The sequence below is a fragment of the Bufo gargarizans genome, chromosome 1, assembly GCF_014858855.1.
Source record: "Bufo gargarizans isolate SCDJY-AF-19 chromosome 1, ASM1485885v1, whole genome shotgun sequence".
Classification (NCBI taxonomy): Eukaryota; Metazoa; Chordata; class Amphibia; order Anura; family Bufonidae; genus Bufo; species Bufo gargarizans.
In genome coordinates, this window is record NC_058080.1 from 294,530,229 (window position 1) to 294,756,266 (window position 226,038).

The 226,038-nt window shown below is 44.3% G+C and overlaps 4 protein-coding genes across 5 annotated transcripts; 2 read left to right on the plus strand and 2 right to left on the minus strand.

Moving 5' to 3' along the window:
• Positions 1–42,890: 42,890 nt before the first annotated feature.
• UBA6 (ubiquitin like modifier activating enzyme 6) lies at positions 42,891–144,620 on the minus strand. The gene is made up of 33 exons (XM_044304561.1): positions 144,559–144,620; positions 140,421–140,484; positions 139,923–140,017; positions 135,311–135,339; positions 135,116–135,210; positions 134,844–134,955; positions 133,424–133,504; positions 133,217–133,339; positions 124,059–124,182; positions 122,806–122,909; positions 119,039–119,101; positions 117,615–117,691; positions 116,170–116,236; positions 114,716–114,859; positions 113,451–113,518; positions 112,029–112,107; positions 111,120–111,200; positions 100,916–100,993; positions 94,122–94,303; positions 93,912–94,017; positions 93,075–93,164; positions 92,896–92,976; positions 88,839–88,967; positions 86,953–87,004; positions 78,709–78,772; positions 74,835–74,904; positions 73,225–73,296; positions 64,692–64,809; positions 64,360–64,553; positions 61,662–61,789; positions 54,188–54,275; positions 51,626–51,720; positions 42,891–48,286 (listed from the first exon to the last, which is right to left on the minus strand). Exons 2-33 carry the CDS (start codon positions 140,459–140,461, stop codon positions 48,151–48,153), a joined length of 3,066 nt encoding a protein of 1,021 aa, XP_044160496.1. The 5' UTR covers positions 140,462–140,484; positions 144,559–144,620; the 3' UTR covers positions 42,891–48,150.
• Positions 144,621–144,754: 134 nt separating this feature from the next.
• Positions 144,755–149,079, plus strand: METTL18 (methyltransferase like 18). 2 transcript variants are annotated; one of them, XM_044278945.1, is made up of 2 exons: positions 144,755–144,840; positions 146,964–149,079. In XM_044278945.1, exon 2 carries the CDS (start codon positions 147,038–147,040, stop codon positions 148,064–148,066), a length of 1,029 nt encoding a protein of 342 aa, XP_044134880.1. In that variant the 5' UTR covers positions 144,755–144,840; positions 146,964–147,037; the 3' UTR covers positions 148,067–149,079. The 2 variants fall into 2 exon arrangements, with proteins under 2 accessions (XP_044134880.1, XP_044134888.1); XM_044278953.1 differs by having other exon boundaries at positions 144,838–144,966.
• A 24,461-nt stretch (positions 149,080–173,540) lies between these two features.
• Positions 173,541–174,446, plus strand: LOC122926765 (transcription factor Sox-3-like). Its single transcript, XM_044278243.1, has one exon. The coding sequence runs from the start codon at positions 173,541–173,543 to the stop codon at positions 174,444–174,446; it is 906 nt and encodes a 301-aa protein (XP_044134178.1).
• Positions 174,447–194,375: 19,929 nt separating this feature from the next.
• LOC122927280 (uncharacterized protein At2g34460, chloroplastic-like) lies at positions 194,376–207,649 on the minus strand. Its single transcript, XM_044278979.1, has 5 exons — positions 207,583–207,649; positions 203,248–203,391; positions 199,301–199,502; positions 197,303–197,467; positions 194,376–194,749 (listed from the first exon to the last, which is right to left on the minus strand). Exons 2-5 carry the CDS (start codon positions 203,380–203,382, stop codon positions 194,592–194,594), a joined length of 660 nt encoding a protein of 219 aa, XP_044134914.1. The 5' UTR covers positions 203,383–203,391; positions 207,583–207,649; the 3' UTR covers positions 194,376–194,591.
• Between the last annotated feature and the right edge of the window lie 18,389 nt (positions 207,650–226,038).

Consider the following 226,038-nt stretch of genomic DNA (forward strand, 5'->3'; position numbering starts at 1 on the left):
AGAACATTTATATTACAACCTTCATAGTGTTAAAAGATAAAAAATAAAATAAAAAAAGGTTAAGGCTACTTTCACACTAGCGTTTCTATTTTCCAGTAATGAAATCCATCATAGGGTCTCAATGCCAGGAAAAAAAACAAAATGGAGGCTACACTCTATGCTGCACGCGCGCCAAAACAAGAGTGCAGCGTTTTCCCTGTACCTGAACGGATGGCTGAAAATACTTAGTACAAGCATTCCCCACCTGTAATCAGTTCCCTATGCTCCTGATGAAATGTCACCCAGTTTGGGTTGACACAGAAACGTGCAGACGTTAGACAGGGATTTAATAATTAAGAATCTAAATAGGGGACGGTACTGTTCAGCATGAGGAGCCGCAAGGGTGTTGTAACTAATTAGTGCATAAGGTACATAGCACTTCCCCTTGATACTGCAGCTCCTATGGCTTGCTGTCCTCTATTGAGAAGCTGTTGCGATGTATCCTTCTAGCTTTCATTCAGACACTATGACAGCTAGCAAGGTTAGTTCACAGCAAGTGTGTGCTGTATTCCAGGCTATCTAGAGGTAAATAAGCCACTAGATTCCTCCAACAGGATACAGTGCACTTAGTTTTAGTGTGGCAGAGACAAGCTCCGTTATTTTTATGAGCCACTCTTCCATACTTGAGCCTGATACATGTGTTTCTGTTGGCGGGTAGCCATATTTTTTAGATGATCTCCTAATAAAGTATATTTTAAAGCGTTCCATTCAGACAGTTAACCTTATCAATCTGAGACAATAGAAAACGGATCCGTCCCCCATTGACTTTTAATGGAGTTCATGACAGGTCCGTCTTGGCTATGTTAAAGATAATACAACCGGATCTGTTCATAACGGATGCAGACGGTTGTATTATCATTAGGCCTCATGCACACAACCGTTTTTTTTTAAGGTCCGCAAAAACGGGGTCCGTAGGTCCTTGATCCGTGACCGTTTTTTCGTCCGTGGGTCTTCCTTGTTTTTTGGAGGATCCACCGACATGAAAAATGAAAAAAAAATCTAAGTCAAGTTTGCCATTGAAATAATAGGAAAAAACGGACACGGATCACGGACACGGATGACAATCTTGTGTGCATCTGTGATTTTTCACGGACCCATTGACTTGAATGGGTCCGTGAACCGTTGGCCGTGAAAAAAATAGGACAGGTCATATTTTTTTCACGGCCAGGAAACATGGATCACGGATGCGGCTGCCAAACGGTGCATTTTCCAATTTTTCCACAGACCCATTGAAAGTCAATGGGTCAGTGAAAAAAAACGGAAAACGGCACAACGGCCACGGATGCACACAACGGTCGTGTGCATGAGGCCTCAACAGAAGCATTTTTGCTGAACCCTGCCAGATCCAGGAAAAACGCTGGTGTGAAAGTAGCCTAAAAGGGTTGTAATTGTAAACACCCTGTCAGAGTACTGTGACCCAGGGGCAGAACAGAAATTTAAAGTGAAAAATGTTAATCTGCACATTCCAATGGGCAGGTGCACGTCGCCATGGAGGAAAATACAAAAGCAAAAACAAACAGTACAACGGCACTCTGCAAACACAGATGACAAAATAATGTCACACTCACTATAGAAAATATATTAGAGCTAATGCTACACCCATTATATAAATGTGAGATTCTTGGCAAATACATTTTGTACAAAATCATTTGTGTCTGTCCACCCCAGCAAGGTGATTTCTTTTGGGCAGGAACCTAAGCTATATGGCCTCCAATCAGTGGCGGATCATTTTCTGTCCGGCGCCACAAAACAAGTGTGCTTATAGAACAGACTACACAGTGTAGAGGTATACTGTATATTGTGTGGCACAGTGAATTGCTATATGTGTATAACAAACATATTTCACATGAAAACTTAAAGGGGCAGAGGGATAGCAGAGCTGCTGCTACTAGGGAGCTCATACCATGGGGAGTAATATAGCCTACCATAATGCCCCCCCCCCCCCAGTAGAAATAATTCTCCTTATAATGTGACAGTGCAAAAAATCTGCCCTTGTAATGCCCCCAGTTGAGCTAATGTCCCCATAGTGCCCCCATAATGTGCCAGTATAAAATACCCCTATATAGTGCCCCCAGTAAATGCCCCCATAGTGCTCCTCTCCCCCTTCCTCCTAGTTCCTCCATAATGTACCAGTATAAAATGCCCCAGTAGATGCCCTCAGTGTCCCCCATAATTTGCAAGTATAAAATGCCCCTTCTTAGTGGCCCCGTAGATGACCCCATAGTACTCCTCTCTCCCCTTCCCCATAGTACCCACCATAATGTGTCCCAGTATAAAATTCTACTGTACAGAGCCCCCCATATAAAATACCCCTTCTTTGTGGCCTCAGTAGATGCCCCTATAGTGCCTAATAAGTGCCCTCAATAATGTGCCAGTAATTGCCCCGTTGCCCTCCCATCCCGGATCCACCAGTGCCTCTAATGAGCACAGGGAGAGCAGGCTTCAGCTTTATACTTGCATTAATTATAATCAGGCCGTGGGACAGACAAGTTAATCAGGAGTGCACAACCAAAGGAGGCAGCCACATCTCCAAATGCAGACTGGGAACTTAATGTAGCCATGGAAAAAAAAAATTAAGTGGCCCCATGTTGTAGGGGGGCAGCAAAAGTAGGAGGGGCAAGCAATAGCATAGGGCTGCATAAGATATCACCGCAACAGAACGAAATACTACAATGCAGCACAAAAATACTGCAGAGAAGCTGTCCCTCTGTGGTGGCCAGTGCCAGTGCCATACAGCTCTACATACCTCTTACATCCTCTGATGTAAAAGTTCTCATTTCTCATGTTCTCCATTCAGCCCAGACTGCCATGACAACTTTTGATGACAGAAATACAGTTGAATTCAGGAGGGCACCTGTGGCCACTGGCCTAGTACATAGTTATCTGACCTTATTTAATGCTGGGAGCATTAGATCTTTTTGTACCTGGCTCAGGACGAGGGTTCAGGCAACCCCACCGGCATCAGCCTACCTGGGTCTATGGCCAGTCTGCCCCCGCTGTGACCTAGTAAAGGGCAATCCTTAATTTGAGATTTCCATATTAAATCAGCTCATTCTTTGGATTACATGACTTGTCCATGCATTATATGTGAAGTCCCGTGATTTTAATGGTCACCATATAATGCTTAATTTACCCATTGGTGGTACTGCAGGGAAAATGAGCAGTGGCAATTAAAGGAGTTCTCTTTTCTAAAAATCCAGCAGCCTTCTGACCCATGGAGGCAAGATGGTTTTCTCAGTACTTGACCCCTGTCGCACAGCAGATTCCGACATCTCTGTTGTGACTGCCGGAATCACATGCAGGCTCATCTGCTCAGGTTCCAACCAGACGTGTTCCTGTATATAATAGTAGAAAGATACTGGGCACTCTCTGACTAATGGAACCTAATAGTTTAATTAAAATACATCATATACACTTCAATAAATTAAGATAAGCATAATATTACATACAATTACAATAAAAATAGATTCCTCAACCTATTGGTACCAATTTAGGTCAAATTGATTAAAATGAATAGCCTCTGGGTATTCAGGGTATGAAAAGTCCTTGAAACAAAAAAATGTCCTTTAGGGAAGAAAAACCTTATAAAAAGATCTCCGCAGAACAAGTTGTTTCAATCGGATAGTGGTGCAGTGGTTTTATAGAGCGGCGTCCCGCTATTACTCACTGTTTCGCTGCAGCACTGAGCTCCGCTGCTGTATTGGTCCTTTGGTTTTCAGGGATTTCTCCGGCTGTCCGCGGTTCCCTGGCTGTCTTTCCGGCGCCGCTCCGTAGATAAAAGAGCCGGTGCTTGGATAATTTTGCAGCCTCCTTTTCTCGCGCTGAGCTCGCTGTACAAATGAGCGTGTTCAGCTCTTACAGTCCGTTCTCAGAGAGTGCGCGTCGGGTCTGTTGTTGAGACAGAAAAGGTTCCAATGCCAGCGGTATTTTAGTGCATAGCGTCCAAGTGTATCAGGGGGTCCTGGCAGGAACTGAAAAGCACAGAATAGCATGGCTTTAAGGCTGCATTCACATCAGCGACCACTGTTTCTGTTGTTCTGCTTCATTAGAAGAGCAGAACAATGAAAAAAATGGTAGAACAAATGCCATTAGCCATAATGGGAACTGTTCACATTCTGTTTGAGTGCCCACATTTTTTTCCCCACAGTTTTTGAAAGAATCTGAGATAGAAAACAATAGTGAACAAGCCCTAACCCAGAAATCAGCAACCTCCGGAACGCCAGATGTTATGAAACTACAACTCCCAGAATGCTCCATCCACTTTTATGAGAACAACCGAGCATGTTTGTATGCTGGGAGTTGGAGTTTCACAGCAGCTGGAGTGCCAAAGGTTGCTGATCCCTTCCCTAAGACTTGTTTCTGCTTGTACAGTTGTGTTCAAAATAATAGCAGTGTGTTTTAAAAAGTTAATAAAGCTCAAAATCCTTCTAATAGCTTTAATTTCCATACACACAAATGCATTGGGAACACTTCACATTCTATTCCAAATCAAAACATGAAGAAAAATACAGGTCCTTCTAAAAAAATTAGCATATTGTGATAAAGTTCATTATTTTCTGTAATGTACTGATAAACATTAGACTTTCATATATTTTAGATTCATTACACACCAACTGAAGTAGTTCAAGCCTTTTATTGTTTTAATATTGATGATTTTGGCATACAGCTCATGAAAACCCAAAATTCCTATCAAAAAAAATTAGCATATTTCATCCGACCAATAAAAGAAAAGTGTTTTTAATACAAAAAAAGTCAACCTTCAAATAATTATGTTCAGTTATGCGCTCAATACTTGGCCGGGAATCCTTTTGCAGAAATGACTGCTTCAATGCGGCGTGGCATGGAGGCAATCAGCCTGTGGCACTGCTGAGGTGTTATGGAGGCCCAGGATGCTTCGATAGCGGCCTTAAGCTCATCCAGAGTGTTGGGTCTTGCATCTCTCAACTTTCTCTTCCCAATATCCCACAGATTCTCTATGGGGTTCAGGTCAGGAGAGTTGGCAGGCCAATTGAGCACAGTAATACCATGGTCAGTAAACCATTTAACAGTGGTTTTTGGCACTGTGAGCAGGTGCCAGGTCGTGCTGAAAAATGAAATCTTCATCTCCATAAAGCTTTTCAGCAGATGGAAGCATGAAGTGCTCCAAAACCTCCTGATAGCTAGCTGCATTGACCCTGCCCTTGATAAAACACAGTGGACCAACACCAGCAGCTGACATGGCACCCCAGACCATCACTGACTGTGGGTACTTGACACTGGACTTCAGGCATTTTGGCATTTCCCTCTCCCCAGTCTTCCTCCAGACTCTGGCACCTTGATTTCCGAATGACATGCAAAATTTGCTTTCATCCGAAAAAAGCACTTTGGACCACTGAGCAACAGTCCAGTGCTGCTTCTCTGTAGCCCAGGTCAGGCGCTTCTGCCGCTGTTTCTGGTTCAAAAGTGGCTTGACCTGGGGAATGTGGCACCTGTAGCCCATTTCCTGCACACGCCTGTACACGGTGGCTCTGGTTGTTTCTACTCCAGACTCAGTCCACTGCTTCCGCAGGTCCCCCAAGGTCTGGAATCGGTCCTTCTCCACAATCTTCCTCAGGGTCCGGTCACCTCTTCTCGTTGTGCAGCGTTTTCTGCCACACTTTTTCCTTCCCACTGAGGTGCCTTGATACAGCACTCTGGGAACAGCCTATTTGTTCAGAAATTTCTTTCTGTGTCTTACCCTCTTGCTTGAGGGTGTCAATGATGGCCTTCTGGACAGCAGTCGGGTCGGCAGTCTTACCCATGATTGTGGTTTTGAGTAATGAACCAGGCTGGGAGTTTTTAAAAGCCTCAGGAATCTTTTGCAGGTGTTTAGAGTTAATTAGTTGATTCAGATGATTAGGTTAATAGCTCGTTTAGAGAACCTTTTCATGATATGCTAATTTTTTGAGATAGGAATTTGGGGTTTTCATGAGCTGTATGCCAAAATCATCATTATTAAAACAATAAAAGGCTTGAACTACTTCAGTTGTGTGTAATGAATCTAAAATATATGAAAGTCTAATGTTTATCAGTACATTACAGAAAATAATGAACTTTATCACAATATGCTAATTTTTTTAGAAGGACCTGTATATCAAATTTGTGTTGTTCCTCTAAAAAAATTTGAAGAAAAGTGAATATTAGACTGTTCAAAAAAATAGCAGTGTTTATATTATTCTTTACAAACTCAGACATTCACTATATAAACTGAAAAATCTTTGAAGATTTTGCTTTCCTTTGAATCACTTTACTAATATTTAGTTGTATAACCACTCTTTCTGAGAACTGCTGTACATCTGTGTTGCATGAAGTCAACCAACTTCTGGCACCTGTGAACAGGTATTCCAGCCCAGGATGATTGGACTACAGTCCACAGTTCTTCTCTATTTCTTGCTTTTTCCTCAGAAACTGCATTTTTTTATGTTACCCCCAAGTTTTCTATTTGATTAAGATCCATGGATTGGCTGGCCACTCCATAACGTCAATCTTGTTGGTCTGGAACCAAGATGTTGCACGTTTACTGGTGTGTTTTGGGTCGTTGTCTTGTTGGAACACCCATTTCAAGGGCATTTCCTCTTCAGCATAAGGCAGCCTGACCTCTTCAAGAATTCTGATTTATTCAAACTAATCCATGATCCCTGATATGGTATAAATACGCCCAACACCGTAGTATGAGAAACATCCCCCATATCATGATGCTTGCGCCACCATGCTTCACAATGTACATTTGCTGCCTTCCTTCCTTAAATAAGAGCAATAATTGCCACCTGTTTTTCAAAGAATGAATGACCTCACTTATTGAATGCCACACTGCTATTGTTTTGAACATGCCCCTTTCAATTAGTGATTTAATTACACAGAATCAGCAGCATGCATGTCATGACGGTTGGGTCTGTTGGATTTCTATTACTCTACTACACCTGCTAGTAAATTATTTGCCATGGAGAAATATCATTTCTACCAAAAACAGTGATTGATCAGGTTAGTGATGTCTGACTGCTATTATTTTGAACACGACTGTATATGTTAATCCCTTTGAACACTTTTCTCCATTCTGGTTTGTTTTTGAGCACATATTACATAGGCAAAGCTGTGGCAATTTCCTCTAGACTGTGACTCTATGTCGGTATTGATAGTACTGTAAGTGCACTAGTCAACAAGCTCAGACACCATGGTCTATGGACAAAAAAATCTTACATGTAAAATATTCATATAAAACAACAAAAATGTCATGACCTTCGCAGTGGCAGGATGGTTAAGACAATCTGAATATGGAATAAAGATCATGCACACCGCCTTATAGCTGCTCTCTTGTGCAGAGCCATAATACAGCATCTATACAAGTTTATGGGTAGTCATTTCTCCCACCTATATCTAATGTACAGTGGTAGATAACTTCTAGGGTTGCATTACAAAACATATGTGGAGCTCGTATGGCACAACATTAAGGCCACATGCCCTTTGTATGGTGCCATACATAAAGCTCTGCTACATGGATCCTAAACCAACAAATTTAGCATTCTGAAATCTTTAACTTTTTAGAGCTGCATCATCTGTGCATTAAGGCTAATTTACCCTGCCAAAATTTTAGCCCATGTTTCATCCACATACTTTTGTTGTCAAAATGCAAGGATCTCATTAAAGTTAAAGGGACACTGACAGGGCCAATAAGCATATTGAGGTATATATATGGCAGTACAGGTCTTATAATGGGTATTACAATCATCTAAGTCCGCCCAGCTCATCAATATTCACTTCGCTGGGCGGCGCTTACTGTCCCCGACTTCACAAGATCCGGCGCATGCGCAGGGCACTGTTCAGCGCAGCGCTTCAGAGCGGGGACCGCAGAAGCCGCCCAGCAAACTGAATATTCATGAGCTGGGCAGTTGGGGGAGGCTGGCTGGGCGCAAGAGAGGTGAAACGCCGCCCCTTGGGCAGATTGAGGACCGTTGGAGCAGGTTATAAAACTTAAGTTTACTGTATGTATAATGTGGACAGGGGGGATACTTATATGATTGTAATACCCATTATAAGACCTGTACTGCCATATATATATACCTCAATATGCTTATTGGCCCTGTCAGTGTCCCTTTAAGTCAGAAATAAGTTGATTTCTCTGCTATCCTATGTAAAACCAAAGATTTCGCACTGGGACATCTTCAGTGACGTAACTGCAACTGATCTCAGTCCAGAGCACAAAAAAAAAAAATGAAACTCGCATCTCTTTTCCTCCTACGGGCCCCTCCACTCTTTGTGCAGCACTGTGTCTAGGCACTTAATACATTAGACCAGATGTTACACAGCGTCTGGTTGTAATGTGGTCCTACGCACATTATGGCCAGTCCTGAAGCTGTGCACTGCCAGGGCGCAGTACAGCACAGGTGCCCGAAGAAGACGACCAGGGAGCTGTGAGTAATACCAGTGCTAGGACTAACAGCACCATACTCACCGTTCCCTGGGGGGCCATAAAAATAAATCCATTTGTTCTTCTCCTGAGCCCCTTCTTGGGCCCTTTAGCAGCCATTTCCCCTGCTTCCATTTCCAGCGCCTCTGGACATCATCATCATCAGTGTCCAACTGAAGTTTCTTGGGCCTACCTTAGAAAATGATTCTGAGGGCTTTCTCTCCCTTTAAGTAATTTTCAGCTTCATTGCAACTGCAGGACCTCTCATCAGTAAGGCCAGCTAATTATCTCCTTCTAGACCTTAGGGGCCCTGTGTTATTAGGGGTCCGTTATTGTGTCAGAACGTGGACCAAATCAGTTTGTGGTAAAATTGCAAGTTGGTATGGTTTTTGGCTGCACCTCATCTGTACTGTGATTGATGTGTGTGGACTAAACTGGCAATCTAATCTACTGGACTACCTCGTTAGGTTCGAACACCTGCCCAAGAGTCTTCATGCAGCAAGGAGAAGATGCCAAATTAATTAACATAACTACTTCAGTTATCAAGATGTCTCAAACCTGTTCAGTCTGTGAAATTGTGTCAACATGAAATTTCCACTGGTATGTTTATATAAGCACCTTTGCAGTTTAAAGAAAACTTGTCACTAGAGTTGAGCGAACACCTGGATGTTCGGGTTCGAGAAGTTCGGCCGAACTTCCCGAAAATGTTCGGGTTCGGGATCCGAACCCGATCCGAACTTCGTCCCGAACCCGAACCCCATTGAAGTCAATGGGGACCCAAACTTTTCAGCACTAAAAAGGCTGTAAAACAGCCCAGGAAAGGGCTAGAGGGCTGCAAAAGGCAGCAACATGTAGGTAAATCCCCTGCAAACAAATGTGGATAGGGAAATGAATTAAAATAAAAATTTAATAAATAAAAATTAACCAAAATCAATTGGAGAGAGGTCCCATAGCAGAGAATCTGGCTTCACGTCACCCACCACTGGAACAGTCCATTCTCAGATATTTAGGCCCCGGCACCCAGGCAGAGGAGAGAGGTCCCGTAACAGAGAATCTGGCTTCATGTCAGCAGAGAATCAGTCTGCATGTCATAGCAGAGAATCAGGCTTCACGTCAGCCACCACTGCAACAGTCCATTTTCATAAATTTAGGCCCAGCACCCAGGCAGAGGAGAGAGGTCCCGTAACAGACAATCTGGCTTCATGTCAGCAGAGAATCAGTCTTCATATCATAGCAGAGAATCAGGCTTCACGTCAGCCACCAATGCAACAGTCCATTGTCAGATATTTAGGCCCAGCACCCAGGCATAGGAGAGAGGTCCCGTAACAGACAATCTGGCTTCATGTCAGCAGAGAATCAGTCTTCATGTCATAGCAGAGAATCAGGCTTCACATCACCCACCACTGTAAAAGTCCATTTTCATAAATTTAGGCCCAGCACCCAGGCAGAGGAGAGAGGTCCCGTAACAGACAATCTGGCTTCATGTCAGCAGAGAATCAGTCTTCATATCATAGCAGAGAATCAGGCTTCACGTCACCCACCACTGCAACAGTCCATTTTCATAAATTTAGGCCCAGCACCCAGGCAGAGGAGAGAGGTCCCGTAACAGACAATCTGGCTTCATGTCAGCAGAGAATCAGTCTTCATATCATAGCAGAGAATCAGGCTTCACGTCAGCCACCAATGCAACAGTCCATTGTCAGATATTTAGGCCCAGCACCCAGGCAGAGGAGAGAGGTCCCGTAACAGACGATCTGGATTCATGTCAGCAGAGAATCAGTCTTCATATCATAGCAGAGAATCAGGCTTCACGTCACCCACCACTGCAACAGTCCATTTTCATAAATTTAGGCCCAGCACCCAGGCAGAGGAGAGAGGTCCCGTAACAGACAATCTGGCTTCATGTCAGCAGAGAATCAGTCTTCATATCATAGCAGAGAATCAGGCTTCACGTCACCCACCACTGCAACAGTCCATTGTCAGATATTTAGGCCCAGCACCCAGGCAGAGGAGAGAGGTCCTGTAACAGACAATCTGGCTTCATGTCGGCAGAGAATCAGTCTGCATGTCCTAGCAGAGAATCAGGCTTCACGTCAGCCACCACTGTAACAGTCCATTTTCATAAATTTAGGCCCAGCACCCAGGCAGAGGAGAGAGGTCCCGTAACAGACAATCTGGCTTCATGTCAGCAGAGAATCAGTCTTCATATCATAGCAGAGAATCAGGCTTCACGTCAGCCACCAATGCAACAGTCCATTGTCAGATATTTAGGCCCAGCACCCAGGCAGAGGAGAGAGGTCCCGTAACAGAGGATCTGGCTTCATGTCAGCAGAGAATCAGTCTGCGTGTCATAGCAGAGAATCAGGCTTCACGTCACCCAACATTTGAACAGTCCATTGGCATATATTTAGGCCCCGGCACCCAGACAGAGGAGAGGTTCATTCAACTTTGGGTAGCCTCGCAATATAATGGTAAAATGAAAATAAAAATAGGATTGAATGAGGAAGTGCCCTGGAGTACAATAATATATGGTTAAGGCCTCATGCACACGACAGTTTTTTTTCACGGCCCGCAAAAACGGGGTCCGTGGGTCCGTGATCCGTGACCGTTTTTTCATCCGTGGGTCTTCCTTGATTTTTGGAGGATCCACGGACATGAAAAAAAAGTCGTTTTGGCGTCCGCCTGGCCGTGCGGAGCCAAACGGATCCGTCCTGAATTACAATGCAAGTCAATGGGGACGGATCCGTTTGATGTTGACACAATATGGTGCCATTTCAAACGGATCCGTCCCCATTGACTTTCAATGTAAAGTCTGGAGTTCTTTTATACCATCGGATTGGAGTTTTCTCCAATCCGATGGTATATTTTAACTTGAAGCGTCCCCATCACCATGGGAACGCCTCTATGTTAGAATATACTGTCGGATATGAGCTACTTCGTGAACCTCAGATCCGACAGTATATTCTAACACAGAGGCGTTCCCATGGTGATGGGGACGCTTCAGGTTAGAATACACTACAAACTTTGTACAAGACTGCCCCCTGCTGCCTGGCAGCACCCGATCTCTTACTGGGGGATATGATAGCACAATTAACCCCTTTAGGTGCGGCATCTAAAGGGGTTAATTGTACTATCATATTCCCCTGTAAGAGATCAGGGCTGCCAGGCAGCAGGGGGCAGCCCCCCCCCCTCCCCAGTTTGAATATCGTTGGTGGCACAGTGTGCCCCCACCATCGCCCCCCCTCCCTCCCTCTATTGTATTAAATCGTTGGTGGCACAGTGTGCCAACCACCATCGCCCCCCCCCTCCCTCTATAGCAGTAACATTGGTGGCAGTGTGCGGTCTCAACAGTAGAAGATTCATACTTACCTGCTTGCTGCTGCGATGTCTGTGTCCGGCCGGGAGCTCCTCCTACTGGTAAGTGAAAGGTCCAGTAGGAGGAGCTCCCGGCCGTTCACAGACATCGCAGCAGCAAGCAGGTAAGTATGAATCTTCTACTGTTGAGACCGCACACTGCCACCAATGTTACTGCTATAGAGGGAGGGGGGGGGGCGATGGTGGTTGGCACACTGTGCCACCAACGATTTAATACAATAGAGGGAGGGAGGGGGGCCGATGGTGGTTGGCACACTGTGCCACCAACGATTTAATACAATAGAGGGAGGGAGGGGGGGGGGCGATGGTGGGGGCACACTGTGCCACCAACGATATTCAAACTGGGGAGGGGGGGGGGTCTGCCCCCTGCTGCCTGGCAGCCCTGATCTCTTACAGGGGAATATGATAGTACAATTAACCCCTTTAGGTGCCGCACCTGAAGGGGTTAATTGTGCTATCATATCCCCCTGTAAGAGATCGGGTGCTGCCAGGCAGCAGGGGGCAGTCTTGTACAAAGTTTGCAGTGTATTCTAACTAGAAGCGTCCCCATCACCATGGGAACGCTTCTGTGTTAGAATATACTGTCGGAAATGAGTTTTCACGAAGTGAAAACTTAGATCAGAAAAAGCTTTTATGCAGACGGATCTTCGGATCCGTATGTATGAAAGCAACCTACGACCACGGATCACGGATGCCAATCTTGTGTGCATCCGTGTTCTTTCACGGACCCATTGACTTGAATGGGTCCGTGAACCGTTGTCCGTCAAAAAAATAGGACAGGTCATATTTTTTTGACGGACAGGATACACGGATCACGGCCTCGGCTGCAAAACGGTGCATTTTCCGATTTTTCCACGGACCCATTGAAAGTCAATGGGTCCGCGAAAAAAAACGGAAAACGGCACAACGGCCACGGATGCACACAACGGTCGTGTGCATGAGGCCTAAGGGGAGGTAGTTAATGTCTAATCTGCACAAGGGATGGACAGGTCCTGTGGGATCCATGCCTGGTTCATTTTTATGAACGTCAGCTTGTCCACATTGGCTGTAGACAGACGGCTGCGTTTGTCTGTAATGACGCCCCCTGCCGTGCTGAATACACGTTCAGACAAAACGCTGGCCGCCGGGCAGGCCAGCACCTCCAAGGCATAAAAGGCTAGCTCTGGCCACGTGGACAATTTGGAGACCCAGAAGTTGAATGGGGTCGAACCATCAGTCAGTACGTGGAGGGGTGTGCACACGTACTGTTCCACCATGTTAGTGAAATGTTGCCTCCTGCTAACACGTTGCGTATCAGGTGGTGGTGCAGTTAGCTGTGGCGTGTTGACAAAACTTTTCCACATCTCTGCCATGCTAACCCTGCCCTCAGAGATGCTGGCCGTGACACAGCTGCCTTGGCGACCTCTTGCTCCTCCTCTGCCTTGGCCTTGGGCTTCCACTTGTTCCCCTGTGACATTTGGGAATGCTCTCAGTAGCGCGTCTACCAACGTGCGCTTGTACTCGCGCATCTTCCTATCACGCTCCAGTGCAGAAAGTAAGGTGGGCACATTGTCTTTGTAGCGTGGATCCAGCAGGGTGGCAACCCAGTAGTCCGCACACGTTAAAATGTGGGCAACTCTGCTGTCGTTGCGCAGGCACTGCAGCATGTAGTCGCTCATGTGTGCCAGGCTGCCCAGGGGTAAGGACAAGCTGTCCTCTGTGGGAGGCGTATCGTCATCGTCCTGCCTTTCCCCCCAGCCACGCACCAGTGATGGGCCCGAGCTGCGTTGGGTGCCACCCCGCTGTGACCATGCTTCATCCTCATCCTCCTCCACCTCCTCCTCATCCTCGTCCTCCTCGTCCTCCAGTAGTGGGCCTTGGCTGGCCACATTTGTACCTGGCCTCTGCTGTTGCAAAAAACCTCCCTCTGAGTCACTTCGAAGAGACTGGCCTGAAAGTGCTAAAAATGACCCCTCCTCCTCCTCCTGGGCCACCTCCTCTTCCATCATCGCCCCCAAGTGTTTTCTCAAGGAGACATAGAAGTGGTATTGTAACGCTGATAACGGCGTCATCGCCACTGGCCATGTTGGTGGAGTACTCGAAACAGCGCAACAGGGCACACAGGTCTCGCATGGAGGCCCAGTCATTGGTGGTGAAGTGGTGCTGTTCTGTAGTGCGACTGACCCGTGCGTGCTGCAGCTGAAACTCCACTATGGCCTGCTGCTGCTCGCACAGTCTGTCCAGCATGTGCAAGGTGGAGTTCCACCTGGTGGGCACGTTGCATATGAGGCGGTGAGCGGGAAGGCCGAAGTTACGCTGTAGCCCAGACAGGCGAGCAGCAGCAGGATGTGAACGCCGGAAGCGCGAACAGACGGCCCGCACTTTATGCAGCAGCTCTGACATGTCGGGGTAGTTGTGAATGAACTTCTGCACCACCAAATTCAGCACATGCGCCAAGCAAGGGATGTGCGTCAAACCGGCTAGTCCCAGAGCTGCAACGAGATTTCGCCCATTATCACACACCACCAGGCCGGACTTGAGGCTCACCGGCAGCAACCACTCGTCGGTCTGTTGTTCTATACCCTGCCACAACTCCTGTGCGGTGTGGGGCCTGTCCCCCAAACATATGAGTTTCAGAATGGCCTGCTGACGTTTACTCCGGGCTGTGCTGAACGTGGTGGTGAAGGTGTGTGGCTGACTGGATGAGCAGGTGGAAGAAGAGGAGGAGGAAGCCGAGTAGGAGGAGGTGGCAACAGGAGGCAAAGAATGTTGCCCTGCGATCCTTGGCGGCGGAAGGACGTGCGCCAAACAGCTCTCCGCCTGGGGCCCAGCTGCCACTACATTTACCCAGTGTGCAGTTAGGGAGATATAGCGTCCCTGGCCGTGCTTACTGGTCCACGTATCTGTGGTTAGGTGGACCTTGCCACAGATGGCGTTGCGCAGTGCACACTTGATTTTATCGGATACTTGGTTGTGCAGGGAAGGCACGGCTCTCTTGGAGAAGTAGTGCGGCTGGGAACAACATACTGTGGGACAGCAAGCGACATGAGCTGTTTGAAGCTGTCTGTGTCCACCAGCCTAAATGACAGCATTTCATAGGCCAATAGTTTAGAAATGCTGGCATTCAGGGCCAGGGATCGAGGGTGGCTAGGTGGGAATTTACGCTTTCTCTCAAATGTTTGTGAGATGGAGAGCTGAACACTGCCGTGTGACATGGTTGAGATGCTTGGTGACGGAGGTGGTGGTGGTGGTGTTGGTGGTACATCCCCTGTTTGCTGGGTGGCAGGTGCCAACGTTCCTCCAGAGGCGGAGGAAGAGGCCGAGGCGGCAGCAGCAGAAGAGGCCGAGGCGGCAGCAGCAGAAGAGGTAGCAGGGGGAGCCTGAGTGACTTCCTTGGTTTTAAGGTGTTTACTCCACTGCAGTTCATGCTTTGCATGCAGGTGCCTGGTCATGCAGGTTGTGCTAAGGTTCAGAACGTTAATGCCTCGCTTCAGGCTCTGATGGCATAGCATGCAAACCACTCGGGTCTTGTCGTCAGCACATTGTTTGAAGAAGTGCCATGCCAGGGAACTCCTTGAAGCTGCCTTTGGGGTGCTCGGTCCCAGATGGCGGCGGTCAGTAGCAGGCGGAGTCTCTTGGCGGCGGGTGTTCTGCTTTTGCCCACTGCTCCCTCTTTTGCTACGCTGTTGGCTCGGTCTCACCACTGCCTCTTCCTCCGAACTGTGAAAGTCAGTGGCACGACTTTCATTCCATGTGGGGTCTAGGACCTCATCGTCCCCTGCATCGTCTTCCACCCAGTCTTGATCCCTGACCTCCTGTTCAGTCTGCACACTGCAGAAAGACGCAGCAGTTGGCACCTGTGTTTCGTCATCATCAGAGACATGCTGAGGTGGTATTCCCATGTCCTCATCATCAGGAAACATAAGTGGTTGTGCGTCAGTGCATTCTATGTCTTTCACCGCTGGGGAAGGGCTAGGAGTATGCCCTTGGGAAACCCTGCCAGCGGAGTCTTCAAACAGCATAAGAGACTGCTGCATAACTTGAGGCTGAGACAGTTTCCCTGGTATGCATGGGGGTGATGTGACAGACTGATAGGGTTGGTTTTCAGGCGCCATCTGTGCGCTTTCTGCAGAAGACTGGGTGGGAGATAATGTGAACGTGCTGGATCCACTGTCGGCCACCCAATTGACTAATGCCTGTACCTGCTCAGGCCTTGCCATCCTTAGAACGGCATTGGGCGCCACCATATATCGCTGTAAATTCTGGCGGCTACTGGGACCTGAGGTAGTTGGTACACTAGGACGTGTGGATGTGGCAGAACGGCCACGTCCTCTCCCAGCACCAGAGGGTCCACTAACACCACCACGACCATGTCCACGTCCGCGTCCCTTACTAGATGTTTTCCTCATTGTCATCGTTCACCACAACAACAAAAATATTATTTGGCCCAATGTATTGTATTCAAATTCAGCTGAATATAAATTTGAGGCCTAGTATTTAGGCGCTGGGTGACAGGTATAGATTTACTGACGGAATTAGACTTGGAAATGCACAGTAGCGTGTGTGTGAAGTTATTCTGAATGATCCTATCAGCACCTTGAATATTATATACCCTTTTAGGGATAGATTTCAAATAGCTCTGATACAGCAGAAACCACTAAATTAGGAAATTGCTAAATTGGGAATTGTATTTCAGCCCAGAACAAAAACTGTGCTTTGACGGACACTAAATAACTTGCCCAGCCACAACAGTACAGCAGTAACGACAGATTTAGCTGGATATAAACTTGAGGCCTAGTATTTAGGCGCTGGGTGACAGGTATACGTTTACTGACAGAATTAGACTGGGATATGGCCAAAAAATAACCACACTATTGCTGGTTAAATGCACTTGGTGTGACAGCTTGACCAACCACACTACTGAGGGTTAAATGCACTTGGTGACAGGCGCAGCTTGCCCCTGATGTAGTATATGGCCAAAAAATAAACAGACTATTGCTGGTTAAATGCACTTGGTGTGACAGCTTCACCCTGATGTAGGCTTTAGCCAAAAAACAACCACACCATTGAGGGTTAAATGCACTTGGTGACAGGCGCAGCTTGCCCCTGATGTAGTATATGGCCAAAAAATAAACAGACTATTGCTGGTTAAATGCACTTGGTGTGACAGCTTCACCCTGATGTAGGCTTTAGCCAAAAAACAACCACACCATTGAGGGTTAAATGCACTTGGTCGCAGCTTGTGCTGGCGCACCACAAGACACAAAATGGCCGCCGATCACCCCAGATAAAAAGTGACTGACAAACGGTCTGGGCAGCCTAAAAACAGTGAGCAATTGAGTATCAGCAGTTCAATCATCCACAGCTGCAGATCGATCACTGGATGGAGTCTTTTGGAGGAGTTAATCTGCCTAATCTCGCCCTACTGTCGCAGCTGCAACCTCTCCCTACGCTAATCAGAGCAGAGTGACGGGCGGCGCTATGTGACTCCAGCTTAAATAGAGGCTGGGTCACATGGTGCTCTGGCCAATCACAGCCATGCCAATAGTAGGCATGGCTGTGATGGCCTCTTGGGGCAAGTAGTATGACGCTTGTTGATTGGCTGCTTTGAAGCCTTTCAAAAAGCGCCAAGAAAAGCGACGAACACCGAACCCGAACCCGGACTTTTACGAAAATGTCCGGGTTCGGGACCATGTCACGGACACCCCAAAATTCGGTACGAACCCAAACTATACAGTTCGAGTTCGCTCATCCCTACTTGTCACCTCTACTATGCTGTCCTCACTGATGCTGGAATTCAGTACTCTTACAGTACTGCCAGGGCAAACTTTGCTGTGCACGCTAGACCTTCAAGGAAGATGAGTCTGATGAGACTTGTAGCCCTGCCATCCTCATGACTGGCAGGTTTCTTTCATGTCACACATAGGAAAGAAACCTGCCAGTCATGGGCAGGAAGCAGGGGAACGCATGGCCACAAGTCTCATCGGACTTATCTCTCTTGCAGAGCGCCAACCCTGTCAGTACTATAAAAGTACTGCATTCTAGCCCAGAATTGAATGAATTCAACAAGTCTGTTGCTACACTATGCTGCCGTCAGCAAGGGAAGCATAGTAGAGAGTGACAGGTTCCCTTTAAGCTACTGGTATTCAAAGTTTTGATGACCTATGTATCATACATGGTGCTTGAAAGTTTGTAAACACTTCAGAATCTTATTTATGTATAAATTTGACCTAAAACTACATCAGATTTTCACACAAGTCCTAAAAGTAGATAAAGATAACCAAATTAAACAAATGTGTAAAAAATAATAAACTTGGCCATGTATATATTGATGAAAGAGATCCAATATGACCTATCTGTGAGTGGCCAAAGTAAGTAAACCTTTGCTTTCAGTATCTGGTGTGATACCTCGTGTAATAGTTACTGCAAGTAAATGTTTCTGGTAATTGTGGAGTAGTCCTGCACATCGGCTTGGAGGAATTTCAGTTCCTTTCTCCATACAAACCAGTTGGTGGCTTTTCTCCCATGAACTGCTTGCTTCAGATCCTTCCACAACATTTCAATTGGATTACATCCAGGACTTTGCCATTCCAAAACTTTATTCTTACTTATGAAATTGAAAAAAGAACACCTGGAAAACGTTATACTTTGTCAATCTCAGGTGATCTTTTTTCATTTTCTAGTAGTGTAAATAACTTTATTAAGCAACTAGACAAGTTGTGTTTTTCATGTCCCCATACAGGGGCGGACTGGGAACGTAACGTGGCCCTGGAAAAACACCTAAAAGTGGACCCAAGTTGTAGGTGGGTTCAAACTGACAGAATTAGGCAAGGGCAACACATGTAGACAGGGCCAGCAATAGTGCAGAGCAAAATACAACCCCAAAAGAACCAAATACCACAGGGCAGCACCATTTACTGTCTCTGCAGAACCAAATACCACAGCGCAGCACAATATACTGCCCCAGCAGAACCAAATACCACAGGGCAGCACAATATACTGCCCCAGCAGAACCAAATACCACAGGACAGCACAATATACTGCCCCAGCAGAACCAAATCCCACAGTACAGCACAATATACTGTCTCTGCAAAACCAAATACCACAGGGCAGCACAATTTACTGCCCCTGCAAAACCAAATACCACAGGGCAGCACAATTTACTGTCTCTGCTAAACCAAATACCACAGGGCAGCACAATTTACTGTCTCTGCAAAACCAAATACCACAGGGCAGCACAATTTACTGTCTCTGCTAAACCAAATACACAATATACTGCCTCTGCAAAGGCAAATACCACAGGGCAGCACAATAAACTGACTCTGCAAAACCAAATCCCACAGTACAGCACAATATACTGCCTCTGCAGAACCAAATCCCACAGTACAGCACAATATACTGCCTCTGCAGCACCAAATCCCACAGTACAGCACAATATACTGCCTCTGCAGAACCAAATCCCACAGTACATCACAATATACTGCCTCTGCAGAACCAAATCCCACAGGACAGCACAAAATACTACCTCTGCAAAACCAAATACCACAGGGTAGCACAATTTACTGCCTCTGTAAAACCAACTACCACAGGTCAGCACAATATACTGCCCCAGCAAAACCAAATATCACAGGGCAACACAATATACTGCCCCAGCAAAACCAAATATCACAGGGAAGCACAATAAACTGCCCCTGCAGAACCAAATACCACAGGGCCTCTGCCAAACCAAATACCACAGGGCAGCACAATTTACTGTCTCTGCAAAACCAAATACCACAGGGAAGCACAAAATACTGTCTCTACAAAACCAAATACCACAGGGCAGCACAATATACTGCCCCAGCATTACTAAATACCACAGGGCGGCACAATATACTGCACCAGCAGAACCAAATACCACAGGGCAGTACAATAAACTGCCTCTGCTAAACCAAATACCACAGGGCCGCACAATATACCGCCTCTGCAAAACCAAATACCACACAGCAGCACAATATACTGCCCAGCAGAACCAAATACCACAGCGCAGCACAATATACTACCCCAGCAGAACCAAATATCACAGGGCAGCACAATATACTGTCTCTGCAAAACCAAATACCACAGCGCAGCACAATATACTGCCTCTGCAAAACCAAATCCCACAGTGCAGCACAATATACTGTCTCTGCAAAATCAAATACCACAGGGCAGCACAATTTACTGTCTCTGCTAAACCAAATACCACAGGGCAGCACAATAAACTGCCTCTGCAAAACCAAATACCACAGTGCAGCACAATATACTGCCTCTGCAAAACTAAATCCCACAGGGCAGCACAATAAACTGCCTCTGCAAAACCAAATACCATAGGGCAGCACAATATACTGCCCCAACAAAACCAAATACCACATGGCAGCACAAAATACTGCATCTGCAAAACCAAGTACCACAGGGCAGCACAATATACTTCCCCAGCAGAACCAAATATCACAGGGCAGCACAATATACTGCCTCTGCGAACGCAAATACCACAGGGCAGCACAATAAACTGCCTCTGCAAAACCAAATACACACAGGGCAGCACAATTTACTGTCTCTGCTAAACCAAATACCACAGGGCAGCACAATAAACTGCCTCTGCAAAACCAAATACCACAGGGCAGCACAATAAACTGCCTCTGCAAAACCAAATACCATAGGGCAGCACGATATACTGCCCCAACAAAACCAAATATCACAGGGCAGCTCAAAATACTGCCTCTGCAAAACCAAATACCACAGGGCAGCACAAAATACTGCCTCTGCAAAACCAAATACCACAGGGAAGAACAATATACTGCCCCTGCGAAACCAAATACCACAGGGCAGCACAATTTACTGTCTCTGCTAAACCAAATACCACAGGACAGCACAATGTACTGCCCCAGCAAAACCAAATATCACAGGGCAACACAATATACTGCCTCTGCAAAACCAAATATCACAGGGAAGCACAATAAACTGCCCCTGCAAAGCCAAATACCACAGGGCAGCACAATATACTGCCCCAGCAAAACCAAATATCACAGGGCAACACAATATACTGCCTCTGCAAAACCAAATATCACAGGACAGCACAATTTACTGTCCCTGCTAAACCAAATACCATAGGCCAGCACAATATACTGCCGCTGCAAAACCAAATACCACAGGGCAGCACAATTTACTGTCTCTGCTAAACCAAATACCACAGGACAGCACAATATACTGCCCCAGCAAAACCAAATATCACAGGGCAACACAATATACTGCCTCTGCAAAACCAAATATCACAGGACAGCACAATTTACTGTCCCTGCTAAACCAAATACCATAGGCCAGCACAATATACTGCCTCTGCAAAACCAAATACCACAGGGCAGCACAATTTACTGTCTCTGCTAAACCAAATACACAATATACTGCCTCTGCAAAGGCAAATACCACAGGGCAGCACAATAAACTGACTCTGTAAAACCAAATCCCACAGTACAGCACAATATACTGCCTCTGCAGAACCAAATCCCACAGTACAGCACAATATACTGCCCCAACAGAACCAAATACAACAGGGCAGCACAATATACTGCCCCAGCAAAACCAAATATCACAGGGCAACACAATATACTGCCCCAGCAAAACTAAATATCACAGGGAAGCACAATATACTGCCCCTGCAGAACCAAATACCACAGGGCAGCACAATATACTGCCTCTGCTAAACCAAATACCACAGGGCAGCACAATAAACTGCCCCTGCAGAACCAAATACCACAGGTCGGCACAATATACTGCCTCTGCCAAACCAAATACCACAGGGCAGCACAATTTACTGTCTCTGCAAAACCAAATACCACAGGGAAGCACAAAATACTGTCTCTACAAAACCAAATACCATAGGGCAGCACAATATACTGCCCCAGCATTACTAAATACCACAGGGCGGCACAATATACTACCCCAGCAGAACCAAATTCCACAGGGCAGCACAATAAACTGCCTCTGCTAAACCAAATACCACAGGGCCGCACAATATACTGCCTCTGCAAAACCAAATACCACAGGACAGCACAATATACTTCCTCTGCAAAACCAAATATCACAGGACGCCACAATATACTGCCTCTGCATAACCAAATACCACAGGACAGCACAATATACTGCCCCAGCAGAACCAAATACCACAGTGCAGCACAATATACTGTCCCAGCAGAACCAAATACCACAGTGCAGCACAATATACTGTTCCAGCACAACCAAATACCACAGGGCAGCACAATATACTGTTCCAGCAGAACCAAATACCACAGGGCAGCACAATATACTGTCTCTGCCAAACCAAATACCACAGGGCAGCACAATTTACTGAGGGTATGGCCACATGGAGCAGCACTGAAGCAGCAAAGACAGCTGTTTCACCAAAAAAACTCATGCATTCATTCCAAATCAAATTGTTAATGGGCACACTGTTTTGCACATCAGTGATAATAAAGAGATTAGATGCCTCTAATGCCGCATTCACATGTCAGTGTTTTCCAACAGAGATTTCGAGCCAAAACCAGGTGCAGCTCTAAACAAAAAACAGGTATCGATCTTTCCCTTATACCTTAAATCTGTGGAGGCTCCAATCCTGGTTTTGGCTCACAATCAATGATGGAAATCACTGACCAAAACACTGAAGTGTGAATGAGGTATAATGCCCCATTCACATATCCGCAATTTCATTCCGCATTTTGCAGAACAGAATTGCGAACCCATTAATTTCTATGGGGCAGCACAATGTACTGCTCGGATACGGTATTGCGGACCCGCATTTACGGGTCCGCAATTCCGTTCCCCCCAAAAAAATTGCGGACAAGAATAGGCATATTCTATTAGTGCCGGCGATGTGTGGTCAGTGTGAATGGAGCCTAAGGCTGGTTTCACACGGGCGTTGCGGATTGGGGCCAGATGCGTTCAGAGTGCATTTACCCTGGTTTCACACCTAGGCGTTTCTCAAATGCGCGTTTTTATGCGCGATTTTGTCGCGCGTTTTTATGCGCGTTTTTGTAATAGTAAACGCGCGTTTGGGTGATTGACAGCAGTGTTGTCCAAAGAGTCTATGGCCCAAACGCGCGTCAAACGCGCAAAAAAAAGCTCCTGTACTTGTTTGAGCGTCGGGCGTTTTAAAGCGCGATCGTACGCGCTGTAAAACGCCCAGGTGTGAACCATTCCCATAGGGAATCATTGGTTCTTGCCTGTTGTGCGTTTTACAGCGCGTAGGAACGCGCTGTAAAACGCTCAGGTGTGAACCCAGCGTCAGTGAAACTTGCACTATTTTGCAAGCAAGTTCAGTCAGTTTTGTCTGCGATTGCGTTTAGTTGTTCAGTTTTTTCCGCGCGGGTGCAATGCGTTTTTCACACGCGTGATAAAAAACTGAATGTTTACAAACAAAATCTCTTAGCAACCATCAGTGAAAAACGCATCGCACCCGCACTTGTGTGAAAAACGCAGAATATAGAACATGCTGCGATTTTCACGCAACGCAGAACTGATGCGTGAAAAACAACGCTCATGTACACAGCCCCATTGAAATGAATGGGTCAGGATTCAGTGCGGGTGCCATGCATTCATGTCACGCATTGCACCCGCGCGGAAAACTCGCTCGTGTGAAAGGGACCTAAGGCATGTTCTATATTCTGCGTTTTTCACGCAGCCCTGGCCTCACAGAATTGAATGGAGCTTCAGTGAAAAACGCATTGCATCCGCAAGCAAGTGCGGGTGCGATGCGTTTTTCACTGATGGTTCCTTAGAGTAGTTGTTTGCAAACCTTCAGTTTTTTATCATGCACGTGAAAAACACATCAAAACGCAATGCACCCACGTGGAAAAAACTGAACGCAATCGCAGACAAAACTGACTGAACTTGCTTGCAAAATGGTGCGAGTTTCACTGAACGCATCCGGACCTAATCCGTCATTCTCGTGTGAAAGAGGCCCCTTCACACGGGGGCGAGTATTCCGCGTGGATGCGATGCGTGAGTTGCACCCGCACTGAATACCGACCCATTCATTTCTATGGGGCTATTCACATGAGTGGTGATTTTCACGCATCACTTGTGCGTTGCGTGAAAATCGCAGCATGCTCTATTTTGTGCGTTTTTCACGTAACGCAGGCTCCATAGAAATGAATGGGGTTGCGTGAAAATCGTAAGCATCCGCAAGCAAGTGCGGATCCGGTGCGATTTTCACGCACGGTTGCTAGGAGACGATCGGGATGGAGACCCGATCATTATTATTTTCCTTATAACATGGTTATAAGGAAAAATAATAGCATTCTGACTACAGAATGCATAGTAAAATAGCGCTGGAGGGGTTAAAAAAGATAAATAAATAAATTTAACTCACCTTAATCCACTTGATCGCGAAGCCCGGCATCTCTTCTGTGTGCAGCAACAGGACCTGTGGTGACGTCACTCCGGTCATCACATGATCCATCACCATGGTAAAAGATCATGTGATGTCCGGAGTGACGTCACCACAGGTCCTGTTGCTGCACACAGTACAGATGACAGACAGAAGAGATGCCGGCTACGCGATCAAGTGGATTAAGGTGAGTTAAATTTTTTATTTTTTATTTTTTAACCCCTCCAGCGCTATTTTACTATGCATTCTGTATTCAGAATGCTATTATTTTCCCTTATAACCATGTTATAAAGGAAAATAATACAATCTACAGAACACCGATCCCAAGCCCGAACTTCTTTGAAGAAGTTCGGGTTTGGGTACCAAACATGTGCGATTTTTCTCACGCGAGTGCAAAATGCATTACAATGTTTTGCACTCGCACGGAAAAATAGCGCGTGTTACCGCAACGCACCCGCACATTTTCCCGCAACGCCCGTCTGAAAGAGGCCTAAGGGTGTACAATAATAATGTGCTCGTAGCAAGTATGGCATGCAAAAGTGGATTGTCTACTCTGGAGAAATTAAACATGCTTCTATACGAGTGAGGCCCAAACAGATTACCACAGTAGAACCCCAGAAAAAATGTGTTCACTGCTAGGAACACCCTAATATCATCTCTGCCTCATAGAAGCTTGGTGTAGGGGCTGGTAAAGCATTGTGTAATTCTTCTCCAGTGCTATTAATTGGTTTCCGATGTTTACTGCTTTGCACACAGTAGCATTGCTGAGCAGGCTGAAAGTTGACTTCCCCTATTGGGAAAGGGACAGGCCTTGTTGTTGCTGTGTTCTGTGGAACCTCTGGTTGAAACACACTGGTAAAATGTAGGCAAAATGATCCTTTGTTGAGTCATCACGTCGGTCATGCAGAACATTGCCCTGTGTAAACAGAGGATGTGCTGCATATAATATGCAAAATGAATGGGGCATGAATGATCGGAAAAAGGATTGTTCATCTCCCTTTCACTTTACATCAGGACGTGCAAAAGGCACTTTAAATGAGCACCGATTTGTATATCCTCAATCAGCTCTTGTTATTGACCTGTGTAAAAGGGACCCTAAGGCCCCATGCACACGGCCGTTCTGTGTATTGGGGACCAACATGTTCTAATTTTTTGCGGTGCGGAGGCACAGAGAGAAACACCACGGAACCCCACACGCAGTACTTCTGTGGGGTTCCGTGCCTCCGTTTTGAACTGCACCTTCCAGATTGCGGACCCATTCAAGTGAATGAGTCCGCATCCGTGATGTGGTGAGCAGGCGGCCGGTGCCTGATTTTTGTGGAACCGCTGTTTGCGGGCCGCAATATGGGCACGACCGGGTGCATGAGGCCTAAGGCTTACAATTAGGACCCATGCGCACAACTGTATTTGTTTTGCAAAATATCCGTGTTGCAAAGGCATTTTTTGCAGGCCCATTGACTTTATTTTCCAAAGAAGCTGTCAAAAATGAAAGGTGGAATCTGATTGGTTGCTATGGGCAACTAAGCCAATTCTACTTTACACCAGTTTGATAAATGACCCCAAATATCGGACCACAGACCCATTAAAAACAAAGGCTCAGGGAAAAAATGTGGACAGCATATGTATTTTGGGGATCCGTGATTTGCGTACCACAAAATGGATACGGTCATGTGCATGGGGCCTTAATATGGAAATGTTTTATTATACTCTATTATCAGAATAGACACTACATGTAACATTGTGTCTAATGGCTTAAAGAGCACATATTTACATTTCTAAACACACACAGAGTTTTCTGCTGGATTGAACTTAAACCGCCATACGGTTTTATGGTAAAGTCATTGACCCATGGGGGGTCTGGATGCTGCTTGTGTAATGTAGTCACTACAATTAAGGAAACACTTTATGATATCCATATAAAGCACAGTTGCTTTATTTTTAATGGTCACATTTGACAACTTTCAAATTTTGTTTTAGGTCTTGTTCACATTTCCATGTCTGTTAAAAAAATCTGCACGCGTTTCATCCGTGAAGATGTTCATGTGTCCGTTTTCCGTCCTCTGTGTGCCATCCGTATTGCACTAACACTGCTCAGCTGAAAGTTAATTTCCAGAGCATCTCCTATAACTGGTCGTTGAAAAACGGACCAAACACGGATGCAACACAGATGCCATCCAAGTCGTGTCCACTATAATGGGCATGTTTGGTCCACATCACGGACCAAAGTACTGCATGTTTCAAAGATAAAAAAACTAATATTGATATGTGGAACAGACACATTAAAATCAATGGGTACTTGTACTGTCTGTGGAAAAAGTAGACAGCACACATCAGTTAAAAATTTAAATGTGAACGAGGCTTTAGGCCTCTTTCAGAGGATTATGTCCTGTGTGGAAATCACACTGTGTGTGTGTGAGATTCCCCATTACGGACACTGCTTGTTCCGCAGTAGCGCTTAGCCTTATAATTATTTATTCGGCTGTGTGTCTCTGCATGACTTTACTCATACAGAATTATACTGACATAATGCAGTCAATATTAGGGCTAATGCAGCAAATTATTTTTTTACTCCTGCAGAAATGTCCTATCCTTATCCGCAAGACGGACAAGAATAGGACGTTTTATTTATTTTGTGGGGCCGCGGAACGAACTTAAATTTTTTCTGTAGGGCTGCGGAACAGACTGTGCTGTCCGCATCTTTTGGTGCACCACTGAGATGAATGTGTCCACATCTGATCTGCCAAAAACGCAGATCGGATGTGGACCGAACATACAGCCTTGTACAAGAGCCCTTAAGGGTAGGACCTTTCTGCAGGATTGCCTGCACTCTGCCAGGATCTGTGTTTTTGCAGATCCTTGATTTGCGGACTGCTATGAGCATGCATTATTCTGTAGAAGTAAAGTCATGCAGAGACACACAGCATTATAAATCAATATAATGCCATGCGCTCCTGTGAAATGTCCATAACGGGAAATCAGGCTCACACGGGGCATTATTTCAGCATCAGGACATGCTCGTCTGAAATTAGGCCTCTTTCACACGGGCGTCGCGGGTGAGGGCCGGATGCGATGCAGGTGCGTTCAGGGAAAATCGTGCGATTAGGCATGCAATTTCAGTCAGTTTTGACTGCAAGAAAAAACTGAACGTGGTACCCAGACTCGAACCCGGACTTCTTCACTGAAGTTCGGGTTTGAGTTTGGTGTTGTAAGACACTCTCCTGTTCCGCGATCCAGCCCATCTCCAAGGAAACTGGGGTCCTCTCGTCTTACCCCTACTGAGAGGGCACGTTGTCAAAACGAGGGTCTTTGTCTATATTGTAGAGGAGTTGGTCACCAGCTAAAAAAATGCCCATTACTCCTGCCAGGAAACAACAAAGCCTAGTGGGAATCGAGGAGAATCCACTAAGTACTCTGTTGCCTCCTCTTAAAAGAAGTCAGCTTCTCATACTCATTTCTATTCAGTGGCAAGGGAGGGACCATCCTATTTCTGCCCTACTTGACTCAGGAGCTGCCGGAAATTTTATCGACTCTTCCATGTTTGACAGCTACAGATTACAGTCTTCAAGCCGGAAGCAGCCATTTCCGTCACAGCTGTGGACAGGTCTCCCCTTCAAGAAGGCCGGTCGTTGTTGATAACACCCAGGTTGCAGGTAACTGTGGGGGCTGGTCACCAGAAGGTTTTAAACCTTTTAACCCTGGACATGCCATCCACTTCTGTGATTTTAGGTATCCTCTGGTTGAGACTTCATAATCCAGTAATGGACTGGCGCTCCAGACGAATTGCAAGTGGTGTTCTGATTGCTTCACTAGGTGCTTTTGTCCGGTGTTGCCACTTGCATCCACGGAAGTGCTGAGTGCGTTACCTAAACATTATCACCACTTCCAGGAAGTGTTCATCCCACAAGGGGCTGAAGGGTTACCTCTTCATAGACCATATGATTGTCCTATTGATTTGTTGCCAGGTACATGCCACCCAGAGGACATCTGCATAATCTCACTGGGCCTGAGATTCAGGCCTAGCAGGATTATATAAAAGCAAACCTCAATAAGGGTTTCATTCGACCGTCCACTTCTCCCACAGGAGCAGGATTCTTCTTTCTGGGAAAGAAAGACGGCAGATTGAGACCCTGTATCGATTTTTGCGCCCTCAATCGAATTACGGTGAACAATCGGTACCCTCTTCCACTTATTGGGGATTTCTTCTTTCAGGTGGCAGGGGCTCGAGTCTTCAACAAACTCTTTGCTGGGTGCATACAATTTGGTACGCATTCGAAAGGGCGATGAATGGAAGACAGCATTTACCAGGGACAGTCTCTGTAATGCCCCTGTGGTCTTCCAGGAGTTCATCAATGATGTCCTCCGGGATTTCTTGGGTAGATTCGTGGTTGTCTATTTAGACGATATACTAATCTACTCATCGGTCCTGCAGACTCACCAGGATCATGTGTGTCAGGTTTTCCAGAAGCTGAGAGAGAATCGCCTATATGACAAACTCGAGAAGTGCCTGTTTGAGGTGAGAGAATTGCCCTTCTTAGGGTATCTTGTCTCTGAACGCGGATTGGCGATGGATCCATCCAAGCTCTCAGCTGTTCTGGTTTGGCCTCAGCCTAAGGATTTGAAGGGATTACAGCATTTCTTAGGTTTCACCAACTTCTACCTCGAATTTATTAAGAACTTTTCTGCGGTGGTAGTGCCTCTCACGAACCTCACTAAGAAGGGGGCGAACCCTTCTAAGTGGACGAGAGAGGCTGGCAAAGCCTTTGAGACGCTGAAGCAGGCTTTCTGCTCCACACCAATCCTCACTCATCCAGACACTTCTCAACCTTTTAGTCCTCGAGGTTGACGCCTCTGAGGTTGATGTGGGGGCGGTTCTCTCACAGTATTCTTGAAATCCCGAGAAGCTTCATTCTTGTGCCTTTTTCTCCCAGAAGCTCTCACCAGCCGAATGCAATTATGATATCGGCAATAGAGAGCTTCTGGGTCCACTCTTGAAAGTTAAGTTGGCCTTTCAAGAGTGGAGACATTGGCTAGAGGGTGTGGAACATCCCATTACGATTTACACCGACCACAAAAACCTCAAATACATCGAAGGTGCCAAGAGGTTAAATTCTCATCAAGCTCGCTGGGCATTATTTTTCACTCTAATTTCCGGTTAACTTAAAAACCGGGACCCAAATATGTCAAAGCAGATGCTCTCTCCCGTTGTTTCCCAGAAACCATTTCGGTACGTGACTGTGCCTGAGCCCATTATTCCTGCGAGGTGCTTCGTAGCTGCTTTAAACACCTCAGGTATAATGGAGGACTTGTCTTCTATTCTGCCTTCACAGGGGGAGAGCCCTCCTAACAAACCTGAAGGTCGGCTGTTAGTGCCCTTTAAAATTCAGGCTTAGAGTCATACAACAGTTACATGATTCTAAGTCGGCCAGGCATCTGGGGATAAAGAAGACCATGTCCCTTTGTAAACGCCATGTCTGGTGGCCTAAGTTGTTTTTTGATATCAAAGCCTACATTCAGGCATGTAGTATTTGTGCTCGGTGTAAGCCGGATTGGTCCTCCCCCTCTGGTACTTTGCTTCCGCTGCCTATTCCTTCGGCCCCATGTGTCTATGGACTTCATAACAGATCTGCCTAGTTCTTCCAGTTGTACGGTAATTTGGGTAGTGGTGGACCGTTTTAGTAAGATGGCACATTCTATACCACTCCCCGGATTGCCGATCGGCTGGAGAGCTGGCAGATGTGTTTGTATATGTGTCTTCTGATTACACAGGGCACCGGAGGATATTGTTTCAGATAGGAGTCCAGCTTATCTTCCGGTTCTGGCGTTCTTCCTGCTCCCGGTTGGGGATTGGGCTTTCATTTTCATCTGGCTTTCACCCAAAGACCAACGGGCAGACAGAGAGAACAAACTAGACTCTGGAACAATATCTCTGGTGTTTCGTGTCAGACTGCCAGGAGGAATGGACAGCTCGCCTCCCCTTTGCGGAGGTGGCTTATAATTACTCTGAACATGCCTCTACCAAGATGTCTCCGTTCAGGTGCGTGGGGGGCAGGGACCCAAGACTCTCCTCTCTGGCAGGGGCCTCCACTGAATCACCGGTGGTGGACCAATGGTTCCAGGATAGAGAACCCATTTGGTTGTTGGCACGGCAGAATCTTCGTAGTGCGGTGGCACAACAGAAAAGATTCGCTGATCGTCATCGCACTGCGGAGCAAGAATTTAAGGTAAGAGATCCAGTGTGGGTCTCCACCCGGAACATTCCCTTGCGCTAACGGTGGAGGTTTAAGGTGAGCCTGAATTCGAGGTCAATAAGATTTTGGACTCCCGTTTTGTCCAGAGGTCCCTCCAGTATTTAGTGGACTGGAAGGGTTATGGTCCAGAGGAGAGATGTTGGGTACCTGCCCGCCAGGTTCATGCAGATGAATTAGTGGCAGCTTTCCACCGTGAGAATCTGGGGAAAGCCCATTTGGAGTCTTCTGAGCTGCATCCTCGAGGAAGGGGGGGGGGGTAATGTAAGACACTCTCCTGCTCCGCGATCCACTGGGGCCCCCAGGGGTACTCCTGGGGCTCAATCTGCGGGGGACCCCGTTGCAGTAGCGGGACAGGTCACGCATGTGCCTGGGGAATCTTCTGTTCTGACTCCTTTGCGGACAGACTCTGTAGTGCATCCGCATGGACGCCGGAGGGGAAGACCGCCGGAGTCTTGGAGGCAGATTGACCGGACTTGTGGCGGCACGCAGCGGCTGGTCCTGTCTCTGGTATCGGTTCTGACGCGATCCTGTATGCATGCTGGGCTGCTTGAGAGGAGGTTCACAAAAGGATACGCAGCCGAACGTACGCGCATCTTATTCGCTACGCCGGCCGCTGACGGGGAAAATACCTGTAAGTAAATTCTAGTAGATTAGAGGGCAAGCATGGGTTAAGTGAGTAAGGACCAGCCTAGGCCGCACAAGTGTTAGGGATTAGGATCATTGCATGACCTATGAGGAATAGATATATGACACTTTGTGATTGGCTAGCAGGTACTTAAAAGGTGATCTCCCCCTGGCTGGTCAGTGCCCACTGTTGTTTTGACAACCCAGGTGTATTGTTGCGGTTCAGATTCTCCCAGACTTACCTGTGCATGACCTCTGCCTTCCTCGATTTATCTCTAGAGACTGCTTCTTGATACCTAATCTTTGCTGAACAGTTTGTCTCGTGTATGACCTTGGATCGGACCCTGGAAATCCTAACGTCTCATCCCTAGGTACCACGTTACACAGACTAATACTGCGCATATGAACTTTGGCCTGGTCACTGGCTGTTTCCCTGCACAGGTTATTATTCGGATTGGTTACCTGTATATGCTTAGTGGTGTATATGCTCTGTCAGGTTGCTTGGGGTTCTGCACCATTACAGGTGTTCTGTAGATTTTATTAAATTTTCATTATAACATGGTTATATTTGAAAATAATAGCATTCTTTAATACAGAATGCTAAGTATAATGTCAATTAAGGGTTACAAAATAATAAAAACATAACTCCCCTCATCCACTTGATCGCGCATCTGGGATCCTTTTCTTTGTTCTTCTTGAAGGACCTGCAAAAGGACCTTTGCTGATGTCATCGAGCTAAACACGTGGTCAGCGCAGGTCCTGCTGAATGAAGATAGAAGGACCTATCTTCATTCAGTGGGACCTGTGCTGAAATCACCGCGCTCACCACATGGTGAGCGCGATGACGTCAGCAAAGGTCCTTGTGCAGGTCCTTCAAGAAGAACAAATAAGAGGATCCCGACTGCGCAATCAAGTGGATGAGGTGAGTTATGTTTTTATTGCACTCACGCGAGAAAAAACGGAACGCAATCGCAGTCAAGACTGACTGAAATTGCGTGCCTACTGGCACGATTTTCCCTGTACACACCTGCATCGCATCTGGCCCTCACCTGCGACGCCCATGTGAAAGAGGCCTTCGAGTTATAACCTGAAAGCAGAAACACTAATGTAGATTAAGACAAATGCACAATAAAAACTCAGAAGAAATGAAAAATATTAACTGCTGTTTTATTCAAATATTGACTAGATTTATACTATGTACTGAAAAGTCTTTCAACCAAAATATTACATCTTTAAAACACTTCATAGCTGCAGACTTGTCATTGTTGTAATCGCCTTGCTAGCACATGGCAATGAATGCCCCTGAGCGTGAAAAAATATATATAACATACGAAAACAAGGAACAAAACTCTCATTTGATAGCTTGGCTCGTTATCTGATTTTGACCCCTAGACTATTCCAGTAGTGAAGTTTTAGTGAGTTCAAGTCATATGTAAGACATCATGTAAAATGACATCAATCTCACTGACAGAACAAAAGAGGGCACATGTACCTATGTAGATACTAAATTACTAAAGATACCAGGTCAACTACCATCTTGATAACAAATAAATGTTTAGTCCAGTTACTTAAAGATTCCCTAGTCACAACATCAGAACCAGTCTTTGATTAGGTTCTACACAATGTATATGCCCTATAACACGGGCCTATAAATCGGAATGAAATGCATGTTTATCAGGTGATTAAATCTTTCATGTGGCGAAAAAAGGATCTATAAACTAGCTGGGCATTGTTAGGGGCGGTGCTTGAGATGTGGCAGAGAAAGGAGAAGTGCATCATGGGTTTGGTTGGACACAGCAACAGGAAGTGCTACATACAGGATGGAAACAAACAAGAGTGATTTGTTAACATGGTGAAAATGGGTCAGGAGAATGCAAATCGGGAAAAAAAAATATAAAGTAATGGAAAGAAGTAAGAAACTACATACAGTCAAGTCCATAAATATTAGGACATCAACACAATTCTAAGATTTTTGGCTCTATACACCACCACAATGGATTTGAAATAAAACAAACTAGATGTGCTTTAACTGCAGACTGTCAGCTTTAATTTGAGGGTCTTTACAACCAAATCAGGTGAACGGTGTAGGAATTACAACAGTTCACATATGTGCCTCCCACTTATTAAGGGACCAAAAGTAATGGGAAATTGGCTTCTCAGCTGTTCCATGGCCAGGTGTGTGTTATTCCCTCATTATCCCAATTACAATGAGCAGATAAAATGTCCAGAGTTCATTTCAAGTGTGCTATTTGCATTCAGAATCTGTTGCTGTCAACTCTCAAGATGAGATCCAAAGAGCTGTCACCACCAAGCAAGCCATCATAAGGCTGAAAAAAATAAACAAACCCATCAGAGAGATAGCAAAAACATTAGGCGTGGCCAAAACAACTGTTTGGAACATTTTTAAAAAGAAGGAACGCACTGGTGAGCTCAGCAACACCAAAAGACCCGGAAGACCACAGCAAACAACTGTGGTGGATGACTGAAGAATTCTTTCCCTGGTGAAGAAAACACCCTTCACAACAGTTGGCCAGATCAAGAACACTCTCCAGGAGGTAGGTGTATGTGTGTCAAAGTCAACAATCAAGAGAAGACTTCACCAGAGTGAATACAGAGGGTTCACCACAAGATGTAAACTATTGGTAAGCCTCAAAAACAGGAAGGCCAGATTAGTTTGCCAAATCACATCTAAAAAAGCCTTCACAGTTATGGAACAACATCCTATGGACAGATGAGACCAAGATCAACTTGTACCAGAGTGATGAGAAGAGTATGGAGAAGGAAAGGAACTGCTCATGATCCTAAGCATACCACCTCATCATTGAAGCATGGTGGTGGAAGTGTCATGGCATGGGCATGTATGGCTGCCAATGGAACTGGTTCTCTTGTATTTATTGATGATGTGACTGCTGACAAAAGCATCAGGATGAATTCTGAAGTGTTTTGGGCAATATTATCTGCTCCTATTCAGCCAAATGCTTCAGAACTCATTGGACGGCGCTTCACAGTGCAGATGGACAATGACCCAAAGCATACTGCAAAAGCAACTAAATCGTTTTTTAAGGGAAAGAAGTGGAATGTTATGCAATGGCCAAGTCAATCACCTGACCTGAATCCGATTGAGCATGCATTTCACTTGCTGAAGACAAAACTGAAGGGGAAAATGCCCCAAAAGCAAACAGGAACTGAAGACAGTTGCAGTAGAAGCCCAGCAGAGCATCACCAGGGATGAAACTCAGCATCTGATTATGTCTAAGCGTTCCAGACTTCAGACTGTAATTGACTGCAAAGTGAAAATTTGATTTAAGATTATTATTATGTCCCATTACTTTTGGTCCCTTAACAAGTGGGAGGCACATATGCAAACTGTTGTATTTCCTACACCGTTTACCTGATTTGGATGTAAATACCCTCAAATTAACCACTTCAGCCCCGCTAGGTGAAACCCCCTTCATGACCAGGCCACTTTTTACACTTCGGCACTACACTACTTTCACCGTTTATCGCTCGGTCATGCAACTTACCACCCAAATGAATTTTACCTCCTTTTCTTCTCACTAATGGAGCTTTCATTTGGTGGTATTTTATTGCTGCTGACATTTTTACTTTTTTTGTTATTAATCAAAATGTAACGATTTTTTTTGCAAAAAAATGACATTTTTCACTTTCAGCTGTGAAATTTTGCAAAAAAAAACGACATCCATATATAAATTTTTCGCTAAATTTATAGTTCTACATGTCTTTGATAAAAAAAAAATGTTTGGGCAAAAAAAAAATGGTTTGGGTAAAAGTTATAGCATTTACAAACTATGGTACAAAAATGTGAATTTCCGCTTTTTGAAACGGCTCTGATTTTCTGAGCACCTGTCATGTTTCCTGAGGTTCTACAATGCCCAAACAGTAGAAAAACCCCACAAATGACCCCATTTCGGAAAGTAGACACCCTAAGGTATTCGCTGATGGGCATAGTGAGTTCATAGAACTTTTTATTTTTTGTCACAAGTTAGCGGAAAATGATGATGATTTTAATTTTTTTTTTTTTTTCTTACAAAGTCTCATATTCCACTAACTTGCGACAAAAAATAAAAAATTCTAGGAACTCACCATGCCCCTCACAGAATACCTTGGGGTGTCTTCTTTCCAAAATGGGGTCACTTGTGGCGTAGTTATACTGCCCTGGCAATTTAGGGGCCCAAATGTGTGAGAAGAACTTTGCAATCAAAATGTGTAAGAAATGACCGGTGAAATCCGAAAGGTGCACTTTGGAATATGTGCCCCTTTGCCCACCTTGGCAGCAAAAAAGTGTCACACATGTGGTATCGCCGTACTCAGGAGAAGTTGGGGAATGTGTTTTGGGGTGTCATTTTACATACAGACGTGGACAAAATTGTTGGTACCCTTTGGTCAATGAAAGAAAAAGTCACAATGGTCACAGAAATAACTTTAATCTGACAAAAGTAATAATAAATTAAAATTCTATAAATGTTAACCAATGAAAGTCAGACATTGTTTTTCAACCATGCTTCAACAGAATTATGTAAAAAAATAAACTCATGAAACAGGCATGGACAAAAATGATGGTACCCCTAGAAAACACAGAACATAATGTGACCAAAGGGACATGTTAATTCAAGGTGTGTCCACTAATTAGCATCACAGGTGTCTACAACCTTGTAATCAGCCATTGGGCCTATATATATGGCTCCAGGTAATCACTGTGTTGTTTGGTGATATGGTGTGTACCACACTCGACATGGACCAGAGGAAGCAAAGGAAAGAGCTGTCTCAAGAGATCAGAAAGAAAATTATAGACAAGCATGTTAAAGGTAAAGGCTATAAGACCATCTCCAAGCAACTAGATGTTCCTGTGAGTACAGTTGCACATATTATTCATAAGTTTAAGATCCATGGGACTGTAGCCAACCTCCCTGGACGTGGCCGCAGGAGGAAAATTGATGACAAATCTAAGAGACGGATAATCCGAATGGTAACAAAAGAGCCTAGAAAGACTTCTAAAGAGATTCAAGGTGAACTTCATGCTCAAGGAACATCAGTGTCAGATCGCACCATCCGTCGTTGTTTGAGCCAAAGTGGACTACATGGGAGACGACCAAGGAGGACACCATTGTTGAAAACGAATCATAAAAAAGCAAGACTGGAATATGCCAAACTACATGTTGACAAGCCACAAAGCTTCTGGGAGAATGTCCTGTGGACAGATGAGACAAAAATCGAAGTTTTTGCCAAGGCACATCAGCTGTATGTTCACAGACGAAAAAATGAAGCATATCAAGAAAAGAACACTGTCCCTACTGTGAAACATGGAGGAGGCTCTGTTATGTTCTGGGGCTGCTTTGCTGCGTCTGGCACAGGGTGTCTTGAATCTGTGCAGGGTACAATGAAATCTCAAGACTATCAAGGAATTCTAGAGAGAAATGTACTAGCCAGTGTCAGAAAGCTTGGTCTCAGTCGCAGGTCATGGGTCTTGCAACAGGACAATGACCCAAAACACACCGCTAAAAACACCCAAGAATGGCTAAGAGGAAAAAATTGGACTATTCTAAAGTGGCCTTCTATGAGCCCTGACCTCAATCCTATTGAGCATCTTTGGAAGGAGCTGAAACATGCAGTCTGGAAAAGGCACCCTTCAAACCGGACACAACTGGAGCAGTTTGCTCATGAGGAGTGGGCCAAAATACCTGCTGAGAGGTGCAGATGTCTCATTGACAGTTACAGGAAGCGTTTGATTGCAGTGATTGCCTCAAAAGGTTGCGCAACAAAATATTAAGTTAGGGGTACCATCATTTTTGTCCATGCCTGTTTCATGAGTTTATTTTTTTACATAATTCTGTTGAAGCATGGTTGAAAAACAATGTCTGACTTTCATTGGTTAACATTTATAGAATTTTAATTTATTATTACTTTTGTCAGATTAAAGTTATTTCTGTGACCATTGTGACTTTTTCTTTCATTGACCAAAGGGTACCAACAATTTTGTCCACGTCTGTATACCCATGCTGGGTGAGAGAAATATCTTGGCAAAAGACAACTTTTCCCATTTTTTTATACAAAGTTGGCATTTGACCAAGATATTTTTCTCACCCAGCATGGGTATATGTAAAATGACACCCCAAAACACATTGCCCAACTTCTCCTGAGTACGGCGATAGCAGATGTGTCACACTTTTTTGCTGCCAAGGTGGGCAATGGGGCACATATTCCAAAGTGCACCTTTCGGATTTTGCAGGGCATTTTTTACACATTTTGATTGCAAAGTTCTTCTCACACATTTGGGCCCCTAAATTGCCAGGGCAGTATAACTACGCCACAAGTGACCCCATTTTGGAAAGAAGACACCCTAAGGTATTCCGTGAGGGGCATGGCGAGTTCCTAGAATTTTTTATTTTTTGTCACAAGTTAGCGGAAAATGATGATTTTTTTTTTTTTCTCTTTTTTCCTTACAAAGTCTCATATTCCACTAACTTGCGACAAAAAATAAAAAATTCTAGGAACTCGCCATGCCCCTCACGGAATACCTTGGGGTGTCTTCTTTCCAAAATGGGGTCACTTGTGGCGTAGTTATACTGCCCTGGCAATTTAGGGGCCCATATGTGTGAGAAGTACTTTGCAATCAAAATCTGTAAAAAATGACCGGTGAAATCCGAAAGGTGCACTTTGGAATATGTGCCCCTTTGCCCACCTGGGCTGCAAAAAAGTGTCACACATCTGGTATCGCCGTACTCAGGAGAAGTTGGGGAATGTGTTTTGGGCTGTCATTTTACATATACCCATGCTGGGTGAGAGAAATATCTTGGCAAAAGACAACTTTTCCAATTTTTTTATACAAAGTTGGCATTTGACCAAGATATTTTTCTCACCCAGCATGGGTATATGTAAAATGACACCCCAAAACACATTGCCCAACTTCTCCTGAGTACGGCGATACCAGATGTGTCACACTTTTTTGCTGCCAAGGTGGGCAAAGGGGCACATATTCCAAAGTGCACCTTTCGGATTTTGCAGGGCATTTTTTACACATTTTGATTGCAAAGTACTTCTCACACATTTGGGCCCCTAAATTGCCAGGGCAGTATAACTACGCCACAAGTGACCCCATTTTGGAAAGAAGACACCCCAAGGTATTCCGTGAGGGGCATGGCGAGTTCCTAGAATTTTTTATTTTTTGTCGCAAGTTAGTGGAATATGAGACTTTGTAAGGAAAAAAGAAAAAAAAAAAGAAAAATCATCATTTTCCGCTAAATTGTGACAAAAAATAAAAAATTCTAGGAACTCGCCGTGCCCCCCACGGAATACCTTGGGGTGTCTTCTTTCCAAAATGGGGTCACTTGTGGCGTAGTTATACTGCCCTGGCAATTTAGGGGCCCAAATGTGTAAGAAGTACCTTGAAATCAAAATGTGTAAAAAATGGCCTGCGAAATCTGAAAGGTGCCCCTTTGCCCACCTTGGCTGCAAAAAAGTGTCACACATCTGGTATCGCCGTACTCAGGAGAAGTTGGGCAATGTGTTTTGGGGGGTCATTTTACATATACCCATGCTGGGTGAGAGAAATATCTTGGCAAAAGACAACTTTTCCCATTTTTTTTATACAAAGTTGGCATTTGACCAAGATACTTTTCTCACCCAGCATGAGTATATGTAAAATGACACCCCAAAACACATTCCCCAACTTCTCCTGAGTATGGCGATACCACATGTGTGACACTTTTTTGCAGCCTAGATGCGCAAAGGGGCCCAAATTCCTTTTAGGAGGGCATTTTTAGACATTTGGATCCCAGACTTCTTCTCACACTTTCGGGCCCCTAAAAAGCCAGGGCAGTATAAATACCCCACATGTGACCCCACTTTGGAAAGAAGACACCCCGAGGTATTCAATGAGGGGCCTGGCGAGTTCCTAGAATTTTTTTTTTTTTTGCATAAGTTAGCGGATATTGATTTTTTTTGTTTTTTTTTCTCACAAAGTCTCACTTTCCGCTAACTTAGGACAAAAATTTCAATCTTTCATGGACTCAATATGCCCCTCACGGAATACCTTTGGGTGTCTTCTTTCCGAAATGGGGTCACATGTGGGGTATTTATACTGCCCTGGCTTTTTAGGGGCCCTAAAGCGTGAGAAGTCTGGAATATAAATGTCTAAAAATGTTTACGCATTTGGATTCCGTGAGGGGTATGGTGCGTCCATGTGAGATTTTATTTTTTGACACAAGTTAGTGGAATATGAGACTTTGTAAGAAAAAACGAAAACAAAAACAAACAAAAAATTTCCGCTAACTTGTGCCAAAAAAAATGGCTGAATGGAGCCTTACCAGGGGGGAGTGATCAATGACAGGGGGGTGATCACCCATATAGACTCCCTGATCACCCCCCTGTCATTGATCACCCCCCCCTGTAAGGCTCCATTCAGACATCCGCATGATTTTTTTACGGATCCATGGATACATGGATCGGATCCACAAAACGCATGCGGACGTCTGAATGGAGCCTTACAGGGGGGTTATCAATGACAGGGGGTGATCAGGGTAATCACCCCCCTGTCACTGATCACCCCCCCTGTAAGGCTCCATTCAGACGTCCGCATGATTTTTACGGATCCATGGATACATGGATCGGATCCACAGAACGCATGCGGACGTCTGAATGGAGCCTTACAGGGGGGTTATCAATGACAGGGGGTGATCAGGGTAATCAGGGTGATCACCCCCCTGTCACTGATCACCCCCCCTGTAAGGCTCCATTCAGACATCCGCATGATTTTTTACGGATCCATGGATACATGGATCGGATCCACAAAACGCATGCGGACGTCTGAATGGAGCCTTACAGGGGGGTTATCAATGACAGGGGGTGATCAGGGTAATCAGGGTGATCACCCCCCTGTCACTGATCACCCCCCTGTAAGGCTCCATTCAGACATCCGCATGATTTTTTACGGATCCATGGATACATGGATCGGATCCACAGAACGCATGCGGACGTCTGAATGGAGCCTTACAGGGGGGTTATCAATGACAGGGGGTGATCAGGGTAATCACCCCCCTGTCACTGATCACCCCCCCTGTAAGGCTCCATTCAGACATCCGCATGATTTTTTACGGATCCATGGATACATGGATCGGATCCACAGAACGCATGCAGACGTCTGAATGGAGCCTTACAGGGGGGTTATCAATGACAGGGGGTGATCAGGGTAATCAGGGTGATCACCCCCCTGTCACTGATCACCCCCCCTGTAAGGCTCCATTCAGACATCCGCATGATTTTTTACGGATCCATGGATACATGGATCGGATCCACAAAACGCATGCGGACGTCTGAATGGAGCCTTACAGGGGGGTTATCAATGACAGGGGGTGATCAGGGTAATCAGGGTGATCACCCCCCTGTCACTGATCACCCCCCTGTAAGGCTCCATTCAGACATCCGCATGATTTTTTACGGATCCATGGATACATGGATCGGATCCACAGAACGCATGCGGACGTCTGAATGGAGCCTTACAGGGGGGTTATCAATGACAGGGGGTGATCAGGGTAATCAGGGTGATCACCCCCCTGTCACTGATCACCCCCCTGTAAGGCTCCATTCAGACATCCGCATGATTTTTTACGGATCCATGGATACATGGATCGGATCCACAGAACGCATGCGGACGTCTGAATGGAGCCTTACAGGGGGGTTATCAATGACAGGGGGTGATCAGGGTAATCAGGGTGATCACCCCCCTGTCACTGATCACCCCCCTGTAAGGCTCCATTCAGACATCCGCATGATTTTTTACGGATCCATGGATACATGGATCGGATCCACAGAACGCATGCGGACGTCTGAATGGAGCCTTACAGGGGGGTTATCAATGACAGGGGGTGATCAGGGTAATCAGGGTGATCACCCCCCTGTCACTGATCACCCCCCTGTAAGGCTCCATTCAGACATCCGCATGATTTTTTACGGATCCATGGATACATGGATCGGATCCACAGAACGCATGCGGACGTCTGAATGGAGCCTTACAGGGGGGTTATCAATGACAGGGGGTGATCAGGGTAATCAGGGTGATCACCCCCCTGTCACTGATCACCCCCCCTGTAAGGCTCCATTCAGACATCCGCATGATTTTTTACGGATCCATGGATCGGATCCACAGAACGCATGCGGACGTCTGAATGGAGCCTTACAGGGGGGTTATCAATGACAGGGGGTGATCAGGGTAATCAGGGTGATCACCCCCCTGTCACTGATCACCCCCCCTGTAAGGCTCCATTCAGACGTCCGCATGATTTTTACGGATCCATGGATCCATGGATCGGATCCGTAAAAATCATGCGGACGTCTGAATGGAGCCTGACACGGGGGTGATCAATGACAGGGGGTGATCAGGGAGTGTATATGGGTGATCACCCCCCTGTAAGGCTCCATTCAGACGTCCGCATGATTTTTACGGATCCATGGATACATGGATCGGATCCGTAAAAATCATGCGGACGTCTGAATGGAGCCTGACAGGGCGGTGATCAATGACGGGGTGATCAGGGAGTGTATATGGGTGATCACCCGCCTGTCATTGATCACCCCCCTGTAAGGCTCCATTCAGACGTCCGCATGATTTTTACGGATCCATGGATACATGGATCGGATCCGTAAAAATCATGCGGACGTCTGAACGGAGCCTGACAGGGGGGTGATCAATGACAGGGCGGTGATCAATGACAGGGGGGTGATCAGGGAGTTTATATAGGGTGATCAGGGGTTTATAAGGGGTTAATAAGTGACCGGGGGGGGGGGGGTGTAGTGTAGTGTAGTGTGGTGTTTGGTGGGACTGTACTGACCTACCTGAGTCCTCTGGTGGTCGATCCTAACAAAAGGGACCACCAGAGGACCAGGTAGGAGGTATATTAGACGCTGTTATGAAAACAGCGTCTAATATACCTGTTAGGGGTTAAAAAATTCGGATCTCCAGCCTGCCAGCGAGCGATCGCCGCTGGCAGGCTGGAGATCCACTCGCTTACCTTCCGTTCCTGTGAGCGCGCGCGCCTGTGTGCGCGCGTTCACAGGAAATCTCGCGTCTCGCGAGATGACGCGCCGATGCGTCCAGGAGGAGAAAAGCAACCACCTTCCGGACGCATCGGCGCGTTAGGCGGTCCGGAGGTGGTTAAAGTTGACAGTCTGCAGATAAGGCTGAGTTCACACGGGCGTGACAGATTAGGTCCGGATGCGTTCAGTTAAACTCTCACCATTTTGCAAGCAAGTTCAGTCAGTTTTGTCTGCAATTGCGTTTAGTTGTTCAGTTTTTTCCGCGCGGGTGCAATGCGTTTTGATGCGTTTTTCACGCGCGTGATAAAAAACTGAAGGTTTACAAACAACATCTCCTAGCAACCATCAGTGAAAAACGCATCGCACCCGCACTTGCTTGCAGATGCAATGCGTTATTAACGCAGCCCCATTCACTTCTATGGAGCCAGGGCTGCGTGAAAAACGCAGAATATAGAACATGCTGCGATTTTAAAGCATTGCAGAAGTGATGCGTGAAAAAAAACGCTCATGTACACAGCCCCATTGAAATGAATGGGTCAGGATTCAGTGTGGGTGCAATGCGTTCACCTACTGCATTGCACCCGCGCGGAAATCTCGCCCGTGTGAACGCAGCCTAAAGCACATCTTGATTGTTTCATTTCAAATCCATTGTGGTGGTGTATAGAGCCAAAAATCTTAGAATTGTGCCCCAATATTTATGGACCTGACTCTGTTAAAAAGCAAAGAAATACTAAAAAAAAAAAACCTGGGCTCCTGCCTTCTCAAACAGCTGATCCGCGGGGGTCCCCCGCCGGTCAGATGCTGATGATCTATCCAGAGGATAGATCATCAGTTTAAACAAACTGCAAAACCCCTTTAACTGCTCATTTGCCTATGGATTAAAGGCAATGGATATCATTACATTTAGCTGAGCTAGCCCTGAAAGGCAATGTGCCTGGCTTAACAGCGAATTTCCTGGTGACAGATTCCCCTTAAATGGGTTTTCTCTTCTCACCGTTACTAAGGCGGCAGGAGACCAAGTCCTGACCACCAGGGGGTCTGGAAACGGCACAGTGGGCCAGCCCTGATCAGTTTCAGTAGCTCCTATTGTAGTGCATGGGAGTTACGGAAACAGCATAACATAGCAAGCTATGCTGCTTCCCGAGCTCAGAAACAGCATAGCTTGCTGATACACAATTTGATAAAATCTGATCAAATAAAATGTTGAATCATTAGTCATAGATATCTAGGGAACATGTATTTATTGAGGTCTAGGCAGGGTGCTGGATCTCAAAGAGACCAGTCATGTATTGAGACTTACTTGGAAGTACACCATAGTATGGAGACTTATTGCCAATGCCCAATGGGAAATAAATATGCAAAGAAGTATCTCCCAAGAAACAGAACCATCTTGCTAGTGCCACTTTGTGGAAGAGACTCCCTATGAGTCAAATCCAACTTTCCAACAAGCCTTGGGATTTGACAAGGAAATATACAGACAAGCCAGATACCCATCTGTAGACAGCTGTTTCGGGGTGCTTTCCCCTCATCAGTGCAATGCCTTGAGTGCAGCTTAGGCAGGGCGCAGGATCTCCTTAAAGAGAGCAGTCCTGTAAGGAGACTTATTGGCAGTGCTCCAAGATATGAAGACGCATTGTTTGTTCTCCATGGGAAATAAATATGCAAAGAGGTATCTCCCAAGACACAGAACCATCTTGCTAGTGCCACTTTGTAGAAGAGACTCCCTAAGAGTCAAATCCAACTTTCCAACAAGCCTTGGGATTTGACAAGGCAATATACAGACAAGCCAGATACCCATCTGTAGACATCTGTTTCGGGGTGCTTTCCCCTCATCAGTGCAATGCCTTGAGTGCAGCTTAGGCAGGGTGCAGGATCTCCTTAAAGAGAGCAGTCCTGTAAGGAGACTTATTGGCAGTGCTCCAAGGTATGAAGACGCATTGTTTGTTCTCTATGGGAAATAAATATGCAAAGAGGTATCTCCCAAGAAACAGAATGATCTTGCTAGTGCCACTTTGTGGAAGAGACTCCCTATGAGTCAAATCCAACTTTCCAACAAGCCTTGGGATTTGACAAGGTAATAAACAGACAAGCCAGATACCCATCTGTAGACAGCTGTTTCTGGGGCTTTCCCCTCATCAGTGCAATGCCTTGAGTGCAGCTTAGGCAGGGTGCAGGATCTCCTTAAAGAGAGCAGTCCTGTAAGGAGACTTATTGGCAGTGCTCCAAGATATGAAGACGCATTGTTTGTTCTCCATGGGAAATAAATATGCAAAGAGGTATCTCCCAAGACACAGAACCATCTTGCTAGTGCCACTTTGTAGAAGAGACTCCCTATGAGTCAAATCCAACTTTCCAACAAGCCTTGGGATTTGACAAGGTAATATACAGACAAGCCAGATACCCATCTGTAGACAGCTGTTTCTGGGGCTTTCCCCTCATCAGTGCAATGCCTTGAGTGCAGCTTAGGCAGGGTGCAGGATCTCCTTAAAGAGAGCAGTCCTGTAAGGAGACTTATTGGCAGTGCTCCAAGATATGAAGACGCATTGTTTGTTCTCTATGGGAAAAGAATATGCAAAGAGGTATCTCAAGAAAGTCCATACTAAGAAGGGGCAAGCACCCTGAAACAGCTGTCTACGGCTGAATATCTGTATTGGTTATATTCTCTTGTGAAATCTCACGGCTTAAAAAAAAAACAACGGATTTTGACTCTTAATGAGCCACTTCCACAGTGGCTCCCTAGGGGCGCTATCAAGATGGTTCTCTTTCTTTGGACACACCTCTTTTCATATTTATAGAGGCCAAAATCTTTACTGATCACACTGAGACAGAAACCGAGAAATGGATCAACAAAATTATTCCAAATCTGTATCTTTTAAACAAGCCCACAGGAAAATTGGCCTAGTTAGGCAACATTCACATGACAGAGAAAAATGGCCGTCACGTTACCGTTTTAAGACAATAGTAATCTATGGGGTATTCCCACGTCAATTTTTTTTGAAGGCCGGAGAATAATAGCCTCCAAATAGAACATGTCCTATTTTGTCTGTTTTAACAGACCGACATCCCCCACAGAATCGAAACAGAGGCCAGCATTCTGAAATGCTGCAGGTAGAGTCCACTGGGCATCTTCCCTCTAGCTTCGGCCAAGCTGGGCGGCCCAAACTGGAACGTACAGTTATCCCTGTTCCTCTTTTTAGAACTATGGGAAAAATGTAACTTTTTTTTATTGGTTGTTTCTCAAAAAAGAATCACTGGAAAATAAACTGGCATTAAAAATGTACTGTTTTGACATTTTTAACAGTCGTTTTTTCCCCCACTGTTGTGTGAATGTAGCCTTAGAGCTCATGCACACGGCCATTCACTTGAAAGGGTCGGCAATCCAGAAGATACGGTGCCTCAGCACGGAGCGGAAGGCCAAGGAAGCTTCCAAGGCATTTTGGCTCGTGCCTCAGCACCGCAAGAAAATATAACTTGTGCTATTTATTTGCTGTGTGGACGGATCACAGACCCATTCAAGTTGAATGGGTCTGCATCTGCCTGCACAAGCCACACGGACGGTGCCCGCGCATTGAGGACCGCAATTTGCGGTTTCCTATGCACGGACCGGGCGGCACACGCTAATGTACATGAGCCCTTACATAGAACCTTAAAGGGACACAGACAGAAAGAAACAGTGACAGGCTCCCTCAATACAATGAACTAGTAACAACTCTGAAAACAAAGTGAGGAATTAATACGCCTGTACTGATCAGAAATGCACTCTAGTAAGATGCCAAGAGAAGTGTAGACAACAAAGTTATGGCCTTAAATAAACGTTCCCCATAGTAACTGTCCCTTCCAGTTTTTGGCCACCCAGCTTGACAGAAGCTAGAGGGAGGATGGCCAGTGGACTCTTCTCCCTGCAGCATTTCAGAATAACATACAGTATTGTAATGAGATGCTGGCCTCTGTTGTATGCTGCCTATGGCCCCTTTACAGGCAGTGGTCACTACTTTTACACTAATGATTTATAAAGCTGTGTGTCCCTGCCTGAGCTCAGATCTATAGCACTGTACTGATGGAATTATTTCAGTACAATTCAGTAGATCCGAGATGGGGTAGGGACACACAGCTTTATAAATCACTATAATGTCACCCAGTCAAAGGAGGTGTCCATAACGGGAAATCATGGTCCCACATGGAACATGTTTCCCGCAGTGGACACACTATTCTGGAATTAGCCGGTATAGTGGGCAGATTATCAGCTTTCTATATGGTTGGCACACCCTCTTTTTCTCTTTCAAGTGGTTTTAATATGAAATACTTTTTTTTTTTTTTATGCCAATCAGACTACAGAAAGGTGGAAGGTCTGAAAGGTGGAACTCTCAAAGATTCAGAGAGAAGAAGATACATTTGTATGGGAGTTATCATAAAAGAAAGTTATGATAAAAGTGAGACAACCCTATTAAGAAATTCATTAGAAATTTCAGAATTTTATGTTGGGAAACAAATTGAAATGTGAACATAAAAGTAAAAGGACCTTTCAAAGCTGTTCACTCTTACCATGCCCTATTTTAGCCGCTGAAATGTATAGTTGGACACCTGCTAAGGTGAACTGGTTGATCTGCTACTGTAAGAATGTGATCTACGTGCATAGAATTCATACAGAACACACATAAGCATTTACCAAGACATGAATAAAACAAGATTAAATGGTTTGTGTTTATGCATGAACATCACCGCCAAACTAACGTTACACCACTCCATCATATCTTAAAATACTAAGGCATTTGAAGGGTCAAGGACTTAAAATACCCTTATGATGTACAGCCGGTTACGTTATCCTGTGTAAGTATATGCTGTGATCTTGCTCAATGAAACCAGTATAAAAAAGAGGGAATAGAAGAGGGAAAATGTTGAGAGCTGCTGAGGCACAGTACAAGTTACACAGAGTAACGTTACTTTTGAAGACAACCTGTCATCATGAAATGCAATGCAATCTGCAGGCAGCATATTATAGAGCAGGAGGAGCTGAGCAGATCGATATATAGTTTTAGAGGAAAAGATTCTGCTAAACTTTTACTTTATTCATTTAAATCTCTGCTATTTCTGAGCTCGGCAGCCAAGTGGGAGGTCTTATCAGTGTGTATACACAGACGGCTGTCAGACGGACCACCCCCATAGCCCCATTCACACAACCGTATTTTTAGTCCGCATCGGATCCGCATTTTTGGAGGATTGGATGCGGACCCATTCATTTCAATGCGTCCGCACAAACCTGTAAAGCACATTGTATACGTGTGTCCTTTCTGCAAAAAAGATAGAATATATCCTATTCTTGTCTGTTTTGCAGACAAAAATAGGCATTTTTACAATGGATCACCAAACAATGGATCACCAAAAAAAAAAAAAAAAACGCAACACAGACGTCATCTGTATTTTTTGGCGGATCCGCATTTTGCGGACTGCAAAATGCATACGGTCAAGTGAATGCAACCTTATGGGAAATGACTTAGAACAACCTCCTCCTGCTCTATAACATGCCGCCTGCAGACTGCACTGCATTTTCATGCTGACAGGTTCCCTTTAACTTTGTATATACATAAACACATACATACAGAGCTGGACGATCTCATGTGCACATACTGACTACAAGGCACACAGACGTATTATTACTTTATAGTATTCTAGCACAATCCACTTCCATCATTTCAGGAACGAGGTACAGTACAAATCCCACAGTACAGTCCCCAGTAGTCGGAATTCTCCTTCCTGTTTTTTTATTTTTTTATATTTTCCTGTTTTTTTTTCTTATGACTTTTTTGGGGTTACAGCACAGAATATTGCATCCAAACATCCTGTAATCCAGTTTAAAGAAACGCATACAACAAAGCAAGGGGAGACACTACAGGTACAGATTCCACTATGCAAATATTAGTGCAAATCACTACTTCCACTGATTCCTTGTTGTTAAGGCTTCACCCTGTTGTGACAAGTAGTACCAACACATGTGGAGGAGAACGTCAGCGCTGTTAATTGCTTTCCTTGTTAAAGTAATATCTGACAGGGGGCCCAGGTAAATCTTCATCTTCATCAGTCTCGGGCGCAAAGGACACGGTTAGGTCGACGTATTTTCTATCAGCTCCAGCCTTTACAAGCTTGTGCATCCTAAAGTAGAAAACAAAGAAAGGGCTCAATAACTTTACTGGTATAATACCGACAGCGGCGTACACAGATCTCATAGGGCCCAATAGCACAACTAAGCATAGGGCCCCACCCAGTTTTCCAGTACGTGTTCGATAATCACTCCCAGGCAATGCAAAGTGTAATGCCTGAGATTTATTACAAATTTAGTTTTAGGTTTTTTTTGGGGGGGGAGTCAGAAGAAATAAAAAAATAATTATAAAAGTCACCATCCACCTCATCCGCTTTATCCGAATTCTATGTCAGAAAAAGTGGAATAGGTGCTTCATAAATATGGCTCTTATTCTGAGCACCATATTTCTCAAGGTATTTACACTGGCAACAGGCATAAATACATTGATAAATCTCCTGCTCCCCCTTCTATTACAAAGCTAGCTGCCTGCAGCCTCCACTAGGGGGAGCTCACTGGATAGGAATTTATCATTTACTGGAATAGATGCTGAAATGGTTCATTTGCATTTTGTTCCCCCAAGTGACAAATGCAGGAAAATGTTCTTGTTAGAAAAAGGGAGTCTAGCACCGGGACCCATAGCGGTTGCATGGTCTGCCTCCGTGGTATGCCACTGAAAACTGGAAACACTGGACCTCAATAACGAAAGCTGCATAACAGAATAAAATGGCTAGGCGGCTCAAAAGTAGTAAAATGGAGTTCTGGTTGCTTGCTATTACACAATTTTGACAAATGCGGCCAACTAATTTAGCCATCTTCACAAAAGCTTTCCTGAAAGCAATAGAACAATGGAGTTGTTCTACTGTCAGCAATGTACTGTGAGCCCTGCTGGCTAATAAAATATAGCTTACAGGGATTTTCCAGGACTCTGATACCGATGACCTATCGTTTTAGGTCATTGATATCAGATCAGTTGGAGTCAGACACCCAGCACCCCCACCAATCACCTGCTAGCAGAAGCCAAAGAATGGGGACTGAGTAAGTCCAACTTCCGGCATTCCTCTTGAATGTTTCTGTGCATGCTGTCTCTCCTGTAGTGGCGGTGCAGTGTAATTACAGCTAAGTGAATCATGTGAATAGCCGTAATTATCCTGCACTGCCGCTACAGAGTAGTACAGCACGAGTGCCACCGTCCCTTCAAACAGCTGATCAGCAGGGGTGTCAAGAGTCAGACCCCTGCCAAACTGATATTGATTTCATTTTCCAGATTTGGGCACTCCCCGCTCCCCTTGACTGACAGGGACGGGCATCATCATTGTCCTCTTGTCCGGCCCTGTAATACAGCACATCTCCTACAATCAGCAGTACGATTCCTTCAGCTTGCCCCACTGCTGAGTATGTGGCAAAAATGTCACCCTCTAGCCTGAAGAGGAGATAGTATTTTCTCTTCTGGTTTGGGGGTGACATCATTGGCACATGCACAGTAATGATCTCAGCAGTGGGGCAAGCTGAAGGAGATGCACATGCACCGATTCTAGAAACAGATTTTCACCAGAAAAGAATCGTTTTTAATTAGTAGGATCATCGCTACCAGGCATTACGTCAGGTTTAATGGGGTCAATCCTGCTGACAGATGCAATTTGAATGGTCGCCGTGCTTTCAACAAACTTTGTATGAATCAATAGACTTTATTTATCACATTAAAACATCCAGACCAACATGAGAGACGCAGATATGTTTTGGACAAAAAAGTGTGTACTGTCCTTAATCATTGCTTAGTCTCTCCGATCGGTGGGCCTGTTCACTTCCCCATGCAAATGCCTGTGGTTAATATGAATCAAGATTGACTCTTAGGAAATGAAAGTGTTAATTTTTCCGATTATCCAGGTTGTGAATACCTGAACAGAAAGTGATGTTGGTTTTAAAAGGGGTTGTCCAAGTTATTTTTATTGATGAACCATCCTCAGGATAGGTTATCAATATCTGATCGCCGGGGATCCGACACCCAGCACCCAAGCTGATCAGCTGGATGATGAGAAGGCGTACGCTGTGCCGGCACGGCCTTCTCTTCATTATTTACCTGCTCGCTGTCGCATCCGCACCAGTGAGCAGGTGTAACTACACCTAAGCCGTCCCAGTCATTTCAATGGGACAGCTCGTTCCTATACACAGACCAGAGAGACTAAGATCAGATTAAGGACAATACACAATTAACTGTCTGAAATGAATAAGCGTCTATCTCTCTTTTGCTGTGATGAATAAACTTGGATGCTTTAACAAGTGCTGGAGTTTTACACCATTGTGGAATCAGTGGATTGTACCTGTGACAACTGAGGATCTGCCTCCCCGCACCATCATTTGAGGTGAGCCAATCTCCTACTTCCCTCTTTTTGAATTCATCTGAGGCATCCCTTTAACATAACACAGCCGAGTCACATTATAATAACCAGGGTAACTGCCATGTGCAGCATGGACAGCAACTAGATGGCTGGAAGTGACTCAATAAAGGTCCTGGTAGGAAGTCACAGGTATCTGGAGCCATGCTGACTGCAATGCGTCCTACAGCTGCTGGAGGGTACGTAGGAGAGGATCCACAGAGTGAACATGACGATCGGGGTGACAGATGCTCAACTGGGTTTAAGTCTAGGGAATTAATGAGCCAGGGTGGCATTTGGAAGTACTGGTCATACTCTTAATGTCAGCCATTTCTAGCCATATGACATGTTGCATTGTCTTGCTAGATAATCTCATCCTCTCCAGGAAAGACAATCAGCTTGTATGGGTGTATCTGCCACATGGATGAGTGGGCATAGACCATAATACTGCTCTTCCAGCAATGGTTGTAGGGTGTCTGTTCTCCAATGTTTACAGCCTCACACGCCAACATTAATCCGTTTGATAAAGGAGAAAACGTGACTCATTGGAGACAGCAACTTTTTGCCAATCAGCAGAGATACCATTCTGATACTGTTGAAAAAACTGAAGCCTTTTCTGCCGATGCAACGTCGTTAGCAGAAGTAGAGTGACTAACCTTCTGCTTCGGAGCCACATATGTGGTAGAGTTTGCCGATCCGATGTTTTAGACAAATGTCTGGTAGCCCCCTGGTTTATTCTGGCAATGAGCTGCACACTGTAGTGTGTCAGTCCGCCCTCACGCAACTTCATAGCCAACATTCACCAGCACAGTTTCAGAAATACTGCCAACAGGTTGCTGATCCCTGGCCTATCGTAGACCTTAGATACCCACCAAGCCAGCTCATGACATGTGACTTCCTTCATGAGTTGCTTGCTGCTGTAGAAAGTGGTCATAATAATGCAACTCAACTGCATATGTCATCTCTACACATTAAACATAGGCCAAAACCTGATGTGAACACAGCCTTATGCTTATTTTTGGCCAGAGCAATACTTACGTAAGTTTCAGTCTTTTAGCATGACCAGGCATAACTGGGATGTATAACATTTTGACTCCTTGTACAACCATGGTTGGTTCTATTCCATACTGTTCCTGTGAAAAAATGCACAGATATACCCATTGGCATTTGCAGCGGTTTTAAACAAACTAAGTTATTTCAATTGATCCCTTATAAAACATAATTTTGTACAATTCAAAAAACTGACAGCTTCCACGTCCTACCATGTTAGACCTGCAATCTAGTATCCTGCACTATGCCAACATGCTGAAAGCCAACTTTAGGACTGTGCAAGGACTGTCGACAACCTGCTAAAATACACTGCTGTTGTGCCCTTTTTACTTCCATTGCTTTCTAATTGCAGTGTTACTATGGAAACAAAGCTACAGGCTCCAAAGGGAAAGTGGCGTAGCGGCTCATACCAACCAATGATATTGCAGGTCTCATTTTTCAGAGACTAGATGGAAAATGAAACCAGTAACCTGATTGGTTTAATGGTCAACTGCACGATTTTCCCTTTCACTAGTTTAATAAATCTCCCTCGCTGTATCTCACATTGTAACATTGCAATATATACACCTCGAGAACCATTCTAGAGAACTACAGTAGGTAAAATAACGAAGATCACTCTTCTACTATATAACCAGTACTACATCGCAGTTGTACCGTATAACCAGAGCACAATCAACAGAAGTGACACAGATCTTCCTCAATAGGCAGTTCTAGGAAGCGCAAATATGCAAGTACCTGTATATTCACAGTCCATATGATACAAATGGTACCTTGTTCATTCACGTCAATGGCGTGATCTCTATTCCTATTGTTACAACTAATGTACATATACAAATGAAGAAGAGGTTCGGTAATAGTTAAACCCAATGCAACCAGTCGGTGTTCTATGAATGAGTTAAAGACCTGGTCAGCTCAGTAACTGTTAAGGTCAGATGGACTTCCTAGTGGCTGTAATAGTAGTTGGAACACTTATTATACACATATAGCCAACTGTATAAGTCAATTAACATTTATGAGGTGTAATTATGCATTGTGGGAACTTTAAATGATAATCACTAGAGTCCTATGTGAAACCATAGAGCACACCTCTTGGCACAGTGATGGGTACCCGCTTCACCCCATGGTGTCCATATGCCCTTGTAGTAATTTCACACCACTATTAAGGTACTGTATCTAACTTGGGGAAGTGAATTAAAAGATTTACATCTAAAACCCATACCAACCTAACATCTTTCACAACTTAGGTTACTTTCACACTAGTGTTCTTTTGCGAATCCGTCTTGGATCTGCAGAAACGCTTCCATTACAATAATACAACCGCATGCATTTGTCATGAACGGATCCGGTTGTATTATGTCTTCTATAGTTATGACGGATCCGTCTTGACCACCATTGAAAGTCAAAAGGTGGACGGATCCATTTTCTATTGTGCCAGAGAAAACGGATCCGTCCTGGCACACAATGTAAGTCAATAGGGACAGATCTGTTTTCTCTGGCACAATAGAAAATGGATCCGTCCATGTTTTGACTTTCAATGGTGTTCAAGACGGATCCGTTTGGCTCTGCTTCGTCAGGCAGACAGTGCAGGAAGCGTTTTGGTGTCCGCCTCCAGAGCGGAATGGAGACAGAACGGAGGCAAACTGATGCCTTCTGAGCGGATCCTTTTCTATTCCATTCAGAATGCATTAGAATGCAAACTGATCCGTTTTGGACCACTTGTGAAACCCCTGAAGTGATCTCACAAACGGAAAGCCAAAACGCTAGTGTGAAAGTAGCCTAAGACTCTGAAGCAAAGTACCAGTCTAGACCAGGGCCATCAGTTGTTGGGGAGGCACAGCTGGGCAGAAGGTTTAGGCAGAAGTGATCACTTTCTGTACAGGACTGTTTTGAGTGGTGCCAATCTCTGGTTTATTAACCTGATTCCTTCATCTGTTTGTTTCAGTGTTCAGGAGATACATTTTATGACAGACTGAGGTCATTTAAAAAAAAAAAAAAAAAAAAAAAAAAAAAAAAAAAAAAAAAGCTTCCATGGTCAAAGATTAATACTGAGGTCCGGGCATCACTATGTTCTGCCTTAGAAGGCCTTAGTTTAAAAAAAAAAAAAAAAAAAGATTAAGAAGTCGCCGTCTACCCAAATCGACAGCTACAGCACAAATCTCTCTCTCTCCTGGCGCATTGATTTTCTATAACAATATGTAAAATGAGAACAGACTGTTTTGGTCCTTCACAGATACAGTGCCTACAGATCCCTACCATGCTGTTTAAAATGCTATTTCTCATGCCATTCTAGCCATTGGAAAAGTGGCTGGTTTACTGCGATGGGGGCTTGCCCTACAACTTTTAGACAAAATTATTAATACTTAAGTCAGAAAATGCTGGCGTTTTGTCTACAGCAGGCGTACATTTCATTTTCTAACTTAAGCCCAGTTTAAAATGGGACAAATTTATTAAACAGGCGTACTTCTTTTAATAAATTTGACCCAAATTACTCCAATCTTTTTTTGGACTTGCATGTGAAAGCCAGTCTTGATAAACGTGGGCTAGTCTTACTTTCACAGCATTGATGAAATCCAGAAGTGTAAAGTCTGCATTGCCGTAGATAGTCCATCTGTCCCAGATATTAAAAGAAATGTCATTTCTGCAAATCAGAAAAACAACTATGTTATTACTGGGAACCATTTAGTTTCACATTCTCACTATTTTAGCCACTTCTTGACATGAAAATCAGACATTTCCAACAATTTTTACTCGACGCAAAACGTCTAAAATAAATTTGTATGAACTTAGGAGAATATATTAAAATTTTACTTCCCAAATATTTATATTGTGTAATTTATCAATTTTCATATCGATTTTGAAAAGCTTATAAAATATATTATATGTTCTGTCAATAGAAGGCCCTTATTTATCTAGCACAGTGATGTTCTAATGGTGATAGAGAATCAGTTCTCACCTCTCCTGTGTTCTCTCCTGTCCTTATATTATAGACAGTGATAAGCAGGGTGTTCTAGTGGTGATAGATAATCAGTTCTCCCCTCTCCTGTCCTTATATTATAAAAAGTGATAAGCAGACAGTTCTAGTAGTGATCGATAATCAGTTCTCACCTCTCCTGTCCTTATACTAGAAACAGTGAAAAGCAGGGTGTTCTAGTGGTGATAATCAGTTCTCTCCACTCCTGTTTTCTCTCCTGTCCTTATACTAGAAACAGAAATAAGCAGACAGTTCTAGTGGTGATAGATAATCAGTTCTCACCTCTCCTGTCCTTATACTAGAAACAGTGATAAGCAGGGTGTTCTAGTGGTGATAATCAGTTCTCCCCTCTCCTGTGTTCTCTCCTGTCCTTATACTAGAAACAGTGATAAGCAGGGTGTCCTAGTGATGACAGAGAATCAGTTCTCACCTCTCCTGTCCCTTACGCTAGGTATCATCATGCTGCTCTAAGGCCCTTCGTTACAATGCCTGAAACTGTGCTGCACATGGTCAGTAGTAAGTTCTTCCTCCAAAGACCAGAGGACGAAGTTCACCACCGGGCACACCTGCAGTAATCTCAAAACTGCTAGACAGAAACAGGAATATAGCTTTAAAGGAGTTGTCTGAGAATAAGTAACCTTTCACAGGTGCCCGCAACCTGCCCCTGCTGTGTAAAGAATCATACTTACCTACAGCCAGTGGCATACCTCTATTAGAGGCAGACCACACAGCTGCTATAGGGCCCATAGGCGAAGGGGGCCCGGCTGTGGAGGAAATGCTCTGCCCCCTTATTACCATTAGTATAACAGCTCTGGTCTAGAGTACTTGCCAGGGTCTCTGGCTCCGCCTTCCAGCTCTCCTCACTGCTTCTCCTCAGCAGGCTGTGCTCTGGCTTCCCCCCTTCCCCCAGCAAGACCCGGATCCTACCATGAGGAGATGCCTCTAGCAGCAGCCTGCACATATCCTCAGGGGCTGCACTGCTGAGGAGAGGCCAGTTTTGCAGAAGCTACAGCAGGATGTGCTGCTGCCATCAGAAGCCTCCCCAGTGCTACCCTCCTCTGTCCTGGCACACTGCAGAGTCCTCCTCTGCTGTTATGTAATCCATGTGCAGCAGTCTGGATAAGAGAAGGGGGGAAGAGAGCCTGCTGCACTGCCTGCTGAGGAGAAGATGTCCTCCCATCAATCCTGACTGTTTACCCTGGAGACCTGCTCAGAAGCTAAGTGTGTGCCAGTATAATATATGTGTGTTTACATATATGTACATGTGCTTTGTAATCTACTGTATTCTGTACATACGTATGTGCTATATGTGTGAGTAAATGTATATATATGTGTGTATATAAATATATATATATATATATATATATATATATATACACACACATGTAGCAGAGTTAACCCACACTTGATGAGTTTTCACATTAAGTTAATGCGTTATGAGTAGTGTTGAGCAAACTTGTGTTTCAAGTTCAGCGTACAAAGGTCGGGTTTTCTAAGAATTCTGTAATGGATTTTGCTACCATGGACCATACGGAATTCTATGACAGCATCCACCACGGAAGCCTATAAAAGGCTTTCTGTATTGCATTCCATCATAATAGAAGTCTATGCTGGTCATGCTATTCCGTCATAGAATTCCGTTATGGTCCGTGGTAGTGGAATCTATAACGGGATTCTTAGATAATCTGAACCTTCAACCTACAAGTTCACTCAATACTAGTTATGACTGTGACTGTTAAAGGGGTTGCCATATCCCATTCTTCCCCCACTCAGCCCCTCTGACATTTCATGCTCCAATGCTCTCCCTTGCCTTCCGCAGGGCAATGGCTTTTTCTGCAGATCCGGTGACGTCACCAAATCTCCAGAAAAATTCTCCAGATTCAGCGCAGTGCAAGGGAAATGCTCCGATGCTCATGTCACAGGGGCTGAGTGCGGGAAGAGGGGGATATGTCCGGGGTTTAGCTTGGAACCCGGACAGAATAAAGCCATCTGATCGACTTTGATGCCGTATTAGTCTTCGTTCACATCTCTGGTGATCGGCATCTGGTACAGAACATCCTGCCAGAGTTCACTAATCCACCACTGCTGGATTCTGCCCTTCTCAAGTAGAACAGTTTTTGTCAGGCCGAAACCCTGCTGGTATTCAGCCATAGTCTATTGCAGACCTCCAGGATTAGACTATTAGGATAGTCACCTGAGATATTAATGAATTAATGAGGCATTCACATTCAGTTTTCCATTCTTCTGATCCGTCAGAAAATGAGATAAATAACAAAGATCCTGTATTTTAAGCATCCGTTGTGCTCATTTTGCACCCTCTTTAGCCATTTCCATCTGAGATCTTTTTTTTTTTATGTAAAAAAAAAAAAATTCTACACAAAGTATTTTTTTTTCTCCGTCTAAAATAATGTATCTCAGATGGAAATGTCTAAAATGGATCCAAAATGTGCACAACTGATGCTTAAAATACAGGATCTGGTTTTCTTTATTTTTTTCTTCTGACGGATCAGACGGAATACTAACAGTGATGTGCACGTGGGCTTGGGCGGTAGTGCTATATAGTACATTATACCTACTAATGTCACCCCTTGTGTACATGCTGTTTTGTAAGCACTCCCAGGTTATCAAAAACAGTAGTAATGTGTAATGTAGCACAAATGTACCTACATAAGGCACTGTTCATGGGTGAGCGAGGGGAGGGGCTGGGGTAGAAGGTGGGAGGGACCAGGGATGGGTAGTCAGCGGGGTTTGGTAAGGACCATGGGGGCCCAATTCAGAAAATTGCTATGGGGCCCAATAAATTCTATGTACACTCCTGCCTATAGCCTGCTCTAGTTCTGTGTGTCCATTATCTGGTCCGTGTCTTAAAGGGGTTGTCTCATCATGGACAATGGGGGCATATCGCTAGGATATGCCCCCATTGTCTCACCTATATCGAGAACGGGGCCCCGCAAGGTGGTGGCTAGAGGACTCCGGTCCGGCCACCACCAAGCCGGCTGCCCTCAGAAGTGAATAGGAGCATACCGCACATGCGCGGCCCCCGCTCCCATTCATTTCTATGGGGCTGACTGAAATAGCAGAGCCAGCGCTCGGCTATTTTCGCCGGCCCTATAGAAAATGAATGGAGGGCGGCTGCGCATGCGCCATCCTTCACTTGCGGGCCTCCGTTCTTGATATAGGTGCGGGACCCGCACCTACAAGACATTGGGGGCATATCCTAACGATATGCACCCATTGTCCATGATGAGACAACCCCTTTTAAGTGGTGATGTGTCTCTTGCCACAGAAAATGTAAATAAGCCTCGGACCAGAAAACAGACACACGGGAGACAGCACACATGACCAGAGCTGTATGAATATTTCCATAGCAGAGGAAGACTCAGACCCTTGTAAAAAGTTATTTATTCCCAGACAACCTTCCTATGGTAGTTTTGAACATAGCAGCTCCACTTTTTAGATTTTTTTGTTTTGTTTTTATTCCCTTTTAGACTTGCACGTGATTCTTTGCATTTCCAGGCCATACACACAGTATATAGCTGTTCATAGATTTCCTAAAATTTATAAGTGTATGACAGAGTTTTACAGTTATTCAATGCATAGCGCTTTGCATACTTACTACATTACTAAATTACAGGACTTTAGAAAATATCAGGGATTTCTGAAATTTTATTTCAATAAATATATGGTTACGTTCTATCTAAGCAGCCTGATTACTCAGAGCCCTGCTTGTACATTTAGGCACCGATTTTGTGCATTTTTGACCAAATAAAACCGGTCCGTAAAATGACAATTTTCTAAATTTGCCATACTGCTAAATATATTTTACGGGGTTAATCACGATCTATTACTAATTGCAAATGTGTTGGGAACAGCACATGCAACCTAGTAATAGACATTAGTAAACCACCAATGCCGATGTCCGATGCCTAATTCATGTTTACTTTCAGGTCCACTTTCCAGCGCTGCTCTCCCAAAACGGCTGTTCATCAGCGGCTTCTATTCCCTTACACTAGGGACAAAATGCCTATGCACTAGTAACCACCTGTCCCCAGTGTAAGTGAATGGAGGCCACAGTGGACCTGCAAGTAAACATAAATTAGGTATATTAAATCATCTGACATTGGCGCTCATGGTTTAATAATGCCTAGTAGTAGCTGCATATTTGTGCTTAGAGTCAACCCTTTAACCACCTCCGGACCGCCTAACGCAGATCTGCGGTCCGGAGGTGGCAGCTCTGCGCAGAGTCACGCATATATGCGTCATCTCGCGAGAGCCGTGATTTCCTGTGAACGCACGCACACAGGCGCGCCCGCTCACAGGAACGGAAGGTAAGCGAGTGGATCTCCAGCCTGCCAGCGGCGATCACTCGCTGGCAGGCTGGAGATGTGATTTTTTTAACCCCTAACAGGTATATTAGACGCTGTTTTGATCACAGAGTCTAATATACCTGCTACCTGGTCCTCTGGTGGTCCCTTTTGTTTGGATCGACCACCAGAGGACACAGGCAGCTCAGTAAAGTAGCACCAAACACCACTACACTACACCCCCCCCCCCCCCTGTCACTTATTAACCCTTTATGAACCACTGATCACCCCTGATCACCCCATATAGACTCCCTGATCACCCCCCTGTCATTGATCACCCCTCTGTCATTGATCACCCCCCTGTAAGGCTCCATTCAGACGTCCGTATGATTTTTACGGATCCACTGATACATGGATCGGATCCACAAAACACATGCGGACGTCTGAATGGAGCCTTACAGGGGGGTGATCAATGACAGAGGGGTGATCACCCATAAAGACTCCCTCATCACCTCCGTCATTGATCACCCCCCTGTAAGGCTCCATTCAGAGGTCCGTATGATTTTTACGGATCCACGGATACATGGATCGGATCCGCAAAACACATACGGACGTCTGAATGGAGCCTTACAGGGGGGTGATCAATGACAGGGGGGTGATCACCCATATAGACTCCCTGATCACCACCCTGTCATTGATCACCCCCCTGTAAGGCTCCATTCAGACGTCCGTATGCGTTTTGCGGATCCGATCCATGTATCCGTGGATCCGTAAAAAATCATACGGACGTCTGAATGGAGCCTTACAGGGGGGTGATCAATGACAGGGGGGTGATCAATGACAGGGGGGTGATCACCCCATATAGACGCCCTGATCACCCCCCTGTCATTGATCACCCCCTGTAAGGCTCCATTGAGACATTTTTTTGGGCACAAGTTAGCGGAAATTTTTTGTTTGTTTTTGTTTTTTCTTACAAAGTCTCATATTCCACTAACTTGTGTCAAAAAATAAAATCTCACATGAACTCACCATACCCCTCACGGAATCCAAATGCGTAACATTTTTTAGACATTTATATTCCAGACTTCTTCTCACGCTTTAGGGCCCCTAAAATGCCAGGGCAGTATAAATACCCCACATGTGACCCCATTTCGGAAAGAAGACACCCCAAGGTATTCCGTGAGGGGCATATTGAGTCCATGAAAGATTGAAATTTGTGTCCCAAGTTAGCGGAAAGGGAGACTTTGAGAGAAAATACAAAAAAAATCTATTTCCGCTAACTTGTGCCAAAAAAAAAAAATTCTAGGAACTCGCCATGCCCCTCACGGAATACCTTGGGGTGTCTTCTTTCCAAAATGGGGTCACATGTGGGGTATTTATACTGCCCTGGCATGTTAGGGGCCCGAAAGCATGAGAAGAAGTCTGGGATCCAAATGTCTAAAAATGCCCTCCTAAAAGGAATTTGGGCCGCTTTGCGCATCTAGGCTGCAAAAAAGTGTCACACATCTGGTATCGCCGTACTCAGGAGAAGTTGGGGAATGTGTTTTGGGGTGTCATTTTACATATACCCATGCTGGGTGAGATAAATATCTTGGTCAAATGCCAACTTTGTATAAAAAAATGGGAAAAGTTGTCTTTTGCCAAGATATTTCTCTCACCCAGCATGGGTATATGTAAAATGACACCCCAAAACACATTCCCCAACTTCTCCTGAGTACGGCGATACCAGATGTGTGACACTTTATTGCAGCCTAGGTGGGCAAAGGGGCACACATTCCAAAGAGCACCTTTCGGATTTCGCAGGCCATTTTTTACACATTTTGATTGCAAAGTACTTCTCACACATATGGGCCCCTAAATTGCCAGGGCAGTATAACTACCCCACAAGTGACCCCATTTTGGAAAGAAGACACCCCAAGGTATTCCGTGAGGGGCATGGCGAGTTCCTAGAATTTTTTATCGCAAGTTAGTGGAATATGAGACTTTGTAAGGAAAAAATAAAAAATAAAAAAAATCATCATTTTCCGCTAACTTGTGACAAAAAATAAAAAGTTCTATGAACTCACTATTTTCCCATCAGCGAATACCTTAGGGTGTCTACTTTCCGAAATGGGGTAATTTGTGGGGTTTTTCTACTGTCTGGGCATTGTAGAACCTCAGGAAACATGACAGGTGCTCAGAAAGTCAGAGCTCCTTCTAAAAGCGGAAATTCACATTTTTGTACCATAGTTTGTAAACGCTATAACTTTTACCCAAACCATTTTTTTTTTTTTTTTTTGCCCAAACATTTTCTTTTTATCAAAGACATGTAAAACAATAAATTTAGCGAAAAATTTATATATGGATGTCGTTTTTTTTGCAAAATGTTACAGCTGAAAGTGAAAAATGTCATTTTTTGGCAAAAAAATTGTTAAATTTCGATTAATAACAAAAAAAAGTAAAATGTCAGCAGCAATAAAATACCACCAAATGAAAGCTCTATTAGTGAGAAGAAAAGGTAAAATTCATTTGGGTGGTAAGTTGCATGACCGAGCAATAAACGGTGAAAGTAGTGTAGGGCAGAAGTGTAAAAAGTGGCCTGGTCATTAAGGGGGTTTTAGCTAGCGGGGTTAAAGTGGTTAAACCAAGCTGTAACATTTCAACCAGTGCTGGTTTAGGATTTGCTCTAAAGCATAAATGCAAACATCAATATATGAAGTTACATCCTTACAAATGAATGAGAAAATGGAGACCAGATCTAGACACATACCTGATCTGGGTACTTTTTACTTCAGCAGTCTCAGTGAATACTATGATTGGAATTGCTAGATTGAAGAAACAGTTCTTGTAAGCTTCAAATGGATGTCCTCCTACAACTTTAATCAACTCCAGTGCAACCTGAAAAGGTAATGTGAAACATAAAGTTGAACTGCATCTCCGAGCCCGTCAAGTAATTGCAAGAAAAGGGGACAACGTATTTCTTATAGGAGTTGTCAACAACAGAAAAAAAAAAAAGACTGGGGCCGACATAGCGTTTTGCTCAGTCTGCAACATTAGACCTAGCATTTTGGTGTGTGCCAAAATGCATGCTTTGCTCCATTTTATGCACCCACAGCAAAAAAGTATGTTTTTTGTAATTACTGTAAAATATTTTTCTTTGCCATTTTACTGGGAGATGCAGGAAAGACCATGCGCTATAGCTGCTGCCTCTAGGAGGCAGACTAGGCAAAAAAGGACTGGAAATAGACTCCTTCCGTCAGCTATACCCTTCATAGGTAAGCTAGCATGTTTGGCTAAGCAGGACACCGGCAGGTCCACAATACAGCAAGAGGACCATTGACATGCTAAAGTATAAATAGAGAACAGAGGCCCGCTCCCACTTTCGGGGTTGCTGAGGTGGGAGATGAGGTTCTCTCTTTAGAAGAGTCTGGAGCGAGTGCTGAACAGTGTTAAACAGTGCGCCCGCCTCGGACCCATGCTGCTCTGCCGCCTGGAAGAAGCTGAGGGCCTAAAGTGATGCAGAGACAATTGGGCTTGTGAGCAATGGAGCAGGAGCAAGATGTAAAGGAAAAGAGCTGCCCCCCCCCCCCCCCCCCCCCCCCAAAAACAGACCACCGGCAAGCAGAGAAGTCCGTGGAGAGTCCCTACCGGAGAAGGTAGATGGGCTCATGTGCGGCAGCCTGGCTCGAACCAGGACCAAATAGTAAACCAGTTTGGTGCAGTGACACAAGGGAAAGAGGGGAACCCTGGTGGGAGACTGTTCTCCAGAGAAACTGAGGGTTGGGTGTAGCCCAAGAAAAAAAAAAAAAAACACACAAAACATTATTTAGCAGTCTGATGCCTACAGAAACAAAACTAACTCTATCTCAACTTAGTCCCTGTAGGAAGTGTATAGCTGCAGGGAGGTGTCCATTTTTTTGCTTAGTGTCCGCCTCATAGTGTAGCAACTATGCACCATGGAAATGCCTGTATCCCACAATGACACGGATGAGAAAATAGAAAAATGGGTACAATAGGCATCGAAATGACACATAAATAAATCCATGAGTCCATGTGTAAAAGAAGCACAATTTATAGATAGGTCATAGTTGTCTTAAAATTAAAATAAAAACACTGAGCACATGCATTTATGTGACAAGCATCATTTTAGGTTTTTACAATGTCAAATTGTGCAACATTTTTCTTAATAAAACAGTGGGGGACATTTACTAAGCACGTGCACCAGAATTGTGGTGTAAAATGCGCCCAAAAGAATGGCCTTTTGATTTGTGCCAAATATATCAACTGTTTTTTCCAGACTTTTCACCATAAATAATGCATCACGCCAGAAATGAGTCATAAATGTCAAAGTGGGCGCAACATCCCGAGTCTGAGACAAAACTCGCAATTTACCACTGGAAATGTCACAAATATGCTTCAAAAGTCGCAAATATGTTTCAAAAGTGCAAGTGTGGTCTGGCATGGTTGGCTGAAATGGCGCATTTCAGTTTAAAAAAGTCAAATTTTCATGATATTGGTGTTAAAATGTTGCAAATCAAGAGAAATAGGTGGATAATCAAGTTTATATTTAAAAAGGTCACATTTTACAAACAGCAGGCGCCTTTTGATATACGAGGTGAAACAAATGACCACTTTTGATTAGTAACGTTAGTTTTTTTTTTTTTTGTCGCAAATTACGCCATTATTGATAAATGTCCCCCAGTGTCTTCTTGTCCATGGACTATGCCCTGTACTGCAGCTCATATAGGACTGAACAGCAGTACCAGGGAAAGACACTCATTTAGACAAGCCGATGTACATCTGTAAACGAAGAGAGGGATGAGGCAAATCTCCTTGAGTCCTAAAGGTCATACACTCACTAAGGTTAGGACGTCACAGAAAACACCTTTAAGAAACACAGAAATTTTATTTTTTCCATACAGATTTGGAGCTTGCTGTAAAGCCTAAAGAGCTAAAAGCCGTAAGGACTAAGGGGGTCATTTATAAAGACCGACGTTTTAGACGCCGGTCTTAATAACCCTTGTATCTGGTGGTGCATCCACCGCAGTTATGTAGACACACCGGCTTCTACATAACTTCGGCGCATCCAGCGCCAGTTCTAAATATAATACCGCTTCCTTGCTGTTTTACATTTAGACCATTTTCTATGCCTAAAACAGGCGTAGAAAATGATGACTGAGACGGGCCTACCAGCGTGTCCCCTTCCACCACCTCTTTTTTAGACCTGGTGTGAACGGGGAAAAGACACAGGTTGCATTGCAACACACCGTTGCACCGCAATCTGCGGCAGAAGTACACCTAATATAGCGGTATTTCTGAATAATAAATGATCCTCTAAATATCTAATGAACTCATAGAAGAGATACAATAGAAAATTAAATTACAGATACTGTGTGAATAGGTACACTTTAAAGGCAGACACTATTAAAACACAGATCTGAGTTGGAGAAAAACGGATTCCCACTAACCAGGCCAGACACCGCTGCCGTAGCTGTAGCTATAGCTGGAATAATCTTCCCCGCAATGCGCTTGGTCTTCAGTCTGTCAGCTGGTTCAATGCTATACATTTTTGCTCTCAAGTTAGACACCGCTGTGATAAAGTTGATATGTTCATTGCTGTCATCATCCTTTTCAAACAATAGCATCTTCATTTGAAGGTCCTCTACCGGGGTAAAGAAATTGTAAGCAAAAAGCAATGGCAACTCCGTATACATAAATCATCACTCTACTGAATAATGAACATCCAAGGACTCTCAACAAGCTGCCCCTAGAGGGGTCCTGGAGTAATCACAAAACTGACCTTGTGAGGTTTGGCCCTCTTCAATGACTCTTTCTAACTGCATGACAGCCAGCCTCTCATCTTCACTGCTCACTAGGATTTGATCAGGCTTCTTTGCATTCTCATCTGTTTCTACAATCTACACAAATTGAAAAAAACTGTTTTTGGGTAGTAAAAATAACATAATGATAAAGAGTTTATTGGAATATAGCAGAAGCAGCAAGAACGGTGACTTCTATAGCAGGAATAGCAAACTGCTTTCAATCTACACAGAACTTGAATTATGGATTGCCCAAGATGGGGGGAAAAAAATAAAACTTTAAGAAATTATTGTGACCTGCACTTTAACCACCTCCCGACCTCCTAACGCAGGATTGCGTCCTGCGGGCGGCCGGGTTATTCCTCCTGGACGCATTGGTGCGTCCTCTTGCGGGACGCGAGGTTTCGAGCATAGTCGGCCCGCACATGCGCAGTGCGGGCCGGGAATCGGCGCAGAAGTCCGTCACCAGCCTGCCAGCCAATGATCTGTGCTGGCAGGTTGGTGACTTTTAAAAAATTGAATCAGAAGCCATTTAACACATTATATTTATAAATATAATGCGTTAAATGGCTGCTGTGCTCCTCTGCTGGTCCTTTTCGTCGGTTGGTCCCAGCAGAGAGCACAGATCACAGTGAGTACACCAAACACTAGACTTAGCCCCAGATCACCCCCCCCCCCCCATCACCCCAATTAACCCCTTGATCATCCCTGTCAATCACTAGTGAAAGGGAAAAAAGTGATCAGTGTAAACTGTCAATTTTTTTTTTCACCAGTAGTGACTGTTGGTAGGTAGTTAGCGTCGGTTAGCGCCCAGCCCACCGCAGTCACTGATTCGCTGATTAGCGTATCGCTAATCAGCATTGGTACTTTTATAGTATCTGTAAGTGATCAGAACTGATCACGGTCAGATCTATGATAGTATTAGTGTCACCTTAGCTCGCCCGCCACCCAAAACGCAGTGTTTGCCCGATCAGGCCTGATTGGTCGCCCACACATGCGTTCACCCACGCCCGCCCCGCCACAGTGACAAAATTTTATTTTATTTTTTATCACTGCACAATCACTTCACAAGCGCTGCGGCGATAAAAAAGAAATAAATCAGTTTTGATATTTTTTATCAATCGCAGTGGCTTCCGGTACTTCGCTAGCCTCCCATTTGTAAGACAGGCTTGCTTTTTTTCTTGGGTAGTCTCAGGGAATACCCCCTAAATTTAGTTGACCAAATGGCAAGTAAGGGGTATTCTTCTGAAGAGGCCTACAGGCTTCTGACCCAGTCGGATGAGGAATGGGAACCCTCATCTGACGAATCCAGCGGGTCAGAATACGAACCTGTAGAAAGCAGTGGCAATCTGACCCAAAGTTCGGACGATGAGGTTGAGGTCCCTGATACCACCAGGTGTACCCGGCCCCGTGTTGCTAGACCACAGGTTGCGCAGGATCCGCTTCAAGGGCAGCAGAGTGGGGCTGGCGCTGTTGGATTACGTGGTGAGGCATACACCAGCAGCGCAGCCCATCCTGGACCTAGTACCAGCACTGCCGTAGAACATGGTGAAGTGGCGAGCACCAGAAGGGCAGTTGAAGCTGGTACGGTGGCACGTGCATTAGTTCCCCCGTCGCAGCCACCGCACAGACAGGCCCGTAGAGCCCCTAGAGTCCCTGAGGTGCTGGCAAACCCTGATTGGCAGCCCCCAACTTCAGCCGCACCAGTAGTTCCCCCTTTCACCGCCCAGTCTGGAGTTCAGGTTGAGACAGCTCAGATCGGATCGGCACTGTTTGTTTTTTAGCGGTTCTTGACTGCGGAGCTCTTGGACTTAGTCGTGGCAGAAACAAACCGGTATGCCACTTAATTTATAGCCGCCAACCCGGGAAGCTTTTATGCCCAGTCTTTCTGGTGGAAACCCATCCAAGTTTCCGAATTTAAAACTTTTCTGGGCCTTCTCCTCAACATGGGCCTGACAAAAAAGCATGAACTGCGGTCATATTGGTCCACGAACCCAATTCCTCACATGCCCATGTTCTCTGCTGCCATGTCCTGCGTTTCCTGCACTTTAGTGACAATAGCACCTCTTGTCCCAGAGGCCACCCAGCTTTTGACAGGCTCCACAAAATTCGGCCCCTCATAGACCACTTTAACACCAAATTTGCAGATTTGTATACCCCGGAGCAAAACATCTGCATAGACGAGTCCCTGATACATCCCAAGCAAGCGCGCCCAGTATGGGGTCAAATTGTATAAGCTCTGTGAAAGGGCCACAGGCTATACGCACAAATTTCGTGTCTATGAGGGTAAAGATCAGACCCTGGAGCCGGTCGGTTGCCCTGAATACCTGGGGATCAGTGGGAAGACAGTCTGGGACTTGGTGTCACCCTTATTTGGCAAGGGGTACCATCTTTATGTGGACAATTTCTACACAAGTAGGCATTTGTTTCTAGAACAGATTGGCTGCTGTGGCACCGCGCGACCTAGTCCCCGGGGCTTCCCCCAACGGCTCGTTACCACCCATCTTGCAAGGGGGGAGAGGGCTGCCTTGTGTAACGAAGAACTGCTCGTGGTGAAATGGAGAGACAAGTGTGACGTTTACATGCTCTCCTCCATTCACACAGACACGACAATCGAAAATGAACGAGCAACTGGAGTCATTGAAAAGCCCCTCTGTGTCCACAACTATAATACGCTCATTGGAGGGGTGGACTTCAATGACCAGATGTTGGCTCCTTATTTACTCTCCCGCAGGACCAGACGCTGGTATAAGAAGGTGTCTGTATACCTAATTCAATTGGCTATGTACAATGGTTTTGTTCTCTACAGAAAGGCTGTGAGAACAAGATCCTTCCTCAAATTTCAGGAAGAGATCATCGAGAACCTCCTGTATCCAGGAGGTTCCGTGGCCCCAACCACCAGTGTAGTGAGCAGTCTACACGAGCGACATTTCCCCAATGTCGGTGCTGGTACCTCAAACCAAGCGCCACCCCAAAAAAAATGTTGTGTCTGTAGCAGGAGTGACACCCGCTATTTCTGTCCTGACTGCCCTGACCACCCTGCCCTATGCTTAGGGGAGTGTTTCCGGAAGTACCACACACAGGTACACTATTAGTATAGGGATTGCGTGACACAGGACAGGCACACAGGGGTCTTAGGGCCCTTTTACTCACAGCTGCTGCAAACCTCTCCTTTCACCTGGGACAAAGTGCATAATGTACTTTGCTACATCTCTGGGCGATTTGCACTTTGCACATTGTCCCATGGGGAAGGAGAGGTTTGTCCTATAAAGGTAAAAAAAAAAAAAAAAAATCACAGGTAAGCAAAAAAGTTAATGTTCCGTTTCAAATGTTATATAAAGTTAATGAGAGAAATATCTCTCTAAAATGACAACTTTGTATAAAAAAAAAAAAAGGGGAAAAGTTGACTTTTACAGAGATATTTCCCTCACCCAGCATGGGTATATGTAAAAATACACCCCAAAACACATTGCCCTACTTCTTCTGAGTATGGCGATACCACATGTGTGACACTTTTTTGCAGCCTAGGTGTGCAAAGGGGCCCAAATTCTAAAGAGCACCTTTAGGATTTCACTGGGCATTTTTTACGCATTTGGATTCCAAACTACTTCTCACGCTTTAGGTCCCCTTAAATGCCAGGACAGTATATATACCCCACAAGTGACCCCATTTTGGAAAGAAGACACTCCAAGGTATTTCGTGAGGGGCATGGCCAATTCATGTAAAATTTGATTTTTTAGTCACAAGTTAGTGGAATATGAGACTTTGTAAGAAAAAACAAAAACAAAAAAAAAACACAACATTTTCCGCTAACTTGTGACAAAAAATAAAAACTTCCATGAACTCACTATGCCCATCAGCGAATACCCTAGGGTGTATACCTTCCGAAATGGGGCCATTTGTGGGGTGTTTTTACTGTCTGGGCATTGTAGAATCTCAGGAAACATGACAGGTGCTCAGAAAGTCAGAGCTGCTTCAAAATGCCATAGTTGTAAACGCTATAACTTTTGCGCAAACCAATAAATATACACTTATTGCATTTTTTTTTATCAAAGACATGTAGAGCAATAAATTTTGAGAACAATTTATATAGAAATGTAGTTTTATTTGAAAAATTTTACAACTGAAAGTGAAAAATTTCATTTTTTTGCAAACATTTCGTTAAATTTCGATTAATAACAAAAAAAGCAGCAATGAAATACCACCAAATGAAAGCGCTATTAGTGAGAAGAAAAGGAGGTAAAATTCATTTGGGTGGTAAGTTGCATGACCGAGCAATAAACGGTGAAAGTAGTGTAAAAAGTGGTCTGGTCATTAAGGGGGTTTAAGCTAGGGGAGCTGAGGTGGTTAAGGCTACATTTACACAGCCGTGACATGTTTAGCTGTCCGCAAATTGCGGATCCGCAAAACACGGATGCCGCCCCTGTGCCTTCCGCAATTTGCGTCCGCACCCGAGCAGCAAAAAATGCGGCTTGGATATGACACAAAAACAACGGCCGTGTGAATGAAGCCTAATAGTCAATGGGGAAGAGTTATCAAACTGGTGTAAAGTAGAACTGGCTTAGTTGCCCATAGCAACCAATCATATTCCACCTTTCATTTTTCACAGCTCCTTTGGAAAATAAAAGGTGGAATCTGATTGGTTGCTATGGGCAACTAAGCCAGTTCTGCTTTACACCAGTTTGATAAATCTCACCCAATATTCTTAACCACTTCCAGGCAATTTACCTTTCCTCCTGACCAAGCCTAATTTTGCAAATCTGACATGTATTACTTTATGTGGTAATAACGTTGGAATATTTCAATCCATTTTTTCCTGTAACACAGCAAGGGTTAACAACAAAACAAATCTCAATATTTTTTACTGTGATTTGGCAGCATAAACTGCTGTATAGGCACACCGCAGGGCTCAGAAGGAAAGGAGCGCCATATGGTTTTGGAGGGCAGATACTGCTAGAATGGTTTTCGGGTGCTATGTTGCAGAGACCCTGAGGTACGCCTACAGTAAAACCCCCCAAAAGAAACCCCATATTTGAAACTAAAACTCTCAAAGAATTTATTGCGGGCTATAGTAAGTGTTTTGAACCCACAGAGGTTTCATAGAATAAATACTTGGCTGTGAAAATGAAAATTTTAATTTTTTACAATAAAAGCACCAGATTATTGATTTTCACAAGAGGTAACAGGAGAAAATGCACTTGATAATTTGTCATGCATATTGTCCTGAATATGGCAACACCCCATATGCGCTTGTAAACTTCTGTTTGGGAACACAGTAATTCTCAGAATGGAAATGGTATCTGAATTTTCTAACATGGAATTTGCCATAGTTTTTATTGGCACTCTTTTGGGATACATTTGGCTTTTTGATTGCTTTCTACCTCCGTTTTTTGGAGGTCAGTGTTTTTTTATTTATTTTTTTATGGGGTTCATCATGTTGTATATATGATATGGTAACTTGATTCTGCATGTTAATACAATTATAGTGATACCAGATTTTTTTCATCTTTTACTACTTTTGCATCATAAAATGTCTTTTTATTAAAATTATTTTTTATTTAGCATTATCATATATTAACATCCATACCATTTTTTTTTTCTGCAAACATAGGTGTCTGAGGGCTTGTCTTTTGTGGGACAGACTGTAGTTTTTATTCGTTCCATTTTGGGCTACATATGACTTTTTGATCACTTGATATTATGGTTTTTGGGAGGCAATGTGACCAAAAAATAGTTATTTTTTACCTTGTTCACCTGATGAGGTAGATCATGTGATATTTTTATACAGCAGGTAGTTACAGATGCAGCGATACCCAATATGTCAAATTTTTATTTTATTCTATTTTTTACTATAATAAATGGCTTGCTAAGGAGAAAAGGGCTTTTTAAACTATATTTTTACAAAATCTTTTAACTTTTTATTTTATTTTTGCTACATTTACTTTTATTTTTTTTTCACAGTTTGTGGCCCCAATAAAGGTCATACCAGACCTATGGGGGACATTTAACTTTTTTTTTTTTTTTTGAGCATTGGATTGTGGTGATTAATATCACCTTGGTGGCCCTATTTCAACTTTTCACTGTGTATTCAATTACCCCTTAATTCCACATTTTTGTTCCCTGTACTGCCTACTTTTACCTGTGCTTAAAATAGGGTTGCTAGGCATGATCCGTCTATGTGTTGAAGGACGGAGGATGCAGAAGCATGCAGCGTGCAAGGTCACATTACTGACAGCCAGGGACTGTAAGTAAATGATTAAAGCCAGGTCCTCCCCAGCAGCTGATAACAGTGCCTGGGCTGTGTGCACTTCTCCCTGTCCCTGCGCTTGGCAGACGCTCCCTCACTCAGCAGAGATGGAGAATGCAGAGTTGGAGCAGCGCAGACCAGGGAAGGGAGATCTGCCGTCTGCTCAGTGTATAAATGAAAGCAACGTGTGGTAAGAGGACCCCTTTGTGCTGCAGGAGATTAACCTTTTAGGGGGGAGGGCTCTGGTTACTGACACTTTTGGGGGTCTATTGTTACTGGCTAGTGAGGGCAGGCGGGATTAGCCTCAGGGTGAGGGCATTGGCGGCCATCTTAACTGAATAGTGAAATTGCAGTTTTATGCAGACTGGTTGCTAAGGGCTGAATCTTATTAAATATGGGGTAAGTCAGTCTAATAGTAACTGATTCTGGAATATCATGTTATTAGTAACTACATATATGAAAATTGAAATTAGGATCTAAATGTGACAGTTATCCTTTAAATACTGCTGATTTCTCCTGTAACTGGGGCTGACATAGTAGAAGCAGTTACAGGGGGAATACAGCCCCCACAGAGGTTGTACAGCACTATACACCCTCACTGCAGAGCATATGTAGGTCTGGTAAAACCTAGCAGCTCCTATAGTCTCCCAGCCTCAGCGGTCACTGGGGCCAGAACAGAAAGCGACATAATGCTTCATGATCTTTATATAACACTGGGGAACTGTCCCTGCCTTCTCTATGGACAGCCCTCACTGACAGCAGGCCCCCATGTTTAGCAGCTGTACGATTAGCATGCAGCTGCAATATCTAAAACGTCCATTCAGAGGTAAGTCCCCACTGCCCAGGATGTTTATAGTCTATGGGCGGTCGGGAACTGTATGCAGACCTTACAAGCCAACAGGGAACAAACAAAATTGTTTTGGAATGAACATTTGCATACAAGCCAACAAGCCCTGAGGTCCTAAGTTGTGCACCTGAACATAAAAACCCCCACTTAACTGTCTGCGGTCCCATCAATGCTCTGTTCCTGTCCACTTTGGGTCCATGCTGGACCAGGAAGCAGCTTGGTCCCATGACTGCTGCAATCACTCACAGGCCTCAAAGGTCACAGTGGCTTGAGCACTATATCACAGCTGCTCTGACTGTTGAGACCTGTGACTGACCACAGCGGTCATGAGACCAAGCAGCTTTCTGGTCCGGTGTGGACTGGAAGTGGCATGGAATAGAGCAGCAGCATGACCGATGGACAGGTAAATGTTTTTTTTATGTTCAGTGCATAGGTTAAGACCCCAGGTCGGACAGCACCTTTAAGGAAGAACTGTCAGCGCTCTTGACATATGTTTTCCTAATAAAATAATACTGGAGCATCTTTCCTGTTATTCCTCTGAATACATTGACAACTGGGTGTTACCATTTTTCTTGTCAAAACGGTGTGTGTCCCTACACAGTTTGACACTGGCATAATAAGTTTTTCTTGCCAGCACACGGAGAGCTGAAGACAGGCAGTGTATTATTTTTTCTATAGCTTAATAAGCCATGTCATTGGTCAGTCATGTGAATGGAACTTAACTGCTTAAAGGTAAACTAAACCCTGAAAAACAAAAATATCACAAAGGCATTCAATTCCATAGTGCATACGCAGCCATGGCTACAAGTTGCTCCCCAAACTGTTGTCATAAGCAGTTTAGGAGTGAATTTTTTTTTCTCCACTCTCCTCTATTTTCAGATACAGAATGGCTAGGTGAACGTGCCTGATATCACACAAACACACTGAACAGGAAGTTCAGGAGAGGGACAGGGCTTAACCAGACACACTGAAATGTCAGCAGATCGATCTGCTTGCACTGCTATAGGTGTCCCTGCTCTTGGTCCCCACAGCTACTTTCCCTCCCACACCCCTGAGATCTATCGTCTGCCTCGCAGCCTTTTCAACTTGCTCATTCCACTCCAGCCATCTAGAACAGCTCCACAAGGTTGTAAACAAATCTATATTGTGCTATTACTAACTAGGAGATTTCTTCTAACAAAATGGTGGCTGTGTAAACAATAGTTATCCAGACAAAACCCAGCCACCTCCTTCTATACTTCCTGGCTCACGTGCACTAGCATGAGAGGGGGAGAGGGAGGTGATATGGCTGCAGCCCGAGAGAACAAGCACTGCTTTTATATTGTGGTTTTCTATATTTTATAGTTTTATATTATTCGCTTTAGTTCCTCTTTAAAATAAAAGGAGATCCTCAAGTTTCGGGCACAATGAATACACATACCTTGTTTGATGGTGTAAATTCTTTGATGTTCACTCCTGCTATTGTTTTCCTCATAATGTCCAGTGACAAATCCTGGAAGCATATTAACAGTAAGGACATAATATATCATTGTGAAGCAGACTACAGCACATTAGATCTAGGTTGGCTGAACTCGCTGATTTCAGGGGTCTGGCGAATGATCTAATGTATATAAAATCCCCAGTCAAATTCATTAAGCTCATGTCAAGGGTAGGAGAATCAGTAATGATGCTCTCTGTGCTACAACCATGTACAATTGGGTAAATCTGAGTAGAAAAATGCAGTTTTGAGGAATTCATATAGGATTTTGTCTGTGAAAGTTTGTCATAAAGACAAGAAAAACAAGTTTGTCTGCACGGACGTGCCATTTATCCACATTTCAGTCACGCAGCAAAGTTGGAAAAAAAAACACATATGTCTATCCAGTTAAACTGGGGATTTAATTTTGGGTTAGTTAAGGAAAATAAAAGCACATATAGTGTAGTAAAAATACATCAATAATGAGTAACAAGTGCAAACTTCACGGTTATAAAGATTAGCTGTTTTCACATCTGTGATATTTAATTTAAAAATTGACTCTGACTTCGACACCCGTGGGGACAATTCTAGCAAGTTTAAGTTCTGCAATTCACTTAATATTTGAAGTAATCTGAAAACCTTTTTCCAAAGGAGGAATCCACTCAAAATAATTTTTGGATATGTTATAGACATACGTGAGGAAATCTCATTGATGAGGTATCTGTGCTTGGATCATAACTCAATTAAAATTTTTAGACTTTATGGAATATTTAAAGGGAGTGTGTCCCCAAGACAGGTCTATTTAACATATGAAGCACCTTTACACGGGCAGATTATGGGGAACGAGTATTCATTTGTCCATGATAATCTGCCGGACAATTGGGCAGTGTAAAGCCACCTTAATTGCTGGATTTACACGGTCCGATGTTCGGGCCGAACGCTCATTCCCAATAATCTGCCAGTGTAAAGTTGCCGTCGATCACACGATGATCAAGCAAAATGCTTTTTCATTGGGTGAAACAATTGTTCACGTGGACACCTAAATCATTCTTTCTGGGCAGCAGATCATGTGATATAAACAATACCCTACTGCCGAAAAACAATGGAGCTGTACGAGGATGAGTGATGGAAGTAGCCATTGCTCATTCCCATACAGTGGAGGTGATCAGTGCTTCACCTCCACTGACAAGCAGCCAATTGTCAGGAAGGAACACTTCCTTCTCAATAATAATCAGTTTTATCGAGCTGTTTAAACCTTTAATTCTAAAATCTGTTGTGGCCTGAGATCAGTCTTCATGAATGAGATATTTTCACATTAATGCATAAATGTGATATAAGAAAATCATTTTTCAAAATTCATTTATACTAAAATGCAGTGGAATTGAAAACTGGAAAGTGTTGTTATATCCATCGTTGCAAGCTGACATTTTTCCTGAAACATTGCCTCTACTAGAACTTGCTATGAAACACACAACAAAGCAAATACAGCACAAACTGGACAAATAAGAAATAAACTCATAAATGAGTATGAGAATCATAAGTTAAGAAACCCTGGTATGATTAAAGTAGTTTACCTTTTCCGTGAACTTGATGCCATAAATGTCTGCATATAGCTTGGCTGCGCTGAGTATAAAGCTGAAATGCCTATACAAAGGACAAACCGTGTCAGTACATTTTGTGAACAACATACTTACACCTCAGTTAAAGTGGTTCTAAACTTAGATGCACACAGATCAGCCATAGCATTAAAACGCCCGCCTAATATTGTATAGGTCCCCCTTGTACTGCCAAAACATGATGCATAGACTCAAGACCTCTGAAGGTGGCACCAAGATGTTAGCAGCAGATCCTGTAAGTTGCAAGACTGAGATTCCATAAATCTAATCACACTAGCATCTTTGCTGAATCTGGCAGAGCTCAGCAAAAACTCTTCTGTTACTGATAATACAACTATCTGCATCCGTTATGAACGGATCCGGTTGTATTATCTTTAACATAGCCAAGACAGATCCGTCATGAACTCCATTGAGCTTGTTGCAGTTTGCTCAGATATGAGAACGGAATGCTTTTTGGAGCATTCCTTTATGTTCAGTAAAGTTTTTTCCCCATTGACAAACTGAAGTGTTTTTCTCTGGTATTGAGATCCTATGACGGATCTCAATACCGCAAAAGAGAAACGCTAGTGTGAAAGTAGCCTTATTGTTCTAGCATATCTGAAATATGCTCACGTAGAATGATATCTGGGAAACCACCTTGAACATTTTGTTCATGTTCCTTAATCCATTCCTGAACAATTTCTGAAGCATAGCATGGTACATGAAGAGAGGCCCATCACTTCATATGAAGCTTTTTGGTGTATATAGAGCTCAAATGGCGGCACATATAGTGACCACATGTAAATACTTTTCTCGCCAAGTTCACTGGGGGACACAGGAGACCCTGGGTATAGCTGCTGCCACTAGGAAACGACACTAAGAAGAAAAAGTGTTAGCTTCTCCTTCCACCAACTATATTACTCCTGCAGACACTAAGCTATTCAGTTTGTATGCAAACAGTAGGAGCAGACAGGAGAAGACAACAGAAGGTAAACCGTAAACCAGATAACGCCATTGATGGGTCAGAACCACAAACAGGTGGAACCCATCAAGCAAAACAAATAGATGCCTAATTAAATCAGGGAGAAAATAATTTTACCATTGAGTCACAAAAGCTACTCTTTTTCTTGCTTGTGTGATTAGGGGACACAGGAGACTGTGGAACTAGCTAACACAGTCCCAATGGGAGGGAACAATGAAACTGAGCATAACTGGTCTGCTCATTCACTGCTAGATGAGGAACCAAGCAACTGGGAAAAACATCTGAAGCTGACAGAGTATGCATCCTATAGAAATGAGAAAAGTAAAGAAAACGCGAGGTAGTGGCCCGATACATGCTCATCCAGGAAATTATATTAGTGTTAGACCGGCAGACAGAGGCTGTTAGAGGCCTGGAGAGCAGAACAAACAGATCTCCTGAGACAATTCCGTAGGACAGAAGGAAACCAGACAAACATACAAGAACTGCCAACACAGACATTCATTGAATGGAAGAGACCAAAAATGGCTACCAACTAAGAAAGATTTGGAGAGAAAACCTGCTTAGAGAACAAAGAGAAACCTACCTGGCACAAAGACCAAGTAAAGGTTCCAAAGATATAGGACTTCAAGGGAAGCCAGATGGGCCAACCATTGGAGTATACACATGCCTGGGGGTAAGCTAAAGCAAAGCCCCAGATTCAACCTCTGCTGGAGAACAAAGAAAATGAAAGGGACAGGAGAAAGAAACTGCCCCTTGCATTACCAGAAGGGAGCCCTAGGTGTAAGGAATCCTGACCTTCAACAGAGAAGGAATAAGTCCTCTTGAAAAAGCCAGTAGATCTCAGGCAGATGGAATTAACGGAAGAGGAAGAAACCAGGAGTTCCCTAGGAAACAAACATCCTTGGCCATTGGCCCAAAATATATGACCTCTGCCAATAACTGAAATTTAGGGGGAAAAGCAGAAGAGAGAAGACGTACATAAAGATGTACTTAATGCAAGGGGGGATCAATGCATCCACAGGGATGAAGAGGACCTTTTCCTGGAACCAAGTGGTCTACTGAGATAATCTACCACCAAGTGAACAACTACCAAGATATGAGCTGCAGACAGAGCTCTAATCCATAGCTGCCACAGGATCGTGGGTAATGATGGTAGCCCTGACAAGCTGCGGGTGGCCTTGTCAGTATGGATAAGCCTGGCAGCCCTAAGGGGAGCTAGAGAAGAAAAACTAACACCAGGGAATGATCGGGGAACATAGGCCCAAAGAAAAAGAGAGCAACATATTATCAGAGAAGAATATGAATATGGTCCTGAGATAAAGAAGATCAATCACAACAGATCAGAACTTCTGAAGAGGGCGAGTGCGGCACTGAAAGTAAGGAGCAATTTCCTTGGAGGGAAGATTTTGGGAAGACCCTGTAAAGAATACCCTACTAAGAAAGAATACTTGTTTGGCAGAAAAATGACCAAAATAACAGGCTACCTCCCATGTTAAAGAGCATGGGAGGAGCCTATATACACCAGGATGACGTCCAAGTGTGGAGTGAGCAGAACCAGTCCAAACCAGGGAATTGCAATGACTGTCGCAAACACTTTCATGAGGCCCCGAGGGAGCCATTATTTAGTTGATAAAGAAAACTAAGGTAGCATTGGTAGGGTGGACATACTGGAATATGAAGTAGTGAATTTTCACTGCAGAAAGGAATTGAGCACCTTTCTCCAGCTGAAAAAGGAGGTGGCACCACAGAGCCAGGATGGGAATATCAAACTGGTCCATCTCGGGATTACATAAAAAATGCACAGAATGGACAAAGAAACAAGGGGACATAGAAACAAGCTGCAGTTGTAGCCCAAGGGGTGTCAATTGCTGACACATGCATCTGAGAAAGGTTCCTGAAAAGGAATGAGCCTGCATACCACCAGAGCAATCTAAGACATGACAGATATAGCATCTAGCGTTAGCCCAATCACTCCGCAAATACCAGGCAAGGGTGCAGCCATTGGATGCATGCAAAACTGTGGAGTCATACCAGATAGAGTGCATAGTGATAAAGCGATTACCCTGTCAGGACTGGTGGTGCCAAAGGCTATGAAACCATAGCAGGTAGAGACTAGCAATGGCACAATTACTCTGCCCAGCATCCAGCACTGCCACGCTATTTCAGATACAGTGTATAGCATCAGCACAATTTTTTTGCCTAATGAGCGGTGGAGTGCAACTGCCTGGTGCACTGAATAAATTAGAAGTGCCACTGTATGTGAGTGAGCAATGTGGCTGAATAGGCATGTTAAATCTTACCAGGATAAAAAAAAGGACTGCCTTTTGATCTGAAGACAAGACCAAGGACCGGAGTCGGGGTGGTGGTCACAGTAATGTGGCACGAAGATGCCCCCAATGAGACCACCCCTTTAAAAAAAACAAGAATAGAGCCTGATAGAGGTGGCCTTGATTAGAGGGCTTGGGCTTGGGTAAATTTGGAGAGTGGGGGCAGCGTGAGGTAGGTGAGAATACTTAACTAATCCCGAAATACTCAACCCATGTTCATCCTCTTCATTTTGGCTCCTCAATGGGACCAGCAGAGGTCACCCCTTCAGTCAGTGGCACATACAGTAGCTGAGGTAGTAGGCTGATGGAAGAGCAGACAAGAACGACGAGTGACCCCATAACTGGCGAGCAACAGAGAAGCTGGGTTGCTCTGTTGCACTTTGTATTGATGGAGAAAGGTGGAAAAAGAAAGAATTCTCCTGCCACAATAGCAGAAGAGTCTGAAATATCACTTAGTACTATAACAATTTACAGCACCAAATGTGACCAATGTATATAATGTATAGAAACCTTCCATCAATAAACATTAGCTAAATATACTTACAATGGATCCTCTATATCGAACACTATTGGAGTAGGTGGTCGCTTTGGAGATTGCCAAAATAAACCTAAAAATAGAAAAATATTAAAAAACATTAAAAAAGAATTTTGAAGAATTAACAAATCAATAAAATTAGGTATCTCGTATGAACTACCAGTCATTTTCTTAAAGGGTTTGTCTGATATAATTATAATAATCCCTACATTTGCTTACAATAAAAAAAAAGTATATACTCCCCGGTTCTCCAGTGCTGTTTCTGTGCAGCTCTGGTCTGGGACTATTTCCACTTTTGTTTATAAACAGCATCGGGGACATGCCAGGATATGTGACCGCTGCAGCCAACCATTGTCCTCAGCTGTCTACACTACGATATGCAATTCAATCTGCAGGCAGCATGTTATAGAGCAGAGGGAGCTGAGCAGATTGATAGATTCAGTAAATGTTGCATTTCATATATTTAAACCTCCCCATTTTCATAAAGGGGTTATCCCATGATTAATTTAAAAAATGATAATCACAGATTATATAGGATGCGCCAGTCTTTTTCTAACAAACCTAGAACCAGCCCTGTACCTCACATGGATCCAGAGATCTCACCATTCATTGCTTCAATTGTCCTGCTAGATTTATTTGAAGCTGGAAGCTTAGAGGGCATGTTCTTTCTCAGGGGTGTTTCCTTTCTACTGCAGTTGGTGGCAGTTGAAGGATAGAACTGAGCATGTCCTTCCATCTCAGTGAGCAGGACAGAGAAATTATGCAATTACAAAGTATTGAGATCCAGGTGTTGGTTTGAAATCTGTAGAATATTTTTTTGTGGGACAGCCCCTTTTAGCCCACCACTGTGTAAAGCTATCCATGTATACACATTTACACAGATCACAATCGTTGATACGACAGCCCTGTGTACAACTGGGCTCAGAAAAGCAGAGAATGTATCATCAGGAAAAGACCAATTACTTGGTCTTTTTCTGCTCTACGGAGACAGGTTAAAATGTATGGGCTTCGTGGAGATAAACTTCATTAAGTCTGAAGTCACGCGAGGCTTCGGGGGAAGAACTTTGGCCTTCGATTCTACAACTTTAAAAACATTTTAAAATAGGTTATATCACAACTTATCTACTCCCTTCTGTCCTCTGCACAGGTCACAGAGCATGCCTAGAAAACTCTCCCATAGAAGTCAATAAGACAGCTCGTGTCCATTGTTTTATGGCCCATGGTGACAGCTATAAAGCATATCTCTAATTGCTGTTAAGAACAGAATTTATAAAATCTACAATTAGAAAATAGATTAGAAAAAGAATATGCATCTAGTTTTACCATATTCCCTTTGAAGGGGTTATCCAGGAAATGATGATCTATCCTCAGGATAGGTCATCATTATCACATCGGCTGGAGTGCCGGGACTCAGACCTCTGCCTATCAGCTGTTTCAGGGAGCCGCTACACTCACCGGAGCTCTGAGGAGCGCAGCCACTTCCCAACAGCTTTCCAAGCACAGCGCCGTACATAGGATAGAGGCTGTGCTTGGTATTGCAGCTCATCCCCACTGACTTGATTGGGGGTGAGCCGCAACTAGGCCATGTTACCGACGTACAGTGATGTCACAGGCCTAGGAAGAGGTTGTGGAGCTCACAGCCTCTTCTAACAACTGATCGTCAGGGGTCCCGGGTGTCATCGATATAAATTCCTGGATAACCCCTTTAACCGTTTCAGGACCAAGCCATTTTTTACCTTAAGGACCAGGCTATTTTTTGCAAATCTGACCAGTGTCAGTTTATGTGTGAATAACTTTAAAACACTTTTACTTATCCAGGCCGTTCGGAGATTGTTTTTTCGTCCCATATTGTACTTCATGACACTGGTAAAATGAAGTCAAAATATTTTTTTTTTTGCACAAAAAAATACCAAATTTACCCAAAATTTGGAAAAATTAGCAAATTTCAAAGTTTCATTTTTTTCTACTCCTGTAATACATAGTAATACCCCTAAAAATTGTGATGACTTTACATTCCCCATATGTCTACTTCATGTTTGGATCATTTTGGGAATTACATTTTATTTTTTGGGGACGTTACAAGGCTTAGAAGTTTAGAAGCATTTTTCGGAAAATTTCCAAAACCCAATTTTTAGGGACCACTACAGCTCTGAAGTCACTTTGTGAGGCTTACATAATTGAAACCACCCAAAAATGACCCATTCTATAAACTACACCCCTCAAGGTATTCAAAACTGATTTTACAAACTTGGTTAACCCTTTAGGTGTTGCACAAGAGTTATTGGCAAATGGGGATGAAATTTGAGAATTTCATTTTTTTGCCTAATTTTCCATTTTAACCCATTTTTTCCACTAACAAAGCAAGGGTTAACAGTCAAACAAGACTGTATCTTTATTGCCCCGACTCTGCCGTTTACAGAAACACCCAATATGTGGCCGTAAACTACTGTACGGCCACACAGCGGGGCGTAGAGTGAAAGGTGCGCCGTATGGTTTTTGGAAGCCAGATTTTGCTGGACAGTTTTTTTGACACCATGTCCCATTTGAAGCCCCCTGATGCACCCCTAGAGTAGAAACTCTATAAAAGTGACCCCATCTAAGAAACTACACCCCTCAAGGTATTCAAAACTGATTTTACAAACTTCGTTAACCCTTTAGGTGTTGCACAAGAGTTATTGGCAAATGGGGATAAAATTTGAGAATTTCATTTTTTTACCTAATTTTCCATTTTAACCCATTTTTTCCACTAACAAAGCAAGGGTTAACAGCCAAACAAGACTGTATCTTTATTGCCCTGACTCTGCCGTTTACAGAAACACCCAATATGTGGCCGTAAACTACTGTACGGCCACACAGCGGGGCGTAGAGTGAAAGGTGCGCCGTATGGTTTTTGGAAGCCAGATTTTGCTGGACAGTTTTTTTGACACCATGTCCCATTTGAAGCCCCCTGATGCACTCCTAGAGTAGAAACTCCATAAAAGTGACCCCATCTAAGAAACTACACCCCTCAAGGTATTCAAAACTGATTTTACAAACGTTGTTAACCCTTTAGGTGTTCCACAAGAGTTATTGGCAAATAGAGATGAAATTTCAGAATTTCAATTTTTGGGCAAATTTTCCATTTTACTATTTTTTTCTCCAGTTACAAAGCAAAGTTTAACAGCCAAACAAAACTCATTATTTATGGCCCTGATTCTGTAGTTTACAGAAACACCCCATATGTGGTCGCAAACCGCTGTATGGGCACACGGCAGGGCGCAGAAGGAAAGGGATGCCATATGGTTTTTGGAAGGCAGATTTTGCTAGACAGTTTTTTTGGGCACTATGTCCCATTTGAAGCCCCCCTGATGCACCCCTAGGTTAGAAACTCCAAAAGAGTGACCCCATTTTGGAAACTATGGGATAAGGTGGCAGTTTTGTTGGTACTATTTTAGGGTATATATGATTTTTGGTTGCTCTATATTACACTTTTTGTGAGGCAAAGTAACAAAAAATAGAAATTCTGAAATTTCATCTCCATTTGCCACTAACTCTTGTGGAACACTTAAAGGGTTAACACAGTTTGCAAACTCAGTTTTGAATATCTTGAGGGGTGTAGTTTCCAAAATGGGGTCACTTTTTGGAGTTTCTACTCTAGGGGTGCATCAGGGGGCTTCAAATGGGACATGGTGTCAAAAATACCAGTCCAGCAAAAACTGCCTTCCAAAAACCATATGGCATTCCTTTCCTTCTGTGCCCTGCCGTGTGGCCATACAGCAGTTTTACGACCACATATAGGGCATTTATATAAACTACAGAATCAGGCCAATAAATATTGAGTTTTATTTGGCTGTTAACCCTTGCTTTGTTACGGGAAAAAATGGATTAAAATGGAAAATTTCCCAAAAAATAGGTGTTTTGGCACTGTTTTTATTTTTTATTATTTGCAACGTTTATCTGACAGGTACGATTATGTGCTATTGTTATAGAGCAAGTTCCTACGGACGTGGCAATACCTAATATGTCTACCTTTTTTTAATTTATCTAGGTTTTACACAATAAAATCATTTTTGAAAAAAAAAAATCATGTTTTAGTGTCTCTATAGTCTGAGAGCCATAGTTTTTTCAGTTTTTAGTCGATTGTCTCAGGTTGGGTATCATTTTTGCGGGATGAGATGACGGTTAGATTGGTACTATTTTGGGGTGCATATGACTTTTTGATCGCTTGCTATTACACTTTTTGTGATGTAAGGTAACAAAAAAATGGCTTTTTTGACACCGTTTTTATTTAATTTTTTTTACAGTGTTCTCCTGAGGGGTTAGGTCATGTGGTATTTTTATAGAGCAGGTTCTTACGGACGTGGCAATACCTAATATGTCTACCTTTATTTAATTTATCTAGGTTTTACACAATAATATCATTTTTGAAACAAAAAAAAATCATGTTTTAGTGTCTCCATAGTCTGAGAGCCATAGTTTTTTCAGTTTTTAGTCGATTGTCTCAGGTTGGGTATCATTTTTGCGGGATGAGATGACGGTTAGATTGGTACTATTTTGGGGTGCATATGACTTTTTGATCGCTTGCTATTACACTTTTTGTGATGTAAGGTAACAAAAAAATTGCTTTTTTGACACTTTTTTTTTTTTTTTTTTTTTTTACAGTGTTCACCTGAGGGGTTAGGTCATGTGGTATTTTTATAGAGCAGGTTCTTACGGACGTGGCAATACCTAATATGTCTACCTTTTTTTTAATTTATCTAGGTTTTACACAATAAAATCATTTTTGAAAAAAAAAAATCATGTTTTAGTGTCTCTATAGTCTGAGAGCCATAGTTTTTTCAGTTTTTAGTCGATTGTCTCAGGTTGGGTATCATTTTTGCGGGATGAGATGACGGTTAGATTGGTACTATTTTGGGGTGCATATGACTTTTTGATCGCTTGCTATTACACTTTTTGTGATGTAAGGTAACAAAAAAATTGCTTTTTTTACACCGTTTTTATTTAATTTTTTTTACAGTGTTCTCCTGAGGGGTTAGGTCATGTGGTATTTTTATAGAGCAGGTTCTTACGGACGTGGCAATACCTAATATGTCTACCTTTTTTTTAATTTATCTAGGTTTTACACAATAAAATCATTTTTGAAAAAAAAAAATCATGTTTTAGTGTCTCTATAGTCTGAGAGCCATAGTTTTTTCAGTTTTTAGTCGATTGTCTCAGGTTGGGTATCATTTTTGCGGGATGAGATGACGGTTAGATTGGTACTATTTTGGGGTGCATATGACTTTTTGATCGCTTGCTATTACACTTTTTGTGATGTAAGGTAACAAAAAAATGGCTTTTTTGACACCGTTTTTATTTAATTTTTTTTACAGTGTTCTCCTGAGGGGTTAGGTCATGTGGTATTTTTATAGAGCAGGTTCTTACGGACGTGGCAATACCTAATATGTCTACCTTTATTTAATTTATCTAGGTTTTACACAATAATATCATTTTTGAAACAAAAAAAAATCATGTTTTAGTGTCTCCATAGTCTGAGAGCCATAGTTTTTTCAGTTTTTAGTCGATTGTCTCATGTTGGGTATCATTTTTGCGGGATGAGATGACGGTTAGATTGGTACTATTTTGGGGTGCATATGACTTTTTGATCGCTTGCTATTACACTTTTTGTGATGTAAGGTAACAAAAAAATTGCTTTTTTGACACCTTTTTTTTTTTTTTTTTTTTTTTTTACAGTGTTCACCTGAGGGGTTAGGTCATGTGGTATTTTTATAGAGCAGGTTCTTACGGACGTGGCAATACCTAATATGTCTACCTTTTTTTTAATTTATCTAGGTTTTACACAATAATATCATTTTTGAAACAAAAAAAAATCATGTTTTAGTGTCTCCATAGTCTGAGAGCCATAGTTTTTTCAGTTTTTAGGCGATTATCTCATGTAGGGGCTCATTTTTTGCGGAATGAGGTGACGGTTTTATTGGCACTATTTTGGCGTACATGCGACTTTTTTGATCACTTTTATTATCTTTTTTGGGAAGTAAGGTGGGCAAAATTTCTATTTCCTCATAGTTTTTTTTTTTTTATGGCGTTCACCGTGCGGGGAAAGTAACATGATTGTTTTATAGATCAGGTCGTTACGGACGCGGCGATACCTAATATGTGTAGCGTTTTTTATTTATTTTATTTTTATTCAGTGATAAATGTTTTTTTTTTATCTTTTACTTTTTTCACTTTTTTAACTTTTTTTTTGACCCAGACCCACTTGGTTCTTGAAGATCCAGTGGGTCTGATGTCTGTATAATACAGTACAGTACAATATACTATACAGTACTGCACTGTATTTTACTTACAGTTTGCCTGAACAGACCTATGCTTTCAGCATAGATCTGTTCAGTACCATGGACAGCAGGATGCCTGAGAAGGCATCCTGTTGCCATGGGAACCTTCCCCGTCTGTCACAACTGCGCAGACGGGGAAGGGTGAGGACGGGGCTGGTGGGGGGCTGTCTGGGGGCTCTCTCCCTCTCCCATCGGGGGCTGCAAAGGCACAGCAGCCCCCCGATCGGAGAGGGAGGGAGCTCCCTCTTACTGTTAACCTTTTCCATACAGCGGTCCAGTACGGACCGCTGTATGGAAAGGGTTAAACGGCTGACATCGCATCAACGATGTCAGCCGTTTATACCAGGGTGCCAGCAATGTGCTGGCACTCTGGTATACCCACTAGAAACCAACGATTATTGAAGGGGAGGCGGGCGGTGATCGCGATCCCGCCTGCCGCACCACCCGCCTCCCGCACCGCCCGCAACCCTCCCCCTGCACCACCCGCCCACATAATACCATTCAGGGTTGCAGGGGGGGGTAAAAAAACGTTATTTGGGGAATTTTAAAGTTTCTGATCCCTGCGGTCAGGGACCGCAGGGATCAGAAACAGCATAAAGCGCTAAAAAACTGCAGGTCTGAATTGACCTGCGGTTTGAAGCAATCGCCGATACGGGGGGTCACAGGACCCCCCTCGGCATTGACACTGGGTGCCTGGCTGTGTGTAACAGCCGGCACTCAGCGCTGTCACCATGTCTGCAGACATGGTGACAGTTTAATGCCATGACGTTTATACTCGTCATGGAGCACTAACTAGCAGTGCTTTATGACGAGTATACACGTCATAGGTCGGGAAGGGGTTAAATGTATGAATTACAAGTTTTACTGAATCTTACCCCACAAACCTATATATCATTCTGCTCAGCTCCTCCTGCATGCAGATTCCACTGCATTTCATGGTGATAGCCTCTCTTTAAAGGGGTTGGCCACTTTCTGAAGAAATCTTTAAAGGGACATAAACCAAACCCTACCCCCTCATTTCTTACTGCAGCACCCCAGTTAAAGGCCCTCCTGCTTTCCATGGATTCAACCTGAAAACAAGGGACAACATGTCATGTGATTTACATGCACAGATACAAGAGACCTGAGCACACACTCCGTGCTTTCAGCCAGAGAGCAGAAGGCAAAACCGGCTAGGGTAAATCACGTGACTAATATTGATGACCTATCGTCAGGATAGGTCATCAATATGTGATTAGCAGGGGTCCAGCAACCGTCACACCCCCGCCACTAAGCTGTGAGACAAGGAGGCGGCACTCCATGTGAGCGCTGCTTCCTGGTCCTCACACTACGCTTTGTCTCCTGTGGAGCGGTGGCATAATGTAACTACAAGTACTCTCTCCATTCACTTGAATGGAGCGGGTACTTGTAATTACACTCCCTTCCGACACGTCAGGCAGAGTAATGAACAGGAAGCAGCGCTCGCATGGTGGGCCGTCTCCTCTTCAAACAGCTGATCAGGTGGGGTGCCGGATTTCAGACCCCACACATCATATACTGATGACCAATCCTGATGATAGGTCATCAATATTAACGGCTGGACAACCCCTTTAAGCTGCAAAGCGAAAGGCACTAAATCTAAAATGTAAAAAGACAAAGGTGGAATTGCTGTTTTTTTCCCATTAGCCCCAGAGTTAAAAATGTATCAAAAAGTTATGTGTACCCCCAAATGGCACCATTATGAACTAAAAATTGTCTGGATAAAACCAGCCCTCATACGAATACATTGATGGGAAAATTAATTATAGCTCTTAGAATGTGATGATGAAAAAATAAAAGAAAATAATTGGTCACTAATGTGCAAAACAGACTGGTCACTAAAGGGTTATGAAAGCAATTAAGAGGGAAAACAAAAGACGTATTAGGACCATGCATTTTATTATCATTAGTGGGTACTTACTGCCATCATTTAATCTGGTGTCAAGAGGGAATGAATGCAATAACTGCTGAGCCTAGGATAACAAAAAATACTACTCAAACATGCTGTAATATACAGGAACAGCTCTTCTCATGATAACATGTCAATGTGACCTACTGAAAGAATAGCACCAGTATGATTCCCTAAGAGTCATAATAGCAGGGACAACTGCACCCACAAATGAGCGCCACTATGTAAGCAACAGGAATACCTTTTTGGTTATCTGGAAACACATGGGGTCATATGAGGGGGACTGGGTATAGGAATAGGATGACCCTTCCACATGAGCACTAAACCCCCCATAAAATTATCCAGAGTGCCCCCACAGTCCGAGTCACTCAATAATATGGGAGAATCAATAACAACAGAGTAAGTGACTGGGCAGGGTCCCTCCTAGTGGCATGCAGTCTCTGTTGGGTACCAAACGTACTATAAGTGTGAGGTACATAGGATTATTAAAGGGGTTATCCCATCTTAGACAATGGGAGCATATCGCTAGGATATGCCCCCATTGTCCGATAGGTGCGGGTCCCACCTCTGGGACCCCCAACTACAAGGAGAATGGAGCCGGGAAGAGTTGTGGCTGGAGGACCCCAGGTTTCCCGGGGTCCATCCACTACCAGGCGCAGCTCCCCGCCTGTCCCATTGAAGGCTTAAGCGATATGCCCCCATTGTCTAAGATGGGATAACCCCTTTAACTTAATGGCCCCCAATCTGTGTGAGATACTTGCAGCTTGGCTTGGACCTCCATCTCAAGCAGATCCTGTTATCTAGACCTTTACAAAAAGCAGTTGGCTACTCCTTCATAAGTATAGCAATATTAGGGCACCACACTGGCACTCTAATTTCAAGGAGCCTATCATAGAGACAGGTCATCTTTAAACGCAATTAAATGTTTTTGCAGGAAAGTGCAGGACAAACCACAAATACATTGAGATGAACCTCAAAAACTGGGCTCTTTCACACCTGCGTTCTTTTCTTCCGGCATAGAATTCCGTCGTCGGGGCTCTATGCCGGAAGAATCCTGATCAGTTTTATCCTAATGCATTCTGAATGGAGTGAAATCCGTTCAGGATGCATCAGGATGTCTTCAGTTCAGGACCGGAACGTTTTTTGGCCGGAGAAAATACCGCAGCATGCTGCGCTTTTTGCTCCGGCCAAAAATCCCGAACACTTGCCGCAAGGCCGGATCCGGAATTAATGCCCATTTTTGTGAATGGTTACCATGGCTGCCAGGACGCTAAAGTCCTGTTTGCCATGGTAAAGTGTAGTAGGGAGCAGTATACTTACCGTTCGTGAGGCTCCCGGGGCGCTTCAGAGTGATGTCAGGGCGCCTCACGCGCATGGATGACGTAATCGCATGGATCACGTCATCCATGCGCATGGGGCGCTCTGACGTCATTCTGGAGCGCCCCGGGAGCCGCACGGACGGTAAGTATACTGCTCCCCCGCTCCCCACTACTACTATGGCAACCAGGACTTTAATAGCGTCCTGGCTGCCATAGTAACACTGAACTCATTTTGAAGACGGATCCGTCTTCAAATGCTTTCAGTTCACTGTCGTTTTTCTGGATCCGGCGTGTAATTCCGGCAAATGGAGTACACGCCGGATCCGGACAACGCAAGTGTGAAAGAGCCCAAGCCTACAGCAAAGAAATTAGACAAATGGTGTCTAGCAACAGCAATTAAGAAGGCCATCCAACAGGCTACAAATAAATCAGCTGTAACTTCATGTATGAAAAGACTGTAAAATGCCTCAAAGTGTTGAAGAGACAAATAAATAAAGCAATGTATACATTATTGGCGACGACAAGCCTGGCTGAGCTTCACAAGGAACTTAGACAATGTTGACCCATGTGTCTGCTGACCTTGTGATTGAAATACTTTTCAAACTTCAATCTTGCGAGTTCCACACACTGTGACCAGCATCTGGGTTTCCTGCTTAGTAGTTTAACAACATAGAAGCAGCCTTCTAAGCTTTCACAAGCCTTTATTTTCTGAGAGAAAAGGAGACCAGACAATAGTATTATCATGGTAGAAAACCCATCTTGTAGACCCTAGAATTTTCTTCTTACCCCGGTGAGGAGGACCAAGGTTAAATGTTTGCTACTTCTAGATTTCTGGGGTCTGCCCCATTGCATGTATATGCTTCCTGTACTGCCTGTGTAGTCCGCACACTGGGGTGTGAATAGGAGTTATAGGGTATTCCAAAGTTAAAGGTATTTTTATTTTATTTTTTATGTAATACAATTTTCTAATATACATGACTTTACAATTTTGCATACATACCTTTCTTATATCATGCGGTTGAACCCTATTATGCAGGAAAATGGTACGGCACAATTATTAGTTCTGCGTAATGTACCTGACCTAACTGAAACATGGCATCAACCATGTGACACTCTTCACCTCATATAATCCCTGACATTCAGTAAGCAGCAGTGTTACATGTCAGATGTGATCAAGTAAATAGGACTAGTGGTGGAATCATGATTTTATTGTCATTATTACAGTAACTACATGACTGTGTCTATTTACATGGCTACCTGCTTGTAGGTGATCTGTAAAATGGCTACCTTTCTCTAGGTGATGCTGTATATCAGGCAGCCAATCAATAAACATCAACACTCACAGATGGAAAGCTAGGGATTGTGGGGATTGTAGTTTTTGAAGTTTTGTGAGGGAAGATCAGGCACCATGATACTCTCAGTGTGTGGCCGTGTTCTTAGGCTAGGTTCACATCTGCGCTACACTTCAGGTATTCTGTACTGGCATAGAACTAGAATACCAGAGTTTCTGAACACTGTCAGCGCTCTCTGGATCTCATTGGCATGAAAACCAACAGTTTTGACCAAGCTTTTCTTTGCAGAGGCATCCAGACAGAAGGCTTAAATTATATGTGAGCAGAGCCTTACCTGTGTATTGTGTTGCTTCTCTGCTTAATATAGGTTTCTAGCAGCGCTGTTATTAAGGGATGATCGAACTTCTGTTTTCAGGTTCGGTGTACAAAGTTCGGTTTATCTAAGAATTCCGTTATGGATTCTGCTACTACGGACCATAACTTATGGTCCGTGGTAGCAGAATCCATAACGGAATTCCTAGATAATCCGAACCTTGTACACCGAATCTGAAAACAGAAGTTCGCTTGACACTACTGTTATTAAAAGGGTAGTCTGGGATACGTTTGAATCTCAGACAACCCCTAAAATGTCTTAGAATAAAAAAAACACAAAAAAAAACATGTTTCTCCGGCGCTGGTCCGGTACTACCAATGCTGTTTATTTTAAACCAGCAGCGGTAATATGCCTGCATACGGTATGTGACCACTGTAGCCAATCACTGTCAGTGATTGGCTGCAGCAGTGCAGTGGCAAATCCAGGCACATCACTATGAACATCACAGTACTCTGTAACACATACAGAGATGTGCTTTGATTCGGCACCTCCCTGCTGAATCCAATCACTACCCTCAACTGCAGACCGCTGAGGAGAGTGATTGGCTATAGTGGTCATGTGCCATATCCAGTAGGGATGAGCGAATCGACTTTGGATGAAACATCTGAAGTCGATTTGCATAAAACTTAGTTTGAATACTGTACGGTGTTAGCTCTCCGTACAGTATAAGAATGTATTATTACTTCGGGTAATAACTACAAAAATGTATTTCTACTGTTAAAAACCTTTTAAACAGTAGAAAGGTTTTTAACTGTAGAAATACATTTTCTACTAGTTTTTACCAGAAGTAACGTCGGCTCATCTGAGCCAATACATTCTAATACTGTACGGAGCTCCGTACAGTATTCAAACTAAGTTCTATGCGAATCGACTTTAGAGGTTTCATCCAAAGTGGATTCGCTCATCCCTAATATCCAAGCATGTCACCAATGGGCTAGAAAAACGAGCGAGTATAGAATTTTTATTTTATTTTAAGACATTATAGGAGTTATCTGAATTATTTTTTTTTTTACTCGGTTTATTGAAGAAGATATAACACTTAAAGAGGACAAAATAATTACAAATAGAAATAAACAAAGACATAATCCCATAATATATAGATTACATTATGCAGCATATGCATAAGCGTGGGAGCAACCTCCCCAGGACACAATCTCCAGTAGTAGTCTCATCTTACTTACAATACTCAAAAATGGGAAAGAGACTTGGGCCCCCTCTACAAACAAATATTATTCTAATCAGCCTTCTAGCTGGGTGAGGAGCGCCTACATATTGGCTCACTGGAACAAAGCCAGCTTGAGTAACAAATCAAAGTACCCATCTGCTCGGCGATGCCCAACTGCCCAGTGATCTTGATCCCTTTACTGCACATGTACAGAACACGATCCGTGAGACTTAAGGGACTGCCTGGCCTCTCCATCACAGTGGTGGGGGCACAGCATAGAAAACGGGGAGGGTAGCCTCTGGGTGCAATAGCACTAGGGGGTAATTTGCATATTATAAAAAGTCTTTTTTCAGAGGATTAGCAAAACATATGGAGATACCAGAGAGATCATAGGATTCTGCTTACAAGCGAGGATGGACAATTGCCAACTGGTTGACATGTGGAATGTGGTGTCAAATGGCCTTTAAGCAATTCAACTCTCTAATGAAACATATCCCATAAGGTCTGTGTTTTACACAGGCCGAGAATCGGGACAATTATCGGGAGCAAGCATTCTTACAAACATGTGTTCCTGATAATTGCCCCTTGTACATAGTGCAACTGATCACCCGATGAATGAGAAAACATTAGTTCGTTGGTGATCATATCTTTTATACAGCCCAGAAAATCACTGTTTTGCCAGCTACAGATCTGCCTGAAAATAATGAATCTGTATGGATGAAAATAATGAATCTGTAATGGAGACAAGCAGTAGCAATCACTTGTCCCCCACAAAGATTAGATGACTGCTGCAACTAAATGCAGCAATCTCTTCAACTCAATGATTAGAGAATTATCAGGAATGCCTGATTCATACTTGATAACTGCCCGTGCATCAGTCTGTACTATGCCCTAACACTTTATTTATTTCTATATGTGCCCGAAATCTGCATCAATAGCTCAAGAACTAAGCAGCATAATGGGCTGGTGTGGGTGTGGCAGCGAATGCAACCTCAATCTCAGCTACAGTATACAATCCAAAAATGTGACAGCTCTCCAATGTAGATAAAAATAAAAAAACGGAATTCTTTCACCCAGAGCAATGCTTTCAGCCGCTCACTGGGGCTTTTTTTCATGCCTGGGTGGATAAAGCCCAGCCCTTTATTTTTTTAATCTACTTTGGGAGTGCTGCAACATTGCTACATTCTTGGATTGTACTACTTTCAGTATGGACATTATCAGTATGAACTTAAACCTGGTAAATGTTATTATTAATAAAATGATTACAACTTATTTGATTGGTAAGGACAAGTGCTGAATATATTAAAGGGGTTTTCTCAGACCTCTGGATAGGTCATCAGTATCTGTTCAGTGGGGGTCAGAAACCCAGCACCCCCACCGATCAGCTGTTTGAGAAGGCAGCAGCGTCATGGCCTTCTCTCTGCTTTCCCTAGGCCGCCACTTTTATGTATCACGTGGCCTAGGAGAAGCTCAGCTCCATTCAAGTGAATAGGGCTAAGCTGCAATACCAAGCACAGCCGCTATACAATGTATGACGCTGTGCTTGGTAAGCTGAGAGAAGGCAGCGGCGCTCACAGGAGAGCCTGTGCCTTCTCAAAACAGCTGATCATGGGGGCCCCAGGTGTAGGACACCCGCCAATCAAATACTGATGACCTATCAGGAGGATAGGTCATCACTAAAAAATAAATAAATAAAATAGCATAAAACCCTTTTAAATAATTCGAACAAGTTGATTATATGTACAGGAGCCCAGAATCTGTAGAGAAGGTGTCGCCGACACATTTCACAGATGACAATATACATACCTGGAGAACGTTTTGGACAGTTGAATGTGCCTGCCAAAATTTGTTGTATAGAGAAGGCTTGTGGGTAAAAGAGCTCTCAAACTGGATGTGAACAAAAATAAAGGAAATAAATGAGAACACGGCATATACATAAAAAAGACATAAATGATTATTCATTGCAAATACTGGTTCTTCTATACCTTATCTCGGGCCCACTGAATCGTGTGCTCAATGGTTGCTGGAAATGACTTCAAAGTGCAAAATGGGATTTCTTCATCTGGAGGATCTCGCTACACAAGAACACAATAATGATTTTAAAATATATGACATTTCTTTCCTTGAAACCACTGTTCTTAGAAGTACACATCTCTGCCCTTGGTCACCCTCAGTGATGAGGGCACTTGCAGACAAAATGGGAGATGTTGCCCACAGCAGCCAACTTGGAGTTGTCATGTTTTAAGTGCAGGTGGGCCACACAAAAAAAACTCCCATTGGTTGCTATGATCCATTTTTGTCTGCAGTACACTATATAATTGAGGCTTTTGTGTGTTAAAGGCATTGAATACATGTATTTCAACCGTAGGAAGCTTTACATGTGGTGCAGCAGGCTAAGGGGCTTCAATAGTTAGGTGGGTTAGGTACTTAGGCGGTCGTTTACTGACCAGAAATACACCTATGTTAGGCGTATTCCTGGAGAAGATTGTGGTGCCCTTTTCCCCACTAATGCCAGGTCTAAAAAAAGTGGACGGGGAAGGGGACCGGACGGTAGGCCCGTCTTATGTACCATTTTCTACACCTGGTTTAGGCCTAGAAGATGGTCTAAATCTAAGACAACTCTTAAGCTGTCATACATTTAGAAGCGGTGGTGGATCCGCCAAGGTGATGTAGATGCTTGTGCCGCTAAATAACTCAGGCGGATCCACTGCCCGCTATAGGGGCTATTAAGAACAGTGTCTAAAATGCCAGTCTTAATAAATGACCCCCTTTATATTTTCTGAAGGTGAAACTCAAACTATAATTTGATACACAACGCTTACATAACTGTTATATGATTCCGTTAACCAAGGTACAATCACTTCTGTGTGTCCTTTCGTCCCCATGGTCCCAGAGTCCAGCAGAGGGCGCATGTTGGACACAGAGCGACTGTATAAAAGAAAATGTACAGAATTCAGTACACAAAAGTTTTAAGTGACATCTTACAGTTGAGTCAATAAATCAGACACAAAAACGGTTACACGTAGAGCTACCTGTCTACATATCTTCTGGCTTCCACGTTGTCCAGTGCCGTCACAATGACATCCTGATTACTGTAAAAATCATCTGTATAGATATTCTCTGTGGCCGGACACACCTTATCTAAACGCGGTTCAATTTTCAACTGCGGGTTTATGCTTAAGGTTGCAGCACTAGCAGTGCAGCTTTTGGGTTTCTGACAAAACAAAAAAACATAAGATGATTAACCCTTTCCCGATGCTCTTTATTCTCCAAGTCAGTATGAGTGTAGTGATTCCACACTTGTATATTTTTTCTTGCGTTTAAGACTACTTTCACACTTGCGTTCGGAGCGGATCGGTCTGGTTTTTGTACAGACGGATCCGCTCCTATAATGCACACGATGGTATCCGTTCAGACAGAACTGTCTGCATTATATTTTACTAAAAAAGTCTAAGTACAATTTGTATTTAGACGGATCCGTCCAGACTTTACATTGAAAGTCAATGGGGGGCGGATCTGTTAGAAAAATGCACCATACTGTGTCACCTTCGAACGGATCCGCCCCCATTGACTTCCATTGTAACTCTGGACGGATCCGTTTGCCTCCGCACGGCAAGCAGCGTTCGGGTGTCCGCCTGCCGAGTGGAGCGGAGGACAGACAGTGCCAGACTGATGCATTCTGAGCGGATCCGCATCTATTCAGAATGCATTAGGGCTGGACAGATCCGTTCGGGGCCGCTTGTGAGAGCCTTCAAACGGAACTCACAAGCGGAGCCCCGAACGCTAATGTTAAAGTAGCCTTATGCTGAAAAAAGTTAAAACCTGAAAAAAATAAAAAACATTCTCATCATTACCATATTCTGAACGCCACAACTTTTTCATAGTATGGACGTTTTCGCGCGGCTATGCCCAGGATGTTATTTTTTTTCATTGTTTGTTTTTATTTTAATATTTTTTCTAAACTTTTTTTTATGTCTCCAAGTGGACTCCAACTTGCAATCATCAGATGAAATTTGCTCCAGTATTCTATACAGAAATAGGTATAGTACAGTTCTGTGCTGCCACCTGCTGGCTGAACTGCAATAAACAGGTAATAAGCCTAGTGCAGGCTCAGGCTCATTACTAGCATGGAATGCTTTACCCGATCTCCGGCGCTGGCGCCATCTTTAAAGACCCAACAGCCACTGTGCATGTACGTCGGATGTCGAGACGGGGTTAAAGGGAACCTGTCACCACAAAATGCAGTGCAGTCTGCAGGCAGCATATTGTAGAATAGGAGTTGTCGAGCAGATTGATATATAGTTTTGTGGGAAAATATTCTGTAAAACCTGTTATTTATACATTTAATTCTCTTCTCTGAGTTCGGTTATATAAGGGGGAGTCTTACCAGTGGTTGGGATGAGTGAATCAATTTGTAATAATCAATTTGTCTCATCAAGCAGAGCGCAGCAACTGCAACACGGAGTCCCCGAAGTTGAGGACGCCCCTCCTGTTGCTTGATTGAACTTAATAATCTGATGCCTATGCTGCTGGTCCAAGTAGTGGTGCAATAACTCAGTTTCTGTTACTGGAGCAGCAACTGTGCATACGCCACACTTCCATGAACAGCTGCTGCTCCGGAAACAGATCAACAGTGCAGTCACGAGATTGTCAGGGCCAGCTGACATGACCAACCCTGTCAATCAAGCAGCAGAGGAAGCACCTCAGTTTCAGGGCCACCTGGTTGTACATGTCGAACTTTGCTTGATGAGACAAAGCTCATCCATCTGTAATCAGTGGGCCATCTTGAGTTAAAAAATGACAGAGATTAAGGGGCACATTTATTAAGACCGGCGTTTTAAATGCTGGTCTTAATAAGGCCCTGTGCTGGCGGTGAATCCGCTGAAGTTATGTACATATCTACATAACTTCGGTGGATCCACCGCCGCTTCCTTGCTGTCTTACATTTAGACCATTTTCTACGCCTAAAACAGGTAACCTGTACCCACCCACCCCAAGCCCACTTTTTTAGACCTGGTGCGAGCGGGGAAAAGTCTTAAATTGCGACGCAGTCTGCACCAGAAATACTCCCAATATAGACGTATTTCTGTTTAATAAATAATCCCCTAAATGTATAAAGTGACATGACATGTCCCATGAACCCTTTCAATTAGAGAGGTCACTATGACTAGGGATGCTACCAAATATGCTAGAACTGTATGCATCTGGAGCTGCAGTTTAGCACCATTTACATGAAAAATGAGATTTTTGTACTTGCAAAAAATCCCTTTCTTGTCGGATTCACGGGAGGACACAAACCAGGGAAAAACAAAAACAAGGCATAGGAAAACCAAGAGAGGGTGGGATCTGTGTGCCCTGATAATTCCAAACAAGAAAGGGATTTTATAAAAAGCACAAAACCCAATTTCCTAGTTAATATCAATGGGGGACAAAGTACCATGGGATATCTAAAAAGCAGTCCCAGAAGGTGAGAAGATAATTAGTAGCATTTAACTCGCCAAGTGCACAGCCACCTGTAATATTTTGTGCCCAAGATTGGCATCGGTAGAAGCCATGGTATGGATCTGGTAGAATTTGACAAAGATGTGAACCAAGACTAAGGTGGCAGCACTGCAGACCAGAGCAGCAGACACCTGATGCCCAAGAGGCCCCAACCAGTTAAGTGGAATGGATGGTCACCAGAAATGGAGGAACCCTACACTTGGACAGGTAAGCTTCCAAACTCTTAGACCTGATCCTCTTGAGGATGGAATACTTTGAAGGCCCCAGACCATTGTGCAGACTTGAAAGGACTTCCTCTGGAGAAAAGCCTGCGAAGAGTATCACCAGATGAGCTCCGAGGGACTTAGGGAGGAAGAGAATTGGGCTTGTCTAGAGAGAAGCGACTTGTTTCAGCGACAAAGAACTCAGTGCTGAAGAGGGGTGTGTGTGGAATTGAACATAAGGATGGCCTGGAAGACAAAGACCACCCTGCCCAGAATATGCATGCAAAGTAGGGCTGCACGATATGGGAATTTTGTGCGATTGCGATTAGGGCCCTAAAAATTGCGATAACGATATGCGATGCAATATTTTAAAGGAATTGTGCTAGAGGTCTATTTACTTGGATTTTCCCATATGAGCCGCTGACACGGCTGGGTATGACATAGTTATGGGGGATCTGTGGAGGACGCTGTTATATGGGGGATCTGTGGAGGACGCTGTTATATGGGGGGATCAGTGGAGGACGCTGTTATATGGGGGATCAGTGGAGGACGCTGTTATATGGGGGATCAGTGGAGGACGCTGTTATATGGGGGATCAGTGGAGGACGCTGTTATATGGGGGATCAGTGGAGGACGCTGTTATATGGGGGATCAGTGGAGGACGCTGTTATATGGGGGATCAGTGGAGGACGCTGTTATATGGGGGATCAGTGGAGGACGCTGTTATATGGGGGATCAGTGGAGGACGCTGTTATATGGGGATCAGTGGAGGGCGCTGTTATATGGGGATCAGTGGAGGACGCTGTTATATGGGGGACCTGTGGAGGACGCTGTTATATGGGGGATCAGTGGAGGACGCTGTTATATGGGGGGGATCAGTGGAGGACGCTGTTATATGGGGGGATCTGTGGAGGACGCTGTTATATGGGGGGATCTGTGGAGGACGCTGTTATATGGGGGGATCTGTGGAGGACGCTGTTATATGGGGGGATCTGTGGAGGACGCTGTTATATGGGGGGATCTGTGGAGGACGCTGTTATATGGGGGGATCTGTGGAGGACGCTGTTATATGGGGGGATCTGTGGAGGACGCTGTTATATGGGGGATCTGTGGAGGACGCTGTTATATGGGGGATCTGTGGAGGGCGCTGTTATATGGGGGATCCGTGGAGGGCGCTGTTATATGGGGGATCTGTGGAGGGCGCTGTTATATGGGGGATCCGTGGAGGGCGCTGTTATATGGGGGATCTGTGGAGGGCGCTGTTATATGGGGGATCTGTGGAGGGCGCTGTTATATGGGGGATCTGTGGAGGGCGCTGTTATGGGGGACCTGTGGATGGCACTGTTATGGGGGACCTGTTGATGGCACTGTTATAGGGGATGTGTGGAGGACACATAGGGCCATGAGGGGGGCCAGCTTAAGACATATAGCATCCTATGCTGGTCCCCCTCATGTGTCTAAACTGGGCACATAACTGCCTTTTGCGTGTAAAGTGTTTTACTAGTGTGTGTGTGGGTGAAACAATCTCTCTCCTAACAGGTCCGGCCTCTGTACTCACTATGAATGCAATGCACTGCAGCGAGGTGGCCGGCCGGCGCGTGACTGACGTCACTTAGTAACGCTCCTGCTTCCTGAAGTGGGAGGAGCGTTACTAAGTGACGTCAGTCACGCGCCGGCCGGCCACCTCGCTGCCGCTCATTGCATTCATAGTGAGTACAGAGGCCGGTGTTCCGAGTGCCCGTAATTTTTGCCTACCCCAACTCTGCTGAGGCTCCCGGCGCATGCGCGTGGGCCATAAATCTAACCCCCCGTCGGCGCGTTCACATTCACTTGCCCTGAAATGTTGGTACCATAGTTATTTCTGCGCAGGCGCTAACACCTTCTTTTCAGCCACTGAGGTGGCGAGCTCGGCGACACACCTCCTTCTGAGCCTTCCGATGCCTCTACGTCACTACCGGAAGTGACGAGGGTACCAACTTTTTACAGGTACCAACTTTTCACGGAACCCTGGACCTGTTAGGAGAGAGATTGTTTCACCCACACACACACACACTAGTAAAACACTGTACATGCAAAAGGCAGTTATGTGCGCGGGGCCCCTTCATATATATAATCGCGGCATTTTCGGGTCGGCCAAATCGCATTTGCCGATTATCGCGATTCGATTGTTTTTTCGATTTATCGTGCAGCCCTAATGCAAAGCAGAAGGAATGGGGACTGTACCTGCAAAAGCAGGATGCCCCTGAATAGACTATGCCCCTGAAGAGGCTATTTTGTCCTGAGAAAGCAAAAACCTGCCCTCTTGGGAGTTGAAGAGAATGTCAATGAACTCCATCTGTTTAGGATGACTTCTCTAGGTTGACAATCCATCCAAACCAATGAAACGTGTCAAAGGGGGCCTTCAGATCATCAGATAAGGAAGGACCACAACTCTCATAGTGAAGAAAAGTGCCATAAAAGTTTATAGGACCTCGGTGAAAACTCTGGGAGTGGTGAACAAACAGAACACAAAAGTCGCTTTTATTCTAAGTGGCCTATGGCCTGAGTAAGGGATGAAACGCACACTGGGGGTGGCCAGATCCTGGCAAGAGGGGCCTGGGGCATCCTTGGAACAACATGCGTAAAATAAGTAACTAACACAGCTATGTGGCCCAAGGGCCTGGAAGGAGGAAGTATCGCAGGAGGACATGATGTACAAAGAAAGTGACCCAAAAAAGGAAAAAAGCCTATGGTATTGCATCATAGCAGAAAGCAGGAGAAAACAGGCTACAGTCAGGAGGCCAACTGTAGGCGTTCAGGCACAGGACAAAGCTTCAGGCACTTAAGAGGAGGATTATCATACTGGAAATGGCGCCACAGTAACAACACCGAAGCAAATCACATCAGGGCGGCGATCAAACCGGGAACTGAAAGGGACAAAGACGATTCCCCTGAGGAGGGAATGAACTGATAAAGTAGCCTGCTCAGCCTCCCCCCCCCCCCGCAATTTACTCAATCGATAAACAAGAGACCCAAAGATCGCCTGAGCAAAACAACTGAGATGGAGCCCAAGGGAGGGAACAAAGCAGTAGAAGTGCCCCAAGAAGAAAAGGAGTAAGAGTCGGAATAGGACCCAGCCTGGGGGATGATGGTAGTGCACAAGCTTATAGTACTGACCCTTTGGCATCTTCGGCTCCACACCAGGTCACCGCCTCGGGAACCTTGCATGGATGCAGGATTTCTGGTATCCAGCCATATTGCAGTGCAGAGGGCGACTGGGTGGCCAGCCACAGGAGAGACCAATTGTTCCCTCCTGCAGGTACCTGAGACCTGATGTGGTGATCTACATTGATGAGAGGAAAAAAAAATCTCGCCCATCTTGGGGAATAAAAATTTATGAACATACAAAAAGAAAAAAAAAGAAAAACAGGTCTGCCTCATTCAAACACTAAGCTAACACCCTTTTTTGGAGTTAACACCTGGTGCCAGCATCCTAGTGGCAGGGCCAATATCCCTGGTACTGTGTTGACCAATCATATTAACAAGAAAAAAGAATAAAGTGGCATTCCCAGAATGGCAACTTATCATCTGTAGGCAGATGAGAGGGCGTTATCAGGGGGGGGTTTGGCTGCTGGGAACCCCACCTATTGTGCTCCATTCAATTGGGAGACAGGGAACCCACATTCTAGTGATCAGTTGGGATCCCACAGGTTGAACCTGCACAGATTGGACAGTTATCACCTATCATGTGCATAGGTGATGACTTGTCATTCAGGGACAACCCCTTTAAGGAAGAGAAAATGGTAAAGTGTCTGGTAAAACTCAAAGAAAATGTTTGGAGTTCCCAAACATTGATGGCATATTCTGGGATTATCAATGCCATTGTTACTTTTGGCAGCTTTGTTGGAGACTCTAGTGCAGACTTTGCAACAAAAAACTGCAGCAAAGTAAAAAAAAAAAAAAATTATAATTAGATTATTGAGGTTTTACAAAACTCTATTCACATGCTACGTAAAAGCAGAAATGAAAATGCAATATGCTCCATGTGCTGTGGACTTCTCCCATTCAGATTTTTCAAGGTGTGAACATGGCCTAATGGCTGTAATGGTTACTCATTACAATTTCATTAACTTCTAACGTACCTGAATGTGATAAGGCCTGAAGAGAAACTGTCGGTTCAAGTTTGATTTTTCAATTAAGTCAGGGTCTGTTATAGTAATCTAAAAAAAAAAGAAGAAGCGTTATTTATTATTCTGAATACATACCCTATCTCCAGATTAAGAGCCTAGCCAAGAGACCGTAGTGTACTCAGGTCAGCGATGGCGAGTCACTACTACTGTTCAGTAAGTTATAACATTTGGTCATTTGACCACAAGGCGTCTTTTTACACATACCGAAGCTTTTATTAGATTCCCTTTAAATAAAGTGCTTGTGCAAAACAAACACTTTGTGAGATACTTTAAAATATCTCAGCAGATAGTAAGCAGATACCCTAGGTGTATTTTAGTAGCTCCAATTTATATGTGGTCGCTGTTTATATCCTTCACAGCGACCCTTTATTTTTTGCAACATGGTAGTTGATTAGGCGCCAGGGCGCGCGCTGGCTGCCTTCCCATATTTACTGTTATCGCTATTAGTCTGCACTTCTTCTCAATAAAGGGTTAACTGCTCACTGCTGACGCTGAAACAACATACAAACACACACTCTGCCCCCTGACATGTTTCACCGGCAAACCGGCGTCTTCAGGGGATCAGGCAGGTAGGTCCGTTGGGGCGGGGATCATCTTTTATTATGTTGGTAGGTAATGTCACTATAAGAGAAGCCTATCACGTTTTGCTTTATTCCCCAGATTCAACTAGGTTATTAGAAAACGTTCCCGATTCGCTCTCGCCTCCTATACGTACCGCCCATCCATGTCTGTCATGCCGGTTTTTCCCTGTCCACTTCGCCTATTTTGGGAGTTCGTGCATGCACGTCAACTTAGAAATGTTTCATTACTCCCGTTGGCACTGCGCATGTATCCGGACTTAGTACAAGGCAGCCAGCTCTCGTCTCATGATGAGACTATGTATCTAATGTTTTCAGGGCTAATAGTAGTGTTTATGACACTTTCTATTGCCTGTTGGTACATTGAACATGATTTTAATTAGGCTGCTTTTCATTCCACTGCATACTTAGTTGGGTTGAGGATTTTTTAATTCCTTATGTCTCCAACCATGTATTGATATACATATTTTACAATCATGTAATCTTAGTTTATTGACTCTCCATGAATTTTCCACATCTTGAAACATTATTACATCATTTACATCTATTTATTTAGTTTAGAAGCATGAGATTAATCCATCAACTACCCAGTTTTATCTTATTTATATATTTTTAATTTACACTTAGGCTTCTATTTTAAATTTTTATTTTTATCTTTTACATATTTTTTATTTTTTTTATTTTGTATAGTTATCACCATGTATATTTTTTTATTACCTCTTTTGTTAACCAATAATGCCACTAGAAGCTCCTGCCTTTATTTTGGAGAGGCATATGATTATATGGTATCATTATTTCTCATGATGTTGATTTTTCTTACCATTAATTATTACTTTTTCTAGATGTCTCTTTGACACTTATTTCTTATTTTTATACTTATATTAGTGTACATTACTTTTTATTACTTTTATCCTCCTTTGGTTAACTATGTATCAACATGCAATTCCTTCGTATATATCACAAGCAACACTGATATTTCGGTATATTCATATACTGATGTATTTTTCATATATTTCAAATTATAAATGTATCAATCAGGAAAGTATTTTACTCGGCATCTCTTATATTAAAAGCACTCTATCATTCTATTCAAAGTTTAATCTGATATCTCTTATTTAAATCTAATTTACTGTATCCTTTATTTTCCTATATTGCTTCATAGGGCATATCAGGGTTGCTTTAGTTTTCCTTCATTATTAACTATAATAATGGTGTCTCTTCCTTGGTATTTAAATTACTGAAATGTTTCTATACACGCCTCCTCAACTCCTGAATAGATAGTCCACACCCATAGTCCTGCAATTTATATAGTCTCTGATGGTATATTTTTTTCCATCTATAGGAATTAGTAAACTCTTTTTTGGGGGGACATATAGTTGCAGAATTTACAGCTTGCGCAGGTAAAAGGATCCCTTTGTGGCCAGCCATGTTTCTGTTCTTCTTTGTTGTTTCTGAAAATGGCTACGCACCATCATTTCTTTTAGGTTTTTTTCTTCTCCTCCTACGTTACAATGGGGTTATCTGAAATAAGTTCTTTCAGATCCCTGTCCGCTCGCAGGATATGCCAATGTCGCTTCAAAGTTCTATACACTGTTTGATGTTATGCATCATATGTTCCTATGCAGCGTATTATTTTCAGTGTTTTTGGCTCTTCTATACACCAGATGAAGTACCTTCTTAGGGTATCCTCTGGCCATAAATCTACTGTATAGTATACTTTTTTTTTCAAAAGACTCTTCATATGTACAGTTTCGTTTAGCTCTAAGGTACTGCCCTATAAGGGGATACTGGATTTAAGTAAGGGGGGGTGGAAACTCCCCCAGTGAAGAAAGTTGTTTGTTGCAGTAGATTTTCTATACACTTCAGTCGCGATACTGCCGTGAGTTTGTAAGGTAATCTTCAAATCAAGAAAATTGAGGCTCTCTTTTTCTATTTCTGCTGTAAGAGTAAGTCCTATATTGTTAGCATTAAGACTTCTAGTAAAATTATGAAAATCCTGTTTCAGTGCCATCCCCCAAAAAACCTAAATGTCATCAATATACCGACCCCAAAATAAAATGTGATTGGTGTGATGTGTATTTTGTTCTGTGAAAACATACTGATCCTCCCACCACCCTAAAAATAAATTAGCAAAACTCAGTGCACAAACACTACTACTAACTACTACTACTACTGTTCTTCTCAGCTTACAGCTACCTCTGTATATACACTTATCTACACAGAGAATGCCAGTCACTGGTAACACCTCCCAGTGTACAACTATCAGTGACTGACATGTATACACACTGAGAATACTATCAATCACTGATAACACCTCCACTGTGTACAACTATCTCTGTATACACACTTACACAGAGAATGCTATTAATCACTGGTAACACCTCCCAATGTACATCTATGTATACACACACTGACACAGAGAATACTATCAATCACTGATAACACCTCCCCCTTGTACAACTCAGTCACTGATACCTATCTGTATACACACACAGAGAATACTATCAATCACTGATAACACCTCCCCTGTGTACAACTATCAGTGACTGACATCTATCTATGTATACACACTTACACAGAGAATGCTATAAGTCACTGATAACACCTCCACTGTGTACAGCTATCAGTGACTAACAGCTATCTATGTAAACACACTTACACAGAGAACGCTATCAATCTCTGATAACACCTCCCCTGTGTACAACTATCAGTGACTGACAGCTATGTATACACACTGACACAGAGAATACTATCAATCTCTGATAACACCTCCACTGTGTACAGCTATCAGTGACTGACAGCTATCTATGTATATACACAGAGAATGCTATCAATCACTGATAACACTTCCCCGTATATAACTATCAGTGACCGACAGCTATGTATACACACTTACACAAAGAATACTATCAATCACTGATAAAACCTTCCCCCTGTACAGCTATCTATTGTGGGGATTCGCTCTGATAGATAGGGTATGCGGACGCAGTACAGAGGCAAATTACCAGCTGGTTTACCTGATACAACATATCCTGATGAACCACAAAACGGGGGAACGCGACTCTGCCCCAGCTTGCTGTGGTTCACCATCTACTATTAATACATTTTCCCAGGCTCGGAATAGGGTTGGGTCCCGGTGTTGTGCAGTACCAAAATTATCCCTGGAGACATTGAGGTATGCCAGATCAGGCCCCGGCAGCAAGTCCTCCACGTCTCCCACCATTACACTCAGTGGGGTTGTCTCCCCCTCTTCCACCGAAGTGGAGGTCACCCCTACCGCTGACCCTTTGGCGTCGGGTTCCCAGTGTTCTGGCCTCCCCACGGAGCAAGGCCACTCTGCTGGGGTTACCCATGTCTCATGGGTATCAGTCATTTTCCTCGCAGGCCAAAGTGTTGGGAAACCCGGGAAGTCTCTCCCGATTATAAGTTCATAGTGTAAGTTTGTGGCAACTGCCACTTCATGAGTCCAACTGCTGGCCCCCATGGTTAGAGACACCAGGGCGGTGGGATAGTCTTCTAAGTCCCCATTAATGCACATGACCCCGACTTTCCAGCCAGTATACTCAGCGGAGCGGACTGTACCAGGAGAGGCCTTACTAGGGACACCAGACTCCCTGAGTTCAGCAGGGCCTCTGCTGGAGTGTCTTCCACTTCCACCTGGCACAAGTGATTTAGAGTTTCTGGGGTACCTGTTGCACACAGCTTCCTGGCATATAGCGACTGACAGTAGCCATAGTTAGTGTCCATAGACTCAACCCGATGGGGACAGTCAGCCCTTACATGGCCAGGCTTCTGACACTGCCAGCAGACTATCGGAGCTAGGTCCGCAGTGGGTACATCCTGGGCGGGTTTTATCGGCTCAAACCTCCGGGCCTGGGGTGGAGATTTTCCGGGGTTTGACTGGCCCCCTCCCGAAAGAACCCCCCTTTAGATTCCTGGTAGCCTCATAGCATTCCACCAGGTCCACCATCTCAAGGGCATTGCCAGGAGACACCTGGCCGATCCAGTGCTGGAGAGGGTGGTGACAAAGCCCTCCAGAACATATCAGCTAACAGACGATCCAGCATAGCAGTGGGGCTCAGCACGTGTAGCTGTAACTACTTTTGCAAGAGATGAAGTTATAATACTGGGGTCTCACGGGCTCAGCCGGGTTGAACCCCCACTGATGTACCAGCTGGGCCCGGACCAACACATTCACTCCCAGAATCTCACTCTTGAATTAACGGTAGTCGGCTGCTTGATCGTCCGACAAGTCGAAATACACCCGCTGGGAATCGGATGCCAGGAACGGAGCGACGACCTCAGCCCACTGATCTCGGGGTAGATTCTCCCTTGTGGCCACCTACTTGTACATCGGTAGGTAGGTTTCAATGTCATCTGAGGGTGGCATCTTGTGGATCGCCGCACAGACCGCTTTCCGGACATCATACACACTCTGGGACGCTCCTGCCTCCACGAGAACTTTCACAACAGCCTCCATTTTGTCACGCGACACAGGTTTGAATTTAGCTGGTTTAATCCAGTACATCCAGACATACCCGAAAACAAAAATATTTTGGCGTTTACGCCAGCCTCTCTGCGCGTGCCCTCATCCTCCACCAATTGTGGGGATTCGCTCTGGTAGACAGGGTATGGGGACGCAGTACAGAGGCAAATTACCAGTTCTTAAATTAAACTTCCGTGTTTATTCACACATAAGGCAAAAACAAAAACGTCACTTTGCAGTCTTGGTGTTAGTTCACACACAATGGAAAGTACACATAGCAAAAATCACCTTGCTGGCAGTTCTGCCTCCAGCAGTCCATAGCAGACTTTTAGGGGGCCCGTTTCCCCTAAAAACAGGTCTCAGCCCTCCAGTACAGCACAAGCCTCAGATCCCAGCACACACACTTTGCTGCTGAGCCCAGGTGTCTTTTAAGGACAGCAAGGCGCTGTCCAAGCCCGGACCAGCACCTAAAATACAGTCCGGTGTTTGACACCACCTGGCTGCAAATCAGCCCAGCAGCACACGCTGGGAGGAAAATACGTGTTTTCCCAGACCATACCCTTCACTATGTCACAGTATGTATACACACTTACACAGAGAATGCTACTAATCACTGATAACACCTCACTCCATGTACTGAGAGCAGTTCATGGAGGTGGTCTTAAGTTAGAAATGGCACAGATATAAACGTATAAATTACAGGCTTTACTGAATCTTGCCACAGACTGTACAACAAAACATGCAACCACCAGAACAATGGAGCACTACTGTGGGCCTAATCTTGGTCACTCTTTATGGCACACAAAACTCATTTTTCTTTTCACATAAAAAGACAGCTTTCTTACAGTTGACTCTAACAGGGGAGATAATTTTTTCTAAAATGTAACCACTTCAGCAAGACCTCACATTTCTAGACCACTACATTCGACACCGCATAGATTTTACTATGTATCACGTGAATCCTAGGAAATTTGTAGACACTTTTCTGTTCCCAAACGTCCTGATAAAATGGGTATTCCAGTTTTTCTTTTTGTTTTATTTATATAATAGAAAATAATAACAATTTTCTAATATACAGTCGTGGACAAAAGTTTTGAGAATGACACAAATATTAGTTTTCACAAAGTTTGCTGCTAAACTGCTTTTAGATCTTTGTTTCAGTTGTTTCTGTGATGTAGTGAAATATAATTACACGCACTTCATACGTTTCAAAGGCTTTTATCGACAATTACATGACATTTATGCAAAGAGTCAGGACCTCTGCAATTCGACTGGGCATGCTCTCAATCAACTTCTGGGCCAATTCCTGACTGATAGCAACCCATTCTTTCATAATCACTTCTTGGAGTTTGTCAGAATTAGTGGGTTTTTGTTTGTCCACCCGCCTCTTGAGGATTGACCACAAGTTCTCAATGGGATTAAGATCTGGGGAGTTTCCAGGCCATGGACTCAAAATGTCAACGTTTTGGTCCCCGAGCCACTTAGTTATCACTTTTGCCTTATGGCACGGTGCTCCATCGTGCTGGAAAATTAATTGTTCTTCACCAAACTGTTGTTGGATTGTTGGAAGAAGTTGCTGTTGGAGGGTGTTTTGGTACCATTCTTTATTCATGGCTGTGTTTTGGGGCAAAATTGTGAGTGAGCCCACTCCCTTGGATGAGAAGCAACCCCACACATGAATGGTTTTAGGATGCTTTACTCTTGGCATGACACAGGACTGATGGTAGCGCTCACCTTTTCTTCTCCGGACAAGCCTTTTTCCTGATGCCCCAAACAATCGGAAAGAGGCTTCATCAGAGAATATGACTTTGCCCCAGTCCTCAGCAGTGCATTCACCATATTTTCTGCAGAAGATCAATCTGTCCCTGATGTTTTTTTTGGAGAGCAGTGGCTTCTTTGCTGCCCTTCTTGACACCAGGCTATCTTCCAAAAGTCTTTGCCTCACTGTGCGTGCAGATGCGCTCACACCTGCCTGCTGCCATTCCTGAGCAAGCTCTGCACTGGTGGCACTCCGATCCCGCAGCTGAATCCTCTTTAGGAGACGATCCTGGCACTTGCTGGACTTTCTTGGACGCCCTGAAGCCTTTTTAACAAGAATTGAACCTCTTTCCTTGAAGTTCTTGATGATCCTATACATTGTTGATTGAGGTGCAATCTTAGTAGCCACAATATCCTTGCCTGTGAAGCCATTTTTATGCAACGCAATGATGGCTGCGCGCGTTTCTTTGCAGGTCACCATGGTTAACAATGGAAGAACAATGATTTCAAGCATCACCCTCCTTTTAACAGGTCAGGTCTGCCATTTTAACCCAATCAGCCTGACATAATGATCTCCAGCCTTGTGCTCGTCAACATTCTCACCTGAGTTAACAAGACGATTACTGAAATGATCTCAGCAGGTTAATGACAGCAATCGAAATGCAGTGGAAAGGTTTTTTGGGGGGATTAAGTTAATTTTCATGGCAAAGAAGGACTATGCAATTCATCTGATCACTCTTCATAACATTCTGGAGTATATGCAAATTGCTATTATAAAAATTTAAGCAGCAACTTTTCCAATTTCCAATATTTATGTAATTCTCAAAACTTTTGGCCACGACCGTACATGCATTTAAAATTAACACTTTTCTTTCAGTTGACCCCTATATGCACAGTGGAATGGTATAGCCCATGTGTCAGTCTGATGTAATGTACCCATGGTATAGCTGAAACATGGCATCAGTCATGTGACACTCTTCACATCATATAACCCCTAACATTCAGTAAGCAAAAGGGTTACATGACATGCAAATGCTGGATCAGCACACAGCACACATCCTTGCCAAAACTTAATAGGATTAGTGGTGGAATAATATTTTTTATTGCGCTTATTATAGTAACTACATCATGTGTGCATTCACATGGCTGTTTGTCTTTAGACGATGTTGTAAAACGATCGCCTATCTCCAGTTGATTTGTAAAATGGCTGCCTGTCTCTAGATAATGTCAACAACACACACAGAAATCTGCTTCTACTCAGAGACTGAAACACATGCTGCTGCAGGCAGCAATCATGTATATACTGTATATGTTCTTCTCCTCACCTGTTAGATATCTGGGCAGTTAACTGAAAGCCAAAAGGTCACATGACATGTCTGAGGGTCGCATGACTGATGCGATGTTTAGTTTTATTCAGCTCTCCATGGATGCATTACACAGGGCTACAGGGTGGCCCACAAAAAAAGTAGCCCGCCTCCAGCGATAGCAGAATAAGGTTTTTTAATTAACCACAAGTCACAAAAGATGCTGAAAGAGGTCCCCGTTCACGTCTATACATCTTTGGGCACGTCGGATTACGTTGGCAGATACCGCTTGTGATGCTGCGGATGGTGTTTGTGATGTCTTCCTTGAGTTCATCCAGGAAATCGCATGTGGACAAGCCTGGAGAACGTGGTGGCCATAACCCCTTGCTCGCAGTTCGCTCCTCTGTAAACATTTCATGAATCCGTGCCAGTGAGTTCTGTGGGGTGCGACATGTTCCCCTATCTTGTTGGAAAAAACAGGACATTTTTTCTTCTGGTGTTCGTTGGTTGTAAAACTGTTCAAAGATGTCCAGGTAAATTATGGTATTCGCAGTTGAACTGAAGAAAATTAGGCCTACTATTGGCGTTTCTGACACTGCGCACCAAGCGCCAATTTTCTGGTTGTTTATTGGCGTTTTGTGAGTCAAATGGAGATTTTCAGCGGACCAGCGGACATGATAAATGAAACCAAGCTTCGTCCGTCATGAAGTACAGCAATGGGTCAAAAGGTCTGACAGCAATTACAGCAAAGTCCAGTAATTTACACTTTTATCTTCGTCAGACTCTTTCAGTTCCTGCACACACATTATTTGGTCCGGTTTCAGATTCTGAGATTTCAGCACTCGCTGACACGTCGTTCGTGTTGCACCAAATTGCTGACAGTCCTCAAGTTGATTTTTGGGTGCTGCTTCTGCTAAATTTTATGCACAACTTCAGCCTCGGTTTCTTCATGTTTGCTACAGAGCCAGTGTGCCATTTCATCCAGGCTCTGGATACAACGTTTAGCTGGTGCTTTTGTTCCTGGGTACTTGTCAGCAAAGGTCTCTTGCGTTTCCTTAATTGATCTGCTTTGCCATTGCCTTCCACAAATCACTATTTGCTGTTCCAGGGAGAACACCATCTTTCTGACGCAATAGGCCACTTTTTATCAAACTGAATAATAAATCTTAGTTGCCCATAGCAACCAATCCGAGCTCAGCTTTCAGTTCCTACAGGGCTCTGACAAAATGAGAGCTGAGCTCTGATAGGTGACTACGGACAACTAAGAGAGATCTACTATTAGGCAGTTTGATTTGGAGACATTGGAGGCGGGCCACTTTTTCATCGGCCACCCTGTATAAACAGGCCATAACATTTTATCTTTTTTTTTTTTAGAAAGAGGCTATTGCACAGATATTATAGAGGTTTGCAAGAAAAACTTTAAATAGATGTAAATGACAAAATTGTTCAAAATCCTATTTGTTAAAGAAATCAATGTGTTCATTAAATGTGGAGTACCCCTTAAAGCACTGTTTTTTTATATGAGCCATGAATGTATGTTGCATGCATGAACTTGGCTTTTTAGGTCTTGTGGCTTACATGCCTACATGTTGCTCATAGATACCAAACATTTCCACAGTTACAAATAAGATTAAAATGGCTTCTAATATTCTGGCTATAGGGTCAGATATTCACCTTTATGTTGACTAGGAAGCAAATAGACAGTCTCTGGTAGTAAATGGTAGATCTGTCCATATAAAACCAGAAACTATCAAATAAAGACTAGTTTAGCTGACAGCTATCAACCTGACTTATGGATTACAGGGACAATCTAAGAACGTAAACTTTAGATCTGTGGAGCGCAGCTAGAATAGTGGAATCCAATCCATGTCCCTACCCATCAGGAGTATGGAGTAGGGGTAACAGGCATACCCACTGTCTCTTCATTCCACATGGTGGTAGGTACAGAACATTGTGTACTCTTACTTGTATGCCATCAGCGGGCATGCAAGACCACTTTCCTAATTATTGTACATGGTCTGAGTACTTACCAAACCTCTTTGTGTATCAGAGCCAGCCCCTAGAAGTGCAAAATTTTTCAACATCTCACAGCCAATAGCACCACAACCAACCTGCAGATAGAGGGCAATCAGTCAATCAAACCAAGCAAATAAAAGGTCCATTAAAATTCCATACATTTAAAGGAGTTTCCCGGGCTTTCAATACTAATGACCCATCCTTAGGATAGGTCATCATTATCAGATCGGCGGGGGTCCGACAGCCGGAACCCCTGCCGATCAGCTGCTGCTTTGCCATACACATAGCAGCAGCAGGAAGAGAGACGCGAGACGGCACGCGCACACTGCGTGCGCCATCTCCTCATACAGCTTATTGCCGGGGGTTCTGAGTGTCGGACCCCCGACCATCTGATATTGATGACCTATCCTGAACCTAAACGTTTCGCCAGAGGATGCTGGACAGATGAGAGCATGCATATACTAGTACTAGCCCATATCATTTTGAGTCCGGTCTAATACCTCAAGCTCATATGGATACTAGAAAAAGAGATTCTATAAAGTTTAACCTCATTAAAGTGCATTGGTCCTGCTAAACAGACGACACAATCCATATATAAATCTTCCATCCTGTATATACAGGAATCCATATTAAAGCCCCAGCCCATCTACAACAGCATCTAGCAATGCCCCTTTCTCCTCAGGTTTTGTTTCCCCAGAAAATGTAGGATGAAATCTCCACATAAAAGAGAGTGGAAATATTCTCAAAATTCCATGAAAAAAATGTTTTCTCTTTCCACTGTCCCAAGGTTCGGTCCGACTGAAACCTTAATGACCTGCTGTATGATATTATGCTGGATTTTTGGATTCAGCTATTGAATCTAATGCTCAAGTGCATACATAATTTTCCTAAAATGAAACGGCCATGACCGACAGGGTACTCACCAAAAAAATATTTAAACGGTGAATCTTCCTGCAAAAAGTTTCTCCAATGCAAGCTCGAAGGGCATCATATCGATCACCCCTGCATATGAAATAAAATGGGGAGAAAATTAATACAAAACCAGGGAAGATTTAATAATTACACGTTTTCATTTATACTGTCAATGACAAGGTCTGTAATGAGACTTAAAGGGGTTGTTTACTCTTGGGGGCCTTTAAGACAGATTCCTCAGCGTGGCCAGACATACGGAGGGAGTGATACCTACCTGATCCACACTACTGGGTTCAGTCAATATCCACTTTGATGCAGGGTGGTTGCTGCAGCCGTGGCGCATCTCTGCTGCAGCCAGTCATCTGCAGCAGCCAAGTGACCAGCAACAGGATGTTCACGCGGGGATACCCGAGAGCTGCAGCAGTGCAGGGGAAGCGACGACTCCAGAAACTGGGATCAGTAAGTATCACTCTCTTTGCAAGTCTGGTAATGCTGGGGGGTCTGCCCAAAAGGCCCCAAGGGGTAAACAATCTCTTTGAAATACACAAGGTACAAAACGCAATCAGATTTCAAATTTAAATAAGCCTTGGCTCCGGTGTTTTCAAGGAAAGCTTGGTCTTGCTGACATTTCAGCTTGCACAATGCAATGCTATAAAGGGAAGTCAGCAAAATTCTTTATTTTTTTATTTTTTTTAAAGAGAAATGATAAAACATAAGGAAACTTATAAACCATTCATGATCAGCAATAAAGTGCAGATGTGAAGTGATGTACTGTAGATGTATAGCACAGTTTTCGTGAAATGCAAATTAAAGCAAATGGGACTGAGTTCTCTCAAGACCCCTTTCCATGATGGACTCGGTAGGCAATTCTCAAGAACAAGCAATTTGTTCCCCAAAATTGCCTGCTTGTCAGGTAATTATCATGCAGCAATCATCTCCTCTGTATGGGGACCAGTGATTGCTCGTCTCCATAGAGAATCACTGTTTCTGGGCAGCAGATCGCTACTTACACAGCACAATCTAGAGCCCTGGAATGATAGTTTAGGTGTGTGCAGCATCAATGCATTCACCCGATGCTCGTTCATCAGGTGATCAGCGGCACCTTTAAACAATTTTCAGGAACAAGAGATCCTAGAAACACTCCTTTCTGGTAACTGCCCTGATTGTCCGCCCATGTAAAAGGTCCTTAGAAGGAATGAGTAATAAGAAAATTATCTATTGTTTAAATCCAGTTTTTATGTTAGACTTATTTAATTAGAATATTTGTCATTTTTTTATTTTCCATATAACTATAATTTTATTTTTTTAAAGTAGTGGAGTAAGAGGCTGGATACACAATGTGCTTATCTTTAATACAGAGCTCTATGATGTACACAATTTCAATGCCAACACACGTTTAGCACACAATTAGATTCAGTTAGAAAAAGGCATACCTAGGAAGGAATTCTTCTTGACTAATTTCATCTAATGGATTCACAATGTCCATGGCATCCAAAAACAGCTTAGAAAAAAATAAAAATAAATATTCAATATAAAATAGTATAATTTCATATAAACCTCTAGTAGAAGTGAGTCCTAGTGCTTTTATATTGATCTCCAATCATAAAGTGATGGCATATACTAGCGATATGCCATCACTAGGTTTGGGTGGAGTCAGTAGAAATGAACCGACTCATACTCCAGCTTAAAAATTTTTTTTTATTAACTTTTATATGAATTTAGAAGTCTTAAAAATGTTAAATAATAAATATATTTTATGTTTTATCAATCTAATGCCCTTATGTATCCAGCACAGTGATAAGCAGGGCATTCTAGTGGTGATAGAGAATCAGTTCTCACCTCTCCTGTGTTCTCCCCTGCCTCTTATACTATAAACAGTGATAAGCAGGGTGTTCTAGTGGTGATAGATAATCAGTTCTCACTTCTCCTGTGTTCTCTCTTGTCCTTATACTAGAAACAGTGATAAGTAGGCTGTTCTAGTGGTGATAGAGGATCAGTTCTCCCCTCTCCTGTCCTTATGCTAAAAGCAGTGATAAGCAGGGCGTTCTAGTGGTGATAGAGGATCAGTTCTCCCCTCTCCTGTGTTCTCTCCTGTCCTTATGCTAAAAGCAGTGATAAGCAGGGTGTTCTAGTGGTGATAGATAATCAGTTCTCACCTCTCCTGTCCTTTATACTAGGTATCATCATGCTGCTCCAAGGCACTAAGTTACAATGCTTGAACCTGTGCGGCACATGACCAGTAGAAATTTCCTCCTCTAAAGACCAGAGGAGGAAGTTCACCACTGGGCACACTATAGGAACAAGCACCGGTCTATGCACATTCCTGCAGTCCCAAACACCAAATAGGGCATAACTAATTGATTTTTTGCGGTTCGCTCCGATCCTGATGGGGAGTAAGGTCAAGGATGTGTACTGCTGCTCTATTCATTCTGTTGGACTGCCACGCGTGAATGTAGCAAATAAGAATGAAAAGAACAGCAGAGTGCATGCTCGATCTGCCATTCCATCCATCTAGCAGAACAGAGTATTGAATGGAGATATCTCTGGTTGTATATGAGGTACAAGGCTGGTTCTAGCTTTTTTTTAGAAAGAGATTGTCATACACTTAGTGATATATGATGTTATCAGTTTATCATTTTTTACATCAATCATAAATAAATAAAAAATTAAGTAACAAATAGGAGCTGGGAATACACACCCATTGCTGTAAAGGAGAAAACTTTTGTGATAAAGCTTTCAGGACTTCTTGGCTGATGATTCCACCCACTGCTGCTGCAAGGGGAGCCAGAAAACCCTGCGCTGTCCAGGACAACCACTTCAGCAAGTGTTTGTCAAGTAAGGGCTGAAATTTAGAACAGAGAAGATTTGTTTGGGTAAAGATAGGTTAATTTTACAGCTGTACACATATTTCAATCTTCATTAAAAAGAGGAAAGGTTAACATAAGCTACATATTACAGATAAGGTACAGGTCCACATCAAACTATCCTTAATAGAGGTTGTCTGCTTTACATAATGTCTATTAGTCCTATGGATGTAATTAGCGAGTTACTCACAATGGAGGACCTGGTTTATCCATGCATTACAATGACAGAAAGAAATTATAAATAGATAGGGATTTCCAAATCCGATAACCATTTTGCCAGGTCATTTAAAGGGGGTTTCCAGGAGTTTTATACTGATGACCCATCCTCAGGATCAGTATATGATCGGAGGGGGTCCGACACCCGGAAAACCCTGCCGATCAGCTGTTCCTAGGAACACCCCTTTAATAATTGCTCTGTGTAAAGCTACCACCGATCACCCAATGAAAGAGCAAACAATCATCCACTGGGTGAAAGCATAGCTGGTGCAGTCACCTAAATTATCATTTCTGGGCAGAAGATAGCACAGTGCAAACAGCGATCTGCTTCCCAGAAACAATTAATGTGGATGAGGACATTAGTTAAAGGGCATCTGTCAGCAGATTTGTACCTATGAAACTGGCTAAGAAAAATGAAGTATTGATATATACAAATAAGCCTCTAAGAGCAACAGGGACGTTGCCGTTACAACTAGAGGCTCTGCTCTCTCTGCAAATGCCGCACCCTCTGCCAGGGCCAGGCAGGGAAAACATCATACCAGATCCTCTCAATCAAAGTGGATAGGGTGCAGTAGCTGCAGAGAGAGCAGAGCCTCTAGGTGTAACTGTAACGCCCCCATTGCTCCTGGAGTTGCATTTGCATATATTAAAACTTCATTTTTCTCAGCAATGTGGCACATATCAACATGGGAACAAGCGCACATGTAACAGGTCAGACATTTTCATAGGTACAAATCTGCTGACAGATGCCCTTTATCTAGCTAATCCCCATACAAAGGTGACTGCTGTATATAAAGGCAGCTATCACCTCCTGTAATGAACGGGCAATTATCAGGAATGAACAGTTAGCTTCTGATAATTTCTTGCTGTGTAAGCTAGAGTATAGGGGCCTTTGGTTTAATACCATCCCTGACAGGCTCTATGAAATCAGGTTGAATGCATCCAAGCCAGAGTTACATTTACAAATAATGACTTGATGTGTAACAGGGAAAAATCAAGGGTTGCAGATATAAAATGATCAAAACAATAAAGCCTTTAACCTGGGAAGCCGTCTTTAGGCTGTGAAACCTACTTTACTCTGCAGATTTTCATGTATAGATGCCGCTAAAGTCTGCATCTCTTCGGCATCCTGAAGGCACCTACAGAAATAAAATTCACCTCATTATCATACCCCCAAATTTTACATATAAATCTTACATTATATGTAGTAAAACAACTCTATAAAATCAGCAGAAAGAAATCTAAAATTAGATGAACATGGTTATAAGCAAGTAGGCCAAAAAGAGAGCAGGGGAGAAAGCGCTGCATAGGTAGATGGGTATTCAGATGTCTAGAAAAGGTTAGGGCGGTAATCTTGGGGTAGAAGTAAAAACGGCCATGTTGGTTGTAGCCCAGCTACGGCACTAAGAGCCAATTGCAAAAACCTCCCTGACGGTGTCTGTATATTTTCCTGCAGTGATGACGTGCAGTACACCCACGTAACCACTGTAGCCATTCACTGGCATCAGCAGTAATGCTAGCATGTAGGGCATGTGACCGCTGAGGTATGAGGCTGACAGCACTGTGCGGTATGTCATCGCTCCTGGAAAATATACAAAGAACAGTGCTAGAAGATGAATACACACTAGAGGTCTAATTAATGTACGTCCCTCCGCTGGTACCGTCACCTATCAAGAGAATGCAGGCGACCCCGGCAGTGCTGGAAGTTCAGGACGGGTGCTGCGCTGCGAGTCCGGAGCGTGACACTCGCTCGTCTGAAAACGGCCTAAACTGAGCTTTCCAAAAACTTTTGGTATGTCAAAGCGACATATTAATGGCTTTGATAAGTGGGCTCTGAGACCCCCTACCAATCCCTAGAACGAGGAGAGAGAAGTGCAAGTATATCACGCGCTCTCTCCTTGCTGCAGAAGATGGGCTCAATAGAAGGCTATGGTCCCGTCTCGATTTCATCTTTAATAGCAAGGAAAGAGAGCATGATATGCATGCGCTTCTCTCTCCTCGTGCTTCAGCACTGAGACCCCCACCGATTAATACTTTTGATATGTCGCTATGACATATCAAACGCTTTTAGAAAGCTCAGTGACCCTTTAATACTGGAACATTGAATTCAATGGGAAGCCTCTGCAAATTCAGTGAACAAAGGTCATGTCCCCTTCATTCACCTGACAGGTCCCACATCTATTTTATGACAAATCGTGTTCCATTAGGACAACACGTGGTCAGTCTTCATAAATCTGTCCCCAGATAAATGGGTGTCATATAATACCACCCTTCTGCTGTGATGGCCAGCAGCCTCATCTAGATTGCCGTCCCTGTAGGGGCTGATATGCCAGAAAAGAAATAAGTAAATGAATAAATAAATATTCAATGCATCCATCAATGTGGGTGAGGAGATCCATCAATATTCATATGTGACAGCCGACGAAGCCGAGGATATGGTGAATGACACCATCACAGAACCATGGCAGATGTAAAGGCGTTTAACGCAGAGACTAGTGTTACATTCATCTATACTACCTTATGTTTGGCAGACGACTGTGCTTCTCCTGGAAATGATCCAATGCCAGCATTGCAGAGTGGATGCTTAAACTTGCCTGAGAATCCACAAGAAAAGAAGATTATGTTTAAATGGAATCTGCCACCATGATTATGCTGACCTGTTAGCCGCAGCACTGCGAGGATACCCCCCACATTGTTACTGCGAATAGGGAGTGTGTCAGTCATCGGCAGGATTCAGCTTTGAATGGCAGGTGAGCTTACTAGTGGCCTGGTGATTTTGACAACTTTGTCTTGGGTACTTTATGACCATTCTGCCTATTAGGGCCCATTCACACAGCGGATTTTGCTTACAGGATTTTGGTGCAGACTCCACGCCAAAATCCGATCCGCCATGGGTGATGGACCTGGCTGATCAGCTGTTAGAAGAGGCAGGCGATCCATGAGCATTGGAGCCTCTTCTAGGCCAGCGACGTCACTGTACTTCGGTCACATGGGCTAGTTGCAGCTCAGCCCCATTCAAGTTAATGGGGCTGAGCTGCAATACCATTCACTGCCACTAGACAATGTATAGCGCTGTGCTTGGAGAGATGCCGGGAGCTCCAGTAAGTGCCTCAGCTCCCTGACACAGCTGATCGATGGGGGTGCCGGGACTAGGACCCCCACCAATGTGATACTAATGACCTATCCTAAGAATAGGCCATGATTAGCAATTCCTGGATAACCCCTTTAAAGATGCCATCATGGCAAACAGTGACATGTGCCTTCTTGAAGCAGTATCCAGACTCAATGGGTGTCCACTTACGGTTTAGCTCTATTCAAAAGGACCCTAATAAAAATCAAAGTAATTTAAAGGCATTCTGTCACCTCGTTTTAGCTTATAGAGATGCGGACATGCACAGCTAGATCGCCGCTACCATGTCCGCAATATACCGGTCCTATATCTCTATAGGCTAAAAAGAGGTGACAGAATCCCTTTAAAGGGAACCTGTCATCGGGATTTTGTGTATAGAGCTGAGGACATGGGTTGCTAGATGGCCACTAGCACATCCGCAATACCCAGTCCCATAGCTCTGTGTGCTTTTATTGTGTAAAAAAAACGATTTGATACATATGCAAATGAACATATAAGAGTCATATCTTACTTGTGTGACCAGAGAAGAGTCATATTTTCAAGCTCTGACTCGTCTCAGGTTAATTTGCATATGTATCAAATCGGTTTTTATACACAATAAAAGCACACAGAGCTATAGGGACTGGATATTGCGGATGTGCTAGCGGCAGATGGCCTCAGCTCTATACACAAAATCCTGGTGACAGGTTCCCTTTAAGAAGACACTAAAACTTGTGTCACACAGCGTGCAGCAAGCTTCAATCTTCAATCATTTTCAGAACAGTAAAAACTTTATACAGAATATCTCTACTGATTTTCTCATTTTGCTTACCTCGGGTTTGCTGAAATCTGCAATGAGATATTTTGGGTCCATTAACTGTTTTTCTAGTCTTTCCTGAAAAAGAAAAATAGTAAGCATTTTGTAGCACATTTCCCAAATCCGAAGGCTGATTTCTGCAAAATAAATGTAAGTAGCATTCATCAAGGTGATACAGTCTAGATCATTAACAGGGATACATCCGATAAAATGTCTTCATTTTTAGAAATATGTCAAATTTCAGCCACAGGGGTATTCTTGTTACTAAATGTTATCCCTTATCCGTTAGATGGGACATGATCCTAGATAAATGGATTTGTAGGGACCGGTCCTGAGAATAGGGGTCACATCCCCTTTCTGATGGAGCGGCAGGGCGAGTATGCGTCCTGGTGCTCCATTCATGCTCTATGATTTAAGTGCAATGCACACACTCAACCGGCTGCTCCATCTGGACGGGGATACCGAACCCTTGTTCTCAGAACCGGTCCACACCAGTGGATAGTTTAGACATTTAATATTCTGGATACTCCTTAAATACCAACAGTACAGCAAAAATGAAAAATTATATTATTTTTAGTGATGAGCGAAGCGAGTTTCGGATGCTACATCCAAAGTTGCTTCGTTCATAACTTCGGATTAATATTGTACAGTGTTAGAATGTATGAGATCAGCTGAGCCAAAGTTAGTTGTTCGCGAAGTCGCACGTGACCTTGTTAAATAACTTCGGCAATTGATTTTTAAAGTGGAAAACCACGTAAGCCTTGGAACCCAAGTCCGGTTCCAAGTTTTAACCCCCCCAAAAAAATGGGGGGAAAATTTTAATGCGTCTTATGGGGTGAATACAAGGGGAAAAAAAATTGGCGTACATATTATACTACCTGGCTGCCACTGCGGATGCTGGGAGGAAGTGGCCGGACACCGCTGCAGATGGTGGGGGAGGCAGGGACCGGCCGTCGCTGCAGATGGTGGGAGGCAGGGGCCAACTGTCTCTGCGGGTGCTCCGCGTTAGGGACTGGCCGGCCGCGGCAGGCGTTTGGTGGTATGAACCGCCCCACCGGAAGATGCGCTGTGAGAGGTTGATGGGAGCACATGCCTGCTCCGCCTCTCAATCTTCACATGGGCCTGCTCCTGTTGTGCCCGGAGAGCTGTGTCCTGAAAGCTGTGTCTATAAGATACCCCTAATAAAGTGACCCCCCTAATAAATTGATCCCACCTAATAAAGTGACCCCCTTATTAAAGTGTCATAGGATAGCCTCCCCTCTTCCCAAATAAGTGTGTCAGCAGCAGATTCCCCCCCTCCCCCTCCCAATTACATTGTGTCATCAGCAGATTAGGCTAATTTCACATTAGCATTAGCAGTGTCCGGCAGAAACAACCTGCCGATGCATACTAACACTAGCCCACGTTTGCCACCGGAAGTCCGCTCCGGCCACATTCACTATACCTATTTTTCCCCTCTAAAACCTAGGGGCGTCTTATGGGCAGGGGTGTCTTATAGGGCGAAACATACTTTATTTTTTTGCGGGACAAGTTGAAATTTTTAATGCCACCATTAATTATGTCATAAAATGTAGTGGGAAGCGGTAAAAAAAAAATCCAAATGGGGTGAATTGGAAAAAAATGCAATCCCTTCACAGTTTTACGTGTTTTGTTCCCACGGCGTTTCGTTTACAGCAAAACTGACCCATGCCCTTCATTCTCTGGATCAGTACGATTACAACGATACCCCATATGTGTAGGTTTTTTCTGTCTAAATAGTGTAAAAATAAAATTTTAACTTTGCTAAAAAATAAAAATAAAACATTTTACATCACCGTATTCTGACCCCCATAACTTTTTATACTTATGTCTACTGAGCTGTTTAGGGGCTAATTTTTTGCGGGACAATCCGTAGTTTTTATTGATATCAATCTGGAGTGTGCGTGACTTTTTGATTACATTTTATAAAAAAATTTGGGGTAAGAGAAGCAATGAAAAAATGGCGCTGGAAGAGAAAGGGTTAAAGTGGTTTTCTGCTTTAAAAATCAATTACTGAAGGTTTAAAACAAAGTCATGGAGACGGATCTCTGTACAGTATTAATCCGAAATTATTAACGAAGCGACTTCAGATGTAACATACAAACCTCGCTTCGCTCATCATTAATTATTTTCATACTTCATTCATATATTTCAATTCCTCCCCAAATGAATTTCCATTTCTGTTGAGATGTACAGTAAATCTCTGCTCTGCCTAAACTCTCTAGGGCAGATTTACTAATCCTGTCATGGCGTAAGCTTACACAGTCTGTCTAGACCTGCACCAAATTTAATACATTACCTCAGGCAGGATGATAAATGTGGTGCAAGGCTAGACATTTTTCTCTAAGGGCTGGCTAAGGATCGGCCAGATCATCACTAACAAGCATTTGTAGGAACGTTCGTTATTGATGCTCTGCCGTTGAAAAGGTGTTTTATTGTGCTTGGTCATCGGTAATCACATCTTTCATGTGGTCACGAAAATCACTGTTTGCCGGCAGCAGATTGTGACGTCTAAGGGCACTTTCACATTAGCGGTTTTGTTTTCCGGTATTGAGTTCCGTCCTCAGGGCTCTATACCGGAAGAAAACTGATCAGTTTTATCCTAATGCATTCTGAATGGAGAGCAATCCGTTCAGGACGCATCAGTTCAGTCCCACTTGCGTTTTTTGCAAGGAGAAAATACCGCAGCATGCTGCAGTTTTCTCTCTTGCCCAAAATCATGAACACTTGTCGGAATACTAGATCCGGCATTAATTTCCATTGAAATGTATTAGTGCCGGACCCAGCATTAAGTGTTCCTGCAAATCGGATTCCGGCTTTCCGGTCTGTGCATACGCAGACCTTTAAAAATGCAAAAAAAAATTACTACCGGATCGGTTTTCCCGGATGACACCGGAGAGACGAATCCGGTATTTCAATGCATTTGTCAGACGGATCCGCATCCAGATCCATCTGACAAATGCCATCAGTTTGCGTCCGGAACGTCCTGCCGGAATCCTCTGCTGCAAGTGTGAAAGTACCCTAATCCCGTTCTACAGCACTCTCCTTCACTGACGAGCAGGCGACTGACGAGAAGGAACGCTTCTTTCCCGACAATCGTCTGCTAAATCTAGCAGTGTAATACACCCCGTACTCTATACTAACTATTAGTTGGCTTACTTTGTGACAATACTTTATGCCAAAATTGTGGCTAAATGTTTGGTGTAATATTATGCCATTCGGTCCACTTTCCCACTGAGCCACATTCCTTTTCTAAGCCCAATGCTTTTTTAAATTCAAGTAATTTTTTATTAAAGTTTTATCAATAGTGAAACATTGCTTGGCGAGCTAGGTGCAAAGTGTATTTTCTTAAACTAGAGGGGATTTATCAAAACTAGTGGAATCCATCTTTCCTTTTTTCTGTGCTCCTTTAGAAAATGAAAGGATCAATCTGATTGGTTTCTATGGGCTACACAAGTGCCAACAAGGTCTAGGTGCACTCACATTAGTAAATGTGGGTGTCTTTGCTCCCATAGCCACCAAGTATCACTAATTTCCTTAGAAAAGATGTCAAGTGCCTTTCACCCAAACCCAATAGCATCCCAGTTCCTGTTCTACTACATCTGCTCACCTCTGTTCCCAGGACCTTTTGCTCTTTACTATGTATACTATGGAGATATAACATTGCCTATTATTTTTACTATACCGGCTCACTGGACCTTATGAACAGATAAAGTCCTCCTATCCGGCTCGCCATTTAAACACATTTCTTAGAAGCTACTTACAAAGCTGAATGACTGAGGCATTTTAATCTGGATAGCTAGTCCACCATGCTGGTAAGGCTCCATGGCCGACGTATCTCCAATGCTGAATGAGTAAGGTGATGTAACTGGAAAGAGTATAATAAAAGTTATACACCGGTAAAGATAATACAGTTCTCATATTGAATACTACTTGCGCGGACAGTCTATCTGTCTATACAAAAGAAGAACACTGTATAGCCCAATATGTTATTTTTGCTCTAGAAGCTATCAAATCCTGCTGAATAATTACATATAAAAGGGAAGGATAGTCAATATTTTTTTATATTTTCCATGTTGTTCAAAACTAATTTTAGACCCTCAGACATTAGCTGAAAAAGCAGTTTACCACTTTCCTTGATCCACTAAAGTAATTGTACGTGTTCTCCTATTTAAAGGGGATCTCCAAGATTCAAGAATTGATGACCTGCACCTAGGATAAGTCATCAATATCAGATCAAGAGGGGTCTGACACCCTGTACCCCAACCACGTTTTCAGGAGTAGCACCAGCCACTGTGTAGTGGACGTGACTAGTTACTGCAGCGCTACTCCCACTGAAGTTCTACAGTGGATGGAGCTGTGCAGTACCAGCACCAGAGCTGAGCTACTTCAAAACGGAGGGAGTGATGATCGGAGGGAGTGTGGGGTGTCAGACCCCTGCCGACCTGGTACTGATCTTAGGGACAGGTCACAATGGCTAATCTTTTAATAGAACAAGAAGGAAATACACTGGTAAGGCTGAGTTCAGCGTTCAGCCTTTCCGTTCTCCTGCTCCGTTTAGGAGCAGGAGAACGGAAAGGACGGATTGGGCACATAACTGAGCCGAATGGAGCCTACGGACCTCATAGACTATAATGGGGTCCGCTAGGTTTCCGCTCAGAAGATTATTTTGGAGCGGCGACAAAAGTTGTGCGCGCAGGACTTTTGTCTCCAGCTCAAAAATCTTCCTCTGAGCAGAAACGTAATTATAGGGTCCATAGGCTCAGTTATGTGCCGAATCGGTCCTTTCCGTTCTCCTGCTCCTATAACGGAGCAGGAGAACGGAAAGTCTAAACGCTGATGTGAACTCAGCCTAAGGCTCTGTTTGTATCCGCACTGTGGTCTCCGATGCAGTTTTGTAACAAATTAAAAAGTTCCTGGTTCTTCTTGGTAAACCTATCAGAAAAAAATTGTTCACAAAGGAAACAAAAATGAAATATATAAAGAATCCCATACTTGTGTATCTAAAAGAGCTCACCTGTAATCTGGTGCATGGAGCCGTTTAAAGAGGTCATTCCATTGATCTCACGGAAAGTCACAAATTGGCCAGATTCAAGATTGTGAGGGCGATTATCAAAGCATGTGACCACGCCGGGATTAGACTAAAAATAAAGCCACCAGAGAGATTAATAACATTACTTTCATTAGTGAAATATATCACATTTTAACCACTTCCGGGCCACCTATAGACTAGAAATGTCCGGGCGGTCAATGGTTAAAGAGGTATTACAGTTTTAATGACTAGATTTATTGATGTAGAAAATAGGATGTTGAATAATTTTCTAATTTACATCTATTTAGCTTTCTGCTTGCAGACCTTTATTATAACCATACAGTAGCCTCTCCCTAAATACTAAACATAGCGTCAGTCGTGAGCCATCATGTCACCTTCACAAGTACCATGTGACCTGGCTTTCAGTTAACTGCCCAGATATGTAACAGATGTATACAGTAATACTACTAGCAACAGCATCTCACCATGTCTGTCAGTTCCTTTGAAAAAACAGTTCTGTGTGTCTTGTATTTCAATTTTCTTTAACATTAAACTTTATTAACTTCACCTAGAGACAGTCAGCTTTTAACAACATCACCTAGAAACAGGCAGCCATTTTACAACATCTTGAGACCGGAGGTAATTTTACAACATCATCTAGAGACAGAGCCATATAAATAAACATAGTGTTGTAGTTACTGTAATAACCACAATAAAAATCATGATTCCACCACTAGTCCTATATACTTTATCACATGAATGTGCCTTGTGTGCTAACCCAGCACATGTATGTCACTGCTGCTTACTGAATTCCTTGATTGCATAATGAGAAGAGCGTCACGTGACTGATGCCATGTTTCAGCTAGGCCATGGATACATTATACAGGAATGATACATGGACTATATTATTCTTCTGCATATTGGGGTCAACCGCCTAATATAAGAAATGTATGTATGCAGAATTTTAAATACACGTATATTAGAAAAAGAAACAATGTCATGTTTAAATGCCCTCAATGATTTTGTATCATCTTATGGGGGACACTTGTAAAAGTAAAAAAAAAAAAAAAAGACAAATCTAAAAATATAATACATTTTAAATAACGGCAGCACATGCCAAGGTGCAGCTTTTAGTACAGCCCCTGTGACAATAACCTATACAACCCATTATATCAAAACAACCCGAAAGGGACCATAATTTAGAGAAGTATTTTAGCTGCACTTTGTGCTATTAAAAAAACTACTGAAAATCTGACTAGATTCCAACTTTAAAAAAAAAAACGTTTTTCCAAAAACAAGAAAATACAAAAAAAATCTAAATCTAAGCCCATGTATATCAGAAAAAAACCCCACATAAAACTTATTTACATAACACCACCGATCAGCTAGTGATGGCCCTTTAACCCATAGAGGACCCTCGCAGTACATGTATGGGTCTGGTGGACGTAACTTAAGGACCAGCACTGTACATGTATGGTGGGCTATCGGGCAGGTGCAGGAGCTGCGCCCGCACGATCAGCGGCACGGAAGTCATTGACAGCCGGGTCCCTGCTGCATATTAACCCCTTGTATGCCGTGGTCAAAGCTGTCCCCAGCATGCAGAGGGTTTGCGGAGGGTACGGGTGCCCTCCACATCTCCATTGGGTACCCTCTCTGCAGTGACGGGGACTCGATGGCAGCCCGATGCCTTCCACAGGCATCGGGGCTTGCCTTCTACGGAAGCTTGTGAAATCCGTAGCTTGCCTTCTACGGAAGCTTGCAGAAGGGATCAGACCCCAGAAGTTGAAGTCCCAGAGTGGGACAAAAAAGTAAAAAAAAAAAAAGGTTTTTTCATAATAATAAAAAAAAGTTCCAAAACATAAAAATTGTAAAAAAAAGAAAGAAAAAAAAAAGAAAACCAGACATAATGGGTATTGCCACGTCCGTAACGACTGGCTCTATAAAAATATTACATGATCCTCCCCTTCATCTGAATGCCGTAGAAAAAATTACATACAATTTGTGCTAAAACAATCTTTTTTTGTCACCTTACATCACAAAAGGTGTAATACTAAGCGATCAAAAAGTCATATGCACCCTAAAATAGTACCAATCAAACCGTCATCTCATCCTGCAAAAAATGAGACCCTACCTAAGAATCGCCCAAAATGTAGGGGAGAGAAAGCAGACTTAATACACTGTTTTTGGAGATGCCCTAGATTGTTTAGATATTGGAAAGGAATAGCAGAGACAATATTAGTACTTTTGGAGGTTCAAGTGTTTGAAGATCAAGTAGTTTGTATATTAGGGGCAATTGAACATTTGAAGTTAAATAAAGAGATACGATCGGTGTTGGGCGAAGTACTATTTCAAGCTAGACTCCTTATACTAAGGAAGTGGGTAAAGGAGGATCCCCCAACAGTGGGACAGTGGCGAGAAGCAATTGTCAATTTGATTAAAACGGAACGGGTTACTGGGTGCTATATAAAAAAAAAAAAAAATAAAAAAAAAAAAAAAAATTGATGGAATATGGAAAAAATGGGCTGGAAGTTAATTTTATTAATTTTTTTCTCCCGTCCCTCTCCCTAGGGGTGGTGGGTGGGTATCAGGGGTAAAATAAAACAAAAATAAAAAGTGTCATTATAATATTTATTAATTTGTAACATGGATTTTCTTGTTGTTGAATTGTTGTGCTTTGTGTATAAATATGTATGTTTTTATTAAATTTAAATAAAAATTATAAGGAAAAATACAAGAATCGCCCAAAAAAAAAAAAACTATGGCTCTCAGAATATGGAGACACGAAAACATGTTTTTTTTTTTCAAAAATGCTTTTATTGTGTAAAACCTAAATAAATAAAAAAAAGTATACATTAGGTATCACCACATCCGTAACGACCTACTGTATAAAAATATCAAATTATCCAACTCCTCAGGTGAACACAGTAAAAACAAAAAAACAAAACTGTGTCAAAAAACTAGATTTTTGTACTTACTGTAAAATCAGTTTCTCTTCTGTTCATTGGGGGACACGGGCTTTTGAGTATAGCTATTGCCACTAGGAGGCGACACTAAGCAAAAAAGTGTGAGCTCCTCCCTCCAGCTATACCCTTCCTACAGGGACTAAGCTAAAACAGTTTGTGCAAAAGCAGTAGGAGAAGGAAAACAAAAAACAGGAAAACCAAACAATGTACAAACCCAGAATCACGCAGGCCACGACAAGGCCCGCAGCCAGAGAAAATGGGTGGGAGCTGTGTCCCCCAATGAACAGAAGATAAACAGATTTTACGGCAAGTACAAAAATCTAGTTTTCTCATCCGTATCATTGGGGGACACAGGCTTGACCTTTGGACGTTACAGAGCAGTCCCAGCAGTGGGCCATAACAAAGAATCCCTCCGGCCAATCAGTATTGCTGTCTGCAATACTCTACGCCCCAGAGAAGTGTCAGAAGATGCAAAAGTGTGTACGCTGTAAAACTTGGAAAAGGTGTCTAAAGACTACCAGGTAGCCGCCTTGAACACCTGAAGCGCTGAAGCCCCATGATGTATTGCGCAAGAGGCCCCCACTGCCCAAGCAGAATGAGCAGTAAGCCGGAAGGGCCGGGCCCTGTCACTGATGCGGTACGCTTCCACAATGGCCAAACTAATCCATTGGGAAATTGAAACTTTGGACGCAGCAAGCCCTCGTCTCGGTCCCTCTGGAATGACGAATAGAGAATCCGTCCGTTGGAAAGAGGACATCTGAGACAGATAGATGCGAATGGCCCGAACTAAATCCACAGTGTATAGCGACTATTCACGAGAATGAGACGGGGAAGGACAAAAGGAAGGGAGAATGATCTCTTCATTGAGATGTAATGCCGACACGACCTTCTGAAGCAAGTAGTGCACAGGGCAAAGGACCACTTTGTCCTGGTGGAGGTTAAGTAAGGGAGACCGATAGGAAAGAGCTGCTAGCTCCGACACCCTACGGATGGAAGTGATTGCCACCAAAAAGGCCACCTTGTAGGACAGGAAGCGAAGGGAGACCTGCTGCCAAGGGTCAAACGGAGAGGACTGGAGAGCGCCAAGCACCAGATTAAAGGGGTTGTCTGGATTCAGAGATGAATCCGGACAAACCTCTATTTTTACCCAGGCAGCCCCCCTGACTTTAGCATCGGAGCAGTTCATGCTCCGAAGATCTCCTTTGCGCTGCGCTAAATTGCACAGGGCAAAGGCTCTTTTGTTTACAATAACACACTGCCAGGCAGTGTGTTCGGCGACGTCACCGGGCTACCTGAGAAGCGCTCCTGCAAGTGACCCGGTACGTCACCGAGTCTAAGAAAAGTTTACTTCCGGCGAAGAAAACTGACCTTCAAAAACATGTGGAAAAGGTAGGACATGGATGTATGTTATATATATGTATGTCTGTCTTATACTAATGGAACAAAGTCCTCAATCCCGGACAACCCCTTTAAGGTCCCACAGATTCAACGGAGGACAGTAAGGGGGCGCAGCATGCGCCACCCCCTGCAGGAAGGTCCGAACCGCAGAAAGCGAAGACAGATTTCGTTGAAAAAGAATAGAAAGGGCCAAAACTTGCCCTTTGGGGGAACTGATAGCCAGCTCCAAGTCCATGCCGGACTGCAGGAAGGACAAGAGTGGAGGCAACGAGAACCGAATGGGAGACAACTGGTGGCGTTCACACCGACTAAAGTAAGACTTCCAGGTCCGGTGATAGATCCGGGAGGACGATGGGATGCGTGCCCTACTCTGCGTGGCCAGTCCTGATTTTTCGGAGAAGACACAGAATGAGCGGAAGAGGAGGGAACACGCAAGGAAACGTGAACTGCATCCACGGGAGCAAAAGGGTGTCCGACACCCGAGCCAGAGATCCTTGAACCTCGTCACAAAAGGTCTCTACCTTGCGGTTGAAGCAGGAGGCCATTAGATCTACTTTCGTCCGACCGCGAGAGAGACCTGTAGATGCAGAGGTCATTTGCCGGGATTGTGTTTCTCTCGGTTGAGAATGTCGGCGATCCAGTTGTCGACCCTGGGGATATGAACTGCCGACAGAGCTGGAACATGGCTCTCCGCCCAGGAGAGGATGGGCGCTGCTTCCGACATGGCTGCGGGGCTTCGGGTGCCACCCTGGTGGTTTAGATATGCGACTGACGTGGAATTGTCGGATTGAACCCAAACTGGATACCCCCGGAGACGGTATGTCCAATGAACCAGAGAGAGATCCCCTGCAATTCTATAATATTGATCAGAAGTTGGCGTTCCTCGCAGGAGATTGTCCAGAACTCCCCCCAGCCCCGGAGACTGGCGTCCGTTGTCAACGCTATCCAGCGGAGGGGAGGGAAGGAGTAGCCCGACGTCAGCATCGGAGACATCAACCACCACTGAAGGGCTTGGCGCATCAGGGCAGGGAGACGGAAGAGTCGATCCAGGGAGGCTGGGGAACGGTCCCAAATGGACAGAATGCACTGTTCAAGAGCCCTGGTATGGAATTGAGCATAGGGCACTGCTTTGAAGGAAGAGACCATGTGGCCCAGAGCCCTCAAGCGCTGGCGAATGGGAAGAGGCTAAGTCAAGAAAGGGAGGATCTGACGACGGAGAGCAGAGAGTTTGTCCGGGGGCAAGAAAATCTTAGCCCGATCGTTGTCGAACAGCATGCCCAGAAAGATCAGCTGCCGAGATGGATGAAGAGATGATTTTGATAGGTTCAGAACCCATCCAAAGCGTTTCAGGGTGTCCCGGACGATGAGCAGGCTGTCCGCCGTTGCCTGGAATGACGGACCCTTGATCAGGATATCGTCCAAGTACGGAATCGCCTCTATCCCCCTGGTATAAAGCAGAGCCATGACTGAGGCCAGAATATTGGTAAAGACTCTGGGAGCTATGGCAAGACTGAACAGGAGGGCCACAAACTGGTAATGAAAAAGGTCCCACTGCAAAACGAAGATATTTCTGGTGACCGACGAAGATGGGAACATGTATGCAATAACCGAACGCAGGAACTCCATTCGGATGCGACGGAGCCAAAGGAATCGGTTGAGTGCTTTGAGATCTAGGATGGGTCTGTACCCTCCTTCTTGGGGACTACAAAGAGAGTGGAGCAGAATCTGCGAAAACGTGACCATCACTCCCTACCGCAGAAGGGAGAGAATAGCCTGAAAAAAGGAATGGGCGGCGGATGGGGAGGTTGGAGGGGACGAGCGAAAAAACCGGGGCGGAGGTGGGGATTGGAACTCCAGTTTGTAACCCTCCGATATGACTTCTCGCACCCAGTCATCCGAGATGTGAGATAGCCAGACATGCTGGAACAGATGAAGATGACCTGCCACTCGACTGAGGGGCGCAGTGCGCCCCCCCAATATAATAAACATTGGTGGCGCAGTGCGCCCCCCCCCCAATGTAATAAACATTGCTGGCGCAGTGCGCCCCCCCCCAATATAATAAACATTGGTGGCGCAGTGCGCCCCCCCCCAATATAATAAACATTGGTGGCGCAGTGCGCCCCCCCCAATATAATAAACATTGGTGGCGCAGTGCGCCCCCCAAATATAATAAACATTGGTGGCGCAGTGCGCCCCCCAAATATAATAAACATTGGTGGCGCAGTGCGCCCCCAACACCCCAGTATATTAAACATTGGTGGCGCAGTGCCCCCCCCCCAATATAATAAACATTGGTGGTGCAGTGTGCCCCCCTCAATATAATAAACATTGGTTGTGCAGTGGGCAGTGCCAATGAGGGTTAAAAAATAAAAAAATAATTAACTCACCTCCAATTAATCGTCTCCTGTTCTTTCTTCAGGACCTGTCAAAGGACCTGTGGTGACATCACTGTACTCATCACATGATACATCACATGATCCATCACCATGGTAATGGACCATGTGATGAGCTCAGTGACGTCACCACAGGTCCTGAAGAAAGAACAGGAGACCGGCAGCTACGCGATCAACTGGAGGAGGTGAGTTAATTTTTTTATTATTTTTTAACCTTCATTGGCACTTCCCACTGAGCCACCAATGTTTCTTATACCGGGGTGTTGGGGGGGCGCACTGTGCCACCAATGTTTCTTATACAAATATAGGAGGCGGGTGCTGGAATCAAATAGCCGGCACCCGACCTTTGTGACAGGGAGCTGCGATCAGCGGCAGTTAACCCCTCAGGTACCGCACCTGAAGGGTTAACTCAACTGCCGCTGATCGCAGCTCCCTGTCATAGTGGTCGGGTGCCGGCTATTTGATTCCGGCACCCGCCCCCTGTATTTGTATTACAGGTCAGTTTTCTTCATTAGTGGCGCAGTGGCCACAGCCCTTCCCCTCCTCCTATCGTCTCTTCTTAGCGGCGGAGGCGGCGGCAGCAGCACAGGGGGAGGGAGACTACTTCTCCACTGCGCTGCTGAGAAGAACATCGGCGGCGGAGCAGAGAACTATCTTCTCCGATGCCGCCACTGTATTCAACGGCAGAGCTGCGGCAGCGGGTCTAGTCGCAAATGGCGACAAGACTAAAAAGTCTTGTCGCCATTTGTAAATTCTAAGTCGCATCTGGAGCCCTGCTGCCGTGTTCTCATACAGCAGTTTACGATCACAAATGGGGTGTTTCTGTAAACTACAGAATCAGGGTAATAAATATTGAGTTTTCTTGTTTTCTTTGGCTGTTAACCCTTGCTTTGGTAGCTGAAAAAAAATAGATAAAAAATTGAAAATCTGCCAAAAAAGCGGAAAAAAAATTTTTTTTCTGAAAAATTTCAAGATTTGGTTCTAAACTTCTAAGCCTTCTAATGTCCCCAAAAAATAAAATGGCATTCACAAAATGATCCAAACATAAAGTAGATATATGAGGAATTTGAAGTAAAAACTATGAGGTATCACTATCTGTTTTAAGAGTAGAGAAATATACATTTGGAAAGTTGTGCATTTAAAAAAAAATAAAAAATTTAATATAGTGACTGGAATTTACCACTATCATGAAATACAATGTGTCATGAGAAAACAAACAATCTCAGAATGGCTTGTGTAAGTAAAAGCGTTCCAGAGTTATTACCACATAAAGTGACACGTCAGATTTCCAAAAAATGGCCTGGTCCTTAAAGGGGTTGCCCCATCTCAGACAATGGGGGCATATCACTAGGATATGCCCCCATTGTCTGATAGGTGCGGGTCCCATCACTGAGACCAGCACCTATATCGAGAATGGAGCCCTGCAAGTAAAGGAGGGCGCATTGCGCAGCCGCCCTCCATTCATTTCTATGGGGCCACCGAAAATAGCAGAGCACTCAGCCCCATAGAAATGAATGGGAGCCTGGGCCGCGCATGCGCAGTACGCTTCAATACACTTCTATGGGAGCAGCGCTTGGTGGTGGATGACCCCCGAAAAATCTGGGGTTCTCCAGCCACAGCTCTGCCCGCTCCGTTCTCGTTATAGGTGCAAAATGGCAAAGTCCTGAAGAGGGTTAATGGAACACAATAGCGGAAATGAATAATAAGCTTGTCCGCATTATTAGGTTGCCGCATTTTCTACATGTACATACACCAAACAGCTTTGCAAAGAACAAAGGAGTGTATTTCCTTACAATTTTGTCTGGTGGGCGGTTGAGGGGTTGGGATTGCCCAAAGGAGCAGGGTTACAATTATGTTTCCCCACTGCAGCAAGGGCAGAGAGATGGGGGCTCCTGAGGCAGCAAGTACCTTACAACTAGACAGAACAGAAGTAGGGGGAATGGCTGATCTCCTTGGACACAGAAGATGTCTTTGTATATTTCTCATGATACCACTGCAATATGAAGTAAGCAAGAGATGAATTGTTCCGATTATTGTTTTGGGGGGTTATTTTCTAGTTTGTTTTCTTCTTAAAGATTCTTGTTACCCTTGGCTATTTCCTTGTTACCTGACTAAAGAAGACTATAGAGACTGCACACCTTTAGTATATTCCACATGGTGGCAACCATTTAATTTTTGCAATACTGTATTTTCTATCAAAAATAAGAACATAAATCCTGCACTGGTTTAATGCCTTTACTACTACTACTACTACTACTACTACTACTACTACTACTACTACTACTATTATTACTACTACTACTAAAAATAATAACAACAATATTATTGTTATTATTATCCAGGCATTTAGTAACCTTTAACCCAGAAGAACTGAAAAAAATGCACTTACCTGGGTTATATTTGAAATAAAGCTCTCCTTCGGCTCTTCCCCCGTGGTGTCCAGGACTTGAAATTCATCTCCAAAGTCACAAAACACAGAGGAGCACACACCATAACAATCCGAGCAGATGAACTGCAATACAATAAAGAGAGTGCTTGTGATACAGATGCCTGAACAGAGAGCAGACACATTGCTATAGGCAGCTGTATACATTACCTTTATGGGTGGATGTTGGTCATGACAGAAGTTATTGACCCGTTTCTTCAGGGAAAGCCTTGCTTCAGTTAGTATTACGCACTAAAGAGAGAACAGTACATCTAATCAGTACATTTGGATCAGGTCTAAAGGGGTTATCTAGGGTTTAAGAATTTGGTAACGAGTGGAGAATATGAATGCAAAAATAATAATTCTACAAACACCTTTTTAATACCCCGGCCATGGTGGCCCCCCGGTCTGATTACTTGCCCTAGAATGATGATGTGCGTACATGAGCATATGACCCCAGAAGCCAATCACTGGCCTCAGCAGGCTCATGCTGTACATGCAGGCATGTGATTGGCTGCAGTGGTCATGTGCGCATGTACAAGTCACTTCCCTGCAGGGAAGATCTTTATAGACTGGGAAGGCAGTGGATGAAGCAGGTGAATAAAAATGTTTTGCTCTTTGCCTTGTTTTGTAAACCCCGGAGGTTGGAGTTCTTCAAATTAATTATTATTACCATTGGTGCAGTTATTTTTCACAAATATAAAATACATAAAATAAAACGAATGACATTAGCCTAAAGGGATTTCGCAGGACTTAAAGAGGACCTTTCATCGGTCTAAACATTGTGAACTAAGTATCATGACATATACAGCGGCGCCCAGGGATCTCATTGCACTTACTATTATCCCTGGGCGCCGCTCCGTTCTCCCGCTATGCCCTCCGGTATGTTCGGGGACTTGGTTATAGTAGGCGGAGTCTGCCCTTTTCTGCTAGGCGTCTCCTTCTCCTAGGCTGTAGCGCTGGCCAATCGCAGCGTAGAGCTCACAGCCTGGGAGAAAAAAACTCCCAGGCTGTGAGCTCTGCGCTGCGATTGGCCAGAACTACAGCCTAGGAGAAGGAGAAGCCCAGCAGAACAAGGGCAGACTCAGCCTACTATAACCAAGTCCCCGAACATACCGGAGGGCATAGCAGGAGAACGGAGCGGCGCCCAGGGATAATAGTAAGTGCAGGGAGATCCCTGGACGCCGCTGTATATGTCATGATACTTAGTTCACAATGTTTAGACCGATGAAAGGTTTTCTTTAAATACTGATGAAAGCTCATCAATATCTGATGGCTGATCAGTTGTTTGAAGGGGGCACAGTTCTGGGACAAAACGTGTGGCTTTTTCAGTATACCAAGCAGGGCGCCATATATTGTATAGTGGCGATGCTTGGTATTGCAGAAGAATCACATTCATTTGAGAGTTGCACAAAAACCATGTGACCAATGGACGTGACATTACAGGCATAGCACTGCGTTTGGCCAAGTGCCATGGCCCCTTCTAAAAGCCTATTGACGGGGGTGCCGGGAGTCGGACCACCACCAATCAGATACTGATGATCTATACTTAAGATAGGCTATGATGATGCAAGTCCTGAAAAACACCTACCTGGTACTGCTTCAGGAATGAAAGATCCGATGACTCATCCAGTGGTGTAGTTGATGAGATTACTTGGACATAAGGGTTGAGCTCTGCGATGTGGTGAAGGCATGTTTCAGCTCTGCAGTGCATTATAACAAATCATTCAGGAGGAATTCCACATGGTGTTCATGGGGTTAATAATGACACAACCCCAAAACAGAGACATGATAGTGTTCCTTCTACACAGACAAATCAAACTCTACTAGGACATCATGCAGGACTTTACACAAAGCAAATACCTATTTTTTTTATTTCGGACATCATCTTCCCTGATAAAGAAATTAGTCCCAAGGTCCCAGGTTTCGCAATGTCTTGTGTCATGGATTGTCAGTGCCTAATGGACAAAATGCAATACCCGATATAGGTCACAAGCTCAAGAAAAGAATACAACATAAAAAAGATAAAGTATAAAAAACTGAAATTTGTGCTTTTACCTTTATTCCAGCTAAAACAATATTCTTGGCTAGAATGCAAAGAAAACGATATGTCAGAAACGCCATACAAGTTACAACAGGTCCAGGTGCAGCTATGCGCTATATGCACCTTAGTATTGCTTCAAGCTTATTGCATCCATAATTAACAAAATGACACCATTTTGCAAAGGCAAGATAAAACGCGTTAGTAGTACCAGGTATACCAGCGGCTGCTGGATGTACTGGATTCCCCATGGGCTCCATCCATGTGATAATGTGTTAGAGTCTCCTCAGTGTCTCATGTTCAATTAAAAGGGTCATCCAATTTCAGGAACCACGGGCCAGGCCCCTCACTGGTAATATACTTACCCCGCTGCCCACGCCGCTCCTGGTCCCTACACCATCACTGCTGTTGCAATATTAGCCAAAATTAAATAAAGAGCGAATAAAAAGTCATATGATACCATTAAAAACTAAAGCTCACCCCGCAAAAATTGAGCCCCCAGACAACTCAGTCAACAAAAAAATAAAAAAGTTATGGCCCTTAAAATCTATTTCAGCAAATTCCATGTTAGAACATGCAGATGCCACTCCTTTCCTTTTGAATGTTGCCGTCTGCTCATACAGCAGTTTACAACCACATATGGGGTGTTGCCGTATTCAGGAGACTATAGGTAACAAATTATGGGGTGCATTTTCTCCTGTTATCCCCTGTTAAAGTGGAAATTTGGGGCTTTTTGGTGACTTTTTCTTGTAAAAAATATAATTTTTCATTTTCACAGCCATGTGTCTGTAAATACTATGAAACGCCTCTGAGGTAAAAGTGGTAAAACAATGAGTTATTTGAGGGGTGTAGTTTCCAAAATAGAGTCACTTTTGGACGGTTTCTACAGTAGAGGTGCCCTAGTGTGCCACTCAAAAGCCATTCCAGCAAATCTGCTCTCCAAAAACCATATGTTGCTCCTTTTCTTCTGAATCCTGCCATGCACCCTTACAGCCGTTTATGAACATAAATGGGGTGTTTCTGTAAACTGCAGAATCAGGGTAATAAATCTTGAGGTTTGTTTTGTTGTTAACCCTTGCTGTGTTATAGAAAAAAATTGGATTAAAATAAAAAATCTGCACAAAAACTGAAAATTGAAAATTTATCCTCTTTTAATTCTTGGGGGACACCTAAAGGGTTAACATAGTTGGCAGTTTAAGTAATTTGAGGGGTGTAGTTTTTAAAATGGGGTCATTTATGGGTGGTTTCTATTATGTAAGGACCTCAAAGTGGCTTCAGAACTGAATTCGTCCTTGAAAAAGTTGGTTTTGAAAATTTTATAGAAAAGTTGAAAAATTGCTTCTTAAATCCTAAGCCTTCTAACGTCCTAAAAAATAAAAATGTGATTTTCAAAATGATGCCAACATAAAGTAGACATATAGGGAATCTTAAGTAAAAGCTATCTAATGAGGTATCACTGTCTGCCTTTAATGCGTAGAAATTCTAATTTAGAAAAAAATAAAAAAATTTATATCATAAAAGGTAAAACTTATGGACCCAAATTTACCCCCAACATTAAGTATGGGATGTCACGAGAAAACAATCTCAGAATGGCTTGGATAAATAAAAGTATTCCAAAGTTATTAGAACATAAAGTGACACGAAAGTGAAAAATGGCTTGGTCTTGAAAGGGTTAAAGGGGCTGTGTAGGAACATGTGCTACAAGGGCTGGCTTGTTCTGCTGATAGCTATCCCTCCTGCCTGTGTGGCTGAGCATGCATGTGTCCTGAAACGGGAGAGAGAAGAGAGCCCGTGCCAGGCACCTCTGAGAACACAACCGACCAATACTTCTCTCCCTCCACCAGCTGCTACTGGCAAAGCAGTGGCGGAGGTGTCCTCATCAAACATGGAGTCAGTCTGCAATCCATGCAATGCCTGGACCCCTTTGTGTGTAAAGGCGTCCATACACCTTCAACAGCTGCCAGCCGAATGCTCCTGAATACTGGACACTTCTGGTGGGATACGCCAAAGAGAGCGGATTTTGCTCTGAAGGACCCAGGTATTATGGCTGAAGCCAAATCGTAGCTGCACTAGAAACACCAAGCAAACATACACCTATAAAGACCCACTGACACGTTCACCAATAGATGGGACAATATTACATTGAGGGGATGGGCTTCCAATTGCACTGACTGAGGCTGATTAATACGTTTTCTGGCACTTTTTTCAATGAAGGGCACTGCCACATCAAAAATCGTCTGACTTGTGCATCATTTATCATTTTCAGGTGTTTGTGGCCAAAACATTGTGCATGCACATCTGGTATTGTTTAGATGTCATTTTCTTGTGCGTCTTGTATTTTTATATAGGAAAGTATGTAACCCTCCCCCGTAAAGTCACTTCCTCTATAAAGCACTTTGAAAAACATACATTGGTACAAAAAAAATAATAAAATAAAAAATATATTATATATATATATATATATATATATATATATATATATATATATATACAGGGAGTGCAGAATTATTAGGCAAGTTGTATTTTTGAGGATTAATTTTATTATTGAACAACAACCATGTTCTCAATGAACCCAAAAAACTCATTAATATCAAAGCTGAATATTTTTGGAAGTAGTTTTTAGTTTGTTTTTAGTTTTAGCTATTTTAGGGGGATATCTGTGTGTGCAGGTGACTATTACTGTACATAATTATTAGGCAACTTAACAAAAAACAAATATATACCCATTTCAATTATTTATTTTTACCAGTGAAACCAATATAACATCTCAACATTCACAAATATACATTTCTGACATTCAAAAACAAAACAAAAACAAATCAGTGACCAATATAGCCACCTTTCTTTGCAAGGACACTCAAAAGCCTGCCATCCATGGATTCTGTCAGTGTTTTGATCTGTTCACCATCAACATTGCGTGCAGCAGCAACCACAGCCTCCCAGACACTGTTCAGAGAGGTGTACTGTTTTCCCTCCTTGTAAATCTCACATTTGATGATGGACCACAGGTTCTCAATGGGGTTCAGATCAGGTGAACAAGGAGGCCTTGTCATTAGATTTTCTTCTTTTATACCCTTTCTTGCCAGCCACGCTGTGGAGTACTTGGACGCGTGTGATGGAGCATTGTCCTGCATGAAAATCATGTTTTTCTTACCTTGCAGACTTCTTTCTGTACCACTGCTTGAAGAAGGTGTCTTCCAGAAACTGGCAGTAGGACTGGGAGTTGAGCTTGACTCCATCCTCAACCCAAAAAGGCCCCACAAGCTCATCTTTGATTATACCAGCCCAAACCAGTACTCCACCTCCACCTTGCTGGCGTCTGAGTCGGACTGGAGCTCTCTGCCCTTTACCAATCCAGCCATCTGGCCCATCAAGACTCACTCTCATTTCATCAGTCCATAAAACCTTAGAAAAATCAGTCTTGAGATATTTCTTGGCCCAGTCTTGACGTTTCAGCTTGTGTGTCTTGTTCAGTGGTGGTCGTCTTTCAGCCTTTCTTACCTTGGCCATGTCTCTGAGTATTGCACACCTTGTGCTTTTGGGCACTCCAGTGATGTTGCAGCTCTGAAATATGGCCAAACTGGTGGCAAGTGGCATCTTGGCAGCTGCACGCTTGACTTTTCTCAGTTCATGGGCAGTTATTTTGCGCCTTGGTTTTTCCACACGCTTCTTGCGACCCTGTTGACTATTTTGAATGAAACGCTTGATTGTTCGATGATCACGCTTCAGAAGCTTTGCAATTTTAAGAGTGCTGCATCCCTCTGCAAGATATCTCCCTATTTTTTACTTTTCTGAGCCTGTCAAGTCCTTCTTTTGACCCATTTTGCCAAAAGAAAGGAAGTTGCCTAATAATTATGCACACCTGATATAGGGTGTTGATGTCATTAGACCACACCCCTTCTCATTACAGAGATGCACATCACCTAATATGCTTAATTGGTAGTAGGCTTTCGAGCCTATACAGCTTGGAGTAAGACAACATGCATAAAGAGGATGATGTGGTCAAAATACTCATTTGCCTAATAATTTTGCACGTAGTGTATATATATATACACACACACACACACACACACACACACATACACTCTGGGGGGTTAAAGGGGTTGTCCTACCATATATATTGATGAACTATTAACAGAATCTTATCGTGGGGGTCTGATACCCGGGACCCCTGCCGATCAGCTGTTTGAAGAGGAGGCGGCGTTCCATGCAAGGTGCCGCCTCCTGGACATGACACTACGTGTTGTCACCTGTGGAGTGGTGGGGTAGTGTAATTTCAATTACTCGTTCCATTCAAGTGAACGGAGCAAGTACTTGTAATTACACTCACTTCCGAGATGATTGGCAGTGTAATGAACAGCATGGAGCGCCGCCTACTCTTCAAACAGCTGATCGGTGGGTGTGCCGGGTTTCAGACCTCCACCGATCAGATATTGATGACCTATCCTGACGATAGGACATCAATAGCGATGGCAGGACAATATCAGGAGCCTGGGAAACCTCTTTAAGCATAGGATTACTTAGAAACGCCAACAAGTAGCTAAGCCATCATCATCACTTCATTACAAAACTGCATATTTGGTGAATACATGTCCTGAAACATAAGGAAAGGGCATTGGTTGCACTTACCGATTTCAACACCAAGTCCACCCATGCCACTTAGGAAAACATGGGACTGAGCCATTTTCTGCATAGCTGTATCACCCAGGACATACCTTTGCCGGCTATAAAAATTGTAAAAGGTGTGAACAATTAAAAAATATAAAAATAAACTAAATATCAGCACTTTAAACATATATTCAGGTAGCCCTAATCCATTAGCATCAGGGCAATGAAAAAGGGGGTGCCTCGACATGAGCAGCTTTGACCATCCCGGGTATGAAGCAGAAACCAGAGTGGTAAAGCTTGTGCCAGCTTCAGCATATATGCCAGGAAGAGCCCCCCGTTGTATACACTGATGATGGGAGTGGGCACAGACAGGTGCTCTGCCCAGCACATCACTGCGCCTGCCTGTGCCCACTCCGCTAAGGCCTGGCATAGCACATTGCACCACCCTATGATTAGTGATTTTGCGACTGCCTTATTTTGACTGGTCTGCTCTACTTCTAGTAGTAGCCCATTACTCACCTGTAAAGACCATCATCAATTTCCATGGAGTCAGCAGCCATTGTGAAGACTGATCTTAAGGGTCCTAGGGAATATCAGAAATAAAAAGCGTCATAGCATGCCACATGCCAAAAGTGTAAAACTGTAGTGATTTAGCACCTTAATCCAATAAAACTGATATGATGGGTTCACTGTTCAGTCATATGGTCCATTAGAGCAGATGTTAGGGATGGTGGCTGCAGAGAACATGCCCATACAGCACCTAGGGATGGGCCATACATGAATCCTGCTTGAGTCTATGAGGGTTATCTACAGTACAGACCAAAAGTTTGGACACACCTTCTCATTCAAAGAGTTTTCTTTATTTTCATGACTATGAAAATTGGAGATTCACACTGAAGGCATCAAAACTATGAATTAACACATGTGGAATTATATACATAACAAAAAAGTGTGAAACAACTGAAAATATGTCATATTCTAGGTTCTTCAAAGTAGCTACCTTTTGCTTTGATTACTGCTTTGCACACTCTTGGCATTCTCTTGATGAGCTTCAAGAGGTAGTCACCTGAAATGGTTTTCACTTCACAGGTGTGCCCTGTCAGGTTTAATAAGTGGGATTTCTTGCCTTATAAATGGCGTTGGGACCATCAGTTGCGTTGTGGAGAAGTCAGTTGGATACACAGCTGATAGTCCTACTGAATAGACTGTTAGAATTTGTATTATGGCAAGAAGAAAGCAGCTAAGTAAAGAAAAACGAGTGGCCATCATTACTTTAAGAAATGAAGGTCAGTCAGTCCGAAAAACTGGGAAAACTTTGAAAGTGTCCCCAAGTGCAGTCACAAAAACCATCAAGCGCTACAAAGAAACTGGCTCACATGCGGAGACCGCCCCAGGAAAGGAAGACCAAGAGTCACCTCTGCTGCGGAGGATAAGTTCATCCGAGTCACCAGCCTCAGAAATCGCAGGTTAACAGCAGCTCAGATTAGAGACCAGGTCAATGCCACACAGAGTTCTAGCAGCAGACACATCTCTAGAACAACTGTTAAGAGGAGACTGTGTGAATCAGGCCTTCATGGTAGAATATCTGCTAGGAAACCACTGCTAAGGACAGGCAACAAGCAGAAGAGACTTGTTTGGGCTAAAGAACACAAGGAATGGACATTAGACCAGTGGAAATCTGTACTTTGGTCTGACGAGTCCAAATTTGGGATCTTTGGTTCCCACCACCGTGTCTTTGTGCGACACAGAAAAGGTGAACGGATGGACTCTACATGCCTGGTTCCCACCGTGAAGCATGGAGGAGGAGGTGTGATGGTGTGGGGGTGCTTTGCTGGTGACACTGTTGGGGATTTATTCAAAATTTAAGGCATACTGAACCAGCATGGCTGCCACAGCATCTTCCAGCAGCATGCTATTCCATCCGGTTTGCGTTTAGTTGGACCATCATTTATTTTTCAACAGGACAATGACCCCAAACACACCTCCAGGCTGTGTAAGGGCTATTTGACCATGAAGGAGAGTGATAGGGTGCTGCGCCAGATGACTTGGCCTCCACAGTCACCGGGCCTGAACCCAATCGAGATGGTTTGGGGTGAGCTGGACCGCAGAGTGAAGGCAAAAGGGCCATCTCTGGGAACTCCTTCAAGACTGTTGGAAGACCATTTCAGGTGACTACCTCTTGAAGCTCATCAAGAGAATGCCAAGAGTGTGCAAAGCAGTAATCAAAGCAAAAGGTGGCTACTTTGAAGAACCCCAGAATATGACATATTTTCAGTTGTTTCACACTTTTTTGTTATGTATATAATTCCACATGTGTTAATTCATAGTTTTGATGCCTTCAGTGTGAATCTACAATTTTCATAGTCATGAAAATAAAGAAAACTCTTTGAATGAGAAGGTGTGTCCAAACTTTTGGTCTGTACTGTACATGTAACACTGCAACTTCCTATATGATTGATTTAACTATCAAGCCACAGCTAAAGGCTTCAAAGGCATCTGTCAGCAGATTTGTACCTATGACACTGGCTGACCTGTTACATGTGCACTTGGCAGCTGAAGGCATCTGTGTTGGTCCCATGTTCATATGTGCCCGCATCACTGAGAAAAATGTCATTTTATTATATGCAAATGAGCCTTTAAGAGCAATGGGGGCGGTGCCGTTACTCCTAGAGGCTTCACTTTCTCTGCAACTGCTGCATCCCACTGCACTTTGATTGACAGGGCTGGGAGTAATCACATTACCCTGCTTGGTCCTGTCAATCAAAGTACAGAGGACACAGCAGTTGCAGAGCCTCTAGGTGTAACGACAACGCCCCTGTTGCTCCTAAAAGCTAATTTGCATATAATAAAATGACATTTTTCTCAGCAATGCGGGCACATATGAACATGGGACTAACACAGATGCCTTCAGCTGCCAAGCGCACATGTAACACTTCAGCCAGTTTCATAGGTACAAATCTGCTGACAGATGCCCTTTAAAAGAATAGAATGTAATCCTGTGTACTGCTACTGACACTCAGTAGAAGATGCATCGCCTCTCCTGCCATGTCTATGACCACTTGCATTCCACATGCAATGAAAATTCTGCAGCACCCTTTCTCTACAACTGTATGTCGCACTGTTCCTATAATATTCCCACTAAAAGTTATGAATAAATATACAACTGAGTGTTACCAGTTGGGGGGGTGTTCCTGACTGGATAATGTCAGACAGATTCCCCACCCCCACAAGAGAGACCTTTATTACAGACTGCTGACAATTCAAGGAGGCATAATAGAGGGAGGGCACAACACAGAGTCATGAGAATAGATGCTCCAAAAATGTCAGGAGAGGTTACAGGCCCCCTTTAAAAAGTAATCAGTACTGGTACATAAAATTCAAACTGGTGTAAAGTAGAACTGGCTTAGTTACCCATAGCAACCAATCAGATTCCACCTTTCATTTCTCAAAGGAACTCTAAAAAATAAAAAGTGGAATCTGATTGGTTGCTATGGGCAAGTAAGCCACCTTTCCTTTACACCGGTTTGATAAATCTCCTCCATGGTGTAGTCTAGGCCTCATGCACACGACCGTACCCGTACTGCAGCCCGCAAACAGTAGGTCCACAATATAGGGCACCGCCCATGTGCGCTCCGTCCTACAGATGCGGACCCATTCACTTGATTGGGTCCACAATCCGGAAGATACGGCGGTGTGTGGAACGGAGGAGTGCTTCCGTGGGTTTTCTGTCCATGCCTCTGCATCACAAAAAAATTGTGCATGTACTACTTATTTTGTGGGGCGGACTGTCAGATGTGGATTGCGGACCCCATTCAAGTGAATGGGTCCGCGTTTGCAGACCGCAGGCACGCGGTCGGTGCCTGTGCATTAGGCCTTAGGCCTCATGCACACGACCGTTGTTCTGGTTCGCATCCGAGCCGCAGTTTTTGTGGATTTGATGCAGACCTATTCACTACAATGAGGCCGCAAAAGATACGGACAGCACTCAGTCTGCCGTCCGCATCCGTTGCTCCGTTCCATGGTGCGCAAAAAATATATAACCTGTCCTATTCTTGTCCGTTTTGCGGACAAGAATAGGCAGTTATATCAATGGCTGTCGGTGCGGTTCCGCAAATTGCAGAACGCATGCGGACGCCGTCTGTGTTTTGCGGATCCACAATTTGCTGACTGCAAAACACACAACGGTGGTGTGCATGAGGCTTTAAGGTCCTTTTACACGGACTGGCAGCTTATTGGGGATAAACATTTATATAAAGCCGGTTCACTGTCGGTGATCACCTAATGAAGGAGAAATCATCATCCCTGTGCAGATAGTACAAATGAGGGTTGTAGTGATCACTCGTCCCCATACAGATCATCAGATAATGATAACAAGCTGACATCACCCATGCCTCCAGAAGATGGAAGTTTCATTCATCCATCCATCATGGCCATACAGTAGTGCCTAGCCTTCCACAATGTTCTCTTGCTATTTCCTTCCTCTAGATTTTCTCGCAGGGAAAGGCACCCCATTGAAATGTGTCAGCAGGTTTCTACTGAAGCCTCTTGGAAATGTAAGCTGGGGAAACTCCTGTTCAATCTCATGGGAACAAGCGGATGCCATCAGCCCACATCTCCTGCGAGCAGAGAATACAGAGGGGCAGAATAAGGCACTAACCTGAACTACAACTGCTGCAGTTCCGTGTCGGCCGGGAGAGGAAGACCCGGGGAAGAGAAGGATTGGAAACTACAACTCCCACAATTCCTTTCTCCAGCAGGAAGGCGAAGCCATTCAAATGCATAAAACTTTATTAAACAGCTGTCAGACTAGAATGGTAGGGATGTCATGGGAAGAGGCGGGGTCTCGCCTAATGGGCGTGGCTTACAGTTTAGGGATGAAGCTTCAGAGCATGTTGGTGGCTGCCTGTGAACTGTTCCACGTGCGGGCGCCTGTTCAGGGGTAGGCTCTTCTAATGGTTGTTCCTTGCTGTTTATACGTGGCTCATTAGTGTGGAGGAGAGAGTGATGAGGAGTTCTGCTTCTAATGCCTGTGATGTTCATGTTCTTGTGGAACTACAAGTCCCAGGTGGTGATTCTCTTCTCACAACCCTTCAGACATGAAAACAATGCACCACAAAGTGGAGTATGTGGTTTATTAGGGGGGGGGGGGTCATCTACTAACCTTTTTACAGCAGTAAAATGTTGCACGGCGACTTTTTAAACGCCTGTGCGCCAATATTTTGTTGCACAGGCATTTTTACGCTGCATTTGACACATAGGAGTGGCAGGGGTGTGCCGCAGGCCAGGATACGTTTACGCCTGGAATTACGTGTTGGCAAAAAAAAAAAAAAACACTGCAACTAAGGCGCTCAAATAGGGACTGCTGAAGGTGTTCTCCTGGCAGCAACGCCAGCACAAAAGAGGAGTAAAAGACGAGTACACGAAGCTTAGTAAATGACCCCCATTGTGTTTTCTGATACCTCGAGTACGTCCATGAGAGGAAACTCCGCTGCGGATTGTGTGATTTTGCCATAGATTCCACTCTCTGCATTCTAAAAGGCCAAGTCATTGGTGGAAATCTGCTCCATATATTGACATGGCACGGACATAAAGGGATATTTAGGGAGTAGACTATTTTAAGGGGTTGTCTGAGCTGTCATCAATATCAGATCGGTGCTCCGCTGCCTTCTCTGCTCATTGCAGTGGTGAGCAGTGTAATTACAAGTATGGCGGCCCTGTTCACTTCTATAGGACAGCTCTGTAGTATTCACTTGAACAGATGGAGCCGTCACATAGAAGTGAATGGGGACGCCATACTTGTAATTACACTGCTCACCACTGTATGAGCGCTGCCTTCTATTCAAACAGCTGATCGGCGGGGGGTGCTAGAAGTCGGACCCCCTCCGATCTGGTATTGATGACCTATCCTCAGGATAGGCCATCGATAGTAGAAAGCAGACAACCCCTTTAAGAGGACCTTTCACCACTCCTGACATGCCTAGCGATATGCCCCCATTGTATGTTATGGGAATACCCCTTTAAGTTTTACTGAATATTTTCCCACAAAACTATATATCAATCTGCTCAGCTCTTCCGCTCTGACATGCTTCCTGCAGATTAATTAGCATTTTCATGGTGACAGGTTCCCTTTTAATTAAAGGGGTTATCCAGAAATAGATAATGATGATCTGTCCTCATTATCACATCGGTGGGGATGGGAGTCCCGGCACCCCTGCTGATCAGTAGTTATAGGGAGCTGCCGTGCTCCCCGGAGCGCTGGTGACTGCAGCCATCTCCCGTCATTTCTCCACGCACAGCGCTGCACATTGTATATTGAGCTGCAACTAGGCTCAGTGACCGATGTACGGTGACATCATATGACAAGGAGTGCCAGTCTCTTCTGACAGCCAGGACCCCCGCCGATCTGATAATGATGACCTATCCTAAGGTCATGAATATTAACTAACGGATAACCTCTTAAATGAAAATGCTTGTCCTGTTTTATATTTCCCATACACGTTCAGCTGACATCGGGAGCCGTGTTCATAAAACACCACTGGTATGTCAACTGGGGCATGATGTGGCGCTATGCGATCACTATGTGCTTAAAGGGGTTATCCAATACTATAAAATGCTCCCCATGTGCCGGGCCCCTTAAAATGAATATACTTACCTGGCTCCCTGCACCGCCGCTTCTTCTTCTCTCCGTGCATGCATAAAAACATCCGGGGGGATCATTGCAGCCAATGGCAGACGGTGACAGGGACAAGCCTCCCTAGCGTCACACGCAATGATAGGGAGGCACCGGATGTTTTAATCTGCTCACGGGGAGAAGCCGTGCGGGGACCAGGAGCGGCGCAGGGAGCTAGATAAGTAAATTCATTAAGAGGGGCCCGGCCTATGGGAGGGCATTTTTATAGTATTGGATAACCCCTTTAAGTTACATACTTGCCTAACAGCCCTAAACTTACTGTGAGTAAAAATGTACCGGTATATGCAATAAAAAAAAAATATAAGAAGCTTGTTATTGTCATTGTTTATTGCTACGTATATAACTTCATTTGTGATTTTCTATTTTTGTAGGACTGTAGACATTGAACATCAACGGAGTACATTATTCTCATTCAGAGACCTCCTATGTAGTACCATTCAGTACAATGTCGTTTCAATTTAATTTCAATATCGTAGAGACAGAAAGCGGTTCAGAAGACCTAATAAAAGACAAAGGCAAAATAAAAGAAGACAATGAAGTACAACCAGAGAATTTAGATGACAAGAGCTTAAGGCAGCGTGCCACCAACAGTGAATGCGGAAGCCACAGTGCCAGCTGTGCCGCTAGCGATAAAACACTGTCCTGCGTGCCAGCTAGCGAACACCAGATTCCTACAGATCTTTGCAGTGTGTTAGAAAATAAAATTGTGGAGAGCGGCTCGGGCCTACAGTTTGTAAATGTTTCCGTTGTAGAAATGACCTTGTCCAATTCAGACGTGAGTGGTGAAAACATCGTGAGGAAGTCCATCACCTCTAACTCGGATCTTATTTCTGGCGTATATGAAGGAGGAATGAAAATCTGGGAGTGCACGTTTGATCTTCTAAGATATTTGGAGGATGAGGATGTTAGCTTTGAAGATAAAAGTGTTCTGGATCTTGGTTGTGGAGCTGGTTTGCTAGGACTATTTTCCCTGAAACTAAAAGCCAAAGAAGTTCATTTTCAAGACTACAACAGGACTGTAATAGAAGAGATAACCATTCCCAACGCTGTGGTGAACTGCGATAGTGACTGCTTAACCAGTATGGATGATGAACCTACTGGGAAAAGATCAAAAAAATCACACACACAGACCGGACTGTTATCCAAGTGTCGCTTCTTTTCTGGGGAATGGTCTCATTTTACTCAGTTAATGCTAAATCAGGTTCCTCCTGTGAAATATGATGTTATTCTAACATCTGAGACCATATATAATCCTACTTACTACAGTGCATTGCATGAGGTCTTCCAAAATTTATTGGCTAGTGATGGAATAGTTTACCTGGCCAGCAAATCCCATTACTTTGGAGTCGGCGGTGGTGTTCATCTTTTTGAGACCTTCATTAAAGAGAGTAAACTGTTTCATATCCATACTCTAAAAGTCCATGATGATGGCCTTCAGAGAATGCTTCTCAGCTTAGCTTTTAGGCACAATTGATACTTCAAATGTGTGTTGAATTTGAAAATTATAAGGCTAACTAAAGGGAACCTGTCACCTCCAAAAAACATCCCTAGCCGCCAGCAGTGTGTTTCTGACGATCGTTTTCTTCCTGAAGGTAAAAGCACTGAAAACGTTTTTATCCCCTGCCCGCGTGATTTTCTAGTCATGCTTGAAGTGAAGGGGGCAGTGGCCTCCTTGCTTCAAGTTACGGTAACCGCACCCCCTCCCCTGCCCCTTTGCTGTGACTGACAACCGGCTGTTCGGCAAAGGCAGCCGAACTCTCGTGCATAAGCGCTGTCAGTCACAGCGAGGGGGCATGGTTACCGTGACTTGAAGCAAGGAGGCCACTGCCCCCTTGACTTCAAGCATGTGTGGAGAAACGCGCCGCGCAGGGGGAAAAAGAACGTTTTCAGAGCTTTTGCTTCATCTGCCTTCAGGAAGAAAATTATAGTCAGAAACACGCTTCTGGCGGCTTGGGATGGTTTTTGGAAGCGACAGGTTCCCTTTAAAGGGGAGTCTCAGGACTTCAATACTGATTACCTATCCCATTGGTGGGGTTCTGACACCCTACACCCCTACAATCAGCTGGTAGCCAGGAGTCACGGCCAGCAGAACTGACAGTGTACAGAGCTTCCAGCACCATATATTGTGGGAGTTTTATCAAAAGTGGTGCAAAGGAAAACTGGTATAGTTGCCAAGGGCAACCAATAAGCTTTATTCTTTCATTTTCCAAAGGAGCTCTGAAAAATGAAAGGTGGAATCTGATTCGTTACTATGGACAATTAAGCCAGTTTTCCCTTGCACCACTTTTGATTAATCTCCCCACTGTGTTAGTTTGGATGGCTGTGGCACCTAGTAGCCGATCAGTGGTAGTGCTGGGTGTCTGCCCCCCACTGATCTGATATTGAGGAGCTGTCCTAAGGACAGGTCATCAATATAAAAGTCGTGGAAGAACCTCTTGAAGGCCTCATGCACACGGCCATTCCGTGCATTGTGGACCGCAATTTGCGGGAATTTTTTATTTTTTTGTGGTGTGGAGGCACGGACAGAAACACCAAGTGAATAGGTCCGCCTCTGTGATGTGGAGTGCACACGGCCGGTGCTCATGTATTTTGGACCCGCTGTATGCGGGCCGCAATACACCAACGGCCGTGTGCATGAGGCCTAAGACTGAATCAATATTTTAAGTTACTAGTGTGATTTTTATTGACTTGACATTCATTATCAATATTAAACAGCACTGGTTATCAAAAGGCTGGGTTGATATTTGAGCGTTTTATTCTGATTTGTAAGCTTATAGACAATTAAACCGAGTTTTCGATTGGATTCCAATTCATTTGTCAACAGACAATGCAATTTTCCTATTAAAATCAATGGAAGGCAGATTAAACATGGATTTTGCCACGGAACATGACAAATAGATGTGAGAATTCTGTCATGTGAATCATACCCTAAGTACCGCTGGAAGATTAATTTGAGAAAGAAATTTTGAGAAATCAAATGCTTTGTCTGGAGCAGTGTATCAGCGCAGCCTGTGTAAAGTCTGTTCGGCCCATGGCACGGGCGGCATGAACTGATTAGGCCCCCAAACAGGCCGCGCCAGAGTTCGGCACTCATTGAAGCCATGCTTGCACTGTAATAGCTGGTATCTGAGATAGCAACTGGGGGTTAAGCGGCCAAGATTGGAGTTGTGTTAAATAGCAAGCACGACATCTAGCCAGTTAGACAGCGGGAGCTCTATCCATCACCATGGGCCCCCAAGATCATAACTGCCATGGCAGGTGGGGCCTAACATGACTGCATGCCTGTTAGACTCTTTACAAGGTATACCAATCCATTATGTAAGTGTTGTCTGCTAGCTGAACTAAAAATAATAATTATATGTTAATAAAGTTTATAAAAAAAGTTAATGCTAAAAATAAGGCCTTATTTTACACATCTGTGAAACTCCACTGACCATGGAGACATGATGTTTAAAACACACCCATCGAAGTCTATGGGTCTGTGAAAAGCACTGACAAAGCACAGATAGCATCCATGTTCAGTCAGTGGTTTTCATGGACCATTGTTAGGAGATGCTCTGGAAATAATTTTGCAGCTGAGCAGTGTCCATGGAGTAGAGTTGCACCAGGTATCGAAGTATCGATACTTTTAGACCCAGAGTGATCCAGTACCGGGTTTTACTATTTAATGATACTAGGCTGCGCAGCACAGGGACATTCCTCCAGTTCTATGAGGCAGTCCTCAAGGCCCTGATCTTTTCGGACTGGGAAAGAGCAGGCCGGAGTACCTCGGGAATTGTAGGCGCCCGGATCGTCCCTGGCCAACACTTTCCAGGTGTGGTTCCCCCATACTGGAAAGAAGGGACAAACCCAAAAAAAGTGCAGAGTGTGTCGCAGGAGGGGGATACGGAAGGACACCACTACTCAGTGCGACACGTGCCCCGATCGGCCGGGCCTCTGCATTGACGGTTGCTTCAGGGAGTATCACACTTCCATGGAGTACTAAATTTGTATCTCAATTTAGCACTGACATCGGATAAAAAAAAACTGGTTCTCAGACTTGAGACACCCAAAAAAACTAAAATAATTTATTAAAAGTAGACATATTAGGTATCGCCACGTTGGTAATAATCTCCTCTATAAAACTACCCCATGACCTAACCCCCCAGATTAACACGGTCCAGAAAAAAAATATATATATAAAAGGTGCAAAAAAAGTTGTCACCTTACATAATAAAAAGTTTAATAGCAAGGGATCAAAAAATCATATAGCCCCCAAAATAAAACAGTCATCTCATCCCGCAAAAAATGAGCCCCCACATAAGATAATTGGATAAAAAATAAAAGACACTTAGACTTTAGAGATACAAAAATTAGATTTTTGTCTCAAAAAGGATAATATAGTCAAAAACCTAAATAATTGACTTATTAGGTATCGCCGCGTCCGTAAGAATCTCCTCTATAAAAATATCCCATGACCTAACCCCCAAGTTAAACACGGTTAAAAAATAAAAACTGTGCCAAAACCGCTATTTTGGGCACTTTTCAATTTCAATCCATTTTCCCGGTAACAAAACAAGGGTTAACAACCAAACAAAAGTTAAAATTAATTACCCTGATACTGCAGTTTACAGAAATGCCACATTTGTGGTCGTAAACTGCTGTATCAGTAAAAGGCAGGCCGCAAAAGGAAAGGACCGACATGGTTTCTGGAAGGCCGATTTTGATGGCCTTTTTTATTGACACCATGTCCCTTTTGAAGCCCCCCTAGAGTAAAAACTCCCTAAAAGTGACCCCATCTAAGAAACTACACCCCTCAAGGTATTCAAAACATGATTTTACTAACTTTATTAACCCTTTAGGTGTTCCTCAACAGTTTATGGCAAATGGAGATGTAATTTCAGAATTTCAATTTTTGGTAACCTTGCCTCACAAAAATGTAATATGGAGCAACCAAAAATCATATTTACCCTAAAAATAGTCCCCCTAAAAATGCCACCTTATCCCGTAGTTTCCAAAATGGGCTCACTTTTAGGGAGTTTCTACTCCAGGGGTGCATCAGGGGGGTTGAAACAGGACACGGTGTAAATAAACCGGTCCATAAAAATCAGCCCTCAAAAAACCAAACGGCGCACCTTTCACTCTACTCCCCGCTGTGTGGCCGTACAGTAGTTTATGGCCACATATTGGGTGTTTCTGTAAACGGCAGAGTCAGGGCAATAAAGATACAGTCTTGTTTGGCTGTTAACCCTTGCTTTGTTAGTGGAAAAAATGGGTTAAAATGGAAAATTAGGCAAAAAATGATGATTACACTTACCGGTAATCGGATTTTCCTGACCCCACGACAGCACCTTAGAAAGATGGCTCTGCCCCCAGGACAGGAAACCTGCAGCATAAAAAGGTGGAGCCGCTCTCCCACCTCAGTGAGTTTCCAGAGCATGAGAAGGACTCCCCTTACGTTAGTTTAGTGCTTCCACACTTTTTTTTTTTTTTTTTGCGACACCCATGAACACACAGCCCTACACCAAGAGGGAGGGAATAAAGAGGTGCTGTCGTGGGGTCAGGAAAATCCGATTATCATTTTTCCCCTCCCCACGACAGCACCTTAGAGAGAGATTTCAGAGATCATCCCCAGGGTGGGAGACAGTACTCAAGACCCTTGTGCCAAAGAGAAGGTCAGAAATAGAGTCAAGCTGAAGCCTATAGTGCTTATAGAAAGTGGATGGAGAAGACCAGATGGCAGCCCGACAGATCTGTTCAATAGATACGCTGGCCCTCTCTGCCCAGGAAGTGGACACCGCCCTCGTGTAGTGAGCCCTTACAGAAACCGGAGGAGACACACCGGACACTGAATACGCCAGGGATATAGCTTCTCTGATCCAGCGGGCAATAGATGCCTTAGAGCAGGGGTGCACGACGTTTCCTGGTTGGGGGCCACATTGCCAGACTGAACCAATGACGAGGGCCGAAATTAAAATTAAAGGTGTATTAACAACTAAAATATTGTACTTATGGCATATTGAACACACATTATATACCATTAGTCTAGATGTCTAGTTACACTTCAGGACTCCCATCTAATGGGAGAAATACATGAAAAATACATGTGAGCAGCCACAAGACATAGGCATACATGTCTGTTACCAGATGGTTGGGGGGCCGCACAGAATGGTAACAAGGGCCACATGTGGCCCCCGGGCCGCAGGTTGTGCACCCCTGCCTTAGAGGCTGTGTTACCTTTCCTAGCCCCACCGAACAGAACAAATAAGGCGGAAGATTTTCTCCAATCTTTAGTTACTTCCAGGTACTGCAAAATACACCTCCTGACATCAAGGGAATGCAGCGCCTTCTCTCTGTCATCTTTTGGTTCTGAAAAGAAAGCTGAAAGAACTACCTCCTGAGCCCTATTTGTCCTAGAAGGAACCTTCGGCATAAAACCAGGATCTGGTCTGAGAACTACCCTGTCTTCTCTGATGGACATAAAAGGGGGGTTAATGGAGAGGGCCTGAATCTCCCCAACCCTCCTGGCTGACATTAAGGCTACCAGCAAAACTAGCTTAAGGGTAAGCACTTTAACTGAGCAAGAAACTAGAGGCTCAAAGGGATGTCTGGTTAGGTCCCAGGGAGGAAATCTAGGGCCTGTTACTGGCGTAATCCTATCCACTGCCTTAAAAAACCTAACGACCCCAGGGTCCATGGCTAAACTCCTTCTCCCTAAGACCGACAATGCTGACACCTGCAGCTTTAGTGTACTTTTTGCCAACCCGAGGGACAATCCCCTCTGTAAAAAATCCAACACCTGAACCACTGAAAATTCTAACGGCCAGGAAACCCCTTCTGCGCCTATAAAGGACAGGAACTTTCTCCAGACCCACGCATAGATAATGTTCGTCACCTCCTTCCTACTTTTCATTAGAGTGGAAATGACCTCCTCTGAGAATCCCTGACTAGCTAAAAATGATCCGAAACTGACATAGCTCTAAACAGGGAAAACCATGCCCTCTTCGGCCAGAAGGGAGCTATCAGGATCACTCTTGCCCCCTTGTATCTGATCTTCCTTATCACTAGCGGAATCAACTGTAGAGGGGGAAAGGCATAACCTAAAGGGAAGTCCCATCTCTGGAGGAAGGCGTCCACCCCAGATGGGCACTCCTCTGGACTGAGGGAGAAGAATTTTTGTACCTTTCTGTCCTTCCTTGTGGCGAACATGTCTACTGAAGGCAGACCCCATAAATCTACTATCTGGGAGAAAATCTCTGGACTCAGTGACCACTCCCCCCGATGTAACCTGTGGCGACTCGAGAAGTCTGCTCGAGAATTCTCGATTCCTCTAATATGAATGGCAGAGAGATGAAGCACTCTCCCCTCTATCTCCTCGAAAATCCATTTCGTCTCTTTTTGTAAGGAATCTGACCTGGTTCCTCCCTGATGATTGAGATATGAGACCGCCGTTCGATTGTCGGACATCACTCTCATATGTTTGTTCTGGATCATTGGAAGAGCTGCTCTCAAGGCCAGCAAAACAGCTCTTAGCTCTTTCCGATTTGCCGAGAACAGTCTCTGACCCTGGGACCACTCTCCCTGAAAAATCTGATCCTCCACGTGAGCCCCCCATCCCCAGGGGCTGGCGTCTGTAGTCACTACTACTGGCTCCGGAAAGGACCAGGGAAGTCCCCGAGTCAGATTCTCTACTTCCTTCCACCAGTCTAGGGATGAAAGAGTTACGTCTGATAATTTTATAATTGCCCGTTTTGTGGCAGCCAGGATCTCTCCCTGTAGCTGTCGAGAGTGTCGCTGCGCCCACTGGACCGCTGGCATGCAGGATGTCAGAACTCCTAACAGGGACATAGCTTTCCTTATGGACAAGGCTTCTCCTGATTGAACCCTCTGAACTACTTCCTGAACCCCAGCTACCTTCTCCTCTGTGAGGAAAGTTTTCTCCAGCCTGGAATTTAAAACCAGACCCAAGAAAACCTGGCTTGTTGACGGCCGCATCCTGGACTTCTGGACATTTAACAGCCACCCTAGGGACTGAAGCACCTCCATCACCCGATTCAGCGCCCTGACACACACCTCCTGAGATTGGGCCACCACCAGAAAATCGTCCAGGTAAGGCAAAAACGTGATGTTCTCCCTTCTGATGAAGGAAGCCATCTCCACCACTACCTTGGTAAAGATCCGAGGCGCCATGGAAAGGCCAAAGGGAAGTGCCTGGAACTGATAGTGAAGAAGACCCGACTCGGTTCTTACAGCCACCCTGAGGATTCTCTGGTGATCTGGATGAATCAGAATATGATGGTAAGCATCTTTTAAATCCAGAACCGCCATATGACAGCCTGGAGATAAAAGATATATTGCTGACCTGATAGTTTCCATTTTGAATTTTCTGGCTTTCAGGAATTTGTTCAGGTATCCGAGATTTATTATTGTTCGGTATGACCCATCTGGTTTCTTCACTAGGAACAGGGTGGAATAGAAACCTTTCCCTAGCTCTGACTCTGGGACAGGAATTAACAGCTTTTTGCTTGTTAATTTTTTTATTTCTTGCAGCATTGCTAGAGAAGATCTTGAAATCACAAATCTTTCTGCGGGATATCTCAAGAACTCCAATCTTAGACCCTCCTGCAGAAGACCTATCAACCATTTCCCTGCCATCTTTTCCCAAGCAGGAACGAAGAATTTTAATCTTCCTCCTACTGGGATTATGGCGTCATTGCTTTCCCTGTTTTCCCGTACGAGCTGTGGCTGATCTAAACAAAAAACCTTTACTTCCGGATCTAGGCCTTGCTCCCTGCTCTCTATCCCCCCATCTGCTTCTTATTCTGAAATCTTGACGGGTTCCGAAAGGGCCGTTTATACTGCTTGAACTGAATGAATGACTCCTGGGGAAATTTTTTCTTCCTATCTGCCGCTTTTTCGAGTAAAGAGTCAAGTTCAGACCCGAAAAGAAACTGCCCATCACAAGGAATGCTACATAGCCTCAGCTTGGACGGCATATCTCCCCCTTTCCAATTTTTAAGCCACAAAGCTCGTCTCGCAGAATTGGAAAGGGATGCAGCTCTTGCTTCTATCCTCACCACGTCCACGAGGCATCCGCAATAAAGTCTGCGGCCTTCTGAAAAGTGGGTATAGACGCTAACAACTGCTCTCTAGGGCATTTATCCCTAATCTGCCCCTCCAGCCTATCTACCACAGTGACATAGACCTCTCAACAACAGTGGCAGCTATACTAGGCCTGAAAGCAGCCGCAGAAGATTCCCACAAATTCTTAAGGGAAGAATCTATTCTCTTATCTAAGGGGTCCCTTAAAAATCCCATATCCACTTTATGTGTGAATAACTTTAAAACGCTTTTACTTATCCAGGTCATTCTGAGATCTGACACTGGTCAGATTTGCAAAAAATGGCCTGGTCCTTAAGGTCAAATATGGCCCTGTCCTTAACCCCTTAGGGACACAGCCTTATTTCACCTTAAGGACCAGGCCATTTTTTGCAAATCTGACCAGTGTCACTTTAAGTGCTGATAACTTTAAAACGCTTTGACTTATCCAGGCCATTCTGAGATTGTTTTTTCGTCACATATTGTACTTCATGACACTGGTAAAATGGAGTTAAATTTTTATTTATTTTTTATTTAAAAAAATACAAAATTTACCCAAAATTTTGAAAAATTTGCGACTTTCCAAGTTTGAATTTCTCTACTTCTATAATACATAGTAATACCTCCAAAAATAGTTATTACTTTACATTCTCCATATGTCTACTTCATGTTTGGATCATTTTGGGAATGCCATTATATTTTTTGGGGATGTTACAAGGCTTAGAAGTTTAGAAGCAAATCTTTTTAGGGACCAGTTCAGGTCTGAAGTCACTTTGTGAGGCTTACATAATAGAAACAACCCAAAAATGACCCCATTCTAGAAACTACACCCCTCAAGGTATTCAAAACTGATTTTACAAACGTTGTTAACCCTTTAGGTGTTCCACAAGAGTTAATGACAAACAGAGATAACATTTCAGAATTTCGATTTTCTTTTTTGGCAAATTTTCCATTTTAATCCATTTTTTCCAGCAACAAAGCAAGGGTTAACAGCCAAACAAAAATCAATATTTATTGCCCTGATTCTGTAGTTTTTAGAAACACCCCATATGTGGTCGTAAACTACTGTACGGGCACACAGTAGGGCATAGAGGGAAAGGAGCACAGTGTGGTTTTTGGAAGGCAGATTTTGCTGGACTGGTTTATTTACAGCATGTCCCATTTGAAGCCCCCCTGATGCACTCCTAGAGTAGAAACTCCATAAAAGTGACCCCATTTTGGAAACTACGGGATAAGGTAGCAGTTTTGTTGGGACTATTTTTAGGGTACATATGCTTTTTTGTTGCTCTATATTAAATTTCTGTGAGGCAAGGTTACCAAAAATATAAATTCTGAAATGTCATCTCTATTTGCCATAAACTGTTGAGGAACACCTAAAGGGTTAATGCAAAGTTTGTAAAATCAGTTTTGAATACCTTGAGGGGGTGTAGTTTCTTAAGCTACTTTCACACTAGCGTTTCTGGGTCCGCTTGTGAGATCCGTTTCAGGGCTCTCACAAGCGGCCCAAAACGGATCAGTTTAGCCCCAATGCATTCTAAATGGATAAGGATCCGTTCAGAATGCATCAGTTTGCCTCCATTCCGCTCTGGAGGCGGACACCAAAACGCTGCTTGCAGCATTTTGATGTCCGCCTGACGATGTGGAGCCAAACGGTGTAAGTCAATAGGGACGGATCCGTTTTCACTGACACAATATGGTGCAATTAAAAACGGATCCGCCTCCAATTGACTTTCAGTGTAAGTCAAAACGTTTGCATTATCATGAACAAAAAATATTTTATATATATATATATATATATATTTTTTTTTTGTTTTGTTCATGGTAATTCAAACGGATCCGTTCTGAATGGATACAATCGTTTGCATTATAGGTGCGGATCAGTCTGTGCAGATACCAGACGGATCCGCACCTAAAGCAGGTGTGAAAGTAGCCTTAGATGGGGTCACTTTTATGGAGTTTCTACTCTAGGGGTGCATCAGGGGTTCTTTAAATGGGACAATTTGCCAAAAAATAGCTGTTTTGGCACCGTTTATATTTTATTTTTTTGACCGTGTTCATCTGAGGGGTTAGGTCATGGGGTATTTTTATAGAGCAGATTCTTACGGACGCGGCAATACCTAATATGTCTACTTTTTTATTTATTTTAGTTTGAGAACCATAGTTTTTTTTTTTCGATTGTCAGTGGCTAAATGGAATTAAAATTGGGGAAGGGGATTATAAATTTAGTACTCCATGGAAGTGTGGTACTCCCTGAAGCAACCAATAATGCAGAGGCCAGGATGATCAGGGCACGTGTCACACTGAGTGGTGGTGTCCTTCCGTCTCCCCCTCCTGTGACACACTCTGCACCTTTTTTGGGTCCATCCCTTCTTTCCAGTATGGGGGACCACACCTGGAAAGTGTTGGCCAGGGACGATCCGGGCGCCTCCAGATCCCGAGGTACGCCGGCCTGCTCTTTCCCGGTCAAAAAAGATCAGGTCATGAGGACTGTCTCATAGAACTGAAGGAATTTCCCTGTGTTGCTCCGGGACAGCACAAAAGAGTTGTACAAGGCAACCTGTACCAAGTAGACCTCAAATTTTTTGTACCATTCCCGGGTTTTGCGCATGGCGTTATATGGCTTGAGGACTTGATCAGAGAGATCAACTCCCATATATACCTGATTGTAGTCGACGATACAATCGGGCTTGAGGACCATTGCAGCGGTACCTCGCACAGGGAAAGGGGTGATGCCGTTACTGTGAATTTTGGACAGTACAAGGACATCCCTCTTGTCCTTATATGTGACCAGCAACAGGTTTCCACTGGTAAGGGCACGTGTCTCACCCCTGGGGATAGGTACCTGGAGTGATTTTTCCGCACTGTCCCACAAGCGTACGTGGATCTGGCGGCGAGGGACTGGAACAAGGGGATACTAGTATAAAAGTTATCCACGTACAGGTGGTAACCCTTATCTATCAGTGGGTGCATAAGGTCCCACACAAGTTTCCCGCTAACACCCAGAGTGGGGGACATTCTGGGGGTTGAATAGAGTGAACAGACTGGCGGAAAATGAGTCTCCCCTTGAAAGCAATGAGAGACTCATCAACCGCGACTTCCCTTCCAGGTATATAGGCCTTCAAAAATTTGGCCCCAAAGTGATCGATGACTGACCTGATTTTGTACAGGTGGTCATAGGCAGGATCACCTTGGGGGGCGGACATGCTGCATTATCTGCATAATGCAGGCATTTACGAATGGCCTCAAAACGGGAGCGTGTCATGGCCAGACTGTAAAGTGGGGTCTGGTAGAGGACGTCCCCACTCCAGTATAGCCTGACACAGTTTTTTTTTTTACTAGGCCCATGTGCAGCACGAGGCCCCAAAACGTCCTCATCTCGGCTGCACTGACCGGAGTCCAGCCATCGGCCCTAGCCAAAAAGGAGCCCGGGTGTTGAGCAATGAAATGCCACCATCAGATTCACAAAGTGGTCACTGAAAAAAAAAAGACTAAAATAGTCATATTCAGTGAAGCTCACTGTGGGAATCTGGATTCCTGGTTGGCCAACAAAATCAGGAATCACAGGCTCAAAATCCTCTGGGGTACACCATGCAAGTTTACCAGTAGGGGGCCCAGTTTGACCTATCTGGTGGGCCGGAAAACTAGTACGAGCCCCAGAGCTGCTCATACTAGTGTGGGCCACAGGGTCCCTGGCATAGCGGTCCCCTTGCTCCGCCTGGCGGTGTCTCCGCCGCTTCGGGGGCTCATCATTATGACAAGATGACATGACAGGATGACAAGAGGAAAGTGGGGTCATCCTCGTCCTCAGTGGGGCTCTCTTAGTCGGAGGCAAGCTGGGCGTATGCCTCCTCGGCCGAGAACATCCGGCGGGCCATAGGGGAGTGTTTGTGTGCGTGTGTTGTGCGCGTGCGTGGAAAACTTTATTTAGTGTGCGTGTGTGTGGGGGCAGGGCTGTTTGCGGACTGTGCCCTAAATCTAACAGAAAAAAATATATACCGTATTTTTCGCTTTATAAGACGCACTTTCCCCCTTCCCCCCGAAAAGGGGGGAAATGTCCGTGCGACTTATAAAACGAATACTAGTGAGCGCTTCCATTATGGAAGTGCTCACTAGTATGTATTAGGAGCGGGGAGCAAAGCGCTGCAATCGCAGGTAATATTTACCCTCCCTGGTCTGCGCCACGGCTCCTCTTCAGCTGTCGCGCTCTGGCTCTTTCTGGCCTGTGCTGCACTGTCCTGACCCCGTACAGCGTCAGGACGTAGTGCACGCACTATGACCTGACGCTGCACGCAGTCATGTGACAGTGCAGCGCAGGCCGGGAAGATGGGAGCGCGACAGTTGAAGAGGAGCCGCGGAGCAGGACAGGTAAGATGATTTTTTATTTTAGTCTGATCTGAGGTCTGATGGGCTATTCTGAGGTCTGGGGGGTACTGATGGGCTAATCTGAGGTCTGGGGGTAATAATGGGCTAATCTCAGGTCTGGGGGTAATAATGGGCTAATCTCAGGTCTGGGGGTAATAATGGGCTAATCTCAGGTCTGGGGGTAATAATGGGCTAATCTCAGGTCTGGGGGTAATAATGGGCTAATCTCAGGTCTGGGGGTAATAATGGGCTAATCTCAGGTCTGGGGGTAATAATGGGCTAATCTCAGGTCTGGGGGTAATAATGGGCTAATCTCAGGTCTGGGGGTAATAATGGGCTAATCTCAGGTCTGGGGGTAATAATGGGCTAATCTCAGGTCTGGGGGTAATAATGGGCTAATCTCAGGTCTGGGGGTAATAATGGGCTAATCTCAGGTCTGGGGGTAATAATGGGCGAATCTCAGGTCTGGGGGTAATGATGGGCTAATCTCAGGTCTGGGGGTACTGATGGGCTAATCTCAGGTTTTATAAGGGCTGTTTCACACGAGCAGATGCCGTGCGTGGCATCCGCTCCGTGACTGACAGCCAAGACCCGATGCGGACAGCAGAAGCATGGAGCATTAACATGATTGATGATGCTCCGTGCCTCTCTGTGACCTCTTTACTACGAAATCACAGTGAGATAAAGTTGTCACTGTGATTTCGTAGTAAAGAGGTCACAGAGAGGCACGGAGCATTATCAATCATGTTACTGCTCCGTGCTTCTGCAGTCCGCATCGGGTCTTGGCTGTCAGTCACGGAGCGGATGCCACGCACGGCATCAGCTCGTGTGAAACAGCCCTAAGGCTCTGAGTGGGCTGATATGAGGTCTGATGAAAAAAAAAATTTCTTATTTTTCTACTCTAAAATCTGGGGTGCGTCTTATAAAGCGAAAAATACGGTAAATTAAAAAAAGTGGAAACCCCCCCAAAAAAAGGAAAAAATATTAAATAAAGGATTCAAACTTGATGATCAGCCGCCCGAAGCTGATCAGCGGTGGGGTGGGCGATGCGCTAACAGTGGCCGGTCGCTAAGAGTGCCGGCCACAGTCAGCGTACGCAAAAAAATAAATAAAAAAGAAAAACGCGCCCCAAAAATGTGTGGGGGGCAAGCTGAAGCACCCCTAGGGGGTCTAGGGTCACACAGCTGTGCTGTGGACCCCAGACACCCGATCAGGGTGATGCAACAGTCAAACATTTTTTTTTTTTCCCCCTAAACTTTCCCTGCCTAACCTAACCTTTCCCTAACCTGTCCCTAAAGTACCTTTTAGTGTCAGATGGCACTGTGGAGGGTCAGAAGGGGGATGCTGGGCACAGATAGGGGTGCTGGGTCAGGAGATCCGGCACAGGCTGCTCTCTCTCCTCGCTCCCGGACGCAGAATGGAGGAGGAGAGGAGAGCTGGGGGGGAGTTAACCCCCGCCCGCCCGTGCAGCCAATAGGAAGTGATCCTGTGAGGTGGTGTCACCATCACCTCACAGAATCTAAGGATGGTGATTGGTAGTGTATTATCACACCACCGATTGTCATCCTATTCCGGGTTATCGGGTCACCAGAGACCCGAATAACCCGGAAACGCAGCAAACTACAGGTCTGAATTGACCTGCGGTTTGCTGTGATCGCCGATACAGGGGGGTCACAGGACCCTCCTCAGCATTGTCACAGAGTGCCTGCCGAATGATTTCAGCAGGCAGTCTGTTCCGATCACAGCGTGCTGCGGGGCAGTGATCGTAAATACACATGACGTACCGGTATGTCATGTGTCCCCAACAGGTTAAATATATATATTGACATGGAAAATCAAAAATTCTTTAAAAATGTGCTAAACATAAAAACGTAACTCATTTCCTTTAATGCTTTCTAAATGCTGTAAAGAACAGCTCCGGCAAGATGGGAGCCCACATAATCATGTTTAGTAAATAGAATAAATAAATCTGCAATCAGAAAATAAAAACATTATAAAAAAAAAAAAGGAGATGTGTTACTATCTGGTTTTAGCAGCCAGATAACATTTTTGGTGACACATTTCCTTTAAAGACTGCAATAGACATGTACTGTACAAAATGACTGTATCTGTGGACAGTGATTTGCTGATGTGTGCTATTGCCTTATCTGGCCATGTGTACTTCTCTGACTGGAGTTTCCAAGCACAAGAGTAAAAAGGAACACTAGGAAAAAACATAAGAATGTTACACATATACATACACACATAAATATTCAAATCATGACCTCCTGCCAGGGAACAGAAACAGCATTTGAAGTAAAATACTGAGCAAAATTGTCCCTCATTCTGCTGACCATGGTCCTGTGGGCTGATCTGGGTAGGCACTGGAGACCCCTTTCAGACAAGCGAGTGTCTCGCTGTGGACTCGCAGCAAGACACCACCCGGCCTGAACTCCCAGCACTGCCGGAGTCACATAGCATTATATTGATTTATGATGCTATGTAACGCTTACAGTTCTGGAATGTATTAGATGACACTGACTGCATTATGTCAGTGTCATCTACAGTAATACATTTCAGAACTGTAAGGGTTACATGGCATCATAAATCAATATAATGCTATGTGACCCCATCAGTGCTGGAAGTTCAGGCCGGGTGCTGTGCTGCGAGACACTCGCTCATCTGAAAGGGTCCTAACAGACGGTTGGAAATTGAAAGGAGGTGGCTCATTAGCAAGCAGATAGTTGTGTAATACCACACAGGCCTTGGTCAACAACATCTGGCAACATTTGGATGAGCTTCATGAAAAGCCACCACTTGGATTTTAGTATGCCAAAGGCCCCTTTCAGACAACATGTTCCATACTCCGGATACACATCGTGAGTATGCCGCAGCTCCTGTCCTGACCTCCCAGCACTGACGAGGTTGCATAGCATTATATTGATTTATTACAAATCTGTGATGTATTGGATAACACTGACAGCATTATGTCAGTGTTGTCCAATACATTCCAGAACCCGAAGGCTAGTTTCACACGGGCGTTGCGGGAACATTTGATTTATGTCCACAAATACAAAATGATATTGTGCATCTGCTATTGCCATAAGAGTAACCGGAAAATATTTTTTATAATAAAAAAAAACTACTACGCAGAGTTTTCAAGGTCCATATACGTTTACCTCTTAGGCTGGGCTACACGACGACATGTGTCGCACGACACATAGGGCACAACTACACTGCAACATGATGTTGCGTGACAATTTTTATAATGGTAGCAGTAGTCTATGGTGTCGCACTGTGACATGCTGTGACTGCGACGCAACAGTCGCAGAAAAATCCATCTTGAATGGGTTTTTTGCAACTGTAGTGTCGCAGTATGTTGCAGTGCAACACTATAGACCACCATTATAAAAATTGTCCCGTGACATTGCTGCGACAAATGTCGTCGTGTAGCCCTAGCCTTAGGGCTCTTAGAGAATTAGAAAATTGAGTCACCTCCCAAAATTTTTGGGTGGGTGGGGAATAAATTCTCCATGTAGTAGATCCCAAAATGACCAGCAAGTTCCCGAACAATGTAAGAAGTAGTGGATTTCCCCAAACAGTATTGGTAATGTCAAGTGGAGAACCCTCACCTGTTGTGAGAAGCCTAACGAGAACAAACACAAGAAAGGACGAAACACAGTTCAAAGTGTAAATTCACAACATAATAATTTCATCAAGTGACCTCTGTATGTTGCACATATTTACCGTACTGAACTGTGCCCCGGGGATACAAAAGCCAGGGCTTACTTATTATATGGTGTATCCCTGGGCTATGAGGATTTGTATTGCCGGGATGAGTACAATTCACTGTGTTTAAAGTCATCTACATACACACAGCCATAAAAAAGTGAAGGCCATGGGTCTGTTTCATAGGAGGGATGTTAAGGGTAAATACTTCACATTTCTGGATCATATGTGAAGTTAGCTTAAGGCCTCCTGCACACGACCGTAGGTGTCCCGTTGCCGTATTGCGGACTGCATTTGCGGATCCACAATACACGGGCACCGTTCCGTGTGCCTTCCGCATCACAAATGCGGACCCATTCACTTCAATGCGTCCGCAAATCCGGAGATGCAGAATGGTACGGAACTGAAGCACTACGGAGTGCTTCTGTGGGTTTCATCCCGTACTTACGTTCCGCAAAAAGATAGAACATGTCCTATCTTTTTGCGGAGCGTGGACCCATTAAAGTAAATGGGTCTGGGATCCGCTGCAGCTGCCCCGCGGACGGTGTTCGTGCATTGCGGCCCGCACACGTTTGTTTGCAGGAGGCCTAAAAGCAGGGTCAGTGCTATAATAAGGCAGACCAAGAGGCTGCCTTAGGGCGCAGAGATGGGAGGGGGGGTGGACAAAATGAAACTTTTGCCCCTGGGCCTTATGGGGAGAATACACTTTCATTTTGGAAGGATCTGTACTCACTGCTTCCTGGTCCTCCACTCGGCTGTCTTCTGTAAAGGACTGCGCACCATGTGACCTTACTGTGCATGATGGCTGACATGGAGGGGGCAGGATGGCTGACATGGGGGGGCAGGATGGCCGACATGGGGGGGGCAGGATGGCCGACATGGGGGGGGGCAGGATGGCCGACATGGGGGGGGCAGGATGGCCGACATGGGGGGGGCAGGATGGCCGACATGGGGGGGGCAGGATGGCCGACATGGGGGGGGCAGGATGGCCGACATGGGGGGGGCAGGATGGCCGACATGGGGGGGGCAGGATGGCCGACATGGGGGGGGCAGGATGGCCGACATGGGGGGGGCAGGATGGCAGACATGGGGGGGCAGGATGGCCGACATGGGGGGGGCAGGATGGCCGACATGGGGGGGCAGGATGGCCGACATGGGGGGGCAGGATGGCCGACATGGGGGGGGGCAGGATGGCCGACATGGGGGGGGGCAGGATGGCCGACATGGGGGGGCAGGATGGCAGACATGGGGGGGGCAGGATGGCAGGCATGGGGGGGGCAGGATGGCAGACATGGGGGGGCAGGATGGCCGACATGGGGGGGGCAGGATGGCCGACATGGGGGGGGCAGGATGGCCGACATGGGGGGGCAGGATGGCCGACATGGGGGGGCAGGATGGCCGACATGGGCGGGCAGGATGGCCGACATGGGCGGGCAGGATGGCCGACATGGGCGGGCAGGATGGCCGACATGAGGGGGCAGGATGGCCGACATGAGGGGGCAGGATGGCCGACATGGGCGGGCAGGATGGCCGACATGGGCGGGCAGGAGGGCTGACATGGGGGGCACGATGGCTAAGGCTACTTTCATACCTGTGTTAAGTGCGGATCCGTCTGGTATCTGCACAGACGGATCCGCACCAATAATGCAAACGCTTATATCCATTTAGAACGGATCCGTTTGCATTACGTTTTGTTTGCGATCCCCATATGTGGCCGTAAACTGCTGTATGACCAAACGGCAGGGTGCAGAAGGAAAGGAACGCCGTATGGTTTCTGGAATCCAGATTTTGATGGCCTTTTTTTTTTGGCACCATGTCCCATTTGAAGATCCCCTGATGCACCCCTAGAGTAGAAACGCCATAAAAGTGACCCCATCTAAGGCTAATTTCACACCTGCGTTCGGGGCGGATCCGTCTGGTATCTGCACAGACGGATCCGCACCTATAATGCAAACGATTGTATCCGTTCGAATTACCATGAACAAAAAAATATATATATAAAAAATGTTTTTTATTCATAATAATGCAAACGTTTTGACTTGCACTGAAAGTCAATGGGAGGCGGATCCGTTTTCAATTGCACCATATTGTGTCAGTAAAAACGGATCCGTCCCTATTGACTTACATTGTAAGTCAGGATGGATCCATTTGGCTCCGCATCGTCAGGCGACATCAAAATGCTGCAAGCAGCGTTTTGGTTTCCGCCTCCAGAGCGGAATGGAGGCTGAACGGAGAGCCAAAATGTAGCTTCGCTTGTGTTGGCAAAAATCCTTGCACCGGCCCTGCCTAAAAGTATTGAGATATAGATTCAGCATAGTGAAAAAACAAAGACATTTACCCTAGAGTCACCATTAAATGCTCTTCTAGAGAAAGACTTCTTAGAAACTTGGTGTCCTTTTGCCGAAGGTGACGGTATAGTCTTTGGACCAGGTTACCAAAGCTGGCAATGGTCATCTGTAGATACAGCGCTAACTTGTCTGGATGAAGTTGGAGTTCCTGGTACAAGGTAGCAAACGCCACACGTGTCATGCGGGTGGTTGTTATTGGATGCACTTAATACCCCCTGTGAAAAGGCTATGGATGCCTTCTTCGCCATTGCATCCTTAAGGCCTCTTGCACACTAACGTATTTTCTTTCCATGTCCGTTCCGTTTTTTTTGGGCGGACCGTATGCGGAACCATTCACTTCAATGGGTCTGCAAAAAAAAAAACGGAAGTTACTCCATGTGCATTCCGTTTCTATATGTCCGCATTTCCGTTCCGCCCAAAAAGTAGAACATGTCCTATTATTGTCCGCATTACAGACAAGGATAGTACTGTTCTATTAGGGGGCAGATGTTCCGTTCCGCAAAATACTGAATGCACACGGATGTCATCCCTGTTTTTTGCAGACCGCAAAATACATACGGTCGTGTGCAAGAGGCCTAAGGCAAAGTCAACATCAAAAACCAGATGAACGGGCAACATGGTTTCAGTCAGAATATGTTCCCAAAAAAGAATCTGACTCCCAAAGCAAAGGCTGCATATATATGTATGGGATGGGGTAAAAAAAATACAATGGATATCAATGAAAAAATGGTCACTTCAATCTATTATTTTCATGAATCACGTGAATGAATCCCTTAATAAACACAAAAATGCTTCTGTTGGTTGTACGGTTTTTAAAAAATGATCTTATTTTTAACAGAGGCTTGTCACAACGGATAAGTGACCGGTGATTAGAGAAGAGCGAATTTCATATTTAGAAATTCGCTCACACTTTGTTTGGTGGTAAAAGGTGAATTGCGTTATGGATTCAGTTACCACAGACCATAATGCAAATCTATGATGGAATGCATAACGGAATGCCTTTAGAGACATTCCGTTATTCATTCCGTGATAACAGAAGTCTATGGGCTGCAAAACGGATTTCCGTTTCTGTTATGCAGGAGAGTCCCTTTACCGCAAGTTGTGCAATTTTGCAATGTGTTTTTTTTTTATATATGCAAGATTTGTACTGATAAGGCCTCACACACACGACCGTTGTGTGCATCCGCGTCCGTTCCGTCATTTTTCACAGTTTAGCGTTAGTCCCATTTATTTCTATGGAGCTGTGAAAAAAAACTGATAGTCCTCCGTTTTTTCTCTGCGTCTGTGATTCCAGTCGGTAAAAAAAATATAACCTGTCCTATTCTTGTCAGTGGAAAACAGAGGACGGACCCATTCAAGTCAATGGGTCCATCAAAAAAAAAAAAAGGATGCACAACTGGTGTGTCCTCCGTGTCCGCTTTTTTCTACAAGACCTTGGTGCAATAAAATTACACTTTTCATTAATCTTCCTTTTTTTCCCCCCTGTCAGACGAAGACACAAGGAAACACAACTAAAGCTAAATCGGACACGGACCACTGAAGCCAAATCACTGACAGTGAAAAAACACTGTGGTGTGCATGAGGCCTAAAGCTCATGATTTCAATGTGCTTGCAGCGTAACTGCATTTCTTCAGGTGGATTTGACCGTGCAGTCAAATCAGATCCGGTGTAAATATACTTTAAGGCCACCTGCGTTTCTGCAGCATATCCACACCAAAATTCACAATATCTAATTGCAGACTTTGTTGCGGTTTTGCAGTAGATCTGACGTCGTTTTTTGCCAACATCTATGCCTGTTTTCAGGAGTACATGTTAGTAAATTTGCCCCACCACCCCCGCTCTGTCTGCCCAACTGTCTGGGCTGTGCGACGTAATATTGTCACGCGGCTGGTCAAAAAGGGGACTTGCGACTATTTTTATGACATGAGCCCTTATACCTTATGTCTGTGGAGGATCCAAACACGGACATGTGAATGAAGCTTTATACTTTTTCTGCAGGTTCCTCTCCTGGTTTTGGCTAATAAAAACTCAGGCTATGTTCACACAGAAGCTCATTTACAAAGACCAGCTGTTTACACCGGTGTCTTTGCTTCCTCCCTGGAGGATTTGGCCAATTTATGACGAGGCGATTAGACACACCTCCTGAAGTCTGTGCATCTGAAGTGAAAACGACTCCAATCCCTGACTGGAGAAGCTTCCGCCCCTCTTTTACGCTGGGTTCAGACCTGAGCGTTCTGAAACGAGCGCTCTGTATGCGCGATTGTACGGGCGTTTACAATCGCGCATACAGAGACTGGCGTTCACACATTGTCGCGCGTTCCCGAATTTCTATGTGCGGGAAAGCGCGACAAACGCCCAAAAAAAAGCTCAAGCACTTGTTTGAGCGTCGGGCGTTTTACAGCGCGATCGTACGCGCTGTAAAACGCCCAGATGAGAACCATTCCCATAGGGAATCATTGGTTCTTGCCTGTTGTGCGTTTTACAGCGCGTAGGAACGCGCTGTAAAACGCTCAGGTGTGAACCCAGCCTTAGGCCTGTCTCCAGGCGTAAAAGATGGTATGTTTGTCAGGGCCAAAGTTTCAACTCCAGCCACTCCCAAGTGTCGAACGTGGTGCTAAAACGATCATGTAGCAAAATATTGTCACACGGCCATTTAAAAAGTCGCAAAAAGGGAGTTTGAGACTTTTATAAGCCTAAAACAGGCATAGCACCCATTCTTCATCAAGATTTTTGGGATGTATTTTTTCCCCAACACAGTTTTTGACTCTTTTTTTTAAGCGTTTTTGATCCTGCCCATTTCATTGGGAAGTTTCGATGTGGATTCAACATGAAATCCACACCAAGAATGAAAGTCACTTTTTTTCTCAAGACCGTAATTTTTAAAACTGCAAGTGGAAAAAAACAGCACCATGTAAAAAAGCGGTTTTCCAACCGAAATCAATGCTGAAGATTTGCTATGGAATTTTCACTGTGGTTTTTGGGCATGTTATCCGCACCAAATTCCATGTTAAAAAAACCTCAGGAGGGCAAATTTATTAAGGGACTTACAACTATTTTAGTTATAAAATGGTCCCAAGTCCCCATTTTTAACCGACTATGCGACAATATTTAGTCACATGGGAGCCGGGACTCCAGCCCCAGAAATTTACTAACATTTACACCTGGAAAAATAAATACGCCATGCATAAATGTTAGCGAAAGGACTGCCACAGATGCACCTAATTTCTGACAAGGTGCATGCCTCGTCATAAGGGTTCATTCACACGGCCGGCAACCCCCATAGAACTGCCTATTCTTGTCCGCAATTGCGGACAAGAATAGGAGATGTTCTATTTTTTGCAGAGCCGTGGCCCGGAAGTTCGGGGGCCGAAGGCCGCGGCACGGAAATGCGGATGCGGACAGAACACTGTGTGCTGTCTGCATCTTTTCTGTCCCCATTGAGAATGAATGGGATGCGGAACAGATGTGGACCCATTTGCGGATGTGTGAATGGACCCTAAATTAGCAGGGTGCCTGTCAGCAGGATGCCTGGGCGGGATACAACAGACCGCTCTACACTGCACTACTTTTTTGCATGCGGAGACACGGACAGAAAACCCATGGAAGCACTCCATAGCAGTGATGGCTAACCTTGGCACTCCAGCTGTGGTAAAACTACAACTCCCAAGATGCCCTGCTTGCTTGGCTGCTCTCAGAACTCTATAGAAATAAATGGAGCATGCTGGGAGTCGTAGTTTCACCACAGCTGGAGTGCCAAGGTTAGCCATCAGTGCTTCCGTGATGTTCTGTGCCTCTGTTCCGCACCGCCCCTTCCAGATTGCAGTGCACAAATGGCCAGTGCCCGTATATTGTGGACCCGCTGTTTGCGGCCCGCAATACAAGCACCGGCCAACCATGGTCATGTGCATAAGGTCTAATGGTGCATTTAGGCTAGGGTCACATCTCAGTTTAAGGCCTCATGCACACGAACGTATTTTCTTTCTGTGTCCATTCCGTGTTTTTTTTTGCAGACTGTATGCGGAACCATTCATTTCTATGGGTCTGCAAAAAAACTGAAGTTACTCTGTGTGCATTCCATTTCAGTATGTCCATTCTGCAAATAAAATAGAACATGTCCTATTATTGTCCGCATTACGGAGTGCTGCCCGTAGGGTGGCCAGACGTCCGGTTTTAGGCTGGACAGTCCAGTTTTCTGTCTCCCTGTACTCTGTCCGGCACAGGACCTAGACGGACGCGGAGATGTCCTCCTTTTCAGTAGCTCAGGCTCAGACAGCAGCATTGCACTGTCTGAGCGTGAGCTGCAGCAACATATTAACTGACTGACAGAGGCTTCTCTCTCACCCCCAGTCAGTCCCTAGAGCCGTCTCAAAGTTTTCTCCCCCTTCTTTTGCCGACAATGGGGGGTGTAGCTTAATGGAGTGGGGCATGGCGAGGGAGGTCCGGCTTTATGGGGTGAAGCCAGTGGCCACCCTAGCTATCTGCATCTTTTGCAGCCCCATTGAAGTGAATGAAGAACCAAACCACGTTTGTGTGCATGAGCCCTAAGGCCTAGTCCACACTTCAGTGATTTCCAGCAGTTATTTTTAAACCAAAACCAGGAATGGAGCCTCCATTTGGATCTGCACCTTGTTGTGGCTGAAAATCACTGATGGAATCACATGTTCTTGATTGCCCTGGAAAACACAGACCGTGTGTCACATCTACCTGACCCGAACTGACTGCACTATAGTGATCAATTCCTATTTGATCTCGGGCCTATTGTACTGTACTCACTATGATGTCTGTTACAGAAGAACAGACCCATGATCAGATAGGAACTAACTGTATCATAAAACACAGTGGGAGTCATTTATTAAGGGACTTGTGACTATTTTAGTAGAAAATATAGTTGTAAGTCCCACTTTTAACCAGCTGTGCAACAATATTTAGTCGCATGGTCGGTTACAGACCATGTTCGTCAGCTGGGTGGGACTGGGGCGGAAACTGGCGTAAATGGCAAAAAACTATGACATCCCGGAGTTGGTGTGGTTTTCTCAACAGGCGCAAGGGCTGCCATAGATGTGCCTAATTTGGGACAAGGCACACAACTCGTCATAAATTGGACGGATCTGGTGGCAGTGCAAGGGGGGGGACTAAGCCAGGTGTAAAAAGGTGTTTTAATAAATGTGTCTCTATGATGCATTCAGTTCAGGCGAGAGAACCAGGGTCGGTCCAGGAGATGCGGGCAACACATAGACCGTGTTTCCCGGTCATGTGAATCTGGCTAATCATGTTTGAGATGGTGGGCTGAACTATGACGTTTTGTTGTTTCCTGCTTTTTTATGCCTAGTTCGCACGTCAGTGTTTTGATCAGTGATCATGATCCAAAACCAGGAGAGAATCCTACACAGAGATGAGGTATTAGGCCTCATGCACACAACTGTTTTTTTTTAAGGTCCGCAAAAACGGGGTCCGTAGGTCCGTGATCCGTGACCGTTTTTTTGTCCGTGGGTCTTCCTTGTTTTTTGGAGGATCCACGGTCATGAAAAATGAAAAAAAAATCGAAGTCAAGTTTGCCATTGAAATAACAGGAAAAAACGGACACAGATCACGGACGCGGATGACAATCTTGTGTGCATCCATGATTTTTCACGGACCCATTGACTTGAATGGGTCCGTGAACCGTTGGCCGTGAAAAAAATAGGACAGGTAATATTTTTTTCACAGCCAGGAAACACGGATCACGGATGCGGCTGCCAAACGGTGCATTTTCCGATTTTTCCACGGACCCATTGAAAGTCAATGGGTCCGCGAAAAAAAACTGAAAACAGCACAACGGCCACGGATGCACACAACGGTTGTGTGCATGAGGCCTAAGGAGTTAAAAGTGACATTCCTACTGCACAGAAACACTGCATGTTCTCTAAAAGATTTAAGCTGCTTCCCTCCATATTTCTGTATATTTATATAGCTCTATGATCAGATAGAATTAGTTCAGACGCAACGCAGAGACCATCCCTTACTGCGTCACATTGATCTCTCTGCCCCCGCTTTACATTTCTGTATACACACAGATAGTTGTATGTTATCACTATATGTATAGCACAACGGCTAAGGATGCACACAACGGTCGTGTGCATGAGGCCTAATGGAAAGATTTGCTCCAGTTCTGTGTTTTTGATCCACACCTGGTTTTGGCTCACAATCAGTGATGGAAATCACTGACCAAATAACTGAAGTGTGAACTAGGTCTTAGGGCTCATGCACACGAACATGTGCACTCATGTGGACCGCAAGTGAATGGGTCCGTGATCCACAACCCCCAAAAAATAGAACATCTTGCAGAGCGCATTCGGATGGTGCCCATATATTGCGGAACGCAATACGGGCACTGGCCACACACGTTCATGTGCATGAGCCTTAAGGGTCCAATCACACGTCCACAAAATAGGTCTGCATCCGTTCCACATCCGCACTTCCGTTCTGCGGCCCCGGAAAAGAAAATAGAACATGTCCTATTCACGGACAAAAAAAGACATTTCTATTAAAGTGCTGGCCATGTGCGTCCGCAGAATGCGGAACGCACATGGCCGGTGTCCGTGTTTTGCGGATCCGCAATTTGCGAACCACAAAACAGTTGTGGACGTGTGAATGGACCCTTAGGGTCCATTCACACATCCGTGTGTGTTTTGCGGATCCACGGACCGCACATTGCCGACACTAATACGACATGTTCTATTTTTTTCGGGATCGAAATTGCGGACCCGGAAGTGAATGTGTCCGCAATTTCATTCCGCAAAATGCAGAATTGCGGATGTGTAAATGGGGCCTTAGTCTGGATTTCCACATTCAGTTGTTTTTTTTATAGTTTTAAAGCCAAAGCTAGTAGTGGAATATAAATGGTGGACACATATTTGTGAATGTGGTGCATGTTTTTTATAAATTCACTGCAGATGTAATGTTGCGCCCATTTCAATGAAATTATGCCTGGCTGGGGGTTATCTGGCAGAAAGCTGCGACTGGCTGTGACTGTTTTGTAACATTTTAAAAAGTTGGGCATCATAAAAATTACTTAAATGTGATCTTCTGGCAAAACCTGACCAACTTCTCACTCCACTTCTAAAATGTGCGACTTTAGCCACAAAATGTCACACACGACAGCACTTGCAACATTTTTATGCCACAAATCTGGTGTAGCAGCTTTGATAAATGTCCCCCAGAGAGTTTTCTCCTTCTGAACTCCTGGCTTTGGCTTAAAAAACTAAATGTCCCCCTGAGTGTTCTCCTCTTCTTGAGTCCACCCCTTGCTTTGCCTTCAAAAACTGCATCATGAAACCTGAGCATGGAAACCCCGCCTTAAACTAATTAGCATCTAAACAATTATAAATTGCTGCAAATGGCCTGTTCAGGTAGTTGAAGCTGTTGGGAAGGTTGGTTTACATTTTCTGACTAAGCTGCTGCTAAACATATAACATGCTGGACATCAAAAGCCCTCTGCGGGAAGTCAAATCTCAGGCTGAGGGAGCTGCGGCTTCAGCATTTAAAGGCAATATTTCTACCCCTGACAAAGACCGAATTAAGAGGCCCATGAATGCTTTTATGGTATGGTCCAGAGTACAGAGGAGGAAGATGATTACAGAGCATCCTAAAATGCACAACTCTGAAATTAGCAAAAAGTTGGGGGCACAGTGGAAGATCCTTGGCGATTCAGAGAAGAAGCCTTTTATAGACGAATCAAAAAGGCTGAGAGCTCAGCATATGGTTGAGCATCCAGATTACAAATACAAACCAAGGAGGAAGCAAAAGACCCTCCAGAAAAAGGATCGGTATTCTTTGCCTGGGAATCTTACGGCTTCAGATGCAAACCCCTTATCTAGCAATATTGAGGTGGCACAAAGGACAGACCCGTATGCAAATTTTACCGGTTGGCCAAATGTCCCTTATGCTCTGCTTCAGGAGCAGCTTGGCTACATGCAGCACCCTGGGTTAAACAGTTCCCAGATCCAACCAATGCATATGTATGACATCGGCAGCAGCTTTCATTATAATCATATGCCTTCTGGTCAGGCCTACTTGAATTCTTCCTCCGCCTATAATCTAACTTCACCTTACAACCAGCAAAGCTCAAATGCTATAGCCATGGGAAACATGGTGTCTGGGGTCAAAACTGAATCCAATTCTCCACCTCCTGCAATCACCCCACACATTCAAAGAGTCTACTCTGGAGATGTGCGAGATATGATCAACATGTACATGTCTCTAGGTGGAGACGAAAGTGACCAATCTTCTCCCCACGCCAGCAGATTACACAGCATCTATCAACCTTACCAAAATATGGGGCCTGGGGTAAATGGAAACTCCTCTCTCGATCACATTTAAGATGCAAGTATTTTTTAATTAAGACTCTGCTTGTTTGACAATGCTTCGCTGAACAAGGGTCATTTTATTCTGGACAAATTTGTACAAAGTTACTAACTACCGTATTGACTTTAAGGACTTTAATTTTTATTTTTTATTTTAAAGTTTTGTTGCTCATTCAGATTTTTATTTAGAAATTCCAAGAATTTAACTTTTAAGTAAATCTGTGTATTTGACCAATTGCTGTTTATTGTACAGTTGTTGCGTGTGCTTTTGGTATTTGTTCCTAACCGCTACATTAATAAATTTTCTAAAAGTTTTTCTAAATACATGGTCACTGGTTTCAAGCAGAACTATTCAGCAGGGTTTCCACATACAGCGTTTTTTTCATGCAAACTTTGAAGCCAGAGTTAATTGGTTTCAAAAAGGGAAAAACGGGGTAACTGGGGTAAAGAAAACCTGTCTTAGTTGCCCATAGCAACAATCCGATTCCGCCTTTTTATTATCCAGAGGAGCTCTGAGCAAAAAAGTGGAATCTGGTTGCTATGGGCAACTAAGCCAGTTCTATTTTACACCAGTTTGATACATTTTCCCCTATATTCTGTTTTATGAACCATTCCTTGCTTTGACTTTAAAACCTGAAGGTGGAAATCCAGTTTTAAAAGGCATCTTGGGGTGTCTTCATATGGGGCAGATATTGTCGCACAACATTTTGTCGCATGACAAATTTTGATAGTCTATGGTGTCGCACTGTGACATGCTGAGACTGCGACAGTCGCAAAAAATCCATTTGAAATGTCTCAGTGCGACACCATAGACTATCATAAGAATTGTTGTGCGACAAATGTTGCAGTGTAGTTGTGCCTTATCTGTCAAGCGTCGCATGTCGTCGTGTAGACCTAGCCTAATGGGGCTTGCAGAAATTCATGTTCTTGCTGCCCCATTGAAATTAATGAAACTGATTTTCAGTTGTAGTAATCCAATATGGAAAATGAGCTGCGTTACAGTGCAGGTCTATCTTTGTGCTAGGCCCATGCACATGGCAAAGCGGTTTGTGCTGAGCTTGGGTGCAAGTTTTCGACGACTGAAAATCGGCTCCATTCACCTGATTGGGGCTTGCAGAAATCCATGTGTTTTCTCAGATGAATAGAATGGATTTTCAGGTGCAGAAAATTCTGCAATAACGCGCAGTATGTGAAGACAACCATAGGCCTCCTGCACATGCCGTATTGCGGACCAGATATGCGGATCTGCAATACACGGGCGCCGTTCGTGTGCATTCCGCATCAGGGATGCGGACCCATTGACTTGAGTGGGTCCGGAGATGCGGAACGGAACCCTACGTAATGCTTCTGTGGTGTTTTGTGCCTCTGCACTACAAAAAGAGAACTTGCTCTAGCTTTTTGCGGAACGGAAGGATTGCGCACCCCATTCAATTGAATAGGGTCGCGATCTGCATGCGGCTGACCTACGGTCGGTGCCAGTGCATTGTGGTCCGCAGCACAGAGCACTTAAGTTTGTGTGCAGGAGGCCTTGAGGTGTAGAGGTGTGCAGTTTTGCCATCCTCTTAAATGCAGTTGCAGTTTTTACAGGTTTCATCTGCAAAAGCATAAAATCACTTAAAAAATGTATACTGCATTTCATCTATACATTCTTTGGATATGTTCATATAGGGGTGTGTGGGTTTTTTTTGTTTTTTTTTGTGGTGGGACTGTGTGCGAATATACTCGTCTGTAGTATACTATGTCCTCCATTTCCCCCACCTACAACTGCTTAAAAGTAATTCATCCAGAGTGAAGTATGTGTTAGAACAGGGATGCCCAGCCTGTGGACCTCCAGATGTTAAAACTACAACTCCCAGTATGCCCAGACAGCTATCAGCCTACAGCCAGGCATGATGGTAGTTGTAGTTTTACAACAGCAGGAGGGCCGCAGGTTGAGCATCCCTGTGTTAGAACATGCCACAATTTAGACTTCTTTCTATGTGGATTAGGCCACATCCATACAGCCATGTGCAGTCCTGGAAACCGGGCCCACGTGTAGGCTACATCTCCAGGACCAACGGCAGCTTCTGACACAAAGCTTCTGCATCGTGGTGATATACAATGCAGTGAGTTCCTAGCTTACTGTAAGCACATGGGGCCAGATTTATCACGACTCTGACAGCTCACTCCACTTTCACATATGGCTAAAGTCAGTTTTAGCCAAGTCAGATTTATTATCGCCCCTTTAAGACTGTAATAAATGTGGTTTGACGGTAGCAGTTTATCCGTCAGTAAGCAGCTTTACAAAAGTCGCACGTTTTTATGAAAAAGTCGCATGTTCTATTAAAAAGTCTCATAAGATAAGCATGGTCCTCACTGGAGTGAAGTTGCGACTTTTTTGCGACTTTTTAAAAAAGTCCCAATAGTAAATCTGTCTAGAGATTCATTTACATACGAAAACACGCCCACTTTCAGAAAACTGGCGAGCATAGTGCAGAGCAGTAAAAAGTCGCAAATTTGTGTGCAGTTTTAGCCTTTGGGACTTTTTTGCGACTTTTCCACTCCACAAAAGTGACTTTGCCTAATGATATATCTGGCCCATGGTGTGCCCTTCACAACCCCCCCAGAGTACAAAGCGCAAAATGGGCCATGCGCCAAAATTGTCACACAGCCAGATAGAAAAGGGGACTTGCAACACTTTTTACGTGTAAACGTTTTGCCAGTCCATTAGTAGATGTGCCCTAATGTGTGTCAAGGGGCCCTTACTATGCAGATTACGCATAGTTTGTCTGTGTGGCTTTCATGCAGAAAACAGTGTAAAGCCTCGTGCACACGTCTGTGGAACACGGACCAGATTCCTGCTGAGGGCAGGAGCGCACGGCGTCATTGGTTGCTATGATGCCATGTGCCTGCTGCTGTACAGTAATACTCGTATTCTCCATACAAGTGTATTACTGTACAGCAGGGGCGGCACGAGGTGCACAGCGTCATAGCAACCAATGACTCCGTGCACTCAGCAGGAATCCAGGCCAGTATCTCAGTCTGTGTTCCACGGACGTGTGCATGAGGCTTAATTACCTGTCTACCAGCAAGTAGGGCGTGTACTTGCTGGTAGCAGCCGCAGAAAACCGCCCCTCCTTCTGTTGATTGACAGGGCCAGCCGTGATCGCCGCCGGCCGGCCCTGTCAGCATTTCAAAAATCGCGCACCTGTGTTGATTCAGCGCAGGCGCTCTGAGATAAGGAGGCTCGCCTCCCCAGCACTCCCTCAGTGCGCCTGCGCCGATGACGTCACCGAAAGAGATGTCGCCGGCACAGGCGCACTGAGGGGGTGAGCCTCCTTATCTCAGAGCGCCTGCGCCAAATCAACACAGGTGCGCGATTTTTGAAATGCTGACAGGGCCGGCCGGAGGAGGAGATCGCGGCTGGCCATGTCAATCAACACAAGAATGGGGCGGTTTTCTGCGGCTGCTACCAGCAAGTAGACACCCTACTTGCTGGTAGAAAGGTAATTAGCATATCATAAAAGTACGTTTTTTGCAAAATCTACTGAACGAAAATTAACATAATGTATGGCAGGATAGGGATTATAAGTACACCAAAAAAAATTCGGTTTAGTGGGGTGACAGAAGCCCTTTAACACTGTACCTGTAACATGTATGAGAGTTGACAAAATTTCATGTTTAATATAAAGGCTACTGTCACACTGGCGTTTTGGCTTGCTGTTTGTGAGATCCGTTCAGGGCTCTCACATGCGGTCCAAAACGGATACGTTTTGCCCTAATGTATTCTGAATGGAAAGGGATACGCTCAAAAGGCATCAGTTTGGCTCAATTCCGCTCTGGAGGCAGACACCAAAACGCTGCAAGCAGTGTTTTGGTGTCTGCCTCCAGAGCGGAATTGAGCCTGATGCTGCGGAGGCAAACGGCTCCGTCCTGGCACACAATGTAAGTCAATGGGGACGGATCCGTTTTCACTGGCACAATAGAAAACTGATCTGCCCCCCATTGACTTTCAATGGTGTTCAAGACTGATCAGTTTTGGCTATGTTAACGCTAACACAAACTGATCTGTTCTGAACAGATGCATGCGGTTGTCTTATCGGTGCAGATCCATGATGGATCCACTCCAAACGCGAGTGTGAAAGTAGCCTAATAGCGTATCTTCTAAATTCGTTGTTTGAACATACCCCTTTCTTCTGTTCATGGAGTGTTGGACTACCTGCACATTTAGCAGATTTTTATGGGGGGGGGGGGGAATGCACCTTATGACGGTACCAGCGAAGTACTGTAGCCTGCCGTGTGGCTTTTGACATCTGCAGTATATATAATTTTTTTTTTTTTTTTTTTGTGTGCGTATTTCAACCATTGCAATGTATCAATCTGCAACAAAAATGCAAACACGTGGTTTTTAGTGCGGAAATGTGCAGAAATCTGCAAGGTATTATGTAGCTTTGCAGAAATTTTGCATGAATTTCTGTATTTCCGCACCAAATCCACATGTTACTTCTGGATTTGGTTGTAGATTTTAGACTTCAAAAATCACCAAAACAATTGACACGCTGTGGATTTCAAAATCTGCATGGAAGAAAAAAAACAAATCAAATGGCGTTTTAGACACCGTTCTTAACACCTATATCTGACGGTGGATCTGCCTAAGTTATAGAGGTGCAGGCCTCTCCATATCCAGCGCCAGTTCTAAATGTAAGACGGACATTTTTTATTTTATTTGCGGCTACATTGAATTTTTTTTGTGTGCAGGAGGCCTAATACTTCAGCATACTAAGACATGTGGGACAGGACAATTGTATGTTTCTAACTTTGTGGGAACAGTTTGGGGAAGGCGCTTTTCTGTTTAAGCATGACTCTGCCCCAGTGCGGAAAGCGAGATCCATAAAGGCATGGTTGGGGGAAGTTTGATGTGGGATAATTTGACTGGACTGGACTGCACAAAGCCCCAACTTCAATCCCATCTTAACACCTTTTAGGCCTCTTGCACATGAACGTTGTGCATCCGTTTCTTGCATTGGGGACAACAATTTGCGGCCGGGACAGATCGCAAACTAATAAACTTGAATGGGTTTGTGATCCCTCCGCGCTGCAAAAAAAAAATAAAAAAAAAATAGAACAAGTTTTATTTTTTGCAGTGCGGAGGCACAGACAGACACCACGGAAGCGATCAGTGCTTCCATTCCGTATCTCCGTGATTGCAGACCCATTCAAGTGAATGGGTGCGCATCCGTGCCTGTGTATTGCGGACCCACCTTATGTGGGATGCAATATGGCCACGGGCAAGAGGCCTAACTGCTCAATACCTACTATGCATAAATAATAGAAGTGGTTTCTACACCGCCCTCAACATTGTAGGCTTAGGTTAGGCCCAGGAGAGGCAGTTCTGTAAGTGTTAGGTACCCATCTGCAGAAGCCACCTTGATGCCGGTAGATGGGCCCGACCCACGTTGGATCAAAAATGTGTGCTAAGAGCTTCCAATTTTTATGTATAATGGGTATTGTACCACTTTAATCCAGAATAATCCCTAATCCTTAGTTCTATTGTTTGCATGTGTAATATTGTGCTGCCATACGTTTTTGTTTGCATGCTAGCTTTATGGATGTGCTAGTCTAAATTTTCTTGCTTGTATTCCGATCGTTCATAACCTTTACAGTTTATTTGTTGACAGCACATCCCTTTTTATATGCTGCCAATGATGCTGTCAGACAATAGTGATTTTAAAAGATCCACAACATGCTCTCTAAAGGATTTATGCTTCTCCCCTCTGTACTTCTGTATATACATATAGTGATAACATACAACTATCTGTGTGTATACAGAAATGTAAAGCGGGGGCAGAGAGATCAATGTGACGCAGTAAGGGATGGTCTCTGCGTTGCGTCTGAACTAATTCTATCTGATCATAGAGCTATATAAATATACAGAAATATGGAGGGAAGCAGCTTAAAATCTTTTAGAGAACATGCAGTGTTTCTGTGCAGTAGGAATGTCACTTTTAACTCCTTAAGAACACGGCCATATTTCACCTTAAGGACCAGACCAGACTAACTTTAAAACTCTTACTTATCCAGGCCATTCTGAGTGGGGGTTTTTTTTCCGTCACATATTGTACTTCATGATACTGGTAAAATGGAGTAAATTTACCCAAAAATATGGAAAATTTAGCAAATTTCAATTTCTCTACTTTTATAATAGATAATAATACCTCCAAAAATAATTTGCCATTCCCCATTTGCTACTTTATGTTTGGATCATTTTGGGAATGCCATTTTATTTTTTGGGGACGTTACAAGGCTTAGAAGTTTAGAAGCAAATCTTGACATTTTTCAGAAAATTTTCAAAGACCCAATTTTTAGGGACCAGTTCAGGTCTGAAGATATTGTGAGGCTTACATAATAGAAACCACCCAAAATGACCCCATTCTAGAAACTACACCCCTCAAGGTATTCAAAACTGATTTTACAAACTTTGTTAACCCTTTAGGTGTTCCACAAGAATTAATGGAAAATAGAGATACAATTTCAAAATTTCACTTTTTTGGCAGATTTTCCATTTAACCACCTCCCGACCGCCTAACGCGTCCGGAAGGTGGTTGATTTACTCCTCCTGGACGCATCCGTGCGTCATCTCACGATAGCCGAGATTTCCTGTGAACGTGCACACACAGGAACGGAAGGTAAGCGAGTGGATCTCCAGCCTGCCAGCGGCGATCGTTCGCTGGCAGGCTGGAGATGTGATTTTTTTTTTAACCCCTAACAGGTATATTAGATGCTGTTTTGATAACAGCGTCTAATATACCTGCTACCTGGTCCTCTGGTGGTCCCTTTTGTTTGGATCGACCACCAGAGGACACAGGCAGCACCAAACACCACTACACTACCCCCCCCCTGTCACTTATTAACCCTTTATGAACCACTGATCACCCCATATAGACTCCCTGATCACCCCCCTGTAAGGCTCCATTCAGACGTCCGTATGATTTTTACGGATACATGGATCGGATCCGCAGAACACATACGGACGTCTGAATGGAGCCTTACAGGGGGGTGATCAATGACAAGGGGGTGATCACCCCCCTGTAAGGCTCCATTCAGACGTCTGAATGCGTTTTGCGGATCCGATCCGTGGATCCGTAAAAAAAATCATACGGACGTCTGAATGGAGCCTTACAGGGGGGTGATCACCCCATATAGACTCCCTGATCACCCCCCTGTCATTGATCACCCCCTGTAAGGCTCTATTCAGACATTTTTTTTGGGCCCAAGTTAGCGGAAATTTTTTGTTTTTGTTCTTTCTTACTAAGGCCTCATGCACACGACCGTTGTGTGCATCCGTGGCCGTTGTGCCGTGTTCCGTTTTTTTTCGCGGACCCATTGACTTTGGGTCCGTGGAAAAATCGGAAAATGCACCGTTTTGCAGCCGAGACCGTGATCCGTGTTTCCTGCCCGTCAAAAAAATATGACCTGTCCTATTTTTTTGACTGACAACGGTTCACGGACCCATTCAAAGTCAATGGGTCCGTGAAAGAACACGGATGCACACAAGATTGGCATCCGTGGCCGTAGGTTACTTTCATACAGACGGATCCGAAGATCCGTTTGCATAAAAGCTTTTTCAGAGGTGAGTTTTCACTTCGTGAAAACTCAGATCCGACAGTATATTCTAACACAGAGGCGTTCCCATGGTGATGGGGACGCTTCAGGTTAGAATATACTGAAAAACTGTGTACATGACTGCCCCATGCTGCCTGGCAGGTGCTGCCAGGCAGCAGGGGGCAGACCCCCCCCCCCCCCCTGTTTTTAACTCATTGGTGGCCAGTGCGGCCCCCCCCCCCCCTCCCTCCCCTGTAGTTAACTTGTTGGTAGCCAGCCCCCCCTCCCTCCCCTGTAGTTTTAACTCATTGGTGTCCAGTGGGCCCCCCCTCCCTCTGCTGTAGATAACTCGTTGGTGGCCAGTGGGCCCTCTCCCCTCCCTCCCCCTCCTAATTAAAATCGCCCCCCCTATCATTGGTGGCAGTGGAGAGTACCGATCGGAGTCCCAGTGTAATCGCTGGGGCTCCGATCGGTAACCATAGCAACCAGGACGCTACTGCAGTCCCGGTTGCCATGGTTACTTAGCAATTTGTAGAAGCTTCATACTTACCTGCGAGCAGCGATGTCTGTGACCGGCCGGGAGCTCCTCCTACTGGTAAGTGACAGGTCTGTGCTATAGGCAATGCGCCGCACAGACCTTTCACTTACCAGTAGGAGGAGCTCCCGGACGGTCACAGACATCGCAGCTCGCAGGTAAGTATGAAGCTTCTACAAATTGCTAAGTAACCATGGCAACCGGGACTGCAGTAGCGTCCCGGTTGCCATGGTTACCGATCGGAGCCCCAGCTATTACACTGGGACTCCGATCGGTACTCTCCACTGCCACCAATGATAGGGGGGGCGATTTTAATTAGGAGGCGGAGGGAGGGGAGAGGGCCCACTGGCCACCAATGAGTTAACTACAGGGGAGGGAGGGGGGGGGGCGGCCGCACTGGCCACCAATGAGTTAAAAACAGGGGGCAGTCATGTACACAGTTTTTCAGTATATTCTAACCTGAAGCGTCCCCATCACCATGGGAACGCCTCTGTGTTAGAATATACTGTCGGATCTGAGTTTCACGATCTAGCTCATATCCGACAGTATATTCTAACATAGAGGCGTTCCCATGGTGATGGGGACGCTTCAAGTTAAAATATACCATCGGATTGGAGAAAACTCTGATCCGATGGTATAAAAGGGACTCCTGACTTTACATTGAAAGTCAATGGGGACGGATCCGTTTGAAATTGCACCATATTGTCTCAACGTCAAACGGATCCGTCCCCATTGACTTGCATTGTAATTCAGGACGGATCCGTTTGGCTCCGCATGGCCAGGCGGACACCAAAACAACTTTTTTTTTCATGTCCGTGGATCCTCCAAAAATCAAGGAAGACCCACTGGACGAAAAAATGGTTACGGACCCCGTTTTTGCGGACCGTGAAAAAATACTATCGTGTGCATGAGGCCTAAGTCTCATATTCCACTAACTTGTATCAAAAAATAAAATCTCACATGAACTCACCATACCCCTCACGGAATCCAAATGTGTAAAATGTTTTAGACCTTTATATTCCAGACTTCTTCTCACGCTTTAGGGCCCCTAAAATGCCAGGGCAGTATAAATACCCCACATGTGACCCCATTTCGGAAAGAAGACACCCCAAGGTATTCCGTGAGAGGCATATTGAGTCCATGAATGATTGAAATTTTTGTCCCAAGTTAGCGGAAAGGGAGACTTTGTGAGAAAATACAAAAAAAATCAATTTCCGCTAACTTAGGGGCCCGAAAGCGTGAGAAGAAGTTTGGGCCGGTTTGCGCATCTAGGCTGCAAAAAAGTGTCACACATCTGGTATCGCCGTACTCGGGAGAAGTTGGGGAATGTGTTTTGGGGTGTCATTTTACATATACCCATGCTGGGTGAGATAAATATCTTGGTCAAATGCCAACTTCGTATAAAAAAAAATTGGAAAAGTTGTCTTTTGCCAAGATATTTCTCTCACCCAGCATGGGTATATGTAAAATGACACCCCAAAACACATTCCCTAACTTCTCCTGAGTACGGTGATACCAGATGTGTCGCACTTTTTTGCAGCCAAGGTGGGCAAAGGGGCACACATTCCAAAGTGCACCTTTCGGATTTCACCGGTCATTTTTTACAGATTTTGATTGCAAACTACTTCTCACACATATGGGCCCCTAAATTGCCAGGGCAGTATAAATACACCACAAGTGACCCCATTTTGGAAAGAAGACACCCCAAGGTATTCCGTGAGGGGCATGGCGAGTTCCTCGAATTTTTAATTTTTTGTCGCAAGTTAGTGGAATATGAGACTCTGTAAAAAAATTAAAATCATCATTTTCCGCTAACTTGTGACAAAAAATAAAAAGTTCTATGAACTCACTAAGCCCATGAGCAAATGCCTTAGGGTGTCTACTTTCCGAAATGGGGTCATTTGTAGGGTTTTTCTACTGTCATTGTAGAACCTCAGGAAACATGACAGGTGCTCAGAAAGTCAGAGCTGCTTTAAAAAGCGGAAATTCACATTTTTGTACCATAGTTTGTAAACGCTATAACTTTTACCCAAACCATTTTTTTTTTTTTTATCAAAGACATGTACAACAATAAATTTAGCGAAAACTTTATATATGGATGTCGTTTTTTTTTGCAAAATTTTACAGCTGAAAGTGAAAAATTTCATTTTTTTTGCCAAAAAATCGTTAAATTTCGATTAATAACAAAAAAATGTAAAAATGTCAGCAGCAATGAAATGCCACCAAATTAAAGCTCTATTAGTGAGAAGAAAAGGAGGTAAAATTCATTTGGGTGGTAAGTTGCATGACCGAACAATAAACGGTGAAAGTAGTGTAGTGCAGAAGTGTAAAAAGTGGCCTGGTCATTAAGGGGGTTTCAGCTAGTGGGGTTAAAGTGGTTAAATCCAGTTACAAAGCTAGGGTTAGCCAAACAAAACTCTATTTATGGCCCTGATTCTGTAGTTTACAGAAACACCCCATATGTGGTCGTAAACTGCTGTACAGGCAGACGGCAGGGCGCAGAAGGAAAGGAATGCCATACGGTTTTTGGAAGGCAGATTTTGCTGGACTGGTTTTTTTGATACCATGTCCCATTTGAAGCCCCCTGATGCACCCCTAGAGTAGAAACTCCAAAAAAGTGACCCCATTTTGAAAGCTACAGGATAGGGTGGCAGTTTTGTTGGTACTATTTTAGGGTACATATGATTTTTGGTTGCTCTATATTACACTTTGGCCTCATGCACACGACAGTATTTTTTTCACAGTCCGCAAAAACGGGGTCCGTAGGTCCATGATCCGTGACCGTTTTTTCATCCGTGGGTCTTCCTTGATTTTTGGAGGATCCACGGACATGAAAAAAAAGTCGTTTTGGTATCCGCCTGGCCGTGCGGAGCCAAACGGATCCGTCCTGAATTACAATGCAAGTCAATGGGGACGGATCCGTTTGACGTTGACACAATATGGTGCAATTGCAAACGAATCCGTCCCCATTGACTTTCAATGTAAAGTCAGGAGTCCCTTTACTTTCACACTTGCGTTCAGAGCGGATCCGTCTGAGACGGATCCGCTCATATAATGCAGTCGGTGGCTCCGTTCAGAACGGATCCGTCTGCATTATATTGTTAAAAAATTTCTAAGTGTGAAAGTAGCCTGAGCGGATCCGTCCAGACTTTACATTGAAAGTCAATGGGGGACGGATCAGTTTGAAAATTGAGCCACAGTGTGTCATCTTCAAACGGATCCGTCCCCATTGACTTACATTGTAAGTGTGGACGGATCCGCTTGCCTCCGCACGGCCAGGCGGGGTTCTGCTGCCTGGCAGCACCTGCCTCTACTTCACCGCTGGATCGCCATTGACTGCAGTGAATTTCTGGCATTAATCCCGGATTTGGGCCTCACAAAAACTGTTGCATGCAAAGTTTTTTTTTTTTGTCTGGCCGACAGCCGAAGTTTCCTCCGTATCAGGCTGCCGGATCTCCAAAACAGAGATGTGAACGCAGCCTATTTTATGAATAATATTATTTTTTATCAAAATTTTAGTATTCAGTATTAAGGCTGATTGGATTGATAGTTTGTCTATATATGGGATGTACATGTAACTGGTTCATGTCGTGCTGCAATTTATAAAGCTCAGAATATTAGAGGCTATCCAGGAAATAATATTCATGACCTATCCACAGGATGTTTCCTGAAGCTGAGGCAGTCACCGGAGCTCTGGTGAGCTCAGCAGCCTTTTGGGCGCTTACCAAGCACAGCCCCATACTTTGTACATCAGCTGTGTTTGATATTGCAGCTCAGCCCTATTGACTTGTATGTGGCTGAGCTGCAACTAGGCTAAGTGACCAATTCACGTGGCCTAAGAAGCCGCGGAGCTCACAGAGCGCCAACCTCTGCTATCAGCTGCAGCACCCAGGCCCCTCAACAATCTGATATTGATGACCTATCCGAGAGATAGGTCATAGTATCATAGTTTGTAAGGCTGAAAAAAAGACATCTGTCCATCCAGTTCAGCCTGTTATCCCGCAAGTTGATCCTGAGGAAGGCAAAAAAACTAAATATGAGGTAGAAGCCAATTTTCCTCATTTTAAGAGGAAAAAATTATTTCCTGACTCCAATCAGAATAAGGGCTCATAACACAGATAAAGGGCGTGTGCATTCCGTATTTTGAGGAATGGAACGCCCGGTCTATAATAGAACAGGCGTTAATTATGAACCAGAAGAACGCGCTTCTGGGTTTCAGCCCTCTAAGTCACATTTGACCATAGCATCTGAGGGGTTTAACCTCCTCAGGACCGCCGTACGCAGGATTGCGTCCTGGCGGCGGCCCTGTTATTCCGGGTGGACGCGCCGGTGCGTCATCTCGTGAGACGTGAGATTTCGGGCAAAGCTGGCCCGTGCATGCGCATCGCGGGCCGGCAAAATTTAGAGTTGTATTTCGTCACCAGCCTGCCAGCCAATGATCGTGGCTGGCGATTTTCAAAAAAATCAAATCAGAAGCTAGTTAACACTTTATATTTGTAAATATAAGGTGTTAAATGGCTTCTCTGCTGGTTCTTTTGGTCGGTTGGTCTCAGCAGAGGAGCAGCCATCATAGTGAGTAGCCACCAAACACTACACTTAGCCCCAGATCACCCCCAGCACCCCAATTAACCCCTTGATCGCCCCTGTCAATCACCTAGTGAAAGGGAAAAAAGTGATCAGTGTAAACTGTAAGTTTTTTTTTTTCACTGGTATTGACTGATAGTTTTAGGATAGTTTAGGCCCCTTGGTTAGGTAGTTTAGCGATTGTTTAGCGCCCACCGCACCGCAGTCACTGATTCGCGTATCGCTAATCAGCATTTGTACTTTTATAGTATCTCTAAGTGATCAGAACTGATCACAGTCAGATCTATAATAGTATTAGTGTCACCTTAGTTGCCCTGACTACCTGGGGAGCAGTGGGAAGACAGTCTGGGACTTGGTGTCACCCTTATTTGGCAAGGGGTACCATCTTTATGTGGACAATTTCTACACAAGTGTGCCCCTCTTCAGGCATTTGTTCCTAGAACAGATTGGCTGCTGTGACACCGCGCGACCTAGTCGCAGGGGCTTCCCCCAACGGCTCGTTACCACCCATCTTGCAAGGGGGGAGAGGGCTGCCTTGTGTAACGAAGAACTGCTTGCGGTGAAATGGAGAGACAAGTGTGACGTTTACATGCTCTCCTCCATTCACGCAGACACGACAATCCAAATTGAACGAGCAACCAGTGTCATTGAAAAGCCCCTCTGTGTCCACAACTATAATTCGCTCATGGGAGGGGTGGACTTCAATGACCAGATGTTGTCTCCTTATCTCCTTTCCCGCAGGACCAGACGCTGGTATAAGAAGGTGTCTGTATATTTAATTCAATTGGCTGTATATAATAGTTTTGTTCTCTACAGTAAGGCTGGGAGAACAGGATCCTTCCTCAAATTTCAGAAAGAGATCATCGAGAACCTCCTGTATCCAGGAGGTTCCGTGGCCCCATCCACCAGTGTAGTGAGCCGTCTACACGAGCGACATTTCCCCAGTGTCGTTGCTGGTACCTCAAACCGACCGCCACCCCGAAAAAAATGTTGTGACTGTAGCAGGAGTGGAATACGGCGTGACACCCGCTATTTCTGCCCTGACCACCCTACCCTATGCTTAGGGGAGTGTTTCCAGAAGTACCACACACAGGTACACTTAGCATAGGGATTGCATCTCACAGGACAGGCACACAGGGCTATTAGGGCCCATTCACTCACACAGCAGCTGCAAACGTCTCCTTTCACCTGGGACAAAGTGCATAATGTACTAATGTACTTCGCCACATCTTTGGGCGATTTGCGCTTTGCACATTGTCCCATGGGGAAGGAGAGGTTTGTCCTATAAAGGTAAAAAAATAAATAAATAAAAAATCACCAGTAAGCAAAAAAGTTAACGTTCAGTTCAAAAAGTTAAATAAAGTTTATATGTTCTGTTCAAATGTTATTATAAAGTTAATAAAATTTATTGCGTTGTGGCCTGGTTTTTTATTTTTTATTTTTTATTTTTTTACCTTCCAGGTGGACCAACCGATCGACTAGCTGCAGCACTGATGTGCATTCTGACAGAAGCATTGCGCTGCTGTCAGATTACACAAAAGTCGGTGTATGCGGCGCTGCAAGACGAGATTTCTTCTCTGCAGTAACCCTGGGTTCACACCTGAGCGTTCTGAAAGGAGCGCTCTGTATATGCAATTGTACCGGCGTTTACAATCGCGCATACAGAGACAAGCGAACGCCCATTGTCGCGTGTTCCCGAAAGTCTATGTACGGGAACGCGCGAAAAAACGCCCCAAAGAAGCTCAAGAACTTTTTTGAGCGTAGGGCGTTTTTCAGCGCGTTCGAACACGCTGTAAAATGCTCAAGTGTGAACCAGGGCCATAGGGAAGCATTGGTTTTCATGTGTTGAGCGTTTTACAGCGCGTGTTCATATGCTTTGGCAAACACTTTGTATATATAAAAAAAAAAATAATAATCCCGGCAATGATTTATTCATCCACATCGATTGATGTGAATGGAGAAATCAGATTTGCCGGGGCATACGAGCTAAGTAGGTATGGATGTTGGGCGGAGCTCCTATGTCCTGGCAGACGCCTTTCCCCTCCTTTTTTTTGGGGGGGGGCAGAGATTTTTTCATCCACATTGATCGATGTGAATGAAGAAATCTGTGCCGTTCTTTTTTTCTTTCAGCCCAGAGGCTGAACGGAAAAAAAAATAATCTCATTACCTGTATGCTCAATATAAGGAGAATAGCAGAAACTCCTAATGCTGGCCATACATGTAATGATTGCGGAGACCCTCAAATGCCAGGGCAGTACAAACACCCCACAAATGACACCATTTTGGAAAGAAGACACCCCAAGGTATTCGCTGAGGGGCATATTGAGTCCATGAAAGATTGAAATTTTTGTCCCAAGTTAGCGGAAAGTGAGACTTTGTGAGAAAAAAAAAAAATATTCCGCTAACTTGTGCCAAATTTTTTTGGGGATTTCAAACTACTTTGCATGCATTTGGGCCCCTAAAATGCTAGGGCAGTATAACTACCCCACAAGTGGGTCACTTTGGGGTCCATTTTGGAAAGAAGACACCCAAAGGTATTTCGTGATGGGCATAGTGAGTTCATGGAAGTTTTTATTTTTTTAGTTAGTGGAATATGAGACTTTGTAAGAAAATAAAAATAAAAATCATAATTTTCCGCTAACTTGTGACAAAAAAATAAATAAATTCTATGAACTCGCCATGCCCCTCATTGAATACCTTGGGGTGTCTTCTTTCCAAAATGGGGTCACATGTGGGGTATTTATACTGCCCTGGCTTTTTAGGGGCCCTAAAGCGTCCAAAGAAGTCTGGGATCCAAATGTCTAAAAATGCCCTCCTAAATGGAATTTGGGCACCTTTGCGCATCTAGGCTGCAAAAAAGTGTCACACATGTGGTATCGCCGTACTCAGGAGAAGTTAGGGAATGTGTTTTGGGGTGTCATTTTACATATACCCATGCTGGGTGAGATAAATATCTTGGTCAAATGCCAACTTTGTATAGCAAAATGGGAAAAATTGTCTTTTGCCGAGATATTTCTCTCACCCAGCATGGGTATATGTAAAATGACACCCTGAAACACATTCCCCAACTTCTCCTGAGTACGGCGATACCACATGTGTGACACTTTTTTGCAGCTTAGGTGGGCAAATGGGCCCACATTCCAAAGAGCACCTTTCAGATTTCACAGGGCATTTTTTACAGATTTTGATTTCAAACTACTTCTCACGCATCTGGGCCCCTAAAATGCCAGGGCAGTATAACTACCCCACAAGTGACCCCATTTTGGAAAAAAGACACCCCAAGGTATTCCTTGAGGGGCATGGCGAGTTCCTAGAATTTTTTATTTTTTTGTCACAAGTTAGTGGAAAATGATATTATTATTTTTTTTCTTACAAAGTCTCATATTCCACTAACTTGTGAAAAAACTTCCATGAACTCACTATGCCCATCACGAAATACCTTGGGGCGTCTTCTTTCCAAAATGGGATCACTTGTGGGGTAGTTATACTGCCCTGGCATTTTAGGGGCCCAAATGCGTGCAAAGTAGTTTGAAATCAAAATCTGTAAAAAAATGGCCTGTGAAATCCGAAAAGGTGCTCTTTGGAATGTGGGCCCCTTTGCCCACCTAGGCTGCAAAAAAAGTGTCACACGTGGTATCGCTGTACTCAGGAGAAGTTGGGGAATGTGTTTTGGGGTGTCATTTTACATATACCCATGCTGGGTGAGATAAATATCTTGGTCAAATGCCAACTTTGTATAAAAAAAATGGGAAAAGTTGTCTTTTACCGAGATATTTCTCTCACCCAGCATGGGTATATGTAAAATTACACCCCAAAACACATTCCCCAACTTCTCCTGAGTACGGCGATACCAAATGAGTGACACTTTTTTGCAGCCTAGGTGGGCAAAGGGGCCCACATTTCAAAGAGCATCTTTCGGATTTCACAGGCCATTTTTTTTTACAGATTTTGATTTCAAACTACTTCGCACGCATTTGGGACCCTAAAATGCCAGGGCAGTATAACTACCCCACAAGTGACCCCATTTTGGAAAGAAGACACCCCAAGGTATTTCATGATGGGGCATAGAGAGTTCATGGAAGTTTTTATTTTTTGTCACAAGTTAGCGGAATATGAGACTTTGTAAGGAAAAAAAAGAAAAAAAAAATCATCATTTTCCGCTAACTTGTGACAAAAAATAAAAAGTTCTATGAACTCACTATGCCCATCAGCGAATACCTTAGGGTGTCTACTTTCCGAAATTGGGTCATTTGTGGTTTTTTTCTACTGTCTGGGCATTGTAGAACCTCAGGAAACATGACAGGTGCTCAGAAAGTCAGAGCTGCTTCAAAAAGCGGAAATTCACATTTTTGTACCATTTCACATTTTTGTACCTAACCCCTGAAGACGCCGTGATACGGCTGAAACATGTCGGGGGGCAGCGTGAGGCTCTGAATTTTATGGCAGCTGTTCATTAGGTCCATTACAGAGAAATAAAATGAATTGCACTTAACAAATAACAAATACAGGCAAGCGCGCAGCCTGTTAGTGAAAGTGTGTATCAAACCCAGTCAGATGACGGTCCTGACAGGGTAATCTAAAGGGATAGACAAATGGCCAGTGACCACTGAGAATTTTAACATTAGTTATCTACACCATAATTATTAAATAATATGAAATAAAAGCTAAGTCTTAGTTAAGTAGGTAGGTGCAGTGAAAGTGATATTGATAGGATAGCATCTTGCAGTTGATGGAGATTTGAGGGATGCACATCCAGGGCACGAAGCTCCCGTTCCACCACATCCCAAAGATGCTCTATTGGGTTGAGATTTGGTGACAGTGGGGGCCATTTTAGTACAGTGAACTCATTGTCATGTTCAAGAAACCAATTTGAAATGATTCGAGCTTTGTGACATGGTGCATTATCCTGCTGGAAGTAGGCATCAGAAGATGGGTACATGGTGGTCATGAAGGGATGGACATGGTCAGAAACAATGCTCAGGTAGCCCGTGGCATTTAAACGATGGCTAATTGGCACTAAGGGGTCTAAAGTGTGCCCAGAAAACATCCCCCACACCATTACACCACCACCAGCCTGCACAGTGGTAACAAGGCATGATGGATACATGTTCTCATTCTGTTTACGCCAAATTCGGACTCTACCATTTGAATGTCTCAATAGAAATCGAGACTCATCAGACCAGGAAACATTTTTCCAGTCTTCAACAGTCCAATTTTGGTGAGCTCGTGCAAATTGTAGCCTCTTTTTCCTATTTGTAGTGGAGATGAGTGGTACCCGGTGGGGTCTTCTGCTGTTGTAGCCCATCCACCTCAAGGTTGTGCGTGTTTTGGCTTCACAAATGCTTTGCTGCATACCTCGGTTGTAACGAGTGGTTATTTCAGTCAACGTTGCTCTTCTATCAGCTTAAATCAGTCGGCCCATTCTCCTCTGACCTCTAGCATTAACAAGGCATTTTTGCCCACAGGACTGCCGCATACTGGATGTTTTTCCCTTTTCACACCATTCTTTGTAAACCCTAGAAATGGTTGTGTGTGAAAATCCCAGTAACTGAGCAGATTGTGAAATACTCAGACCAGCCCGTCTGGCACCAACAACCATGCCACGCTCAAAATTGCTTAAATCACCTTTCTTTCCCATTCTGACATTCAGTTTGGAGTTCAGGAGATTGTCTCGACCAGGACCACAACCCTACATGCATTGAAGCAACTGCCATGTGATTGGTTGACTAGATAATCGCATTAATGAGAAATAGAACAGGTGTTCCTAATAATTCTTTAGGTGCGTGTACATTGCTTGTTGTTTCCATTGACCACCCTGCAATCCAGCGGTGGTGGCCTTATTTGCACACTATAGGAAAAGGCACCAGCCTCTCTGGTGGCTGGTACAATGGAAGTGTGCAAAGGTTGGCACTTTATCCTATAGTGTGCAAGCATGACCACCACTGCTGGATTGCAGGGTGGTCGCAACCATGGATACAAGCATTGTATGATGTGATGAAGGAAGCAATATGGACAATCACAAGACATTAGAAAGTGGCTTGTATTAACTTTCGCTATGTGATAATGGACATTTGCTGAAGTGAGACAACTCATTTAACTCTCTGTGTACCAACCTTGGCTAGTTCCACTGGTTTACTTCTCATTTACGAATTTGGCTATATCTGTACTCCTCAGATTTGGACTTTGGTTTGTTTTACTGGTTAACCTTTCATCTGCTGATTTGGCAATATCTGTACCCTCCTCGTTCTGACTTTGGCTTGTTAGATTATCCTTTCTACTTTACTGTGATCATCTGGTTAAGGGCTCATGCACATGACCGTTTGTATTTTGCAGTCTGCAAAACACGGATCTGCAAACAATACGTATGACGTCCGTGTGGCGTATTGCATCCAATTTTTTGCAGATCCATTGTAACAATGCCTATCCTTCTCCGCAAAATGGACATAAATCGGACATGTTCTATCTTTTTTGCAGAAAGGCCATGCGGGCATACGGAAACGGAATGCACACTGAGTCATTTCCATTTTTTTGTGGACCCATTAAAGTGGATGGTTCTGCATATAGGCCACAAAAAAAAACGAATGGACACGGAAAGAAAATACGTTCGTTTACATGAGCCCTTAGTTTTCGATATGCAAACTTGCACCTGTTTTCTGTTACCTAGGGATGCAACCTGAGTCCCTAGCAGCCAAGACCATCCTGCCTTGTGGCAGGCTTTGGTGAGTACATAGGGGTAGCCTAGACTCTGCTAATCGGAGTGGTGTATGACAATAGGTAGGTTGTTCCAGCCAGTGAGGTCTGTAGTTACGTTTATACACAGGTTGCCACTAGAGTTGAGCGAACCTGCCTTTTGGCAGGTTCAGTTTTGGGTTTGGGGTTTAAGTGCATTATGCGATGGATTCCGTTCTCACAGAATCCATCTTGTAATTTGTGCCGCATAAGACAATTGTATGGCCAGCTCCAAGGGTTCCGTTCTGCTGGCCATACACTTGTATTATGCGGCATGCCAGCATTGAATTACGTTATGGATTCCGTGAGAACGGAATCCATTACGTAATTCACTTAAACCCCGAACTCAAACCTGTCAAAAGGCAGGTTCACTCAACTCTAGGCTAGACAACCCCTTAAAGTTAGAAACACAAACCTAGTAGAACATCTTGGGTGAAGCTCTGACAAATACTGGTGTCATGACAGATGACTTGAAAAAAACTAGAAAAAAAAAACTTACAAGAAAGAAATGTAATATTTGAATTTATAAATAGAATGTTTTATTCATTATACATAAATGTAATTCACTTTTTACAAAATTATAGATTTGACAATCTCCATGGAAAAATAATCATAGTTGAAATAGTTTGTCTGTAATTGCACCCATGTGCTAGTCCTGTATTGTTCTGACAAAAACCTGTTTCACCTGTTAAACGAAGTGGAGAATGCACCGTAACTACCACTCCAAATGTGTCATTTACAACACATTGCGACTATCTTCCTTGTCCATCTGTTGTCATTAAGAGTGGACAGCATAAAGCGTGACACATCAGCACGTGATACTGTATTGGTTATTGGGTAACCTTTATCATCTGGGACAAAATATCCTTCATGGGTCAATATTTCTTTGTCTGAAAGAGATTAAAAATGATAGATAATGTTTTTTTATAACTCCCACTGTCAGAATTAAAGGCTATGTACACCTTTGGAGGCAATTTTTTTATTATTGCATTGTACTCATTTTGAGCTAAAATCATTTTCTCAATTGGTCTTTTTCAAAATTATGGAGCCCTTGTTTCTGTACATAGCTGAGATGCTCTAGTAGCAGCCTGAGCATTGTCTGTCTTTTCCGTCAGTTGTGAAGCTTGCAGGCTCCTTATCTCTGCTTTCTGACATTATAAACACTCATTGTAGCTCATTTCTTATCTTACTGATAAGAATGTGGCTTAAATAAGTGTTTATGACCTCTCAGTAGTTTAGAAATAAGGTTTATTAGATGATTAGCACAAAGTGAAAGTACCAGTCACACAGTTAGAAAGACAGTTACCCTTTGTGATAGAATAGCTCAATATTTTTAATAAAGGTGTGCATATCCTTTCCATTTTTATATATGGACAGAATGGCATAAAAAGCATTACTCACCTTCCAACACTCAGCAATTGATTGGCTGAGTAGGCATTTCTTACATGTTCAGCCAGGACGAAAAAAATGGAGACCAGGGAGACTTGGTAAGTATTGGAACATTGTTGGTCGAGGATCAGTGAGGAGATTGGTCCTTTTTAAACCATTCTGCCCCATTTATAAAAATGCAACTTTGGCAGACAGCCCCTTAATTGGCCAATATTTAATACACAACACTTATTAGGAATACCTCCGTACACGACATTTGAGGGGGTATGGTACAATTGATTTTATTTTCGTCTGGATCCCACCCTGGTACTGAATTTAGTTATAATATAATGTCCTCCATGATGCTGTTACTTATGAGGGTGTGCTAGAGAGATAGCGATAAGGCTACTTTCACACTGGCGTTTTGGTTTCCGTTTGTGAGATCCGTTTCAGGGCTCTCACAAGCGGTCCAAAACGGATCAGTTTTGCCCTAATGCATTCTGAATGGATAAGGATCCATTCAGAATACATCAGTTTGCCTCCTTTCTGCCTCCATTGCGCTCTGGAGACAGACACCAAAACACTGCTTGCAGCGTTTTGGTGTCTGCCTGATGATGTGGAGGCAAACGGATCCATCCTGACACACAATGTAAGTCAATGGGGACGGATCTGTTTTGACTGACACAATGCAAAAAGGATCCGCCCCCCATTGACTTTCAATGGTGTTCAAAACTGATCCATTTGGCCAATGTTAAAGATAATACAAACTGATCCATTCTGAACAGATGCATGCGGTTGTATTATCAGTGCGGATCCGTATGTGCAGATACATGATGGATCCGCACCAAATGCGAGTGTGAATGTAGCCTAAGAAGAAGGCTCCTCTTCTGGGAGGAATTCTGATTTGTTCTATGTATGACTGCTCATGAATGTTCCTTGTATCCTGGCCTTGTCCAGCCACTCTTAGGCCCCTTTCACACGGGCAAGAATTCCGCGTGGGTGCAATGCGTGAGGTGAACGCATTGCACCCGCACTGAATCCGGATCCATTCACTTCAATGGGGCTGTGTACATGAGCTGTGATTTTCACGCATTACTGGTGAATTGCGTGAAAATCGCAGCAAGCTCTATATTGTGTTATTCACGCAACACAGGCCCCATAGAAGTGAATAGGGCTGCGTGAAAATCGCAAGCATCCACAAGCAAGTGCGGATGCAGTGCAATTTTCACTCATGGTTGATAGGAGACTATCGGGATGGGGACCTGATCTTTATAATTTTCCCTTATAACATGGTTATAAGGGAAAATAATAGCATTCTTAAAACAGAATGCTTAGTGAAATAGTGATGGAGGGGTTAAAAAATAAAAAACAATAAATAAACTCATCTTAACCCACTTGAACGCTCATCCTGGCATGTCTTCTATCTTTCTTGATGAAAAGGACCTGTGGTGACATCCCTGTGCTCATCACATGGTCTATCACATGGTTCATCACACTGGTGATGGACCATGTGATGAGCGCAGTGACATCAAAGGTCCTTTAGCCAGGTCCTGAAGAAAGTAGAAAGAAGAGGAGATCCGCTACGCGATCAAGTGGATGGGGTGAGTTAAATTTGTTTATTTTTAACCCCTCAATGGACATTTTACTAAGCATTCTGTATTAAGAATGCTATTATTGTCCCTTATAACCATGTTATAAGGGAAAATAATAAAATCTACACAACACTGATCCCCGAACTTCTGTGAAGAAGTTCGGGTCTGGGTACCAAACATGCCGATTTTTCTGTGTGCAAAACGCATTAAAACACTTTGCACTCGAGCTGAAAAATCGCGCATTTTCCCACACCCGCATCTTGTCCGGCCCTCACACGCGACGCCTGTGTGAAAGAGGCCTTAGAATGCAAAATTTAGCAGCTGCATGATCGATTATGTCACATGGCATTCTCTACTGATATCATGTACTAACTCAGATTACATCCCATAAATTAGGGAAAGATACACACATTGTGGATTTGCCCCTATGGCCAGATATTTCTAATCATTTTTACAAACATATGTATAAAGTGAAATGTCTACCTGTCACTGGTGTATTCTGAAGTCCAGGTGGTCTTACAACAGTCCAGTTAATATCAGAACATTCTTTTTCTAGATATTTTTCCATCTCAAACATGTTTGTGAGAACACTTTTAATTAGCGGTATCAATAGATTCCTCACGAAGAATGATGCATTTTGTGCGGAAGCTAGCTGTTAATGAAAATATGATTATTGACCTAAATCTGCAGGCAATAAATACAGCTTATAATTTTCCTACATTTCTACCCATTTCTGGATCATCCATCGGCTATATATATATATATATATAGTTAGTCTGAAGGCAAGGTTTTATACACATGGCAGAACCATGTAGCAGATGCTGCACGGAGACATACGGACTATGTGCTCCATGCAGTATAAAATTTTCTAGGTGAGAAGGTTTTTTAGACATCCATAGAGAAAATGATTATTTACAGAGTAAGGGCTCATGCACACAACCGTAGCCGTTTTTTGCGGTCCAAAAAATACGGATTCGCAAAATACATATGCCGTCCGTGTGCGTTCCACACCAGCCCTCTACAGAACTGTCCTATCCTTGTCCATAATCCAGACAAGAATAGGACGTGTTCGTTTTTTTTTTTTTTGTGGGTGCTGCAGACATGGTGCGCTGTCCACATCTTTTGACGCCCCATTGAAACGAATGGGTCCAACCCACAAAAAAATGCAGATTGGATGTGGACTAAAACAGCGGTCGTGTGCACGAGCCCTCATACTAAGGAACTGCTAATCGTAGACACCTTAGACTGCTGCCACACGTTCAGATGTGTTCAGGAGTGATTTATATCTTCAGTAAGTGGCTGACAATTAGGGCTCATGCACACAAACGTATTTTCTTTCTGTGTCCGTACCATTTTTTTTGCAGATCGTATGCAATGCCAAAAAAACGGAAGTTACACTGTGTGCATTCCGTTTCCATATGTCTGCATGTCAGTTCTGCAAAAAAATAGAACACGTCCTATTATTGCCCGCATAGGTCTACACTCACACAACTGTATGAATGAGTCTGCATCCATTCCGCAATTTTGTCAAATGATGCGGACAGCACACCGTGTTCAGTTCTGCGGCCCCGCAAATAAGATAGAGCATGTCCTATTCTTGTCCGCAATTGTGGACAGGATAGGCATTTTCTATGGTAGTGGTGGCCATGTGCGGCCCGCAAGTTGCGGAACGCACACGTGCCGGTATTAGTGTTTTGCAGATCTGCAATTTGCGGATCTGCAAAACACTACAGTCATGTGAATGTATCCTAACGGACAAGTATAGGACTGTTCTATTAAGGACCAGCTGTTCTTTCCCGAAATTATTTTTTGCAGATCCGTGTTTTGCGGACCACAAAATACATAGTCGTGTGCATGAGCCCTTACTTATGCCACTGTATCAAGACACTGTCGTAAACTGCGCCAAAACTTGTCAAATTGATGTGCAGAGGATTTATAAAAATCTAGATACCTAGCTATACCTAGCTCAACAAGGAGGTGTGGTTTACCAGAAAAGGGGCATGGCTTTACTTGAAAGGGGATGTGGCCTAATAGGCGACATTTAGCACCAAAATTGCACCTAAAATCCTGTCTAAATTCTGCACCACATTTGTCATCCAGCCTGAGCCTGTGAAAAAACTGGAACATGTCTAGTCAGCCTATCTAAAGTTTACTCCATCTATAGCAGGGGTCAGCAACCTTCGGCACTCCAGCTGCTGTGAAACTACAACTCCCAGGATGCACACTTGCTCGGCTGGAGTTGTAACTCCCACAGAAGTGAAAGGAGGATTCTGGGAGTTGTAGTGTGAGAACAGCTGGAGTGCTGGAGGTTGCTAATCCCTGATCTATAGGATTAGTATATCTGCCCCAGTGTTGCATTTTTTCAGTGCAGAAATAAAAAAAAAGATACAAATATGGATTCTAACGCATTTTGTGGATAACTTTCCTTTGTAAGAACAACCACAGAGAAAATCTGAAAGTTATAGTGTTGTAGATACATACTGTCTGTGTACCAGGAAGTCATTGTCACCATTCGATTCACTCCAGTCTGTCGCATGGCCCCCACGATGGGGGCAATGGAGTCTGTATAACCACTTATTGATGAGAACATTTTATATTGGAATCCCAGGCAAGAGACAACAGCATCCTGTCCTTTGAAATGTTCAGCTAATGAGTCTGCGGAAAATATATTAGCTTCTACTACCTGGAAAAAGTGCAACCATGTTAATAGGCTAGTATACTACAACATAAAACGTATCGTGTTACAGGGAACCTGTCCCCGGGATTTTGTGTATAGAGCTGAGGACATGGGTTGCTAGATGGCGGCTAGCACGTCCGCAATATCCTGTCCCCATAGCTCTGTGTGCTTTTATTGTGTAAAAAAAAACGATTTGATACATATGCAAATTAACCTGAGATGAGTCCTGTCCATGACTCATCTCACGCACAGGACTCATCTCAGGGCAATTTGCATATGTATCAAATTGTTTTGTTTTTTTTTTACACAATAAAAGCACACAGAGCTATGGGGACAGGATATTGCGGACGTGCTAGCCGCCATCTAGCAACCCATGTCCTCAGCTCTATACACAAAATCCCGGGGACAGATTCCCTTTAAGGCAACAAATGCTCAGGATGTGAACATAGCCTATGCACCTGCAGATATCCCTCACAAATGTGCATGCAAGGTCTGGAACTTAAAGGCCTCTTTCACACGGGCGTCATGTTTTTTGCCCGGATAAGAGCCGAGTGCGTTGCGGGAAAATGCGCAATTTTCCCGCGCGAGTGCAAAACATTGTCATGAGTTTTGCACTCGGGTGAGAAAAATCGCGCATGTTTGGTACCCAAACCCGAACTTCTTCACAGAAGTTCGGGCTTGGGATTGATGTTCTGAAGATTGTATTATTTTCCCTTATAACATGGTTTTAAAGGAAAATATTAGCATTCTGACTACAGAATGCATAGTATAATAGTGCTGGAAGGGTTAAAAAAAATAAAAAAAGTTAACTCACCTTATCCTTTTGTTCGCGTAGTTCGTTCCCGGTCTGTTCTTTGCTAGCTGTGGGCTTGGGCTAAATGACCTGTGGTGATGTCAGATCACATGCTCCAATCACATGGTCCATCACCATGGTGATGGACCATGTGATCTGATGTCATCAAAGGTCCTTTAGCCCAAGCCCACAGCTAGCAAAGAACAGATCGGGAACGAACTACACGAACAAGAGGATAAGGTGAGTTAACTTTTTTATTTTTTTAACCCTTCCAGCACTATTATACTATGTATTCTGTAGTGAGAAAGCTAATATTTTCCTTTAAAACCATGTTATAAGGGAAAATAATACAGTGAATAGACTGTCACCTAGAACCCATGCGTGAAAATCGCACCACATCCGCACTTGCTTGCAGATGCTTGCGATTTTCACGCAGCCCCATTCACTTCTGTAGGGCCTGCGTTGCGTGAAAAACGCACAAAATAGAGCATGCTGCGATTTTCACGCAACGCATAAGTGATGCGTGAAAATCACCGCTCATGTGAACAGCCCCATAGAAATGAATGGGTCAGGATTCAGTGCGGGTGCAATGCGTTCACCTCACGCATCGCACCCGCGCGGAATACTCGCTCGTGTGAAAGGGGCCAAAGGGCATCCACACTTCAAGCTTTTCATGACTGATCATGGTTTGAGCCTTAACCCTTTCAGGACCAGGGTCATGTTATTTAGTCTTAGTCTTTTTTTACAGGACACATACAACTTTCTAAATATTTAACATTGAAGCTGATATCATTTAATTGTGTAGGTCTTAGTTAGGGAAGTATGGGCAAATACAATTGTTAATGTTCTGTTTTAAGGTGGCTTAACATACCTGATAGCCGTGCAAATTATGTTCAGGTGTTCATGTGATGCAGGATATTTATTATGCATGTGGCTTCTAAGGGAAGGGGGTGGGCTTATTAAATTATTTTTTGACTTTTTCATTATTTTTTCGAATTTTATTATGTTTTCTATTAATTTGTATTAATTATTTTTTTACTTATACTATTACTTATATATTAACAGCTACTTGTCCAGTTGCTGTCACTGGAACCTGATTGTTTTGTATCCTTAAAACAGCCCCTGGACAAGAGAAGGTTAATAACTGTCAGATATGAAAGCTACTATGCTCCTGGGATCACTTCAGCTGACTACTCCTGCGTTGTGGGAACCGGGCAATCGTGGCCTTCCACTGGCATAAGGGTATGACTACATGACATGGCCATACCACATGAGTCCAATTAACTAATTAGGGCCATATTGTTTAGTCAGTCTTCATTGTTAATGGCTACATGGTTTTGCAGATGCAATTCAGATGATTGTATTATTAGTAACAGAAGCGTTTTTACTGAACCCTGCCGGATCCAGCAAAAATGCTAGTGTGAAAGTAGCCTTATTAGGAGACATTTGCCTCTTAATAAATTAAGTGCATCTCATTCCAGCGCACAGAAGATTAACACGCCAGTCTTGATTTATTCATTTATTTATTTTTTAAATTAACTCACCTCCTCTTGATCGCGTAGTAGACGATCTCTTCTTACTACTTTAGGCTGGGTTCACACCTGAGCGTTTTACAGCGCGTTCCTACGTGCTGTAAAACGCTCAACAAGGAGAAACCAATGCTTCCCTATGGGAATGGTTCTCACCTGGGCGTTTTACAGCGCGTACGATGGCTCAGTGACGTCACCACAGGTCCTGAAGAAAGAACAGGAGATCGGCAGCTACGCGATCAATTGGAGGAGGGGAGTTAATTTGTTTACATTGACCTTCTACTATGCATTCTGTATTAAAGAATGCTATTATTTTCCCTTATAACCATGTTATAAGGGAAAATAATAAAATCTACACTACAACTAACCCAAACCCCGAACTTCATTGAAGAAGTTTGGGTCTGGGTACCACATTAATTTTTTTTCTCATGCGCGTGCCAAATGCATTGCACTCACGCGAAAAAACTGAACCACGCAACGCAATCGCAGTCAAAACTGACTTAAATTGTGTGCTCACTCGCACGATTTCCCCACCACGCACCTGCATCCTATCCAGCCCCAACCCGTAACGCCCGTGTGAAAGAGGCCTTAGTAAAATAAAAAAACTCAAATAACCCCTTTAATCACTTCAGTATCTGAAGGTTTACCAGATTCCGCATTTACTTTAGGCCTCATGCACACAACCATTGTTTGGGTCCGCATCCGAGCCGCTGTTTTGGCGGCTCGGATGCGGACCAATTCACTTCAATGGGGCCGCAAAAGATGCAGACAGCACTCCGTGTGCTGTCCGCATCCGTGACTCCGTTCCGCGGCCCCGCTAAAAAAATATAACATGTCCTATTCTTGTCCGCGCTTTGCGGACAAAAATTGGCATTTATATTGCCGGCTCCCGTTCCATTCCGCAAATTGCGAAAGGCAACACTGGCGGCTTCCGTTTTTTGCGGATCCGCGGTTTGCGGACTGCCAAAAAACTGTGCGGTTGTGTGCATGAGGCCTTAATTTGTAACCGTGACATAGCCGTAAGAGGGATTCTTTTTTGTGAGATCAGATTTGTATTTATACATATAACCGTATATTGATAAACTTTATGGGGGGAGATATATGGGAAAAATGTACTTCTACTATTTATTTATTTTTGCATTTTTTATTTATAGCATCAATAAAGTGGTAACTTGATACCAAATATGTATACGGTAGTTTTTATTTATATTTTACATTTAATGGATAAAACATTATGTCTACACACTTAATTTTTCTGTTGATATGGTTGTGACGTTCCTGTGCCACCTACACATACAGAAATACATACTTCAGAGTTGAGTTGAGTTCTGGTGCCCCCTGGAAAGAGACTGACCTATACACTCTGTATAGTACGCCAGCAATAATAAATGCCTACTGTAAGTATTTGTGAGGTGAACATGTAACGTACCTTAAGTTTCTCGTGCTGAATGGTCATTTTGCTGACATTTCGCACAAGAGCTGTGACTTCATGCCCGTCCTGCAGAGCTTGGGTTACAAGGGTTGCACCTGTTTGTCCAGTCGCTCCAAGAACTGATAGTTTCATTCTGAATTCCTGTATATGATGATAACATTGATAGTTAAAGGTGTTGTCCAGGATTTAATATTGATGGATACTGCTCAGGACAATGCTTACTACCTTGCGGCTTTGGCGCTGGAACTACACTGGATTGTCCATTGTGTAGTGGATGGAGCTGGTAATTGCAGCACCGCTCCCATTCACTTCATTTGGAGCAGCACTGCAGTTACCAACTCCAACCACTACACAATGGATGGAGCTGTGTAGTGCCAGTGCTGGAGCTACAAAAACTGTTGATGGCAGGGATGCAAAGTGCCAGACTGTCACCAAACTAATATCAAAATACTTTATGGTACATGCACACGTCCAGGAGAATCCGCACTGAAATCTGCAGGTGTTCGCAGGCAAATCTGTGCGGTCAATCTGCATCAATTGGATGCGGATTTGGTGCAGATTTTACAAATTGAATGAAAAAAATCCGGTCGTGTGCATTTAGCCTAAAGGGGCTGTCTTGTTTTTTTTTATTGATCACCTATCCTCAGGATAAGTCATCAATATCACATTGGCGAGGGGGCTGACTCCTGGCACCCCTGCCAATCAGCTGTTTGAAGAGAAATCAGCGCTCGTATGTGTCCTCTTCAAACAGTTAATTGCCGAGGGTGCCAAAGATAGGTCATCAATATATATATATATATATATATATATATATATATAAAGCAGACAACCCCTTTTAAATGTTGGAACTTATGAGTTGAGTTTTTTCAAATTCTTGCAAATGACCCTTTGGCATTATTAAAATGCTTATCCTGCCAACCTTCCTATAGGCTCCCATACTGCACTGGTTAAAAAAAAGAAAAAACCTGCTTGCTGGATTTAGAATATGCAGCCATAGGGGGTCATTTATCAAACTGGTGTAAAGTAGAACTGGCTTAGTTGCCCATAGCAACCAGTTGCTATTGGCAACTAAGCCAGTTCCACTTTACACCAGTTTGATAAATCTCCCCCATGGTTTACACCTAAAACCAACCCAAATCCAGTGGTCCAGTCCCAGGTTTCGTTGGCTGTCCTGTGGCCTCCAGTGGTGTGTGGCATACCTTGATTTTTACTGTATCTACCTTGTGAGGACACAGGCACAGTTGAATTCAATAGTGGGACAGAAAACCATCAGCTCCCTGCTCCATCATTTGTCAGTCTGTGCTGTCCCCAGCAGGCAGACGCAATACGGGAGGTCACCGTGTCTGTTCAGCAGTAGAGAGCACAAGCTGGGGCATAATGCTCCATTCATCAGGGGAACAGGACTAGATTAGTATTACTTTATTTTATTTAATCTACAGGGGTTTCACTATTGTGAGGGGGGCACTCAGGGGGCAGTACTACTGTGAGGGAAGCACTGAGGTGGACACTAAGGAGGCAGTGCTATTGTGAGGAGGCACTAACCTAATATTTCCCTCTCAGTGTGTGGCACTACCATAATTCCTAGGCAGCACGCCTGCTGTCCCGGTGTCATCCCTTACATTCAATCACTTACTCTTGTCTACTGCACCTCAAAAACATTTCTGCACGGGCAACATCCGTGCAGTTTGCGCAGATGAATCCAGACCAATTCAGCTTGAATGGGTCTGTGATCCATTCGCACCACAAAAAAATATATATTTTCAATTTTCTTGCGTTTCGTAGGCACGTGGGGTTCAGTGACTCCGTTCCGCACCGGACCTTCCGGATTGCTGACCTAATCAAGTGAATGGGTTTGCATCCGTGATGCAGGGTGCTCAGGGCCGGTGCCCCGCCCGTATATTGCTGACCTGCTGTTTGCAGTCCACAATACAAGCACGGGTGGGCAACGGCCATGTACATGAGGCCTTACTATGAGGGGGCACTAAGAGCATAACTATGGTGTGAAATCACTACTGGGCAATAAGGGAGCATAAGATCAATTTCATATGGGTGTATATGTTTTAGTTAGTTTAGTTTATTTCATGTTGGGGCTATTATAATACTGTCTAGAATTCATGCTTAATTAACACTTTATAATGAAGTATATTATTATTTACCATGTTATCTAAGAACTTTGGATGTCACTAAGGCCCCATGCACACGGCCGTGTTTGACAGCCGTGTGCGGGCCGTGGAACCGCGGCCTGGATCCCTCCAGAGAGCAGGAGCGCACGGCGTCACTGGTTGCTATGACGCCGTGCGCTCCCTGCTGCCGCCGCAATACACTGGTATGATCTATACCAGTGTATTACTGTACTGTGCCGGCAGCAGGGAGCGCACAGCGTCATAGCAACCAGTGACGCCGTGCGCTCCTGCTCTCTGGAGGGATCCAGGCCGCGGTTCCACGGCCGTGTGCATGGGGCCTAATACAATTGTTGACTGGAGCTTATTGATGCGGTTCTGAGCCTCTTTATAGGGCTGTGGGGAAGCACTTACGCCCTCTTGTGGCAAAACTCAGTGTCTAATCAGACCACACCTGTAATAATTTCCAATAATTTCTGACATGTTTATCCAGTTGAGTTTTTTGTTGTTGTCAATGAGTGTACTTAAATCAGTTGTCAGACCTAAATGATTAATTAATGCCTCGCATGACTGTGTTAAAAATAGGTAAAAAAAAAAAAAAAAAAAAAAACACCTCTCAAAGCCCTTACATTCTGGTGATATGGCTAATGGTGGTCCCCTCCAGCTGAAAGTGAAATGGGCCCATTCTTGGTCACAAGACCCCTGCCTTCATTCAATGGCCTCAGCGGTTACATGTGCAAGAAGGCCTCTTTCACGCGACCGCTTTTCTTTTTTTTTTTGTTTACGGGCCGTTTTTTGCGTTCCGTATACGGTCCGCATACATAACCATTCATTTCAATGGTTCCGCAAAAAAAAAAAAGAATGTACTCAGTATGCATTCCGTTTCCGTTTTTCTGTACCTATTATTGCCCACAAATCACGTTCCGTGGCTGCATTCAAGTAAATGGATCCACAAAAAATGGAACACATGCGGAAATGCATCCGTATGTCTTCCGTATCTGTTCCGTTTTTGCGGAAACATCTATTGAATAGGTTATGTCCAGCCCAATTTTTTCTATGCAATTACTGTATACGCCATATGGAAAAACGGAAACACAACATGTATAATAATTCTAGAACGTTTTTTTATAAAACTCTGTGTTGGACCATTCTTCAGTTTTTTCTACCAGAAGTTATGAATACATTTTGCAGCAGCCTACAATAAAGGTCCATCAAGGTGTTACCAGTTGGGGGGCTGTCCCTGCACAGTCTGACACGATTTAATTAGCGTGGCCAGTGTCAGACCCCTAACTTGTAAGACCCACATACACCTTTCTTGCAGACTGCTGGCAAGGCCTCTTGCACACAAGCGTATTTTCTTTCTGTGTGCATTCCGTTTCTGTATGTCCGTATTTCTGTTCTGCAAAAAAATAGAACATGTCCTATAATTGTCCGCATTATGGACAAGGATAGTACTGTTCTATTAGGGGGCAGCTGTTCCATTCCGCAAAATAGGGAATGCACGCGGATGTCACCTGTATTTTTTGCGGACCGCAGAATACATACGGTCGTGTGCAAGAGGCCTAAGTTATAATAATATTTGCTCCAGAATTGTAATTACATGGGTAATGGAAGTAGTTACTAAAACAGACATGTCAGGTTCTGTGACAGGTCCTGTAAATGGTATACTGTACATGTGTGCAGATTTACAGTGTGTCCACTAGATACTACTTCAAACTGTAAACCACAGACATGTCTATGCACTATGCTTGTTTCTGTGTTCAAAATATATTTTTAAGCCATGTGACCTAAAAACATTGACTGCAACACCCCGTATAAGCCCCACTAGGGTGTGCACACCAAATTCTATGGGGAAGATTTATCAAAACTGCTGCAAAGGAAAACTGACTGGTTTAGTTTCCCATAGCAACCAATCAGAATCCACATTTCATTTTTCAGAGCTCCTTTGGAAAATGAAAGGTGGAATCTGATTGGTTGCTATGAGCAACTAAACCAGTCAGTTTTCCTTTGCAGCAGTCTTGATAATCTACCCCAGTATGTGGTGAAATCTGGTCCTGATCCCATCTAGTGTGTATGTGTTTGTATAAGGCCACAATTCAGACCATCCGTGTTCTGGACAGTGAAGACACGCGTTCTATGATTTTTAAAACCTAAAGTTCCAGTGAATACAGATTAATCCTAGTGACAGCTCGGGAATTAAAAAAATACTTACTGCTGCAGCCTCGTTGAGACCTTCTGAATGGACTGTGGTATTCCGGGTGTGTGTCTTGGCGATGCAGCCTAAGGGGCGGATCAGTTACACAACATGTTTGCAGTGTCATGTTACGTGCTGTATATCAAGGGCTTGTGCACAGCAGACACTCCGGGGCCCTATAGAAATATTAAATAAGAGACCACACACTTCATTCTGGATAAAATTAGGCTGTGTTGCTTTATTTGGGGTTACCCAAATTAAATAAATAAATATTTAATAAATAACCAATAACAAATAATTTAACCAATAACCAATAAAATATGAACCAATAAGTCCACCCAGCATAGCTGGGCAACAAATATCTCCCTAAGAAGAGCAACACCACTATATAAAGGGAGGGTGTGCAGGGCGCTGGTCCAGGTCTTCTTAAAACTGCAGGTAGCTTAGGGTCCATTCACACATCCGTGTGTGTTTTGCGGACCCGCAGATCCGCAAAACACGGACACTGGCTATGTGCATTCCGCATTTTGCGGACTGCACATCGCCGGGACTAATAGAATATGCCTTTTCTTATCCGCAAGAATAGGGCATGTTCTATTTTTTTCAAGAATGGAAATGCGGACCAGAAGTGCGGGTCCGCATCTCCGGATCGGGGCCGCACATCGTGCGGCTCCTTAGGAATGAATGGGTCCGCAATTCCATTCCGCAAAATGCGGAACGGAATGGCGGATGTGTGAATTGAGCCTAATGGTGATGTCCATTCTTTTAAACCCACAGGTTTCCCGCCTCAGATGTCTTCAACCAATCAGCTGCTGATCATCTTCCTGCTGCTGGACGACTGGACCAATGGACAGCTGACCCAAGAGAAATTGTCGCCAGGCAGAAGCACCTGAACCACCTGAAACCGGATTTACCTCAGATAAGCCCTGTAGAAAACAAGGGGGGGGAGGGGAGAACAGCCTCTGCACTATTTCAGAATAAACCAGAACAGTATCTAGAAAAAAATAAACACATAATAGGAACATGTCTCTTTTCATTCTCCATAGCATATCCAAGGTCTTAACCTTACCTATGTCATTTCCACCAGTATGAATAATTAACACGTTCGGTGAAGGCCATTTAACTCCTTAAGGACAGGGCCATATTTCACCTTAAGGACCAGGCCATTTTTTGCAAATCTGACCAGTGTCACTTTATGTGGTGATAACTTTAAAACGCTTTAACTTATGCAGGCTATTCTCAGAGAGTTTTTTTCGTCACATATTGTACTTGACACTGGTAAAATGAAGTAAAAAAAAAAAATCATTTATAAAAAAAAAAATGGCAAATTTGAAAAATTTATTTATAAAAAAAAAAACATTTTTATTTGTTGAAAAAAAATGGCAAATTTCCAAGTTTCTATTTTTCTACTTCTATAATACATAGTAATACCTCCAAAAATAGTTATTACTTTACATTCCCCATATGTCTACTTCGTGTTTGGATCATTTTGGGTATGACATTTTTAGTTTTTGGGGACGTTACAAGGCTTAGAAGTTTAGAAGCAAATCTTGAAATTTTTCAGAAATTTTTAAAAACCCAATTTTTAGAGACCAATTCAGGTCTGAAGTCAGTTTGTGAGGCTTACATAATAGAAACCACCCAAAAATGACCCCATTCTAGAAACTACACCCCTAAAGATATTGAAAACTAATTTTAAAGAAAGTTGTTAACCCTTTAGGTGTTCCACAAGAGTTAATGGCAAATGGAGATAACATTTCAGAATTTAGATTTTTGGGCAAATTTTTGGCTGTTAGCAAGGGTTAACAGCCAAACAAAATGCTATATTTATTGCCCCGATTCTTTAGTTTGCAGAAACACCCCATATGTGGCCGTAAACTACTGTACAGGCACACAGCGGGGCGTAGAGTGAAAGGTGCGCCGTGTGGTTTTTGGAAGGCAGATTTTGCTGGACTGGTTTATTTACACCATGTCTCATTTGAAGCCCCCCTGATGCACCCCTAGAGTAGAAACTCCATAATAGTGACCCCATCTAAGAAACAACACCCCTCAAGGTATTCAAAACTGATTTTTACAAACTTTGTTAACCCTTTAGGTGTTGCACAAGAGTTATTGGCAAATGGAGATGGAGAATTTGCCCAAAAATGTAAATTCTCACATTTCATTTTAATAAATTTTTTCCAGTAACAAAGCAAGGGTTAACAGTTAAACAAAATTCTATATTTATTGCCCCGATTCTGTTGTTTGCAGAAACACCCCATATGTGGCCATAAACTACTGTATGGGCACACGGTAGGGCGTAGAGAGAAAGGTGCGCTGTGTGGTTTTTGGAAGGCAGATTTTGCTGGACTGGTTTATTTACACCATGTCTCATTTGAAGCCCCCCTGATGCACCCCTAGAGTAGAAACTCCATAAAAGTGACCCCATCTTGGAAAATACGGGATAAGGTGGCAGTTTTGTTGGGACTATTTTCAGGGTACATATGATTTTTGGTTTATCTATATTAAATTTTTGTGAGGCAAGGTTACAAAAAATAGAAATTAAGAAATTTCATCTCCATTTGCCATAAACTGTTGAGGATCACATAAAGGGTTATTAAAGTTTGTAAAATAGGTTTTGAATACCTTGAGGGGTGTAGTTTCTTAAATGGAGTCGCTTTTATGGAGTTTCTACTCTAAGGGTGCATCAGGGGGGCTTCAAATGGGACATGGTGCCAAAAGAAAAAGGCCATCAAAATCTGCCTTCCAGAAACCATACAGGGTTCCTTTCCTTCTGCGCCCTGCCGTTTTGTCATACAGCAGTTTACGACCACATATGGGGTGTTTCTGTAAACTGCAGAATCAGGGTAATAAATATTAAGTTTTGTTTGGCTGTTAACCCTTGCTTTGTTATTGGAAAAAAAACTGATTAAAATGGAAAATTTGCCCAAAAATTGCTGTTTTGGCACCGCTTTTATTTTATTTTTTTGACCGTGTTCATCTGAGGGGTTAAATCATGGGGTATTTTTATAGAGAAGATTCTTACGGACGTGGCAATACCTAATATGTCTACTTTTTATAATTTTTTTTATGTTTTACACTATATTATCTTTTCATAAACAAAAAAAACATTTTAGTATCTCCATAGTCTAAGAGTCATGTTTTTTATTAGTTTTTAGCCGATTATCTTAGGTAGGGGCTCATTTTTTGCGGGATGAGAGGACTGTGTTATTGGCACTATTTTGGGTGGCATATGACTTTTTGATCGCTTGCTATTACCTACCTTTTTTTGCACCGTTTTTATTTTATTTTTTTGACTGTGTTCATCTGAGGGGTTGAGTATTTTTATAGAGCAGATTCTTACGGACGCGGCGATACCTAATATGTTTACCTTTTTTTTATTTATTTTAGTTTTATGAAATATTTTTGAAATATTTTTTTTTTTTTTAGTGTCTTAAGTCTGAGAACCAGTTTTTTTTTCCGATTGTCAGTGGCTAAATTGGGATATAAATTTAGTACTCTATGGAAGTGTGGTACTCCCTGAAGCAATCAATAATGCAGAGGCCCGGATGATCGGGGAACGTGTCACACTGAGTAGTGGTGTCCTTCCGTATCCCCCTCCTGTGACACACTCTGCGCCTTTTTGGGGTCCGTCCCTTCTTTCCAGTATGGGGGACCACACCTGCAAAGTGTTGGTGTCACGGCGGACGTATACTTAGTACCAAAGATAACACACCAACCAGGCTCTGGACGAGAGACAGGGGAAGGGTCACCTCCTAGCAAATCCCTGACCTCTTTCCCTGCACTGCTCAGCCCACAGCAGACCTTTAAGGTAGGTGTGCTAGTGTCCTCCAGCCTGGGCTAACAAAAACCCTGAACTCTCTAAGATGGTGAAGTGGGGAGATAGGAGCAGTCTGCTTGCACTGAACCTGGATGGACAAGAAGACACAAACTACGGAACTAACAATGACACTTATCTCTGAGAGCAGGAACAGACAGCCAACCTTCTCTCCAAGCTTCCCAGACAGAATGAACAGTATAATCTGCTCAGGACACTGGGCAGTGTGCAATTTAAACTAAAGACCCCACCCAGTGCACCTGATGAGAGGCGGATCCAGCACGGCTCCAAAGCAACCACTAAACTCGTGCTGCTATCCTGGCTGACCTCCGCACACCGTCAGAGTGGGGCATGACAGTTGGCCAGGGACGATCCGAGCGCCACCAGTTCCCGCGGTACTTCGGCCTGCTCTTTCCCAGTCAGAAAAGATCAGGTCCTTGAGGACTGCCTCATAGAACTGAAGGAATGTCCCTGTGTTGCCAGCACTCAGGGACAGCACAAAAGAGTTGTACAAGGAAACCTGTACCAAGTAGACCGCAACTTTTTTGTACCATGCCCGGGTTTTGCGCATGGCATTATATGGCTTGAGGACTTGATCAGAGAGATCAACTTCTCCCATATACCGAATGTAGACGACGATACAATCGGGCTTGAGGACTGTTGCCGCGGTATCTCGCACAGGGACAGGGGTGATGCCGTTACCATGAATTGTGGACAGTACAAGGGCATCCCTCTTGTCCTTATATCTGACCAGCAACAGGTTTCCACTGGTAAGGGCAGGGGTCTCACCCCTGGGGATAGGTACCTGGAGGGGGTGGGTAGGGAGGCCGCGTTGATTTTGATTTTGCACAGGCGGTCATAGGCAGGATCACCTTGGGGAGGACATGCTGCATTATCTGAATAATGCAGGCATTTCCGGATGGCCTCAAACCGGGAGCGTGTCATGGCCGTAATGTAAAGTGGGGTTTGGTAGAGGACGTCCCCACTCCAGTAATGCCTGACACTAGGTTTTTTGACTAGGCCTGTGTGTAGCACGAGGCCACAAAACGTCCTCATCTCAGCTGCACTGACCGGAGTCCAGCCAGCGGGCCTAGCCAAAAAGGAGCCCGGGGTTGAGCAACAAACTGTTGGGTGTACAGGTTTGTTTGCTCCACCATTAGATTTACAAAGTGGTCACTGAAAAAAAGACTAAAGTAGTCGTATTCAGTGAAGCCCACTGTGGAAATCTGGATTCCTGGTTGGCCTACAAAATCAGGAATCACGGGCTCAAAAGGCTCTGGGGTATACCAGACAAGTTCACCGGCAGGCGGCCCTGTTGGATTTAACTGGTGGGCCGGAAAACTAGTACAAGCCCCAGAGCTGCTCGTACTAGGGTGGGCCACAGGGTCCCTAGCATGGCGGTCCCCTTGCTCCGCCTGGCGGCTCATCATCATAGCTAGATGAGGAGGAGGACGCGGACGACAAAAGGAAAGTGGGGTCATCCTCGTCCTCACTGGGACTCTCGGACTCGGAGGCAAGCTGGGCATATGTCTCCTCAGCCGAGAACATCCGGCGGGCCATAGGGGAGTGTGTGTGTGTGTGCGTGTTAAACTTTATTTGGTGTGCGTGTGTGTGGGGGCACGGGTGTTCGTGAACTTACCCCAAACCTAACAGACAAAAAAAAAAGTAACAAAGAAAATGTAAAAAAATTCTAAATCGCTGATCAACCGTCCAAAGTTGATCAGCGGTGGGGTGTGCAATGCGTTAAGAGTGCCGGCCACAGTCAGCGTACGCAGGAAAAAAAATGCTTGCACCCCAAAAAAAGTTATAGGGGGGAGGGGGGGGGGGCAGGGAGGCAAGCTGCAGCACCCCTGGGAGGTCTAGGGTCACACAGCTGTGCTGTGGACCCCAGACACCCGAATTTGGGGTGATGCAACAAATTTATTTTATTTTTTCTTATTAACTTTCCCTGAATATCCCTGCCTAACCTAACCTTTCCCTAAATACCTGGGTGGTGCTGGGGCACAGATGGGGTGCTGGATGATGATCTCTGAACAGATGGGGGTGCTGGCTCTGAGATCCGACATGCAGCGCTCCTCTCTCCTCGGCTCCTGGACTGAAAAGGAGGAAGAGAGGAGCGCTGCAGTAATTTGAATGGCCCGCCCGCCCAATGAGAGGCGATCCTGAGAGGTGATGTCACATCACCTCTCAGTATTACAGGATGGTGATTGGTGGTGTATTATCACACCACCAATCACCATCCTGTTCCGGGTTATCGGATCCCCAGAGACCCGAATAACCTGAAAACGCAGCAAACCCCCGCCGCATTGACCCAAGGTGCCTGCTCAATGACTTGAGCAGGCACTGGGTTCTGATCACCACCCGTCGCGCGGCGGTGATCGGAAATACACATGCCGTACCGGTACATCATGTGTCTGGAACAGATTAAACGCTTCAGGTTCGTATTGAGGACACATTTTTGGGACGCTTGTAATGAACCCAGTTCATTACATGCTGGTTCGCTCATTTCTAGGACCAAACTTTATATTATCAAATACTGTGTAATAGGTTTTCAATCAAAGAAATAAATCCTAGTGGCAATTGTGTGTTTTCCAAGGCTGCTCCAAATGTATGTTTTCTCCTAGAATATTGGGGCCCACTATTGCATCAGAGTTTGGGCCTACCAGAGGACCAGTCTGACCATGAAATGTTTCATAGTGGGTGCAACAAAATAAAAATAAATTACCATTACTCACCTGGTAAATTCATCTTCCCTTTGATGCCAACACTCTGGTGGTCCCTGCCAATCTTTGTTTGTTTGTTCTGCAATGATGATGTCCTGTACATTTATATAACCTTAGCGGTGATGCTAGCATATATGGTACCAAGCCAGGGACCCATGGAGGCTTGGCACAGTAGCAGCAAAGGATTAAACAGTTGACTATTTTTTATGTTCTCATTTTACCTACTGCTCATTTCACTTCAGTGAGAGATGAGCTGCAATACACCAGCACGACCACTATACAGTGGACGGAAACCTTCTACTTCCGCCCACTGTTTAGTTTTCGGGACTGGTGGCTATATGAAACAGCTGATCGTGGATAGGTCAGTAATATAAAAAAGCTGGAATACCCCTTTAAGGGCCAGCCCAGTCCTACATAAATCATGACATATTTTTCTACTTATTACAGTTACAGTATCAAAAATTATTTATATATACACACATATATATATACACATACTGTATAATATATATATATATATATATATATATATATATTAGCAGAAGGACGCGGCCTCACAAGTGTATATTTCATCTATTTAATGTTTGTGTGTGTCGTTAAAAGATATTGATAGTATCCACTATAACACTGACATCTACAGTATCCTGCCCCTTTAACAGTGACCTCCACAGCGTCCGTCCCTTTATTAGTGGCCTCCACAGTACCCCGTCTCGTTAACAGTGATTTCCACAATAACCCGCCCCCTTAAAGGGGTTGTCTGGGATTTGGGACCTTTGTCCTATAGTACTGCAGTGTCACACACATGTCCTACCTGATGAACTTACTTCTAATGCCCCCTTTTGCTTCAATAAATTCTCTGCCGGAAGTGAAGGTTTTCTTTCACTCAGTGACGTACCGGGTCCCTTGCAGAGGAGGAAAGCTCCCTCTTCCGCTGCTCAGGGAGCCTGGTGACGTCACTGCCAGCCTAGCTAATTATGCAAAAGTGTTGGAGGGGCGGTAACTAGCCTGGCCGAGATCCCACTAAGCTCCGCCCCCTCCAGTCCGGTGACATCACCGGGTGCCGACAAGCAACCAATCAGAGTGGTCCCTTGCCCACGCTCACTCCAATTGGTTGGTCTATACTGTAAAAATGCTGGTTTCAGGCTGCAATCTCCACTCAGAGTGGAGATTGCTGCCTGAAAGCGAGTAAGTGCCCCCAGTTCCCTTTATAAAATAAAAAGCCCCCAGTTCACTTTATAAAATAAAAGGCCCCCTCATATGTGCCCCAGTGCCGGTCATCAAATAAATCCCCCCTCATGTATGGGCCCCCATTGTCCTCGATCGCCCCAATGTTCCTTCGCTCCTGCTGCCCTGGAACCTGAATATGTATGAGGGGGGCGGATGCAGGGAGGTGATCTTACACTGTAGAAACCGCCTGCTGCTTTGCAGCAGGAAGTGATGGCATACATAAACAGATATGTAAACAGTCTGTTGGGGACTCTAGGAGCAATGCAGCAGTGTAAAAGCTACCTAAAAACATCTTGGGAACATAAACTTGGCTACTAATGGTGAGTAAGCTACTTAAAAAATATTAGTTTGATCCCGGACAACTCCTTTAACTGTGACCTCCACAGAGCTCCGTTCCCTTAAAATGTGACCTCCACAACACCCCGTGCAGTATCCCAGGGGGTCAGTAGTGTATGCTGGGCTTTGTAGTGCAGTTTGACTCACTAACCTGGGATCCACTGTCGTCTTCAATTGGGGCAAATACTGGAACAGGCAGGTATTTAAAAGTTCGTGACGCCAGTGTCAATTAAACGGTGACACGCCGTGTATGGTATTGTAGAAGAATGAAGCAAGCATAGGATAGCCAACAAAAACTGGAACATTTACTGAATATCAGTGAATACAGCTGGTTCTTGGGAGTACAGAATGGCCGGTCTTAGCAATGTATTATACAGAGTGTTGATTACAGGAGATGCAGTACAGGCGGCTTGCACACTATTCCTGACTGGTCCTGAAACATGTGACTTGCTCTCCAAGGTCTAATGCCCTTTATCTGGCGTACCCTTGAAGCTGTCCTTATCTAGTACCTCCTCTGATATCTTGAGTACCTCTTGCTCTATCTGATCGGCCTCTGTGGTATTCTGTGTCTTCAGGCTGATTAGCTATGCCCTTCTGACTTCTATGCATACGGACTCAGGAGGGGAACCCTCTCTGCACTGAGTCTGGAAACTTCTCTACTTCCTGAACTAGGCCCTAGCCTATTTATACTGAACTGGGGGCTCCCTCTGCTGGCTGTGATAAGGATTGCCGGTAACCGGCCTGACTGGCTTAAAGGGAACTACACATTCAAATCTAGCAGTGTCGGGTAGCCTACCCGTATGCTGCACACCCCCAGACTTTGACGTGAGTAAGGCCTCGTACTCACACACATGCCTGAACCAACATAAGCTGATGCATAATTTAAACATTACATTATAAATATAATAAACAACAATTTCACACAAAAATATAACATTTGCAATAAATGACGCAAGAAAAAGGGGCGTCTTCTTTCTTCTTAGGCACGGCCGCTGACCTGGCACAGCGGACTTAAGGAGAACCAGGTTAGTCTATTTTTCTTGACTGAAGTATAATAAGGAACTACACAGGGTTTCCCCGTGGGTGTAGAACAGGCAAGGGCTCACGTGGAGGAGTCCATTCTTGCGCACAAACATCAAGCAGGCTATTTCCGATAGTAACTGTTCGGGAGGAGACACCACCAGCATAGTCAAAGTCTCCTAAATGGACTGGCGGACGTCCCCTGGTCATCCGGGTGGACCTTCTCAACACAGGGGTTTCCTCTCCTCTTAGCACCGAGGTAGAAGAGAGAGGAGCAACAGGAGGATCTCCATCCGTGAGACCTTGGTCAGGAACAACAGGAACAACAGGAACAACAGGATCCACTAGAGGGGGAACTGGATCCGGGGCATCTTGAACCGGCTCTTCTGGAAGTAAAGGTACAGTAGGTGCCGGAGCGGGCACCAACAAGTTCAACCATGGTGTCAGAAGCCAATGCATGGGATCAGCGTCATACCTTAGATTTCGGACAGCCTGCATAGGATCCTCGGGCTGTATCGATGACTCTGACACAGGGGGTTCAGATATAGAACTCTCGGCACTGGGTCCTGGTGTCAGGCAGAGCTTTAACCGGTTTCGGTGCACAATTTGGGATCCCCTGCCCTCCCGGGTGATCTCATAAGTGTGAGTTCCAACATTTGGGATTGCAGTGACAACATAGGGACTTTGCTCCCATTTACTGTCCAGTTTACTGGTACGGCGGTTATTTTTTAACCATACCACAGCCCCTATCGTCAGGGGTTCTGCATGGGCTGCTTGGTCGTAGTCTCTCTGCTGCCGGTCTCTAGCATAGTCCATACGTTCCTGAACAATAGCTTGGGCTGTATTCAATCGCCTTTGGTGTTCAGCAACCCAGTCGGTATTAGGGAATGGGTTGATGCAATCAGGTACGAGTACATCCAAGGAGTGGTCAGCAGGCAATAACCCTTGGCACCCAAACATCAAATAAAAGGGGGTATACCCGGTGGAACAGTGTATGGTATGATTGTATGTGAACATGAGCTGTGGCAACAGATTAGGCCAATCTCCCCTGGTTTCAGGAGGCACGGTCCTCAGCATCTCTATCAAGGTCTGATTCATTTTTTCACATAATCCATTACCTTGCGGATGGTAGGCCGTCGTCCGGATCTTCTTACAGTTGTGCAGGCGGCACAGTTCATGGAACAGGTGGGACTCAAAAGCAGGACCTTGATCGGTGAGGATCTTTTCTGGACAACCGTAGGGCAGGAGGAAGTGTTTCCAGAACAGTTCGGCTGTAGTCTTGGCCGTCTGGTCTCTCACAGGCACCGCTACAACAAACTTAGTGAAATGGTCAATAATAGTCATAGCGTACACATACCCTGAGCGACTAGGCTCCAGTTTCACATGGTCGATGGCGACAAGTTCAAGAGGACGAGTACTTACAATGGGTCTCAGTGGTGCCCTCTGATCATGGTGTTCACCTCGTTTCAAGGCACAGGCTACACACTCCCGACACCACTTCTCCATGTCTTCTCTCATGCCCACCCAGTAAAACCGCTGGCGGATATTTGCCTCAGTCTTTTGGACCCCAAAGTGACCGGATTGATTGTGGTACATCTCCAACACCATACCTGCATCTCGTCGGGGTATGAGAATTTGATGCACTCTTTCGTTGGACACTGGGTCTAGGCTTCTCCGTAGCAACAGGCCCTTTTGTATGAAGAGTTGATGGCGCTGTCTCCACAGTTTGATGAGCTCAGGATCTGTACTCTTACGCCGAATCCTCTCAGGGGCTCTGCCACTGGTAATGAAGTCCAACAATTCACCCAGCACTCTACTTTCAGACTGTAGTTTCACCCACCTTTCTTCTTTGAGTTCCGGCCTACTGGAGGGTGAAGGAACTGCAGCTCTGTTACTGGTAGCCCGAGCCTGATCCTGTTGAGCAAATTTATGGTAGAAGGCCGGCATTTCTACATCTTCCCAAGCATCTCGCACATCATCAGGAGCTGTCTCTGTGGGAAGTCTGGATAAAGCATCAGCATTGTCATTAGTACGTCCAGCGCGATATTTTACAGAGAAATCATAGTTGGCGAGACGAGAGGCCCATCTTTGCTCCAAAGCCCCCAATTTAGCTGTATTTAGATGTGCCAGAGGGTTATTATCAGTGAATGCAATGAATGGGGTAGCGGCTAGATAATCTTTGAATTTTTCCGTCATTGCCCACACTAATGCCAGGAACTCTAGTTTGAAGGAACTATAATTCTGGTCATTTTTCTCAGCTCCTTTCAGGGAGCGGCTTGCATAAGCTATCACTCTTTCTTTTCCCTCTTGAATCTGGGCTAACACAGCCCCCAGGCCCCGCTTGCTAGCATCAGTATACAGATGGAAGGGCTTGCTGTAGTCGGGATAACCTAACACGGGAGGCTCGGTCAGTTTCTTTTTTAACAACTGGAACGCTATCTCTCTCTCTTCATTCCACTCAATGAGCACTGGAGTTCTAGGACTTTTCTTGGGCTGCCCCCTCAAGAGTTCCTGGATAGGATCGGCTATTTGAGCAAAATGGGGGATGAAACGTCTATAGTAGCCGGCAAAACCAAGGAAACCCCTCACCTCTTTGACGGTAGTGGGTACCGGCCAGTTACGGACAGCCGCTAACTTATCAGGGTCAGGTTGTACGCCCTCTCCGCTTACCACATGCCCCAGGTATTTTACCGCAGGTTTGAGCAGGTGGCATTTAGATGGCTTTACCTTCAGGCCATATTTGACAAGGATTTCAAAGACCTCTGCTAAGTGTTTCAGGTGGTCTTCATATGTTTTTGAGTACACAATGACGTCATCTAGATACAGCAGCACTGTTTCGAAGTTTTTGTGACCCAAACACCGCTCCATTAGTCTCTGGAAAATTCCTGGGGCATTACATAACCCGAACGGCATACAATTGAATTCGAACAGGCCCATGGGAGTGGTGAAAGCAGTCTTTTCCCTATCTGCCGGGGCCATGGGTACTTGCCAGTAGCCACTGGTCAAGTCCAATGTGGAGAAATAGGCAGCGGAGCCCAGAGCAGTTAGTGACTCTTCAATGCGGGGCAGTGGGTATGCGTCTTTGTGGGTTATTTGGTTAATTTTTCTATAGTCCACGCAGAAACGGATACCACCATCCTTCTTCTTTACAAGGACCAGGGGTGCCGCCCACGGGCTACGACTGTCCCGGATTACATTAGAGTCTTTCATCTCTTGGATCATTTCTTTTACAGTCTGATATGAAGTAGGCGGTAAGGGTCGGTATCTCTCCTTGATAGGAGGATGAGAGCCAGTAGGTATGGTGTGTTGTATGGCACTAACCTCTCCATAATCAGCAGCATGTTTACTGAAGGCCTGGTGGTGCTCTTTGACAAGCCGTAGTATCCCTTCTTGTTGATGTTGGGGGGTAGTCTCGTCCCCGACATGTAGCTCTTCCCACCAGGGTACTTGTGACTGGGGCACCGGCGGACATCCGCTGACTGCAGCTGGCGGCTTTTCTGTCACTGGAAGACGGATGATGTCTTGGAAGAACACCTGAGAAAGCTGGGCAACAGGGTAATGCTTAGTAAGCGCAACAGGATGATCACTCAGGTTAATCAGACGGACAGGTACTTTACCTTGGGAGACGTTCACCAGGCACTTGGCAGCTCTCACATAAGGGTAGTTCTCCATCTGGATTGGTTCCACCAGGGCTGGATAATCTTGGCCTTGGACTCCCAGGACAGCACGACACCATAAGAGAGTTTGGGAATTAGGAGGCAAAGTCACAGGCTTATTATCACGAATCTTGGCAGTACAAATTTCTCCTTTCCCGTTAGCAAACCTCTGCTGGGCACTTAACACAGTGATAGTCTTTTGAATCACCCTCTTGGATGCAGAGGAAGCGGTGGGCAGAGTCTGATGTAATACGGCAAGTATTTCAGCATAACAGTTTTTGAAGACATTGGTGCCTAGAATGACAGGATGTCCTCCTCTGTCGCCGGCCTGTACTACTATCACCCCCTGTTGAGGCAAGGTTACTTCTCCCACCTGCAGGGTGGGTTCCCAGTATCCATGGATCTTTACCGGTTTGCCATTGCTGGCGATAATCTCTACCCAGGATTCAGGCGGCTGGGTCAATTGATTGGTGTCCCAGAATCTTTCAAAGGCGGGCAGCTGAATAGTAGTGACCTGAGACCCAGTATCTAATAGGGCTTCAAAGGGGACCCCGTTAATCTCCACATTGATTTTAGGATGGGATCCTACATACCGTGGCATCCAATTTGGATCTTTTGGACCTCCCGAGGGGTGGTCCTCAGCCTCAGGGGTTGCCCGTTTAACTGCCAGCAAGTGGATTCTGTGTGTCCCATCTTTTTGCAGTATGTACACACGGGCCGCTTGCGATTCCTATTGCGCCTCCCAGGATCCCTGGGGTGAGTCTCTTGGTATGGAGGTGGGAACGGCTTAAGGGGTGACAGGAACTCCTCTTCTGACATCATAGGTTTTTCCCATTCCTCCATTTTTCTGCACACTCTCTCTAGGCTTTTAGTGAGGTGATTTACTTGCTCTGTCAGCATGGCGATAGTATCTGTAGCTGTAGCTTGAGCAGCTTGACCGGCCTCAGCTCGGTTAATGATAAGCGGTTTTGACCTGCAGGCTGGTAACTCAGTTGGGGTGTTCAACTCTGTAGATACTGCTGACCCCAGAATTTTTATAGCCAGTTCTTTAAAGTCCAGAAAGGTACTGTTAGGGTGTTGGGCGGACAGCATCTTTAATTGGGTCCTTATTTGTTCACTAGCCACTCCGGTAATAAATTGTTCCCTCAGGGTCTGATCCTGGTTATCAGCTTCCTTGGGATCTATCTGAATTACAGCCCCCAAAGCCTTCTGAAGTGATAGGGCATAGTCACGGAGGGACTCACCGGACTTCTGTTTCTTGCCAAAGAAGTGCATCTTTATCTCTGAGGCAGTCCTCGTTTCAAAAGTGGCCCTGAGGCGGGTGAATATCTGCTCCAGAGTACTCCTTTCAGCAGCAGGCCAGGATAATACCTCTCTGCGGGCAGCCCCCTCCAGTTGCGCTAGCAAGATTTCCATTTGCTGATCGGCATTTATGGGGTACAGTTTGAATAAGGCCAGCAACTTTTCTTTAAAGTCTCTTAGGGTATGGGCCTCTCCGTTATAGCGGGGAAACCATGGGGCCCCAAAATAGTAAGGCATGGTAAAGGGCATCATGCTGGGGGCTATAGGATGATTAGGAGCCGCAAGCTCTCCCGGGTCCGGCCGCTCGGCAACTCCCGGATCTGACATGTTAACTTATTACGAGGTGGCCGCTGGTGACTAAAGGGGCCGGAACAATCCCCTTCCCTCCGGATACAAGTTCTTACCGGTATCGCCGGATTCGCGCAGGCCAAATCTCGTGAGACTCCGGACGTCCTGTGTACGCGGTGACGTTGCTGACGCAGGAAAAGCAGGGCCGCGGCGGTGCGATGATGAAGAGGGGCGGGATTCTCTGTGTCTTTGAAGGGATCCGCCCACGGAGGTCCTCAGCAGCGCGGGAAACTTTACTCCAGGCGGCCGGTGGCCATCTTGATCACGATTCCCTGACAGCAAGCAGGGTGTTGCAAAGTCCAATAAATCACAGTCCACAAATACGATTTTCTCTCTGGGGGTAGCGCAACACAGTACAGCGTCTCTGATTCCTCCCAGGCACAATTGTAATCCAAAAATTAGGAATAAAGGTTACCGTCTTTGCAATACGGTGGTGGAATAGTTAAAGCACACAGTTCACACTTCTCTGCACTTCAGAAGTATGCGGATCCTGTTCGTGACGCCAAAAAGAGCGATGCAGTATCCCAGGGGGTCAGTAGTGTATGCTGGGCTTTGTAGTGCAGTTTGACTCACTAACCTGGGATCCACTGTCGTCTTCAATTGGGGCAAATACTGGAACAGGCAGGTATTTAAAAGTTCGTGACGCCAGTGTCAATTAAACGGTGACACGCCGTGTATGGTATTGTAGAAGAATGAAGCAAGCATAGGATAGCCAACAAAAACTGGAACATTTACTGAATATCAGTGAATACAGCTGGTTCTTGGGAGTACAGAATGGCCGGTCTTAGCAATGTATTATACAGAGTGTTGATTACAGGAGATGCAGTACAGGCGGCTTGCACACTATTCCTGACTGGTCCTGAAACATGTGACTTGCTCTCCAAGGTCTAATGCCCTTTATCTGGCGTACCCTTGAAGCTGTCCTTATCTAGTACCTCCTCTGATATCTTGAGTACCTCTTGCTCTATCTGATCGGCCTCTGTGGTATTCTGTGTCTTCAGGCTGATTAGCTATGCCCTTCTGACTTCTATGCATACGGACTCAGGAGGGGAACCCTCTCTGCACTGAGTCTGGAAACTTCTCTACTTCCTGAACTAGGCCCTAGCCTATTTATACTGAACTGGGGGCTCCCTCTGCTGGCTGTGATAAGGATTGCCGGTAACCGGCCTGACTGGCTTAAAAGGAACTACACATTCAAATCTAGCAGTGTCGGGTAGCCTACCCGTAGGCTGCACCCGTCCCCTTAACAGTGACCTCTACAGAACCACTCCCCTCGACACTGACCTCCTTAGCGGACCATCCCCTTAACTGTGACCTCCACCGTTCCCTGCCCCCTTAACAGAGACCTCCACAGCAGCCAGCCCCCTTAACAGTGACCTCCACAGTATACTGACCCTTTATTAGTGACCTCCACAGTACCCCATCTCCTTAACAGTGATTTCCACAACACCCTGTCCCCCTAAGGGCTGTTTCACACGAGCGGATGCCGTGCGTGTCATCCGCAGAGTGAATGACAGCCAAGCCCTGCTCTGGACAGCAAAGACATGGAGCATTAACATGATTGATAATGCTCTGTGCCTCTCTGTGATCTTTTTACTATATAATCACAGTGACAACTTTCCCGGACACCTGATATACCTGTGTGCCAAATGTTGTGATTATAAATGCGACGGTGCGGATTCCTTTAGCGGACACACACACATACATGCACTCAGCTTTATATATTAGATTTGGCCATTATGTTCCACTGTTGCTTTAAAAACTAGCATGAACGGTCATTTGCAATGGTTAGCGGCAGACAGAAGATGTAATCCGCCGTGCTGGAAAGCTTTGGACTTTCATTGGAGAAGATTGCATGTTGATGGCATGATCGACTGAATTCAGTTGATCACTTGCCATTGTGCTCAAGTACCAGTTGGTAGGATCGTTCGCACAATGCGGCCATTCATTATCTCAAATGTATGTCCACCTTAAGAATACAGCGGCAGAAATCAGGTAGCGGAAGAGGAGGCCCAGCGCAGACAAGACACTGCAGACAGCATCTGGTTCCTGATCTGCTGGTTCAGTTTTGCAGAGTGCTGTGCTGTAAGTCTTCCTCCACTTCTCTGACCTCACAGTTCCAGGAAACTTAGGAAGAAGAGGACTGTGGAGAATGCAATGAATGTGATGCTGTACATCCTTCACTCTTTTGTGTGTCACACAGGACCCCTTTGACATTGCATAGTTGTTAGTAAAAGAGTAAAAAAAAAAAAATGTATTAAAAAAGAAGAAACAGTAGTTATAAATATTACAAGTAAAAGTTTTATTTCAAGAATATATTGTCTGAATCAAATATGATTTATATATAGTGTCTTCAAAGGGTACATTTTCTTTTCTGTGCTATACTAGTGGAAATACCATTACTTGATGGATTTCCTTGGCAGAAAGCAAAGCAAACTATATATTTTAAGCGATCTGTATTATGACCGCAACAACCTTCCCAAAGTTCCATTGAAACAATCTTTGATTGACATAGGCTTTATAGATGTTCAATTCAATTAAACTGAAAGTGATCTAAATGTTGTGACCACTATATGGCTGTTAATAGAGTGGTGGTCAAGCATGTGTGCCGTCACTCCATTCAACTTATGGAGCTAAGTGCAGAACTCTGTTATCTCTGGCATTTAGACACAAATAATGTTCAAAAATATTTCATGACTGATCCACAAAAAAGTTGCTCAAATTAAAAGTGTTAAAGGGAGTCTTTCACCGAATATGACCATTACAGACAGACCACCCAGATCAGGTTCTCCATTACTTTCCCCAGATTACTATGGTACCTTTCATATTGCAGTCCATCGCCAATTTGCTCCAAAAACACTTTTATACCATATAGTAATTAGGTTCTGAAGGTGCCCAGGGGCGGCGTTCATGCGGCTGGTGCCCAGGCCACTCGGCGCTTTGCTTACCAAACCCCTCCTCTTTCACCCCTCTGGCCCGCCCTTGTTTAATCTGATTACCTCCTCCTCTCTGTCTGAAATCCCGCGCTCTCGCCGCTCCACACATTCCCGGTGCGTGCGCACTGCATTGCCCATTATGGGCAGAGAAACGGGGACTTTCAATGCGCAGGCGCCAGCCTCTGCAACCTGATCCAGCCGGCGGAGGCACGGGATTTCAGACGGAGAGGAAGAGGTAATCAGATTAAAGGGCTTCTGTCACCCCACTAAACCTTCTTTTTTTTTTGCTTACTTATAATCCCTACACTGCGATTTATGGCTACATGATCTAATTAATCATTTTGGTCCTGTAGATTTTGTTAAAAACATGCTTTTAAAATATGCAAATTACCTTGCTACCAGCAAGTAGGGCGGCTACTTGCTGGTAGCAGCCGCATCCTCCGATCCCAAAGACGCCCCCTCCGCATTGTGATTGACAGGGCCAGGGAACGAAAATCTGGTGCCTGCGCCGAGGCCGTACCGGTCTTCAATTGGCGCAGGCGCACTGAGAGGCGGCCGTTCGCTCGGCCGCTCCATCCTCAATGTGCCTGCGCCGATGACGTCACATCTACACCCGGCGCAGGCGCATTGAGGATGGAGCGGCCGCCTCTCAGTGCGCCTGCGCCGATTGAAGACAGGTACGGCCGCGGCGCAGGCGCCAGATTTTGAATGCAAACAGGCAGGGCCAGCAGAGAACGATTACGTTCCCTGGCCCTGTCAATCACAATGCGAAGGGGGCGTCTTTGGGATCGGAGAATGCGGCTGCTACCAGCAAGTAGCCGCCCTACTTGCTGGTAGCAAGGTAATTTGCATATTTTAAAAGCATGTTTTTAACAAAATCTACAGGACCAAAATGATTAATTAGATCATGTAGCCATAAATCGCAGTGTAGGGATTATAAGTAAGCAAAAAAATAAAATAAAGGTTTAGTGGGGTGACAGAAGCCCTTTAAACAAGGGCGGGCCAGAGGGGTGAAAGAGGAGGGGTTTGATAAGCAAAGCGCAGAGGGGCCTGGGCACCGGCAGCATGAACGCCGCCCCTGGGCACCTTCAGAACCTAATTACCATATG

Bases quoted from the DNA above. Each gene is read 5' to 3' on its own strand.
- UBA6 (XM_044304561.1), bottom strand. From the start codon at position 140,461: ATGGCTGCTGACTCCATGGAAATTGATGATGGTCTTTACAG. The intron at 122,910-124,058 runs GTGAGCTCTTTT...TACTCTTTCCAG, and splicing joins CTCCATGCACCAGATTACAG to TTACATCACCTTACTCATTC. The intron at 111,201-112,028 runs GTGAGTACCCTG...CTCTATCTGCAG, and splicing joins ACCGTTTAAATATTTTTTTG to GTTGGTTGTGGTGCTATTGG.
- LOC122926765 (XM_044278243.1), top strand. From the start codon at position 173,541: ATGCTGGACATCAAAAGCCCTCTGCGGGAAGTCAAATCTCAGGCTGAG.
- LOC122927280 (XM_044278979.1), bottom strand. From the start codon at position 203,382: ATGAAACTATCAGTTCTTGGAGCGACTGGACAAACAGGTGCAACCCTT. The intron at 197,468-199,300 runs GTATGTATCTAC...ATTAACAGCTAG, and splicing joins GACTTCCTGGTACACAGACA to CTTCCGCACAAAATGCATCA. The intron at 194,750-197,302 runs GTAGACATTTCA...AATCTCTTTCAG, and splicing joins TCAGAATACACCAGTGACAG to ACAAAGAAATATTGACCCAT.
- METTL18 (XM_044278945.1), top strand. From the start codon at position 147,038: ATGTCGTTTCAATTTAATTTCAATATCGTAGAGACAGAAAGCGGTTCA.